Source organism: Eschrichtius robustus, chromosome 13 (assembly GCF_028021215.1).
Source record: "Eschrichtius robustus isolate mEscRob2 chromosome 13, mEscRob2.pri, whole genome shotgun sequence".
Taxonomy (NCBI): domain Eukaryota; kingdom Metazoa; phylum Chordata; class Mammalia; order Artiodactyla; family Eschrichtiidae; genus Eschrichtius; species Eschrichtius robustus.
Genome location: NC_090836.1, coordinates 98,663,041 through 98,894,656, shown reverse-complemented (window position 1 = coordinate 98,894,656; position 231,616 = coordinate 98,663,041). Strand labels below are relative to the sequence as shown.

General features: G+C 40.8%; 5 protein-coding genes, 1 long non-coding RNA gene, 1 other non-coding gene and 1 pseudogene across 8 annotated transcripts; 6 read left to right on the top strand and 2 right to left on the bottom strand.

Annotated features, from left to right (window-relative positions):
* Positions 1-20,139: 20,139 nt before the first annotated feature.
* Positions 20,140-80,176, bottom strand: XPNPEP3 (X-prolyl aminopeptidase 3). Its single transcript, XM_068560945.1, has 10 exons — positions 80,022-80,176; positions 70,201-70,317; positions 58,199-58,606; positions 55,747-55,949; positions 39,379-39,441; positions 38,478-38,591; positions 34,110-34,195; positions 26,471-26,651; positions 25,271-25,391; positions 20,140-23,783 (listed from the first exon to the last, which is right to left on the bottom strand). Exons 1-10 carry the CDS (start codon positions 80,083-80,085, stop codon positions 23,617-23,619), a joined length of 1,524 nt encoding a protein of 507 aa, XP_068417046.1. The 5' UTR covers positions 80,086-80,176; the 3' UTR covers positions 20,140-23,616.
* On the top strand, positions 71,048-75,321 carry DNAJB7 (DnaJ heat shock protein family (Hsp40) member B7). The gene is given in 8 exon segments (XM_068560813.1): positions 71,048-71,116; positions 74,246-74,537; positions 74,540-74,632; positions 74,635-74,709; positions 74,712-74,784; positions 74,786-75,120; positions 75,123-75,164; positions 75,254-75,321. Coding segments are annotated over 8 exon segments (1,047 nt in total).
* On the top strand, positions 75,171-75,252 carry LOC137775996 (U4 spliceosomal RNA; annotated as a pseudogene).
* Positions 80,177-80,578: 402 nt separating the features above from the next.
* On the top strand, positions 80,579-110,121 carry ST13 (ST13 Hsp70 interacting protein). The gene is made up of 12 exons (XM_068559713.1): positions 80,579-80,851; positions 86,050-86,107; positions 88,194-88,269; positions 89,965-90,035; positions 94,619-94,685; positions 100,264-100,348; positions 100,470-100,580; positions 102,835-102,937; positions 104,050-104,166; positions 104,803-104,851; positions 107,271-107,404; positions 107,892-110,121. The coding sequence occupies exons 1-12, from the start codon at positions 80,742-80,744 to the stop codon at positions 108,018-108,020; spliced, it is 1,110 nt and encodes a 369-aa protein (XP_068415814.1). The 5' UTR covers positions 80,579-80,741; the 3' UTR covers positions 108,021-110,121.
* A 3,287-nt stretch (positions 110,122-113,408) lies between these two features.
* SLC25A17 (solute carrier family 25 member 17) lies at positions 113,409-160,369 on the top strand. 2 transcript variants are annotated; one of them, XM_068560387.1, is made up of 9 exons: positions 113,409-113,581; positions 135,308-135,368; positions 138,144-138,210; positions 139,575-139,726; positions 150,349-150,465; positions 151,821-151,966; positions 152,055-152,150; positions 154,216-154,298; positions 159,738-160,369. In XM_068560387.1, the coding sequence occupies exons 1-9, from the start codon at positions 113,528-113,530 to the stop codon at positions 159,883-159,885; spliced, it is 924 nt and encodes a 307-aa protein (XP_068416488.1). In that variant the 5' UTR covers positions 113,409-113,527; the 3' UTR covers positions 159,886-160,369. The 2 variants fall into 2 exon arrangements, with proteins under 2 accessions (XP_068416488.1, XP_068416489.1); XM_068560388.1 differs by lacking the exon at positions 113,409-113,581 and adding an exon at positions 131,783-131,879.
* Positions 160,370-213,024: 52,655 nt separating this feature from the next.
* On the bottom strand, positions 213,025-216,389 carry MCHR1 (melanin concentrating hormone receptor 1). The gene is made up of 2 exons (XM_068561622.1): positions 215,750-216,389; positions 213,025-214,519 (listed from the first exon to the last, which is right to left on the bottom strand). The coding sequence occupies exons 1-2, from the start codon at positions 215,829-215,831 to the stop codon at positions 213,540-213,542; spliced, it is 1,062 nt and encodes a 353-aa protein (XP_068417723.1). The 5' UTR covers positions 215,832-216,389; the 3' UTR covers positions 213,025-213,539.
* On the top strand, positions 215,728-225,010 carry LOC137775608 (uncharacterized). Its single transcript, XR_011076048.1, has 3 exons — positions 215,728-216,774; positions 222,093-222,159; positions 224,276-225,010. It is a non-coding gene; the product is annotated as an uncharacterized lncRNA (long non-coding RNA).
* LOC137775991 (small nucleolar RNA SNORA33) lies at positions 221,839-221,968 on the top strand. The gene has a single exon (XR_011076116.1). It is a non-coding gene; the product is annotated as a small nucleolar RNA SNORA33 (small nucleolar RNA).
* Positions 225,011-231,616: the final 6,606 nt, after the last annotated feature.

Genomic DNA, 231,616 nt, shown 5'->3' with positions numbered 1-231,616 from the left:
CACCTGCCCACCTGAAATAGGTGGAGGGAGGAGGCTTAGGAGACTGGGAGATGACAGCCACAGCCCACCCAAAATACCAGTCCAACTCGGAATGGCCTTTGGTTAAAGAACACGATTTACATTTAACTCACTTGAGCACACACTTCCCATTCCTCAATTGGTCATCGGACTATGGGGTCCTTTCTCCTTAATTTCGGTCCTCTTTCCTCTCTTTGAGCCATGATCACATCTGCAGTCACTGTACTTCTTGAAGTATTTCTGTGAGGCATTTGCCACTTATTCTTACTGGTCATTCCTTCCCAGCCAAGGCACCTGAACTTTATGTCACCCTCCCATTTCTAGACCAGCCCTCCCCCCTTTTCATCTCTAATCTTGCAGAGGTATGACTCTGCTAGATCACTCTTAAATCTTGTATTAGCTTGTTTGAAATCTCATATTTTCTATTAAAAGAGAATTGAAGAGTGATGGATTGTGTTGACTCTATTGTTAAACCAGAAAAAGTAGGATTTGTTTCCTTGTCTTAATCATAAACAAGAACAACAAATCTGTGAAAACACCACCACAGCTTTAACCAGACTAGAATAGAGAATAATTGTGTGAGACCTTAAAGCATTATAGGAACCTGACAAAGTTTTTCTAAGCCCAAGTTTTGTTAAATTAATGATTCCATGTTAAGAGTTCTGTCATCTTATTTATTGTGTTCCTGCAGGAATACCCGAAACACATAGTAAACTAAGGTGTTGAGTGCATATTTATCCTTCATTCAACAAATTCACTGAGTATGTCCAGGTCCTGTTATAAACAGGAGAGACACTGTGATGAAGGAGTCTAACTCCTGGTAGGGAGATAATACACAAGTCAACAAATAAACACATCAGAAAATCTCAGATATCAATAAGTGGAAACAAGGTCATGAGACTGAAGGGAGATGGAAGCAATATTAAATTCGGTGATCAGATAAGGCCCCTATGAGGAGTAACATTTCAGCTGAAGTCCTTCCAAGGGCTTAAAAGGCCCTGTATGATATGCTTCCCATTCATTTTACTGTGCTTTTCTTCTTTTCTTTAATGGTACATGTACCTTCTAACATATTTTTTCACTTACTCATTAGATTTATTTTTGTGTGTGTCTGTCCCACCAAGAGGGGATTTTTTTATTGTTTTCTTTATTGGCAACAAATACTCCTAGAACAGTGCTCGGTAAGTTGTAGGTGCTCAGTATGTGTTGAATGAATACATTTGAAGCTTATTGAGCAAGGGGAGTGTGGTAAGAGATGTTGGACAGGCAGGAAGGGGCCAGATCAGGTAGGGATTTTATTGAAGGTGTTATGGGAAGATATTGGAGGGATAAAGTAGGGGAGGGGACTAAAAGTGACATAATTTTTTTTTTAATTAATTATTTATTTTTATTTATTTATGGCTGTGTTGGGTCTTCGTTTCTGTGCGAGGGCTTTCTCTAGTTGTGGCAAGCGGGGGCCACTCTTCATTGCGGTGCGCGGGCCTCTGACTATTGCGGCCTCTCTTGTTGCGGAGCACAGGCTCCAGACGCGCAGGCTCAGTTGTTGTGGCTCACGGGCCCAGTTGCTCCGCGGCATGTGGGATCTTCCCAGACCAGGGCACGAACCCGTGTCCCCTGCATTGGCAGGCAGACTCTCAACCACTGCGCCACCAGGGAAGCCCGACATAATTTTATTTAAGTTTTTTAAAGTTTTTAAGCTTTGTAGGAAGAAGGTATTGTAGAGGTACAAGAGAGGAAGCACCAACAATTTACAAGTTGTTTGCTTTGTAAAGAGCTACAGTGGGGCAGTTCCATTAAGCTATGAAAACCTCATGTACTGATCTCTCCTTTGGAGATTTACCTTGCTGTGATGATTGGCCACTGCGTTCTGTATACTAGATCCTGCTGCATAAACCTAAGGAAACTTTTTGTAGACCCCATACAGATTCCTATCCTTCAAAATTTTACTTAGTTTACAGTGCCATAGGTTGTAATTTTACTTTAGTTCTATTCAGTTCATCGATCCATCCATTGTTTCATTCAACAAATATTATTTATTTATTTATTTAAAACTTTTCCCCTTCCCAACAATGGTAGGTCAGGAGCACAGGTAACAACCTGGACTTTTTTATTTTTTTATTTTTTTTAATATTTGGCTGTGTTGGGTCTTTGTTGCTGCGCACGGGTTTCTCTAGTTGTGGCAAGCAGGAGCTACTCTTCATTGCGGTGAGCGGGCTTCTCATGGCAGTGGCTTCCCTTGTTGCGGAGCACGGGCTTTAGGCGCCTGGGCTCAGTAGTTGTGGCTCATGGGCTCTAGAACTCAGACCCAGTAGCTGTGGCGCACGGGCTTAGTTGCTCTGTGGCATGTGGGATCTTCCCAGACCAAGGCTCGAACCCATGTCCTCTGCATTGGCAGGCAGATTCTTAACAACTGCACCACCAAGGAAGCCCCTCAACAAATATTTCTAAAACATCTACAGAACCTGCTGTGTGTTAATTATACCATGCTGATCTGGATAAAAAGACATCTGACATTTTAAGTACTTGCAAAAGTCCCCTTTCATCATTGAACTTATGATGTGTAACAAGAGAGGCAATAGTCAGTTCATGATAATTCCAATGAATTTTAGGAAAGGGGAAGTACAGGGTGCCTTGAAGCAGAAGGACAGTCTGGAGGGGGGGTGGGGAAGTCCTCTTAGAGGAAATGTTTTGAGATTGAAAGATGAGCCAGACAAAGAGGAGTGGGTGCAGTGGTATGCTGGTAAATGTTAAAAAACCAGCTCTTAAAAAAAGAAAGGGGGGGAAAAAAAGCCCTGATTTGTAGCTTTAGCTGCCAGATTGCAAAATTCCTGAAAATTTAACAATTGCTTCCATAAGCTGATGCAAGCTGGCCCCAGCACTCACACATACTGAGGGATATGGAAGAAGGTGGCATTCCAGGTTGAGCCAACAGTGTACAGAAGGAGCTGGAAGCTGGAGAATGCATAGTGCACTCATAAAGAAGCCTGGAATGGCTGCAGTATGAAGAGAATGAGGGTGATATAAAATGTCTGCAAAGATGTGCAAGAATCAAATGTTAGTCTCTCTTCCCAATTCTATATTTAGCAATGTCATGTTGTTAGCTTGAAATTGGCCATAATCGAGTATTTACATTGTGGAAATCAACCCACACTACAAACCAGGAGTCCCCTTACCCTCCTAGAGTCAGTTGTTAAACATTTACCGCTGGTATGGGCCAGGTCTTGCAAGAATGTTCAGTAGAGCCATGCAAAGAGTTTTGGTCTTTATCCTTAGTGATGAGAAGCCACTGAAGGATTTTAACCGGTCAGCCACATGGTCAGATATGCCTTTTTCAAAAGTGCTCGGCGTGTTAATGGAGACTAACTGGGGAATCTGGACTTCTACCTCTACCCTCCCTTGCAGGAGCAGTGTCAAAAAAGGAAGGTTTAAATAAGATCCAGAGTCTCATAAAATAATATTAAGATGTCTAATTTTATTTGAAAATCACTCAACTTACCAAGAGCTGTGAGATCTAAAAGTGAATGAAAAAAGACTATCTATCAATAGATGCCAACACCAAGATGACAGATGTTAGAATTATCTGACAAAGATTTCAAACCAGCAATGATAAAAATTTTTCAACAAGCAATTACACACAAGCTTGAAACAAATGAGAAAACAGAAAATCTCAGGAAAGAAATAGAAGAGATAAAGAAGACCCAAATGGAAATTTTAGAACAGAAAAGTTCTATAACTGAAATATCTCAGTGGATAGGCTCAACAGCAGAATGGAAGTGACAGAGAAGAAAAAAAAAAAAGTCACTGAAATGGAAGATAGAACAATAGAAACTACTCAATCTGGATGAGAGAGAAAATAGACTGAAAAAACAAAACCAAAGACCTCCAGAGCGAAAATAACAAAAGATCTAACATTTGTGTCGTCAAGAGTCCCAGAAAGGAAGGACAAAGAGAGCCAGGCTGAAAATGTAATTGATGAAGTAATGGCTGAAATACTTCTCAAATTTGGCAAGAAACATAAAACTAGAGATTCAAGAAACTGAGTAAATCCTAAATAGGATAAGCCCAAAAAATCCATGCCGAGGCACAATTAAACTTCTAAAAACTAAAGAGAAAGAAAAAAATCTTGAAAGCAGCCAGAGAAAATGACAACTTACCTATTGAGGAAAAATAATTTGAATGACAGCAGATTTCTCATCAGAAACCATGGAGGCCAGAAAGAAGTGGCAAAATATTTTTTCAGTACAGAAAAAACAAAAACAAAATCTGTCAACCCAGAATCCTATAGCCAGTGAAAATATTCTTCAGCAATGAAGGGGCAATCAAGACATTCTAAGATGAAGGAAAACTAAGAGAGAATTTGTCGGCAGCATACCCACCCAAAAAATGGCTAAAGGAAGTTCTCTAAAATAAGAAGGAAACAATAAAACAAGGAACCTTGGAACAACAGGAATAAGAAAGAACACACAGTAAGCAAAAACAGAGGTAAATGCAATAGGCTTTCCTTCTCCTCGAGTTTTCTAAATCATGTTTGACAGTTGAAGTAAACATTATAAGACTGTCTTATGTGGTTCTAAATTTATGTGGAGGAAATATTTAAGAAAATTATAAATGAACATAGAGGAAGGTAAGCTATCTATACTTCACTCAAACTGGTAAAATGATGACACCAGTAAACTGTCATAAGTTATGTATATATAATGTAATACCTAGAACAACCACCTTAAAATATACAAAGAGATACACTTAAAAACATTATAGATGAATCAAGATGAAATTCTAAAAAATGCTTAAGTAACCCACAGGAAGGCAGGAAAATAAAAATAGAGAAATGAAAAACAGAACAAACAGAAAACAAAAACTAAAACAACAGACTAAATTCTTAACATATCAATAACTACATTAAACATAAATGGTGTACATATACCAATTAAGAGACAGAGATTGGCAGAGTAGATTAAAAAAATGACCCAATCAATATATACTGTCTACAAGAATCTCACTTCAAAAATTATAGGAAGGGTACCAGTAAAAGAATGGAAAAAAGATATGTCATGCAAACATTAAGCAAAGAAAAGTAGAAATGACTATATTAATATCAGATTAAGTAGACTTTAGACCAAAGAATATTACCAGAGAGAGGAGGTAACATCATAAATGCTAAAAAAAAAAGTCAATCCACCAAGAAGACATAGCAGTTCAAAATGTATATGCATCAAAAAAAAAAAAAACTGTGCTGCAAAACATGTGAAGAAAAACTGATAGCTTTTAAAGTAGAAATAGACAAATCCACCATTACAGTGGCAAATTTTAACACCTCTCTTTCAGCAATGGATAGAACAACTAGACAATCAGCAAGAACATAAAAGAACTCAACACCACCAACAACCAATGGGATCTAATAAACATATTTAGAACACTCCATCCAATAACAGCAGCATACACGTTCTTCTTCAAGTGCCATGCAGCATATACCAAAATGGACCATATCCTGGGCCATAAAGCAAACCTTAGGGCTTCCCTGGTGGTTAAAGCAGTGGTTAAAGCAGTGGTTAAAGAATCCGCCTGCCAATGCAGGGGACACAGGTTTGAGCCCTGGTCCGGGAGGATCCCACATGTCGTGGAGCGGCTAAGCCCGTGTGCCACAACTACTGAGCCTGAGCTCTGGAGCCCACGAGCCACAACTACTGAAGCCCATGCACCTAGATCCCGTGCTCCGCAACAAGAGGAGCCACCGCAATGAGAAGCCCACACATCACAACGAAGAGTAGCCCCCTCTCGACGCAACTAGAGAAAGCCTGCACGCAGCAATGAAGACCCAATACTCTGTAATGGCCTATATGGGAAAAGAATCTAAAAAAGTGGATATATGTGTATGTATAACTGCATCACTTTGCTGTACACCTGAAACTAACACTGTAAATCAACTATACTCCAATAGAAAAATAAAAAATACATTAAAAAAAAAAACCTTAAAAAATTTTAAAGAATTGAAATCATACGGTATATTCTCCAACCACAATGAAATCAAACTATAAGTCAATGAGAGAAAGGTAACAGAAAATTCTCTAAACACCTAGAAACAATAGTCCATGGGTCAAAGATGAAGTCTTTTTTTTTTTTAATTTATTTTATTTATTTATTTATTTTTGGCTGTGTTGGGTCTTTTTTGCTGTGCGCGGGCTTTCTCTAGTTGAGGTGAGCGGGGGCTACTCTTCATTGCGGTGTGCAGGCTTCCCATTGCGCTGGCTTTTCTTGTAGCGGAGCACGGGCTCTAGGTGCACGGGCTTCAGTAGCTGTGGCATGTGGGCTCAGTAGTTGTGGCTCACGGGCTCTAGAGCGCAGGCTCAGTAGTTGTGGCGCACGGGCTTAGTTGCTCCGCGGCATGTGGGATCTTCCCGGACCAGGGCTTGAACCCGTGTCCCCTGCAGTGGCAGGCAGATTCTCAACCACTGCGCCGCCAGGGAAGTCCCAAAGATGAAGTCTTAAGGGAAATAAAAATATGTATATTGAACTGAATGAAAATAAAAACAGAACTTGTCAAAATTTGTGAGACACTGCTAAAACAGTGCTGAGAGGAAAATTTTTAGCACTAAATGTAGACATTAGAAGAGAGAAAAAGAAGGACTTCCCTGGAGGTCCACTGATTAAGACTCCAAGCTTCCACTGCAGGAGGTGTGGGTTCGATCCCTGGTTGGGGAACTAAGATCCCACATGCCTTGCAGCACAGCCAAAAAAGTAAAAAAAAAAAAAAAAAAGAAAAAGAAAAAAGAGAGAGGAAAAGAGTAATCTAAGTTCCCATTTCAAGAACCTAGAAAAATAAGAGCAAAATAAACCCAAAGCAAGCAGATTGAAAGAAATTATAAAGAACAGAAATCATTAAAGTTGAAAACAGAAGAACAATAAAGAAAATTAAGGAAACAAAAAAATAGGTTCTTTGAAAAGATCAATTAAATTGACCTACTTCTAGCAAGACTGACAAAGGAAAAAGGGAGAAGACAAAAATTACCAATATCAGGATTCAAACAGGAGATATTATTACAGACATAAAAGTATCATAAGGAAATACCACAAACTCTACACATAAATTTAACAACTTAGACAAAGTGGACTATCTCCTCAAAAAACACAAATTACCACGACTCACACAAACAAACCACAAACAAATAATTTGAATAGCCCTATAACTATTATGGAAATTGAATTTATAATTAAAAAAAACACATCATGCATTGAGTTACCAATATTTGAACAGCTTTATGGAGATGTATTACACATATTGTAGAAGGCGCCCATTAAGCGTACATTTTAAAGTTTTTAGGATATTTGTAGATACGTGCAATCATCACCACAGTCAATTTTTTTTTTTTTTTTTGGCTGTGCCACGTGGCACATGGAATCTTAATTCCCCAACCAGGGATTGAACTGGAGTCCCCTGCATTGGAAGCACGGAGTCTTAACCACTGGACCACAAGGGAAATCCCTGAATTTATAATTTTAAAGTTTCCTCAAAAGAAATCTCCAGGCCCAGTTGGTTTCACTGGAGAATTCCACCAAATGGTTAAAGAAGAATTAAACCAATTCTACAAAATCTCTTCCAGAAAATAGACGAGCACTTTCCAATTCATTTTATGAAGCTAGTTTTACCCTAATAAAACTAGACAAAGACAGTGCCAAAAAAGAAAACTACAGACTAATATCTCTCATGAATATAGACACAAAAATTATTAACAAAATATTAGCTCACATAATTTATCAATATATAAAAAGAATTATTTACCATGACCAAGTGGGGTTTATTCCAGGGAAGCAAGTTTGGTTCAATATTTAAAAATCAGTCAGTGGATTCTACCATATTAACAGGTTCAAGATGAAAAAAAATCACATGATCATATCAGTAGATACAGAAAAAACTTTTGACAAATTTCAACATCCATTCATGATAAAAAAAAAAAAAACTCTCAGAGAAATAGGAATAGAGGAGAACTTCCTGAACTTGATAAAGGACAATTACAAAAACATGCAGCTACCATACTTAATGGTGAAAAACTGAATGCTTTCCCCCTAAAATTGGGAGCAAGGTAAGGATGGCTTCTTTTATCACTTTTATTCAATATGACACTGGAACTTCTAGCCAGTCCAATAATGGGGGGGGGGGGTGGGCGGAACGATATAAAAGGCATATAGATCAGAAAATTGGCTGCGTTGAGTCTTCGTTGCTGCGCACGGGCTTTCTCTAGTTGCAGCAAGCGGGGCTACTCTTTGTTGTGGTGTGCCGGCTTCTCAATGCAGTGGCTTCTCTTGTTGCAGAGCATGGGCTCTAGGCACGTGAGCTTCAGTAGTTGTGGCATGTAGGCTCAGTAGTTGTGGCTCGTGGGCTCTAGGGTGCAGGCTCAGTAGTTGTGGTGCATGGGCTTAGTTGTTCCACGGCATGTGGGATCTTCCTGGACCAGGGCTCGAACCCGTGTTCCCTGCATTGGCAGGTGGATTCTTAACCACTGCGCTACCAGGGAAGCCCAAAACTGTCCTATTTTTAGATGACACATAGTTTGTGTAGAAAATTTCAAGGAATTAAAAAAAAAACCAAACTCTTAGAACTAATATGTAAGATCAGTAAGGTCACAGGATACAAGACAAACACATAAAAATTAATTGTATTTGTATGTACAAGCTATGAACATGACATAGAAATTAAAAACAATATGCCATTTATGATCATCAAAAAATTAAAGTTATAAATTTAATGAAACATGTATAGGACTTGTATGCTTAAAACTAAACAACACTGATGAGAGAAATTAAAAAAAGAAAACTTTTTGAACTTTTTTTTTTGCCATGCCGCACAAGTTGCAGGATCTTAGTTCCCTGACCAGGGATCAAATCCGGGCCCCCGCAGTGAAAGCGCCAAGTCCTAACCACTGGACTGCCAGGGAATGCCAAAAAAATTTTTTTAACAAATGGAGACACATACTGTGTTCATGGAGTGAAAGGTTAAACATAGTAAAGATGTCAATTTTCACCAAACTGATAAAGTTGAACACTATTCCTATCTAAATCCCAGCAATTTCTTTTTTTTTTTAGTTACAGACAAAATTATTCTAACATTTATGTGGAAAAGCCAAGGTACTAGAGCAGCTAAAACAATTTTGAAAAGAAAGAATAAAATGGGAGGAATTACTTTATCTGCTTTTAAGACTTATTACAGGTAATCAAGACTGTGTGGTACTGGTAGCGGAACAGAGAGATAGATCAACGGAACAGAGCAGAAAACCCAGGAAAAGACCCACCCAAAATGCCCAACTAAAATTTGAAAAACGTGCAAAAGCAATTCAGCGGAGAAAAGAGCCTTTTCAACAAATGGTGCTGGAGTAATTAAACATTCATAGGCAACCAAAACCAACCAAACAAACAAAATCCTTGACCTATTCTCACACCGTATATGAAAATTAACTCAACATGTATCATGAACTTAAATAAAAACATAAAACTATAAAACGTTTAGAATAAAACATAGGAGGAAATATGCAGGATTTAGGGACAGAGTTCTTAGACGTGGGACTTCCTGGTGGTCCAGGGTTAAGACTCTGCCCTTCACTGCAGGGGGCTCGGGTTGGATCCCTGGTCAGGGAACTAAGATCCTGCATGCCACATATGGTGCGGCCCCCCCCCCAAAAAATAAAGAGAGAGAGAGAGAGATCAGAGGAACAATTGATAAATTGGACTTCATCAGAATTAAAAACTTTTGCTCTGTGAAAGGCTGTTAAGAGGATGAAAAGACAGTTACAGAGTGGGAGAAAGTATTTGCAAAGCAAGTTTACGACAAAGTGCTAGTATCTAGAATATAGAAGGAAATCTTAAAACTCAACAGTCAAAAACCAAACCAATTAGAAAATGGGCAAAAGACAGAAAGAGATATTTTATTGATGAATTCTATGCAGATGGCAGATAAGCACATGAAGAGATGCTCAACATCATTAGTCATTAGAGAAATGCAAGTTAAACCACAATGAGATATCACTACACACGTGTCAGAATGGCTAAAATAAAAGCTGTGACAACACCAAATTCTGGTGAGAATGCAGAGAAACTGGATCACTCATACATTGCAGGTGGGAATGCAAAACGGTACAGCCACTTGGGAAAACAGTTTGGTAGTATCTTTTTTAAAAAAAATAAATTTATTTATTTTTGGCTGTGTTGGGTCCTTGTTGCTGCGCGCGGGCTTTCTCTAGTTGCGGCGAGCAGGGGCTACTCTTTGTTGCGGTGCGCGGGCTTCTCATTGCAGTGGCTTCTCTTGTTGTGGAGCACGGGCTCTAGGCGCATGGGCTTCAGTAGTTGTGGCACATGGGCTTCAGTAGTTGTGGCTCTCGGGCTCTAGAGTGCAGGCTCAGTAGTTGCGGCGCACGGGCTTAGTTGCTCCGCGGCATGTGGGGTCTTCCCGGACCAGGGCTCGAACCCGTGTCCCCTGCATCGGCAGGCGGCTTCTCAACCGATACGCCACCCCCTGGCAGTATCTTTAAAAGGTAAACACGCAACTCCCATACAACCCAGCAATTGCATTCCTGGGCATTTTCCTCAGAGAAATGAAGACTTCTGTCCACTTCAACTTCCATACACAGGTTTTAGCAGCTTTATTTACGGTAGCCCCAAACTGGAAGCATCCAGATGTCCTCCAGTGGGTGAATGGTTAAACTGTGGTACCTCTATACCACTCAACCAGAAAAAGGAATGAACTATTGACACACGCAACTACTGGATGACTCTCCAGAGAATTATGCTGAGTGAAAGAAGCCAATCCCAGAAGGTTACATACTGAATGATTCTTGAAATGATGAAATTACAGAAACGGAGAACAGATTAGTGCTTGCCAGGGGTTAAGGAGGGAAGGAGGTGGGGGAGAAAGTGGCGGGGGGGCGGGGGTGGTGGTGGGATGAACTGGGAGATTGGGATTGACATGTATACACTGATGTGTATAAAATGGATGACTAATCAGAACCTGCTGTATAAAAGAATAAATAAAATAAAATCCAAAAAAAAAAAAAAAAAAAAGAAAGGAGAGAAGGAGGTGGGAGGGAAGTGGGTGTGGCCATAAACGGGCAACTTGAGAAAACTCGTCGTGATGGAAATGTTTGGTAGCTATGTCAATATCCTGCTGATGATGTTATACAAGAGTTTTGCAAGATGCTCCCACTGGAGAAAACTGAGTAAAGGGCATTGAATCCTACTGTATTATTTCTTACAACTTGCAAGTAGAATCTACAATTATCTCAAAATAATCAGCTTAATTAAAAGAAAATGCTAGGCACCATTTTAAAGTATAGACAGGACTGAATAAGGTATTATATCTGCCTTCAAGGAACTCATAGTCTATCTCGTGAGGAGTTGAGCATATAGCTGCATTGCTTAAGGTAGATGTACACAGTGTCCAGAGTTTTGGACTTTCCAGAATCCTCTGACCTTGTTTTGGTAGAAATATTGCCTCTTTTCCCCGTTCTCCTCCCTCACCATCCATTCGATGTGATCAGGACCAGCTACAAAATTTGCAGTGCCCTGTATAAACTGAAAATGCAAGGGTCCTTGTTTAGAAATGATTAAGAATTTCAAGATGGCAACAGCTGAGCATAAACCATGTGGAGGGCCCTTCTGAACTCACAGACCGGTGCAACTGCACAGGTCACACTCTTGTGATGCTGGCTCTGCTTGTGATTCTGGTAAAATTGAAAATCCCCTTCTCACCTCCCTTGGCAGGAGACGGTCCTGAATCACCCAGGAGTGGTCATTCATAATATCTCATTGCCCTGGTTACTTCTATTAGAATCCTTCCAGGGAAGTCATATATAATAAAGCAGGGAGAGAGAGAGAACTCTGTTTCCTCTGGGGTGAGTTATTTATTGAACAAATATTTATTGGGTATCTTCCATGTGTTACACATCACAGATACAATGGTGAACAAGGTGCATATAGATAGTCCTAGCCCTCATGTAGCTTATATCCTACAGGTAGAGGCAGATAACAGCAATGAATTACAAATTGGGTTAAATGCAAAATAAAAGAATAAGTGGAGATGCTGTGAGTAGAATAACCAGGGTGGCCAGATATGTACGATTACTATTCTATAGAGGAGGAAAGTGAAGGTAAGAGAAGTTTAAGCAAATTGTTTTAAGATCAGAGAGCTGGCAAATGGCCAAGGAGAAATTCTAACGCGTGTGTGTCTGACACCAACTGCACCATGCCAGTTTGGAAAGTACTTATTTCCCATAAAGATGGGAAGTAGCATAGTGTAGCAGAGTTTTTAAGGGCTCAGGTTCTGAGGCATAGCTAAATTCAAATCCTGGCTTGGACAGATTATTTTAACTCCTGAAAAAGTCTTGCTTTTCTCATTTATAAAATGAGGAGTGATAGGAATTGTTGCTACAGGGAGTAAATGAGATACCGCACATGGAATGATCAGCCCAACACATCACACCTACTAAGTGTTCAATGAGTTTATAAATCATAGTTTCAAGTCCAAAGAACTGAATTCCACCCAGATCTTCTACTTAATCTGTGAAGTTGTGTAAATCACATCCTTAGGGAGCCTATTTTCCTCATCTGTAAAATTAGGATAATGGTGTGCCTCATGGGGTCATCACAAGCATAAATGAGATAATGTAAGTGAAAGTGCTATCCAAATGTGGCAATTCTATAATAAAACTCATAGGGTATTTTCTCTGACCAGTGGTCCGAATTTCTTCTCAAATGCAGCTCATCCCTCCGACCTTTGTGCCATCACTGTAGCTCTAATATGACATGATACTGCATTGTAATTTTTTTTTTAAAGGGAGAGGTATTTTTATTTTATTTTTGTTTATTTATTTAATCTTTTGGCCGAGCCACGTGGCATATGGGATCTTAGTTCCCCAACCAGGGGTTGAACATGTACCCCCTGCAGTGGGGCACTGGAAGCACGGAGTCTTAACCACTGGACGGCCAGGGAAGTCTCTGCATTGTAATTCTTTATAGGCTAGTGTCTCTTAGCAGACTAAGAACTCTTTGAGGGAGGGACTGTGTGTTGCCCCTTCACCTAGCACCTGGCTCAGTTGCAGCTAGGGAAAGTTGAATGAGTGTGGACCCTGCCCCTGGGTTCGCACATGGGGTGCTGTGTTCGCTCAGGGACCCCTCACCTAGCAGCTTCGTGTGGCAGCTCCACTCATGTATTTCCCCCACAGCAAAATTTCAATTGCAGGGAGGCTCTTCCTGTGGCCCAGCAGGACACATCTGCACTGCCTCTCTCTTGTGCCAGTTGTTTGTTTGTGGAGAATACAAAACCACATTTGTTATTAAAAGAAAAGGTCTATAGGGTTCTACGTTGACCCGTTCTATCTTGTTCCCTTTTGCATTGAGAAGTTTATTTATTTGGGATGCATTTTGGTATAAATCATTGCATTCTGTAGTTATGTTGTGCTGATGTGTGCTATTGTGAAAGTCTTGAGGCCAAGATTTACTGTAGAGGGAAAACGGACACTTCATTATCCCAAAAAAAAGAAGGGCATTCAGTCCTTTAGTCAACTGTGTATCCCCACACTCACTATTGAGCTGTCTCCTGGTATGCATCTGTCCTCACCCTTTGCCTAATTCGCTCTGGTCAGGAGCTAGTCATCCTTGGGGCAATGCCAAGGATATCTGCATAATCTTTTCTCAAGCTCAGAATCAACATTTTAAAGTTAAGAATGATCATTTCATTCAAAGAGCTTGGGGATAATTGGGGGGGGGGGAACAATTTTTTTTTTTAATTAAAAAAAATTTTTATTTAGGCATAATTGACATTATACTAGCTTCAGGTATACAACATAATGATTTGATATTTGTATATATCATGAAAAGATCAGCACAATAATTCTACTTAACATCTGGGATTATAATTTTAATGTCGAATTTTTACTGGCACAATTTATAGAATAAGAAATCATCATTCTTAGTGCCACCATGTTTTTTTTTATTATTTTCACTTATTTTTTATTGCATTATAATTAACATACAATATTATATTAGAATCAGGTGTACAACATAGTGATTCAATATTTTTATACATTATGAAATGATCACAATAAGTCACTGTCACCATACACACTCCTTACAATATTACTGACTATATTCCCTGTGTATACAGTACATAGTTTGTAACTCTTTTTTTTTTAAATTAATTTTTATTGGAGTATAGTTGCTTTACAGGGGACAATTTTTTATAAGTAATATATTGGATGGAGCTGGCTGGGATTGCAGCTAGACTTTTTATATTAATTCCTATGAAAATAATTCCCCCTTTTCTGTAACTTGGAGTTTTCTTGGAATGTAATCTTGACATAAAATGATACCATTCCATAAAAAAAATTCCAAAGTAAAAGATAAATGAGTTGAGGATTGTTTTTAATCCTCTCCATGTACATATTAAAACAAGTAATTGAAGTCTCTCAGAAAACACCTTTTGGTTGTACATTAGTTTATCAGGGTGTGTTTTGGTTGTCCAGAAATGATTTAGGTAAATATGATCAAAGTGGTTGCCCAGGATTGGAATCAGATGTAAGATGGATTCTAGATGGTCCAGAACCAAAAGTTGGGAAGAAAATGGAGAAAGAACTCAATCAAGAACATACTCTGGGGGGACTTCCCTGGTGGTGCAGTGGTTAAGACTCCGCCTGCCAATGCAGGGGACACGGGTTCGAGCCCTGGTCCGGGAAGATCCCACATGGCACGGAGCAACTAAGCCCATGCTCCACAACTACTGAGCCTGTGCTCTAGAGCCCGTGAGCCACAACTACTGAGCCCGCGTGCCACAACTACTGAAGCCTGTGTGCCTAGGGCCTGCGCTCTGCAACAAAGAGAAGCCACCACAATGAGAAGCTCACGCACCGCAACTAAGGGTAGCCCCTGCTCGCCACAACTAGTGAAAGCCCACGTGCAGCAACAAAGACCCAATGCAGCCAAAAATAAATAAATAAATAAAATAAAATTTATTTTTTTAAAAAAGAACATATTTTGGGGACTTCCCTGGTAGTCCAGTGGTTAAGACTCCGCGCTCCCAATGCAGGGGTCCCAGGTTTGATCCCTGGTCAGGGAACTAGATCCCACATGCTGCAACTAAGAGTTCGTGTGCTGCAACTAAAGACCCCCGCGTGCCACAACTAAAAAAAAAAAAAAAAAAGAATAAAGATCCCGCATGCCGCAACGAAGATCCCGTGTGCCACCACTAAAACCCGGTGCAGCCAAAATAAGTAAATAAATAAATATTTTTAAAAAAGAATGTATTTCATTTTCAGTGTGACCTTGTGCAAGTTACAAGGTGTGTTATATCAATTAGCAACTTGATGTAAAACAATAAAATGGCAGAAAAGCTGATAATTTTTAGAAAGAATGGTATCAAACTTTGTCATTTTGTTGGAAGAAGGTTTATACACTGTGTAACTTAGTTATTTGTACACTCATAAAAATCACAAAATATGTTTGCCTTCAGGTCTATTCCTTGCCCTTTCCCTGTGTCGCTTCATGTCATTAGGTGGGGGTGGCCCTGACCTAGAGGTCAGCATCAGCTGGCCTTTGGCTTGGCCAGTGGGATGCACTGGCTGGAGAGGAGAGGATGGTGTAAAAGGACAGTCAGTGGATGTCCCTCCCTCTCTTGGCCTCGGGCGGCATCTCTGAAAGCAGCTGAGTCTGAGATCTCAGCTCCTGCCAGCAGGCAGGCCTTCTGAGGCCCAGCTTCTGCAGTTGACCTAGCTCCTGGTCTAGAGAAACTCCACTTACTTCTCTCTTCCTCCAGCCTGGAGGTAGTGTCTTCCTGTTGGTGCTAATCTTTAGGATGCCTCACCATCCCATTTGGCTGCTCTTTCAGTTCCTGTGAAACCAATTCTGGATGTTACATTTTCTGTTTAAATATTTAGAGTAGCTTGTTTTCCTGACTGGAGTCTGACTGATACATATGTCCCTAAGCCTTTAGTGGTTAAGTATTATGATAATGAATAATAATCCTTTTGTGACCCTGGTTGGTTTCAGAGTAGTAGTACCTGCTTAGTAGAGAATCTGTTGATTCACTCAAGAAATGTAACTACGACATGGAGCAACAGGGAACTCCCTGGTGGTCCAGTGGTTAGGACTCCATGCTTTCAGTGCCAAGGGCCTGGGTTCAATATCTGGTCAGGGAACTTCCCTGCAGTGGAAGCACAGAGTCTTAACCACTGGACTGCCAAGGAAGTCCCTGATTTAGCATTTTATTAATTCTTATTTTAAATACTTAAATACTGTCAACCTCAGTTTGCCTTTAGCCCTACTCTTCCCCTTGCCCACAAGCTAATATAGTTGAAAAAATTTTATTGTGGTAAAATATACACAAATGTTACCATTTTAACCATTTTGGGGGGCTTAGCCTCATTTTTATTTATTTAAAAAATTTTATGTTTCAGGTGTAGCATTATAATTTGACATCTGTACACACCACAGAGTAATCACCCCAAGTCTAGTTGCCATTTTAACCATTTTTAAGTGTACAGTTCAGTGACATTAAGCACATTCACATTGTTGTACAACCATCACAACCATTCGTCTCCAGAACTTTATCATTTTCCCGGATTAAAATTGTTCCCCTTGCACAATGACTCCCCCTCCCTCCCTCCCCCAGACTCTGGCAACCACCATTTCACTTTCTGTCTCTATGAATGACTCCCCTGGCACCTCATATAAGTGGAATCATAGAATATTGGTCCCTTTGTATCTGGCTTATTTCACTTAGCACAATGTCTTACAGGTTCAGGTTCATCCATGTTGTAGCATGTATCAGAATTTCATTCTGTTTTAAAGTTGAATAATATTTCATTGTATGGCTTTGCCACATTTTTGTTTATCCATTCATCCGTTGGTGGACATTTGGGTTGTTTCCATCTTTTGGCTTTTGTGAATAATGTTGCTATGAACGTGGGTGTACAAATATCTGTTTGAATCCCTGCTTTCAATTCTTTTGAGTATATGCTCAGAAGTGGAATTGCTGGATCAAATGATAACTGTTTAAATTTTTGAGGAACCACCATACTCATATTTTTGTCAAGAGCAACTCTATCAGGCTTCTGCAGGTGGACTCAGCCTGCTCTAACTACTTTATGAAATGTCAAGTACAATTTATTATGCATAGCAATCCTTATAGTAAAGTAGAATAATTCACATATAACATATAGTCCACTGCCCAGATTATAATCAGTGCAGGAGTTAGCTATAGTTCATTAGAGATTTTAATCCATGTAACATGCAGATAAGCATAACCAAACACCGATCAATGAAATACTAAATAACATTTTTCAAGATGACTATTTTTATAAACATTTTTGGTATACCATTGTAGGCTTCCCAATCTCAAGGTTGCTAGGAAAAGAAAGACAGCATTTAGTGGCAACTATCCAGAACCACTGAGCTTTAAAAACTGGAAATTTGAATCAATATTTACATAGTGCCACACATTTTTATGTCCAAGGTAAGTAAGCTCTAGTCAGCATAATTCTAGATTTTATAATCCTAAGTTAAATACCCTACGTGATGTGCCTTGAAATTCGTATGCTGGGAGATACTGGTCCCTCCTGTCCTTAGGATGGCCAGATGGATGGAGCTTGGAGGAGCCAGAGCCCCCTTACCTGTCACCGTATCACCAGGAGCTGTGGACTCACTGAAATATGGCCAAGAGGGGTGCTACCACCTGGTCATATTCAGCATGACCACCTGGCCCAGCTCAGCAGCAGGTGTTGAGTATGCTGTTGTTCATCGAAGACAAGGGAGCCACGGAATCACTGCAGCAGTTGGTGTTTCAGGTGCCAATGCCTAAGGTGCTGCTGGCCAAGGGTGTCATGGGGGTGAAGACTGGGCCAATGCTCCTTGCAGGTGCAGCTCTAGACAGCCCCGCCCTCTGCTTCACATACACTGGACACCTCTGACCTCTGCGGTCAAAGGTATAGGCAGGATGACTGTTCCAAAAATTCACATACGTTCTGTGAATTATAGCTTAACTTGAAATATTTTATGGAAATGATTTCGATTTGATTGGAAATCCACATTATAAGAAATTTTACATTGGGACTTCCCTGGCGGTCCAGTGGTTAAGACTCCACGCTTCCAACGTAGGGGGCACGGGTTTGATCCCTGGTCAGGGAACAAGGATCCCACATGCCGCCAGGGGAGGCCAAAAAAAAAAAAAAAATTTCACATTGCATTTGTCAATGAAAGGAAGTTATTAGAGTCTTTGAAATTTAGTTTCAACTGTAAATTATTGAGATTTAATTCACATACCATAAAATTCCCCTTAAAAGTGTACCATTCAATGTTTTTTAGTATACTCACAGAGTTGTGCAGCTACCACCACTACTTCCAAAACATTTTCATCACCTAAAAAAAAACCATACCTGTAAGCTGTCACTCCATTTCCTCCTGCTTTCAGCCCTTTGCAACCACTAATCTACTTTCTGTCTCCATGGATGTGCCTATCCTGGACATTTCATATAAATGGAATCATAGAATATGTGCCTTTTGTGCCTGGCTTCTTTCACTTAGAATGTTTTCAAGGTTCTTTCATGTTGTGGCCTTTATCAGTGCTTTGTTCCTTTCTATGGCTGAATATTTCATTGTATGAATAGACCACATGTTGTTCATACATTCATCTGCTGATGGATGCACGTTTTATTTATCCATTCATCAGTTGAATTACACATTTTAAAAAATTATTTTATTTTTAAAAAAGATTTATTTTTTATTTATTTATTTTATTCATTTTTGGCTGCATCGGTCTTAGTTGTGGCATGCGGGCTCTTTGTTGTGGCGCGTGGGCTTCTCTCTAGTTGTGGCGCGCAGGCTCCAGGGCATGTGGGCTCTGTAGTTTGCGGCATGCGGGCTCTAGTTGAGGTGCGCTGGCTTAGTTGTCCCGCAGCATGTGGGATCTTAGTTCCCTGACCAGGGATTAAACCCGCATCCCCTGCATTGCAAGGCAGATTCTTTACCGCTGGACCACCAGGGAAGTCCCCAGTTACACATTTTTGAATGATCATAAAAATGGTTTTAAATTTCTCGTCACCTACTTGTGCAAACAGTTTCTTGTAAATGGTGATTATGAAGAATCTGAAGACAATATCACTACAAAGTTTGGATCAGGAATTGTGTGTAGGTGTTTCAGCCTGTTATCAAAAAGTCATGTTTCCAAAGGAAGCTAAGTCTTCTATTGACATCTTAAAATTTATCTTTTGGAAGTGTTATACAAATTTAAAAATTCCTGTAAAACTTTGCACAAATTTTTGCTTATAATTATATAAAGGGTATGTAATTAATTTTCTTCTTTAAGTCACATGTACACATTTCTAAGTCCCCTTAAGTTTGTTCCATTGTGCCATATAAAAAATATCTTTTTATGTGTTCCAGGATGTGAAAAATGTTGGAGAGCACGTCTTAGAGAGCCCCAGATTTTAAAGAGGATTCCTAATAGTAAGACATGCTTACACTTAGGATTCTTTATATGGCTTGCTGAGAAAGTTCACATATTTATAATTTTGCAAAATTTGCCCTTCATAAAATGCTCATGGCTATAGTGTAATGTCTTGAGTTCTGCAGGGGCTGTCTGCAGACCTATGTGTCAGTTTTGTGGAGAGTCAACCTTTTCTCCCCCCAGCTTCCTTGAGCTGTAATTGACAAAACTGTAAGATATTTAAAGTGTACAACATGATGATTTGATACACGTATACATTGTGAAAAGATGTCCCCCATCTAATTAATTAACACATCCATCAACTCACATATTTATCTTCTTTTTTTTTTTTGGTGAGAACATTTAAGTTCTATTCTCTTAGCAAATTTCAATTACAAAATACAATGTTATCAAGTATATTCACCATGTTAATACGTCTGATCCTTGAGTCAATCTAATCCATTGGTTTTCCCCCTTCTATGACTGCTAAGAGTATCTCAAGTTTGCTATCATGATTTTGTGACAGTAGTTAATGAATACTCTGTAAAATAAAATACTCTGTAAAACAAAATGTTGTCACATTTAAAGCTATAAACTCTAGATTTGAAAATAACACACACATACACGCACAAACCAAACACTCTCACATTGTTTTATATGACAGTAACAAATGGTCTTTTATTTTTAAAACAAATGGTCTTCCCTTGTTGGGGAATGACATATCTTCTTTCAGTCAATAGGGCCTTAAAAAGTAACAGCATTTTGTCCAAATTGAACTTATATAATTGCACAAAAGTCATACAAAGCATTAAGAAATGCTCACAAAGACTACAGTTCTCTCAGCTTCTCATGAAGCACACCCCAAGAGGCCTTGGTTTCAGTGGGGACCCCTGATCTGAATAATACTGATGCTTACCCCAAGTTCCTCAGTGACACATAGGCAGAGGTGAAAGGAGCCAGGAAGACAAATGTGCTTTGTGACAGTGGAATTCTGCTTTACAATTAGGGTTTAATGATGTATTCACTTTCTCATATTAGGATTATTAAACACTTCAGCTTGAAGTATATTTGTCCAGGCTTAAAACTTAACCCTATCAGCTTAAGTTTTGGGATACAGATCCCACTTCAGGAAACTAAAATTAAAAACAAACAAACAAACAAAAACCACACCGTAAAAACCTCTTCCAAGCAAGATCCTTTATGCTGCCACCATCCTGGGCCCTCACTTAGTTTCTAACATACAAACACAAATAAGTTACATTATTATTGATCATATGCCAGTTGAGGGATGGTAGACAGAGTCTCACTCAAAGCCCAACTCTTGTTTTACTGACAGCAGTTACTAGAAACACTGTGTTACAAAGGACTCTGAGGTCACAGCTGGAACTGGTGGGACAGCCACTGTGCAGTACATGTGATGTGACATGGACACAGGACAGGGAGAGGCAGCACTCATGCATATCTGCATCTTTCTGTTATTAAGAAAGCTAAGGAGGATGTTGGTTATGTATGTTTTGAAAAATATAACAAAGCCCAAGTTTTCTATTTTAATGAGTTACAATGTCTTTATCTGGGGATTTAACTTATTTTATGTATCTTAAACCCAATTAAGATATAATGTCTATAGTAGGAGTTTTCCTTTTCTGACCTTACAAAAATTAATAAAAAAGATAACAATATTTTGAAAGAAGACACACAAAGAGAACTTTAAGTCACCATGAGAAGTACCTTCCTAACTTGGGTATGACTATGGGAAGAGGAGAGTTATTATTCTATTTCTACTGCTGTGTTTCAAATAAAAAACACAGTCCCAGTTTAATTATAGAGAAAAATAACAATTCCTGAAATAAAACCATAAAAGTATGTGGCAGAGGCCATCTAGATATACTTCTTGCCTTTAGATTATTGTTAATATTTTAGCTGTATCTCTTCAATTCAGGGAGAAAAATTCCAGTGTAACATTTGAAGCATTTTTTAAAAGTTAAGGTTTTCATTAGGAGAGCTTGGTGTATATATGAAGTATTTATTATACTGAAACAAGGAGGGAAATGTGGGGCATGTCTGTGGTAAGGCTAAGAATTAATGAGATTCTGGCACTGTGCACAATTATCTGTTCAACCAATCCTGGATAGATCAGACAGTCCCTAAACCGCTGCTCTGAGATGTTCACTGTGTCACTTCTTGAAGGTTCTGAGAGTCTGATGCAAATGTTAGCTGCTGTGGTTAATCGGGGACTCAAATGACAATATGCCTGGGTCAGGGACTATAAATCACCAGAAGAATTCCACAACGGCCGTTCTACGTGTGACTTGCAACACCTGTAGGACTTGCCAGGAATCCAGCCGGAAGAAGTCAGTTTCATGTCCAAGTAGGCTGCTATTCATAAAAGCCGCCTAAGCTTTTAGCTAGAAAGTTGAAGACTATAGAAAATGATTTATAGGAAGAAAAGGAAATTCCTTATTCCAGGATTGTAAGTGAACAAAGGAAACCCAATTCCAGAAAAAGGTTGTTGAGGCCATACAGGCCAAGGGAGTGAGAAGCCAGAATTGTGGGCTTCTTTTCAGTCCCCTCTTAGAAAGTCACAAGCACAGGACTGAGAAGTTGGAGGCGGGTGAGGAGGGCAGGCGCAGGGATGATGACTCCAGCTGTGCAGCCATCCATCCCCACAGCTGCTGAGCAAAGCCAAGCATTTGCGGGTGAGCACCATCAGGACACAATTTGTATCACTTTGGTTGCTAACATTATCTTTGTCTCCTGATGAAGTCACTGCCTGTCTGCTTTGGGCTCTGTACCTTGGGTTTCTCTGACAAGACGGGCAAACCTCTAGCACTGCAAGGAATGTAAATCTCCTAGCCTGTTCTTCCCTAATGCAAATATTTTCTTAAAATTTTTCGAATTTATGTTCTAACAGTCAGCATGTTTTATACGTCTTGGGCTCATATGCAGGTTTAAAGGAGGTGAACACACTAGTTCTTAAAGCTTTCCTCTACGATAGAAGCTCCCAAATAACCTATCTGCAGCAGTCTAGCCCTGTTCACTTTGCAAACTGAGTTTTATATAATTGCATCCAACGCTGTGTTGAGGGAAACATGAGTCTTTACCAGTGTCCTTCCAGTGCTAACGTCCAAGGAAGGAAAGGATTACAGGGTGTTTACAGGTACTGAGTGGGTTGCATATTTTGTTTTTATTGGCACTAGAGGAAATCACAGAATGATAACTGGGGTGTCTCTCTGAATACTGGGTGCCATTCCTCTGACTTTAATAGGGTAAGTAGAGGATCTGCCCTTGGCCAGGGAAGCAGCCTCAAGGGTGTGCTGAGGGTCAGCGCATTAAGAATCTATAAAGAAAGCATGGATGTCTGGGAAAGGAATCATCTTTAGATTGAGAAGAGATGGATGGCGGTCTGGATCTGTAGCAGACACATATACGTTTCTTTCTCTTTCATTTCCTTCCTTATCAAGAATCTAAACACCTTCCAGGTCCCAGGTAACCAAATAGCAAGAAAGGCTCAAAAATTTGTTCGATAGCTAGTGTTGCTGGAATCTGGACTGTGGCTGAATGGTGTGACTGTAGGACACCAGTGCCCTGAGGGCTCACGTGGCTCCAGTAGATACACGGGCTCCTGGATAGGTAGGCAGGTGTTATGGAAGGTACGTACTGGCCACCCACAATCACTGACGGGTGGTTTTCAGTGTAGGCAAAGACCTTGGTGATTGGCTCAAAATATATAGGCATTACACAAAAATCTTATGATATTAGGTGGATCTCAGGAAAAGTGCAGAAGGGGAAGGACCTGGAGAGAAGCAGAGAATTTTCTCCATGTGCTAACTGGGATGCGTGGACATATGTAACCAAGATCTTTCTTTACATCTTAAAACTAAACTTGTCAGAGTCATTAATTCTACAGAATTAATGTTACTAAAGTTGCAGTAACATACAATCCAAAAACTCAATTTCCCAGATTTCTAGCTACATAAAACAAGAAAGACCACATACACAATTACATACACTCATACAGCTGCTGCACTCCCCAGTGGAACACGTGTATAAATGTCCACACAGAGACCCCCAGAAAGCACATGTGCACAGAGGCCAACGTCCACCCCTTCTGAACCTGAGATGCATGTGGGCCACAATGAGGGTCAAGAGGCCCTACTGCATATCTGTTCGATGTCATTCATCTCTTTGGGACAATCTGCAGAAAGGATGAGAGGTGAGTCCTCAGTTACCACTACATCATCCTCAATTCGTACACCAAGACCACGGAACCTCTCAGGGGCATCTTTGTCATCCTCCGGAATATAAATACCTGAGAAGTAGAAAAAAGCAGAACATTCTACTCATAAATGGCAGTAACTGGATGATTTGGGGCAAGTAAGTTAACTTCTATAAAGTTGGGATCCTAACAGTACCTACCTAATAGAAATGTGGAGATTAAATGAGATAATATATATAAAAATGTCTGGTACATAAATGGTCAGTAAATGTTGCCTATCATTACCAGAACTATTATTATAGTTATTTTGTATATTAGACTACAAGATCTATACAACTACAATAATGTTGATCATGATTCTGTCACATTCTAATGGCTCAAATGGGCCACTAAAGTTACTTAATTTATGAGTATGTCAATATATGCTGGGACCCAGTAGACTATATAAATGCATTCTTTCTCTGCCTAACAGTCCCCTGGAAAAAGGGCACTTTGCTAAAATAAAGACTTAGGCATTTTAAAAGGTATTTAAAAAACACTTACTTAGAGATTATTAGCCTCAACAACCAGAAGATGCAGAAACACTCAAATAAGTCATAAATGTAACTGACGTGTACATGATGTAAAGAGGGAAAAAGGAGGACCTTAATGAACGTTTGAAAAATTCTAAGAGACCAAGGTTCCCTTTCTAATCATGAAGTCAGACAGACACCAGGTCTTTTCATATTAAAGAAACTGTAAACTTCCTTTTCTGTACTCACAGATGCTGTTCTGTGATAAGAAGAAAAAGACCAGCAAAGGAAAATGTAGTCGAAGTCTAAAGAAGCGCCAACTAGATTGGACTTAACGGTACGTAAGGTCACAGACAGCAACATATGCCTGGACTTAAAGGGTGGCATAAAAGATGTGTCCCAACTATAACTTACATAATTTAGAGGTGAAAACACTTGAAATCTAAGATTGAGATCTGCCTTCATGATAGAAGCAGCATCGATGTTTAAAACTGACTGGTAATATCAATCTTCACACTCCACCGCGGCCACCACTTTTCTACTGAATCCTGCCCAACATCCAGCATCATTCAAGCTGGAGAACCATTAGACTGCCAGCTCTCTCTGAAGCTTAGAAGAAAGGATCTGGATACTAAAAAGTGGAATAATGCAGGCAGTTCAATGCAGAGGAGATGCAACTGAGAACATGGGGAGTCTGAGTGTCTCTGCAGAAAAGCGCCAGGGGCTTCACAAGTGTCAGCAGCCCACCAAGATGACGGGAAGGACTAGTACAAACTGGCCCTGGCAAAGGCAGGGTTAAAAAAGATTTATTTCTTAATATCTACTGATCGAAAGTATTCCCCATCTGTTGTTTATTGGAGAAGTCAAATTAAACAAATTGTGTGATGTGAAATAAAAAAGCTCAAGAAAAATCTAAAATAAAGTTCCCTTCTACACTGTAGAGATTCATTTTCCTGTCTCTTCTAATTTAATTACATTCGTTCAGGTAAAAATAAAGTGTTTACCTTTCTATCTAACACTAGAATTACATGTCCCAAGGGATCAGAGGCTGCTAGCACCGCCCCTTACCTGGCTCCACTGTGATTACCATACCAGGCTGCAGAGGGAGGGAGCGGGGCATGTCTGGAGTGTCGTGGACATCCATCCCGAGGTAATGGCCAACATGATGAGGGCAGTATTTTCGAGCAGCCTGGAAAAGATATTACCTCAGTGTTATTAGAGCAATGACCCCTTAAGGGGAAAGTTGGGCATATATAACGCCGTGAGATATGTGTTAATACTGCCTCCTGCCCCCAGTTCTGCCACTTGTTTCACCTATCCTCGGGCTAATGCTTAAGAGACTTGAAAACTGCCACCTCTTGTACGCAATTCTGCCAACAGCATTCTAACTAATCCACATTTCTATTCTTACAATTTAATATACTACACGCATGCTAACTGGGGTAAGCCCAGTAATGACTATGGCAAATGAAAATCTCTTTTCTTGGGGGAGGGAAGATAATTATGTTAGAATAGTTCTCTTTTCAATGTTCGCATGTCCCTCTTAGGAAGGCTACTCTGGAGACCCTAAGTATCTCACAGCAACTTGTGGAGTAGGTATGAAACACCATGTAACACAGTAATTATGAGGCATTTACTAGCTTGGATATTTCTATCTGTTGATTAAAGATCTGTTGGCATGAACAGGAGGAATTTATAGCTTTTTTCCTATTGATAAAAGAAACCCTGGCAGCCTAAACTTGGAGCTAGGAGATGCCTTACTGGTCTGTTTCGTTTGACCACCTGGCATGGTCACATGCCATTTAATTTAAAGCTGAGGCTTTAAATTTCTATTGAACACCATCACATTTTGGATGCAGATGAAATTCACTAAACATGGCAACTGAGGATATTGCTAAAAGTCTCAACAATGTTACTGAAGCAAGAAACACCCTCCCCTTCGACCCCTACCTTTTCAAAATCACTACAAAAGAATTAAGAGTTAACCTCTCCTCCGTTTTATGTCCTCTTCCACCCTGTCTGTACCAGACTTCATTTTGTTTTCTGAAGACTGAGCTAGTTACACAGTATGCAATGAACCAGATGTGCTGCCATCTTCTGGTAGAAATAAGTACTGTACCTTTTGTTTTAATTCATGTTCAAAAAAAGTCCCTCTTACTGGTGAAGAATCACAAACACCATTTCTAAATCTAATTAGCTTTACATAGGATAAAAACTAAGCAGCATGTCAGGTGTTCTTAAGAAATGGGGCCAAAGGAAGTGAAGTACCTTGAAGGCATTATTTTCCTTAATGTTCTTCATGATCCCCAACTCTTTAAGCTTCTGTCCTATCAGTGTTAGCATCATGCTGTAGATGTTATCCAAGCTTGTTCCAGGGGAGCAGAGGGTCAGACAATCTTTCTGGACTTCTAGAACAGCTTCATAGAGTTCTGCCTGAGGTGCCGTGAACCTGGGGACAGGAAAACCCAAGAACTCGAATTTGGAACTCTCTGATATTGTAGGAAGTTTGCTTCTAAGTTTGATTAGAAAAACTCCAAAGCAATGATGATGGGGCATTGTTGATATTTAGTCAGTACCAGTATATCATTAATGACAGGACCTCAGTCATGCCTAGATGCTCAACAGGAAGAGCAATGACCCTTCAAGCTGGGGCAGCAACAACAATCTCTCCTTCAAACGGTCAGCTGACAGACACGGGGTGAGGCTAAAAGATGCACCCAGCCATGGGCTTCCCTGGTGGCGCAGGGGTTGAGAATCTGCCTGCCAATGCAGGGGACACGGGTTCAAGCCCTGGTCTGGGAAGATCCCATATCCCGTGGAGCAACTAGGCCTGTGAGCCACAACTACTGAGCCTGCGCGTCTGGAGCCTGTGCTCCGTGACAAGAGAGGCCGCGATAGTGACAGGCCTGCGCACTGCGATGAAGAGTGGCCCCCGCTCGCCGCAACTAGAGAAAGCCCTCGCATAGAAACGAAGACCCAACACAGCCAAAAATAAATAAATTAATTAATTAATAAAAATGACAGACTTAAAAAAAAAAAAGATGCACCCAGCAATGAATGCAGTCAGAGGGCCAGATCAGGCGTACTCTTGATCCTCTCCATTTTTTTTTTTACCATTAAAAAAACACAAACAAAAACCAACCAACCAAACAAAAAAAAAACAGAGCCTAAGGATCCACTTATAGGCAAAGCAGATGTCATGGGATAAACTAATCAATACTTTGGCTATGGGACTTCCCTGGTGGCGCAGTGGTTAAGAATCCGCCTGCCAATGCATGGGACATGGGTTTGAGCCTGGTCCGCGAAGAGCCCACATGCCGCAGAGCAATTAAACCCACGTGCCACAACTACTGAGCCTGCGCTCTAGAGCCCGCAAACCACAACTACTGAGTCCGCGTGCCGCAACTACTGAAGCCCATGCACCTAGAGCCAGTGCTCCGCAACAAGAGAAGCCACCGCAAATGAGAAGCCCGAGCACCGCAATGAAGATTAGCTCCCGCTCGCCGCAACTAGAGAAAACCCGCACGCAGCAACCTGAAGACCCAACGCAGCCAAAAATAAAGTAAAATACATTAATTTATAAAATAAATAAATAAAATGTATGTGTTTAAAAAAAAATACTTTGGGGCTTCCCTGGTGGCGCAGTGGTTGAGAATCTGCCTGCCAATGCAGGGGACACGGGTTCGAGCCCTGGTCTGGGAAGATCCCACATGCCACGGAGCAACTGGGCCCGTGAGCCACAATTACTGAGCCTGCGCGTCTGGAGCCTGTGCTCCGCAACGAGAGAGGCCGCGATAGTGAGAGGCCCGCGCATCGCGATGAAGAGTGGCCCCCGCTTGCCACAGCTGGAGAAAGCCCTGGCACAGAAACGAAGACCCAACACAGCCATAAAATAAAATAAATAAATTAAAAAAAAATTAAAAAAAAAAAAACTTTGGCTACTAATAACTTACTAGTTTCCAAGTGTCCTTAGTATAATAATTTCTTCATCAATAATGGGGAAGAATGAGGGAAAAAAACCAAGCTGGGGTGGTATATAATATGTGTTTTTAATACATTTAAAAAAAAATTAACTTATTTTATTTTTGGCTGCGTTGGGTCTTCGTTGCTGCACGTGGGCTTTCTCTAAGTTGTGGCAAATGGGGGCTACTCTTCGCTGTGGTGTGTGGGCTTCTCACTGCGGTGGTTTCTCTTGCTGTGGAGCACGGGCTCTAGGCGCTTGGGGTCAGTAGTTGTGGCGCACGGGCTTAGTTGCTCCGCGGCATGTGGGATCTTCCCAGACCAGGTCTCGAACCTATGTCCTCTGCATTGGCAGGTGGATTCTTAACCACTGCGCCACCAGGGAAGTCCCTATACATTGTTGATGGAATTGTAGATTAGTACAGCCAGTTAAATCAAAGGCCTTAAAGGTGCTCATAAAATTTAAGTTTGTAATTCTGCTCTAAGAAGCCATCCTGACAAAATATTTGAAATTCAAAAAAAGCTGAATATACAAAAATGTTCACTGTGATTTTAAAAATAATTATAATAGATACAATCTAAATGTCACCTAATGAGAATGGTTAAAGTCAGCAAGGTAGTGCTATAATGAAAACCTACACACCCATCTCCCAGGTTCAGCCATCATCAGCACTGTTATGTTTGTATCACTGATGAGTATAACCATGCTCCACCCCATCTCAGTATTACTAAACATTTTTTAACAATTCTTTTTCTAATGTAAATTTTATATACACTGAAATGTACAAATCTGAGCTCTACAATTCTGACAAATGGATGTGCTGATGGTGATGAAGCTGGGGACACTGAACCCCTAAGTTCTGCTGAGTCATCTTCGCTAGGAGAAGCAGCCCTTCTACCCCTGTCTGAGGAGGTCAACCCTGTTTTGACTGAGAACCTACAGGTATCTCCCCAGAGGCAGCTGCCTTGGTAGTTGCTTCTAGACCCACAACTAGACGTTACTCCCAGCAGGTCCCAAAAAGTTTAGGTACAAAGTGTGACCCATGACGAGATGTGCTATAATCCAAAAAGAACTGCACGATTTTTCCTATTTATATAGACAAAAATCTGGGAATATGTATAGAAATGGATGTACATGTGTTGGCTAATGGTGGAAGGAACATAAAGTTGGATCAGGCTGAATTTATTGATAGGGGTCCACTAAGGAGAGATTCTGGAGTCAATGCTGAAGCTTGAGGGCTCAGAAAGGCTCTAACGGTTTATTTGGTTGGTTGGCTGAAACATGGATCAAAAGGTAGCCTGAACTAAATGAATTCAAATACCAGAACTACTTGGCTATGTTGGAGAAAGAATTCTGCCTCAAGACTGCAACATCAACTTTTGCTTGAGTTTCCAGCCTGCAGTTCTGCCCTCCGAAATTCAGAAATGCCAATCCCCATGATCACGAGCCAGTTCTTTAAAATCAATCGATCATCAACCAACCTACCTACCTACATATGCATACATACATAATATATCCCACTGGCTGTTTCTCTGGAGAATTCTGATCTAGATCCATATCCCTATGACATAGAACATTGCCATCCCCCTCATGGAAGTTCCTCATGTCTATTTCTAATCAATACCCCCACCTCGAGAGGGAAACACTGTTCTGATTATTTTCACCTTAGTTTTGCCTATTCTAGCATGTCATATAAATGGAATTAGACAATATGTACTCTTTTGTGTTGAACTTCCTTCATTAAGAATAATGTCCATGGTGTTATTTTGATCAGTAGTTTGTTCCCTGTTTATTGCTGAGTGGTATTCCCTTGTATGAATAGTCCACAATTTGTGTATTCATTCTCTTGCTGATGGACATTTAGGTCATTTCCAGTTTTTGGCTACTGTGAATAAAACTGTTATGAATATTCTTGTACAAGTCTTTTTGTTCCCGTTGCACTGCACCACTGCCAACACTTGGTATGGTTGGTCTCTTTAATTTCAGCCATTCTAGTGGATGTGCAGAGGTTTAACATGGCTTTTCCTCAATGACTAACAATGATGAATACACATAGTTGTTCACATATTATCTTATTTTATTTTATTTTATTTTTTAAATGTTAAATGAAGCATTTAGGGGAAGAACATATGTTGTTACTATTCTTGCAAATTTTCGGAGGTTTCAAAGTAGGTTTTTTTGTTTGTTTGTTTTTTTAACTTTTGGGTTTTATTTATTTATTTATTTATGGCTGTGTTGGGTCCTCGTCTCTGTGCGAGGGCTTTCTCTAGTTGCAGCAAGTGGGGGCCACTCTTCATCGCGGTGCGCGGGCCTCTCATTATCGTGGCCTCTCTTGTTGCAGGGCACAGGCTCCAGACGCGCAGGCTCAGTAATTGTGGCTCACGGGCCTAGTTGCTCCGCGGCACGTGGAATCTTCCCAGACCAGGGCTCGAACCCGTGTCCCCTGCATTGGCAGGCAGATTCTCAACCACTGCACCACCAGGGAAGCCCCACATATTATCTTATTATCCTTTTGATATCTGTAGGGTTTACAGTGATATCCTCTTTCCTGATCACACAGCTCCAGCAGATTCATGGGAGTAATGTTGCTTAAGTTCCCACCTAATGATCTGTACCCTTTATAGCTGAAAGTTTCTTTTGCTGCAGATAAAATCTTTGGCTCACACTTTTGTTCTCTGAGCATCTTCAATACGTTATGCTATTTTCTTTCATAAAGCTTGGCTTTTGAAAAGTCTGGTAACAGTCTAGCTTCCTTTCCTTCATAAATAGTGTGCTCTTTTTTTCTAGATCCCCAAAAGAATTTTTCTTTTCCTTGCAGGTTCAGAATTTTACTAGACTATGTCTTGGTGTTGTTTTTTTTCTTGGCTGATATTCTCAGGTACGTAGTGTGCTCTTTCTAAGGTAGTTTCAATTTTCTTTTTTCAGGAAAATTTTAAATTATAGTTTTTAGTATTTGTTCTGTTCCCTTGCTTTGGTTTTCTTCTTCAGGGCTTCCTTCATGTGTATGTTCTAACTCTTTGCCTATTTTTAAAAAATTTTTTAAATTTTTGGCTGTGTTGGGTCTTCATTGCTGCGCACAGGCTTTCTCTAGTTGCAGCGAGCGGGGGCTACTCTTCGTTGCGGTGTGTGGGCTTCTCATTTGCGGTGGCTTCTCTTGTTGCGGAGCACGGTCTCTAGGTGTGCAGGCTTCAGTAGTTGTGGCGCTCAAGCTCAGTAGTTGTGGCTGTTGGGCTTTAGAGAACAGGCTCAGTAGTTGTGGCACATGGGCTTGGTTGCTCTGTGGCATGCAGGATCTTCCCGGACCAGGGCTCAAACCTGTGCCCCCTGCATTGGCAGGCAGATTCTTAACCACTGCGCCACCAGGGAAGCCCCTGAAGTGATTTTAAATTTATTTCTAATTCTTTTCTGAGTTTGTCACTTTATTACCAAGACTTTCTAATTCTGATATATGTTGTTTTTTCATGTTTTGAATGATTTGCTTTAAAAATTTTTAGCTTGTTTTAAAACAAAAGGGCATTGTTTTGATCTATTTTGTAGTCATGTCTTTCTGGCATGCTTTCATTTCTGTAGGGATGTTATTCTGCTCCTTATTCTCCTTTTGCTTTTAATAACTTTTTATGAGATTTAACCTAGAAGCTTTTTTTTTTTTGGCTGTGTTGAGCAGCATGCGGGGTCTTAGTTCCCTGACCAGCAATCAAACCTACGCCCCCTACAGTGGAAGCATGGAGTCTTAACCACTGGACCTCCAGGGAAGTCCCCTAGATGCTTTTTTAATTGCTTATTTTATATGAAATTAATTTCCTTTACTTTTAGAATAAGGCAGGATTTATAAAAGATTTTACTTCAGAGTGTAATCTTCTGTTGTTTTGGTGTAGTGGTAAAAAATAAGGCAGCTGGGGCTTCCCTGGTGGCGCAGTGGTTGAGAATCTGCCTGCCAATGCAGGGCACACAGGTTCGAGCCCTGGCCTGGGAAGATCCCACGTGCCGTGGAGCAGCTGGGCCTGTGAGCCACAATTACTGAGCCTGCGCGTCTGGAGCCTGTGCTCCGCAACAAGAGAGGCCGCGATAGTGAGAGGCCCGCGCACCGCGATGAAGAGTGGCCCCCGCTTGCTGCAACTGGGGAGAGCCCTCGCACAGAAACGAAGACCCAACACAGCCATAAATAAATAAATTGAAAAAACCAAATACTTTAAAAAAAAAAAATAATAAGGCAGCTTGTTTCAGATCTTTCCTGGTTTAGTTTCTCTCCCTCACTTTGGTTTTATTTATTTATTTGGCTGCACTGCATGGCCCTCAGGATCTTTTCCCCTGACCAGGGATTGAACCCGGGCCACGGCAGTGAAAGTGCCAAGTCCTAACTACTGGACTGCCAGGGGACTCCCTTTCTCCCCTCTTTGATTTGGATCATCTCATTCCTTCCTCTCTTTAGTTCCTAACCTGCTCAATTTCTGTTCTACTTCCAGCAGTTTCTCTTAAGTGTGAGCCCCTGTCCTAGAAGGGAGCCCAGCACCTTCAGACTTTCTTGGGCCACTGGACTGGCAAATCCTTCCCGTTTTCAGCTTCTGTTCTGAAATTGGCTCATCATCCTGACTGTGAATAGCTGTTGGTTATTTTGGGGTTCTCCTGTTTTCAGGTCTGTCAGTTAGCCTCCCCCACCATTGCTGCTTCCTTCTCCTTCCACACAGATACTGATACCACCCAGGTCTTGTGGTTGTACATAGTGTGTTCATAACTGTTTGTATTTTGAGATTTTAGTGATATCCCATTACCTGGTGTTTGGGGTACCAGTCACTACCTAGTTGTTCTATTCTTATTTGAAAATTCGGAAAGACTGAAAAACTATTATTTGCTGCCATCTCTCCAGAATCCCTGATTCTTTTTATAGTTTTTGGTTTCTTACTGAGATTCTCTATCTGTTCACACATTACACTTATATCGTCCTTTAACTCCTTGAGCACAGCTATTGTTAGCTGCCTTAAAGTCCTCATCTGCGAATTGTAACATTAGGGTTACTTAGGATCTGTTTTTATTCACTATATTTTTCTTCATTATGGGTCACATTTTCCTGATTCTTATGTCTAGTGATTTTTTAAAATGAACAGTAGAAATTATGAATGATACAATGTAGAGATTCTAAAATTCTGTTATGTTCTTCTGAAGAGTGATTTTGTTAACTTGGCTGGATTCAAACTGCAAGCTCTGCTCTTAGTGGGAAGCAACTAAAATCTCTGTTCAGTCCATTCAAATTCTGGCTGCCAGTATTTTGCTGAGCCTCCTGGGATCTCGCCCTAGAATATAATGTAGTGATCAGCCAAGGATTTTGGAATATTTTATATGCAAATTTTGGACCTCACCCTTTTTTGCAGTACCCTGTCTTTCAGGATTTCCCATCTTTCTGGTTCCTTGCTAGTATCTAATTCTGTCCTTTGACACCTTAGGCCAATAAGGCTGTGGCTTCTTGCTGCCCAAGCTGTGTGGATTGGGGAGTGCCCTCAAGCAAAAAACTCTAACCACTTACATCTAACCCATTATAGCTCTTCTTTCAAGGACAGACTTACGCTGCAGTTTCTGCAGGCTTTTAGGAAGCTCTCTAGTGCCTTCAAATACTTGTTTCTAATATTTTGTCCAGATTCTATAATCGTTATCTGTGGAGGGTTAATCTGGCCAAACTATTCTACCATAACCTAAATATTATCTTTGTACTCAGAAAATAAAAACTTAAATTTGTTTTTAAAAAATGTGTGTGCACACATGTTAACTAGGTGTTTTTAGGTGCCTGATCCTTGATATGATGAATAAAGCAGTCTTAGAAAATAATCAGGAGCTTTGTAAAGGCAGTTAATGTGAGCTAGAGGGAACCTGTATATTTCTTTAGTTCTTTATTCCAAATATATCCAAATTCTAACTCATACTCCTAAGAAGCAGTGGGATCTGTGGAAGCCCTACCTGCCATTGACAGGCCAGGTACGAGTGATGTCACTCACATAGCAAGAAGACTCACAACCTCCATCCAGCAGCACCATTTCCCCATCCTGGAACAAAAGTAAGACAGGTAAAAGTAGGTGACTTAATGACTGTCAGTTGTTTCTTCTTCTAATTTAAACTCTTCATGCCTTTCATTTTATAAAAAACAAAACAAAACAAAAACTCTACTTTAAAGGAGACTAATCTTCTCTGGTTCCTTCTCACAAGAAATAGCATCTAAGTTTTTCATATGAATTCACACTGGCTCAAGAAAGATGGCACTGTAGAGTGGTTAAGTGCATTGGCTCTGGAACCAGAGTGCTTGGGTTTGAATTACTAGGTGTAAGCATTAGCATTTATGATTTATTAACATCATAAATATTACCATTATCACTATTTTTTTTTAAAAGGAATTCCTTTATTTTTTTAATTATTTATTTATTTTTTTAGCTGTGTTGGGTCTTCGCCTCTGTGCAAGGGCTCTCTTCCAGTTGCGGCAAGCGGGGGCCGCTCCTCATCGCGGTGCGCGGGCCTCTCTCCATCGCGGCCTCTGTTGTTGCGGAGCACAGGCCCCAGACGCGCAGAGCTCAGCAGCTGTGGCTCACGGATCCAGTCGCTCCGCGGCATGTGGGATCCTCCCAGAGCAGGGCTCGAACCAGCGTCCCCTGCACTGGCAAGCCGACGCCCAACCACTGCGCCACCAGGGAAGCCCACCATTATCACTATTAATTAAAAAAATCCTATATAGGTTGGTATCCAGGGCCTTTATTCAAGTATAATTACCTGTAACCATTTAACTTTAGAATATCACTTCCCCTTCTGCTCTCCATCAAAATACATGTGGGGGGAAAACAAACAAACCAACAAACCCCAAACAAAAACCAAACCAAAAAACCAAAAAACTTTGGGTACATCTCTCTTTTACTACTTGTCATGTTATACTGAAATTTTCTATTTATGCCCTTGAAGACAGGCCATATCTTAATCATATCTAAATAAGCACAGAACTTGGCACATAGTAGAATAATGGTCAAATAAGTACATGTATAATAATGGCAAGAATAATGAATGTGGTTTTTGTTTCTGGAAAAATGATAGAATAAATTTTAGATAACAACTAGATCCTGGACAAAAATATATTTTATGAAATGTTGACATTACATCATATAAGAGACATCTTAAAGACTTTTTTTCTTGTATAAAAACAACCCAGAACTGAAACTAGAGCTGAGTAGTGATAAGGTAAGTGTTACAGTATATAGGAAAGAAGGTGTTGCAAAGTGGGGAAGATGAAGTGGAGATTCCTGCATTAACCCAGGACACTCACAGGGGATAATAGGGCCCCAGGTCATTAGGACCCACTTCACTTCTGGCAAAAGCATATGAAGATAACATTTAGAGGAAATAGCGCCCAAATTTGGGATTGCATAATTTCCCAAAAATAACAACAAGCAAATATGAGCTCACAACCAAAGGCTGTCAAGCACAGGGGGCAGTAGGTCACTGCGAGTGAGAGTCAGCAGGAACAACAAATACCAAATTTAGATCTTCCAGAATTCCACACAATGGAGTTATCAGATACAGAATTGCTATTATGAAATAGCAATTTAAATAGTTAAAAGGGATAAAAAATGGAATCACAAAGGATAACAAGCAACAAGAGACAATTGAGAATAAACTGTGGATTTGAAGGGAACCAAATGGAAATAAAAACAACTGCTGAAATAAAATACTCAGTGGATGGCTGAAGTAGTAGGTTAGACAAATGAAGAGAAAATTTAGTTTCCTGGAAGACAGACCTACCAAAATCCCCTAGAGTATGACACAGACAGACAAGGCAGATGTAAAATGAAAGAAACATTAGCTATTGAAAACAGAAAAGAGGTTTAACATACATCTAACTGAAGACCTTGAAGGAGTGAACAGAGAGAATGTAGGAGAGATGATATCTGAAGAAATAATGTCTGAGAATTTCCTAGAACTGATGAAGACTGATGGAACTGATGATCCACCTATGGATATTTATCACATTAAGAAATTCAAACTGAGAAAATTTCATAATATTTATTCATTTAAAAATAACAATAAACCCATTAATTACATGCTAAAATAACATTTTTAATGAAAATAACTATTTTTCTGAATAAAAATATTTAGTTAGAAAAGTGGCATTGTTTTACATTTTTGCAAATCTCTGTCTAGCATAGACAAATAGAAGACAGCTGGAGTCTCATATTTGCTTCTGCATTCAATTTGGTGTGATATTGCATGTCATAAGGCCTCTGGGATACTTCACCGTACAGTTGAGAGAAAACAAGAGTGAAAAAGAGCACATAATATAATGTCTTAGCATTCTTATGAAAATATATTTAACTTCACAGACCATGCTCTACCTGCTATTCTACACTCCAGCAATTACAATGAACAAACTACAGCGGCATACAACAATATACTGTTGTACAAAAGAAGACACAGACATAATATTTCAAATACATAAAGTTCAAACATGACCAAAACCAAACTATATAAACTACATTATTTATTAATTGTAAAATAAAAAGAAAAGCAAAGACATGATCACCATCAAAATTGGAGAGTGTTACCCTATCAGGGAGAGAAGGAGTTATCACAGGGAGGGAAGGACCACATGGTGGAAAAGCTTCTTGGGGGTGGTGGGGACACAGTAATGTCCTATTTAAGGGGTTAAGTGTTTCCTGTAAAGGGCTAGATAATATTTGTTTTGTGGACCGTACTGCCTCTGGTGCAACTACTCAACTCTGCCATGGGGTGGGGGTGGGGGTGGGGGTGGGGGAGTGGAAACCACTGTGTTCCAATAAAACTTTATTTAAAAAACAAAGTGGCAGGCTGGATTTCACCCAGAGGGCTGTAGCTTGCCAACATGTTTTATTTCTTGACCTGGGTAACGGTCTCATGGGTGTTAACTTTATAATTACCCATTAAACTATTCTTTTATGGTTTAAATACTTTTCCAGTAGTTACATTTTACAATAAGAAATGTAAAATAAATAAATAAATAAATAAAAATAAAAAGAAAGAAATAGAAAGCCTCAGTATATTAAAGAAATTGAATCATAGTTAAAAATCCCACAAAAGATATCTGGCCCAAATAATTCCACAGGAGAGTTCTACCCAATTTTCAAGAAACATTAATTCAAACCATTTTATAATATTAAAAAATAAACTATTCATTTTATGAGTTTAGTTTGACCTTGAATGAAAACCATAAATTCAGTATGAGAAAAATTATAAGACAATCTCACTCATGTACACAAATCAGAATATCCTAAACAACACATTAGCAAGTTGAAAGCAGTAATGCCAAAGATAAGATGCTTAACTTCACTGGTAACTGAGGTAATGGAAATTAAGACCACAATGAGATACTGTTTTATTCCAACTAAAATGGCAAAAATTAAGAAGTCTGATAATATCAGGGGATGGAAAGGATGTGGTCAACAGAATTATACACTGCTGGTAGGAGTGTAAATAGATACAAATACTTGAGAAAAAATTTGTCTTATCATACTTGAATTAAAAGAAAAGTTTGAGTCCCCAAAACTATATATAGCAATATATGATTTTTATATATTTCATAAACAAGCAGAACTAATTAATATTGTTTGGGGAATCATGTCTTTGTGATAAAACTATTGAAAAAATCAAGAGAATGACAAACAGAAATTTAGGATACTGGTTAGTGACCTTTGGGAGGGAGGCAGTAGGGTGCCAGAGCATAAGGGTACGTACGCAGATGTAACATATTGGTAGTGTTCTGGCTCTTGAGTTGAGTCATTGGTTCATGGGTATTCATTAAAAAAAATTATATTGTATAATTTATGTTTGCTATATATTTTTTTGAATTTACTGTAAATTAAAGTAGATAATTAAAAATAGACTTAATAAAGGAATACACGATTCTTTACTTGTATAGTCACTTGGGGAGAAAACCATAAAAAATAAGTTCCCTCACAGCTAACAAGATAGTCGTAAAACCTGTCTGCTCCCAAAATATGCTTGGTCCACTGTTGCCACAAGTCCTTAGCAAAGGAGTTTTATCAAATGAAGTGAGCAGAGGCTTTAGACTAGAATAGTCAGCTCTACACTAATGAGTTACCTAATTTTTTAGTTTATTTTCCTCATCTATTAAACAGGCATGTTAATAATTGTTCCTATCTCACATTGCTAATGTGCAGATCAAATGAGATCATGTCTGTAAGGGATTTATAAATAGCAGTTTGTGAAAGCTGAAGGTTAGGGGACCATGAGGTTAGAGTTTTCTACTAAGGCATCTGGACCCAGAGGAAGCAGCACTGAAGGGGATCTGTGTACCTTGATGCGTTGATTGTTCTTCACATAGTGCAGAGTGTTTGACCGATTACCTCCAGCAACCACAGGTGGGTAGGCTAAGATGTCTGCACCACGGGCCCGGCATTCAAATTCAAACTGAAAAACAACAGCAAAGTACGACTGAAAGTCTGACTGAGATTTCCTCAGGGCAGCCCCAGCCCAGGCTCTCTTCAACAGCTCATACCTCCATTCAAGTACTTAAGTTAACAATGGAAAACTATTCGTCACATCTTTTTAACCAAACTTTTATGCTGTAACTTCAGGCCATTTCTTTTATGCTCACCCCAATACTGTTATTCAACTCTATTATTAAATCTGTTCTTTTCTCGAAAACCTATGATTGGGCTGAATACAGAGAAACGGTCAGATACTTTACATGTTACTATTTGTTTTTTCTTATTTAGATCAACACTGAAATATGGCTTGCACTTTTAACAACAGCTCTAAATTACCAATTTCAACCTTTCAAATAGCTACCGACCTACATGCTCTGGAAATGTGAAAAAGGATGCTAGGCAAATGGTAAATTCTACTAATTTCATTATATCCTAGGATGGAGCTGGGGACTGGTTCATATCTGCTACTATCTGCAACACCACCTCAGATTCTTTGCCTTTACATTTACTTAAACAGTATTATTCTTCTTAACTCACACTTGCGAAAGTCTTTCCTTCTTTACCTGTTCTGCTTCGCAATTTTCTCCATCTAATTGTAGATCTACATATTTTAGACTCATCTAATAAATTACCACTGACATTTAAGAACCAAATCCTCTCCACTGATATCTTGCTCATTTCCATGAAAGCCAACTGGATGCCATATATGCAAATCAATGAAATTACATTTGCGTCCAACAAAACTTTTCCAGCCATTTAATGCTCACCTTAGCATAAAGAAAGCCTTCCTCTACAGGGGCTTTACTGGCAAACATGGTCTCTATGAAAGCCTGCAAAAAGAATGAAGAATGAAGAATGAAAAGAACACAGTCTCATTTTAACTACGCTGCTTATTCAAATGTTCAAAATATTGGAGCTCAAACGAAAAGCACACTTTTCCCCAACTTTGTCAACCTGAAGTTATGGCTTTGTGGGCATCATAATACCGATTTCCAAAGAGGAAAATATTGCTTTCAGGAATAGTTGACTGATGACAGACTTAGTGGAAGGGCACCCAACCTACCCACTTAGAATATACATTGTATATTAGAATAAGCTACATGGAAACACATTTGACATTTACATTACAAAATGCTTCTACAGCCCTGGAATGTATGAAATTGTGGATTGACTGGTCCAGTCTACAGCAGGGTTTCCCAACCCTGGCACTATCAACATTTTGGGCTAGATTATTCTTTGTTTGAGGGCTGTCCTGTTCAATGTAGGATGACAGTAGCATTTCCCAACTGTGATAATCAGATGTTGCCAAATGTCCCCTGGGGGACACAGAACTGCCCACAGTTGAGAACCACCGGCCTATACTATCAGTATAAGTACTGTAATTCTCTGTGATAGCCACATTATATGTGTCATGTTTTCTATCTTTATAAACACACGTTTATAATTCACCACTGTACCTTGTTCCAAAAAGGATTCTGATTGGCTTACATGGATACATAAAATACAAGATAGCATGAATTCATGGTAGAGTTAAAAAAAAGGAAGGCTTGAGAGGAATGGAGCTAAACAAAACCAAACCAAAAAGAGGCATACTATAATGACCTTCACAACTACTATGGCTAATATGGACAGGCCACAAATTAATCTCTGAGTTTTCTAGCAGTCAATGTGAAAAGGGAAACTCTGTTGGCTATATAATTTCCAATGTCTGTGGGATAAAAACAAACCAGTTGCACAGGAATATGATTATATGATACTACATCTAGAAAGGAATTTCTCTCAAGTTGTTAAATGAAGTAATGAATTGAAGAAGAAATGTTTTTAATAACACTTTTTTTTTTTTAAAGAATACTACAATTTATTGCTCTTTTTTTTTAAAATATATTTTTCTTAACCATATTTGCTTATTTATTTATTTATTTATGGCTGAGTTGGGTCTTCGTTTCTGTGCGAGGGTTTTCTCCAGCTGCGGCAAGTGGGGGCCACTCTTCATCGCGGTGCGCGGGGCCTCTCACTATCGTGGCCTCTCTTGTTGCGGAGCACAGGCTCCAGATGCGCAGGCTCAGTAGTTGTGGCTCACGGGCCTAGTTGCTCCGCGGCATGTGGGATCTTCCCAGACCAGGGCTCGAACCCGTGTCCCCTGCGTTGGCAGGCAGGTTCTCAACCACTGCGCCACCAGGGAAGCCAATAACACTTCTTAATACAAGGTAACATCATCATAAAGCCCAAGAGAGGAAAAGCAAGTGGGATGTAATGGGAATATCTGCATGGCCTGCTGCCTTTTCTCATTCTGATCTTTCTTCAGATGTCTCATCCTCAGAGAGGCCTTTCCTAACCACCCTACCTAAATTAGCATTTTCCATCACACTTTATCCCCCTCCATTGCTTCATTTTTCCTCACAGTATTTAATTCCAGCTGACTATATATCATATATTTGTTTACTGTCTCTCCTCAGTAATGTATGTAGACTGAGGATAGGGACACAGGGACAGTCTGTTTTGCTCACCACTGTATCCTTAGAACCTAAAGCAGTGCCTGCCACCACAGGAGGTACTTAAAATAAATATCTGCTGAATGAATTAGCAATTAAAATTAGTTAGGGACTAATTAGGTGGTCCAGTGGCTAGGACTCCGAGTTTCCACTGCAGGGGGCATGGGTTCAATCCCTGGTTGGAGACAGGGGAACTAAGATCCCATCCCACAAGCCACAAGGCGTGGCCAAAAGGAAAGAAAATAAAAAAACACAACAGAAAAAAGGAAAAGTGTGGTAGCTCTACTGAGGCTCATACACTTTTTTTAAGAAAAATATTTATTATTTTATTTATTTATTTTGGCTGTGCTAGGTCTTAGTTGAGGCACGTGGGATCTTTGTTGAGGCATGCATGCAGGATCTAGTTCCCCGACCAGGGATCTAACCCAGGCCCCCTGCAGTGGGAACACGGAGTCTTACCCACTGGACCCACCAGGGAAGTCTTGAGGCTCATACACTTAAAAGAGGGATTTGTCTTTTTGTTTATTTCCTTTCAAACTGTTAATGAATAGTACAGAGAATTTTTGAAGTCATGGTTCTTTTACACTGCTATGCAGACTAAACAAGATAGAAAACTTCCTTTTGCTTCGTAGGTGGTCAAATGCCTGATTTTGCTTTACTTCTTTTTGTAATCAGTGTGCTTCCTATGAATCCATTTCTTCACAGATGATTCCAGGTATATATGGTATGTGGTTCATGCCACCTATCCTCACTATGTGTGTGATACCTCTTCCGTAAAGACCAAGGGGCAAACTTTATGATTGCCACTTATTAGGTTGTGTTGTCACAATGTAGCCCACACTCCCAACTAACACTTAACTCTCTTACCTCACTAGGTGCTATTTATTTATTTTTTTAAACTTTGTTTTATTTATGTGTTTACTATTTTTTAAAATTTTACTTATTTTCTGGTTGCGCTGGGTCTTCATTGCTGCGCGCAGGCTTTCTCTAGTTGCGGCGAGCAGGGGCTACTCTTTGTTGCGGTGCGTGGGCTTCTCATTGCGGTGGCTTCTCTTGTTGCGGAGCACGGGCTCTAGGTGTGCAGGCTTCAGTAGTTGCAGCGTGAGGGCTCAGTAGTTGTGGCTCATGGGCTTTAGAGCGCAGGTTCAGTAGTTGTGGCGCATGGGCTTAGTTGCTCCGCGGCATGTGGGATCTTCACAGACCAGGGATCAAACCCGTGTCCCCTGCGTTGGCAGGCAGATTCCTAACCACTACGCCACCAGGGAAGTCCCACTAGGTGCTATTTAAATGTTTGTGTTCTGACCCTTTAAAAATGTAAAATGGGTTTTCTTTGCATTTCACCCTGTGCATCTCATAATCAGAGTACATCACGAATAGATACTGTATAGTTTATGGAGAAGGGAGAGTGGAGAGAAGAAGTATTTCACAAATGATTTCATAAAGGTTTTGTGTGTGTGTCCCCACATGGGTGATGTTAGAATAAGGAGACTGTGCCATTTGGAAAGGAGGGGAAGGGCACTCAGGGCAGAGGGATGACACAGGACTATGGCCCATCTCAAAGAGTTCAGGATGGCCAGCACATATGCTGGAACACATATGTCAGCACATATGTCAAGCACATATGGAGGAACGAGAAGAGATGAAGCTGGAAGGGTAGGTAGGAGGGGCCACACCATGAAAGGCCTTGCATGAGCATGTTGAAATGTAATCCTGAAAACAACAAGGAGCCACCCTGTTGTTTAAGTAGGAGAGGGACATCAGATTTATAAAGATCACTCTGCCACGGTAGAGTTATACTCAGGCAATAATGGAAGCAAGTAGACAGCAAAGGGATACTAGGTGTCCCACTGTGCTAGGCATAGGTCAAAATAACACAGCTTGGTATTTAAACCCAGGTCTGTTCTCTACTACACTATTCTGCCTCCCTAGGAGGGCACTTGTGGACTAGTTAATTAGATATAAGGGTTGGGGAGAAGCAATTATCTGGATAATTTCCATATTTCTATCTATGGTTGTTGGGTAAACATTGATATTATTAACCATGAGAAACAATACAGGAGGAGAGTCGGGTTTGGTGGAGGGAGAGCACAAGTTTAGATACTTACAGGAAATTCAGGGAGAGATGTCCAGGAGGCAGGATATGCGTTCAGCCACAGGCGAGATCAGACCTGGAGAAAGTCTGACTCCCACCCCACTTTTCCTTCTGCCCAAATATTGTAGCAATTCTCTGTCTGTAAACATTACTTAACTCTAATGGCAAGGTCCTTTACTTATTTTAAACCAAATCAGAGTGCCACACAGTCCAACTGATTAGTATCACATAGGCACAAATTATATTTGGCTTGACCCCCAAAAGAAGGGAAATTTTTGTTTGGGCTAAGCCACAGAAATATAGCATAACTATTCTTTTTTGTTGTTTTGGGGTTTTTGTTTTTGCTTTTCTTAGCATAACTATTCTTAAGGAAACTATTTTGCCCAAATATCCAAAAATCTTACAGAAACATTCTAGATTAGAATTGGGAAAACTGAGGGAATACAATCACTGACAGCTAGAAATTGTTTATTAAGAAAAATAAGGCCAGGACTTCCCTGGTGGCGCAGTGGTTAAGAATCCGCCTGCCAATGCAGGGGACACGGGTTCGATCCCTGGTCCGGGAAGATCCCACATGCCACAGAGCATCTAAGCCCATGCACCACGACTACTGAGCCTGTGCTCTAGAGCCCGCGAGCCACAACTACTGAAGCCCATGCGCCTAGAGCCTGTGCTCTGCAACAAGAGAAGCCACCACAATGAGAAGCCCGTGCACTGCAACGAAGAGTAGCCCCCGCTCGCTGCAACTAGAGAAAGCCCGCACGCAGCAACGAAGACCCAATGAGCCAAAAAATAAATAACTACATAAAGATTTTAAAAAAAATCAAAAAATCCTCTTTGGATTTCTTAAAAAAAAAAAGAAAGAAAAATAAGGCCAAATTCCATCTCCCTGTCTGTTGTCATTACTGAATTGGTAGATAAAGGGAATACCACAGACTTAATACTTCTAAATTTTAGGACAATACTTAAAATAGTCTCTCAGGATAACTATGTGTGGACAATTGACAGAAGTGTGGGTCAGAATATTCCCAGGTAGATTTAAAACTGATTTTACACCTTATTCAAAGACATCTGATCATTGGACTGATATCAATTCCTCTGGAGCCCTTAACATTATCCCACAGATCTAGTTTTAGTTTTTCTTCCTTATTTTAAAAATCAGTGATTTAGGGCTTCCCTGGTGGTGCAGTGGTTGAGAATCTGCCTGCCAATGCAGGGGACATGGGTTCGAGCCCTGGTCTGGGAAGATCCCACATGCCGCGGAGCAACTAGGCCCGTGAGCCACAACTACTGAGCCTGTGCGTCTGGAGCCTGTGCCCCGCAACAAGAGAGGCCGCGACAGTGAAAGGCCCGCGCACTGCGATGAAGAGTGGTCCCCGCTTGCCGCAACTAGAGAAAGCCCTCGCACAGAAACAAAGACCCAACACAGCCATAAATAAATAAATAAATAAATTTATTAAAAAAAAAAAAAGAAAATAATTTTTAAAAAAATCAGTGATTTGCAGGAAGACAAAGACATATGCTTATCACATTTATAATTAGCTATAAGTAGTCTTTGCTGGTCTGGCCGTGGCAAGAGCACTGGACACTGTCCTTGAAGGACACTGACAAACTACAGCACATACAGAGGAGGGTTACCAAAATAAGGGAAAATATAACAAATGAGGAATAATTAAGGAAAACAAGTCTTCACTTTGGAAAGACACAGGTAGAACACAGGAAAGCAGCCTTCAAATGTCTGTGTGCTATTCTGCTGTGAGGTTAATTCCAGCAGGTCTGGAATTAGTCTGAGCTGTTTTGCTAAAGTTCCCACTCAGCACTGATCCTGGTCAAAGTCTGAAATATGCTGGTTAACAGCGTTGAGAAGAGTTTCCAAGCACTTTGTTATCAGCTTGTCAGTACTGATAACAGTGAGATTAATGGTTTGTACTTGGTCTCCCTGGGACCTCTGAAGGGCTATGCTGTTTCATAGCAGGAATATGCTAATGTGACCAAAACCCAAAAATCCCTAGCTGAGATTCCATCTGGGGCTCCCTGGTTCCAAGGTGTTCTATACATGCATCTGTGGTTCCTGAGCCACAGAGAAAATGTACCATGCCCAGTCCTTACTGAGGGAGGACAATAGGAGTCTGCACCCAGCTTCTCTGGACCTGGCTGTGAGACAGCCATTGGGTGTGACAGGTATTCTTACATTAATGCTGTTGCTATACTGTACCCTTCTTCTGTACTAACTGTAGACTTGTAAGCACTGTCACTGAGTCTTCTTTAACAACTGACCTGTTTAACTGCCATTGTTAGTACAGTTGGCATCTAATTCATTCATTCTTTTTTTAAACCTGAGAAGAAATTCACATTACATAAAATTAACCAATAAAAGTGAACAATTCAGTGGCATTTACTATGTTCACAATGTTGTGTAGCCATCACCTTTATCTAGTTCAAAAACATTTTCATCACCCCAAAAGAAAATGCCGTACCCAGTAAGCAGTTACTTTCCATATCCCCCTCACCCTAGCCCCTGGCAAGCATCAACCTGCTTTTAGTCTCTATGGATTTACATATTCTGGATATTTCATATAAATGGAATCATACAATATGTGATCTTTTGTGTCTGGCTTGCTTCACTTAGGATAATGGTTTCAAGGTTCATCAATGCTGTGGAATGTATGTCATTCCTTTTTACGGCTGAATAGTATTCCACTGTATGTATTGATATATATACTACATTTTGTTATTCCATTCATCCATTGATGGACATGTGAGTTGTTTGCACCTTTTGGCTATCCTGAATAGTGTCTCAATGAACATTTGTGTACAAGTATTTGTTTGAGTACCTGTTTTTAATTCTTTTGGGTATATCCCTAAGAGAAGAACTGTCAGATCATATGATAATTGTTTAATTTTTTCAGGAACCCCCCAAGTATTTTCCACAGTGACTGAACATTCCCACTGGTAATGTGCAAAGGTTCCAATTTTTCCACATCCTCGCCTACATTTGTTATTTTGTTTGTTCGTTTATTTTTTAATAAGCTATCTTATTGGGTGTGAAGTGGTATCTCATTTAGATTTTGATTTGCATTTCCTTAGTGGCTAATGATATTAAGCATCTTTTCATTTGTATACCTTCTTTGGAGAGATGTCTATTCAACTCTTTTGCCCATTCTGTAATTGGGCTGTTTGTGTTTTTGTTTTTGAGTTGCAAGAGTTCTTTACATAGTATTCTGAATATAGACCATTATCAGATTTATGGCTTGAAAATATTTTCTCCCACTCTGTGGGCTGTCTTTTTATTCTCTTGATAATGCCCTTTGACACACAACAGTTTTTAATTTTGATCAAGTCCACTTTATCTGTTTTTCTTTTGTTGCTTATTTTCATTTCATATCTAAAAATCCATTGCCATATTCAAGGTCATAAAGATTCACCCTATGTTTCTGTTAAGTTTTATATAGTTTTAGCTTTTAAGGTTAGGTCTTTGATTTATTTTGAGTTAATTTTTATATACGGTATGAGGTAGGGGTCCAAGATCATTATTTTGCATGTAGATATCCAGTTGTTCCAGCATATCTGAATTATTCTTAATATATGGTAAAGGCATTATTTTGAAAGAAAAAGAATGATTCTGATAAAAAGGGTAAAAAAAATACTATGAGCTTGGATGATTGCCAAGCCACCACTGGTTTAAAGTAGCATTGGCTTTGAAATCAGTGGAATCTGAAAATGACAGAACCTGAACTTTAGCAGCTAGCATAATGGACTGGAAAGGAATTGCAAACCGATAGTGGTCTTGTTAAAAACTCAGTGATACGGTTGCGGCTTTCAGCATTGATCTGAGAAAGTTCAGAATCCTCTTCAGATGAGTTTCACCCACTTTGAGCGGCAGGTAAAGCTCTAACCAAAGGAACCTGGGCCACTGTAATTTTTGATGAACCAACTAAGCTTGTGATACACACTACAACTAAGATAATTCAGGTAGGGCAAACTGTTTGATGGAGGACAAAAAAAAAAATCACGGAAGGGGTTATTCGGTGAAGGAAATGAGCCATTTTTCAGATTTACATGCAACACCCTGATGAACTAAAAACGGTTCCTAAGAATTTTAGATCAAGGAGCAGTGTCTCTGTTTAAACACTGTTGAGTGGAGGGAAATTAGGGCTCACTGTAGCTACAGAGAAACCCCTAGCTTACTAGAATGCATTAAGGGAGGGGTCCACCATACATATCCAGAGATGGGCAATTGCCCTGCTTCTCCCTTTTTTTTTTTTTTTTAGAAATTCACGTTCTTTTTATTTATTTATTTATTTATTTATGACTGTGTTGAGTCTTCGTTTCTGTGCGAGGGCTTTCTCTAGTTGCGGCAAGTGGGGACCACTCTTCATCGCGGTGCGCGGGCCTCTCACCATCGCGGCCCCTCTTGCTGCGGAGCACAGGCTCCAGACGCGCAGGCTCAGTAATTGTGGCTCACGGGCCCAGTTGCTCCGTGGCATGTGGGATCTTCCCAGACCAGGGCTCGAACCCGTGTCCCCTGCATTAGCAGGCAGACTCTCAACCACTGCGCCACCAGGGAAGCCCTCCCTTGTCTTATAAATGGTTGGTGCCTACTGAAGCTGCAGAAATGCTGTGGATGTAGGCAGTACTGCACTGGCTGTATGATGAAGGAAATGAGCACCCTTATGGAATGCCCCTTACTAAGTTTATAACAGACACTGTGATAAAGGATGCTCACCAGCAGGGGCTTCATATGTGACTTTGCTGTTGGATCTCAGGAGGATGTAAACAGGTAGTTTCAGATTTTTTATCTCAACTTCCTCATATGGATAATAAAAAGATAATAATGAGTTTAGGACTTTACAAGAGAAATAAAATCAGTAAGAAAGAGGACACCAAGGGGATGAAGTTGAACCCTTGTCTTTTTTTTGTTGAGTTGTTAAGAGTTCTTTACATATTCTGGATACTAGATCTATATCGGATATAAGATTTGCAAATATTTTCTCCCATTCCAAAGTTGTCTTTTCACTCTCTTGATAATATTCTTTGATGCACAAAAGGTTTTAATTTTTTTTTAAGTTTTTAATTTTGATGAAGCCCAATTTATCTATTTTGCTGTTGTTGCTAGTGCTTTTGGTGTCATATCTAGGACTCCACTACTAAATCCAAGGTCATGAAGATTCACCTCTATGTTTCTGCTAAGAAACACATACAAAAACTAACTCACAATGGATGAAAGAACTAACCTTATGAGCTAAAACTAAAGAAAACTCTTAGAAGAAAATATAGGGCTGAATCTTTATAGCTTTGAATTTGGCAATGGATTTTTAGATATGACAACAAAATAAGCAAAAAAAGAAAACTAGATAAATTGGACTTGATCAAAATTAAAAACTGTTGTGTGTCAAAGGGCATTATCAAGAGAGTGAAAAGACAACCTACAGACTGGGAGAAGATATTTGCAAGCCATATATCTGATGCTTTACATAGTATTCAGAATACTACGTAAAGAACTCTTACAACTCAAAAACAAAAAGACAAACAGCCCAATTACAAAAAGGGCAAAAGAACTGAACAGACATCTCTCCAAAGAAGATATACTAAGATCCAATAAGCACACAAAAAGATGTCCAATACCATGAGTGACTAGGAAAATGCAAATCAAAACCAAAATGAGATAACATTTCACATCCATTAGGATGGCTATTATCAAAACAAACAAACAAACAAAACCCCCAAAAACCTAAAAACAAGTGTTGGTGAGGATGTAGAGAAATTGGAACCCTCGTATATTGCTGGCAGAAATGTAAAATGGTGAAGCCACATGGTTCCTCAAAAAGTTAAACATAGAATTACCATATGATCCAGCAATCCCACTCTGATGCATATATCCAAGAGAATTTAATGCAAGGACTCAAACAGATACTTGTACATCAATGCTCATAGCAGCACTATTCACAATGGGCAAAAGGTAGAAACAACCCAAGTATTCATAAACAGATAAATGGATAAATAAAATACAGATACAGGCTATACATACAATGGAATATTATTCAGTCACAAAAAGAAATGAAGTTCTGATATATATATGACACAGATAAATCTTGAAGACGTTCTGCTAAGTTAAACAAGTCAGACAGAAAAGGGGAAATATTGCATAATTCTACTTATATAAGAAGAATATTTGCCTATTCTTACTTAGAATAGGCAAATTCATAGTAGATTAGAGGTTATCGGGGCTGGGGCGAGGGGAAAGGGGAAATTGGGAGTTATTGTTTAAAGGTTACAGAGTTTCTGTTTGGGATGATTAAAGAGTTCTGGAAATAGATAATGGTAATGGTTGCAAAACAATGTGAATATACTTAATACCACTGAATTGTACACTTAAAATGGTAATATGTATTTTACAATAAAAAGTAGCAAATGGAAAGAAAATAAGGGAGCAAAACTCATTTTTATATGGCTAATTAAAAATGCTATGAAAAGGAAGAAAATGACAGAGTGCCAAACAATGATAATTTTACAGTAAGGTGGAGAACCTGCAACCGCTTGTCCTCAAACTCCTCAGGATATAAAAATCTCAAGGAAGATACACTCAATTAATCTGATTTAGAGGAATTTTAGAAAGAGAAAGATTCCAATGAGTCACTATCATCAGATACCAAAATACTGGCTTTCAATATTAAGGCGGTAATGGAAGAAGAAGATTGATATGAAGGCCAAGGTCTCTTGACCCAATTCCTGGCAGGGGACCCAAGACCTTTTACAAATGTGTAAGTCAATGACTGGAGGTCGAGAAGAAATTCTTTTAGGTCTACTGGATACAGGAGCACAGTGTGCAGTACTGCTTAGGGCTGAAAATAAGCCCCTTAGGGATGACAGAATTAATTCAGGGGGTAAGGGGATGCTACTGTGAAAGGAATAAAAATGAAGGTCTGGGGACTTCCCTGGCGGTCCAGTGGTTAAGACTTCGCCTTCCAATGCAGGGGGTGTGGGTTCAACCCCTGGTCGGGGAACTAAGATCCCACATGCCTCGTGGCCAAAAAACCAAAACATAAAACAGAAGTGATACTGTAACAAATTCAATAAAGACTTAAAAAAAAAATTAAGGTCTGGTTAAAAGTTGGAATATATGATAAAACAGCATATACTGTGTATCTCCCTTACCTGAATGTATAACTGATATGGCTATAATGTTTGAATGGAAAATCCTCCCCCTACTGGGTAATATGAAGAAAAGAAAAACATGGGTCTTCCCTTCATCCAGTACTCACTGGACATGTAACGCGGGAGCCTTTAGAATTAACCTAAGCCAACTCAACTAGAAAACTGGAAACATTATTGGATACCTGGAAGGCAGTACTGCCCTGAATAAAGAAATGTCATATGCAGGTACATTAGTGTCCATAAATTCACTGTACTAGCCCAGTGGCCAATTAAGGAAGGCTAATGAACCAGGTCACTAACAGTAGGCACAGACTCAGCTGTCCCCAATACACTCCACACTATTCAACTGATACAACAAGCTAAAGGAGACTGGTATCCTGTATTGATCTGGTTAATACATTTTCCTCATTATCAATCACCAGTGAGAACCTACAACAACCTGCATTCATGTAGAATGGTTTCCAATATACATTTACAGTATTATTTCATGCCAGAAAGCATTCCAACAAGAAGGGCAATGCCCAAAGGAGTTCCATCATGAAATGGAAATGCACTACATGGAGTATGTTACCAGGGATCCACGGGACAGACTCATCATCTTTATGAGGCTTTTTTCCTCAGATCCGTCCTTTTGACCAACTGCCCAAGGATGCCAGGCAATTGGTCTGGTTCACAGATGGTAGTTCAGAACTAAAGGCAATTCTGTATGGAAAGCAGATATTGAGTCCAGCAGAAGGTAAAATCCTTATCAAAGAACAAGTTGGTCCACTGAGCTGAATTACATGCTGTATTCCTAGCCATGATAGAAGAACTGGACACAAATAAAAGCCTCACTATTTGGGTAAATACTGACTCCAATGCACTTGCAATTGGTCTAACAATCGGCCATAAATAACTGAATAAGATTCCCACATGTGGGCCACCACTCTATATAAATCTCTACAGAAACTCTGAGGGTAAAACAAAGTAGGCCATGTTGATGCTCACCAAAGAAACCCTATGCCAGGGTTTGAAGGTGATTGGAATCAACTAGTTGATGGCCTAATTTGATCTCCTGAAATGTCAACAAAGGTGCATGAAATGAGTGGACATGGAGGAACTCAGGCCAGGCAGATGCACTGGACAATGACATAGACCACTGGCCCCTACCGAAGCTCAAATTGTTAATAAGAATTCTCCTTCTTGGAACAGTACAGTTCTATTTTTCTGTATTTATCCAATCTGTCCCCTTGTAATTGGGAATGGACTAGCTCAGTGGCTGGACCAGAAAATTCTACGTTAGGGGGTAAAGGTATGGGTTAAAATTAATGATAAATGGAAAGGCAAGGTTGTTGCTGAGGGAAAGGGAGCCAATAAATGAGTGCCACAAAAGGGAAAATCTAACAATTTTGGTGCCTCAAGAGATGCTTAAAGCAAGAGAATAATATTTCCCTTAGCCTTGACTCAGAAGCCCTTGGGTGAAGGGCTCTGATGAAATCTCTTCCTCTTTTGAAGAGCCAAAAAGAGAGCTAGACAACAGCCAACCTAACAAACACACTTCCCAGAGTGATATATGTCCTCAAAATGGATGAAGAGATGGGAGCTCTGTGTTTGACTATGTGAAACAATACAAATGTAGCTAGTTTTTTTGATTCTCATTTCATAGGATGGATCTATTATAGAGGACCTGTGTTGGGAAGAAACCTGTGGGCATATTTAACAGGCTGAACCTGAAAAACACTGATTAATAATAATCTAAATGGACATTATGTAGCCATTAATTGTGATGATGGTTTAAAAAAGGTACCACAATGTGACAGTAGAATGGCATCTACTACATGTTCCATCTGTCATAATAACATTACGTGTAAAAATAGCTATTTGCCCTTCTCTTGTGGGTGAATAGGCATGAAGAGGAGGAGGGACATTTGGGACACTTGGATCACTGACAAAGAAAAAGTTAAAACTTAGTGGGCCTACATTCCTGAGAATTTTGGAATTTGTTGTGGTTGGTTATGGGAAGCGCTACAGAAAACTCAAACCAAAGTCTGTTTAGGAGTAGACCAAAGTCTACTCATATGATCTAGGCCTGGAGGAATTACCATTTTGGGGGTACCAAATTTATTTCCTAATTGTACTAAAGCAGTTAGTACTCAATGGCAACATGTCTGGTGTTGGCCCACTCGAAATGAGAGCCTTAGAGAATTAGGAGCTGGGCTATGAGTAACTGGCCAGGCAGATTTGCTTTTAATGAGGAAAGACCTACGAATGAAAAAGACCTACTAACATGAATAGGGTGCCTTGAAGGCATCCTATTCCAGGAGTAAAGACAAAAGTGGCAAGATACTTGAAGTAATAACACAGCGCTCACAAAATGAATCTTTTAATTACAGCATACTCTAAGACAACATGCCCAAATCAACCCAGCAACGAGAAGGGAACAAGCTGACGTGTTAATATAAGCTAGGTTAATAGATACCTTAATTCAAATGGACTCCAAGGCATCCCAAGCCCTATGGCCAGGAATTCCCATAGCAGAAATCCAGGGTATGCATTTGTGGGAGACTTATGGGCCCTGTAGTCTATGGAAAATATTAACTAGAGGATGCAACCTGTCGAGGTGCTCTTTACCAGCTTCAGCACCCCAAATGAGGGCTAACCATTCTTTCCCGATAGTGTAGTTTGTGAGTACTGGACAAACTTTAAATATTATAGTGCTTCCTGTGGTAGATAAATGGGTTCTGTTGCAGGACTCTTCTCACTGGGCACCAGTATCTGTCAAACCATGTATCCTGAGAGAAGAAATCTGGCTGTGTACTCGAGATGTTCTGAATCCTGAAAAAACAGATATGGTCTCTGATTTATACTCCTATGAGGAATAATACATGGTATATGGGAAAAGGTAGATTGGGTTGGGAGGGACAAATTGATTACACCATTATTTTGTCCGATTTATACTGTAACTACAATGGTATTGTTATAAGGTATAATACAGAGTCATAAGTAAAATTAACACTGTAGATACTAATAGTGATCTAATATAATGGGAGACTGAGTTAAAGCCTTCTCAGGATCTTATTCCCTATGCAGCAGAACTGGTCTGATGAATACCTACAGCTGATTAATGAAAGATTATGATTCTTAATAATTCAGACAATATATGCCAAAAAGAACAGATAGCTATAGATCTGAGAAGCAAAAGAATTGTACGGTTAGTACAAAAACATGAGAAAGTACAAGTGGAAGGTTCAGCTGTCTGTTTAAATCTCTACCAACCCCATATTTTGTAGATATTATAAATGGATTCAGCCTGTGCACTTTGATTGTCTATCTCATTGTATGACATTGTAAGGCAAGTAACTGTTATCAAACTAAGGATTTTATTTTATTAGAAAAAGCCTTGACAATGGGTTGGGGGGTGTGAACTGTTAATTCCTAGAATTAGCTTGAGCTGTTTTGCTAAATTTCTGCATGACACTACTTTGGTCAAGGCATGGCATGAAACATACTGATTAAAAGTGTTGTGAGGGCAATAAGCAAATGAAAAGATGCTCAATATCACTAACCATTAGGGAAATGAAAATCAAAACCACAATCAACTCAGCCATAAAAAAGAAATAATTCTGCCATTTGCAGCAACATGGATGGACTTGGAAGGCATTAATTATGCTAACTGAAGTAAGTCAGACAAAGACAAATACTGTATGATATCACTTATATGTGGAATCTAATAAATACAACAAATTAGTGAATATAGCAAAAAAGAAGCAGATTCATAGATACAGAGAACAAACTAGTGGTTACTAGTGGGGAGAGGGAGGGAAGGGGGCAATATAGGGATTGGGGAGTAGGGGGTACAAACTACTGGGTGTAAGACAGGCTACAAGGATGTATTGTACAACATGGGGAATATAGCCAATATTTTGTAATAACTGTAAATGGAGTATAACCTTTAAAAATTGTATTAAAAAAACACAGATACCCCTTCATACCCATTAGGATTGCTATTATTAAAAAAAAAACAACCCAGAATGTCATATATGGAGAAATTAGAACCCTTATGAATTGCTGAACACAGTATGGTGGTTCCTCAAAAAATTAAACACAGAATTAACATTTGATCCAGCAATTCCACTTCTGGGTATATATTCAAAATAAATGAAAGTCAGGTCTTAACCAGATATTTTTACTGCAACGTTCACAGCAGAATTATTCACAACAGCTTAAAGATGCAAACAACCCAAATGACCATCAGTGGATGAATGGATAACAAAACATTGTATATACATACAATGGAATATTATTTAGTCTTAAAAAGGAAGGAAATTCTAATATATGCTACAACACGGATGAATCCTGAAGACATTATGATAAGTGAAATAAGTTAGAAACAAAAGGACAAATATTATATGACTACACTTACATGAGTTGCCTAGAGTAGTCAAATTCATAGAGACAGAAAGTAGAACAGTGGTTACTAGGGGCTACAAGAAGGGGGAATGAGGAGTTACTCCCTACTGGGCACAGAGTTTCAGCATGAAATCACGAAAAAGTTCTTGAGATGTACAGTCGTGGTGATTGTACAACAATGTGAAAGTATTTAATGACACCAAACTGTACACTTAAAATGGCTAAAATGGTAAATTTTATTTTATTTTGTATATATATATATTTATTTATTTCACCACAATAAAAACAAAGTATTGCAAGAAATTTCAGGGCAGTACAGTTTGTATTAGCCTGTCAGTATTGATAACAGTGAGATTAAAGGTTTATACTTGGTCTCTGTGAGAGCTCTGTTACCTAGCAGGAATATGCCAATGAGACCAAAACCCAAAAATCCCTAGCTGAGATTCTATCTGGGGCTCCCTGGTTCCCAGGTGTTCTATACATGCATCTGTGGTTCCTGAGCCACAGAGAAAATGCACCTTGCCCGGTCCTTACTGAGGGAGGACAATAGGAGTCTGCACCCAGCTTCTCTGGACCTGGCTGTGAGACAGCCATTGGGTGTGACAGGTATTCTTACATTAATGCTGTTGCTATACTGTACCCTTCTCCTGTAATAAACTGCAGATTTGTAAGCACTGTCATTTTAGGTCCTACGAATCTTCTTTAACAAACTCTTAACTGCTGCTATTATTGTAGATATGGTAAGGAAAGGAAATAAAATGAATTAATTTATGTTGTTGCAAGGAGAAACAACTAAGATCATGGGTAAAAGATACAAGAGGGATATTTGATTTGCCTTGCAAGGTACTGAGCAAGTCTCTAGACACATTCAGTAAACATCGAAGCAGAAGCTAAATGTCCATGTGCCATGAGAGTACTGCATTGGGTACACAACCTCAAGGTGCCCACTGAACCCTAAGAGCTGAGATTTTTTAATTTGGAAAGAACTTTTTCAGTAGGAGCCATACCTGTGATGTCAGCTTCCCAGCAATCTGCATTCGTTCAATTTCTGCAGGAGATTTGATCAGCCTGAGACGCTGTACCAGCTGTCGCACAGCCCGAACCTTGTTCTTGCTCCTGGCTTTGACCTCTGCCAACTGCTGCATGTAGTCACAGTGGAGCTGAATGTGAGCAGGCCTCATCCAGTCATACCACAGTGTATGTGTCTCAGCTTAAAACAGATTTAAATAAAACAGCAACAAGAAATACCACCTGTCATAATGACTTGAACAAGAGTCAAAACTATAAAATATGTAGTACAGAACTCTAAACGGTTGAACACAAACTCTCAGGACCGAAGTAAATGAAGGATTGGATCGTAAATCATTGGAAAGGCCATTCCCTGAAAATAGCAAGATATTCTGAGACTGAACACACAGCTTTTTCTGCCCTCAAACTTCAGTGTTTTTAATAAAGATGACAGATGAGACTAAAGCTTTACTCAAGCTTTGATTTTATTATTTATTAACTGTTAAAGAACAATTACGACAATTGTTCTCCACACAACTGAGCTAGAGGCATCATTAAATAACTAAACACAAAAGGACAGAAAAAAGTACTCAGCTCATGACCTTATGGTTAAAAGTGTTCCATCCCTTACAAACAATCTCAGTATTGGTGAAAGGAGCTCTCATAGTTGATAATACATGCTAATCCACACTTACCCAGGAAATCCTTCCTTTTCCATCTGCCATGTATTCTCATTACAGACAACCACAGTTCACCATTTCACTTTAGAGACCCAAGGAAATGGTCAATTTTTGCCTGAGATATAAGATGAGGCTCATTATGAAAATCTTTTCCACTTACATCAGGTCTCTATTTGTTCCTTTCTTTTTTTTCTGACAGAAACCTATGAGTAGGGGATTCCCTGGTGGCGCAGTGGTTAAGAATCTGCCTGCCAATGCAGGGGACACAGGTTCGAGCCCTGGTCCGGGAATATCCCACATGCCACGAAGCAACTAAGTCCGTGCGCCACAACTACTGAGCCTGCGCTCTAGAGCCCATGAGCCACAACTACTGAGCCCATGTGCCACAACTACTGGAGCCCGCGTGCCTAGAGCCCGTGCTCCGCAACAAGAGAAGCCACCACGATGAGAAGCCCGCGCACCGCAACGAAGAGTAGCCCCCGCTCGACGCAACTAGAGAAAGCCCGTGCGCAGCAACAAAGATCCAACACAGCCAAAAATAAATAAATAAAATAATAATAATAAAAAAGAAACCTATGAGTAGTATTCATGACAATCTAAGGCTGAAGGTTTGTTTATATGTTTTATACAATGGACTTTGGGACTGAAGAGGGAAAAAAATCCTAAAAATTTTGATTGGATATGTATTAGTGGTACAATCTCCTAAATATTTTCACTTTAAAATAAAAGTGATTTTAAATGTAGATTACATGTAAAACTCTAATCTTATTTTCAACAGAAATTTAATTGTTGTTATTTTTAAAAAGTAAAACAACCATGACCATCTGCTGTCAGCTTATAAAATCACAGACCAACCTTTTCAGGTTTTTAAACTTTCAATCTATGATCACTGGAAACAATTTTGAAATTCTCTTTTAGAGACTGACTTCAGAAATGTTTATAAACCTTACAAGAACATCAGACTAAAATTGTACGATCATACATTTTTTTGTCTAAAATCAAGTGTTTTCCAACTTGATCATCTATCTTATTTATCAAATTTGGCTCTAAGTGACTTCTGGACACTTCAAAAAATAAAATGCTTACTAGAGCTGTAGATTTGTAAGAATCACTAACGATAGTTTATAATGCAGTGTACATTCTGAAAAGTTCCAGAAAAGGAATCCCAAAACATTCTGAGCGATCATAATTTCACCAGAATAAGCGTGGAGAAAGTGACTATTTCAAGGGGCATGAATTCAACCGTGTACACGAACCACCTGAGAATCTTGTTAAAATGCAGATCCTGATTTAGTAGGTATGGAGTGGGGGCTGCAGATTTTACATTTCCAGCATCTACTATGCATTTGTAATTCTATAATGCATCACCAGGTGATTCTGATGCTGGTGATGAATAAATCATTCTTTGAGAATACTGCCCTTTTTTGAAGAGTTGGCAAAAGCAGTAAGATAAGTAGTAATCAAAGGTCAACAGACTGGTCAGTAATCTTGAAAAGCAGCCCATGCTCATCCTCCACTTTAAAATTCTCTGTCTGGGATTTCAAACTAGAACAGTTAAAAGTCTCTGTGAATGAATAATCCAATGAAGATTTAACAAATGAATAAATGAAATCTTTAAAGTCTTGTGGAAAAGATTTATATTCTTTTCATGGTGCCCAGGGAAATGCTGCTCTGACAATTATTTTAGGAAATGAAGAACTTCGTCTAAACGGGCAAGGAAGGTCTTAGTCCCAATCTGGCCTATGATTTGACTTCTGCTCCCATTTGTTACCTTTCAGTTTTGGTACAAGATGTTGAAATTCTTCCAGCGTATAGGCTTCATCCACTCCAGTTAGAGCTATTGCTCCATCAGTACCAGATCGGGGGCCATCCCAAAGTTCTCGACTGGGATCTCTCTGAGGCACAAAAAGTATGGCCTTGTGTGCTGGTAACTGCTTGCCGGGGAGGCTTTGAAGGACCAGAATGCTATCAGGCTCTTGGAATCCACACAGGTACAGGAAATTGTTGTCTTGGTGGAAAGTATAGGGGATATCATTGCTCATATAGTATGTAGGGTTGGACAGCAGTACCACTGTGTGGTCTGTACCACTCTGCCCTTGTGCTTCCTTGTGGATCAGAGATATTAGTTTGTGTCTGCGAAGTGCATATTCCACCTGGGATAGTCCTGGCGTCACCTCCCCTAGAAATGACAAATAACAGTGATGCTTTGCATTTCTATAGTGCCAAAGTACTTAAGATAGCTTAATATTAGATGGAGACACCCAAGTTCATTTCTTCAATTTATGCCCAATCTCCTCATAGCACATGGCAAATTAAGGAGATAACCCAGGTTTCAAATTTCTATTCCATTGCAAAAATTTGGAAGAAATGATAATTACATGTGGTCCTGCCTGAAAACTGGGATCATGACCCCTTAAGATCTCTTTCAGCTCTTTGGTTCATTCTTTTACTCATTCAATCAAATATTTACTAAACATTATTATATGGAAGGCATTGTTAGGCAAATAATCCAAGTTGCCCTGAAGTTTCAATATACAAGGTGAGGAGAAGGATCACATTTTCTGTGTAAGACTTCCCCAGAGGAATGTAAGCTCCTCGAAGACATAGATTTTTGTCTGTTTGCTCAACGTTATATTCCCAGGGCCTAGAGTAACAACTGGAATATAGTAGGCATTTGATAATTGTCAAATGAGCTATAGTATTTTTAGAGTTTAAGGCCAAAAAGCTTTCCCCAATTTCAAGAGCTAGAATAAATTTCTCCTTCTGAATTTCCAAGGCATAATAATATCTTTCTAACAGGGCTTTTCACTTTCTACCTTGTATTAACAGTGAGCTGGGTATACATAACCTCTTTGATGGTCAGAACCATCTTTGTATCCTTCAAAACTCTAGTAATATTATCCACCTCTTGGGGCTGTCATGAGAACCAAACTTGATAAAGCATGTGGTTCTTAAGGATTTGAAGACATCCTAGAAAATCTTTTGAAAGCTATGGATGTATTCTGTTTACTAAACGGCATGTAGGCACATACAAACATTTTTTTAAAAATTTATTTAATTTATTTTATTTTTGGCTGCGTTGGCTCTTCGCTGCTGCACGTGGGCTTTTCTCTAGTTGTGGCGAGCAGCAGGGCTACTCTTCGTTGCGGTGCGCGGGCTTCTCATTGTGGTGGCTTCTCTTGTTGCGGAGCATGGGCTCTAGGCGCGCGGGTTTCAGTAGTTGCGATATGCAGGCTTAGTTGCTCCGCAGCAAGTAGGATCTTCCCGGACCAGGGCTCGAACCCGTGGCCCCTGCATTGGCAGGCGGATTCTTAACCACTGCGCCACCAGGGAAGCCCAAATACAAACTTTTGACATACAATTTCAAGAGTCTCAGATTCCTGTAAGCGCACGCAAAAAACCCATATTAAGAGCCCCTGTGGGACCTCCCTGGTGGTCCAGTGGTTAAGAATCTGCCTTCCAATGCAGGGGATGTGGGTTCGATCCCTGGTTGGGGAACTAAGATCCCACATGCTGTGGGGCAACTAAGCCCACAAGCTGCAACTACTGAGCCCGTGCACCACAACTACAGAGCCCATGTGCTCTGGAGCCCGCACGCCACACTAGAGAGAAGCCCTCGCACCACAACTAGAGAGAAGCCTGCATGCCGCAAAGAAGATCCCGTGTGCCGCAACTAAGACACGATGCAGCCAAAAATAAATAAATAAACAAATATATATATATATATATAAAAAAAGAAACTTTGTTATGAAGTGTTATGTGTTAGTTTTTTTTTTTTTGCTTTTTCTCCTTTTATTTATTTTTTTAACATCTTTATTGGAGTAAAATTGTTTTACAATGTTGTGTTAGTTGCTGCTGTGTAACAAAGTGAATCAGCTATATGTATACATATATCCCCATATCTCCTCCCTCTTGCATCTCCCTCCCACCCTCCCTACCCCACCCCTCTAGGGGGACACAAAGCACTGAGCTGATCTCCCTGAGCTATGCAGCTGCTTCCCACTGGCTATCTATTTTACATTTGGTAGTGTATATATGTCCATGCCACTCTCTCACTTTGTCCCAGCTTACCCTTCCCCCTCCCCATGTCCTCAAGTCCATTCTCTAGTAGGTCTGTGTCTTTATTCCCGTCTTGCCCCTAGGTTCTTCATGACCATTTTTTTTTTTTTTGGATTCCATATATATGTGTTAGCATATGGTATTTGTTTTTCTCTTTCTGACTTACTTCACTCTGTATGACAGTCTCTAGGTCCATCCACCTCACTGCAAATAACTCAATTTCGTTTCTTTTTACGGCTGAGTAATATTCCATTGTATATATGTGCCACATCTTCTTTATCCATTCATCTATTGATGGACAATTAGGTTGCTTCCATGTCCTGGCTATTGTAATATGTGTTAGTTCTTAATACTAGTACCTAGCAGACTGCCTGGCTGCTAGCCCAGTGATGACTGGGTGAACGCTTCATTTCTGAAATGGAAATTATGCCTGCTTTCACTTTAGGTTCCCAAACAAAAGAACTACTAAAACAATTACTCACAAAAGCTGTATCCCTAAGCCTACACTTAACAATAATAATAGTAAAACAACATCTAATGCTTATTGAACGCTTACTACGTGTCTGTACTATTCTAATTATTTACATGTATCAACTTATTTTATCTTTACAATGACTCTGTGATGTGGGGAACTATTATTATTCCCTGTGGTAGCCAGTCTCCACATGCAAGTATGGGAAGATAGCCATGAAACACTGCTGTGTAAGAAAGTTAAATAAGAAGATGGACAATATGTTCTCATTATGTTTAAAAAAAACAAAGGAGAAAAAAAAGAATTTAGAAAAGAATCAGAATTTTTATAGTGGTAACCTATGGAGAGTGACATAAACTGAAATTTTCTATTTAACATGATTTATTATATTATTTGAATTCTGTTTCAATGAATATATACTCTTATAATTAAAGTCCCAAATAAAGAGAAAAAGAGGTTAAAAAAGGGAAACCATGGACAGTCCACTCCATACTCATAACCTACAATGGTTCTTTATTGTCTGTCAGATCAAATTCATACTCTTAAGCCATTTTAACATTTACATTTAAATGTAACATTTTAATGTTCTCTACCAGGTGACTCCAACTTATCTGGCCAACTTTTTTTGGTAACAGCTTTACTGAGATATTTTCATACCATACAATTCGCCCACTTACAAGTGTACAATTCAATGATTTTTTGGTAAATTCACAGATTTGTGCAACCATTACCCTAAACAATTTTAGAATATTTCATCACTCCAAAAAGAAATCCCATGCCAATCAATAGTCATTCCCTGTTTCCTCCGAATCCAATCCAGCCCTTGACCACCACTAATCTATTTTCTGCCTCTCTGGGTTTGTCTATAGTACAGATTTCATATAAATGAAATCACACAATATGCGGTCTTTGGTGACTTGGCCAACTTTTTTCTTATCATTCCCCAAATTATTCTGAAATTAATTCCTTCTATATCTTACATAAGTCCAACCTGTTACCTTGCTTACAATGTGTCCCCTTTCTAAAATTTCTTCTCCCCCCCAAGCAATTCCACTCAAGACTTGGAGCTCAATATATGTTTGTTTTTAGACCCTTCTGGTTCAAAAGGCTTTCTTGATTAGCCCAGATCATGTTGATTTGTTCCTTTGAATTACATTTTTTTTAAAGTCAACTATTTCATTTTCATATACACATCTTATAGTTGTGTATAAATGTGATCATACCATACTCTTTCAATAGTTACACACTTTTCCCCCATTTCTTCATTGTTTGAGACCTCACTCCCCTTCCCTCCTTCTACCCACATTAGAACCACCCCCATATTTGTAATTTAGTATGTATCCTTTCCTATTTTTATCAATACTCATATAATCACATACATATATACCTGCATTTAGGGTTTTTTGAGTCACTAGTGTTTTACAAAAATGCGATACCACACAGTCTCGTGTTTATGTTGCCTTTCTAACACAACAATACCTCATAGAAGTCCCTCCCACCAACTCATTTAGCATAGCTTCAACTCATTCTGCTTGATGTCTCCATATGATTTCTTGGGGGAATGTATCATAACTTCCTGATCCATTTCCATACTGGTGGGCATTCATATTATTCATATTGCAGCTTTTTGCTGCAATAATGAACATCTTTGTACTTATATACATAGGGTACTTTTAAATGCCCTATGTACTGTTGCTTTTATTTCTGTGGGATAGTCCCAGGAGAGAAATTAGTGGATCAAAGTCCTTCGAGTTTTCTCAGTACTCACGTTCAGTACATGCAACTCAGCTGTTTATGATTACTTTGGAACTGTCTAGTTGTTTTACCTACGCATAGTTTATCTCTCCAGAAAATTCTGTAGTTGTATCCCATTAATAATTTTTTATTTAACTTTTATTTACCTACAATAGAAAAATTTACATTTTTATTAACGAAATTGGTAAGAAACAAAAGAGAAAAATAAGAGAGGGCCTTATAGGCCAGTCAAAGCAACAGAGTTGGTCCTAGAAGAGCTCACATCACATTTCTTTCTCTGAGGACTGAGTTGGCTAAGAGTCCCCTAGGGCTCTAGGGCAGAATACCGAACTTTGTACCAGAGCCCAAGAACAGCTTAACTATTTATCTCCCTGATAATTATTCATGTTAAGTTTGCCACTGTTACTCAATATTGGAAATTTCCTAATTTACCCAAGCAGCAAATACTCTTTTCTAAAAGCAGAGGCTGGTTATAATTGGTGGATTATCCAACTTTTCCTTTTTGTCATTTTACTTGGTCCCTATCCTGTGCTTTGCTTTTGGTCATTTCCCAGCTATGGTCCATGTAATAAAACTAAACTTAAAAAATCAATTCATTGTGTTTTTAAAAAAACTTTGGAAATAAGAAGAAAATTCACAATATTAATGATCTTAATTAATCAATGTGTTATCTCTCATTTTCATTAACAACAGAGTATACATATACGTATATTAGGAAGTAACTTCTGAAAAAAAGATAAAATTATTTAAAAATCAAAGCAGGATTGCAAAACCATCTTTTACGCCCTTCAAAGCATTCCTCGTTGCTGAATCTAATTTCATACAAATGACTATATGAGAAATATTTACTTAAAACACTGACTACATTTTCCCAAGCTTACTAATTATAAACACTATAGAGTGACCATTAACTATATGCTTCCAAACTTCTGAAATTTCAAGGAACTCTTCGCCACAACAGAAAAATTATCCAAGGAAAAACACACCTTATCAACTGAAGGAGGTAAAAAAAGTGTGATAAAGCAAAGAACTTCAACCCTAGAGGTAAACCTGGCAGTTGTTATGGCCTTTGATCATAGAACTAACCATTACAGTCAATCTAGCCTGAATTTCTTCAGATAAAACTGTATCTGAATAGACATTCTCGTAACTTTGTCAAATTGTAAAGTATTAAGAAGCAAAGTCAGTATTTTATCATGTGGAGTCAATTAAGGATAGAAGGGCTACTCTAACAAGTTATTTAATCAATCAAACGCCTAGATGCCACAATCTCGACTCTGTAAATAGCAAAGTCTCACAATTAATCCTGAGACTGTGCAGCCAAGAAGAAAAGCTCTTCCAGGACATCTAGGATTGGGCCTCTCAAAAGAATAAGAAAAATGTTCTTCATATTTTATCAGCCAGGCAGAAAACCCAGAGAGGAAAAGTTTTATGAAGACTGAAAATGGATGGAAAGATGCAAGTCTTTGCTACAATCTAGGTATGTATTTTAATTATTTCCTGAAATTAACTAGGTTAGGATTTTAACGTGGCCTGAAGCAGTGTCCTTGAATTCTGTTTAATATTAGGTAGTTTTTATTGTATATAAGGAAGTAGTGCATAAAATGATCTATTACTATGTAGTTGGAAAATGGGGGTAAAGAAAAAGCTAATAAACATTTCCTTTATAAAGTAAAACACAGACCTCTCTGAAAAAATGAAATGACCAAATAAATAATTTAAAAAATACTCTCAATGGATTTTATTTGCAAATACTGAGCAAAACAAGCCAGACAGAAAGGGTCATACTGTATGATTCCACTTACACGAAACTCAAGAACAGGAAAAACAATCATGTTGATTGAAACTAGAGCAGTGGTTAAGGATGGAGGTGGGGACTGACTAGAAGGGTATGAGGGGACTTTCTGGGGAGACGGAAATGCTCTATATCTTGAATGGGGTATGGGTTATATTGGTGTACCTTTGTCAAAACTCACTGGATTGCATACTTAAGATCTGCGCAATTCACCTAATGTAAATTTTACCACATTAAAAAAAAAAAAGTACAGCTGGCCCTCCATATCCATAGGTTCTGCATCTGGGGATTCAACCAACCACAGATCAAAAATATTTGGAAAAAAAATTCCAGAAAGTCACAAAAAGCAAAACTTCAATTTGCTGTGCATGAGCAACTATTTACATAGCATTTACATTGTATTTGGTATTATAAGTAATCTAGAGATGGTTTATAGTATATGGGAGGATGTGCATGGATTGCAGTCATATACTATGCCATTTTATGTAAGAGACTTGAGCATCTGCAGATTTTGGCATCTGAGAGGGTCCTGGAACCAATCCCCTAAGGATACCAAGGGATGACTATACCACTCTCTAAAGCTGAAATAACTTTTACACCAAGACTTCTCTCACTTGAATTTCTTCTTACCAAAAATATTATAGCAAAAAAAAGACTTAAAAAAAAATTCCCATATAGTATTCTTTGGCATGGGTGTTATGTGCTGTTTTGTGGTTAAGTGTGGACTCAGACTTTTGTTGAGTTGGAATTCTGGCTTAACAACCTACTGAGTGACTTGGGGAGAGCTACCAAACTGTTCTGTGCCTGTGTCCTCATCTGTAAAGTGGAGATAATAATAGCACCCGCTTCACAAAGTTGTCAGGAGGATTTAATAAGTTAATTAAATACTTAGAACAGTTAGCACTATATAAATATTAGTTATAATTATTACCACAATAAATAATTTACACTTGAAGAGGTTGTCATCCTGGTAATACAAAGTCAGGTAGGATCTTGAAAGAGTACAATTTATAGGGATGACCATTATCCCTATCAAAGTAATTATTTACATGAAAGCCCTGAATTATCTAGTTTTCTCACACAATGACAAGAATGAGTTTCAAGTGATTCAGGAGCTTTTTATTATTCAGTTTCTTAGAAGATTCCTGATTCTTTCCTGGGGTAGATTCTTGCTAATCTTTACCTCAGAGAATTTCTTGATATGAATGAGAAATATGCACAAAGGTTAAAGTGAGAAATAGACAAGTCATATATTTTTAATGTACCAGTATTTAAACCACATGAAAATTATTACATTTCAAAATTTTCTTTCTTCTCTCAGTAATAAAAAGAGAAATATTCTATAACTCTGCACTGGATGGCAATTTATGGCATTTCTATAAGCTAGTTATCAGTATAATGGTACCTTGAAATAAATAGTCAACATGTATCATACATATGGGTTAAATATACATTTATTCACCTATAAACTTATATATGTAAAGACTCCAGTCTTTACTCTGCATTAAAATCTAATTCAGAAGATGAAGATGAGAGGAAATTGTATAATCAATATGAATATATACTATTTTTAAAATTCCATAGGTACAAAAGGAGTGAGAAAAGAAAATACATTACTTCATAAAAACAGGTCGACTTCATGGTGAAATATCTATGGAAAAAGTAGGCCTAAATTTTAAAACTCTAGAATACAAAACTTTAGATTACTACTCTGCTTATCAGGTGAAATCTATAAAATGTGTTTTGAAATGGCCAGATAAATGTGAAGTCATCATTCAGTAAATGTTTGATGGTGGTGATTTAAGAACTGAGTGTTTGGGGATGAGGACACCAGAGAGGCATGGGGAGGGCACACTCTGCTTCAAAACATGGCCTGTGGCTTAAGATCTAGCTGTCTTCCTAAGTTGGTAGGCATCTCATGCACCCAAGCGGAGTGAGTGAGTACCCATTAGGCCAGCGGTGTGCATCAGAAACACCCAGGGAGTTCTTCAATGTCACAGTCTAAGCCCTTCCCTTGAGATTCTGATTCAGCAAGTCTATGGGATCCTGGCTTGTATGTATATTTTGAAAAAGCTCACCCAATGGTCTAGGCAGATTCAAACCACTTTCCATTTCTGTCATTTCTTGGACATACATTTTAATCTTTTAAATAGTATAAAAATCTCGGGCTTCCCTGGTGGCGCAGTGGTTGAGGATCTGCCTGCCGATGCAGGGGACACGGGTTCGAGCCCTGGTCTGGGAGGATCCCACATGCCGCGGAGCAACTGGGCCCGTGAGCCACAACTGCTGAGCCTGCGCGTCTGGAGCTTGTGCTCCGCAGCAAGAGAGGCTGCGATAGTGAGAGGCCCACGCAGCGCGATGAGGAGTGGCCCCCGCTTGCCGCAACTAGAGGAAGCCCTCGCGCAGAAACGAAGACCCAACACAGCCATAAATAAATAAACAAACAAACAAACCCCCCCCAAAAAAAGTAAAAAAAAAAAAAAAATCTCACTCCATCAAAATAAATCTTTATCTTTTAGATGTTATTAAAGTCAACCATATTTAACAAAACTTAAAACAAACCAAAAAAATACACCCCTTGCTTAAGGCAGAACTACAGCTAAACTATCACTAAAGATGGATACCTAACTGATTTTAAAACTTTTAAGGGAAGAAAATTTGGGAATTATTATCTATAACCCACTCTAGAACCAATCTTTTCATCATTTTAAATATTATACTTGACAATAACTATACAGTCTCAGCCACTGTTTTGATGATAAGGGACAAAAAAGCATATGGTAAAAGCATTCCCTCAAATTGTGACCCACACAATTTGATTATTTCCCAATGAATCTATTCACTGCTGTAGTTGAAAGAAAACCAAGAAGTGGTTCTGGATACGTCAGACAAGTCATTTTGACAAGCCTAACTCTTTGCATAGCCCTTTCTTAAGCTCCAAACTATATCACATATTCTAAAATTAATTCTGCTTAGGAACATAAAAATGTTAGAAATATAGGTTTTTGGAAATAATGCTTAATTAGGCGCTAATTCTTCCTATTTCCTGGAAGGGAGCTGTTTATGGAGCTGAACACCTTGCAATGTCAGGGAACTATGTAAGTGTCTTTCTTATACAGATACTATAAAAAGTAGATTCATGGTTCATAATAGTATATAGCTCAGAATGCCACCTGCCTTCCTGTATAGAATCACTTTTCTTCCTGGGTGATAATAAGTGGAGGGCATATTAATGATCGAGGAGGATGAACTGACATTTTCTGTTTCTACAGACATGGTCCTTAACACAGAGATGGCAATGTCATAGAAAGAAGAAATAGTCTACAACGCTCAGATTTCTTTAAGCAAAGGATAAGTTTTAAAAATCACTAAGAGGACTTGGGGGAGTGAATCTGACTCTTTATATCCATCTAAAGCAGTAGTAAGCACAGCCAGCACAGAACTCCTTTATCTCCCGTGTCATTCTGCTGAATACCTTCCAAGTTACTGTTGCTTCAGGAAACTTGGGTAGGTATGGCCGAAAGAAATCCAGGGAAATTCAAAATTCAGAAGGTGCTGACCCAGTAATTTCACCTCTAAGAATTTTTTTTTTTGTCTGCGCCACACCTTGCAGGATCTTAGTTCCCTGACCAGGGATTGAACCCAGGCCACCGCAGTGAAAGCACCGAGTCTTAACCACTGGACTGCCACGGAATTCCCACTAAGAATTTATTTTAAGGAAATAGTTGATCAGTATATAGAGTGTATATACATGTACACACAATTCTAAATAAGAAATAAGTCTAGAAAGTTACATATACTAAAATCTCAATAGTGGTTATCCCTGAATGGTGGAATTATGAGTAATTTTTCTTTAAAAAAATCATGCTTATCTGTATTCTCTAATTTGTCTATCATATATATGGAACTTGTATAATAATTAGGAAAGGGACTGAGATATTTTCCAAAAGTTTAAAGTACTGGCAAGTATTGGAGAAATATGCCAAACATGAAACCTTTTGGAGCAAACCACATAATAGAAACACACTTTTAAACCCCAAACTAACAAACTGACCTTGGCTTTGTAAAAGAGATTTTTAAAAAGGTATTAAATGCCTCTTAATTTTTCTTAATAATTGACTCTTCCTCCACCCCACAATTATTTTAACACTTCTGTAAGTTTTGCTTCTCTACGTGGAGAAAGATAAGTGATTAACACTTTGTATATTGTGTATCTGGTGGTTTCTTTAACACTGATAATTCTCTTTTAAAATTCTATCTACTTCTATCCCTTCTCACTTACCCCAATCCCTATCGTACAGGAGAATAAAAATTATGATAGGTATTCCTTTTCCCCCATAGTTTATATGAACATATGCATATATATGAACTTGTATGTATTTATTTATATTCATTTTTTACATAGTTAACACGCACATAACACAAATAACAGTCTAGATACAGAGGCCATCATCTTGACAATATGATTACTAGTTTCAAAGCCTGGAAAATGCAGCTCACCATGTAAAAGTATCTCACCACGAGAAATCAGTAATTTTCAAAGCTGGTAAAACTTAGTATTAAATTGAAGCTACAGGTAGGTTGACTGGATGGAGAAATACTTAAATTAATACCAACTGTATTGCTATTAAGCTTACCTTACAGCTTTGAAAAACTCTGATTTCCTGTGTGTTTCAGTGGTGAGCTGCATTTCCTGAGTCTCAGCCGACTTCCCAGCAGGAATTCCAGTCAGATGAAGAATCAGCAAAAGGAAGCCCTCACTGAGAGACACACTGGTATCATTCACTGAGTGGAGACAGTGAAAGAGCAACATATTTCCAAAGGCAGTTTACATTATTAATATATATGCTTACACAGTAAATACAGATTTAACTTCCCATGGCAGAAGCAACAATTAATCTCCCTTGAAAACCTGACTGCTTTTTCTACAAAGCATTTGGTTTTACCCTGCCTACCTCTTTGGGATGATATTCATTCATCATAGTTCATCCCTTAACTGTCTTTTTAAAAAAACAAAACAAAACAAAAAACTTTAGGTATGAATTTGAACAACAGTGATGACACATCTTCCAGCAGCAACACTGGAATCTTAAAGCAGAAAAAAAAAATCAGTGAAGTAAACCTCTATCAACTTTTTGCAGCACGCTTATCACATGTTATCACTTCTCAAAGCTGTGACAATCACATCTGGAAATCTTGTGTAACCTATATAAAAATATTTTTCTTAATATTGAAATGAGCATTTAATGCTTTCAAGAAAAATGTTTCCTAAAATGTCTTTAACACAGTAGTTCACAAGGAATCAATAGTTAGAACACAGTCCTAGACACCATGTTTTAGAAAGTAACAGAACTTTTCTTTAAAAACATCTTGAAATACATACTTTTCACTGATACTTCTGAATTATAAGGCTAATCGTATTTATTGCTCTAGATGGTGCTGTCTATACAGTACTATTAGCCACATGTAGCTGTTTAAATTTAAATTAATTAAAATAAAATTTAAAAAAATTTAGTTCCTCAGTTGCACTAGCAACATTTTAAGTGTACAGTAGCCACTTGTGCATAGTGGCTACTGTATTGGACAGCACAGCTCTAGAACATTCCCACTGCTGCAAAAATTCTATTGGATAGCACAGTTCTAGACAAAGCGCCTAAAGAGAGAGACAGTCATTACAGTTAAAAGGCCTTACCTGGTCTGAGGAGGTGTGGGTGTGTAAAGGGGCTGGGCTGGCCTAAGTATCGGTTTGGAATCCCCCTTTCTGGGATGGGCTGCAGGGAGTACCTTCGCTGTGAACATGAGATGCATCCTGAAGGAGAGATAAAGAGGATGAAATGGAACAGTGTATCTAGAAAGTCCCCGCAGTATATACACATTTATCTACCTCCAGCAGTAGGATGCTTTAGAAAAATGCAAATTAGTATCTCCTTCAGTATTTATATGGCCCTTCCTTTGGGCCAGCCAGAGCCTGTGTTGGGCCTTAGGGATACAGAAATAAGATTATCTTTACCTTTAGTGACTTTAGTCTACTGGAATATAATAGAGGTATATATACATACAATATGATTAACATATGAATAGGAGCTATGGGAACAGAAGAAAGACAACAAACAAAAGCAGGGGAGGGGGTAGGAAGTATTTCACTGAGCTATGTTATGCTGTGTCCTAAAATTCAGAAAAAAGAGAATTAACATTTTTATTGAGAATATGTGAAGTTTGAGAAAATATGCACATCCTATCTCATTTAATCTTGGAATGTTAGAGCTAGTGAAATAATGTCTGAAAAATGCTTAATCATATTTAGCCCATAAGAAGCAACATTATTAGCACTGATTCAACAAGATTTATTAAGTGTGTGATTGGCACATGCTGGGAAAGACACAAGAATAACACAAGACTATTTGTCCTGGTCTGCAAAGAACATACAGTCTAGTGCAGGTGAGACAGAGTAGTAATACTACATGGTGAGCGCAGTGGAGGATTCATACACAAGGTTTCTGAGAGCACAAAAACTAACACAACGCTGTGGGACGGGTACAATGACGATAGGACACAGTGCTCTGGGGAACAGAGAAGCACACAAAAGGCGCTTGTGTGGGACTGCAGAAGTAGGTGATGCCTACTCTGAGTAGGAATTAGTCAAGTGCAAGTGACAAGGGGAGCTGAAGGTATCATGAATGAGATTATGAAAGGGAAGGCATAGAAAGCACCACATTCACATGTGCGCATGCGTGCGTATAGAGGGAAAAGGGATAGAAAGAGAATTTCAGGTCGGTGCTGCTGCTGCTGGGAGAGGAAAAGATTAGCAAGGTAAATATCAGACCGTTGAAGGCTTTGTACGCCAAACTAAGGAATTCGATTTTTAACTGTTACATGAGGCAGGCATTATCATAGCCTTTTTTTTTTTTTTTTTTTACAAGTAAGGAATCAGACTCAGAGAAGTAATTTGTGCAATGTTACACAGTTAGTACTAGGGAAGCTGGGATTCAAACTCAGTTTTATTTAACTTCAAAATCTTTGCTCTTATCCCTCCACTCTGCCACTCAGTAAGTCTTCTCTGCTAAATCCCAACAATACAATTAGTACCGTACAATCTCCCTGTGAACATACAATCACTACAACAGCAAAACGTGGCAAGTCTGGATCAAGTTAAAGGTTTTAGTAGGGATTATAAAGTATGAATGACGGCGTATGCATTTGGAGAGTTAGGAAGTCTTAAACATTAACTTTGAATTAAATTTACAGAGGGTTATTGAGAAAAATTATAGCTTCTTGTATGATTAAAAAGACAGAGAAAATGGTACAGGTTTCCAGGCAGTATGAAAATACAGTTAAGAATAGTGGGGGATTCCCTGGTGGCGCAGTGGTTAAGAATTCGCCTGCCAATGCAGGGGACATGGGCTCGAGCCCTGGCCTGGGAAGATCCCACATGCCGTGGAGCAACTGAGCCCGTGCGCCACAACTACTGAGCCTGTGCTCTAGAGCCTGCGAGCCACAACTACTGAAGCCCGCACGCCTAGAGCCCGTGCTCCGCAACAAGAGAAGCCACCACAATGAGAAGCCGGCTCACTGCAACGAAGAGTAGCCCCCGCTCCCCGCAGCTAGAGAAAGCCCACGCCCAGCAACAAAGATCCAACTCAGCCAAAAATAAATAAATAAATTTTTAAAAAACAACAAAAAAAACTTAAAAAAAAAAAGAATAGTGGAAAATGAGAAAAAGGACAAAATATTAAACAAGTATTTCCTGGAATCTGTCTTTAGAAAATGTACAGAATACATATTAAGGAATATGCCCAGTCTACATAGGTTGAAAGCGTAACAAAGATGAGGCAAGCAATTTACAAAAATACAGAGAAACTTGCTAAGTGACACCACAGGGAAGCAATCAACAAAGTCCAGACTGTGACAGACACTACCAGACAAACTCAGCTTTTTCCACATAAAGTCCAAGGCAGGTAGGGGTGGTAAGATATGGAAGGGGGAATCTATAGATTAAGAAAGCCTTAAAAGACATTATCAATCAACTGTAATATGTGAACCTTAACTGGATCCCGATTCAAGCAACAAGCTGTAAAACAAATACATTATTACACTTATGAGATCACTGGAAATTGGAAGTGATTGCATATTTGATGGTATTATGGAAGTAACATTTGTTTTAACGTGTGATAATGGTGTTGTGATTATGTTAAAAAGGAAGAAACTTATCTTTTAGAGATATAAATTGAAATATTTACAGATGAAGTGATATGATCTCAGGTTTGTCTCAAAATAATATGGGGGTGAGGTGGATTGCGGAGAGGATGAATAGAGATTTGAATGAAACAAGACTGGCCATGAGTTGATAATTATTGAAGCTGGGTGATGGGTACATCAGAGTTCATTATACTACTCTACTTGTGTATATGTTTGAAATTTTCCATAATAAAAAAGTTGAAAAAAAAAGAAAGAAGAAGCGACCATAGAGAAAAATGAAGGAAATAAGTATGCACTCCGGAAGGCAATCTAAGACAAAGAATTAAAGGCAGCATGGTATAGCAGAAAAAAGTGCTAGTTCTAGTTTAGTTCTACTATCTACGTGATCTTGGCATGTTACATAACTCCTCTGCACTTATTTCTTCACCTGTGAAATAAAGCCGTTATATTAGGTAGTGGCTTTCAAATTTTTAAAACCAAGACCCACAGTAAGAAATATATTTTACACAGTAACCTAGTATAAACAGACATATATATGTATAATGTACATAGAAATTTCACTAAATACTATTCTTTCTGTGACTGTTATTTTTGCTGCCCTATTCCATTAAAAATAAGCTTGCCTCAGTGCACTAAAATGATTTTATTACTGCAATGTCTTGAATGGTGGCCCCCAGAAGATACGTCCACATCCTAATCTCCAGAACCTGTGACTGTTAATTTGGAAAAAGGGTTTTTGCAGATGTAATTAAGGAACTTGAGATGAACGGATCATCCTGCATTATCTGGGTTGATCCTAAATCCAATGACATGTGTCCTTGTAAGAGAAATGCACAGGGAGAATTGAGACAGAAGAGGAGGAAGCAATGTAACCATGGAGGCAGAAACAGGAGAGATGTGGCCACAAGCCAAGGAATATGTATAGCCACCAGAAGCTGGAAGATGGGAAGAACGGATTCTCTCCTAGTGCCCCTGGAAGGAGTGTAGCCCTGCTGACACATGATCTTGGGCTTCTGGCCTCTAGAACTGTGAGACAAAACATTTCTGTTGTTTTAAGCAGACATGTTCGTGGTAATTTGTTACAGTAGCCTCAGGACTAATACAATGACTTACTAAGGTTGAAATAAATATGTCAAGTGCTTGAATATTTTTTCATAGTTCACAAATTCTTCATTTTTTCAAACCAAAACATGGAACAACTGAGAAGTAAGTTATTAAAGCTCAGTAACCCAGAGGTCATATTATGCAAGGGGCATGCTGTGGCCATAAACAACAGGTCCCACTGGTTTATAAGGCACTGTTTGAGGCTTCCAGGAAAATATAGGGGAAATAGTCCAGAGGGTTAAGTATGGTCTGGTATGACTCTGGACTAGCTCTGTTTGGAAGGTCTAGTCCCTACCCCAACCCCATAACACCATAATGCAGCCCTCCCTGACATAAGCTTGTAACTCTGCTTGCCATATAATCAGTATCCTAATATCTCCTAGCAGTGGTCCATGGTAATAACATTGTCTTCAATGTAAAAATGTGCCTATCTGCAGTCACTGCCTCTACCACCATCACCAGCAGAGCCTAAGCTGAGAGGAAACCACGGTTCTCACTACCCCGAGCACCCCTTTCCAACCATCTGTTACAACATCGTGGATTACTATGAAGTTCTAGAATTGCAGAGATATACTTCACCTGAGGACATTAAAAAGGCTTATTGAAAAGTGGCACTTAAATGGCACCCTGATAAAAATCCAGAAAATAAAGAAGAAGCTGAGAGAAAATTCAAAGAAGTAGCTGAGGCATATGAGGTATTATCAAATGATGAAAAACGGGACATTTATGATAATATGGCAAAGAAGGATTAAATGGTGGAGGCAGAAGTCATTTTGATGATTCTTCTGAGTATGGCTTCACATTCCGTAAGCCAGATGATGTCTTTAAGAAATTTTTCGTAAAAGGGACCCATTATCATTTCATTTCTTTACAGACTTGCTTGAAGACCTTTTAAATAATCCAAAAGCTCCTATGGAAGCAGAAACAGAGGTGAAAGATCCTTTTTCTCTACATCCAGTGAATATCCAGCTTTCGAGATTTTCTTCATATGATACAGGATATATACCATGTGGTTCACTGGGCCATGAGGGCCTTAATTCATTCTCTTCCCTGACATTTGACAACAATGGGATGGGCAACTACATATCTGTTACAACTTCAGGTAAAATTGTTAATGGCAGAAATACCAATACAAAGAGAATTATTGAGAATGATCAAGAAAGAGACAAAGACGATGGTGAGTTGAAGTCCCTTCTTTTAAATGGTATGGCAGATGGAGAGAGCTTTGCTGAGGAATGCAGTTGGAGAAGATGGTCATTCAACAATTATTCACCAAAGTCCTGCAGCCCCAAACATGTATCTCAATATACTTTTGCAACTGGAATTCCTCTATTTCCTCAGCAGGATTCAAAGAAGGTGGTAAGCTTTGTGCAGTGGCAGTATCATAGCCAATGAGGTTTATCCGAGGCACAATTATTGCTAATTGAAAACTTTTCCCAAAGAAGGTGGTAAGAGGAAAAAAAAGAAGCATAAAGAGGTACAGAAGAAGAAGTCAACTAAAAGGAATCATTAAATTGACTCTTCAGACACATTATGTTCATATAACATTTGAACACAACTCTTTATGTGTTTCTTTTTTTTAAATTTAATTTTATTTATATTTTTATACAGCAGGTTCTTATTAGTTATCCATTTTATACATATTAGTGTATATATGTCAATCCAATTCATCACACCATCTTTGTGTGTTTCTGTTAGAGTTTTGCAGATATTTGTTTAATACCACACTAAGATTATGTTTTTAACGTATTTAGCAGGACTGTAAACATCTGATGAGTGGCTGTTTGGATTAGGTATGTTAGAAAAAGATGAATTTGTGGTAACAGTGATATTAAGAATTTAGAACAGCAAAGATTAATGAGTTTTGAAATTTTAGCTAAGGTAGCCAGGAAAAAGATCTAAATGAAATGAAGGAGTTAGCCACGTGGATATTTGGTCAAAGAAGATTCCAGGCAGCAGGACTAGCAAGTGAAATGTCCCTAAAGCAGACTGTGTAAGGTGTGTTTGAGGAACATGGAGATCAGTGTGGCCAGTTATGAGAGCAAGTAGATGAAGTAAGAAAGGTAACAGAAGACCAGATTATGCAGGGACTGCTAGATCACAGTATGAACTATGTTATAATTGTCAGACAGGAAGCCAACGGAGGCTTTGAGCAGAAGAGTGACATAATCTGACATACTTAAACAGGCCTACGCTGGTTGCCATCACTTAAACAGGCCTACGCTGGTTGCTGTCATTAAAAACAGAGTCTAAGTAAGCAGGGGTAAAAGCAGGGAAATGCAGGCTACTGCCACAATCCAGGCCAGAGACTGCAGTAGCTTGGCCAGGGTGGTGGAGGCGGTGGTGGTAAAGAGAGATCAGACTCTGGATATATTCTAAAGGTAGGGCCAAACGGAATTTGCTGACAGACTGGATGTGGAGTATGACAGAAGTCAGGATTTTTGGCCTTAGCAACTGAAAGAAGAGAAGTGCCATTAATCTGAGATAGGCCCGGAGGTGTTAAATTTTGGATGTGCTACATTCAAGGTACCCGAATTTATTAAGCAACAAAAAAAGAATTTCCTATGTTGACTTGCATCCTGCATGTTCCCTGTCATTGAATTCTTCCTTTTTTTTAAACAAAAAGATCTTATTGATCATATTAATCTTTTATCTTAGAAATATAATTACTATAAATTTTAATGTGACTAAAAGATGGGAGCAAATAATCTAGTAGCACTTAAAACCCAATCACCTTTCGAAAGACATAGTTCAGTGATATATAGCAATGCAACAAATTTGGAAACCAGAAAAAATTCTAGGATCTACTATTTTTAAATGACTGCTAGAATAAAGCGTGAGCTCTTGTTTTGTTTGATTTTTAGTTGGTAGGTGGGTGGGAAGGAAAGTTCATTTATTCTACAGGAGAGACTGGGGACAATTAGCATTTAATGCTTATTTGCAGAAAATAAAATCATAAAAGCTCAGAGTATTTTAAATGCTACTTATATAAAATGTGACATTTAGTAGAATTTATTTGTTACACATATGGGACTAATCAGACTTAGAAAAAATGCAATTTTTCAACAAAAGCAAAAACCAGTGTCTCTGAAAATTTGAGAATGTAATAACATGCCCGCTGGTCATTTTTTATTTTATTCTTAACAGATAACTAAAAATTCAGATTTAATCTTATTCAATAGCTTAAAATTATTCGTTTCCTACTGCCTAGAGGAAAAAGCTCAATGTTGCTTAACATAATATACAAGGCACTCCACGAGCCAGCCACCAGCTTTCTTCCCAACTTGACTTTCTATCATGTGTCTTCTTACACATCTCATGCTTGAGCCCAACTTTTCCCAAACTGTGTTCAAAGGGATACCAGTTCAAGACTCACCAGAGAAAAAGGGCTCCATGGTCAAATACATTTTGCAAATTAATGCCAAAGACATTTCCCTCTTAGAGACTTGGAAATAGTCTATTATGAGCACTATAAAATGCAGCATTCCCCATACTTATTTGACCACAGAACCCTTTTGGTGTAACAGCTATTAACATGCCCAGCAACATATTTCAAAAAAGCTCCAGGCTTATTAATGATGCAAAGCTTTGTACCAGTCATTCTGTTTCAGAGTTCTGGGCCTTTGCATTTATTCTCTGCCAGGATGGCTCCATCACTCTAGTTGGCTTGGTGAATTCAAGCCTTCTTTCAAGTCTCAACTCTCCTAACATTTGACGTCACGCCCACGTTTCCTCTTTGCCCCTCTCTGCCCCCAGAAAATATCAACACTTTTTCCTTCTCCCCACAAGTATGTTACATTACAATTACTTGCTTTTTTGTCCGTCTCGCATGATGGCAGAAACTTTTTTTGTGTGCTTAGTTCTCCTATGTGGTGCTCAATTAATGTTAATAGAATTAACTGCAAACAGGCTTTTAAAAATTATTTGCTACTTATTCTTTAATATTTTCAATATTTCCCTTCCTCATCTCACACTTATATTTAAATGATCTAGTCTTTTAAAATATAAAACTTACTTATGCATCATTAATGCTTTATTTTGCTTTTTCTCAAATGACTAGGTGTTAATAACTATATCACAACTAATGAAATCACACTCTTAATTAGCCAAAGCATTTTCACTTTAGGAATGCATGACTTTCGTAGAATAGGAAGTTACCTATGGTGCTCAACACCCTGTTCCCAAAGCCTTCCTAAGGAAAAGCAACCAAGAGCACCACAGAATTCCAAGTTCTATTTATGAACATCTAAAGTTGGTGGAATTTTCAAATTCTAAAACTTCATAAAATCCCAGAATAACATACTTAAAACCCATTATTGCCTTTCTTGAGCTCCCATGTCACTTGAGTCAAGACTCTATTACCATCCTTTGCTATATATATTCTCATTTATTTGTTGCTTCTCTATCATCTGACTAGACTGTAACTCCAGGGAAGTGGAGATTCACCCACAGTGACTACTAACTCAAAAGTTACTGAATGAAGATACATTCTTTCTGGCTCAATAAAAAGGTCAAAAAGGATTTTACTAAGCAGAGTAAGACCTAGCAGAGGTATAACAGAAAAAGGACTAGATGGCAATCATACAACTAACATTCCTGACTTGCTACTTGTGATATTGTGTTAGTTTCAGTTCCCCATCAGTAAAATATTTGCTCTAATTACTGGACTTGTGAAGGTCCAAGGAGATCATTCATTCATTCAAAAAGCCTATATATGTATATTATGATGTTAATATGAGAGGTGGTTAAATTTACTTATTCCACTGAAGCAAAATGAAGCATAATGACTACATTTTTCCACGACACTGGTGTGTATAATCCAGTACCTAGCCCTAAATCTTGATTAATCAGGTTTTACACAAAGCCTCAACAAATGGAAAAAAAGTTACAAGCAAAGAATGGTTCCAGCTCTAAATCATAAGTTATGGCCTCTGTGATCAAGACTGACTAACAGCATATCTATTCACCTACTCCCATGGAGAGGGACAGCTTTCTGGAGCTTAACTGTTAGAAGCAAAGAGCAAATTCTGTGCACTGAACAATGATTACTTTTTATTTTTACTTTTTAGAGTAAGGCTCCTAAGTCGATATAATTACCATTCCATTTTCAATAAATTCAGGTATACCAACATAAGAAACACATGTCAAGACATAACTTTGGTGTCAAATACCATATGCTCCGGCTCACACATTGTTCACCTATCGGCCCCCAAAACTAAAATATGATCCAATGGCAGATCTGCCTGAAAGACGATTCATCTTTCACCGATCAAGCTTCATGTTCACCGCATTAATTGCTCGCGACAGAATACACCCTAAAAAAATGCCCCCCCCCCATTCCTGGACTACTCTATCTTGCCTTTTCTTTTTTTTTTTTTTAACACTTTCTTTTTTTTTGAATTTTATTTTATTTATTTTTTTATACAGCAGGTTCTTATTAGTCATCAATTTTATGCACATCAGTGTATACATGTCAATTCCAATCGCCCAATTCATCACACCACCATCCCCCACCCCCGCCGCGGCTTTCCCCCCTTGGTGTCCATACGTTTGTTTTCTACGTCTGTGTCTCAACTTCTGCCCTGCAAACCGGTTCATCTGTACCATTTTTCTAGGCTCCACATATATGCGTTAATATACGATATTTGTTTTTCTCTTTCTGACTTACTATCTTGCCTTTTCGAGCAAGGCTTTCAGACATAAAAAGCCTCAGGAGTATTTCCAAACATTACCTCTTCTGAGAGGAACTACTCAAAGATCTGTAGTACTAAACATGTGTTTCTTGTACATTCTGCAGCCAGCTCTCACGTCTACTCTGAAAACACGAAAATCCGACTGTAGGTTAACCTAACAGAAACAAGAGCTACGTGATGTGAGACACTGTGTCACCTGGGCAAGTGTGATAACTGACACAACTTCCATGAGTCCGAGTTACTTTGAAGACAGCCCCTCTGGGAAGACAGCACACCCTTTTCTCTCTTAAGTCATTTCAACCTCTCAGAATACCTCAACTGCAAAGAGAACCCCGGGCCCACCCTTTTCCAGGGGCAGCGGGTAGAGGAGAAATCCAAGGAGCGCACAGAGGGTTTGGGAGTGGAGACCCCAGCAGAAGAGTCCGCTAAAGCAGGGGTCGCCTCAGACAAACCTGGACCCCTCTGGTGCGCCTCAGGCTTCTCAGAGCAAGCCCCGAAGGAGACACTGTGGGAGTCTAACCTGAGAGGCTGCGGGCGCTTGCTACCGAGGGAACAAGCTTAGTTGCCGAGAGTAGCCAAGGCATAACCGCCACGCTTGCGCTTCAGGAAGGAAACGCGGAAAACTGCTGAAGAAGCCGCGGCCGGTAGGGTTGAGTCGCCCGGAAACCAGGCCAGGTGTCCCTCCCCTTCCGGCCTGCGCTGCTCGCCGGGCTTTCCTCCCACCGGGGCGCAGAATGTTGACGTCACGCCCGGAGCTGTGACCGCCGCTCCGGCCGGAGGGCCATTTTGGCGTCATGACGTCGTGTTCCATTTAACAGCCACAATCACAGAATATTCTATTCTAAATGACTCCCCGCAGGGGCTGACAGCTCCCGCCTCCTTGAAAGCACCGGATAGGAGGTTGATCCATCTAGAGCACTGGTTCTGAGTGAAGATAAGAATGCGTGCATGGAGAGGCAGGCACCAGCACGAACAGCCACACTTCTAGAAGATTCTAGCCAGTGCGCAGCGGTAGAGGAGTAGGAATGAACGGGCGAAGGACCCGGGGTCACGAGACCGTTGGGTGGGCGGAGCCAGTGGCCGGGGAGGTTCTAGTCTGTTCTGCCTGGCAGCAGCCGCCCCCTTTACGCGGTCACGCTGCGCTAGCGCCCGGGCTTGGGATCGGGCCGCAGCCTCCGCCGCGCCCGCCGCCTCCTGCTGCCTCCCGCCGCCTCCTGCTGCCTCCCGCCGCCTCCGGACCATGGACCCCCGCAAAGTGAGCGAGCTTCGAGCCTTCGTGAAAATGTGCAAGCAGGACCCGAGCGTTCTGCACACCGAGGAGATGCGCTTCCTGAGGGAGTGGGTGGAGAGGTGAGACCCGGGCCTGAGGGCCGATGGGGGAGGGAACAGGGACAGCGGGAGGGGGAGCTGGGCCGAGCTGGGCCCGAGCTGGCGCGGGGCGGAGGAACCTGGAGCTCGGCGGCGAGTCTCGCTCCCTGGCGGCGACCTCGAGGGGCTAGTGGAGGATCGGGAAGCTTAGATGGTTCAGAGGCAGGGAAGGAAAAGGCAGAGCTGGGTTCCCTGCATTCTGAGGTCGCCAGGGGTGTGTCTTCGGCGAAATACGGAGATGCAGATGGTTGCGGGCAGTAGGGCACCGTAGGCGTGAGGGGGAGGGGTGAAAGCGGCAAGACTTCGCTTTCGCGTGGAGTTGTTTTTCTTGAAACCTCTGGTGTCCTGCTGAGGTGGCAGTGACACGAAGCAGCTCCTTTACGCACTGTGCCTTTAAAAAGTGGTGTGATAATGTGGAAGTTATTTAATAAGTTACAATAAAAGTGGTAGCTGTGTTTGATTACTTTTACAGTTACAGCGATTCTAAGTGCGTAGAATTATTTTGGGAATCGCTTATTGTACTTCCATAGTGGCAGTGCCATCACGCCAGACACTTTTAAAAAACTGATTTTTCAAGGACCCACATGTTAACACGATCTATTCTTGTTATCTTTAACTCCAGAGTACGGCGCTACGAGCGTGGAATTAATTGGACAGGCATTGTGCCAGATGCTAGCTAGGAAACAGTTTAAGTACAATCTATTTAGGGATACAGATGGATAAGTACAGAAATTCGTCTTGATATTTAGCATGTAATAGAGATTAGTATTCTGCGTATTGGAGGGGAACTTAAGGGAGAAAGGGAACTCTTCCCCGAGATGATTTTTTAGAGTCAGTACCTCTGGTGAGGAATTTAAGAGATGACATACAAATTGCATCTCACGGTGATAAATAGCGAGTAAAAAGGTGATAAATAGTGTAAAGCAATATGACTCCTAAAAGGTACTACCCTAAACATTGATTTGTTTATTTTAGTAATATTTTTATAGGGGAAGATGAACCAATGATTAGCCAACATTTGAAAGAATATTTCTTCCAGTGAGCTTGTTCTAACGAAGAAACTTAAGTTCAAATCTATCAACGTTGTCTGTGGTGGGATAGTAATTTTTTTCCTCTAAGAAGTTTCTCAGTCCTTTTTCCCCCCACCAGTTTTCTAGCTACTGTAAGATTTTTGCTCATGTTATTTATGTAAAATTCTGAGAACGCTTACAATTAGTTACTGTAGTAGCTTAATAACAGTTGTTAACAGTTAATACCGTTTTGCAAATTCTGCTTTTTAACAGAAAAATTTTTAGGACTAGGAATTGAGGTCTAGATTTTAGTCGTTTTCTCTGTTGAGTAACTTGATCCAAAAGTGTCACTTAAGGTATTTGTATGCTTTTGTCCTCTTCTTATTTACTCATTGGAGAAAAGAGCCTACAATTAATAAGTTCTTAAAATTCCAGGTAAAGCGGACCGATACTGCAGGAAGAAATATCAGGCACCAAGAGTGAACATTATTTTGAGTGGATACAATGTTATGTTCCACTCCTAGAGAGGTAGAGAGAGGACACTGTGAAGAAAAAGTTAACTGCATCTGGAATCAGTGTTGTAACTTGTGCTGGAGCGATTGTGGCTGTGTAGAGAATTCTGATTTATGGTATGAAAATTCTGTCAAGTATTGTAGTCTCTGAAGTGTATCAGTTCCTCTCTTTTCTGTATTGGTATCAGTCTTCTTAAAGCAGTCCAAAGTTACAGGAGATAGGGCTGAATGTGGAGACTTATAGGTCCAGTAATATTCCTAAACCTAATCCTACTTTTAGGGTTCCTCAAGTAGAAACCATCTCAGGTTTTCCTCTACTCCATACTAAATTAGTCATGGATATCCAGGCTTAGACATTGAAGAACAGTCCATTTGCTTATTTGCCATAATTTCTATTGTTTATAGCTTAAAATTTTATTTGGTTTTAAGAATATATAAGTTTAATAAATTGAACAAGAGAAATATGAAGAAAAAAATTTTGGCCCAATAGTCAGTGGGAATCAGGGAGACTACATTCTTTCCAAGAAATATGTTTTGGAATATTTTTGTATTTCTAGGGGGAGAAGAATATTCTGATGCTGTTTTCTCCTATATCACAACTTGGTCTACTTCGTATCTTGCAGTTATGTTTATCCTTTCATTTTATGGCAATTTAAGATCAAAGGGAGTATCTTTGTATTCTAGTCTCCAGCACAGTGTGTGCATGGCACATGGCTTTTCAGCAAATATTTTAAATGAAGTGAACAGGATGCATTTGTACCCTCAGTGAATTTAAAATATAGCACCCAGTTTTTTGTACATGTGTGTAAGTAAATATAGCACAGAGTAGGTTTAATGTTACCAAATTAAGAGAATTATGATTGAAGTCTTGTGTGGTCCCACATAAATGCCTATATTGGCAAAGTCCAGTTTGCAATTTTTGGCAGAGAACTATCTTGTTTTAAATCTTGGAAGCATAAAATGAAACTTCTGTACCTATAAATTGGTGTTATCTTCCAATAGTTAACTAGAATTTGGAATGTGAGAAACTCTAAATCTAGTTTATGAATAAACCCTCTTGCGTTTTCCTCCCAAGTTTTAAATTTTTTAATTTTTTGGAAACAGTATCTAGCTTGCAAACAAAATGCAAGTATAGTACAAGGAACTTTTTTCCTGAACTATTTCCAACACTGTGTCCCCAACACCATTTAGGGTGTGTTTTCTGCAAACAAGGACAGTCCTCTGCAGTAAGGCCATCACCTCAGGAAACTGATACTGATACATTAATAGTATCTAATCTTCAGAATTACATGTTGCATTTCGTTGTCATGTCTCTTCGTTCTGAAATAGTTCTTCAGTCTTTCACTGATTTTCATGACCTTGGCAATTTTGAATATTATGGGCCAGTTATTTTGTAGAATTTCCCTCAATTCGGGTTTGTCTGATATTTCCTTAGGATTAGATTTAGTTTAACACATTAGTTGGCAGGACTATCACCTCCCAAAGTTTTAACATAAGTTACACTGTTAGGACTCTGTTTGGATGTCACTCTAAATACATTTCTGGATGCTGCATTTTGAAACTTAGGAAAAACACAGTTTAGGAAGTCTGGTGCCTTCATTAAAATTTAACTGCAAAGAACTGGTATTTGATTACTGTGCTCTTTCGAAAAGTTTTTCGGTAGAATAGAATTTTAAAGAATTTTGTCCTGTTTGTATGCTTGTTCCCTATCATTAAACCATTTCACTTTGCTGAATTGCGTAGTTAGATGTTTTGGATTGTGTAATGATTTAATGATTGGCACATGGGAGCCATTCTTCCTTATCAAAGGTACTGAGTAACTGAAGATTTTTTTTGTTACTGTCACATTAAACAGAATGGGAAAGGTGCACGTTTTTCTTAATACAAGAAATTGCAAATTTTGTTTCTCATTACATTTGTTACTTTGCATTTATATTTTTACTTCATGTTGGCTTTATCAAAAGATACCATTGAGTGAATAGGCAAGCCACAGGGTGGGAGAAGACATTTGCAACTTGTAAAACTGACAGAATGTGCATATTCGGAATATACAAAGAACACCTACAAACATGATAGACAACCTAATAGAAGGCTGGACAAGAGGTGAACTTTACAAAAAAGGCTTTTAAAATGGCCAGTCAGGGGCTTCCCTGGTGGCGCAGTGGTTGAGAATCTGCCTGCCAATGCAGGGGACACGGGTTCAAGCCCTGGTCTGGGAAGATCCCACATGCCGTGGAGCAACTAGGCCCGTGAGCCACAACTACGGAGCCTGCGCGTCTGGAGCCTGTGCTCCGCAACAAGAGAGGCCGTGATAGTGAGAGGCCCACGCACCACGATGAAGAGTAGCCCCTGCTTGCCGCAACTAGAGAAAGCCCTCGCACAGAAACGAAGACCCAACACAGCCAAAAATAAATAAATAAATAAATTAATTAATTAATTAATTAATTTTAAAAAATGGCCAATGTATGAAAAGAGACTCAGATTACAATGAGATACCACTACACACCTGTTAAAAATGCTAAAAATTTAAAAGATGAACAATAGCTAAGTGTTGGCCAAGGTGTGGAACAGATGAATTCTCATACACTGGTAATAGATGTGTAAGTTGGTAAAAGAACTTTGGAAAACCAATATCTGTTTAAATCCAGTATACTCATACCTTATGTCCAGAAATCCCACCCAACTGAAATTAATGTAAGCATGGCTCTGATAACTCTAGTTATAAAGAATCGACGCTTACAGGTGTTTTGGACTAGGTTCCTTTCTGTTTTCCAAGTTAACATATCTCTGTTTTACATAAAAGTTAATGGCCTCTTTTTTTTTTTTTTTAAGGCACATGTTAAGTCTTTGTGATCTCTAGCTCTCATTATTGTGGAGTGCTCTTAATCCACTGAACTTTTTAATCACTGGACTGTTGCATGTAGCCCATATGCTTCAGAGCCTGCCCCAGAAGGAGCATATAACACTAATTCTTCATGGTCTTATTTTTTCCTTATTTTTAAGTTATTTATGTATAACTCACTTAGTTGGCCTGGAGTATTTGGGAAAGAGGGGCTTGCAAGGTCAAGAAGAAATTCTAATGGGTGAAGTTTAGAGGTGATAAGGAGAAAATCTGCAGTGTGAGAGGCATATGAATATAACCAAGAAGAATCCTTGTAGGTTCTAGTCAGAGGAAACAAGTGTTTTGAATCATTACACTGTGACTTCATAATGGTTATTTTATAAACTGCCTGTTTGAATTTAACTGAGCTATTCTTACTAAATGTCAAACTTTTGATTCAAAAATTCAAAGTTTTGGATTCAAGTATATCTACTGAATTCTAAATTAACAACTTGTACAAATGATTTTGTCATTGCGTGTTTCTCTGCCTCTTTTCCTTTTTCTCTGGGAATGGGCAGAGAAGCTATATAATTAAGTTTACTAGACTTATTGAGACAAGGAAAAGGTTAGATTTTTATTAACCAGTATCCTAAAAGTAAATAAATTTTTAAGCTGAAAAAAACTTACAATACTGAAGTATTCAAATGAGTTTACCCTTAAAGGTTTGAAAAGGTAACTATTTAAATATGTAACCTTTTACTCAGCATAAATAAATGTTGCTTGGCTTAGTGAATTTTAGTTTTCTAAACAAATATCTTTTTTTTCATCTTCCTCAAGCATGGGGGGTAAAATACCACCTGCTACTCATAAAACTAAATTGGAAGAAAATACCAAGGTAAGCTATGAATTTCATTTGTATGTTTAGTGATAAAGTACTATAAGGTTTCTTAGGGATGTTTCTCACCTTCTGCCCTCAAATTGCCATTCCTGATTTCCCCAAGAAATCACTTCGAAGTAAGACCTTTGTAAAATTTCTATTTGGACATCAAATCTCTGTAATCTGATATAACACTGAGAATGTGGGGTTGAATGTTCACTATATTGTATAAAGTAAGTGAGAATAAGTGCTTGATGTATGTTATATGCATGACCTGTAAGTGGTAAGCTCTGTGACTGTGTGCATTTGTAGTCTTAATCTTTTTTTTTTTTTTTTCTTTTTAGCCACTCAGCGCTGCTTGTGGGATGTTAGTTCCCTGACCAGGGATTGAACCTGGGCCCACAGCAGTGAAAGTGCTGAGTTCTAACTACTGGACTGCCAGGGAATTCCCATTCATCATTTTTGTTTGTTTGTTTGTTTCTTAGCACGTAGCATAGTGTTTTTGTAGGTACTTTATTAATATTTGGAAAGTAAATGAAAAAACAGCCCAAATTAGTTACTCTCAATTTTTTCTGCCCTACCACCTGAGGGATATTTCTGAGTGTGGTTCATGGAGTTGCTTTAGCATATTTGCCAAAAAGGTGTGTACAAACAGGAGGAGGTTGCTGGTATCTAAAGTTTAGAGATGGAGGTGGGGGAAGATGTACTCTTGATGCTCCCTTGGGACTTCCCTGGTGGCGCAGTGGTTGAGAACCTGCCTGCGAATGCAGGGGACACAGGTTTAAGCCCTGGTCTGGGAAGATCCCACATGCTGCGGAGCAACTAAGCCCGCAAGCCACAACTACTGAGCCTGTGTGCCACAGCTACTGAAGCCCACGCACCTAGAGCCCAAGCTCTGCAACAAGAGAAACCACCGCAATGAGAAGCCCATGCACCGCGACAAAGAGCAGCCCCCGCTCGCACCGCAACTAGAGAAAGCCCGTGCACAACAAAGAAGAAGACCCAATGCAGCCGAAAATAAATAATTAATTAATTTTTTTAAAAAAAGAATGCTCCCGTTGGAATTTCTTTTTCCCCTATTTTCTGCCTTCATGTCTAAAAGGTTTTTTGCCTGAGAGTCTTCTGACTAGCTGTCTTAAATTGATAAGAAAATTTGTTGTTTTATTATTTAGCATATCTTTGAACAGTGAAATGAGAGAAGTTAAGTAAAAGCTTCAGAAGTAGTAATTCTTTTTTTTGGTGAGTCATTTGTCAGAGTTTGGTAGATTCTGAGCCCTAGGTAAGATACTTTGCCGTGTGATAAACGTGTGAAGACAAAATTGTATTAACTTACATCTCTGCTAAAAAATTTTTATTTTGCGAAAGTAGTAATGTGTTTGATTATGGAGAGTTGTGGACTACAGTGCCTGTTAAGGGTGTTACATAATATGGTATATCCACTTTATTAGCTTCCTAAAATCCAAAATTTTAAAAATTCTAAAACTCATTTTCTAAATGGTTTGGATGAGGGACTGGACCTATACTTAATTTAATTTTATTTATTTATTTATTTTTATTTATTTATTTTTTTGGCTCTGTTGGGTCTTCATCGCTATGCGCGGGCTTTCTCTAATTGCGGCGAGTGGAGGCTACTCTTCTTTGCGGTGCGTGGGCTTCTCATTGCAGTGGCTTCTCTTTGTTGCGGAGCATGGGCTCTAGGCGCTTGGACTCAGTTGCGGCACGTGGGCCCTACAGCACGCGGGCTTCAGTGTTGTGGCACATGGGCTCAGTAGTTACAGCGCATGGGCTCTAGAGCGCAGGCTCAGTAGTTGTGGCACATGGGCTTAGTTGCTCCACTGCATGTGGGGTCTTCCCGGACCAGGGATCAAACCTGCCAATGATGGCAGGTGGATTCTTAACCGCTGTGCCACCAGGGAAGTCCCTTTAACAAGAGAAATAAAAATAGAAAACAAAAGCTAGTTTACCAAAACAAAACAAGAAAGCGCATCAACAACTGAAATACAGTGTATCTGAATAGTTTATACATAAATCGGTATAAATTAATAGCATATATGTTGGGTGTGTTATTAAATGCTGATAGCATTGTTTGCCTTCCTTTTGCTAGGAAGAAAAAACAGATAGTAAGAAGGCGGAGGAAAACATAAAGACAGACGAACCATCAAGTGAGGAGAGTGATCTAGGTGAGGAGATGGTAGTTTTTATTTGATAATCTCATGATATGGTCCTATGTTGATTTTTACTAAATTGACTAAATCAGTGCTATCTAATAGAAGTATAACATGAGATACATATGAAATTTAAAATTTTCTAGTAACCACGTTTTAAAAATTTAAAGCAGTTGAAATTAATTCAAATAATATATTTTAAACAATATGTAAAATGTTAACATTTCAGCATGTAATCAATATGGGGAAATTATTAATGAGCTGTTTTCCTTTTTTCATACTAAGTCTTCAAATCCAGAGTATTTATAGCATATCTCAATGCAGATGTTACATTTTTAATGGAAATACTTGATCAGTATTCAGACTTCATGAAATTTGTATTTGAATAAGTTGGGTCGGATACCCAGGTTTTTCTAGACATATGTAAAAGTTTTCCAATAACTGAATCAAGTACCAAAAAATTATTTCCCTTTAGTACCTGCATCTGTGTTAATAAAACTGGTTCAGTTTAGAAGAACTGATGTCTATGCCGTGGGCTTGGGGTTTTATTTGTTTGTTTGGTTTGGTTTTTTTAGACTGCAAACTGACAAATTTCTTCATAAATTTGGAGGTCCTTTGAGACTATAAATATATACCCCAGTTATTAATTGGGCAGTCTCTTAATTCACAGAACCTATCTAAAAACTAAAAAAAAAAATACTCATTTTTCAAATTTTGAGTCCGTTGATCTTTGGTATGTTAGAAGGGGTTTGTTGTTTGGGGGCTTAATCAGATCTTTTACTTTTTGTAAAATTTTTTTAATCTTACAGTTTTCTAACAATTACCATGAATATTTTTTTAAAAATTAACTCCATCTAAAAGCATTTTGTGCAGCAATCGAGCTGTTTTATAATTAGAAAAAGTTACAAGCTCAGTTCCTGTTAAAAATTGATTAAAAATTTTTTGTTGGATGTTAATTCTGATTTCAGGTAGCCAATTTTAATTTCATTCTTTTTTGACTGTTGAGAGGAAACTGCTTTTATCAAGTTTACTCTTTGCTAAAAATGTCTCCTAATGTTTATTGTTTAAAACATTTTTTGATATATAACAGTTATTTTGTTTTGTTTATACAGTTGTCCATCATGAAGTTTGCAGCATAGCTCTTTCTAGTGCTATCTTTGGGGGTCAATTCTGTACAAGTAGTATACCTTTAGTTTAAAATTTATCCATACTATGTTTTCAAAGGCAGAAAATGGTAAAATTAAATATTTTATCATGATTTACATCAGAGTATCACTATAACTTGTGCTATCTGCATAAAATATTTTTTTAAAAAACATTATAGTATATTGGTGTGTAGAACACAGTATTTCAACTGAGTCAGTTTGTTGACACTGACTAAATCAGTATGTCTGTGTAATATGTAATAGAAATAGAAACTATGCACTTGCCAGAGTACCTACTACAATGTGATAATAAATACCTTACATTATGTGACTGTTAAGATGAAATATAGTTTTACCAAAACAATAAGATTGTGTTTAACAGGGAAATATTTTACAGTGTACCAGTTTAAATAAAATTAACGAAGTAAAATATTTAATCTAGAGTAAAATGTTCAGTTCATCAGTTGCACTAGCCAAGGTTAATGAATTTTTAATAGCCTCATGTGGCTAGTGGCTACTATATTGGATAGCACAGGTCTTATTTTCATTTTCTTAACTTCGACAGAAATTGACAATGAAGGTGTGATTGAACCAGACACTGATGCCCCTCAAGAAATGGGAGATGAAAATGTAGAGGTAAGTTCAATGGCTTATTTTCTGCTTGCTGCCAGGAATGTGAAAGCCTACCTACTGTAATAATTTTATGACATATCTCTTCTAGGAAAAGCGCAAGTTGAATCTTTCTCTGACTTAAGGCATCTAGGAAAGCATTTTATTATTTAAAGTATTTGTGAAAATGCCCTTTATTTTTAATCATGCTCTCTAACAATCTCTGGAATACTTGTCTTCTGTTTACCTATTTCAGTTTGCATCTGGTTGGACTGCTCTTGAGACTATAGAGTTCATCTAACATTTATTTCTACAAGTGGAATTGTCTGTTAATGGGATATCTATCACCAGTTTTCTAAAATGGTTTTGTCCCAACAAAAGATATTGCCCTCAAGGTGGTGAAAATCAGTTCTTGGAAGGGGGGCTTGAAAAAAACTTAGGTGTTAGGATGGTTAGTGGTACTCCAAAGGTCATAGCACATTCACGTATATGCACTGTATCTGCAGTATTAAAATGGAGGGGGTGAGAAGTAAGAAAAAATTGCCTAAAAAGGCTCTTTAGGGGTTGATAATGAAACAGAGCTTGAGAAACACTGTAATATACTAATTGCAGCTTAAAAGGTTGGACCATATTCTCACCAGTTCTTGATATTGTCATATTTCATCTTTCCCAACCTTACTGTGTGAAATGATATATCCTTGTGGCTTTTAAATTTGCATTTTCCTGATTTCTAATAAAGTTGACATATTCTCATGTTTATTAGTTATTCACAGGTGTTTGTGAAGTCTTATTCTGACTTTTCCCATTTTTTTTTTTTTTACTGGTTCATCTCTTTCTTGCTGATTTTTAAGTTCAGTTTATATTCTGCTAACAATTGATGCCAACAATTTGTCGTCTGTGTGCTCCACATTTTTTTCTACTAGTTTGTGGTTTCTCTTCACTTTCTTTACATTGTCTTAGTATACAAAGTCTTTTTTAAAATTTTTTAATTTTATTGGAGTATAGTTGATTTACAGTGTTGTTAGTTTCAGGTGTACAGCAAAGTAATTCAGTTATACATACACATCTATTCATTCTTTTTCAGAATTTTTCCCATATAGGTTATTACAGAATATTGAGTAGTGTTCCCTGTGCTATACAGTAGGTCCTTGCTGGATATCTATTTTATATACAGTAGTGTGTGTATGTTAATCCCAAGTTCCTGATTTATCCCTCCCCCCATACAAAATCTTCTAATGCAGTTAAATTGAAAGTTCTTTTATATATTATGCTTTATTACCTTAAGGTTATAATTGCTGTAATATATTGTTTTTTTCCTTCTGAAATTTTTATGTTTGCCTTTCACCTTTAACCATCAGCACCATAATTGAAAAATCCTTTTCCTCACCAGTGCCAGAATACACGGTTTCTGTATATCTGTGGGTCTGTTTTGGTGTTTTCTTGTTCTGCTTGTCTAATTTTTTTCCATGCACTAATGACACATTGTTGTATATAGCTTTATATTAAGTCTTGTTATCTTGTAGGGCAAGGACCCCCAACCCTTTAGGAGTATTTTTGGTTGCTATTGGCCCTTTGTTCATCCATATAAATTTTAGAATCAGATTGTTATCCCCCCTCTGTTAGAATTGCATTAAATCTAAATTAACATATGGAGAAGCTACATCTCCTCATTACTGAGATTATCCATGAATGTGATATCTGTTTTATTTTTAGGTCTTTTTTTTTTTTTTTTTTCACACACACACACACTGTATTTTATTTTTACAAGAGATAAATAGACTGACACCAAGCATTGTACATGGATGACCACAACAAAAGCAACAATGATTGCAATTATTTAGGTCTTTTTTAATGTCTTTAAATAATTTAACTTTTTCTCCATAAAGATCTTGTGCATCTTTGTTAAGAACGAATATAAATACTTTGTCAACATTTGTTTTAAAAAAAATTAATCATGTTCTATTTATTGATGGTGCCGTTCATCTTGGTGTGTCTAGGTTTATAATACTTTTTATTTATCCTACTTGGGGTTTACTGGGCATCGTAAATCCTAGGGTTGTTAACTTTTTTTAGCTCTGGAATATTTTCAGCTAGTATCTCTTTCAAAAATGGCCTCTTTCCCATTCTCTCTACTCTCATTCTGGAGCCGTAGTTAGATACAGACTTTTTCACTATTAAGTTCCATCTCTTTATCACTCTGACGAATTATGTATGCTTTCTTTGTCTAATCAGCTGTTCCATTGATGTCTGAGTTTGAATGCTTGTTTTTCATTTTGATACTTTCTCTTTGATTCTTTTTAAAGACCACTTGGTTATTTATAAGTCTCTTGATCCTTACTCATTTTCAGAACTTGCATTTATTTTCTTAAACACATTAAATTCTTTATCGGACTGTTTTGCTGGTCTTATTCTCCTGTTATTTTTCCTGACTCTTGCTCATTGAGGTACTTTGTTTACTGTAGTTTGTGTGTGTGCGTTGACCATGAGTTCTTGTAAACTTTACCTGTGGAAAGGTTTTGAGGCCTGAGTAGAAGGTGTGTTCCTCCAAAGAGAGAGATGTTTGCTTCCATCAAGACGCTGAGTTGGTGCGACCAGCTCAAGAATCACTTCAAATTCTCAACATGGTTTTTTCATTGCTTATTTAACTACAGAAGTAATGTGAATTCCAGTGGAAAGGCTGGCTTGTGGTTATGAATTTTCAGGGGAGATTTCTTTTTCTTCTCTCTATATAGGTTTCCCTCTTTGGGACAGGTTTATTTTTGGTATACCATTATGCCTGCGGGTATAGGCATTTGGGGTTCCAGATTTGTTTTGGAGGATGTCTGATTAGACAACATACATTTGTTTCACCTGAATCTAGACTTTGTTTCATGTGTCCTGTACTATCTTCAAAAACAGAATTGCAAGGTCACCCGGTTTGACACCTTCCACAAGGGTGAAAGCAGATGGAGCACTTGGCACCTGGCTGGATTTCAAGCCTTCACTTTATTTTGTTCTTTGAGGATTTCTACATTCTTAGGCCAAAGATGGCTTTTATTGATAAAAGGTGTGTTTTAGACTTGTTCAGAGTATCATGTGCATCATATTGCCATAAACTGAAGTCGTCTTTTTGCAAATTATCCTGGCTCTGTAGGATGTCTTACTATGTGGCAAAGTGTGTTTTCCTTTATTCTTTTAAAAAGTTTTAGTTTGTCCAAAACTTGTAGGGATTTTTGTTGGAAATGCTTTGAATTTATTGAGTAACTTGGGGGTAGATTGATACAGTTGATAATTTTTTCATGAGCATGGTATATATCTGTGTCCTTTAATAGAATTTTATGTTTTCCCCCGCTCCCTCCCATGAAAGTCTTGTGTGCTCTTAGAATGGTATCTTGTTCTATTATATTTTATAATTGTTGCTGATGTGGAAGAACTCTGGGTTTGTTTTTTATGTTGCTCTTGTATTCTCTTGTTGTTCTCTTCAGTAAAGAGAACTTTACTGAATTGTCATAGTAGGTCTAATAGCTTGTCAGTTCTATTAGATTTTCTAGGTATGTATAAAGACAGCTGGTATTTTCCTTCCAGTTTTTAAACGTATCAAATCATTTTCTTAATGATTAGCCAGCACCTTCAGTAATATTTTACAGTGATGGTGATAGAGTGGATTTTTGTTTGTTAAAGAAATTGCTTCTTGTAGGACGTTGTTTGCTATATGTTTTCGTTATTAATAATCATTGTACTGTCAGCATCTTGTACGGTGTTTGTTCTGTCTAGTATAGGTGCTCAATAGATGTTCATTGGACCAAAAGAATGAGACATTTCTCTTCTAAGATTCAAGCCTCTTAGGAACTAGCTTTTCTACTTGTGGGGAGACTGGGTTTTAGTACAGGCATACCTCCAAGATCTCATTGTGAGTTAGGTTCCAGACCACCACAATAAAGTGAGTCACACAAATTTTTTGGTTTCCCAGTGCATGTAGAAGTTATGTTTACACTATACTGTAGTCTATTAAGTATGCAATAGCATTATGTCTAAAAAACAATGTACATACCTTAATTTAAAAATACTTTATTGCTAAAAAATGCTAACCATCTGAACCTTCAGCAAGTCATAGTAGTAACATCACAGATCACCATAGCAAATACAATAATGAAAAAATTTGAAATACTGGAAGAATTGCCAAAATGACATAAAGTGAGCAAATGTTGTTGGAAAAATGGCTCCAGTAGACTCACAGCGTTGCCAGAAACCTTCAGTTTGTAAAAAGTGCAGTGCCGTCTGCCAAGTGCAATAAAACGAGCTATGCCTGTACTTGTGAATAACTAGAAAGGATTTGGTAAAAACTAGGGCAGAAAAACCTGCTCAAATCGGGATGGAGGGAAGCAAAAGTCATGTCTAGGGCAGTGTATAGGGAATGATATTTATTATTTAGTATGAAAGATTAAAATGTATCCTTATATAAGATTTCTTACTAATCCTTTATTATAATTATCCTCTTTGTTCCCTTGAGACCAGAGAAGAATGAGTGGAAATGGGGGTTGTGACTACCACATCCCTAAGAAAGTCCAAATTGTTTCCTCCTTCCCTTTGCTTTTCTACTACTTCTTAGTTGATCTTCAATTTCCCCATAGATAACTGAGGAGATGATGGATCAGGCAAATGATAAAAAAGTGGCTGCCATTGATGCCCTAAATGATGGTGAGTGATTTTTTTTTTTTTCTCTTTGCTACATTTCCTATAGTAGTCTGACTATTCTCTTCTCTACTTCTCTGCTGCAGTACCTGTTAATGGTGGGAAACTGGAAGGGAACTTAAATTTATTGAGTGTATGGTACTGGAGAAGAAAGCGTCCTGTCCTCCACTCACCCCTTTCCCATTACTAAAGAGGCTGAAATCACTCAGGTATCAAATTATCTTGCCTCAGGGCGTGTACAGATCCTGATTGTAACTCAGAGACTGTACTTTCCTGACTGTAGTGTTTCTCCACTGACAAGAGGCTTTGGAACCTTCTTTATAATAAAAGCCTGATGGGAAAACCTGAAAAAATAATAATCATAAAAACTGAAAGGTTTTCCCCAAAAGTGGTATTAGATCAATGATCCTCAACTTTTTACATAGTAACGCCCTTGACAAATATTGTCCATCGATATAACACTCTTGTTCTAGTCTCTGCCTGTTAGAACCCGTTCAGAAAATCCTATCAGAGTGGGAGAGTGCTGGTAGTATTAAGTATTATGTTTAATTAGTTAAAATGTATAAGAACAAATTATTTATTAACTTGGGTACTGTGCAAACCCCTTTATAGCTGTGTGGTGTAGTGTGTCACAATGCCATCATTGAATAGATGCTATTGTATAATGCTCTTGTGCGTTTGTACTTCATCCTTAGACTTAGAAGATGACTATTTTAGAATGAGTTCAGTATTGATTGCTGTTCAGGTTCCTTTGCTTTGTAATCCCACCACCTTCTTAGCTTAGGTCCTTATATGTTTATACTATTGCAGTTACCTTAATAGTTTGTCTACCTGACATGTCTCTACTTCATTGCTTACTCTTCACTGTCCCTAGATTATTCTTATTTAGAACTTGTTTTTATTGGTACACACTCCTTTGCTTGTAACCTGTGACTAACTTTTGCATACATTTTGAAGCTCATCATAGCATTGGACCTGCTAGAGTCAGATCCTATATTTTGCCTTCCCAGCCTTATTTCTTTTGAGTATTAACCTTCCATTCCAGCCAGACCTCACTTTCCTAGAATGTTCCTTTACTTTTGCTTCTTTGTAAAGCTCTTCTTCACCTATTTCAACTTTTAAGTTGTACCCATCAATTCATCCCAGCCACTTCTCTTCCTGACCATTCCTTTTCCACACTAATCTTTTCTTCATTTCCCTACCACCTAAGATTTCTGTTTACCTAGCATATAATTGTGCCTTCTACATTCCTGCCAGTTTTATTATATTTTAATGTGCATTATTTCATTAAAATCTCAAACTAGTCCCATTTTACAGATCAGTGAATAATCTGAGGGCTTAGAGGGGTTTTGACTTGCCCAGGATCTTACTGTGCCATACTATCAACTCATTATTTTTGTCACTTATTTTGGCATATTGTCTTGTATTTTTTTAAATTTACTTATATATTGTCTAAGCAATATTTAACAAAGTGAAAATGAAACAGCCACCACCTAATGAGTCACATTTTTGTTTTTCCTTATTTTTTTCCAAGCTATGTTTATGTGTAAATATAGCCTAATTCTAACTTTATAATAGGTACAATTTTATGGTGTATCTTACAGGGATAAAACACTAGTACTATAAGCTAGGGATTGTAGGTTCAGGCCCCACCTGGGGTCTGAGAGGCAGGAATATAGTTAAACCCTGGGTTTAAGGAGCCCAAGTTCCTGGGTTTGAATCCCAGCTCTGGGGCTTACTAGCTATGAAAACTTAGAGAAGTTACTCTCTCTGCCTCTGTTTTTGTTCCCTCCCTTGTAAAATATGGATAATAATACCTACCTAATAGAGTCATAAGGAATAAACGAGTAAATGTGTATAATATGCCTAGAATAGTACCTGGTACTAATATTAAGGTACTGGTACTATTCTTATTAAGTCCTTAGTGTTTCCAGCTGTCACATTATTAGAGGTATTTCTGTTATGCTTTTTCAGTTTAATATATTTATTCAACAAGTATTTATTGAAGGCTTACCATGTTCCAGATGCTGGATATACAGCGGGAAACAAAGCACACCAAGTTCTTTACTTCGTGGACTTTATATTTTGGGAGAACAAAAATAAACAAATTTATAATATAAAGTTAGGTGGTAATTAGTGCTATGAAGAAAAATAGAGCTGAGTAAAGGGATAGTCAATGATGGAAGCTATATTTTATATAAGGTGGTCAGGAAAGCACCTGATGAAGTGCAGGGAGCAAGCCGTGTAAAGAAGCGCTTTTGGGGACATAGGGTTAATTGGGAGAGCGTTGGGGACAGTTACGTGTTCAAGGAATAGCAGAAAGGCCAGACTATCTGGAGTGTGCTCAGCGAAGGGATAAGAGTGATAGAGTTGAGGTCAGAGAAGTGCCTGGGGGTGGGAGATGGGTGGTGGGAAGGTGGTGAGGAGGACAGATGATTGACAGCTCACTAAAGAACTTGGTAGATCATGCTAAGGATTTAGGATTTTATCCTTGATTATGCAAAGCCATTGAGGGTTTTTTGACTAGGAGAGTTTCATAGTGAGAAGAATTTACTTTTGAAAAGGATTATTCTTGCTACTCTATGTAGATCAGATTTTAGGGACAGATTAAGGGTATGTTAGTTCATTGGAGAAGTAGAAGCCAAGACATGAGTTGGTGTGGCAGAGGTATATTAGGAAAATACCTGTGAGGGAAGGTGGGGGAGCAGGGAGAACTGGAGGAGTCTGGGAAGACAGTGAGGCTATCATGTAGGTCTTACCCCTCTGTAGGAGAGATGGAAGGTTGTGTAGGGAAAGTCTTCAACTGTGTGTGTGTTTCTAAAAGTCTAGGCAAGCCAAGGTTGCCCATTAGAGGAGTTGCACGTCTCACAAGAATGGGCCTACCTGGTTATCCTTCCTGTATTCAGTCAGTAGCTGGGAGCAGCTTATGGAGTATAGCCTTGAGCCTAGAAGATGGCGATCTCCATCAGTTGTGCTCACTGCAACAAATCTAAGGTGCATTTTCATGACTCCACAGAGGGAGGGAAGAAATTTTTGTAGTCCAGGTAGCTAATGATGATAGCTTGCATTGGGGCAGAGTTTCCCAAACTTGCTCTGTTTTTAGTGTCCTCACCATTTTCACTTTTTTCACAGCACTCCTAGGCCAAAAGAAATACATAAGAGTTTAGTTTATAATGTAGTTAGGTTCAAAAAATTTCATAAGTATCTATGTCCTAACAAGTTAGTGATTGTTTGAAAAAAATAATACAGACAAATGGAAAGAAAATATATTTAATTTAATTCTTTAATAACCATGTTTATTTTCCAGTAAGCTGTGGATATATGTTGGGCATTAAACAGCTTCTCAGATCTTGGAATCAGATTGGACATGGCCACCCTCACTGCTCCACATCTCTTTTTCTACAGTTCTTGCTTTTTTATCATAGAAACAACTTCTTTTAAAAAAATAATTAATTAATTAATTACTTTTTGGCTGCGTTGGGTCTTCGTTGCTGTGCGTGGGCTTTCTCTAGTTGCGGTGAGCAGGGGCTACTCTTCGTTGCAGTGCGCTGGCTTCTCATGGCAGTGGCTTTTCTTGTTGCAGAGCACGGGCTCTAGGTGCACGGGCTTCAGTAGTTGTGGCTTGAGGGCTCTAGAGCGCAGGCTCAGTAGTTGTGGCGCACGGGCTTAGTTGCTCCGCGGCATGTGGGCTCTTCCCGGACCATTGCTCGAACCCGTGCCCCCTGCATTGGCAGGCGGATTCTTAACCACTGCGCCACCAGGGAAGCCCGAAACTTCTTAAAAACAGTTTTTTTCAAAGGTACTATCAAAAGGAATATAGTGATTCAGTGTTGAAATTGTGAACTATATCAAGCCAGTAGTTCATGTGGTGCTAGATAAACTGTCCTGTGTCTCTTTGTGCTGTGTGGAAACCTTGGGACTAGGCTGATAAGGTGAGGAGTAGTTAGATTCTTGATATATTTTAAAAGTAGAGTTACAGGGATTTTGGTTTCAGATTGGGGAATCAAGAATGACTCCAAGGTTTTGGGCTTGAGGTAGATCAGGAGTTTCCAAACTGCAGCCTCCTCTTTTTATAAAAAATTAATGGGACATAGCCACACCCATTTATGTTTTGTTGGTGGCTGCTTTCCCACTAAAACAGCAGAGATGAATAGTTAAAATTGTTAGAGTCTGCAAAGCCTAAAATAATTATTAAATGGCCGTTCCTAGAAAATGTTTGCTGACCTCTAAACTAGACTGAACGGAGGAGCCATTTAGTTTAGAGTCAAAATCTTTGTCTCTAATATATTTATCTGTGTTATCCTACTATATATACATAAAATTGCTTAGTTGGGAATGTAGGGTTGGGGAATAGATTTGGAGATGGGGTAGGAATTAAGAGTTCCAGTTTTGAACATGGTAGATGTGAGTTGCTTGTTAGACATCCTAGTGTAATAACTTCTAATAGACATTTGTAGTAGTAACTAATAAGACTGATAAGACAGAACATTTTTCTGCATTTCATGAGTTCTGTTAACTGGGTAAATATTTTTCATAGTGAATTGTGGCCTTTACTATAAAATTCTGCTTGTCTTGTGTCTCCCCATGTTTCCTGTCTCCGAGAATTAGACTTTGTGCAAAGAACTCTTGTAATTCTTTATTTTGTTTATTTGTTAAATGACTTTATTGAAGGGATTAATAAAAGAAGCTTAACTATGAGAATGGGCTACAATAAGTGAATTTAAAATATGGGTATGGTCTCTCATCAGTTCTAATTTTCTTTCTTTTTTTTTTGGCTTGTGAGCTGTACTTTATTGGTCTCTGATATGTATAGTTTTCTTGAATTTTTTATCAGCCCTATGAATTTAGTATGGGTACTTTTTCCTTTATAACTTTAATTTTATCCTTTTTTTAAAATAAATTTATTTATTTTATTTATTTTTGGCTGCATTGGGTCTTCATGGCTGTGCACGGGCTTTCTCTAGTTGCGGTGAGCAGGGGCTACTCTTTGTTGTGGTGCGCGGGCTTCTCATTGTGGTGGCTTCTCTTGTTGCAGAGCATGGGCTCTAGGCGCGTGGGCTTCAGTAGTTGTGGCACACAGGCTCAGTAGTTGTGGCTCGTGGGCTCTAGAGTGCAGGCTCAGTAGCTGTGGCGCATGGGCTTAGTTGCTCCGCGGCATGTGGGATCTTCCTGGACCAGGGCTCGAACCCGTGTCCCCTGCATTGGCAGGCGGGTTCTTAACCACTGCGCCACCAGGGAAGCCCTATCCTTTTAACTTAATGGATAAAAGAAAAATGTAATTAATAGAATAAAATTGACTTATCATTTGATTTTATCTAAATTTAAAAGCCAATGAGTCCTACCAAGAATGTGGTATTCTCATATTTTTTAGGGGGGTTATGTTCCCCAAAATTGTCTGTCTTGAGTGATTTACAGTATAGGTATGGTTAAAGATTTTGCTTTGAAGAGCCAGTTTTGTATGTTAATTTAGAAACTAGTCTTACTGGGCTAAAAGGGAAATGTGAAAGGCTAATTTAAGAGACCAACAGTTTTTATTAATTTTTTTTTATCCACTGTTTCTCAATAAACTTTTGTTTCACTTTAGGTGAACTACAGAAAGCCATTGACTTGTTCACAGATGCCATCAAGCTAAATCCTCGTTTGGCCATTCTGTATGCGAAGAGAGCGAGGTGAGAACTCTAAATAAAAACTAATTTCTGCTTATTTGTTTAGATAGAATTGCTTCTGTGGCAATCCCCAAAAAGTTACTGTTTGAAATGAACACTTTTTAATATCATACTTATTTTTTAGTGTCTTCATCAAATTACAGAAGCCAAATGCTGCCATCCGAGACTGTGACAGAGCTATTGAAATAAATCCTGATTCTGCTCAGCCATACAAGTGGCGAGGGAAAGCACACAGGTAAATAATGAGGCTTAATTATCTTCAGAACTCTTTAAGTTTAAATCTGATGTTTCAATATACCTTATCTAAAAAAAAAAAATTGCGGGATTTCCCTGGCTGCCCAGTGGTTAAGACACTTCGCCTTCTAATGCAGGGGGTGTGGGTTCGACCCCTGGTTGGGGAGCTAAGATCCCACATGCCTCACAGCCAAAAAACCAAAACATAAAACAGAAGCAGTATTGTAACAAACTCAATGAAGACTTTAAAAATGGTCCACATCAAAAAAAATCTTTTAAAAATTGCCTAAGGATTTAATTTTAATATAATACATGCTCAATATCTAGAATTGAGAGAATGTCATAAGGAACAAGTAAGAAAATAAAAATTCTTTCCACTGCTTCCATTCAGTGAATACCAGTGTTAACAGTTTTTGGCCACATATAGCCAAATGTAAGGTAAGGATTTTTCTCAGTTATCTCCAAGTAAAGAGAGTGGCTTTATATCAGTGTCTTACAAACTTTCTGTTATTTTCAGACTTTGTAACTTAACATTAAACAACCAATATATTATGGAAGAAGGAATATACTAGCTTCAGACTACTTCGGTCGCTGCTATGTCACATGAACAGTCAGATAAGGGGGAAAATAAAGAGGTGAATTTAACCCAGATCAGTAATCAAACCTGGAAGCAAAACTTAATATACAGATGAGTCTTTGTGGTTTGGGATGAAATGTCCTGTGCTATTTACATCTTACATGGATTGAAAAGGTACTGTGCTTCAAGTGTGGATGGAGATGAAGATGAATATGCTTGGGACCAACTGTATTAGGTGACTTAAAAAGTAGCTCTAGTGATTATGAAGACATATGTCAAAGATATAGGTAAAAGATTGGAAAATTTGTATTAATGCTCTCTAAGTATATGAAAGGTCATGCATTGCTGTTGATTGTCTTGAGATCGACCCCATTAGTCTTTGAGCATTTCTTGGCCTTCTGGTATAAGAACTCATCTTGTACTTTAGCTTGGAATAGACCAAGGACTTCCCTGGTGGTCCAGTGGTAAAGAATCTGCATTCCAATGCAGGGGATGCAGGTTCGATCCCTGGTCAGGGAACTAAGATCCCACGTGCCACAACTAAGACCCGACGCAGCCAAAAAAGTAAATAAATAAAAAATAAATTAAAAAAATATATATATATAAAACATCAAAGAAAACCGTTTAAAAAAACAAACAACTTGGAATAGACCATTTCTCCAGAAAATCTTGGTTTGTTTTAGTGGGGATTATTTTGTGGAAACTGAAGTTTGGCCACTAGGTATGTTTATTGTTTCCAGGATATCGTCATTGTCATTTCAATTAGCAGTCAGAAAAAACATTTAAAAATAATGATTTTAGGGAAAGAAATAGAGAAATTTTGAGTTTACACTGATATTCTCAATTAAAATTCAACATTAAATGTTTTCCATTTTGTATTTTAGACAGTATTCTCCTAGAATCATGCCTTAAAAATAATATACCCTTTAAGTAAAGTTTATTTTGCAGTTCTTTCTTATCCCTAGAATAGGTCTCACTTAAGATATACAGTCAGCATACTGGTTTAAAAATTACTTGAATTAATTTTTCCTGTATGGTTTATGTTGTCAATGTGATAAATAATTAGCCTCTTTTTATTTCTGTTTGTATTCAGGGTTTGGGCTTGCTTTATTTCTGTCCTTTCTGGTTTAATTTTCTTATTTGAGTATGTAAAACATTTGCATGTTTAAAGAGTCAAAACTGAGTTAATAGGTATACCCAGAGAAGTCTCATTTCCATTGCTATCTCCTGTACTCCATATTTACCTATCTCCACCAACCTTTAGTTTCTGATCCATCCCATCTCTCCTTTTTAAATAAAATGTGCACACGTGTTGTTTTCTATCCCATATAGAAGGTAGCATGCTGAATACGCATCATGTTAACGCTGTTTTTAATGAGTTGAAAGTTGCAGCTCTACATAATTTTTTAGAATATCATAATACTGTGAATTAAAACAATTTTTAAAAAGCTTTTAAACATTTTTTAGTAGAACAGCTTCACAGTTACCATAGAGGAAATTTAAACTCCTAAATTTTTATAGAGTGGAACATACTAATTGAATTGGTTCATGAAAATTTGTAGTTGAATATCTAAACCTCTTCTGTAACAGTCCTTTTTTATAATAAGGAAGTAAGACACCATGCTACATAAGTGAATATGTGTAAAAGGCTCCAAAAATTACTTAAAATCTGTTTCAGACTTTTGGGCCATTGGGAAGAAGCTGCCCATGATCTTGCCCTTGCCTGTAAGCTGGATTATGATGAAGATGCTAGTGCAATGCTGAAAGAAGTTCAACCAAGGGTATGGTAAAGTAGAGAAGGGAAAAGTCATTACTAATTGGCTCTAGTACTTAACACCCTAGCAGTAAATTAACTGCAAAGCAGATGCAAAGAAACAATCTTTGGAAGTTATAATCTGTAATCACTTAAATTTGTGTTGAACTCAGGAAATCTCATTGGGTTTTCATGCTTTAATTTCTCATGCAGTATTACAGCAAGCTATGTTATTTTGTTTGCAAGCCTGCAAAATTATAACCAGAAGGTTAGAAATGGAAAAGGGGCATCAAGTTTACAGCAAAAGAACAAATAGAAAATTTATAAAATGCATCCCAAGATTGAGTCTGGTTTGTCCTTATTTCTATCTAAAATTGTTAGTTAAAACAACTTAGTGCGTTTACATGGTAAATCCTTCAGCTTTGTGGAAAGTTCAAGAATTTACTATCAGAGGCTTTAAGATGGTGGAAGTTTTATTGAATTTAATCTATCAGATGATTTGATTTTCTTTCTTTTTGTAACAGGGCTAACTCAGCAAGGTTATCGGATGAGATATTCTAGAACACAAGGTTCTTAAAAAATAATCATAAACAAGCTAAAATAATGGTTGAATATGAATCTCTTACGTTTATATTATTCTGTGAATAAATACTAGATTCCAAATATTTGGCATGGACTATGTACTAGTGCCTGGTACATATTTTCTCTTGATTCTTATAGTTAAGACTAACATACTTCTCCCTGCCCCCTCATTTTATTGATGAGGAGAACTTCAGTATAGTTGGACTGTGGGAAGTAACTGGTATGTGTGTTCCCAATCTCCGCCTTCCCATGGCAGGTATCAGGCAAAAATTGTCATGCAATTTGACATCTATTTGTCATCCTTGCACTAGGTAATTGTTTGAAATTAACATTTTTCTCTAACTTCAAATCCCAGCCTCTTTTCTTTGTTTCACAGTGGACTTGTTAAAGCCTGAGATAGGTCTTTTTCTATAGGGTAAATCTAACCCATTTTTCACAACTATGTGTTGAATTAAATCTCTCCACAAAGAAAAGTAATTCTTTAACAAAACCATTGATTTGTGCTGACCTTATTCAACTTTCAGAGAAGAAGTTTTTCTGTGGCTGTTTCTTCCCTAGGCCCAGAAAATTGCTGAACATCGGAGAAAGTATGAGCGAAAACGTGAAGAGCGAGAGATCAAAGAAAGAATAGAAAGGGTCAAAAAGGCTCGGGAGGAACATGAGAGAGCCCAGAGGGTAAGGTTTCTATACTTAAACCATTAAAGCGAAATATAGTAGATCAGACTTTTTTGGATATCATTCTAATTCCTGGCTCTTCCTAAATAAAAAGAGCTGGCTGCAGTTCTGTAGGATAGTGATACTACTTAAAGGAAGTTTTCCTTCCCTTCATTGCTTAGTCTTCAAATTCTTAAGTGAGTTGCATAGCACCAATTTATATCCTTGTTTGTGTTCTCCTAAAATCGACTTTTTCCTGATTAAGTAATTAATTTAAAACTTGGCAGTATTATTTGCTTTCTTTAGGATGCAAGCCCTGATATTTTAAGTTTTATGATTACTTCCGTTTTAATAGTGGATTCATAGCTATTTAAAATTGACTCTAGTTATTTTTTAGTTTTAGTTACAAATCAAAAATATTACTTGAAATCATTACCAAAAGTAATACTTACTCATTGAGAATCCAATTGAAAATTGTTTTTTTGGGAGATGGGGTGTCTCCTTTAGTCCAACATTGCCATTTGAAACTTGTCATTCTTGTAAGTCCTCTAACTAGCTTATTTTACAGTTTTTTCATGGTTTTGCATGGATAAGGTAGGCGTGGACAGCAGACTTCCCCCTTCTTATTATATAATTTATTTCCTTTTTGTGTTAAAGGAGGAAGAAGCCAGACGACAATCAGGAGCTCAGTATGGCTCTTTTCCAGGTATTTTGAAAGAAAAATTAAAACTCTTAATATTGTAAATAATTGGGTAATATTCTGATTTGGAGGCTCAGGTATGTATATTGTATTTTGTACCATTAGTCCCTGGAACACTGAGTCTTTAGAATGTCAGCCTCTAGAAAGTTTCATTCTCGTTAAAAATTTTGTTAGTGGAAATACAGTATATTATTTTCCTCATATTCTGAGCAGTATACTTTTTAAAAATAGATAAAATTTACTGAGGTCTGAGCATTGTATTTTATTAAAAGACTATAAGAATTTATTATGATGTAAGTATTAATTAGAGTGTTCCTAAATGGCCGTAATGGAATTTTGTTCTATTATACATTGATATTCATGAGGATACTAGGTAAAAGCATGGAATCATTAAGCACAAAAAGTTCTGCATCCAGTGTAAAATTAATATATCAACACATTCTTCCCTTTCTTGCAAATGTCAAGTGATCAGAAATTACTAGTGAGGCAAAGCCTTGAATGATAGCAGAGGCCTATGCGATACAGGTAGAAGAGCTGTTAAAAAGGCACTCAGAGAATGCTTCCTGAATGAGGCAGTGTGAAATTTATGTAAAAAGAAGAGAGTTTTTTTTTAAGTTTGTAATTGTAATGGGGGATCAGCAGCTGCAACTAGCTTCCTTGTAAAGGTTTGTAGAGGCAGCTGCACACCACTTATGCTTCCCTTGCTTAGAACTTACCACATGGTCAGAGGCTAGAAAAGGTAGCCTCTCATCTGAAAGGTCATGTGCAAGCAACTAAAAAAAAAAAAAAGGAAGGAGCATACATTGGGGATGACTTGGAGAAAAAGCAAGAAAATAAATTTTAGCTCATAGCTTACTTTCTGTTTATAATATCTTATATCAGGTACCTTTGTTTTAGAAAATGACCACTAATGTGGACTAGTACTAGAGAGAATTTTTTTGTTATGTGGGTTTTATTATATGGATTTGACAAGCAGACTGGCTAACTATTGTTGCCTTGGGTCACTTTTTGTAGAAAGTAGTTTTAAAAAGTCAGCAGTAGCATAAGAAGCTAGAAGTTGTTTTCAGCCCCCGATTAGATCTCCTTATCTGTGATTGTTAGTTATTTATGGGCACGTTTGTATTGTTGAGACAGATGGAAATCACTGTGTTATAGGTGTTTCTTCTTTATGATAGCTTTATTTGTAATGACCCTTGATCTGTAGATTAATATTACCTGTATTTCTTTTTAGGATGTCCCTATATTGGTGTTAATTGTGATTTTAGAATATCTCCAATGGACATAAAGGTTTATGATAGTGAAAAACTGAGTAGAAAATTTTGAGTTTGTAATCTAAAAATTTACTGGGAGAATTAAACTTTTTTACTAGAGCATTGTTTTCAGTGTAAAAAAGAAACACCAGGACTGCTTGTTAAAAATGCAGATTTTCAGTTTTACTTTCAGAAATTTTGAGGCAGTCAGGGTGGAGATTAAAATCCATAGCTTTTTTTTTTTTTTTTTAATTTTGGCTGAGTCCTGCAGCTTGCAGGATCTCAGTTCCCCGACCAGGGATTGAACCTGGCTTGCGGCAGTGAAAAGCACCAAATCCTAACGACTAGACCACCAGGGGACTCCCAGAAATCCACAGCTTTTTATAACAAGCATTTCAGGTAGTTCTTGAAGGAAGCAGTTAGCTTAGGGGAATATAGTTTTTGGGGGGAAAAAAAACTAAACTCTTATGAATTTAAATTGAAACAGACAAATAATATTAAAGAATGAGAAGATAAGATATGAGGTGACTTAAGAGACTTTTTAATTTTATAATTCCAAGGGACTGTTAGTTTTCTCTCTGAGGTAAGACTAGTTTTCTTTTTTTTTTTTTTTTTTTTTTTTATTAAACATACACTTTTTTTTTTTTAATTTATTTATTTATTTTTGGCTGTGTTGGGTCTTCGTTTCTGTGCGTGGGCTTTCTCTAGCTGTGGCAAGCGGGGGCCACTCTTCATCGCGGTGCGCGGGCCTCTCACTATCGCGGCCTCTCTTGTTGCGGAGCACAGGCTCCAGACGCGCAGGCTCAGTAGTTGTGGCTCACGGGCCCAGTCGCTCCGTGGCAGGTGGGATCTTCCCAGACCAGGGCTCGAACCCGTGTCCCCTGCATTAGCAGGCAGATTCTCAACCACTGCGCCACCAGGGAAGCCAGCTAGTTTTCTTTTTAAAGTCTTGTTACTAGGAAAAAAAATATTTACAGCCTTATTTTTAAATAATTAATGTTAAAAAATTGTCTCTTGTTACATCCAGTTAGAATGTTCAGACTACTTTGTGTTTAGTAGCACCTTTGTTCTTTGTGCATGCACATGTGTTATTTTAATCAGGAGGAAATAGTGTACTTTCAGACTGCTTGGGAATATGCTTGGTGTCTATACAGATCTTTCATTTATTCTTGTAGGTGGCTTTCCTGGCGGAATGCCTGGTAATTTTCCTGGAGGAATGCCTGGAATGGGAGGGGGCATGCCTGGAATGGCAGGAATGCCTGGGCTCAATGAAATTCTTAGTGATCCAGAGGTTCTTGCAGCCATGCAGGTAAGACTTGGAAGAACAAAGTTGGACTTTATATCACTGAGTCATTTCTTTCATAGTTCTTTGTGGAGACAGGTTAAGGTTACTCTGTTAGCCATATTTTATTGAGCTGAATTACCAAATAGCTTATTATGCAGTTGTGACATTCATATTCTTTTTTTCAGAATGAGTAGCTTAAGTTTTTAAAAGTGGTTTATAGGGAAATACTCTGTAATAGTTGATAATTACATCCCGTTGTCCTTTTCTTTGTATCAAAATTGTATATCTTTTTTTTCATTGTCTGAAGTGACATCATTGAGTTGGACTTGGAAGTACACATTAATAATATTTACGCTTCAGGGACTTGTCCAAACCTGAGTTGACGTAGCCATGACAAAATTTAAAGGTCTGAATAAAGAGATAGGATTTAGGATAACAAAATTGATGACCCATAGGACATTTTTTTAATACTAAACATTATATATATACACACACACCCCTTTCTTTGCAGGATCCAGAAGTTATGGTGGCCTTCCAGGATGTGGCTCAGAACCCGGCAAATATGTCAAAATACCAGAGCAACCCAAAGGTTATGAATCTCATCAGTAAATTGTCGGCCAAATTTGGAGGTCAAGCATAATGCCCTTCTGACAAAGCCCCTGCTGAAGAAAAAGCAACTTACATCACCTAATGGATGTCGCAATAATACAAACCAGTGTACCTCTGATCTTCTCATGAAGAAAGCTGGGGTGCTTTGAAGATAATCCCTACCCCTCTGCTCCAAATGCAGCTGAAACATTTTATAGTGGTTTGCCATTAGGGTATTCATTCAGATAATGTTTTCTTACTAGAAATTTAAAACTTTAAACAATTTTTAAATCTTAAAAATATTTAAAACAAATTAAAAGGGTGTGTTAATCCCTACATTTTTCTTTACTAATCTAATCATTTTGGTTTTTTCCTTTGAATTAGTTAGGCAAGGAAGATACTTCAGTATGGAAGATTTATTCAAGTTTGAGTGAAATAAAGATTTATTAGTGGGAGGCAAATGTAACATTTAAATAGATAAAGTTTGAGTTGGATATATGGTCACTGAGGCATTTTGATTTGTCTTTTTAATTGCTTTATTATTATTATTTTTAATGATTTGCTTCCATGAAACTGTTGGGACCACCAGTATTGCAGTAGGACCTGGGTAGGGACTGGAAGTACTTGGCAGGGCAGCAGTAATCTTACTACATTTTATAGAATGTGTACCCTTGTGCAGATGTATTTAAATCTTACACTGTGGTGAAAGGATGATTTTTATACTGCTGCAGTAAAATTGGATTACTTAGCTCTGTTGTCTGATATCTAAAATAAATGTTTCACATTTCCACACAGGGGAAATAAGGGAATACTTTTCTTTTTGTATTTCTATGTTTAAAATGTTCTTTTCAGATCAGAAAATGCCCAGCTCTTTGTCTGCTTTCTACTTGTTTTCACATTTTTTTCATCTTACTCTTCTTGGGGTAAAGATGATGCTTTTTCACTAGCGTCATCACTGCTATCATCATTCACAGCATAATTATGCAAGCATATTTAGCGCTGGGTTTAATTTAATATGTAGTACAAATAGTGGCTATGTAGGGTAATACCCATAATAGCTGTAGTTTCTTGGACAAGAGATTTCATATTTAAGTGTTAGATTTCCTCTTTGGTGAAAACATACCAAAAGATGTTGGAAGAAGGGATTCCCTTTGGTGTTTGGTCTCCTGCTTAGGAAATACCTATTGCAGTTAGAGATTATCTTGTAGTATTAATTTTTGGAGAAGTTTGAATTAATTGATACACAAAGAGGGGAATCTAAATTCCTAATCCAGCATGAACTAAAAAAATTGATGAGATTCATGGTGGTTCTTTGTGGAGTTCTCAGCATTGTGAAGGATGCATTGTTCTATTCAGCTCTTAAATACTGCACCCATGTGCCCACCTTTCCTTATTCCTTCCCTCTCCTCCAAGGATAAAGAAAATGATAAATTTTCTGTTGTACATCCAATTCTTATATTAAATGAGGCTAAGTCCAGGCACTGTACCAGGAATTGCTAGGTTTCTACTTATTTTTCAATGTAAAGTGCTAGTTTAAAAGCAATTTCAAGGGATGAGACCCTCTGTACTTTGCTTATTTGAAGAATCAATGGTAGGAGCAGTGAAGTAAATTCCATGGAATACATTTCTGAAATCATAAGTAAGTTGATTCAAGTTTTTACCCTTTGCTGTACGCAAGCAAATAGAAATGCATCTGTTAAGTGAGAAAAAGCTGTATGCTGATTATGCTTTTTAAACCCTTTAAAAATACTCAGCATATAAACTTGAGTTTGAGCTTGCTGGTGTTCTTTTTGTTAATATGTGTTCTCCTTTCTCAAAATTTCCAGTGTGTGCTGTAATTCAGGACCAGCTGCTTCTGGATTTTTCATTTGATTTACACATTACCTAAGTACATTCTAACATTGCACATATTACCATAAGTGGGTAAAAGTAAAATTGGTCTGAAAATGTATCCTGTGCTTTTTAGACTTTTAGGTTAATACAAGTACATTTTCATTTTTGTAGAAACTGAACATTTCTAAACCAGAAATGTTCTGTTCTTGTGCCAATGATGCTATATGAAGGAAAACTAAAGGACTTTTTTTCTGCTTAAAAATATATAGTTATTGGATATTTCTAGCTACGTTAAAAATAAAGTGTGGCTTCAGACTGGATATTGACTCTTCCCACCACCACTCCTTTTTTTCAGCACATGTTCTATTTGTTTTATGTCTCTATCACTAATCCTAAGGTATTTACTAAGCACAGTAGACTTCAGATTATACAGTGTTAACAAGGACCCCTAAAAATATATTAGCTTAAGTAAAACAGAGCTTTACGTTTCTTCAGGTCACAGTTCAGAGGTAAGCACTTGTGCCGTATTCAGAAGGGAGCTTCCATTGCTGTGTTCAAAGGTGCTTGCTCTGGTGCTCATCTAGCCCAAAAAAACTGGAGAAGGCACCAGGGAAGTGTATGCTGAGATACTGATGCTAATCCATGGAAGTAACATTCTGTCCTCATATCCCATTGGTCATTTTTGTTTTGTCTTGAGACAATATTGAGCTCCAAGTAAGCCTAGAAAATATTCCATAGCTGTGTGGTCATGTGCCCAACAAAAATAATTACTACTACAGAGAAATGGAGAAAAGACCCAGAGTAACAACTAGCAATCTGCCACACTAGGAAATACTGGCCTAATGGGATAAGGGAGAAGCAGTATTTTAGAGATTTGCTCATATCTAAAATTAATGCACCCAAGTAGGCACATACATCAGGTGAGTAGTACTTAATCTGTGCCAAGCACTTTTATTCTGCAAGTATTGACTTGATTCTGGTAATGACCACAAGTGAGTACTCCTCCCCATTTTATATAGATGAGGAAACTGAAGCACTTAGGTAAATTGTCCAAGATAACATAGTTGTTGATTTGTGGAGCTGAGATTCTCATCAGGCGTGTGGCTTCAAATGTCTTGTTCCTGAATGCTATGCTCTGCTGCCTCCCCTCTGTGTACTAGGTTGCTTCTTGCAGAATTGTTCATTTAAGAAATTGAAAACTAAATGTACACTTGAAGGGCATTAGTTAAATACGGCATATCATATCATTGGTGCTGATAATGCACCTCCACGGGGGTTTTTCCTAATAGAAGTCTGATGGCATAATTGTGCTATTAGTCCACTTGTGATGGGCCCAATTAGAGGGACAATAAACTAGTTTTTAAAAGTTTGGTGCAGTAATTTTAAAAATTTAATATGTACCAATATTTACAACCAATAAAGCATACTTTGGAGTGCATATAGTTGGGGGGGGGCGTTCCCTAAAGTACATAGGAAAATATAGTTAAGGATAGCTGGTAAACTTCAAGAAGTCAAATCTAAACTGAGTAAGGCATGTCGTGTTGGCAGAAGTTTAAAAACTATGGATTCTAAGTATTAGGTGGAACCAGAGTAGTGAGGAGGTAAATAGAATTAGCATAAACTCGTGTGTAAGTGCTATGAAATTCTAGGTATCTGGTATATAATCAGGATGTCCTTAAGTAGTTCACTTGCAGATCACGAGGACATTTTCAGGTTGCGGTGTAAGTAACCTGACCATATGGCAGTGTATAAACAAATAGGAAGGTAATCAGTTATGGCTAGGTTATTTTTAACTATTTTGTAATGATGGTATGGGTGCGAACAGAATGATGCTAAATTTTTAGTATATCGTTTATGTAGTGTGGGACTTAATGCTTATATAATTCAGGGAGCCCTCTTTAAGAAAAACAGTATATAATTAGGAATACTGAGATGTGAAAGTGAATGTTTAGAACGAGCAAAATGTTACGATTTTTAGAAATTGGAAATATCTCAAACATCACAACTATAGAGATAGTTCCATTTAATAAATGATATACCTATGGAATTGCTACATTTTCTGCTGCCTACTCTGATTATATGACTTTTGTGTTTTCAATAGAATAGATAATTCCATCCTGATCAAAATATTTTTTGATAGCTGGGATGCAAAAGATTTCACACAGATGGACGTGCTGTCTGCTCTAGGTCATACCTGACAAATGGGAATTCTGAAAAATAGTGTTCAATTACCATCATAAAGGGAAAGTATTTGTAAAGTGTGTTTATAAATCTGTATGCTACATAATCCAGTTTTTTTTTTTGAGAGAGCTTCCAATTTAAGTAGGAGTCTGTGAGAACTGAGTCCTCTGGTTAAATTTTACAGTGGACAAGCTTCTATGTTCCACTGCCAGAATCCTATCTTCATTTGACTTTTGGACCTGCACCTCATGTCATGACCTTAGGGAGTGGTGGGAGTATTCCTGGAAGCGATTCCTAAAATAGGACGTCTAGCAGTACCTTGTATTAATACATATAAATATCTCTAAATCCAACTGTGTGCCCAAACTTGCTTTTAACTTAGCTGTCGTCACTGTAGCACCACTGTAAATGAAAGGGAGTTTAAGTGGAAAGGGATCTTAACCAATAGCAATTAAAATATTTTCTGCAAATTTTGTGAAAACATGACCAGGTAAACATTGTTGGGGCCCTCTCCTGGGAGTAAATGTGATAGAGGGCGTAAAGCACTGGGCCTGGCTGTAGCAAGCAGTCAAGGACTATCAGCAAGGATATTATAAAAGTAAACTTACTGGTACTGAAACAGGCAGACGCACAAAGCTATGGTGCTCGAGTAATTGAGGTTGAAGTCCTGAAACCTGGTGTCTCTCAGTATTTTGTTGGTGAGGGGTAGAATGTTATTTTTCTAGTTCTGTGTAGTTTGAGTTTTCGCTTTGTAACATGGAAAATTTTTTTCTTCGTTATTTTATAAAGTACGTCTACGTGAATTAACTTTTCTAATCCTCACGGTATTAACACTTGTCATTCCACAAAGGAGGAAACCAAGAGGTCAAATGATTTTCCTGTGTGCCAACTAGTTTGTTCCCACCTCCATCTGATCATTTTGATTTCCTGAAGCTCAAGTTCTCTTCCCACCAGGGTTTTTCAGAGGGGAGAACCTTGCCCAATCAACATTTATTTCCTCTTGACCAGAATGTGATTAAAAATACTAGCAAGAGAAAATACGAGTAAAGTCTCAAAAGAGAAACAGGAAGATGAGTCCCCCATCTTGCTTGTCTCCATCTTGTCTTATGGAGAGAAGTGGAGAAAAAGGAGGCTGTCCAGGTTTTCTGAAGTCTCCAGTGTTGGCAGTAGGTGTGAAGTACGACCGGCCAGGTCCCGAGAATGTAGGGGAAGTCGGAGCTGACCCATCCCGTACTGAATTTCGGCACGACCCACTGCTCCGCGTGGTAGGGGCAGCACCGTGCTGCCCCGCCCCGCGCAAGGCCCGGGGACCAATCAGAGGCAAGGGGGCGTTCCCAGTCCCGTCTTTCCCTCTTCCCTCCCCTGCGGCCTCCGGCCGGGAGACTGGGCGGGCGCCCTGTGACCCGGAAGTAGTTCTGGAGGAGGTGGGCCTGAGGGGGTTGGAGCTGGTGACGTTGCCGCCCGGGGCTCCGGCGCTTGTTACTCCGTTCGGCTGTTTGCGGCTCCTGCGAGAAAACTGTGGCCAGGTCTGCGGGAACCGCACCTATGGCTTCCGTGCTGTCCTACGAAAGCCTGGTCCACGCCGTGGCGGGAGCCGTGGTGAGGCGGGGTCTTTATGCCCGGGCCACTGCGGGGTGTGGGGCTTTTCTGGGGCCAGACCGGGATATGGCTGGGGGATGGGGATGAGAAGGAGTTCGTATCGTGACCGGGACGTAGAGGAACGGAGCATAGGCGAAATGTTGCTGGAAGAATTTGGGGCGAGGCCCGACACTCACCCTCCGCGCTTGGCTACCGCTTTGACCTCTTACAGAATATCTGGGATGTAGGCAGCGGTGGTCCCACACCGCCACAGGGAGTCAGGAAGAAGATAATTGCTGTTTTCTTTGCCTTCTGAAATTTAAAGGGCAGTCGTCCCCCTAACCCACCCCACCGCACGCACAAACTTTGTCTGACTAGGCCAGAGGAAAACCTAGGTGTGAAGCTGTGTTGCTGAATCACATTCTTAACTACAGACTACTTTCACACACTTGCTGCAGACAAGTGGCAGTACCTAGCAGGGATATCTCTGGCCAATATCATTGGCAGGAGAAGATACTTTTTTTTTTTTTTAATTAAATCAAGATCAGAGTCGCTGTCTACCACAGATGTGGCTTACTATGAGGAATGTGCTTGGTTCTTGGGCTTCTGGATTTCTCACTTCCATTTGACACCACTCCCTTTTCCTTGAAACTTTCCACCCTTGGTTTGAGTAACTTCCTCTCTGGTTCTCGTCCTGTCTCTCTGCCTGCCCTTTCTCACATCTTTCTCTAGCTGTCAACACACACGTGGAGTCACTGGTACTTCAGAGGAATATCACTGACTGAGTCCTCTTCTCCTAGGCCCCCAAAACTGCACTGAGAGCTCATGTTCTGTGTAGGCTAATGGAAGTTGAACCCCAACTCCATCACTTGTTAGATAGGTGGCTTGTAAACCTCACTTTCCTAATCTGTAAAGTGGGGGTATTGACACCTACCTCACAGAGTTGTTACGTGAATTAGATGACACAGTAGTTCATGGAAGTGCCTGATTCAGGAGTCCTGGTTCATTCAGTTAGACCAAGCTTTCAGCCAGTGTAAAGGTGCTGAAATGCAAGCTTGCTTGATATGCTCTAGGATAGGCATGGAAGCTTGTGTGTCTGGAGTGGAGGGAACAAAGAGGCAAAAAGGTTTCAGGAGACCAAACTGTGTAAGAATTTTAACTCTGAGTGTGAAAGACAGCTAACTAGCTATTAGAGCAAGTTATTTTGAGCATGCAGCAACTTTCAGATTTACACTTTAAACATGATCACCCTGGCTGCTCTGTTGAGAGTAGACTGTACGGGAGCAAGGGTGGAAGCAGGGAAACTGTCAAGGGACTAAGATGGTAGCAGTGGAGGTGGTGAGAAGTGATCATGAACCTGGAATATATTTTTGAGGTAGAGCCACCAGGGTTTGATGGTAGATTGGATGTTGGGTGTAACACGATGAAAGTTGGTTGACTCCCAAGAGTTTGGGGCTTGAGCAACAGGAAGGAGGATATTCCCATTTACTGAGATGGTGAAGACTGTAAAGGAGCAGCTTTTGGGGGAAAGATGAGAATGGTTTTGGATTTTGACTTGTTAAGTTTGAAATGCCCAAGAGTAGTCATGAGACTAGATGAGCTAACAAAGAAATGAGTGTGGACTGAGGGAAAAGTCTCATAGACTTAGCCTTGAAACATGCCAGCATTAAGAGGTTGGGGAAATGAGAGCACCAGCAAAGGAGACTAAGGAAGGGCCACTAGGGTAGGATGAAAACTAAGAGAATGTGGTGTTATGAGAGTTGCATGGAGAAGGGTGTAGACCAACTGGGTCAGGTGCTGGTGGTGAGTCAGATAAGATGAGGACTGAGAATTAACCATTGGATTTATCAACATGATAAATCCAATGGTTAATTGAGAGGACTTGTTTTGGTGGATTAGGGGGGAGAATAGTGCAACAAAGAGAGAATGGGAAGATAGGTAATGTTTGTTCTCCTTTCTCTCAATAAATGCCATTCATTCAACATCTTTACTGAGTGCTTTTTACGTGCCGTGCACTGTTCTAGGTGCTAGAAATATAGTGGAGAACAAAGTCTTTTTCTTCATGAAGTTTGCATTCCAATGGGGAAGTCAGACAATAATTGAGTAAATCAAAAAATAAATAATTTTAGATAGTGTTAAGTTTTATGAAAGAAATAAAATAAGTGTTGGCAAACTTTTTCTTTAAGGAGGCAGATGGTAAATATATAGCTGTATCGTCTCTGATGAAGCTACTCAACCCTGCCATGATTGTTTGAAAGCAGCCATTGACAATAAGTAAATGAATGGGCAGAGCTGTGTTCCAATAAAATCTTATTTATGAAACCAGTTAGTGGATCAAGTTGGCCCTTGGTCTTAGTTTTCTGAGCCCTGCTATAGACAGTGACTGGGGGTAGAGGTGATACTATCTCTATTTAACCTGCAAAGACATTTCTATTTTTTTTCTCTCTTTGTTGCCTATTTTTCTCTTGTTAAAAGTTCTGCTTGAAATTATGCACCCTGAATTTGCAGTGGTTTTTCTTTCTCCCATAAGCTATGTTAGATTATCTAATAGATATACTTTTGTAAAAATAGTATTTTTTTCTCTTGCTTCCCTCGGGGCAGTACTGTTCCTGGCACACGTCTAAATGAGAAATTGCATTGTGTTTTGTTATTCTTTTGAACTTTCATGCCAAAGAGTGGTTCTCAAACTCTTTTTGCAAATTTTTGAGTTAAGGATAAACCACACAACATGGACCCTGCCTTCTTCTGGTTGCTACCAAAGGAAAACAATTCCACCACAAAATGTCACTACATTTGATGAGACGTTTGACGAGAAAAATGGCATTGCTTTTAATGGTATAGTACTGTGGTAATGAATGGCTCATGTTTAATTAAATGCCTTGGCCATGATGTTCAACCAAAGCTTTGAGATGACCCAGGAGAGCACAGTGGTTAAGCGCATTTGAATGCCTGACTTGAGCTAGGCAGCCTGGGCCGGAATCCTGGCATAAACTTCAGGATTTGGTATAAACTCCAGAGCTGCCTGGAGTAATTAATTGTGGCTTCTCCCCAAAAGATTGTTGGGTCATTGTTTAAGATGTTGATTTACAACCTTTTCGAGTTGACATGTTTCATGTTTGCTTATTCACTTCTTTCCAGGTTCTACACTTTCGCACCCCAAGTGTGGTGTTATGTGCGCGCGCGCGCACACACACACACACACACACACACACACACACTTTAAAAATTAAAATAAACAGATTAGTGATTTTGAGTGTTTTATGCTTCACTTTGGTATAAGTGCAGATAATCTCAAGTATTTGAAAATCAGAATTGTGCTGTTTCAGGAGAATGCTTTATCTCCAGTTGATGACTATTGTCTGATACAATTAATGGCCTCGCATGTAAATACTTCACAAAATTTTGAGTATAATTAGGTTTATAATTTTATATTTTTGGTTCTCAGATTAGCTTCCAAAGATAGATTTTATTTGTAGAAGTGTACATTTGTAATTAAAAGAGATTTTATTAGTCTAGAATTTGAAAAGTGAGATTGGTTGGAATTGTCTAGGGGGTTTAGATGCCAAAACAGACTTTGGAATTGTAATGATAATTATTAATCAGTAACTTTCAGGGGTCTTCTTTTTTCCCTATTGTTTATTTAAAAATTAAAAAAAAATTTTTAATTGCATAATTTGTTTTAAAAGACTTACATTTCATTGAATAAATGCTGACCATTAAAAAATTCAAGTCATACAGAAATATGAAAGAGTTCTCCTCTCTCCTTCCACTCTACCTATTATTGTGCTGTGACTCAAAGCCCAGACATACCTCTCCTTAGAACTGTGTAAGAAGGCTTATTCAGAGCACTTTTCTCCAGTTGGTATCAAAAGAGAAAATCAGGCCCAACTATCTGACTTTGTAGCTTATACACTTAACATTACAGTGGACTTTTTACCATATAGACTCACTACCTGCCTTTTATTTTTTATTTTTAAAGATTGATTGATTGATTGATTGATTGCTGTGTTGGGTCTTCGTTTCTGTGCGAGGGCTTTCTCTAGTTGTGGCAAGCGGGGACCACTCTTCATCGCGGTGCGCGGGCCTCTCAATATCGCGGCCTCTCTTGTTGCGGAGCACAGGCTCCAGACGCGCAGGCTCAGTAGTTGTGGCTCACGGGCCTAGCCGCTCCGCGGCATGTGGGATCTTCCCAGACCAGGGCTCGAACCCGTGTCCCCTGCATTGGCAGGCAGATTCTCAACCACTGCGCCACCAGGGAAGCCCCACTACGTGCCTTTTAGAAGTAGAAACCAAGTAGAACTTGTTGATTTTCTGAACAAGGCCTTCTGGATATAAAGGTCATCAGTGGAAAAGTCCCTGTCCTCAGGAAGCTCTTCTTAGGTGTATAGTGGTGGTGTGGATAAGACCCCTGGTGGTACCTAGGAAGAAGTGGTGGGCTGCCCTGTGAAAATAGTGGGAAGCCCCCAAGGTTGACATATTACCAAGATTGTGCACAGTGGAAAGAGGTAAAGAAAATCAGCCCACCCATAGGAAAAGGGAATGTTGCTGTGTGGCCCAAAACATCAGATACCCACTATATCATGTTGTTAAAAAGACTTCAAAAATCATTGGCTTTTTAGTATAAAATATTCTATCATATGGGTATCCCATAATTTATGGACACTTGCATTGTTTCTAGCTTTTCACTGTGGTAAATATTTAGTTTAAATGTTAATGTGACCTCCCAGCACCCCATTATGAAGAAACTATGGGATTGCTTGGTTAAGCGACTTTCCTAATGTCACTCATTGATTTATAGATTAGAAACAAAACCCTAAATTTTCAGATTCAGTTTAGTTAACTCTGATTCTAATTTGTTAAATGCCAACAACCTCACAGGGTTCTGTGGATATTAATAAAATAACTTAATTAAAACAGCTTTTTTACTATCTGACGCATAATAGGGGCCCAGTAAGTGAAAGCCATTAATCATTTTGTCCACAACTATGTTTTCTAATTTTCTATGCGTCCTAACTTGTTTGAGTTAGTTAATTTAATATTAGATTTAATAATAATATTTAGTACTTATAGAATTCCCTATCTTCTCACATCTGTTAACAACTTTGATAGGTAGGCAATATAACAAGTGGTTAAAAGTATGGCCTCTGAAACCAGACTGCCTGAGTTCAAATCCCAGCTTTGCCACTTATCACATGTGTGACCTTGGGCATGTCTCTCAATCTCTCTTGCCTCAGTTTCCTCATCTATAAACAGGGGAAGATAATAGTACTCACTTCATAGGGTTGTTTCCAAGGCTCTTAGACAAGTATCTTTATTCTCATATAGAGACAGGAAAATGGAAACAGGTATGTTAAGTGTTTTTGCCAAGATTACCAGTAAGTTATTTGGTTATAGGCCTGGGGCAAGAACCCAGGTCTCCCTTCTCTGCTACTCTTCTGTTGTTATGCCTAGCTGCCTGTTCCTTCATACTTCTTGTCTCTTTTCCCCATCCCTTTGTTTAATTCAAAACTAGCCCCTGAATATCTTTAGATCTTCAGAAAAAAGTGGCATTAAATATTACATATACACATGTATAATCAAACTGGAGGCACTTGGGAATTAATTGTTCATCAGGAGCACTTTAAACCACATATCTAACAATTTAAATGTTCAGTTCTTTTTGGAAGGGTTTTCTTCTCCACAGCTGGCTCATCCAGACCCATAGTTTGAATCTAATCAGATTCTCATAGAATTAACTTAGGTTAGTATACATTTGAGGGCGTTGTATTACTTTGGTTTAGAAACCTTAAAAGGAGGTAATTAGAAAAAGTCTTCATTGTCTTTACTTCCTTGCTGTCTTATTTCATTTAGGCTTCCACTAAATTATGATTGAATTATTATATAGCTTTTAATCTTTACGACTTCTTTGCCTCACTGCTCATCATCCAAAATATATCTTGATATCTTGATAAACTTTTTTTCAAGACTTAGTTTTTTAGAACAATTTTAGGTTCACAGCAAAATTGAGAGGAAGGTACAGAGATTTCCCATGTATCCTCTGGGCACCCCCCCAGCAACCCCCTCCAGCCAATGCACAGCCTCCCTCATTATCAATATCCCCCACCAGAGTGGTACGTTTGTTACAAATGATGAACCTACATTGGAACATCATAATCACCCAAAGTCCATAGTTTATATTAGGATTCATTCTTGGTATTGTACATTCTGTGGGTTTGGATAAATTTTGTAATGACATGTATCCACAATTACATTATCATATGGACTATTTTCACTGCCCTAAAAGTCCTCTGTGCTCTGCCTGTTCATCTCCCCCCTTCACCCCGATAAACTTTTTAGCTAATAGGGTCATTTCAGTTCACTTCTCTTAATCTTAAAGGTTCTTACGTAGTCTTGATTGGAATTATTTTTCTAACTTTAATTTGCTTCTTTATGCCTGAGTAGTCTGTGACTTAATTTTTTTTATTGAAGTAGAGTTGGTTTACAATGCCGTGCCAATCTCTGCTGTACAGCAGTGACTCAGTTATACACATAGAGACGTTCTTTTTAAAATATTCTTTTCCATTATTGTCTATCCCAGGAGACTGCATATAGTTTGCTGTGCTATACAGTAGGACCTTGTAGTTTATCCATTCTAAATGTAATAGTTTGCGTCTACCAACCCCAAATTCCCAGCCCATCCCTCTCCCTTCCCTCCTCCCCCTTGGCAACCACAAATCTGTTCTCTGTGTTTGTGAGTCTGTTTCTGTTTTGTAGATAAGTTCACTTGTGCCATATTTTAGATCCCACATATAAGAGCTATCATATGGTATTTATATGACTTAATCTTTTTAAAGGAACAAATATGGTAGAATAGCTGAAAAAGGGATTTGGAGTAAGACATAACTATCTGTGTCATCTTGGGTCATTTATGTTTTCTTTCTGAACCTGAGTTTTCTGATCTATAAAATGAAAACATAACACTTTACTTACTGGGTTCTCCTGAGAAGCAAATGTGGCAACACTTGTGGAGTACCTAATTACAATACTTGTAATAGTGTAGTAAGGCCATAATCATTCGTTTCTTTTTCAGAGATATTCTGGAAAATACAGTATTTGTACCCAATTTTAGAAATTCAGTGGAATTGAAATTTTCTCTCATCTTGTATGATCAACTGTATCCATTCACTTGTAACAGATGATCTCGGCTTTTGCTCTAGATAAAATAGAGGCTACTTGGGATGAGCTTTCTAACGTTTCTGTTTTTTCTGTTACAGAATCAACTGCAATTGTACCCAGTATTTCCTACATTGTGCTGATCTCAGGAAAAACAGATGTGGCTGGTCTCTGCTATCTTGATTCCGCCCCCCCTCAACCCCCACCCCCGCCCAACTTACACCACCCACAGTTATCTTTTGGGACTTTGCTCCATTCATTTTCACTTCTTTCCTATAGCTTTAATCTTTTTCCATTGTTTTTCAGCCCTGTCCTGTAATAAAACCATACCGATCCGGTCTACACACTGCCTTCTTAGGTGCTGCTCATTCTCCTTCCCTTTATGCTAAGTTTATTTAATGACTATTCTGTACTTCCTGCCTCTCCTCCTCATCCTGCTCTGATTGCTGGAACTGCTCGTCCATAGGCCTTCACTGACTTTCTGATGGCTTAGTCTGCTGACTTTTTTTCCATTCTTATTTGATTCGACTTCTTTGTAGTATTTTACACTGTTGACCCTCCTACCTTCTTGAAGCTCCTTCTGAAAGAGCAGTTATTCTTTATTTTTTAAAAATTAATTAATTAATTTATTTTTGGCTGCATTGGGTCTTCGTTGCTGCGCATGGGCTTTCTCTAGTTGTGGCGAGCGGGGGCTACTCTTTGTTGCGGTGTGCGAGCTTCTCACTGTGGTGGCTTCTCTTGTTGTGGAGCTCGGGCTCTAGGTGCGTGGGCTTCAGTAGTTGTGGCGCACGTGCTCAGTAGTTGTGGCTCGCGGGCTCTAGAGCACAAGCTCAGTAGTTGTGGCTCGCAGGCTCTAGAGCGCAGGCTCAGTAGTTGCAGCACATGGGCTTAGTTGCTCCGTGGCATGTGGGAATCTACCCGGACCAGGGCTCGAACCCGTGTCCCTTGCATCGGCAGGCGTATTCTTAACCACTGTGCCACCAGGGAAGTCCCTTTATTTTTTACTAAATGACAATTGCTGTTTTGGAAGGAGTGTAAGTAACCGTTGCTAATTTTAGGACCCTGATTAATATTGAGCCCTACTGCTAAAAAATGCTGTAAAAAGGATATATAGGAAGCAACATTTGTTGAATGCCAGCTGTGTACTTGGAATGATGCTGGGTCTTTCCATAAGTTAATTCTCACTTCTCACAGCAACCTCCACATTTTTTGTTGGTCCCAAAATTACAAATGGGGAGACTGAGGCATGGAGATTTGAAGTAATTTATTGTACAGTATGTACTATAGCTGAGACCAGAACCCCAGTTTATTTTATTCCAGAGCCCATGCTTTTTCCGTTGGGCACTCAGGTGTGTTATCTATTAAGCCTTTTGTTTAACTTGTGTATCTTTGAATGGTTATGAGAGTTAGCTTGTTTGTTGTATCAGGGGAAAGACTTACATTAACTCTGATTAGGTAAATAACATTCTTGAATGTGAAAGCCACAATAAGTGGCTTTCATCTTTGGAATTTCATTAGCTCCAGATCTACCACTGACAGTGTGTTTTAGTTGATTTATTTTTAAAATAATCTTCTGTCCGGTAATGCCATATACTTCATCAGGAGATGCTATACACTGATTTCAGTTGTGCTCCTGTGACTCAACCACCATTTCTGGACTCCTCTGGAAATTGACTTTGGAACTAGCATTGCATTTTTTTGGATTATTTTTCATCCTTCAAGGGTGAAGTAGCATTTTGGGGATGGTTGAATTTGGTTAGTAGGCCATCATTGTTCGTACTTAAAGGGCATGATACTCTGCTTCTGTATTTATGTGTGTCCCTGTCTGTTATTTCCATAAGATTGCACACGCTTGCAGAACCAAGCCTTGACCAAGTTTACGCTACTGTTTCCTTCTGACTTTGTGGTGTTGAGTACTTCAGTTCAGCACCACGTGTGTTTGTGTCAGCCAAATTAAAATGTAGACTGGATATTTATTGACTGGGTATTTATGCTGGTGCAGGATCTTTATTGCAGCATGCAGGATCTTTTAGATGTGGCATGCCAGATCTTTTAGTTCTGACATGTAGGATCGAGCTCCCTGACCAGGGATAGAACCCGGGCCCCCTGCATTGGGAACATGGAGTCCTAGCCATTGGACCACCAGGGAAGTCCCTGATTCTTTCTTTTATAGTTCTTTTTTAGTTCTTCTGGTAGAGATCCCTTCTCTGTTTTCCTAGCCACCACTCAAAGTGATTCAAGGCCTTAGTATTTTAAATCAGATGTACTTTGCTAAAGCAGTGTTTGTATTTGTGCTCTGGTCTTGCAGGTTGAAAGCTTTTAAGGTTACTTGGATGGCTCCCTAAAAGGCCTTTGGTGTGTCTTTTAATCAGATACTTGTGTACAAAGGGCCTAATTTAAGATTTTCTGGGTTTTTTTCTCCCTGATCTTGTCATTTTCCTAATTTTCACGTCCAGGTGAAATGGTAGCTATTTTATGTTTGTTTTGATTTGCATTTGTTTACTATTTGTTACACTACAAAATTTTATAAATTTTTGGAGGCAGGGTGATTAAGTTAAGAATAAATTTCTTAGTTCACTTGTTAAATATCCAAGGAACATAGAAGAGAGGTGGTAGATGCTATGGGGTAATAGATTCAAAATGCAAATATGTCACCAACCTGCCCATATACAATCTTATGAAATAAAAACAAAATAGAATAAATAGCAAAGGAATAAACACACTCACAAATACTTTAAAATATTTATTTGCTAAGACTAGCAACAGTCCATTGTAAAATACCTAAAATGGGATTCCTGTTTCTAAGGAGCTTATCAAACTTTCTCCTGAAAACTTCCCTTTATAATTAAAAAAAATCTGTATAAAATATTTTTTAAAAAACAGTTACTTCTTAAAAATGTTAATAAGGTGACAGGAAGGTAAGGAACTTTTAGAACTAGAGAATGAGTGAAGTCAGGACCCAGAGTCAAGGAGAGCAGTCTTTGCCCTGTAGGAATTGCTTAGCCAGGTAGACACAAGCTTTAGATTTGTAGCTTCCAGAGATACAGGGAAGAAAAGAAAGAGCCCATTCTGTCCAAGATAAGAAGTCCAGTAGGGGATCACCGAATAAACCTGAAATCCCAAAGGAATGTGCTATAAAGGTAAATGGGAAATAAACTTACTCCTCCCCAGGAAAATCGGCTGTCTCCAACCTTGGCACTAATTTGAGAGAGGAAATCACCACTGACATTTTGAAGCCACAAGTCCTCCCTTAGGTTGCAGCCTGAATTCTCACTATTTGATTGGAAAACCTAAAGTGAGTAACTTAGAGCGATTCCAGGTTGGTGGGTCCCCAGAGTGCCTGGCAGAAATCTTTTCCAGAGGTACTTACCTTTATCAGGTCTAAAAGAAAGCCCCAAAATAAAATTTTAAGGGGAATAAGCAGCTCAATCCAAACTAACGAAACTCACAGAGAAACAAGGCAATGTGAACAAGAACAGTAGACAGGAGCACCAATCAGAAAATGGACTTCTCAGTCACAATCTAAAAAGCTGTTTAGTCTGTATAAGAAAATAAAAAGCTAGAAAATATGTGCAAAGAACAAGAAACTAAGATTGGCCAAGCAGATTTGAAAATTAACCACGTAGAATATTTAGAAATGGAAAGTAAAATAACTGAAATTTAAAAATTGATTGTGTGATAGTCATGGGAACACTAAACATTGATTTAAGCAAAAAATCAAAACTCTTAGAGGGCTGGCACAAGAAGCAGAGGGGAATATGAGAGCTAAATTCTTACCCTCTGTAATAGAAGGTGAATAATGTCTAAAATTGATGAATCAAAAGATACCAGGATATTTTAAAGTTATATAGAGATGTGTAAATTACAAAAGATACAGCTAAAAGAAAATATTTTCCTCTGGGGAGGAAGATTGTATAAAATGGGCAGGAACTACTTATTTTGTCATTTATATTACATGACTTTTTAAACTATGTGCATGCTCTGCTTTGATCAAATAAACATTTAAAATTAAAATATTTAATGCATAGCTATGAATTGATCATTGTTGAAGCTGAGTGATGGGTTCAAATTCAAGCGTTTTTATACCATCTTAGACACAGCTGAAGATAGAATTAGTGAGCTAAAGGATAATTTAGCTGAAACCTGATTCTCACTTGCAATGATTGTAGTCAGGAAACTGGAATGATTTCTACATTTTGCTGAGAGAAAATGACTTCCTACCTAGAATGCTATGTCCAGTGAAAAGTTTAAAAACATACGCAAAATAGAGACATTTTCAGATCATCAAAAGCAGTTTGCCGCTAGCAAGATTCTCACTTGGAGAAATTCTAAACCTAATGAATATTTTTAGAATTGATAAGTTAGGAATATATGTTGTAATTACTAGATAGCTTGTAAAAGAATTAGAAACTATATTTATAACTTAAAATTTATTGGAAACTCTAGTGAAATAAGAAAGCAGTAAAGGGCAGAAAAAGCAACATAGAACATGTATGACACATAGCACAAAATAAGATGACAACTGGGAATTCCCTGGTAGTCCAGTGGTTAGGACACCGGGCTTTCACTGCTGTGGCCTGGGTTTGATCCCTGGTCGGGGAACTAAGATCCCACAAGCTGCATGGCATGGCTAAAAAAAAGATGACAACTATAAATCCAAATAAATGTTAATGAACTAAGTGCTTCAGTTAAAAGAGATTGTGCTAGATTGGTTTTAAAAAGGGAAAAATGCTATTTATAAAAGATACGTCTAAAAGAAAAGGATACAGAAAGTTTGAAAGTAAAAATGTGAGAAAAGACATGCTAGACAAATACTAACCCAAAACTGTTAACATCAGATAAAATGGACTTTATAGTAATGTCATTACTAGAGATCAAGAGAATGACATCATAGAGAAAAAGGCTCAGTATGTCAGGAAAATAAAGCAGTTTTAAGTTTGTGTTCATCTAATAGTCTCAATATGTTTAAAGCAAAAATTAATAAAACTTTAAGAGGAAATATACCAACCCATCATCGAAGTAGTAGATTTTAATATATCTTTCAGTAATTGATAGAACAAGAAAGGAGGGAAAAAATATAGAAGATTGAATATGTATTTAACACACTTGACCTAATAGATACATACAGAACATTGTACCCAACAACTGCAAAATACACATTATTTTCAAGCCAAACATGGAAAAGTTATGAAAACTGACCATTTACTGGGCTGTAAAGCAAAACTTAAATTTTGAAAAAGTTTTGAAATAGTACAGAATGCTTGAAGCACAGTGCAATTAAGCTAGCAACCAGTAACAAAAAGGTAACTTTAAAATATAAATACATATATACATATTTATATAAAGAACATATGTTTGGGAATTAAACACATTACTGAATGATCTATGGGTTAAAGAAGAAGAAATCATAATGGAAATAAGAATGCATTTAAAACTGAGTGATAGCACAGATGGTGCGTACTAAAACTTGTAGCTATACTGAAAATCAGTCATCACTGAAAAAAATTAAAATTCCTAAGTAAGTGGGAAGGCATCCTCTGAATAAGTGGATTGGAGACCAATATTGTTAAGATGGCAATACACCCTAAAAGGATCTACAGATTCAGTGTACTCCCTATCAAAATTCCAGTTTGCTTTTTTGTAGAAATTGATAAGATGATCCTAAAGTATATATGAAAATGCAAGGGATCTAGAATAGCCAAAAAAATCTTGAAAAAAAAAAAAAAGAGGACTCATACTTCCCAATTTCAAAACTTAGTACAGAGCTACAGTAATCAAGAGACTGGTGCTGGCATAAGGATAGATGGGTAGATCAACAACAGAATTGAGAGTCCAAAAAATAAACCTACAAATCTGTGTTCAAGGATGCCAAGGAACATCAATGGGGAAAGAACAGTCTCCAATAAATTGTGCAGGGACAACTGGACATCCACATGCAACAAAATGAAGTTGGACCCCTACTTCACACCATACACAAAAATTTACTCAAAATGAACCACAGACCTAAATGTAAGAACTAAAACTACAAAACTCTTAGATGAAAACGTTGGCATAAATCTTTACAACCTTGGATTAGGCAGTGGTTTCTTAGATGTAATGCCAAAAGCACAAGTAATAAAAAAAAAATATATGTAAATTGGACTTGATCAAAATTAAAGCTTTTTGTGCTTCAGATACTATCAAGAAATTGAAGACAACAGAATGGAGAATATATTTGTAAGTCATTTATCTGATACAGCGTCTGGTATCCAGAATATGTAAAGGCTGCTTACAACTCAGTAATAGAAAGGCAAATAGCCCAATTAAAAAATGCACAAAGGATATGAATAGACATTTCTCCTGTGAAGTTATATGAGTGGCCAATAAACACATGAAAAAATGCTGGATGGCATTAGTTATCAGAGAAATGCAAATCATAACCACAATGAGATGCTATTTCACACCCACTAGGATGGCTATAATCAGAAAGCACAGGTAATGACAAGTGTTGCAAGGATATGGAGAAATTTGAAACCTTGTTTTGCTGGTGGGAATATAAAATTATGCAGTCACTGTGGAAAACAGTTTTGTAGTTCCTCAAAATGTCAAACATAGAACCATATGACCCAGCAATTCCACTCCTAGAGAATTGAAGACATCCATATGAAAACTTGTTACAGGAATGTTCACAGCAGCATTTTTCATAAAGCCAAAGAATGGAAACAACTCAAGTCCATCAACAGATGAATGGATAAACAAAATGTGATATATCCATATAATAGAATATTTTTCAACCATAATATAGAACGAAGTTCTGATTCTATAACATGGATGAGCTTTTTTTTTTTTTTAATATTTATTTATTTGGCTGTGCTGGGTCTTAGTTGAGACATGTGGGATCTTCGTTGTGGCATGTGGGATCCTTAGTTGAGGCATGTGGGCTCTTAGTTGCGGAGTGTGGGATATAGTTCCCTGACCAGGGATCAAACCTGGGCCCCCTGCATTGGGAGCGTGGAGTCTTAGCCACTGGACCACTAGGGAAGTCCCCGTGGATGAGCCTTGAAAGAAGCCAGCCACAAAAGATCATGTGTTATTTGGTTCCATTTACATGAAATGTGCAGAAGAGGCAAAATAGAGACAGAAAATAGATTAGTGGTTGCCAGGGTGTGGGAGGAAGAGAATGGAGAGTGACTGCTAATGGGTATGGGTTTTCTTTTAAGGTGATAAAAATGTTCTGGAGTTAGTAGTGGTGAATGTTGGGCAACTTTGTGAATATATGAAAAACCACTGAGTTGTAAAGAAAAAAACTTGTCAGATACGGCTAAAATACCTCGAGGGAAATGAGTAGCTTTTAAATCAAGTTTGAAAAAGAAGAAAGACTTAAAATCAATGAGCTAAGCATCCATCTCAACAAGTTAGATAAGAATATAAAAATAAATGCAAACAAAGGAAAAGGAAGGTAATAGAGAAGAAATTAGCAAAATAGAAAATATAAACACAAAATGTGCTGACGTGGTATGTTTTCAGTTATTTGTTGAGAATGAAAATTTGGTTATGAAAATAAAACAATATGTGACCACATATTGTTGGTAAAATAATGATCTCACCCACCCCTAACAAAAGTCTAAGCCATCTTAAAGGTGAAGAAATATGCTATATTCCAGTAACTTCCGAACCTACATTTCTATCCTGGAATCTCTGGAACTCCAGATGGATCTGGCTACCTGCTGGACATCTTCAAGTAGATGTCTTTGAGGCACTTAAAATACAGCTAATGCAGAGACAAACTCAATATCTCTTGCCCCAGAATTGCTCCTCCTGCAGTATTTACCATCTCTGTTAATGACAACACTGTCTCCCTGTTTTTTTAAGCCAGAAACCTGGGAGTTGTCCTTGAGTTCTACTTCTTCCAGACTCCCCACATCTGTCCAGTCGGTCACTAGAATAGTCCTTAATATACTTAGCAAAAAGCCTTTGATTGACCTCTGCTTACCCCTAGTCTTTCATTCCCTTCTTGGTTGTGCTCTGTATATTCTGACAATAATAGCCTTTCAGTTTCCAGGATGTTCAGGTCACTTCCAGACTGCCACTTGCTTTTCCTTTCAGCATCCTATTAGATGCCTTTTATCAACTATCTAGTATCCCTGTCACTAAAAAAAAAACAAAAAAAAAACCCCCAAGCCACTAATAAATGATTCCCCAAGCTTCTAATAAATGATTCCCCTAAGGTATTAATTATAGGCTATATTTATTTTTCCTAGAGTTATTTGCCTTTTGAAGAGTTTCCTGGAGAGGGTAGTGTCCAACCCAAAGGTCATGTGGTGTTTTCAACTGCTTATGTCACACTGGTATAACATCAGCTGAAAGGAATATTAGAAGTGATATGTTAAATAATAATAAAGTTTTTAAATAATGTACTGTTTTTCATGTTAAATGGCATGTTTATAACAGCAGTTCTCAAACTATTTGGTCTCATAATTTCTTTATACTCTTAAAAATTATTGCAGACTCTGAAGAGCTTTTGCTTATGTGGTAATAACTATTGATATTTATTGTATTAGAAATTAAAACTGAGAAATTAAGATATTTATTTGCTAAAAATATTAAACCTGTTACACGTTAACATAACATTTTTTAAAACTGTATTTTTCCCCCAATAGTAAGAGAGGCAGTGTTTTGTATTTTTGCAAACCTCTCTAATGTTAGACTTAGTAGAAGGTAGCTGGAGCCTTTTATCTGCTTCTGCATTCAGTCTGTTACAATATCACACATCACGGAGCCTCTGGAAAACTTCAGTACACACTGTGAGAAAATGAGAATGAAAAAGGCAAAAAACGTAGGCATTATGTTGTAGTATTTTTATGAAAATAGCTTTGATCCTGCAGACCCCTGGAAAGGGTTTGGGGACTTTAAAGGATCCCCAGACCATACCTTGAGAATCCCTACGCTATATTATTCTCTTGTATTCTGATGTCTTTTTTTCAGGTTTTTTTTTTTTTTTTGGCCGCACCGCACTGCATGACTTGTGGGATCTTAGTTCCCGGACTAGGGATCGAACCCGCGCCCTCGGCAGTGAAAGTGCAGAGTCTTAACCACTGGATCGCCACTGATCGCCAGGGTATTCCCCTGATGTCTTTTTGAAAAAAATATTTGCTTTTTCGTCATTTCAAAACTAAAACTAACACGTACTTATTGTTTACAAATAATAATTATACAGAGATGCATCACAAGAGAAATGGAAGCCACCTTTAATTCCTTCCTCTCCTTGTATAGTCCCTGTTAAGAATTTCCCGGATTTTGTGTGTGTATGTGTGTGTTTGTATTGTGTATACTTTTACAATTAGAAGAGAAAAATGAAAAGTCACTTATATCTTGATTGCAAAAAGGTTGAGAACTGAGGTAGAACAGTGAACGGTAGAACTTGGAGTTGAAGAGAGCTACGTTCTAGCTCCGCCTCTGCCACTCTGGCTTTAGGCAGACCTCTTTAACAACCCTGGCCGAGACTTCTCAGTTCACAGGGGAAGGGTCTGCACTGCTAGGTGATCTCTGAAGGCTTTTCCAGCTCCAGGTGCCAGTGCGGTGTAGGAATTCATTTGCTTTCCCAGCTCCAAATGGTTAAATGCCAGAAGGGGATGGTAGAATGTTGTGACTAAAAATGTTTGGTTTTGGTGAGATACAAGACGGTTGTTTCTCTGGAAATAGAGTCTTTCAAACTGTAATTGTTGTCAACAATAGAACTCCCACTCAGAAGGTTAGAATTCTGTGGGACTCAAAATAATGGGTTGATTTGTGTGCCTCTCTGGCACAACAGTATTGTACCTTGTAGTTACCTTCTCAGTATTTTTTGCCTTCTAATTTTATGTAAGTGAACAGGCAGTCCTAGGGAAAAAAAAACAACACTCAGTATTTATGAAAAGAGGAATTTAATTCAAATTCTGAAAAATCATATGATTGTATAGCTTAGCATAAGACTTGCATATATAATAAATATTTTCCTTCAGGTAACAGCTGCTTACGAAAACAGTCATCTATCTGTGTGTTTGCTTGGTCAGGAGACAAATATAGCAAATCCCCAGTGTACAGAATAGCTATGTTCTAAATTTACCTTTAGCATTTGCAGTACACTTTCTCATAGATATTAAGTTTATTTGTAGGTGGATACAGTCATACATTTATTAACAAGTTCAGGGCTTATGCTATGCCAGGCTCTCTGCTGGGTTTCCAGACTAATCCATAAAAAAAACAATTTTTTTTGACACATAAAATAGGTCCCATATTACTATATTGCCTTTACTTTAAAGCTGATTTTTAGTTCTATATTAGTAAATTTTTAAGTTAATTACAACAGTGGTTAAGTGTGTGGACTCTGGAGCCAGACGGACTACGTTCAATTACTGATTCTGCCACCTGCAAAGTGTATGACTTGAGAAAAGTTGCAAAACCTCTTAGTATCTTTTTCCTCATCTATAAAATGGAGAGAATAATAGTACTTAGCTCATATGGTTGTTGTGAGGATTCAATTTTTTTTTAAATTGAGATGTAACTCACATAACAAAATTAACCATTTTAAATTGTACAGTTCAGTGGTATTTAGTCTATTCACAATGTTGTGCAACCATTACCTCTATCTCATTCCAAAGCATTTTGAATAGATAAACAAAATGTCATATTATACATACAAGGGAATTTTACTCGGCCATAAAAAAGAAAGAACTGATACATACAAAGTGGATAAACTTTGAAAACACTGTGCTGAGTGAAAGAAGCCAGACACAAGAGGTCACATCTTGCACGATTGTTTTTATATGAAATGTCCAGAATATGTACATCTATAGAGACAGAAAGCAGATTAGTGGTTGTCAGGGCTGAGCGGAGGGGGAAGTGGGGCATGCCTGCTTAACAGGTACAGGGTTGTCTTCGTGGTGATGAAAATATTCTGGAACATGATACAGGTGGTGGTTACACAATATTATGAATGTACTAAATGTCACTGAATGGTATACTTTCAAGTGGTCGATTTTATGTTATGGGAATTCCACTTCAATTAAAAAAATAATAATAACAAAGCCCCTTGATCACTTAGACTCGCAAAAAAAATCCTCGCAATGAACACCAAGGAGCCTGCTTAACCCTATGGGTTTCTACTCTTCTTTGTGGCCCCAAGGAGGTTCAGCTAATCATTTAAAGGGTACGTGTTATATTTTATTTTTTAATTTTTAAAATATTTTATATTTTAGTTAACAGTTCTAGGTATTTTGTAATGTGTTGTCTATGCCAGCGTATTGCTGGCAGTGGAAACCCCCATTTCACCCTTACATCTTTAACTCTCACATTTAAACTTAGGTTTTTTTTTTTTTTTTAAATTTATTTATTTATGGCTGTGTTGGGTCTTCGTTTCTATGTGAGGGCTTTCTCTAGTTGTGGCAAGCGGGGGCCTCTCACCATCGCGGCCTCTCCCGTTGCGGAGCACAGGCTCCAGACGCGCAGGCTCAGTAATTGTGGCTCACGGGCCCAGTTGCTCCGCGGCATGTGGGATCTTCCCAGACCAGGGCTCGAACGCGTGTCCCCTGCATTGGCAGGCAGATTCTCAACCACTGCGCCACCCGGGAAGCCCTAAACTTAGGTTTTTTTGCCAAAACCTGGAATAAATTCATGTGTGTATGTGTATATCCTCTTCTTAAATAGGGTAAAACTAGTAAGCTTTTTATTTCCTTGCCACTGCACGCCCCTCCCCCTGCCTGTACTTGTTTACTGCCGCCGGCTTCCAGGAATTGTGGTGTAAAGGTGTCATGGGTTCTGGCAAGATGTGACAGTGGCTAGGTCTGAGGGTTTTTGCCCACCTCAGGCAAGTTCAGGTTTCCATATTCACAGTCACTGCCTGGGATGGGGCCTGCCTGGCTGTGGTGGTCACGGTACCAGCTAGTCAACCGGAAAGTCACCCCGGAGCACCCTTCTGCTTCCCTGGGCTAGGCCCCACCATTTGCAGTAATCCTGTTTTATTAGTTTTCTATTGCTGTTGTAACAAGTTACCAGATTGAATGGTTTAAAACAACACAAGTTTAATATCCGTAGGTCTGTAGGTCAGAAGTCTGATGCACAGCTCACTGAACTAAAATTAAGGTGTCAACCGGGTCATGTTCCTTTCTGGAGGCCCTTAGGAGAAAATCCATTTCCTTGCTTTTTCTGGCTTCTAGAGGCTGCCCACATTCCTTGGCTAGTGGCCCCTTTGTCCATCTTAAAGCCAGCCATGATGGGTTGAGTCCTCCATTGCCTTACTCCCACGTACTCTTCCACTTTTTATTTTATTTTTTTTGGCTACATTGGGTCTTGGTTGCTGTGCGAGGGCTTTCTCTAGTGGCAGTGAGCGGGGGCTACTCTTTATTGCGGTGCGCGGGCTTCTCCTTGTGGTGGCTTCACGTTGAAGAGCATGGGCTCTAGGTGCGCAGGTTCAGTAGTTGTGGCTCGTGGGCTCTAGAGCGCAGGTTCAGCAGTTGTGGCACACGGGCTTAGTTGCTCCGCGGCATGTGGGATCTTCCCAGACCAGGGCTCGAACCCGTGCCCCCTGCATTGGCAGGCGGATTCTTAACCACTGCGCCACCAGGGAAGACCTACTCTTCCACTTTTAAGGACCCTTATGATTACGTTGGGCCCACTCAGAAAATCCAGACTAAACTCCCTATTTTAAGATCAGCCAATTAGCAGCCTGCCATGTAATGTAACATGTTCACAAGTACTGTGGTTTAGAATGTGTTCATCTTTCAGGGGGCCATTATTCTGCCTGCCATAGCTATCTTCTGTGCATTTCGGTCTGTGATTTCTTCTTTCAGAACAGCCTCACTCTGCTATTCTTTTAATTTCTGATCCACCATTCAGACCCCTTTTGTTTTTCTGTACAACACTTTTATATATAAATCTTCTCTCTCATAATTAGTGATTGGAATGGGGAGGAGGCAATGGTAGGTTTTCAGTTCACCATCTGGATCCAGTCTTTCCAGTACTAATACATTTTTAAGTGTTTTTTATTTTTACAGATTTGAGTTTTTTATGCTAGTCCTTGAGGAGGTAATAGACTTTTGAGCTCTTTGGACAGACTGTTCTCTTTATCTTGGTGTAAAATGTACTTTAAGGTTTCAAGGTAGGTAGGGCAGGGTCTTCTAAGTTAGGAAACTTCAGGTGTCTATTTAAAGCTGACAGGGAAGAGGGATGGAGGTGATCCAATTGTTTGAAAAAGTAGTTTCCAGGCAGGACTTTTCTGCATAGATGTGCTAGTACCACGTGATAGGAAGTAAAGGCCTTAATAACCTTGATAAGCGTTCTCCAGCTTTCCAGCCCCCATTTTTCTTGGAAATTGCCTGTAAGGTGAGCAAGGATGCCGGAAGAATAGATTTGTAGACCGTAAACCTTTACAGATCCAGTGTTTCTTGAAATATTAAGTATTATCTGGTTCTTACTAGGAAAGATCATTTATGTGGGAGCCATCTAAATTGTATAAATAACTGAAAGTAGAGTGAATTTAATAAACATTTATTTAAGAATCTATGGTATACAAAGAGATAAATGGATATTCTTACAATCCGGTGGAAGAGTTAGGTTTCACTGCAATATGAGTGCTCTAAGAGACATATAAACAAGTGCTGTGGGAACACAGAGGAACCTGATGGGTAGGGGTGGTAACATTTAATTTGAGTTTCAAAGAGTAACTAATAGGGGACAATACAGTGTTCTCCCTTGTCAAACAGGCTGATCTATTTAAATAGATAAGAGACCTAGCACATTTTTGTTCTTATCTGTAAAGTTGACCTAGTTTCCCATTGTTATCATGATAAAAATACGTATGTTACTGTTATTATATCAGTAGCTTAAAACTTGACCTTATGCCTGAGAATATATACCACTGGGCCTGCATCTAGGTTGAGAACCATAAACCCACCTGGAGATATCATGCATATAATTTTATCCCTAACTGTATACTTGTGGTTTTTATCTGTCATAGGGCCTTATGAATGAAAAGACTGGTTGTTGGCTTCTTTTTTTTTTCCAGTGATAATTTTTGTCGTGTTATCTTGGATAAATTATTTATAGAATTTTTAGCAAAGATATTGTCCCTCTTTTTTAAAACACAAGCAAACAGAACTATTTTAAAGAACAATATGATTCTTAAACCCCTTTTACTTTGTGGTGAATATATTGATTAAGCAGAGAGTATAGAAATACATATCTGTTTGATCACTAGGTTTTTTGGTTTCTGGGAGTATCAGAGGAGAGCATAGGAGCAGTAACTGACCAGTAAAAGGTTAAAAATCCATTTACCTGCTGTCTTTGACATGTGTCCTAGGTTGTAAATCCCTAAGTTTGTCATCTCCAGGGACCCACTACATTTTCTTTTTCAATATCAGAGAGAAAGAGATTTCTTCTGGAAAATTAAATATGTCTGTTCAAGTATGTAACTACAGAAGTTTGAACACTAATGATCCCAATAGATAAAAATATTCTGTATATTTGTTCACTGAAAATTTGATCTGATCCATTGATAATAATGAACTTTTGTTCATTTAAAAGTTGTGGCTCATTATTTTTGTGATACTGTAATGGCTAAAGGCTTTTCAAACTTTTCAGGGAAGCATGACAGCAATGACAGTATTTTTTCCCTTGGATACAGCTCGACTTCGACTTCAAGGTAAGTATCTTATTGTCATCATATTCCTGTTCATTTGGTATCAGGAAGCAAACATACTTCTCTACTAAGTTCTAAGTTAACATAGGATTTTCCGTTTCATCAGAAATCTGTTGTCCATTTTCACTAACTTTAAATACTTTTATTTTTGATGTTTGTGAATGAGTCATAGCCTCAGCCATTTTCTAATCTGAGAGACCTGAGTTGGCTTGCATTAGTAATTTTGAATCATCACAGTTCATTCTAATAAACAATATGACTTTTGAAAGGCACAAGGTAGAGATTTTATTTTTTTACTGGGGGTAGGTTTTCTGGAAAGAGAACAGAGAATAGGAAACATGGTGGAGCCAAATGCCACTGTCACTGCTCACGTAGGCACGTAGTCCTAGTCTCCCTCTTTCACTTTATAGGGCTATGCGACTTTCTGTAACTCCTGCTTGTTCTTTCCTCAGTATTTTTCAACTTGAAATTATAAACCTATGCCAGAACTTACATGAAGAGATAAGAGTAAGATTAGCTTTGAATAAACTAATTCCTATATTAAAATCCTTCATGACTACTATTTTTAATTAATTTTAGAGATTTTGGAAAGGTAATAATTTTATGACTCCCAAACCAAAATACATAAAAAGATAGGCAGTACAGTGAAAAATCTCACTCTAGACTGTCTCCTTTTCTCTCCCCTGTAGATAATGTCTTTATTAGTCTCTCAAAGAGCCCTGAGAGTTTCTTTATGTAGAAAAACAAGCAAATAATATATATTCTCAATTTCCTCTCTTTATTACTCAAAAAGCATACTTTTCACACTGTTCCATATCTTGCATTTTTCACTTAACAGCATTTTTTAAATATCTTTATTGGAGTATAATTGCTTTACAATGCTGTGTTAGTTTCTGCTATACAACAAAGTGAATCAGCTATATGTATACATATATCCCCATATCCCCTCCCTGTTGAGACTCCCTCCCACCCTCCCTATCCCACCCCTCTAGGTCGTCACAAAGCGTCAAGCTGATCTCCCTGTGCTGTGCAGCAGCTTCCCACCAGCCATCCATTTTGCATTCGGTAGTGTGTATATGTCAGTGCTACTCTCTCCCTTCGTCCCAGCTTCCCCTTCCTCCCCATGTCCTCAAGTCCGTTCTCTACGTCCGGGTCTTTATTCCTGCCCTGCCACTAGGTTCATCAGTACCGTTGTTTTAGATTCCATATATGTGTGTTAGCATACGGTATTTGTTTTTCTTTTTCTGACTTACTTCACTCTATATAACAGACTCTAGGTCCATCCACCTCATTACAAACGACTCTATTTTGTTCCTTTTTATGGCTGAGTAATATTCCATTGTATATATATGCCACACCTTTATCCATTCATCTGTCGATGGACATTTAGGTTGTTTCCATGTCCTGGCTACTGTAAATTGTGCTGCAATGAATATTGTGGTACATGTGTCTTTTTGAATTATGGTTTTCTCAGGGTATATGCCCAGTGGTGGAATTGCTGGGTCATATGGCAGTTCTATTTTTAGTTTTTTAAGGAGCCTCTATACTGTTCTCCATAGTGGCTGTATCGATTTACATTCCCACCAACAGTGCAGGAGGGTTCCCTTTTCTCCACACCCTCTCCAGCATTTATTGTTTCTAGATTTTTTTAAAAATAAATTTAATTAATTAATTAATTTATTTTTGGCTGCGTTGGGTCTTCGTTGCTGCGTGCAGGCTTTCTCTAGTTGTGGCAAGCGGGGGCTACTCTTCGTTTCGGTGCGTGGGCTTCTCATTGCGGTGGCTTCTCGTTGCAGAGCACGGGCTCTAGGTGCACAGGCTTCAGTGGTTGTGGCACGCAGGCTCAGTAGTTGTGGCTCGTGGGCTTAGTTGCTCCACAGCATGTGGGGTCTTCCTGGACCAGGGCTCGAACCCGCGTCCCCTGCATTGGCAGGCGGATTCTTAACCACTGTGCCACCAGGGAAGTCCCCATATGCTAATTTGTTTCTGTAAGTTCTATGGGATAAATTCCCAGAAGTAGGATTGTTTGATCAAAGGGCAAATGTTTGTAATTTTGATAGTTATTGTTAGATTGCCTTGTACAGGGGTTTCCTAATTTGCCATCCCATGAGCCATACAGGTACCAATTTTAATTCTTAAGAAATCGGTTCATTTTCCTATTTTTATGTTCTCAAGATAGTCTTCAGATATGGGTAAGAAATTTGAAGTTAATTAAGGTAGGTTTTGTTTTCATTTAGAACGCCAAAAGCAGAGTTCCCATCTTTTTGAGAACTTTTTTTAGATTAGGGAACAGAGCACAGGGTTAAAACTTTGCAAACTTGAATTTTAATCCCGGCTCTGCTGCCAACTACATGTGTCCTTCACAGCTTTGTGTCTGTAACCTCTTCTCTGAAAGGGAAATAGTCATTTATTTCCTCTCTACTTTATAAGATATTAAGATAAAAAGGAGAATATATAACTTTGAAAAAAAAACTAGAGAGCCCTATGAAATGTAAGAAATAAATTTCTCCTGTTACATCTTTTACTTTGGAAATTAGGTATTGAATTAAAACGCTTTATGGTTCATGAATAACAGATGAAACCATGGAATCAATAGTAGGGAATTTAGCACATGGGAATACAGGAGGATCATTGAGTTTTGAGGCAAACTAGGGAGCTCAAAGAATAGGGTGAGAGATTGCTCAGGTGAGGTAAATGGCATTTCAGTGAAACTTGCTGATACTGAAGATAACAATTCTCAGAGGATTTAGTTTAAACATGTACTCTTTGATCTTGTAGTTGATGAGAAAAGAAAGTCCAAAACGACACACATGGTGCTCCTGGAGATCATTAAAGAAGAAGGCCTGTGAGTACTACCTTGTTCATCTTTGTTAGGTAGAGCAGCTCATTAGGAGATTCCTGGGCGTCCATCCTACCTACACTCACTTTCTATCCATTCCCAAAGCCTCACAGTGTTGTGAATTTGTAATTGCCTGACTCGTAAGTAGATACATAGTTGTTTTCATTTCCTTAAAGTTCTGTGGTTGACCATTTTGATTCTCGATCATGGAGTCTTACATGAAACCAATGAACAATAAACTGAAGAAGGTAATAGTTGTTTAGCTCATTCCTATCAGATGCATTCAGACCTGTGTACCTTTTTAAAAACTTTTTATTTGGAAATAATTTCAAATTTACAGAAAGTTGCAAAACTAAAATAGTACAAAGAATACCAGTATGTGCTTTAACCAGATTGACCTGTTGTTAAAACACTCTTCCGTTTGTGCCCATGCTTTCTCCCTCCCTTCCCCACTCCCTCCTTCTTTCTTTACTACACAGACACATACACACACCACACACAGATTTTTTTCAGAATTAATTTGAGAGTACATTACATACCATACATCAAAGCCCCTTACCCCTATGACTGACATTTTCAAAGATGTGGACCTTCTCCCCTTATTTTTCCTTAAATAAAATTTTTCTCACTTTAAGTTTGCCTCATGTTTCTTCATGATTAGATTGAGTCTTTGCATTCTTGGCCAGAATAATGTATAGGTGAAATTGTGTCCTCCTCAGGATGTCACATTGGAGTCACATATTGTCCACTTGCCCTTCATTGGTTAATTATGATTTCTTAGATTCAAGTTAGCACTGAATAATTTTATTTTTCCTCTTTTGCAACTGTAAGCAGTCTATGAGGAAATACTTAATTTAGTATCATACAGACTCAGAAATGCAATAGTTTATAATTAATTACTTAATTATTTTGGTGCTCAAATTGTCCCAGGTGTGGCCAGTGTGAGCTCCTTCAGTCTGATTCCTGTGCCCTTATAACATGCCCCCATCACTTTTTTTTTTTTGCACTTCTATATTTACCTCATTTTAAATGTTCTAGCCCTGTAATAAAATGTGAACGATGCTATATTAACTAACAGCCATGAGGAAATTGTCTTTAATTTTATATAGTAATTTACTAAAGGAAATTGAGGGGGGAAATCAGTAAATCAGTCATAGAATGTATGTTGTTTCTTTGGTATCATTAATGCTAGAAAAGATTTCTTGGTTTGGGCATCCTCAGAATGTAGAATATGTGTACAGTTTGGAGTTCATTGTAGTGTAGGAGTGAACTTTGAGAATATGTGAATGATGATCAGCCTTTTCTAGGACTCTCATTTCTAGTGCCTTTTGTTCAGCATTTTTACTTTGCTTATTATGTTCTTCCCCTAGCCTGGCACCATATCGAGGGTGGTTTCCAGTTATCTCCAGTCTCTGCTGCTCCAATTTTGTCTATTTCTACACTTTTAATAGCCTCAAAGCAGTCTGGGTCAAAGGTCAACATTCTACTACTGGAAAAGATCTGGTAGTTGGATTTGTTGCAGGTAACTAAGTTTTCTGAATATAAGATATTTTTATATTTTATTGTTTATATTGTGGTCCATATACCCCCTGAGAGGTTATTTTAACACAAAGTAATGCTACAAAGAATGTAATTAGTTTTCTGACTTGACTCTGTGTGTGTGTAGTAAAAATGCATAACATAAAATTTACCATCTTAACAATTTTTAAGTGTACATTTCAGTAGTAGGTTTACTTACATTATTGTGAAACAGATCTCCAGAACATTTTCATTTTATAAATGAGAAGTTCTGTACCCACTAAATAACAACTCCCCTTTCCACCCTCCCCCCCAGCTCCTGGTAACCACAATTCTACTTTCTGTTTCTATGAATGTGACTACTTTAGATGCCTCATATAAGTGGAATCATGCAGTATTTGTCTTTTTGTGACTGGTTTATTTCATTCAACATAATATGTACTCAAGGTTCATTCATATTGTAGGATGTAACAGGATTTCCTTGTTTTTTAAGGGTGAATAATATTCTATTGTATGTATATACCACATTTTGTTTATCCATTCATCTGTTGAAGGACATTTGAGTTGTTTCAAGCTCCTGGTTACTGTGAATAGTTGCTGCTATGAACATGGGTTGTATGAATAGCTCTTTGAGTCCCTGCTTTCAATTCTTTTTGGATATATTCCTAGAAGTGAGATTGCTGGATCGTATGGTGGTTCTTTTTTTAATTTTGAGAGGAACTACCCTACTGTTTTCCGCACTGGTTGCACTATTTCAAAATTCCACCAGCAGTTGGTTCCAGGTTCTCCACATCCTTACCAACACTTGTTATCTTCTGTTTTTTCTATAGTAGCCATCCTAATGAGGGCGAAGTGATAGTTCACTGTGGTTTTGATTTGCATTTCTCTGACGATTAGTGATGTTGAGCATCTTTTCCTATGATGTTGAGCATCTTTGGAGAAATGTCTATTCAAATCTTTTGCCCATTTTTTGAGTTATTTGATTTTTTGTTGTTGTTGAACTATAAGTTTTTTTTTTTTAATTTAATTAATTAATTTATTTATTTTTGGCTGTGTTGGGTCTTCGTTTCTGTGCGAGGGCTTTCTCTAGTTGCGGCAAGCGGGGGCCACTCTTCATCGCGGTGCGCGGGCCTCTCACTATTGCAGTGTCTCTTGTTGCAGAGCACAGGCTCCAGACGCGCAGGCTCAGTAATTGTGGCTCACGGGCCTAGTTGCTCCGCGGCATGTGGGATCTTCCCAGACCAGGGCTCGAATCCGTGTCCCCTGCATTGGCAGGCAGATTCTCAACCACTGCGCCACCAGGGAAGCCCTATAAGTATTCTTTATGTATTCTGGATATTAGCCCCTTACCAGATATATGATTTGCACATATTTTCTCCCATTCTGTAGGTTGCCTTTCACTCTGTTGATATGTCCTTTGATGCTCAAAAGTTTTTAAGTTTGATATTGTGCCATTTGCATATTTTTCCTTTTTTTGCCTGTGCTTTTGGTGTCATGTCCAAGAAATCATGCTGAGTTTAATGCCATGAAAGCTTTTCTCCTATGTTTTCATCTAGGAGTTGTATAGTTTACGTCTTTAATCCATTTAGAGTTAATTTCTGTGTGTGATGTAAGATAAGGATCCAACTTCATTCTTTTGTATGTGGAAATCCAGTTTTCCTAATACCATTTGTTGATGTGACTAGACTGTCCTTTCCCCCTCTGAATGGTCTTGGCACCCTTGTGAAGATCAGTTGACCATATACACAAAGTTTTATTTTTGAGCTGACTTCGCTTATTTTTATCCTCTTAATCCAGAGAGGAGGGTCGGTTATCCCTGTTTAGCAGCCTGTACCCAGAATTTATGGACATAAGGTCTCTTTTTTTTAAAAATGAAAATTACAGTACCTTTCCTGCTTACTTTCTGGGGGTTTTTTTTAGGTTTTTTTTGTTTGTCTGTTTTGTTTTTTTGGACTGAGGATTGCATGCAATGTTTAACATGAGCAGGACTGGCTGCGTAATTTTCAGGATCCAGTATAAAATGAAAATGCAGGACTCCTTGTTCACAATTTATTAAGCATTTCAAGACGGTTGACACTAAAGCAGTAAACCAAGCACAAGACAGGTTACAGAGTCATGAAGCCCTCCGTGAGTGTGAAAGCATTGTCAGATGTGACAAAGAGTTTTTAGTGCACAGCCCAGTGTAGTCAGTATCACCATAGTCGTTAATACCTTAGGTGTTCATAGGGGAAAGGTCACTTTTGGCTGGGAGGTATCTCCTTATAGGAAGCAGTGCCTCTTGAGCTGAGCCTTGGCAGAATTAGTAACACTTGGAGATAAGTGGCGACGGTTTCTGGATGGAGAGAATGGTAGCAAACTGAGAGAATACAGGACCACATTTAGAACAGTGAGTTCTATAATTTTATGAGTGAGTGAAGTGAGTGTAGGAACATGAGCAATAAAGTTGGAGAGTTGAATAGGAGCCCAATTTTAGAAAGCTTTGGATCCTTGTCATCTGAGACTTCAGAAGCACTAAGGAGCCATTAACCTGATATTGTGAATATTTAGTTACTGTCTGTCTCAACTTAGTGGAATATGAGCTCTATAAGAGCAGGTATCTTTATCTGTATATGGTATATCAAAGATATATATAAGATGCAGAGCAGTATCTTATATATACTTTATATATATAAGATATAGGGGCTTCCTTGGTGGTCCAGTGGTTAAGACTCCGTGCTTCCAGTGCAGGGGGCACAGGTTCAATCCCTGGTCAGGGAACTAAGATCCCGCATGCCGTGCGGTGTGGCCAAAAAAAAAAAAGAAAGTTAAAGAAATATATTACATCTATTAGACAATATATATTACAATTATAAATATATCTCTATATATAAGATAACGAATACATATGATACCTGCTTTTGTGGCATATGTATATATATATCTGTTCCCCCCGCCTTGCTAAATTTTCGGTAAGAATAATTCCTAACATGTAGTAGTAGCTCAATAAATATTTGCTAAATAAACAAAATATTTGTTGAATTAATCAGGGTTTTATTAAAGAGATGGGAAAAAAGTAGGTCTCTTTCCTATGGGTTTTTTGTGTTTATCTAGTCTGTATCTAAATTAATTTATTTAAATGTTGCATGTTTAGTGTTAGTATTTTGTGGACTCACTTACTGATATATTCTTTGAAAAATTACTGATTTGGGAGCCACACAGTTGAATAATGTAAATGTCCATTTGAAATGAAAATGATTTGATTGAAAAATAGTTACCAGGCCAGGAGTATTCATGGCCCCCAATTTTTCCTCTTTACCTATATGAGACCACTGCTGTTTTTTTATTTGGTCTCTGAGCCTTTCTTATGCTTAATACTCTCATTTTAGTCTTAAGTTGATTTTGATATAATAAACTTTCACTTGGACCAAATTTTTTTTATTGAGATATAATTGACATAATATTCTATTAGTTTCAGGTGTACGACATAATGATTCAATATTTGTGTATAATGTGAAATGATCACCACAAGAAGTCTGGTTAACATCCATCATCACAGATATTTACAATTTTTTTTCTTTTCTTGTGCTGAGAACTTTTAAGATCAACTCAGCAACTTTCAAATATGCAGTTCAGTATTATTAAGTATTGTCACCTTGCTGTACCTCACATCCTCATGACTGACTTATTTTATAACTGGAAATTTGTGCCTTTTGACCACCCTCACCCCCAACCCCCGCCAGACCAACTTTCACGTAAAGAGTTTAACACACAGGGTTCCACTTTCTGAGGTAATAAATGAATACTTGTAGGTAGGTCACTCAGGATAGAAATCTGGAAGTCTTCATAGAGGGTGCTCTCTTACCCTCCGTGTCTGCCTGGTCTTCATGAACCATCAGTCTGTCTCTTAAATATCTCTTGAATCCATTCCCTCGTCTCCATGTCCATAGCCATTTCCCAAAATCAAGTGCCATCATCTCTCACTTGGACCATTGCTCTGTTCTGATCTCTTTGCCTCTCAAGTCTTTCTCACTAACATACTTTGCATAGTTCTGCTTGAAGTAGCCTTTCTAGAAGAATGGTTTTCAAACAGTGTCATAATTCAAAGAACTCAAGTTTGAGATTTGTTCAGTTGAAAAAATATCAGAATAGATCCAACCTGTAGAGGAGGAATCTTCTTTTTTACATAATTGCAACAAATGGCAATCTGGTATGATCTTTTATACTTGAGACCAAGTATTGGTAATACCTTGATTTTAATACTTTTTTGGGGTTTTTTTTGCCCACGCTGTGTGGCATGTGGCATGCAGGATCTTAGTTCCCCGACCAGGGGTCAAACCCGTGTCCCCTGAATTGGGAGTACGCAGTCTTATCCACTGGACCGCCAGGGAAGTCCCTTAATACTTTTTAGATTACTGCGGTTCATATGTATTTACATTTAAAAGGTTATGACTCACTGTCAGAGACTAACTCATATAACTTCCCATGAAACTACTAGTTTATGAAATATATGATTAAATCTTCTCCTTTTTAGGTGTCCAAAGTTGTTTGTTTGCTGTATCTGGCATCCCATTATCTACTAGGTACACACAACCCCTTGTTATTCTCTCTCACTGTGCTCTGCTCATTTTCTTTCTAACTCTTATGCAGTTTATAATTACAATAGATCCTCCCATACCTAAAACAGCTAGACTGGTATGGTAGGGCAGTTAGTTTTAAAAAGTCAGTGGAAGTAGGGACTATCATAAATAGCCTACATGCCTTAAGTATTTTATTTTAACCTAAGATATGTGAATATATACTTCTCCAATTTTTTGTATGGCCAAGGCATATCCACTCACTGATGGAAGTTTTGTGCTTTTTTTCTTGTATAACCCATACCTGTAAATGCTTTGCCTACTGTAACAGATATGACCGACATAAGCAGGTTTGAGAAAAGACATAATTCACTCCTGGTAAGCCTAAACCCCTGTGGGATGGAAGTAGAAGAGCACGGGTACACTAGGGAGTAGCCTACTGGCCGCAGGTATCAGCGTGCTGTGGCATCTGTCGGTGTGTCCTGTAAAGGGAAAGAGGAACACAGATTTATCTGGTGAGTCCATTATATGGAACTGGTTAAAAGAGATCCCACTGTATTAATATCATTCTAATTCACTTACATTCTGAAATGTTTTCTTGTGAGCGTGAGAAAAGAATGGAATTACGCTTGACGTACAGGGAGAACCCGTGGGTCTGTGTTGATTGTGAACATCATCTGTTACATGTCTTGTCAGAGAAATGATTGAGAACTGCTATTCTAATATCCGAATCTGATTATGTTATGCCCAGCTTCAAACCCTTCAGTGTCTGCCGCTTGCATGTAGGATGGAGTCGTGGCTCCCTCAGCAGAAAAGGCCCCCCTCGTACAGGTGCAGGATAAGAGCCTAACATACGGGATCTGCTGTGATACTGCTTACCTCCCTATCTCGGTCTTTCCTATTCCTGTTCTCCTGTGCCAAACTGTGATTCCTTGAATAGACTGAGCCCTTAGTAACCTCATTCCTCTACAGCAGCTGTTGTCAGTCTGAAGCAGCCTTACTGCTTTTTTTTATCTTATTAACTCCTAGTCATCCTTTTATTCTCATCTCAAGCCACCTTCTCTTCAGGAAGCCTTCCCTGTTTCTCATGTCCACCACCCCCAAGTTTTATTCTGGGTTAGGTGCCTACCCTCTGTGCTCCAGCTCTGTGTATACCTCTGTGTCAGTGCTTACTCCGCTGGATAACAATAGTCTGTATATTTGTCTTTATCTTTTACTAGACAGTGAACTCCTTAAGGGCAGAGACTACATTTTTTTAAATCTCTGTATCCCCAGTGCTTGATACACAGAAGGTGCTGATTAAATGTTGAATGAATGAATTCAATTTAAAGGTCCACTCCTCCTGTAATCTTCATCATTTTACTAGTTGCCCTACCAAAAGTCTTGAATTCATCCTCTTTCTCTTTGACCCCGCCTCCAGTCTGTGAGCAAATCCTATTGCCTGTTTCTTCATATGGTTTCTAGAATTCAGCCCCTTCCCCCACTACCACCTGTGTCCAAACCACCACTAAATCTTGCCAGGATTATCTTCAGAGCCTCCTAACTGATGTCCTGCTTCCTCCTTTGTCCCCCTCAATATGTATTCAACACAGCAGCCAGTGTGATCATGTTAAAACATAAGTGAGGGCTTCCCTAGTGGCACAGTGGTTAAGAATCCGCCTGCCAATGCAGGGGACACGGGTTCGAGCCCTGGTCCAGGAAGATCCCACACGCCACAGAGCAACTAAGCCCGTGCGCCACAACTACTGAGCCTGCGAGCCACAACTACTGAGCCCGCGTGCCACAACTACTGAAGCCCATGCGTCTAGAGCCCGTGCTCCGCAACAAGAGAAGCCACTGCAGTGAGAAGCCGGCGCACTGCAACAAAGAGTAGCCCCTGCTCACCGCAACTAGAAAAAGCCCGCGCGCCGCAACGAAGACCCAACGCAGCCAAAAATAAATAAATAAAATAAATAAATTTAAAAAACGTAAGTGAGATTGTATTATTTCTCTGTTCAAAGGACTCCAATTGCTTCCCTTCTCACTCAGAGTAAAAGCCAGAGTCCTTACCTAGTCCTACAAAGCCCTGTGTCACCTGGCCCGCCCGTTCTCCTCACTCACCCCACTGCAAGCCTCACTGACCTCTTCTCCAGGAACACTCCTGGCATGCTTCTGCCTCGTGGCCTGTGTACCTGCTGTTTCCTCTGCCTGGTTACTGCGTGGTTCACTCCCTCACCTCCTTTAAGGTCTTTCCCTAAATGGCCACACTGTTGAAAATGGTGCCCCTTTCTACCCCACAAAACTTTATCCCCCTTCTCTGCTTAAATTTTCTCCTTAACCTTATCCTCTAACACACTACATATTTTACTCATTTATCCTGTCTTACACCATTAGAACATAAGCTTCAAAAGGACAGGGATTTTCATTTTTTATTTACTTCTGTATCATCAGCACCTACTTAGCACATACTAGACACACAATACGTATTTGATGAGCAGACCATGGGTGACTGACTTGCAGGTCATAAACATTTACTTATCCTAAAATACACATAAAGTTATTTAAGAATTGCTAATTCATACCTCAGATAAAAAAACACCTATTAGCTAGTTTTATGTGTTTCCAGTTGCTTTTAGAAGGTAGGTTTAATATCAGTAAAAATAAAATTTCTAACAGCTCTTGTAAAAAATAGGCTATTGGGGTGAGAATGAATTCCTGTCTTTCGAGATTTTCAAAAATAAAGTGAATAATCACCTGGTGATTGGATTAGATGCGTGGATCCACAGGGAACACACGACCACGTCTGGAGACATTTTTGGTTGTCACAACTGGAGGATGTTACTGGCATCTAGTGGTAGAAGGCCAGGGATACCGCTAAACATCCTACACAATTGCACCCCTGCCCTGCCCCAAACTAATAATTATCCAGCCCCAGATGTCAGTAGTGTCACAGTTGAGAGACCCTTGACCAAATGAATTTTATAGTCCTTTATAATTCTGTGATTCTCCGATTATAGGTCCTCTCTTTTTCTGAAGGTAGGGAATTCCTTGGAAATCACTTTTGCGAGTTTTAAACTCCTCATAACATGTTTTTATATCTCAATGCTTACCGCATTTTTACAATAATTAAAACAGCTTTTTCTCTTCCTGCTGTGAACCCTGTCATTGTGTTACAGTCACCGTAGGAATGAGTTTCATTATCGCCAGGGAGAACTAGGAGCAGTATTATTGTTACTCCACTTCTTCTAGGAACTTAGAGAGTTATTACTATTTATTTTATTTTCACAGAAGAAAGCCCAAATAGCTTAATACCCTGGGGAAGAATTTGAGAGCAGAACCTTACAGATAACTTAAATGAAGATGATACTTGCCATTTTTATGAAATTGGAATTTTTATCAATAACTCTTTTTGAATGCCAATGGTGTTATCATTGTTGTGACAGTTGAAGTTAATTTCCTGTCCTTAGGCCTTAAATCTGGTAAGGCGGGTTTGTTCCTGTAGTGTATCAAGTTGCATTCCTTTGTAAGGAGCCAAGCACTTAGATTTATGACCCTGATCTGCCATTTTCTTATCTCAGTGGTCATTGCACAGTGTTCCCCAGAAGTGCACCCAATTAGCATTCTCCATTTTTGTTTTCTGTCCTTAACTCAGGAGACTCACTACTAATAAAACTTTGTTTTTAAGATTTCAGAAGTAAATAGCTGTGTTTCAATTATCCTTGAATCAGTGAGTGATTTTAGTGAATGTGTTCAGTTACTGTTCTTCATCTTTTAGTTTTGGTTCTGTTTTCTTATAAATGATTTTTTATGAAGAAAGAAAATAGAATCATTTGAATTGGAAGAAAAACAATTTCCTGTTCTTAAGTAGATAAGGTATTAGTATTCCCATCTTAGAGCTGAGGTAACAGCCATGGCTTGGAACTGGCAGAAGAATTTTCTACACATAAATAAGCAGACAGCTTTCTTTATCCTGCAGCCGTATCCATCGTGCTTTAGTCAGAGTCGGAATCACTCATCATGTTCGTTTGCAGCTTGTTTTTCCTCCGTGGAATGTTGTCCTGTGCTTGATTATATAGGTTGCAAGTTCTTAGTAAAGTTTGGATCCTCAGGTATTTTCCCAGAACTCATAAAATGATAGTGGTTTAAAAATACCTCTCCATCTGTTTTGGCTTAGAGGATTAAAGAACTTCTCAGATAAAAAGCTTTGAAATACAAAATGTTCTTACAAGGACTTTATATTATTTAAATGATGTGATGCATTTTTGTACTTGACAATGTCCTTAGAATCCTCTCCATCTTTCAGCCTGTGTTAATAATGGGGATATGTAAGCAGAATTTTAAATAGTGGCTAAATCTTAATCTTTGCTGCATTGCCTCTGAAATGTTTGTGTGTGCCTACCTCTTGAATAGAACATGAAGGGAATTTTGATTTCCAAAGAATTTATTTAATGGGCAACCTATTTCATTTGTTTAGAAAGGTGTGTACACTGTGCCTGTCTACAGTATCCACAGAAGCTTGTGATCTCTGGTTCTGAGCTCTCCTGTCTTCATCTTAAAAAAAAAAAAAGTGGTAGACTGCTCAGTAGCACTTTCTAGTCTGATTTTTCTGGCTGTTGATTTTTTTTTTTGTTAAGTGATGCGTACATTATATTGAATAGGAATACATTATAAAGTCTGGGCAAATGGGCGTGTATTGATAGTCTTCTATCTTGGCCTCTTGGGCACTGGTGCTTTTGTAAAATGAGACTAGCAAGAATCTCTAGTTAAGACTTTTTCAGATTATGATCAATGCCTCAAGTGATAATGTATGACTATACTGAGTCATAACTAAAGATGACTCCTTTGTGTTATGTGAAAAAATATAACAAATACAACTTATAAAATTATTTGATAATGCCTTTTATTTTGAGAAATGTGTTCTCACAATGTTTCTAAGAGAGAGGTGCCAAAATATCTTACTTTTGCAACTGCATTCAGCTAATGAAAATTTAGAATTTGAATTTCCTGGTGTTTTCACCAAGCTTAGCCTTCATGCTTTCTATCTATAGTATGTTTTGAGATTCCTTAAATCAAAGCATTCTTAATCATGTTGTATTTAAATGGCTTTTAGTAAAAGAAGATTTCTCTTCCTTATAATTGTGCCTCTTGGTTCTTCAGAGTATGGCTAGAGCCAGATAGCTTGATATACCATTGTTTGCTGAGTTTGCTCATTAGTTTACTTGTTAAGTATTTATTTAACAAACATTTATAAAGTATATACTGTGTGTCAGGCACTTTGTTACAAGTCTGTCTGGTATTTTTCTCTAATCATTTCAGGACTGATGAGGAATATTTTAATAACTCAAGGTGGTGTTAAATTGGGATCATGTGTTTTCAAAAAAGAAGCACCTGGCTCATTGTATTGTTCCACTCTGAGGCCACCTTGGGCGGCCAAGATCCCCATCCTTAAACTTGTAAGGATTATGATGCTTGTGAAACTGTTTCAGGTGTTTTTGTGATGGTTCATAACTACTGCTTGCTGCCTGCCTATCCTAATTCCCCAAGTGATGAAGAACTCTTCTGTGAGCCTTCAGTCCCTGTTGAAGCACTTTCAAATGTCACACTTTCTCTCATTTATTGTACTAGATCCATACTCACTTAAAACCATGTGAGCTACTTACATGAGAGTTGTAAATTGTGTGTTTTATGTGATATTGTCATGGACTTATTTAGCATGTGATCAACAAGTCACTTCCCTGTCTTAAAGCTGTTTTTAAAAACTGTACTTAGAACTCTATCAAAATTGCTACTTTGGTGGTTATATAAATTGACAAACAGATTGCCTCCTATTATACAAATGAGGAAACTCAGTACTCTCTTCATGTGGAGAAGTACTGCTGCCAGCCATTCTGCTATCAGCAAGGCTTCTGAATTGCTTCTAACAGTAGTGGCTTGTGTTGTACCCTGGCACAAAGGGACACCTTACCTTAGGTCTCCTAGTAGGTCAGTGGCAGAAGTATAACTGAAACATTGGTGTGTAGCTTTAACACAAGACAGCAAAGCTTAAAAGGTTACATTTTGCTTTCCCTTTGTCTCTCCCCCTTTCCTTTTAAAGGAGTGGTGAATGTGCTGCTAACCACTCCACTCTGGGTGGTAAACACCAGACTGAAGCTGCAAGGGGCAAAATTTAGGAATGAAGACATTGTACCCACCAACTACAGTGGTGTTATTGGTGAGTGTCTCTTGGGTGAGTTCCTTTTTAAAGATTTTCTTTTCTCTTTGTATCTGGAATTTATCACCATGATAATTCTACAACCTCAAATCTCAGTGCCCAACAGTAAGTATTCGTTTAGCTCACGTGTCTCTGGATTGACAGGGATTTGACTCATCTAGGCTGACTCCAGCCCAGGAGTCTCAGCTCCATGCGTCTAGGGGTCGCAGCTCCATGTGTCTCTCTTCCTTTTCCTGGGACCAACCTGAGCATATTCTTCTCTTGGTGATGGCAAAAGCACAAGAGGACATGCCCAATCATACAAGCATATTTCAAGCCCCTGTTTGCATTTTGTCTGCTAACATACTCTGGGCCAAAGCACAACCAATGGCCAAGCCCCAAGATAAGGGGTAGAGAAATATACCCATGGAGCATAGGTGGGAGGGGATGAATATTTCTGAAGAGCAATCTGCTACTTTTTTTTCCCTAGTGTTTTCTTTAGATAAAGATACCAGATTAGCATCTGATATCTTTGTGCTTCTGCTTTTTAATAGTATTACATTGCCAGGTTCTCCTTTCCCATGCTTCCATCTTTGTAATGAGAACAGTGGTTTTCTTATAAGGCAATCCTATAAAATGGACTCCAGAGAACTATCTAATCTTCTTCTTTTTTTAATAAATTTATTTATTTATTTATTTTGGCTGCATTGGGTCTACGTTGCTGTGCATGGACTTTTTCTAGTTGCAGCGAGCGGGGGCTACTCGTTGTTGCGGTGCGCGGGCTTCTCATTGTGGTGGCTTCTCCTGTTGCGGAGCAGGGCTCCAGGCACGTGCGCTTTAAGAGCTGTGGCACGCAGGCTCAGTAGCTGTGGCTCGTGGGCTCCAGAGTGCAGGCTCAGTAGCTGTGGTGCACAGGCTTAGTTGCTCTGCAGCATGTGGGATCCACCCGGACCAGGGCTCGAACCCATGTCCCCTGCATTGGCAGGCAGATTCCCAATCACTGTGCCACCAAGGAAGTCACCTCTAATCTTTTTCTGTACTGACCTTTGTTGTGAAACACATGGGCTATCAGTTCACAATTCTGTGTAGTACAGAGGTCCCAGTGGTGGTGATGATTACTTAGGAAAACTTGACATGCTAACCCCAGATTTGTCAGGAAGGGTTGCCTATGAGTGAAATTGGTCTCTCAATAACTTGGTGACGGTCAGTATCTGATGATTATTCAAAAGTAGTTAACTGATTAACTTGTCATTGCAAGAAGGAAATCTTGATAGAATCAGTATGATAGAATACTAATAGAATCAGGTTTGTGTTCTGGGTACATTGTCTTCTCTAGTTAGGGGATTGTCATCAAAGGTCCTTGATTTCTTGCTCAGATGCTTTTCACCAGATCATTCGCGATGAAGGAATCCTGGCTTTATGGAATGGCACATTTCCCTCCTTGCTGTTGGTCTTCAATCCTGCCATCCAGTTCATGTTCTATGAAGGTTTAAAACGGCAGCTTTTAAAGAAACGAGTGAAGGTAAGCCCTGATTCTGAAAGCAGCAGACAATCCCTGACACCTTCTTGCTGTTTAGATTGATACAGTTTGTTCTTCCTTTGCTTCCCAGCTTTCTTCTTTGGACGTGTTCATCATTGGTGCAATAGCCAAAGCAATTGCCACCACGGTCACCTATCCTCTGCAGACAGTACAGTCAATTCTGAGGGTGAGTGCAGAGGTTCTCCCTGCATTTATTCAAACAACATTCTAAAATACGTGGTTTCCCTGTTTGAAGCAATGTTAATAAAGCAGTAAAGTAGTCCGGAGCATTCCTCATCCATTTTTTCCATTATTTGATATTTTGCTAACCAGTCTGGCTGTCAGTTGGTTTCCTATTTGGTTTGGAACGAAGTTTACATTTGCGGTTTCTTTGGTAACATGCTGTCTCAGAAAACCCAAATATGGAAGACGGTCTTTATTTTTATTTATTTATTTATTTTAATTAATTAATTTATTTATTTATTTATTTATTTATGGCTGTGTTGGGTCTTCGTTGCTGCTTGCGGGCTTTGTCCAGTTGAGGTGAGCAGGGGCTACTCTTCGTTGCGGTACGTGGGCTTCTCATTGCGGTGGCTTCTCGTTGCGGAGCACGGGCTCTAGGCATGTGGGCTTCAGTAGTTGTGGCACACGGGCTCAGTAGTTGGGGCTCGCGGGCTCTAGAGCACAGGCTCAGTAGTTGTGGTGCTAGGGCTTAGTTGCTCTGCGGCATGTGGGATCTTCCCCGACTAGGGCTCGTACCCGTGTCCCCTGCATTGGCAGGCGGATTCTTAACCACTATGCCACCAGGGAAGTCCCGGAAGTTCTTTAAAGACCTCAGGAAAATATAAGTTTGCTTCCTTCACATTCAAGTTGATTTGCTTGGTGCCCAGGGTAGATTATCCTTTATAAGATCAGAGATTCATTCAGGAGGAATGAATGATTTAGCTTTTCTGAAGCACTTTCAAATTTGTAGCTTTTCATTCATTCAGTTATTTATTCATTGAAATATTTTTAAGCACCCACTCTGTGTGAGGAACTGGATGCACATGGTGAATAAAAGCCATAGTCCCTGCCCTTATGGAGGTAACAGAGGAGAGAATGAACATGTAAATAAGCAAAATAAATAGGTAATTGCAAATTGAGGAAACAGCTATAAAGGAAGTGAACAGCATTCTATGATTTAGTGGAGAGGGGCATGGTGGGGGTCTTCTCAGGTGGCATGATTGGAGATGGGCTCCTCTGAGGAGCCATATGTAAATCAGGACTTAAAGGAAGGTAAGGATCCAGCTGTGCAAAGAGCAGAAGAAAGAGCATTCCAGGTAGAGGGAACGTGATGTACCCCGAGAGCTTGGTGAATCCTAGGAACTGAAAGGAGGCCACTGTGGCTGGAGCAGGGAGCAGGTTATTAGAAAAGGAGCAGGGAGCCTATAGGTAAGGACGAGATTTTATTCTCTCTGCAGTGGGAAACCTTTGCAGGGCTTTAGACTAGAGAGTAATGTGATCTGATTTACAATTCGAGTAGATTACTGTGACTGTTCAGTGGTGAATTGGTCAGAAGGCTAAGAGAAAAGGAGGTTGTCAGGTTAGGAGGCTATTTCGGTCATACAGGTAAGATGTGAGGGTGGCCTAGACTATGGTGGTAGCAGTGGGGAGGAGAGATTCGAGGTCTTTTTGGGAGAAAAAAGTCAAAGGACTTACTGATGGGTAAAATGAAGGTGGAAGTGAAAGTATTTCAGTTCAAAAAGATTATTCCCTTCTGTTAAAAGTATTTTTACTAATGTACTATTTTTAAATTGGTACTTAATATAAAGAAATTCAGTAGCAGTCAAATAAATGTATTTTGACACTTTTATAATAGAAACATATAATGTGAAGAGCTTAGATTGCAGGGATTCTAATTAATTAGTGTTTATCATAACTTCTTAAAGGATTGGAAGCCATACCATCAATATCTAAATCTTCATCGTGGGCATGGCTTTTTCTTTTGAGGTAGAATTTTCCCCATGATTCTCTGTAAAATGAAAATTCTCATGCTTGCTTCATTGAAAAAATATTTCTTATTTTCACTTATTTCATTGAAATAATTTATTTCATTGAAATAAGAGGATTAATTAAATCTAAATACTAATGGATATTTTTATTACCATATGCTGTAACATGTTACTCCAACATAATTTCCTCTGCAAGTGGAAATTGAGATAAAGAAAGCGGTAGCAAGCAGTAATTATTTATCTTTTTTTCTTCTTCCCCAGTTTGGACATCACAGACTGAACCCAGAAAACAGAACACTGGGGAGTCTTCGGAACATTCTCTATCTTCTTCACCAACGAGTAAGGTGAGCTTTGTAGATGGTTCACATTCTGTCCTCTCTCTTTTTTTTTTTTCTTAATTTATTTGATTTATTTATTTTTGTCTGCGTTGGGTCTTCTTTGCTGCGCGTGGGCTTTCTCTAGTTGTGAGCGGGAGCTACTCTTGGTTACGGTGCACAGGCTTCTCATTGCGGTGGCTTCTCTCATTGCGGAGCACGGGCTCTAGAGCGCAGGCTCAGTAGTTGTGGAGCACGGGCTTAGTTGCTCTGCGGCATGTGGGATCTTCCCGGACCAGGGCTGGAACCCGTGTCCCCTGCATTGGCAGGCGGATTCTTAACCACTGTGCCACCAGGGAAGCCCTCTGTCCTCTCTTTTAACAGCCCTCTCTGCCAAGAAGTGGTTGGATTTGCTTACCTTGCACTTCTGCCTTGGCGGTGGCAGCCTAGAAACCTTTCCCTTACCTGCTGTGCTCAGACATTTCTCACCTTAGGGGCTAAGTGAGATATGACAGCATTTTGGGAAATTATGGAAAAGTTTAGGTCCTTATTCTTTGTTAGTTACCAAGGTTCAGTACTCCTTTAGAAAGGGAATCCTCCTATGAAATCCTGCCATTTGCGACAACATGGATGGACCTTGAAGGTATTATGAAGTAAGTCAGGCAGAGAAAGACAAACATGTGATTTCACTCATATGTGGAATCTAAAAACAAACAAACTCATTGATGCACAGAACAGACTAGTGGTCACCAGAGAGGAAGAGGGTTCAAGGGTGGGCAAAATGGGTGGAAGGAGTCAGCTGTACAGTAATGGATGGTTACTGGACTTGTGGTGGTGATCACTGTGTAGTGTATACAGATGTCAAATTATAATGCTGTATACCTGAAACATATAATTTTAAAAAATAGAGAGAGCCCTCCTGTAATCTAATATAGAGACCACTCTGCTGAGTAGTCCTCCATCGATGACATATCCTGTCACCTCTCGTAGACAGAAATAAGCAGCTATTAGAGAGCAGCAGTCATAGCGGGAAAGGGAGGGAAGAGTAGGAAGAGTTACAACAATTATCATCACAATGATGACAACAGTGATGGTGATGAGGTGAGCAGCTAACACTGTTGAATGTTTGCTTTGTGGCAGACGCTAAACCAGACGCCAGACGCTCTACCTGGCTAATCTCACTTAATCCCAACAACAGCCCTATGAGGCAGGTACTGTCGTCATTTCCCCGTTTCATTTAAAGAAACTGACCCCTAGGGAAGTCAAATAGATCAGCACCTTTGAAGCAAAAGCTGCTGTAACTTTATTACTGTTTCTAGATGTAAGATATTTTAAAATAAATTTATTATAAAGATAGAATATGCTTGGAATAAAAAATAAAATCAAAGATAAAGAATTGGTATAAAGTAAAAAATAAATGCTGACCATACCAAGTGTTGGCAAGAATGCGAAGCGACCAGAACTTTCCTATGCTGGTGGGAATTTAGAATGGCACAACCACTTTGGAACGCAATTTGGCATTTTCTTATAAAGCTAAACATACACCTACCATAGACCCAGCCATTCCCCTTCAAGGTATTTACCCAAGACAAATGAAATGCGTCTACACAAAGACCTGTGCATAAATGTTAATAATGGCTTTATTTGTAAGAGTCAAAAACTGGAAACACCCCAAATGTTCATCATCAGATGAGTGGATACAAGTTGTGGTATACCTATACAGTGGAATGCTATTCAAAAAGGAAAAAGAAATAATTACTGATACATGCAAAAACGTGGATGGATCTCAAAATAATTTTTCTGAGTAAAAGAGGTCAGTATGAAAAAGATTTCATACTGTATGATTCCACTTATATAAAACTTAGAAAATGCAAATAATCTACAGTGACAGAAAACATATCAGTGGTTGCTTAGGGCCAGAGTAGGTGGAGGGAGAGTGATTGCAAAGGGACGTGAGGATACTTTTGCAGGTCATGGATATGTTCACTACCTTGAAGATGGTGATTGTTTCATGGGTGTACCCATCAGTCAAAACTCATCAAATTGAAGTCATTTAAACTTCAGTAAAGCTATAAATATGTGCACACCTACTGTGTTTTCTCTCCTATCTCTTTACCAAGAGTTAGTCACTGTTAACAAAAAGTGCATGTATTTCCAGAATACTGTATAAAACATATAATTTGGGTATTCATTTTTATACAAATGGAATCATATGGTAATACTGTTTTGTACCTTGCCTTTTTGTAAAAACGTTACAAACAATCCTTCACATCAATATCTGTACATTTATCTAGTTTTTTTAAATGACTGCGTTTTTTGTTACATAATATGCCATAATTTATTGACCAATACACTTATGATAAATATTTAGTTTGTTTCCAGGTTTTTGCCTTTACAAACATTGACAAATGAATAGCCCATAAATTTAGCTTTGTATACCTCAGTTATAATTGTAGAGAAAATTCCTTGAAGTGGAATTACTTAAGAAGTTTGAACATACAAAATTTTGATAGCTATTGCCATGTTGACCCAAAAAGATGATACCCATTTCCAGTTCTGCCAGCATTGTGAGAGTTAAGAAAGATGTAGTTAAGAAAGTTAAGAAGGTAGTGTCAACAGGAAATCTTTAGAGTTATATAGTTTTTAAATTCAGCGTGTTTTTACATCTTTCATCCTGTTTGGTTCTCACTCAGCCTTGTGCGTGTGGAAGGGTGACTATATTCCCATTTTTGCAGATCAGGAAGCAGGTTTAGAGAAAGTGACTTGCCCAACACCAGACAGATGCAGACAGAGCCAGATGTTCAAACTCACGCTCAGTAAGCACTCAGGGACCATTGAATGAATGTTCATCCACTAGAACGTTCTACAATGATGGAAATACCTGTTCTGTTCAGTAGGGTTGCCACCAACCACGTGTGGCTGTTAAGCACTTGAAATACTGCCAGTACAATTGAGAAACTGAATTTTAAATTTTATTTAAATTTAAATGACCACGTGTGGCTAGTAGCTACCATATCGGACAGTGCAGTATACCATGCCAGGCCTCTCCAAACTTCTGATTGATTAAGAACACCTGAAGTGCTTATTAAAATACAGATTCATGCCTCCCCTCTGGAGCGGGGTCTGGCAGTCTTCATTTCTAAACAGACCCTGGTGATTCTGATGTGAGTGGATGTGAAGAAAATCAACACTACTGTGTATCTTTCCTTTACTACTGACACAGAGCACTTCACTTCTGGCACTGCCGGTCACTAGACGTTGCGTGGGGGGTTCCCCGCACCAGGCAGTTCTGTGTGATACCAGCCGGGCGTCCCGTGATTTAACTCCGTTCTGATGCTGCGTACCCGGGGATAGCATTAGATCCCACAGGTTAAGGAAGGGCTCAGTCCTAGGATGCTGACCCTCACTTCAGATGACAGTCACAGGTAGTCGGTCCCCAGGTTATACACAAAACTTCTGTCTGACTTGGCTACGAATTGGAGGTTGCCATGACCTCCTCCCCCTTGGGTATGATTGTTTGCTAGAGCAGCTCACAGAACTCAGGGAAAGGGAGACACTTACGTACGTTTACCAATTTATTAAAGAATACAGATGAGTAGCCATATAAAGAGATCTGGGAGGGTCCCAAGCACAGAAGCTTCTGTCCCCGAGGAGTTGGGGTACATCACCCTCCTGGTACATGGATGTGCTCACCAACTTGGAAGCTCTCTGAACCCCATACTTTTGGGATTTTTATGGAGGCTTCGTTATGTAGGCATGATCTATCATTAACTCCATTTCTGGCCCCCTCCCCTCTCTGGAGAATAGTGAGTGGGACTGAAAATTCCAAGTTTCTTATCACAGCTTGGTCTTTCTGGTGACCAGCCCCATCCAAGAGCCCACCAAGAATCACCTCATTAGAACAGAAGACACTAATATCACCGAGGAAATTGAGGGATTTAGGAACTCTGTATCAGGAACTAGGATCAAAGACTAAATATTAGAATAAGAAATGTTCCTAGTGCTCTTATCACTTAGGAAATTACAAGGGCTTTAGGAGCTCTGTGCCAGGAACTGAGGACAGAGACCAATATATATTTTTTCTGTTATCTCCCAGCAGACCTCACCTTGAGAAACATTGAAGTGGACTTTATTGGCTTTCTTGGGGGAACATAATTCAAATTAGTCAATGAACTAGAAATTCACGGGTCAAGGCTTTTCATTCCTATTTATCACATGATTTGCTCCAAATAATAAGTTTTCACACATAGCAAATGTATAAAATGTAGAATAGCTTCTGAATGGAGCGTTTGATTAGCTTTAATCTCTCAGTCTGCGTGCTGTATATAGCCCTGGAGTTGCTGATGAACTAGCGTATGAGATTAATTCACTCTCAAAAAGTAGCCTTGGAAACATCATTTACTCTGAACTCCTGGTTCTAGCTGAAGCATTCTTCTCTGTGGTTAGAGCAGTGGGTTTAAAGGGCTGGTGTCCAGACTGGCCTCATCATCCTCATCACCTGGGAGCTTGTTAGAAATGCAAATTCTTGAGTCCCATCCCAGACTTAATGAATCGGAAACTCTGGAGGGGACCCAGCAATCTGTGGTTCACCAAGCTTTTCCAGTGATTTTGATGTATGCTAGATGTGAGAACCACTTGGTTAGAAGATCAAATGTGGACTTCCCTGGTGGCTCAGTGGTTAAGAATCCGCCTGCCAATGCAGGGGACACGGGTCTGAGCCCTGGTCCGGGAAGATTCCACATGCTGCAGAGCAGCTAAGCCTGTGCACCACAACTACTGAGCCTGCGCTCTAGAGCCCACAAACCACAACTACTGAGCCCACGTGCCACAACTACTGAAGCCCGCGTGCCTAGAGCCCATACTCCGCAACAAGAGAAGCCCACCACAGTGAGAAGCCCGCGCACTGCAGCGAAGAGTAGCCCCCGCTCGCTGCAACTAGAGAAAGCCTGCGTGCAGCAACAAAGACCCAATGCAGCCAAAAATAAATAAATTAATTAATTAAAAAAAAAAAAGAAGATCAAATGTATGGGAAGACTCAGAATTGGAGAGCTTTTCATTTCTGTCACTTTCTCTCGTTTTGTTGAGGCTACAATGATCTAAACCAATTGGCAGCTTTCCTACCATTTAGGGACTGTTAGGTTGAAATAACTGAGTTGGGAGAGTGTTAAAGTCAAGATCTAAGAGTGCTTTGTTAGATCCCAGATTTTGGCATAAAAATGGTTTTAGGATTTTAGGATCTGTACCCTATCTGTGGGATACTGTCAGCATTCCACTAATTAATGGTGGCTGTGAAGAAATACTAAACTTTCATCAATCCCCAAATGCGTTTAAAGATAAGAAGTACTTAAACAACAGAAGTCCGTTACATCTACAATGTCCATTGCTTCTTTTGATCCTAAGAATAAACCTTTGCAAAACAGTATTGCTTCTTTGAAAACCTTTTGTTTTTTCTGACCTCTTTCCTTTTAGGCGTTTTGGAATAATGGGACTCTACAAAGGCCTTGAAGCCAAACTGCTGCAGACAGTCCTCACTGCCGCTCTCATGTTCCTCGTTTATGAGAAACTGACGGCTGCTACCTTCACGGTCATGGGGCTGAAGAGCGCACACAAGCGCTGAGGCACCTTCCACCGCCAGGCACTCAGAGATGCTCAAGACAGGGGATCCTTCTCTGTGAAGAGAAGCGGTTCCCCTTTTACTTGCGCCTTCCACTGAGAATTTTACCCTCATTGGCTTGAAATGCATCTAAGTTTACACATGGAGTATAGCCAGCTTGACCTGTTACCAACTTAGTTTTTATGATGGTTGGTTGACTTTTGTGGGGGAGGTTGGGCCAATGGCCATATGAAAAGAGAACATTATTGAAAACCTAAAACTGAAAGTTTATGGGGGTTTATTGGTTTTTTTGAGGGGAATAGACTCTTGCTCTCATGTATAATCTTTTCCAGGTAAAGTCTTTTTTGGATTTACCAGATGGTCCCTTTCCCTTGAACCCTCCCCCAGGTCCTAGGGCAAATTTGCTACCATGTAATTCTCCTCATATACTCTTGTATGTCTTCATCTTGGTATTTCCTTCACTAAAAATGTTATGACTATGCCATAAGCATGACTTTATTTTTCTTGGCATTTTTTTTCCTCCTGCTTAAGGAAAGGTATCTTCTTTAGTGTGTGAGCTATTTATTTTGTGGGGGAAATGAAAATTATTAATTCCAAATGATTCTCGTATAAACTATTTGTAAATATCACTTATTTAGTATTTGACATAATTTTAAAATATTTATTTTGAATCAACCTTTTCATTACAAAACTTGAGGTTTTACGTTCATCCATATAGGCCCCGATAAATTGTCAGCACAAAAGTCATTCTTAAAAGTTGCCCTTTACAGTATTACATTGAGTTTACAAGCAGCTGGTACAAATCACAGAAAAGGGAGAGGGAGCAGATACCTTGTTTAGGCTCTGGAATATTATCTTCTTTTATAAACTCTTGGTAGAGACTGTATATTTTGAGAATAAACTTGATTGAGGTTATTTCTATTCGGAAACATTCCTTAGAGTCCTGCTACTCTAAGAGTGGTGCCTCAAGCAGTAGCATCGACATCACCTGGGAGCTTATTGGACACGCAGTCCCAGGTCTTCTGAATCATATTCCGCATTTTAACAAGATACCTAGGTGATTCGTACTCACGTCAAAGTTCAAGAGACCTTAGAGCTCTTGACCCCGCAGAACATACAGTTGGTTTCAATTATGGAAACCAAGACAAAGATTGTTCTCAAAGGAAAGATAGACTAATGTATTAGAGCAACCTCTGAAAAAACTGGGAGTCCTATGTCATCATTTACTTTCACCTCGTAGCACATGTTCAGGTTTGTAGGACTTTTATTATGTGGCCAGCAATGAATTTAGACATCTCAAGGCACTTAAGAAGCAAACTCCCTTGACATTAGTAGAACAACAGCTTAGTTCTACTTAGTTTGACTTAGTTTTTGACTTAGTTTTTGTCCCTATAACACAATGACAGGTTTTTCATTTATAAGTCTAATTCAGTCGGAGTCAGAGTAATAATCAAGTGTCTGTGGACTCCAGTATTTAAATTCAATTTTGAGAGTGGAAATTTCTTTCTCTTATTTCTCCTCTGGTCCCTGTGGTAATTTCAAAATATGTAATTTTTAAACTAGTAATAATTGAAAGATCATTGTGTTGTTCTAGAAAACAAGAACTAAGAGGAACTGATAATCTGGGAACTAGACTGAGCACTCCCCTATTTAAGCTAGAGAACTGAAGACAGAGAATTGGCCCCATTACTACTTTTTATTTTATATTAAGGTATGTGTTGTGTCTGTGGCGAGGCTTGGGTGGGGAGCATGGGAGAAGAATGATCATAAAGGTGCCATGTGTACTTTTGTTACTATTTTAATTTTGATGTTCACTTTGGAACTTGAATTTTGAGCTCAGGGTATTGTGTATTGTTGGTATGTTTAAATGATTTCCAAGTCAGATTATATAGTTATATTAGATGTTTATGATGTGAGAATATATTTGATGCTTCTTTCTTTTCTGATTTTATGAAGGAACAATTTCATAATGAGGTTTATATTCCCTTTGGAAGCTTACAGACTCACTGCATAGTTGAAACTAGGTAGGTAATGACTCACCCGGTTTTGTAACCTTTGATTATTAATAAGTTGCTTGAGAAAACTAAGAAGCCGAAGTCTATACTAGGGGAATGGAAAATTTTTTCTTTTTGATTCTTTATGAGGTTTCTCTAGAATGTGAGGATTAAGAGCCTTAGGGATTATGTTAGTGTCACCTCAATAGAAAATTTAGTCTGTGTTTTTAAGTGGACACTAATATTTCCACCCTTGTCTATTTTACAATTAAGTTTGAAATGCAGAAATAGGATTTACCATAAGAACAAAAGCAGTGGGAGTTAGAATCTTGGGTTTTATTCCCGGCTCTGTCACTGACTAGCAAGTTATGTCATCTCCTTGTGCTTCAGCTTTTTGATAAGTGGAGATAATAATACTCACTACCCACTTCAGAGGATGTTTGAGAGCTAATGATGTCAGCTAAATCCCTTTATGATCGTGGGAGAGGGAAGATCTGAGTGAAACTTGTGACAAGCCTAGATTTATATAGCAATTTCCCTTCTTAAAGCTTGTACGCTTCCTCATTTTATAACCCCAATATCTCTGTGAAATAGGTAAGGACGAGTAACAGTATCCCCGTTTAATTAACAAGGAAATTGAGACAGAACTATCAAACGACTTGCCTGGTTGGAGTCAGGACTAAAGTTGGGTTTCCTGCAGTCTAGTGTGATGATTGCAAGAATAGGTTCTGGAATTAGACAGACCTAGGTTCAACTCCAATCCTACTCTTTACCAGCTGTGGGAACAAAGCAATCGCTGAACTGGTATAAAACTCAGTTTTCTCAACTATGAAGTGGAGATCTTGATAAACCTACCTCATAGGGTGATTGTGAGGATTAAATGAGATCATATACATAAATTTCTTAGCACAAGGCTTGCCACATGAGAAAGCTAGATAAATGTTAGTGATGACTATTATTATAGTATTATTATTATTGATGAGGGATATGACTGTTTGAATAGATGCAACTGTGGTTCAGTGGAAAGCACACTGGATTTTGAGCCAGATCTGGATTCAAATTTTCATTCTATCACTTAAAAGCATTGTGGCCACAGACAAGTCATTTCCTCACCTTTCTGAGTCTTTATGTGTTTATTTGTCTAATAGAAATGATTACCGTGCAAGGCTGTTTTATATATTTTTTTAAATTTTTCTTTAATCCTTCTTTAATCTTTAGAACAGGATGTAGATATACATATATATATAGGATATAGATATACATATATATATGCATCTGGCATATATATATAGATAGATAGATAGATGAGGATGTAGATATACATATATATATATATGCATCTGGCAGAGTACATGACGTATAAATGTGCTTAATAAATGCCAGCGTTTTCTATTCAGATGTAATTAACATATAACATTTTATTAGTTTCAGGTGTACAACATAGCAATTTGATGTACATATATATTGCAAAATGATCACCACAGTAAGTCTAGTAAACATCTATCACTAAAACATCCATCAGATAAATGCTGTTTGAACCAAGAAAACCTTCTAGGTTTTACTTTGGGGCAGTGTTTCCTCTTTCCATTTGTTTTAATTGTGAACATTTCTTTTCTGGGAGGCTTTTGTGTACCTCCTCAAAAGTGAAGCCAAATCCAATAAGTTAATGTTTTATCCAGTATTCAGATTAAGGCCCCCAAACATTTATCAGTTCATCAGTAAAATACAAACTGGTTCAGTAGCAGAAAGTCACTGGCTGAGCTAGCGTCTCATCTTGGCTCTCTGGAAAAGCTAAAGAATTGTGACTTCATGGCACCAAATGCCACACATCTCTGGAGAGCCCTCCCTCTGGGCAGGTAAATTACCTACCTGGCAGTGTTGACTGTCACCAGAATACCAAATATATACGAAGATTCACTTGTAGGATATTTATATATGCAGTGAATGTAATTAATGTGACCCTCAGAGGGTTTTTACCACTATAGAAATGAAAGGGCCTTGGGTTAGTGCTGATGTTTATGGGGCATACTGGTAGCCCCTGAAAACTGTGTTCACTGGGACATAAGAGACAAGAAAATAACTCATCCATGGGCTAGGTGAGAGAAGAAAAGAAAGAAAATTACTATGTAAAGGCAGAGTGAAGAAGAAATTAGGAGATGGATAGAAGGTTCAGGGAGAGGGAGGGACAAGGCACCAGTGCCTAGCACAGCACTCAAGGAGACATGCTCAAAAAATGTTCGTAGACTGGGCAGTGAACTGTGGAACCCAGCAAATGATGTCCAATCTGGGGAAAGGGAAGGAAAACTCAGTTTGGAACTAACCATGAAAATGGGTAATGGAACTTCCGTGCATTAGTGCCTGGTAAATGCCAGACACAGTTAACTTACATACATCTTGATATCTTTGTAATAACTCTAAATATATGAGGTTCATTCCCATTAACAAACTAGTTAAGGCTTCAAGAGTAACTTATCTATGGTCACTCAATGATTGAGGGTCAGGATTTAAAATTTAAGCTGACTCCAGGACTTTCTACATTGCCACACTACATCCCTCAGATATCCTTAAAAGTAAGACTTCTAAGCCAGGGCATGGTTCCCTTTATACAACCTAGAGGGGCATATGATTGAAGATATGTAATTCTTTCTGTAATGAACTATCTGAACCCCAGTATGATGCTACAAGTCTCAAGGAAAGCCTGTGGCCTCTGTATCCAAGGGTGGCTCCATAAATCCATGCTGTTTCTTGCTTCAGTGCCTGTGTTTACAGTTTCAGGAATCTGTTCCTACTATTCTTAGTGAACTGCCCAGATCAGGCATCCGCTCTTCCTGGAAGCCTTTCTGGAACTTTGCTTCCTCCTACCCACCCACCTCCAAAGACTTTTGTACTCCTTTACTATTTTGTACATATGTCTACCATCGACCTACTCCATTGAGTTTTGAATTGCAGTATCTCTGTCTTCCCCCAGATACCAACTTCTTCCAGCGCAGGAAACGAGACTTTCAAGTAGAGTGTCACTCAGGGTAGGCACTCAGTTGTCGCACGAGTGTTTTTGGCTAAAGATAGTGCTGACCTTTCTCCAATCAAGTGCATCTGTTAATTATGAGTTTACATATTTTAGAATTCTTGTCCTTTGGCATTTTCTTGGTCGTTGATTATCAGTTTTTCATATTTCTTTTCCTTAGATTAATTAGTTCACACTTTTTTGAAGTATACTTTATTTTGCTAGTCACTTGGCTTTTTTAACCTTTAAAGATCAATTATTTCTTTGCTTTAATTGTAGTCACCAAAATTATCTAACTGTAGTGGTATCGCTTATCTAATTCTTCCATGTGTACTTGTTCTTGTTTTGCTTTAGTTTCTGTAGAACCTATTGACAGAGTAGATGGCCAGCCCAGTAGGTGATTCTCCTATGTGGGTGTGGTATGTAGGACCTTATTAAATTGCAAATTCCTATTCTAGGAATAACATTCTATTCATTTATTCAAGAAATCGTTTTTGATTACCTCCCATATCCAAGCACTATGGCAGTTTGCTGGGATTACCCTGATGAATAATACTTAGTCTCTGCCCTTATGTAGGTCATTGTTCTGCATGGGGGTCAGACAAAAAACAACTTGGAATTCTACCACTAATGAGTTCTCATAAGAAATGTAATATAGGGAACTCCCTGATAGTCCAGTGGTTAGGAGTCTGTGCTTTCATTGCCGAGGGCCTGGGTTCAATCCCTGGTTGGGGAACTAAAATCCCACAAGACACGCGGCATTGCCAAAAAAAAAAAAGTAATGTAAACGTTCAGGAGTTGCTTTGGGAGCATGGAGAGGCTGGGCCCACCTCTGTCTTGGTCTGTGTAATCAGAAGGCAACATTTGAATTAAGAACACACCAAGTAGGACTTCCCCGGTGGTGCAGTGGTTAAGAATCCGCCTGCCAAAGCAGGGGACACAGGTTCGAGCCCTGGTCTGGGAAAATCCCACATGCCACGGAGCAACTAAGCCCGTGCGCCACGACTACTGAGCCCGTGTGTCACAATTACTGAAGCCCACGCGCCTAGAGCCCACGCTCGGCAACAAGAGAAGCCACCGCAATGAGAAGCCCGTACACAGCAACGAAGAGTAGCCCCCACTCGCCACAACTAGAGAAAGCCCACGCACAGCAACGAGGACCCAACACAGCCATAAATAAATAAATAAATAAATAAATAAATAAATAAATAAATAAATAAATAAATAAATAAATAAATGGCACACCAAGTAATGGGTAGAGGACCTTCTTTTTTTTTTTTCTTTAAGTTAATTAGGCCACTAGTTTATTTATTTTTTAAAATATTTACTTATTTATTTGGCTGCACGGGGTCTTTAGTTGTGGCATATGAACTCTTAGTTGTGGCATGTGAGATCTAGTTCCCTGACCAGGGATTGAATACGGGCCCCCTACATTGGGAGCACAGAATCTTAGCCACTGTACCACCAGGGAAGTTAGAGGACCTTCCTGATGTAGGAAATAAGTAGTTTTGCAAAGTAGAATGAGGGTGATGCTTTATTACTTGTACATTCGTTTGAATTGGATACAGAAGCTTCCCAACCTAGATCTCTGAGTTGAACACATGTTGGAATGGTGGTGGCTACTGAGAACCTGCAACAAGGAAGAAGAGGCGATCAGGACCCTTATCCTGCTTAACAGTTTTATCTATAGTTAGATTTGGGTCTAAACAAAGAAGATACATTCCCTGTACTCCATGAATTTAAAATCTAATTTTAAACACACTTTGAAAATTAGACATGACATGAATCATTTTGTTCTACCTCTATGAAGAAGGGCCAGCAAGAGTAGTTTAGGGTATCGTGAATTGCTGTGACTATCAAGGTCTGGAGTTGCACTTTATCTGGATCAATATGGACATGTTTACTTAGAAAATAGTTCTGAGCCTAGTTGAGGCTAAAACCCTAAGTACTTTATCGTGCATTTGTTCGTGTATTAAAAATTATAAAAGCAGTGAAGACTTAAGGGAAGGGGAATTTAACAATTGAGAAAGTCCTTTCTATTTCTCTTTTAATTTACAACGAGTTTATAGGTGTGGCATTTACAGATTTTTTTCCTAATGCACTCATTCTCACTTTATTCTCTCTATTGTAAGAATTACTTTAATTACTTTTATACTGTATAGATGGGGAAATGGAGACACAGATCTGGCTCAGGTCACATAGCAAAGGATTGGGAGTCAAAAACGTGAATTCAGACCTCCTGATATTCTATCCAATAATCTTTCACTGTCTTGTACTGCTTGGAGGTATCTCTCTTTTCATTTTGGTTTAAAGTTTTTCTTTTAGCTTTTTTGGGTTTTTTTTAACAACAATAATACACAGTCATTAAAAATTTTTCAGAAAATACAGAAAAGAAGAATGAAGAGAGTAAGGATATATTCCTGTATATATATGTTTATGTATCTTCCTATATTCTTACTGCCTAGAAATCACTGCTAATATTTAACTATATCTATCTTCAGACTTGTTTAAATATATACATTCACAGATATGTTTATAGATAGGGTTTTTTAAATGAGATCAAACTATGCCATTTTGTAACTTTTTCATCTCAAATATAATTTGCTGTCAGTAAATATCTATGTCATAATTTGTTACATAGAATTGCATTGTATGAATGTGTCATTATTTAGTTAGACTCCTATTGATGGACTTCTAGGTGGTTTCCAATTTTTTGCTATTATAAATAATGTGATAAAATCCCTAATATATGATTCCTTTTATATTTTCTGATTACTTCTTTAAGAAAAATTTCCAGGAATATCCAGTTACCAGGTCAAAAGGTATGCCTCCTGTGAATTATGTTATTAAATTAAAATTTCATCCTATCTATTCCTTTATGTTCCTTGTCACTTTGGAAACACTTTCTTTCTCTCCTCACTTCTACTTTGGCAAGCTGCAGGAGAATTCCATTCTGAGTGTGAAAGGGAAGAAGAGTTGTTGTATGCCAGGGGCTGAGCTTTACATGCTTTTTCATTTAATTCTCTTAACAGTCCTATGAAATTCAGAGTTAAATGAGGTATATCAAAAGTAATCATAATAGGAGTTTAGATTTGCTGAAAATTAGATTTCTTCCAGCAGATGGCGGGGATCATTGAATATCACATGCTAAAACATAATAATTTATTGAGCACCTACCATGCGCCAGTTGCCATACTAGATGCTTTACATAAATTATCTTATTTAATCCTTCTCCAAAGTTCTAAAGCCTGTGTACTTTCCACAGTTCTCCCCTTTGAGCCTTGGTTCCAAGTCTGTATCCTTGCTCCTGTGCCTTTGTTAGATGGCAAATTCTAGAGGGCAAGGACCTGCTATTAATCATTTTCTGAATCACCATGAACATGGGGTCACATTGGGCAAGTGCCTCTGTAAAAATGCTTTATGATTATGATCGTTATGAAAAGCAAAGAAGACTTTTACAATTTATCTTTGTTGACTTTTTATTTTATAAGTAAGCTATTTGATAGAAAATGGCTGTTTTTTTGTTTTTGTTTTATGCAGCTGCAGATATGGCGAAACCTTTAGGCCACCAGAGGGCATTGCAGTCAGCCTCCTTTATCATCATTATAAGTCACTGCTGTCAGAGATGCCTAGTGAAATTTGCTCCCAGTTAAACCAAAAAAAGAAGCATTCTTAGACTCGATGAGCAATCTGCATAGAACCTGTGGCTTGAACTTGGTGGAGCACTGCCTTGAAGCACCCTTTTTATCTATGAAAGGGAAGAATGGAGTAGGTAGTATTTCGCTGAAATTATATTCTTTTACTTTTTCCTTTCCCCAAGCATATGCCTAAACTTTTAATTTGTCATCCACAATTTATAATCTTCTCTTGGCCAGATATTAAAGCTGGCAGCTCTCAATCTCTATAGAAATTGAAGGCAGAGAAACAATGGACACAGCCTTTGTCCAGTAGCATCCACCTCTTTACTGGTTTTTACTGACACTAATAAAAACTTGCAAAATTGACTGATCCGCAGTTGAGTGACTCCCTCGTTTCTGTTCACCATCTGATAGAAGTGCCAATAGGCAGAAAAATGATTAAAAGGCAGAGCAGGAAAGAAAAGAGGTAAAAGGCATTTTGATGACCCATGAATTTAAAAATCAATTTAAATCTTTACTAGACAAGTATTTGTTAAAATGTAAACAGGTAGGGACTTCCCTGGCGGTCCAGTGGTTGAGACTTTGCCTTCCAATGCAGGGGATGCGGGTTCGATCCCTGGTTGGGGAAATAGGATCCCATGTGCCTTGGAGCCAAAAAAACCAAAACATAAAAAAACAGAAGCAGTGTTGTAACAAACTCAATAAAGACTTTAGAAATGGTCCACAGAAAAAAAATCTTTAAAAAAAAAATGTAAACAGGTAAACCTTGCCACATAATTTGAAATAAATTTTCTAAGTATTGAGGCTTCTAAGTTGCAGCCAACTAGACCTCTCATTGATCTGTGCCCCAGGAGCGTTTAAGATACTAATTTATTTCACAGATATTTTTGAGTACATTCATACTGGGCACTTGATAAGCACTGGCATACAGATATGAATAATAATCTTTATATGTCGCTTTATAGTTTAGAAAACAATCTGGCATCTACTGTCTTACTTGGTACTCACTTCATACCGCTGAGATGAATTGGGCAGATGATAGCTCTCCATTTTACAGGTGGGGAGATGGGTTCAAATGGTGAAATGACTTGTTCACGGTTACACAAAGAGTGACAGAGTAGGACTCAAACACAGGTCTTCTGACTCCAAGTCCCATCCTTTCCCACAACACCATGCTGTCTTCCTAGAAGAAGTGAGCCTATTACTCTCAAAGGAGGACTTGAGGGATATACTATTACAAAGGACCCAGGGTTTGAAGTAGATACATTATAGCCACTTGGTGGTTTTGATTGTTTAATAAGCAACTTAGCAAGTAAGTTCAAAAGCTTACCAGTACTATTTCTCTTTTTTTCCAAAAATGGAAGGTAGATTCAGTATGCAGGCAATGAAAAAAAAAAAAAAAAAACTGGAATCTTTTTTCCTACTTGGTTGACATATTTACTAAGAATTTAACTCTTTCAAGTCTGTGAGTCCCCGCATCTTTCCCTCAGGTATGATTTATGCAGTAATGCCCATGAGAAAAAGAATAGGCGCATCATTCGAGTGTCAAGCTCAGGTAAGAATGTCTCTAACACAGAGTTCACTGTGTGCTTTTATTTCTTTGGTCGTTTTGGAACATAATACCCTGGCTAGAGCTCTTATCAAGTAACCTCTGCATTAAGTTGTATTTCTCTGTTTACTTCCCTACCTCCCTGGATAGATTAAAGGCCCACACTCCTCATCACCATTACTGTGTCCAGGCATTATTATGAGTACTCTATAAATATTTGTCCAATGAGTATATATATTGAGGGAGGTGGGGTATAGTGTTGAATTTAGGTTTGTCTAAGCCAGAGTACCTAGAGTTGTAATCCCTGGGATAATATGTATTTTGACAAAAAGTAAGACGTGGCTTCCCCAAGATTTAGCATCTTGGTAATTTCCCCACATTAAGTACAACATGATACCTGTATTCCTTAGTCTGAAGTGAATAAAGTGTGCAATGTGTCCAGGCAGAAGGGAGCTGAGAAGCAAATGCACAAGCTTAGGACTATGTAAGCAGAAAGAATACTATGTAATTAAAACGAGAATGCTGGCATCATCCTTCTCACATGTTTTTCATCTGTTGCTCCTGGTCCTAGAGTGCAGTTTTCATTTTTGTGTCTCTGGTACCTAACAGGAGACTTAATAATGGTGCTTAATAAGTATTGTCGCCTTGTACCAAAGGTACTCTGCTAATCAAGAAGTCAACAAAGAATTTTTGAGCATATGCCACGTGCCAGCCACTTTGCTAAACAATAGGGATACACTGTGAGCAGAACAGACGAGGTCCCTGCTCTTGTGGGACTTGGGTTGGGATGGAAGGAGATAGTCAAGGAGCATACAAACCAGTAAGGGGATTTTAGGTGCAGATAAGTGCTGTAAACAATATAACGTAGGGTGCATATCTATCTAACATACTCTAAAGATATTTTAGTTACCAACATCCGTGTGAGAGAGAGTATTCAAACAATATGTGCAAGCGCTGATATGAGGAAGGCAGTAGAATATCAGAGCAGGAGAACACCAAGCCATGCAGAGATAGAAAAGGACTAGAATGCAGTATAAAGTCACCAACTAAGGGAATTTATATGTTATATTAAATTATATATATATATATAAATACGATAATTGAGACTTTTCCCTCAGCTTTGGGTCTTTGTATTAGACTCTGTGACAGGTGATATGAAACCAGCCTTTCTTCCGCCCAAACTTCATAAATCCGATTTCTAAAGCTGATTCACCATCCTCATAAACAGTATATTCTTTATCTGAGGTGCCGATTGGGCTTTACGTGTGCTATGCTAAGTTCCAAAATACTGTTTCCACCCAGAATGGCCTCCCTGAGCATTCTAGGTCCAGCAGGTAGTGGCTGCAGATTGCCATGATTCTACTTCCACTCATGAACTTGGTGCCCTTTCCCCCACCTACATCAGTAGGGATCAAATTCCTCCAAATCAGAACTTGGTTCAGAACTGGATTTAGGCATGACCGACTAAAATCTGGAGTAAGTTAAGCAGTCACTTCTCTATTCTTTCTTTTATCTTTTTTCTTCTTCTTTTTTTGGCCACACCATGCAGCATGTGGGATCTTCGTTCCCCGACCAGCAATCGAACCTGTGCCCCCTGCATTGGAAGCGTGGAGTCTTAACCACTGGACTGCCAGGGAAGTCCCTTTCTTTCTATTTTTATTTATGGGCTCATCCTTAGTGGTGATGCTGATTTTTTTTTAAACAGTTTTATTGAGGTATAATTCACATGCCATATAATTCACCCATTTCAAGTGTACAATTCAATAGTTTTTAGTAAGTTACATGTGTGGAACCATCACCACAGTCAATTTTAGAACATTTCCATCACCTCAGAAAGAAAGCCCATACCCTTTAGGCATCACTCCCTCATCTCCCAATTCCCTCCCCCGCTATTGGTAAGCAACCGCTAATCTACATTCTGTCTCTTTGGAGTCCTCTGTTCTAGACTTTTATATGAATGGAATCATATAATATGTGGACTTTTTTGACTGACTTCTTTCAATTAGTACGTTTCTAATGTTCATAGAAGTTGTAGCGTGTATTAGTACTTCATTACTTTTTATGACTATATAACATTTTATGAATATACAACATTATTTTATCCATTCATCCGTTGATGGGCATTTGGCTTGTTTCTATCCTTTGGCTATTGTGAATAATGCTGCTATGAACATTCATGTACAAGTTTTTGTCTGGACATACGTTTTCATTTCTTTTGGGTACAACACATTCTCTTTGGTACATTCCTAGAAGTGAAATTGCTTGGTCAGGTGGTTACTCTATGTTTAATCATTTGAGGAACCACCAGATTGTTTTCCAAAGTGGCTGCCCCATTTTACATTCCCCCCAGCAATTTATGAAAGTTCCAGGACTTCCCTGGTGGTCCAATGTTTAAGAATCCGCCTGCCAATGCAGGGGTCACGGATTCAATCCCTGGTCCAGGAAGATCCCCCATGCCATGGGGCAACTAAGCCCCTGTGCCACAACGACTGAGCCTGTGCACCACAACTACTGAGCCTGCGTGCCACAACTACTGAAGCCTGTGCACTCTAGAGCCCACATGCTGCAACTACTGAGCCCATGTGCCACAACTACTGAAGTCTGTGTGCTCTAGGGCCTGCGTACTGCAACTACTGAGTCTGCGTGCTGCAACTACTGAAGCCCATGTGCCTAGAGCCCGTGCTCCACAGCAAGAGAAGCCACTGCAGTGAGAAGACCATGCACTGCAACAAAGAGTAGCCCCCACTTGCCACAACTAGAGAAAGCCCACGTGCAGCAACAAAGACCCAATGCAGCCAAAAAATAATTAATTAATTAAAATATTTTTAAAATTATTGAAACATCTAAAAATTAGTTATAGCGTCTTTGGGGGCTAATCCTCTAGAACCACAATAGACTTTTTGGTGTGAAATCCTCATTAGTGACAAAACTCCTGTTTTGTTGAATCATGACTATGTACACAGTTAAATAACACATTTCCCAACTTTCCTTACAGAGATGATGGCCTCCTCCCCTTCTCCTCCTCATCCTTCTTAATTGGCAAAAGTTATATGTGAATACATTCTGGTTGTACAGGCTTCAAACAGTAAAAATGTACGTCCTTGACCTGCTCTCCACCCAGAAGTAATTACCATCAACAGTTTGATATACAACCTAACAGTACCCTTCTATGAATTTAAGTCAGTTTATTTTCTACATAGTCACCCAATGTTTTTGATTCCTTATTTCCTAAGTAATGTTCAGCAGCCTTTTTTATTGAGGAATTTCAAGGCACATTTTAAAAAAATATCCCGGGGTCTTCCCTGGTGACGCAGTGGTTGAGAATCTGCCTGCTAATGCAGGGGACACGGGTTCGAGTCCTGGTCTGGAAAGATCCCACATGCCTCGGAGCAGCTGGGCCCATGAGCCACAATTACTGAGCCTGCGCGTCTGGAGCCTGTGCTCTGCAACAAGAGAGGCCGCGATAGTGAGAGGCCCGCACACCACGATGAAGAGTGGCCCCCGCTTGCCACAACTGGAGAAAGCCCTCGCACAGAAACTAAGACCCAACACAGCCATAAATAAATAAATTAATTAATTAAAAAAAAATGCAGCCCTTACAAAAATAAACAAATGGGACCTAATGAAACTTAAAAAAAAAAAGCTAAAAAAAAATTTAAAAAAAAAATATCCCTTTGTAAGGAAAAGAAATCCAGAAATTTTAGGTTAGAGGAGCCTTTTGGAATGCACTACCCTGTTACCTTCAATCATGTCTCTCCTGAGTCTGAGTTCTTGTTTTCCAAAGAATGGTGAAAATCTATTTTTCTCCCTTAGTCCTCTAGTACCCAGGTTAAAGTGAGGTCACTGTGACTGTATTATCTTCAGAGAGGAAGCACCTCCCCTTCCTTAGGATAGAGGCACCTGCTGGCTAAGTAGGCAACAGGCCTAAAGATTTAGGGGCGACATATAACTTCCAGTCCAAACATCTACCAAATATAGAGTGTTACTGTATTCAAGGCATTGTGGAGACACTGTGGGGTGTATGAAGAAATGCAAGGCAATCCTAGCCCCCAAGAAGCTTGCAGTTTATTTTGGAAGATAACCAGCAATACAAGATTGTTTACTTTCATGTAAAAAGTAGTATCTATGGGAGTCAAGATGGCGGTGTGGGAAGACATGGAGTTACTCTCCCCACAACTAGGGCATGTGCCAGCCACTGGTGGGGGACTCTGATGCCCAAGGAGACGGGAGGAACCCCAGAGTGAACTGGTAGGACATAGGGGGACTGAGAGGGAAGGAGAAGTGGAGGCTGGACAGGGTCGGCGCCCCTGAGGCCGGGAAGATCAGGAGAGGCAGGTGAGAGGGACTCTCCAGGAAGAGCGGGAGAGGAGCGGAGAGCGGTCGCCTGGCCCGCTCGGACTGGGGAGCCTGCTGAGCTCCCAGACCAGTACCCCACCTCCAAAGCCCCATCCAGGCCGCATGGGTCCTGGGGGCATGGGAGGGAGGCTGAGGACATCAGGAGAGGCAGGCGGGAGGAGCCATCCAGGAGGAGCAGGAGAGAAGCAGAGGGTAATTGCCCTGCCCACAAGAGGCCAGGAAGCCTGCTGGGCTCCCAGGTGAGGTCCCCTGCCCTCTGAGACCAGGGGTGAGGGACATGTCTGGGTCCCTTCTGTGTCTTGAACATAAGCCCCACCCCAAACAACCCACAGGGCCTTTTCCAGCCCTGTGGGTCCTGACCATTGGCCCTGCCCACCTCCCAAACGTTGCCCCTGCTTAGGCCCCGCCCTCCACAGCCAAGGCCTTTCCCCACCCTTTTTTTTTTTTTCTTTTCCCTCCTCTTTTTTACTATTGTGGTACTGATGTACCTTCCAGTTGTTGATTCATCTATATGTTTGTTTTTATATTCTTCCTAACATATCTGTTAGTTTCATAGTCTAATTTTATTTTTTACTTTGTTTTTTTTTTGGTTTTTTTTTTTGCCACCTCAGGCGGCTTGTGGGATCTTGGTTCATGAGTCCGGGGTTGGGCCAGAGCTCCTGCGGTGGGAGCTCCAAGTCCAAACCACTGGACTAATGGAGAACCTCAGACCCCAGGGAATAGTCATCAGAGTGAGTTCTCATGGAGTTCCTCATCTCAGCACCAAGACCCAGCTCTACCCAATAGCCTACAAACCCCAGTGTTGGAAGCCTCAGGCCAAACAACCAGTAAGACAGGAACACAATCCCACTCATTAAAAAAAAAAAAAAAAATGAGACAGCAAAAAAATATATCACAGATGAAGGAGCAAGGTAAAAACCTACAAGACCAAATAAATGAAGAAGAAATAGGCAATCTACCTGAAAAAGAATTCAGAGTAATGATAGTAAAGATGACCCAGAATCTCAGAAATAGAATGGAGGCACAGACTGAGAAAATACAAGAAATGTTTTAAAAAGATCTAGAAGAACTAAAGAACAAACACACAGAGGTGAACAACCCGATAACTGAAATGAAAAATACACTAGAAGGAATCAATAACAGAATAACTGAGGCAGAAGAACAAATAAGTGAGCTGGAAGACAAAATGTTGGAAATAACTGCTGAGGAGCAGAATAAAGAAAAAAAGAATGAAAAGAATTGAAGACAATCTCAGAGACCTCTGGGACAACACTAAACGCACCAACTTTAGAATTATAGGGGTCACAGAAGAAGAAGGGAAAAAGAAAGGGTCTGAGAAAATATTTGAAGAGATTATAGTTGAAAACTTCCCTAACATGGGAAAGGAAATAGTCACCCAAGTCCAGGAAGCACAGAGAGTCCCATACAGGATAAACCCTAGGAAAAACACACCAAGACACATATTAAGCAAACTAACAAAAATTAAATTCAAAGAAAATATATTAAAAGCAGCAAGAGAAAAACAAAAAATAACATACAAAGGAATCCCCATAAGGTTATCAGCTGATTTTTCAGTGGAAACTCTGCAGGCCTGAAGAGAGCGGCAGGATATACTTAAAGTGATGAAAGAGAAAAAACTACAACCAAGATTACTGTACCCAGCAAGGATCTCATTCAGATTCGATGGAGAAGTCAAAAGCTTTTGACACAAGCAAAAGCTAAGAGAATTCAGCACCACCAAACCAGCTTTACAACAAATGCTAAAGAAACTTCTCTAGGTGGGAAACACAAGAGAAGAAAAAGACCCACAAAAACAAACCCAAAACAATTAAGAAAATGGTAATAGGAACATACATATCGATAATAACCTTGAATGTAAATGGATTAAATGCCCCAATCAAAAGACACAGACTGGCTGAATGGATACAAAAACAAAACCCATATATATGCTGTCTACAAGAGACCCACTTCAGACCTAGGGACACATACAGACTGAAAGTGAGGGGATGGAAAAAGATATTCCATGCAAATGGAAATCAACAGAAAGGTGGAATAGCAATACTCATACAGATAAAATAGACTTTAAAATAAAGACTGTTACAAGAGATAGGAGGGACACTACATAATGATCAAAGGATCAATCCAAGAAGAAGATATAATAATTATAAATGTTTATGCACCCAACATAGGAGCACCTCAATACATAGGCAAATGCTAACAACGATGAAAGGAGAAATCGACAGTGACACAATAATAGTAAGGGACTTTAATACCCCACTTACACCAATGGACAGATCATCCAAACAGAAAATAAATAAGGAAACACAAGCTTTAAATGACACAATAGACCAGATAGATCTAATTGATATTTATAGAACATTCCACCCAAAAGTGGCAGAATACACTTTCTTCTCAAGTGCACATGGAACATTCTCCAGGATAGATCACATCTTGGGTCACAAATCAAGCCTCGGAAAATTTAAGAAAATTGAAATCGTATCGAGCACCTTTTCTGACCACAACACTATGAGATTGGAAATCAATTACAGGAAAAAAACTGTAAAAAACACAAATACATGGAGGCTAAACAGTGTGCTACTAAATAACCAAGAGATCACTGAAGAAATCAAAGAAGAAATAAAATAATACATAGAAACATGACAATGAAAACACGATGACCCAAAACCTATGGGATGCAGCAAAAGCAGTTCTAAGAGGGAAGTTTATAGTAATTCAATCTCACCTCAGGAAACAAGAAAAATCTCAAATAAACAATCTAACCCTACACTTAAAACAACTAGAGAAAGAAGAACAAAGAAAACCCAAAGTCAGTAGAAGGAAAGAAATCATAAAGATCAGAGCAGAAATAAATGAAATAGAAACGAAGAAAACAATAGCAAAGATCAATAAAACTAAAAGCTGGTTCTTTGAGGAGATAAACAAAATTGATAAACCCTTAGCCAGACTCATCTAGAAAAAAAGGGAGAGGACGCAAATCAATAAAATTAGAAATGAAAAAGGAGAAATCACAACTGACACTGCAGAAATACAAAAGATTATAAGAGATTACTACAAACAACTATATGCCAATAAAATGGACAACCACGAAGAAATGGACAAATTCTTGGAAAGAAACAACTTTCCAAGACTGAACCAGGAAGAATTAGAAAATATAAACAGATCTATCACAGGTAATGAAATTGAAACCATAATTAAAAATCTTCCAACCAACAAAAGTCCAGGACCAGATGGCTTCACAGGCGAATTCTATCAAACATTTAGAGAAGAACTAACACCAATCCTTCTCAAACTCTTCCAAAGAATTGCAGAGGGAGGAACACTCCCAAATTCATTCTATGAAGCCACCATCACCCTGATACCAAAACCAGAAAAAGATATCACAAAAAAAGAAAATTATAGACCAATATCACTGATGAACATAGATGCAAAAATCCTGAACAAAATACTAGCAAACAGAATCCAACAGCACATTAAAAGGATCATACACCATGATCAAGTGAGATTTATCCCAGGGATGCAAGGATTCTTCAATATGTACAAATCGATATGATACACCACATTAAAAAATTAAGGAATAAAAACTGTATGATCATCTCAATAGATGCAGGAAAATCTTTTGACAAAATTCAACACCCATTTATGATAAAAACTCTCCAGAAAATGGGCATAGAGGGAACCTACCTCAACATAATAAAGGCCATATATGACAAACCCACTGCAAGCATCATACTCAATGGTGAAAAACTGAAAGCATTTCCACTAAGATCAGAAACAATACAAGGATGTCCACTCTCGCCACTCTTATTCAACATAGTTTGGAAGTCCTAGCCACAGCGATCATAGAAGAAAAAGAAATAAAAGGAATACAAATTGGAAAAGAAGTAAAACTGTCACTGTTTGCCAATGACATGATACTATACATAGGAAATCCTAAAGATGCCACCAGAAAACTACTAGAACTAATCAATGAATTTGGTAAGGTTGCAGGATACAAAATTAATGCAATCTCTAGCATTCCTATACACCAACAATGAAAAATCAGAAAGAGAAATTAAGGAAACACTCCCATTTACCATTGCAACAAAAAGAATAAAATACCTAGGAATAAACCTGCCTAAGGAGGTGAAAGACTTGTACTCAGAAAACTATAAAACACTGATGAAAGAAATCAAAGATGACATAAACAGATGGAGAAATATACCATGTTCTTGGATTGGAAGAATCAATATTGTGAAAATGTCTGCACTACCCAAAACGATCTACAGATTCAGTGCAATCCCTATCAAACTACTCATGGCATTCTTCACAGAATTAGAACAAAATATTTTACAATTCGTTTGGAAACACAAAAGACCCCGAATAGCCAAAGCAATCTTGAGAAAGAAAAACGGAGCTGGAGGAATCAAGCTCCCCGACTTCAAACTATACCACAAAGCTACAGTAATCAAGACAGTATGGTACTGGCACAAAAACAGAAATATAGTTCAATGGTACAAGATAGAATGCCCAGAGATAAACCCATGCACATATGGGCACCTAATTTATGACAAGGGAGGCAAGAACATACAATGGAGAAAAGACAGCCTCTTCGATAAGTGGTGCTGGGAAAACTGGACAGCTACATGTAAAAGAATGAAATTAGAACACTACCTAACACCATACACAAAAATAAACTCCAAATGGATTAAAGACTTAAATGTAAGACCAGACACTATAAAACTCTTAGAGGAAAACATAGGAAAAGCACTCTTTGACATAAACCACAGCAAGATCTTTCTTGACCCACCTCCTAGAGTAATGGAAATAAAAACAAAAATAAACAAATGGGACTTAATTAAACTTAAAAGCCTTTGCCCAGCAAAGGAAACCGTAAACAAGACAAAAAGACAACCCTCAGAATGGGAGAAAATATTTGCAAATGAAACAACAGACAAAGGATTAATCTCCAAAATATACAAAGAGCTCATGGAGCTCAATATCAAAAAAACAAACAAGCCAGTTAAAAAATGGGCGGAAGACCTAAATAGACATTTCACACAGGCAGACATACAGATGGCCAAGAAGCACATGAAAAGATGCTCAACATCACTAATTATTAGAGAAATGCAAAGCAAAACTACAATGAGGTAACACCTCACGCTGGTCAGAATGGCCATTATCAAAAAATCTAGAAACCATAAATGCTGGAAAGGGTGTGGTGAAAAGGGAACCCTCTTGCACTGTTGGTGGGAATGTAAATTGATACAACCACTATGGAAAACAGTTTGGAGGTTCCTTAAAAACCTAAAAATAGAACTACCATATGACCCAGCAGTCCCACTACTGGGCATATACCCTGAGAAAACCATAATTCAAAAAGATACATGTACCACAATGCTCATTGCAGCACTATTTACAATAACCAGGACATGGAACCAACCTAAATGTCCATCACAGATGAATGGATAAAGAAGATGTGGCACATATACACAATGGAATATTACTCAGCCATAAAAAGAAACGAAATTGAGTTATTTGTAGTGAGGTGGATGGACTTGGAGTCTGTCATACAGAGTGAAGTAAGTCAGAAAGAGAAAAACAAATACCATATGCTAACACATATATATGGAATCTAAAAAAAAAAAAATGGTACTGATGAACCTAGTTGCAAAGCAGGAATAAAGAGGTAGACATAGAGAACGGACTTGATGACATGGGGTGGGAGGGTGAAGCTGGGCGAAGTGAGAGTAGCATTGACATATATACACTACCATATGTAAAATAGTTGGCTGGTGGGAAGCAGCAGCATAGCACAGGGAAATCTGCTTGGTGCTTTGCAATGACCTAGAGGGGTGGGATAGGGAGGATGGGAGGGAGGCTCAAGAGGGAGGGGACATAGGGACATGTGTATGCATATGGCTGATTCTCTTTGTTGTGCAACAGAATCTAACACAGTATTGTGAAGCAATTATAGTCCAATCAAGATCTATTGAAAAACAAAAGTAGTATCTATAATCTTCCTATACTGTAACTTCTTCATATGTAAATATCTCATCAGTGCAGCCAGATTGTGAATTCCATGAGAGCAGAGACGGTATCCTGTGTTCCATTGCGTATTCCAACACGGAAGCTCTCAGTTTGGGTTAAAGATGATACTGAGCTATACAGATGATAATGTTCCCAAGTTTAATCCTGTCTCTTCCATGAACAGTGAGCTTATTTGGGAAAGAAATATCATCAGTTGCCAGAGGTTTACTGTGAGGACGTTTGTGCCCTGTCAGGAGGCATGGTCAGCGGATGTGGATCGGCTGTAGAGCACAGACCATGCCTTGTGTTCCTCCTCTTCCCTTCCCTCTGGCTCCAGCCAAGTGGGCAGAAAGGTGAAAAGGAAAACTTGGATTCAGCTGTGAGAGGCACAGGTGTGCTCTGTGGGTAACTTGTGTGAACCTCCCTCTCTCGGCACGTTTAACTCTGAGCAGAAAAGAAGACCGGGGCTCCCCAGCTCACGTGGGATTGTGGTCAGCATGACAGCTGGCAATGCCACCCACTGAATGACAGTCAGGGCTGTGTGCAACCATCATATCCCCTTACTATGCTTTCTTCCCGTGCTAACCCACCCATCTAATGCCAAGTTCTAGAACCAATCCTTTTACAGCAACCTGCACTTTGAAAAATTTTCTAGTCCACACTCTTTACACCTAGGCAAGTTTTGCTTAAATTACTCCCAATTGTGACACAATTTAAAATTCCATACCTTCATTATATAGATTTTCTCACTAAAGAAAACTTGGGCCAATTAGATAAATGAATGAAGAAAAAAAAAAAGTCACCCAGAGTTCTACTGCCCCAAAACAACAATCGTTAATATTTAGCATATTTCCCATTTATTTGCCAGTATGTGTATTTGTATAACTAGGATTGAGATGTATAGCTACAGGGTTTTTTTAATTTTAATTAATTAATTAATTTATTTATTTTTGGCTGTGTTGGGTCTTCGTTTCTGTTGCGAGGGCTTTCTCCAGTTGCAGCAAGCGGGGGCCACTCTTCATCGCGGTGCGTGGGCCTCTCACTATCGCGGCCTCTCTTGTTGCGGAGCACAGGCTCCAGACGCGCAGGCTCAGTAGTTGTGGCTCACGGGCCTAGTTGCTCCGCGGCACGTGGGATCTTCCCAGACCAGGGCTCGAACCCGTGTCCCCTGCATTGGCAGGCAGATTCTCAACCACTGCGCCACCAGGGAAGCCCTTTAGTTTTTTTTTTAATTGAAGTATAGTTGTTTTTCAATGTTGTGTTAATATCTGCTGTACAGTAAAGTGACTCAGTTATACATATATATATTCTTTTTCATATTCTTTTCCATTCTGATTTATCACAGGATATTGAATATAGTTCCCCATAATTACAGTTTTAAATCATAGTGTAAAAGGCAAGTTTTACATACTATTTTTGTCACTCTACATCAGATAACACCTAGTTCCCATGTTATGCCATGGTTTGGTAAACATAATTTTTAATGGTCCACTCCATTGTTCATGTAAACCAATGAGTGCTGGGGATCTCCACATCTTACAAATTAGGAACCAATGAGAGGGTGGGGAGAAAACCCAGAAGTCTTCTGTTCAAACTGCTCCCCTCAGGAAGAAGAGTCAGGGACATCTCAGACTCCGTCTCATGGTTGAGACCCCAAGCTTGCTCAGGCTCCAATCTCAGCTCTACCATGACCTGGCTGGGTGACCTCAGGCAAGCTACTTTGCCTTAGTTTTCCCATCTGCAAAGTCAAGATGATACAGCTCCTTCCTCCTAGGGTTTTCAGGAGGATTCATATATGCAAACTGCATAGAACAGTGCCTGGCAAATCCTGAGAGTTATGTAAGTGTTGGCTATTTTTCTCAGCCATGGCTGGAGGTCCTAGAGTGAGACTGCCTGGGTGGAGGCTGTAATATTTGTATTTTGTATGCCTCTACTGTGATTTAATAGCTTTTATGCCTTTAGATGAGGTCCTCTATTTCACTTGGGGACAAATGTGTTGTTGCTTCAGTATGAATATTAGAATTTAATTTAATTCAGAAGAAAGGAAATAGATTCAGGGAAAAAAAATTCTCTCATAAACTTAGCATATCATTAATAATTTTTTCCCTCAAAAATGCCAAAAGCCTGATTCCTCTGGATAAATACTCCATGGAGCTCTCCTAGTGCTCTGAGATACCAGTTTGCAAAAGCCTCTCATGTGGCGCTCTATGTGAGCTCTATGATCACTCCCATAATATTTGCTTCTGGAAAATCATTTCATCTAAGTTGATTTTCCAAGAACTCAGACAGGAAAGTGAGTTATTTATTTATTTATTTATTTAATAAAGATGATTTTGTTTTATTTAATGTATTTATTTTTGGCTGCTTTGGGTCTTTGTTGCTGTGCGTGGCTTTCTCTAGTTGCGGTGAGTGGGGGCTACTCTTCGTTGCGGTGCGTGGGCTTCTCATTGCGGTGGCTTCTCTTGTTGCAGAGCACGGGCTCTAGGCACGTGGGCTTCAGTAGTTGTGGCTTGCGGGCTCTAGAGCGCAGGCTCAGTAGCTGTGGTGCACGGGCTTAGCTGCTCTGCGGCATGTGGGATCTTCCCGGACCAGGGCTCGAACCCGTGTCCCCTGCTTTGGCAGGCGGATTCTTAACCACTGTGCCACCAGGGAAGTCCCAAGTGAGTTATTTTTTAAATTGTCACTGGGTACGGTAGCAGACTCACTGGATGTACGTAGTAGGGTCAGGAGACCTGGATTCAAGTCCTAGCTGCTTCCTTAGTTCTTTCACTGATTGTCTGGGTGGCTTTTGGCAAAGCACATGACATCTTTGAAGTGTGGTTTTCTCTTCTGTAAATGGGAATGGGTGTTGTCCATAACAGCCTTGGAAGGATGATAGAGGATTAGATTAAATGCAATAATATGCAAGAAAGTGTTGCAGAAATTAAAAGGCATCATGTGGCTATGTCATTCTTATTATTAGACCGAGTAACCTAAACTCGTTGCTCTGATTCCCCATCTGAAAGGAGTTTTGTTTTTTTCATTCTCCACCATGTCTCCTGCATGTGCCTTCTGGAAGCGTGCCATGTCCAATAGCTGAAAATGCTTCACAGTGAACAGATAATTGCAGTGTCCAGCTTTGTGTTTTTTCTTGGCTCCCATAATGAACCAGCCTGTTTATTTCCATTATTTTTATCGGATTTTGTTCTGTCACGTTCATTAATTATAAGTTCCAAGGGAAAACATCTCATTTAGGCAGAGATCTACATCTCAGATGACTAGCATGACCTTCTTAAGGCACCTACTGTGTGGTGTGCTCCCTAAGAGACAGGCTTGTAGCTATGGTAACTGAAACCTCACCCAGGCCCACCGTGTGGATAAGGCAGGGACAGCATGACTGTTGATTTCTCTCTTCTTCACTGTGGTTCTGAATCCCCTGGGGATTACTGTTGGTGGGATTACTGAGAGCTGATTCCCTTGGTTCTCGGCTGTGTCTTTTGTCCTTTTGTAGCATTAGATGTCCAACTAAAGAAGAGAGTACATAGAGAATTGCATGTTTTAATACTTTTGTGCCCAAATGATCTAAGACACTGAGCACAGTACCCAGACCTAGCGGGAACTGGGATTCAGGTATTCATGTGTCAAAAAACATTTATTGAATGAATGGTTTATAGATGAGTGTGAACACATTTATAACATCCACATCCGTAAAACCTGTTTTCAGGTTCTGTTCTGTACCGGTACTGCTTCTGCACCAATAGTAGAACATACACTTTGGTTTCACAGTAAGAGGAGTTGTGGTAATCTGTCTCCCTCTCTCTCACCAAGCCCTCCTCATGAATTGCAAGAATTTGCTGAAAGGCTGGTAGGGGTTAGGGACGAACCCACACTGTGACCAAATCTGAACATGAACCCAGTGTCTCTGATCAGCCTTTATTAGGTATCCTAACCACATGCCAGGCATATGCTAAGTGCTGGGAAAACAGAAATAAATGGGAGCTGGCCTCTGTCTGTGGTTCATATTCAGTGGGGAACACAGACGTGGAGCAGTGACAACGAAGGGCTCGGTCAGGGGTGATAGAGCGCTGTGGGAACACGCCTGCCAGGCCTGTGCTCCACGTCCGTCCCTTTGCACCAGCTGGTCCCCTGCAGAAGATGCTACTCCCTCCCTTTTCCACTTGGATAACTGCCCATCTGACTTTCTAAATCCAGTTCAAAGGTCACCTTCTCTGGAAAGCTTTCCTGATATTCTGCCCACCCCCAAACCTGTTTTCCCAGAACCCTTCATTAAATTGTTAGTTTGCTTGTCCAGTTCACCATTTTTTTGGACTATACTCTATGTTTAGCACTGTGCTTAGCACAAAATTAATTGGGCCCTTGAGGATTGACTCATCTGATTCACACAAAGCAAACTCACAAGAATCTAATCTATTAACCAGGGAGTCATTTTCCTCATTTCCTGGGGGCGGGGTGGGGGACGACACGAAGCGGGGAGCAGAGGAGAAGGTTACACCTTTCCAAGACCCCTCGTCGGGCTCCCCTACTGTCCAATGCAACCTCTGTTCCATGGCAGAAGCACGTGGGTGCCTTCTTCCAGCTGGACTCTGAGACCCTGAGGGCGAGGGCAGGGTCTTCATGAGGATGGAAAGAAAGGAACAGAGATTCTACCTGAGGGTATGGTAGTTAATTTTATATCAACATGGTTAGGCTAGGGTACCCAGTTGTTTGGTCAAACACCAGTCTAGATGTTGCCGTGAAGATATTTTTCAGCTGTGATTAACATTTCCATCAGTAGACTTTTGAGTAAAGTGGATTACCCTCCATAATGTGGGTGGCCTCATCCAGCCAGTTGAAGCTGTTAAGAGAAAAGACTGAGGTCCCCAGAGAAGGAAGGAATTCTGCCTCCAGACTGTCTGAGGACTCAAGACTGCAACGCTAACTCCTGTCAGAATTCCCAGCCTGCCGACCTTCACTGCAGATTTCCAACTTGCCAGCCCCATAATCACATGAGCCAATTTCTTAAAATAAATCTCTCTATATAAATACAATCTTTTGGTTCTGTTTCTCTGGAAACCTGAATTAATACAATTGGTCTCACATGGGGACTTATTCTGGAACCACAAGAATTAGTGAAAGTTGTGGACTTTGATCAAAGTCATTGTATCTTAAGCTTTTAGACTTGAAAGCGCTCTAAAAGGTTATCAGAATTACAGTTTCATTTTATTATTGAGAAAACTAAGGTTCAGAGAGGCCATTTTCCTATCCAAGGTCACCCAGCTGAGAAGTAATTGTAATAGGTGAGACTGGTACCTGGTCTTCTGACTTATCTCACTTTCTATATAGCAAAAGAACATCAGTGAAAAATGAAATATATAATATCTTTATACTGTGCCTTGATTTTATGATGGCATAAGTAATGAATATCCTTGCAGGATCTGATTTACATGTAAAAGGGCCATTTTGGTTCCAATATGGAGAATAAAAATGTGGGGGACTTGGATTGTAGAAGCAGGGAGAGGGGTTAACAAGCAGGTTCATAAAGTAAACTAGACTGTAAACTCCATTTGTGACCTAGTGATACTTGCTTAAGGAAATCCTCAAACTCTCAAAGACGATGAGTTTGTTTCCCCAGCTGATTCTAAGAGAAGCGCCTATTCCTACTCCTACTACTGAAACTAGGAAAGGGCTTGGAGCCTCCTGATCCCAGGGACCCTTCTGTTCTTCAACACTTTCCCGGGACTTCCCTGGCCGTCCAATGGTTAAGACTATGCGCTTCCACTGCAGGGGGGCACAGGGTTTTGATCCCTGCGGGGCAAGATCGTTCGGCAAAAAAAAAAAAGATATTCAACGCTTTTCTGCAGGGCAGGCTGTACACTTAGACGTGGCTGGTGACAGCCTACGGATTTCGAAAGACACCAAGAAGACATCCTCTAACAGTTATTCTTTTTAATGTTTGGAATTCACCCATCAGAAGCTGAATCATCTATATTAAGTATTGTCCTGGACAAGTGATAAAATTTGGCAGCTTTTGGGAAGAGGCTGGAAAAATTGTTGTAATATTCTGGTTTATAAAATTCTTGTGGGAGGATTTGGGGAAGATGGTGGAGTAGAAAGCACCAGGAATGTTTCCCCACCTAGACAACAACTGCACTGGCACATCTGTCTGATGTAACTATTTTGAAACTCTGGAGTCTGCTGAAGGCTTGCAACTTCCAGGCTTTGGCCCAGAAAGAGAACTTTTACCAAAAAAAATTTCCCAATTTTTAAAAAAATTGTAAAATACACATACCATAAAATTTACCATTTTAAGTATACAGTTCGGTGATATTAAATACATTCATAATGCTGTGCAGCCATCAGCACCATTCATCTCCGTAGCTCGTCATCTTGTAAAACTGAAACTCTGTACCCATTAAACACCAACTCCCCATCCCTCCCTCTCCCCAGCCCCTGGCAACCACCATTCTACTTTCTGTCTCTGTGGATTTGACTCCTCTAGGGACCTCCTATGAGAGGAATCATACAGTATTATCTTTTTGTGACTGGCTTATTTCACTGAGCATAATGTCCTCAGGGTTCATCCATGTTGTAGCATATGTTAGAACTTCCTTTACTCATGCAAAGGAAAATATACTTTCTGCTTTCTGTATTCTGCTGTATACAGTAATGCCTTATGAATTTAGGTGTGAGTTTGATAAGTGTGAAGCAGATGACTCAGTCCCTAAGAACCTGATCCGTTTTGTATGCACTAGAAAAGGTCTGTTTCTTCATTCATTTCTTTGACAGACATTGATGGAGCACCTACGCTAGGACCAGCCCCTATGCAGTGCTCAGGGTACAAAGAGGAACAACATAGTCTGTGCCCTGAAGTAAAGGGGTCCCTACGTTAAGTGAGGAGATGAACTAGAAAAACTTCAAAGCTCCTTTCATAAAAATAGGTTGTGTGATTTTATAAAAATCACAGCTTCTTGGTGCTGGCAAACTCTACCCTTCCCAGGACTGGGTCCTGCCATCACCTCTCTTGCCCAGCAGTACCAGAATTCCTTTCTTTTTTTTTAATATTTATTTATGTAATTTATTTATTGGGCTGTGCCAGTTCTTAGTTGTGGCCCGCGGGATCTTCGTTGCTGCATGCAGGATCTTCGTTGCGGCATGTGGGCTCTTTAGTTGCGGCATGTGGGCTTTTTATTTGCAGCATGTGGGATCTTAGTTCCCTGACCAGGGATCGAACTGGGCCCCCTGCATTGGGAGTGCAGAGCCTTAGCCTCTGGACCACCAGGGAAGTCCCTGTACCAGGATTCTTTTTTTCTTTTTTTAAGTTTATTTTTGGCTGCATTGGGTCTTTGTTGCTGCCCATGGGCTTCCTCTAGTTGCGGTGAGCAGGGGCTACTCTTCGTTGTGGTGCGCATGCTTCTTGTTGGGGTGGCTTCTCATGCTTCGGAGCACAGGCTCCAGAGCGCAGGCTCAGTAGTTGTGGCGCACAGGCCTAGTTGCTCCACGGCATGTGGGATCTTCCCGGACCATGGCTCGAACCCGTGTGCCCTGCATTGGCAGGCGGATTCTTAACCACTGCGCCACCAGGGAAGCCCCAAAAAAGGCATTTTTATACCTCTGTGACCTTGGTAAATTCTGACTTTTCACCTTGTCCTGGTTGGCCACCACTGGGTAAGTTTCCAAATTGTAACAGTGAATGGCTTTGAGATGATACCGTGTCCCATTCTCACCAGTAGCCTCAGAGCTGGAGGCCAGCCATACCTTCACCTGGACTAAAGAGCATCCAGATGGTGGGGTTAAAGGATGGAAGAGTGATAAGGTAAGGGAAAAAAGGGAGAGTGAAAATGAGGATGTGAAGAAAAAGAGAGGAAATTTTTAAAAAAAGATCAAACATTAGGGAGAAAGAAGTACAGGTCTGTAACAAATCCCAGTGTCACACCTTATTCTGCACCCGTAGTCTGTATGATGTTAGAGAAATAGAAGGAGTGCAGGATGGTAAGATAACATTTTCCTAAAAGAATATAATTCTAGGGGCGGGGCTTCCCTGGTGGCGCAGTGGCTGAGAATCTGCCTGCTAATGCAGGGGACACGGGTTCGAGCCCTGGTCTGGGAAGATCCCACATGCCGCGGAGCAACTAAGCCCGTGCGCCACAACTACTGAGCCTGCGCGTCTGGAGCCTGTGCTCTGCAACAAGAGAGGCCGCGATAGTGAGAGGCCCGCGCACCGCGATGAAGAATGGCCCCCGCTCGCCGCAACTAGAGGAAGCCCTCGCACAGAAACGAAGACCCAACACAGCCAAAAATAAATAAATAAATAAATAAAAATTAAAAAAAAAAAAAAAAAGAATATAATTCTAAAAAAAAGATTATAGTGATAGGGATCAAAACTCGTACTCAAATTATTTTCTCACTGTTCTTGTTCATTCCTTGGGCTGAGAGTGATATCATGGAACAGGAGGTAGTCACCATTTCTTGGAAGTCTGAGGTCAAAAGTGAACATAAATATTTTCTGATCTGTTGCTTTCTGCCTCTCCCTGGCCTGTAGACTGTCTGGTGGTGTGAGTAGATGGAAGGCAGGTGGTATCAGTGAGGCTTGTGTTTGGCTGAACATAGTAGAAACCTAACCATGGTGGCTTTGCCAAAAAGGAGTTATTTTTCTTATATACCAACTCTGGAAGTAGTCAGTCTATGAATGTCATTCAGGCTTCCTATCTATTTGACCGTCCTTGGCATGAGCTTCCCTCCACATGGTCACAAGATGGCTGCCGGACCTCCAAGCATTGCATTCAAGTTCCAAGCAGGATGGTTAAGGACAAAAGGTAAAAGAAACATATCAGCTGATTTTATCCCTTTTCCAAAAGGTTTTTAAGTCGTTGTCCATAACTGAGTCAATTGCCACGCCAGGGTGCAAGGTAGCTCCTACCCCAGATAAGCTTGGGGTCGTTAATAGGGAAAAGAGGATAATAGAATGTGAACAGGCAATTAGCAGTGCCTGTTACACAGGGTCCTTAACCTGGGCTCCATGGACCGCCGAAGAGCTATGGGGAGTATCCATGGAAGCATTCGCACAAATCTGTTTATATGCATTTTTCTGTAAATTCTCAGCTTTTATCTCTTCAAATATTTCCTCTCTTCCATTCTCTTCTGTCTTTTCTTCTTGGACTTCTAGCAGACATACATTAGACTATCTCACTTTTTGACATTACTGTCTTTGACATTTTCATCTCATTGTCTCTCTGTGTTGTATACCGTGTAGGTAGCCTCAAATCCAATTCACTGATTTTCTCTTCAAATTGTCTATAATCTCCAGCTTAAGCCACCCACAATATTTTTTTAACTTTTAAAAGTTCTAGTTAATTCTTTTTCTTTAAAATTGTCTGCTCACTTTGTAATAGTCCCTTGCTCATTTTTATTCTGTCTCTTTTGTAAAATTTTATGTAAGGTTATTTTACATTCTGATTCTCATATTCCAGTATCTGACTGCCTGGATTTGAGTCCCAGTCCTGCCTCTTATTAACTATAGAACCTTGGTCAAAGTATTTAATCTTTCTGTACCTCATTATCCTCAGCTCTAAAGTGGGAGTAATAATAGACCCTATCTAATGGAGTTATTATGAGAATTAATGAGTCCATATAAATATAGAATTTAGAACAATGCCTGGCACATAGTAAGAACTATCCAAACTTTTACAATTATTATTATACTTTATTTACTATTTTGTTCTTTGCCTGCCTCAGCCTCCTAGAATGAAAGTCTTGGGCGACTTATCTATTTTGCACTGCTGCAGCCCCTTACCTATAATCGTGCTTGGTACAAAGCAAGCACTCAGGGATTTGTTGAGCACATGCGTGAATACGTAGATCATACCAAAATTAGGGGCTATGCGTTCTTTCAAGTACATATGGGACATCCTCAAAAATTAACTACATACAAGGCTGAAAGTTAGTCTCAACAAATTTCAGAGAATCAGTGTTATATAGACCGTATTCTCTGTCCACCATTCAAATGAGTTAGAAATGAATAAGAGATGAATTTTAAAACATAAATTTTGAAACTTTTAAAGCACCTCTTGCAATAACTCATGGGTCAAAGAATAAATCATAATGGATACCAAAATTATTTAGAGTTGAATGACAATGGGCATGCTTCATATTAAAACTTATGAGATGCTGGGGCTTCCCTGGTGGTCCAGTGGTTAAGAATCCGCCTTCCACGGGCTTCCCTGGTGGTGCAGTGGTTGAGAGTCTGCCTGCCAATGCAGGGGACATGGGTTCGAGCCCTGGTCCGGGAAGATCCCACATGCTGTGGAGCAAATGGGCCCGTAAGCCACAATTACTGAGCCTGCGCTCCGCAACAAGAGAGGCCGCGATGGTAAGAGGCCCGCGCACCGCGATGAAGAGTGGCCCCCGCTTGCCGCAACTGGAGAAAGCCCTCGCACAGAAACTAAGACCCAACACAGCCATAAATAAATAAATAAATAATTACAGAAAAAAAAAAGAAGAATCCACCTTCCACGCAGTGGTTAGGAATCCGCCTGCCAATGCAGGGGATGCGGGTTCGAGCCCTGGTCTGGGAAAATCCCACATGCCGCAGAGCAGCTAAGCCCATGAGCCACAAGTACTGAACCTGTGCTCTAGAGCCCATGAGCCACAACTACGGAGCCCGTGTGCCACAACTACTGAAGCCCACGCACCTAGAGCCCGTGCTCCACAACAAGAGAAGCCACCGTAACGAGAAGCCTGCGCACCGCAACGAAGAGTAGCCCCTGTTCACCACAACTAGAGAAAGCCCGCATGCAGTAACGAAGACCCAATGCAGCCAAAAATAAATAAATAAATAAATAAATAAATAAATAAATAAATAAATAAATAAATTCATTAAAAAAAAAAAAAGAATCCTCCTTCCAATGCAGGGGATGCGGATTCAATCCCTGATCGGGAACTAAGATACCACATGCCCCAGGGCAACTAAGCTGGCACGCCGCAACTACTGAGCCCGTGTGCTCTGGAGCCCAGGCGCCACAACTAGAGAGAAGCCTGTGCTCCGCAACTAAGAGCCTGCACGGCACAACAAAAGGACCCACGTGCCTCAACTAAGACCCAACGCAGCCAAAAAAAAAAAAAAAAACCCGAAAAAACTTATGAGATGCTATAAAAGCCATACTTCAAGGGAAATTTATGGCCTTAAATGCCTATATTAGAAGAGTAGAAAGGCTAAGAGTAATGAGATAAACATCCAAACCAAAAAACTGAAGGACAGTAGAAAGAAGGGGATGATAGGGGTAAAATCTGTAACTCAACCATGGACCTGAGCAGAGAGGCCAGGGTCATCCAGCAGAGGCCATAGCTGTGATGCATGTGACAGGTGTCCTGGACATCCTGTGTCCAGCTGCAGGCTGCTGCCTGGGGACCTGGGGCTCCCTTTGATGAACCAGCAGACCAGGCTACACTGACTCCTTGCCAAGAAGCCCCGGGTGCTCCCACCCACCAGGAGCTTTTCATGTGTCCCCTGCTTCTTCCCACCTGCCTCCCACTGAGAGCCGCCAGTACAGACTCTTCCCAGTGGAACCCCGTTCAGTGGTAAACCACGTTCCCTTCCTCATTCACCTCTCTGCACCTCCTCTCCTCTCCTAAGGTCACCGCCCCCGGCCCCCTAGTTCTCAGTCCTCACACCCGTCAGACCTAGGGGTCTGGAGATGGGCCTGCATCCTCCTCCATCGCCGTCCACAGCCCGTGAACTACGCTCCTCCGCCCCACCTCCTGTGCGTCTCCTCCCTTCCCCCGCCTGTCCAGCCCTGCTGCTTCAGACCTTCTCCTGTCCTTATCTCGTCCTGATTATTTCAAGACCCTCCTCGTGGCCTCTGCGCCTTCAGTCGGGCCCCTCCTTTCCACTGTCTGCACAGCAGGCCGTTCCCAGAGCAATCTTTCTAGAAGCACAGATCCTGTGGCCCCCTTCACTCTGGCGCATTTACTGGGAGGGCTCCGTTAGCTCCCCCGGGCAGTTAGGTGCTCCTGTAGCAACCAGAGCGAACCTTGGTCCTGTTACTTGTCACCTCCCTGGCTTATCTATGGGCTTCGTTGAGGGGGACCAGGTAGATGTCCGTCACTGTTCCAAGTGTGGTTTGTGGACCAGCAGCTCGGGCATCACACAGGGGCCCATCAGGAATGCAGAATCTCCCAGTCCTCACCCAGACCTACAGAATCTTAATTTGCATTTTTTAAAGATGCCAGGTGATTCGTTTGTACCTTAAAATTTGAGAAGCATTGATGACGGATGAGAAGCTCCTGCAAGGTGAGAGGGAAGAGAATCTAAAGTTCCAGTTGGTCTTTCCCTTGCCTTTGTTTTGGTGAGCTGGGGGTGGAGTAGGGGGGAGGAGACAGCCTATTGAAATGACCTGCACACATTCTAGACTGACCACAATCAGTGCAAGCTTTGAGACTTCGATCAGGAAAAGAACTGATTATTCTGGAAGCAGCTGACAATTTCAGTTTGATGCTGCACTACCCTGAATAAGGCAGACAGGTGCCAGGATCTGTCAGCAAAAGGACCTGTCACAGCATCGATTAAGAGAACTACTGAGCACTCGCCCCTTTGTCGGAGCCCAACATGAAGGCCCTGCAGCAGCAGGAGGCTGAGGCTGGAGACAGCTCGGTCCTGGCAGCAGGAAATTGCCTGGCGAAGATGGATTGAGTAGAGTTATTGTTAGACCAGAAAGGGCTTTGTGTTGAGCCTTTTGTGTGTGTTCAACTCACCCAGGTCATCCACCTAATATATTCTTGGCACCCCTGTTGCTAATCAAGCAGTCACAGGCAGTGGCACTTAAACAATGGCCCTTGAAGCCTGACTTCCTGAAAGGCTCCAATAATCTTTTATTGATAAAAAACACACCTCCAGGGCAGATCTAAGCTCTCCTAGGCAGAGGCTGCTGGGGGCAGGGACGGGGGCTGTAACTACAGCCTATGGGGACCCAAGAGAGCACTGCTGGGGGGAGCTTCACCATGGTGGAAAATGGACATAACGTGACCCCACGGGTCCCTCTCTCCAGCCTCAGCACCCTGGTGTTTTCATTTCTACAACTGAAAAAGCCAAAGCAGAGAAGTTACCTGACTTGTGGCATCCCACAGCTAACAAATGGCAGAGATGGGATTATGGGTTGAATTGTGACACTCCCCCCACAAAAAAAAAGATGTGTTGAAGTCCTACCCCCAGTAGCTCAGAATGTGACCTTATTTGGAAATAGGTTTGTAGCAGAGGTAGTTAGTTAAGATGAGGTCATACTGGATTAGGGTGAGCCCTTAATCAAATATGACTGGTGTCCTTATGAGAAGAAAAGGGGCACGCAGGAGAAGACAGCTGTATGACAAGGAGGCAGATTGAAGTGATGCACCTACTAGCCAAGGAATGCCGGCAAACACCAGAAGCCAGATGAGGCAAGGGAGGATTCTTCCCTACTAGTGTCAGAGGGAGCATGCTGCTGTCGACAGCTTGATTTTGGACGTCTGGACTCCAGAACTATGAGGCAATACATTTCTGTTGTTTTAAGCCACTCAGTTTATGGTACTTTGTTGCGGCAGCCCTGGAAACTAATGCAGATGGGAGCATGGTCTTCCCCCTGACGTCACCAGGACACAGAGGGAGCCATTTGGGATGCTCAGATCGATAGCATCCACACCCACAAGCCCCCTTCAGACCCCTCCCGTGCATGTGAGAGATGGTTGTCATGGTGGAAGGTCAATGCTGCTTGGAGGGCTTCCAAGGTGGAGCTGACAACTGAAAAGCAGGAGGGCCGAACTCCTGCCTGGAGGGACCCTTTTGAAACCACAGAAATGCGTCTTGGTGGGGGGGGCTCTGAGGAGCTCCAGTTCTTTATGTCTCAGCACAGAAAGAATTCAGCAAGAGGCAAAGTGACAGATAAGAAGTGATTTATTAGAATAGGACGCTTGTAAGACTTAAAAGCAGGCGGGCAAGAGGGTGCTGCCCCGAGAACTTAGTGGGCTACAGTTTTATAATCAAAGGAAAAGTGGGGAGAGGGAGAAGACCACCTTCTTCCTCATTCTTGAGTAGATGTCAAGCTTCCATCATCAGTTCCTCCTCCACATCAGGTGCAGGGGTTTTCTTGTCCCTCCATGGTCAAGCTGGGACTGTCATGGTGCAACAGAAATGGGCAAAAAGTGATAGCATATACTAAAATATGGTAAATCATCTCAGGTTTCAGTATAATGTCACCCTTTCCTTATATTTTTGTTTTTAGTGTGTGCAGAGGAGCGTGCCCTAGGAATCATTAACATACTGAGCTCACTGGGCCGGACGTGGGTCTCATTCCACTATTGTTTTATTGTCTTGGGGCGTGTCTCATGCTTCTGTTGCATGGTTTTCTTGCTAAGCAAGCCTGCTTGGTTTTGTGGTTAAGCAAACCTGCTTTCTTGAGTGATCATTAACTTACAGGGGTCTCCCATGCTTTTTTCTTTATTTACAATCCCCTAGTGGGATTAACTGTTTAATCACCTACTTTGTCCCTTTACTCTGTCCCTATCACTTTGAACACCATGCTTTTATAAAGAGAACGAGCAGATGAGAGTGTTGTAGTCAGGCCCCAGAGGAGCAGGACCTGAGACTGCGGTGCTCGTGCAAGGGATTTATCGAGGGAGGGCTCTCAGGAGAAACCTGTAGGGGAAAGATGTGGTTTCAGGAGAAGTCCAGCCTCAGCCCGACCCCCTGGGGAGCTCTGGAGCATAACTTGTCCCACAGAGGTGGTTCCCCCCAAAAGGCAAGGGGCTGCAGGGTGGCCATAACCTCCCAGCATCTCCTCAGCCAAGAGGGAGCCTTTAGGGGAGGGTGCAGGTGTGAGCCACTAGCAGCCAACACCTGCAGCCTCTGGGGATGGGGGCAGCCCAGGGCAGCAGTATCATCTCAGTGCTGGGATGTGGGAGCCAAAGGAGTCCCGGCCCTGCCCCTGACTGGCCGTGCTCAGGCTGTTCCTGTCTGCACATTGTGTTCACTTAGAGATTGGAGGAGACGGGGCCATGGGGGTGGGGGTGCAGGTGGAGAAGGAATAACTGGAAGTTAATCAAGGTCTCTTCTTTCTGATGTGACTGTGGAGGAGTACAGGGCATAGGAGTAAAAAAAAACAAACTTGGTGCTGGCAGAATTCGTCCTGGTTTAATGACCAGTGTTCCAAGAACAACAACACAGCCTTTGACTTCTTCTTCCTCTGAAACTCATTATTTAAACTGACGTTTGACTAGAAGTCAAAATACCTTTAAAAAAGATTTGGATCAAGACTTCCCTGGTGGCGCAGTGGTTAAGAATCCGCCTGCCAATGCAGGGGACACAGGTCCGAGCCCTGGTCCGGGAAGATCCCACATGCCACGGATCAACTAAGCCTGTGTGCCACAACTACTGAGCCCACGTGCTGCAACTACTGAAGCCCATGTGCCTGGAGCCCGAGCTCCGCAACAAGAGAAGCCACGTAAATGAGAAGGCTGTGCAGTGCAACAAAGAGTAGCCTCTGCTCACCGCAACTAGAGAAAGCCCATGTGCAGCAATGAAGACCCAACACAGACAAAAATTTAAAAAAAATAAATTTATAAAAAAAAAAAAAGAAAATATTGTTCTTCCCTCCATTGAATCATCTTGGCCCCCTTGTTGAAAATCATTTGACCACATACAAGGGCTTACAAAGGTTTATTTCTGGGCTCTCTAGTCCATTCCATTGGCCTATATATCTGTGTTTATGCCAGGACCACATTGTTTTTATGACTGTAGCTTTATAGTAAAAGTTTTAAAATCAGGAAGTGTAAAACCTCCAGCTTTGCTCTTCTTTTTCAAGATTTCAGGGTCCCTTGAGGATCCATATGACCTTTTGGATGGATTTTTCAATTTCTACAAAAAAACGTTGTCAGGATTTTGATAGGGATTGCATTGAATCTGTAGATCAGTTTGGGTAGCATGGACATCTTAATCACATGAAGTCTCCCAATCCATGAACATGGGATGTCTTTCCACTCATTAATATCTTCTTTAATTTCTTTCTGGAACATTTTGTAGTTTTCATTATGTAGGTTTTTCACCTCCCTGCTTAAATTTATTCCTAAGGATTTTATTCTTTTTGATGCTATTGTAAATGGAATTGTTTTCTTAATTTCCTTTTAGGATTCTTCATTACTAGTGTATCGAAACAACCAATTTTTGTGTTGATTTTGCATCCTGAAACTTTGCTATGTTTATTAGTTCTAACAGGTTTTGTGTGTGTGTGTGTGTGTGTGTGTGTGTGTGTGTGAAAGTTTTTTGAATTTTCCAGTTGATGAGGAAAGCAATGAATGTAGATCTTTTTCTGCCCACCAGTGTCTCAATGGAGAACACACTGGGTAAACGACTTCCATAGAGGACTGAAGCTGGGAGGATGTGCGGGCCTTCCATTCTTTTAGGTAATCCATATGTTGTCCTTGAGCTTGATCATAAAGTGGTGTCAATTTAGAGCCCCTGTGTATAGCCCCTTTTAGATTATTTTTGCTTGTATGTTTTTACTGGATTATTTAATGATGTTGAATATGTAATACACTCCTGTGGTACAAAATTCAGAAGGTACAAAAGGTTGTATAATGAAAAGTCAGTCTTTTACTTCTATTGCCCTCCACCCAGTTCCCCTCCCCCAAAGTAAGCATTATTACTAGTTTCTTGTGATTCCTTTCAGGAGTGATCTAGGGTATATAAAAGCATTTAAGTTCATATACCCTTTTTTTCATCTATAGATATTGTTCTGCCCCTTGCTTTTTTCACTTCCCAGTATATCTTTTTTTTTTTTTAAACCCCACATTTGTTTATTTATTTATTTTTGGCTGTGTTGGGTCTTCGTTTCTGTGCGAGGGCTTTCTCTAGTTGTGGCAAGCGGGGGCCACTCTTCATTGCGGTGCGCGGGCCTCTCACTATCACGGCCTCTCTTGTTGTGGAGCACAGGCTCCAGACGCGCAGGCTCAGTAGTTGTGGCTCACGGGCCTAGTTGCTCCGCGGCATGTGGGATCTTCCCAGACCAGGGCTCGAACCCGTGTCCCCTGCATTAGCAGGCAGATTCTCAACCACTGCGCCACCAGGGAAGCCCCCCAAGTATATCTTGGAGATTGTTTCATATGAGTCCTAAATTGCTCCTCTTTCTTCTTAATAGCTGTATAATACTCCATTGGATGTTTGTACCTTAGTGTGCTTGATGGACATTTAAACTATCTCTAATTTCTGATATTACAAACAGCACAGAATGAATATTAGGATTACACTTGAATGACATTTCAGTGCCACTGAGAGCCTCCATCACCTTCTACATCTCAAGGTCATCTTTAGGTGGGCCGGCGGAGGAATCCTCCCAAGTTTCAGTACCAAGGTTAAAGTGGTGCTTCTCCTGAGAAGTTCTGGTTTTCTTCATCTTATGGGCTCTGTAGTTCACTTATTGGTTTGTTGTTCACACTTTAGTTTGGTGACTAGGGTTCTCAGAATGAAGTTTATGGGCCTTGTTAGCAACTGTACAGGACTATTTATTATACATTTATGGATATTAATCTTACTCCTAGTTTCATTACTTTCCCTCCCTTTATCTTTCTTTCACTTCAATTCCCAAAGCTATCTGTTTTATTCCTTGACATTGCACACATTTTTCTAAGCCATCTCAAGTTTTTCAGGTAATAAAGTGAGTACAAATAAATATACACGTACGTAAACATATCCATCATACATAAATAAAATACAAATTTGAGTCGAGTACTCAGAGGCAGACTTGACCTCTCTTCAACCCGTCCAATCCAGGGAGATACACAGGCCCCCCCCTCCCTGAGCCTCTCGGGGGATCCCCACCCCCCAAGCAGTCCCTCTTCAGCTGCCCCTGTGGCCTAGGAGCCTGCTTTCTATTTGGTGCAGGAAATATTCTACTCCATCAGAGTGCTTCCAGGCCCTCCTGCCCCAGACAAAGGCAGAGGAGAAATCTGCTTCCACTCTCACACTCTGTAAAACCTTCACACAGAGCAGGGGTGGAGGGGAAGGCAAGATGGGGAAGCAGGGGAGGAGGAGGAGAGAACTTTGGCGTATGCCCCCTGCCCTGCCTCAGCGCCCCCCGCCTCGCCTCTCTGGCGTCCTGTTAGGGAAGCTGCCCACCCTCGTGCCATCTTTCAGCTGCAAGCCCCCATCTCTGCATCCCACCCACCAGCGTTCTTTTGCATCAGTGTGAGAAAGCAATTTGCATCCAACCAGCAGGATTAAGATAGATGGAGGCAGCCTGCCTTCTCATCTCAGAAACCCCTTTCATCTTGCAGAGGCCACTGTGCAGAAGGCGGATAGAGCGGTTTTGTTTTAATGTGGCCCCTGCAGGCTGGGTTTCAGATTTGTGGTCCATCTGCCTTAGAGACGCCGGGTGAGTGTACAGCTGGGAATGCTGCAGGCTGAGGACCCAACACCCTTGAACCCTTCCCACATGGCCTCTAGCTCCTGCACAGGGCAGCTGTTTTAAGTCAGAGGGAGGACCAGGTCTGTTTCCAATACCTGGGGTGGGCGTGGGGCACCAGAGCAGTGCTATGGAAAATGGGACCCAGGTCTCAGAGGCATCTGGACTGCTGCTCTCTCCCAGGGTTTCTCCTCTGGGATGGAAAGCTATCAGAAGAGTGGAGAAGCCAAGAGCTGGGTCTGTCCCAGAGCTGAGTGCCATCTTTGCCAACCTCAGTGTCTTTACCTGCAAAATAGGTATTTAATATTACTGGGCTCTCAGAGTTGTTGGGATAATTAAATAATAATAGCTGGTGCTTTAATAGCTCTCATGACATGCCAGTCATTCCAAGTGCTTTACATATAAGAACTCATTTAATCCTTACAACACTCTTAGTTATTACTCTCCCCATTTTTCAGAGGAGGACACTGAGGCTCAGAAAGCTTAAGCAATTTGTCCAAGTTCACAAAGCTGGTGAGTGACAGAGCTGAGATTTGAACCCAAGTAATCTGGCCCCAGAGTCTATGCCCTTAGGCTCTGGGGCTTTAAGACCTGGGGCAGTGCCCGGCACCAGGAGGCACTCATCAAAGGTAGATCATGTTCTGGTATCTGAGTCACTGAGCAGGATTCCTGGCTCCACCTGGGAGGTGAGCTCCAGCAGCAGTGATCCAGGTGACTCTCTGGCCACCTCACCATCTCCTTCCCCTGGTTGGCAGCCCTTCCAGTCATCCAGGTGCTGCTTCCATCCATGCACTTAGCACCTGGGGCTGCTGGCAACTCTTCCCTCCCATATCCCAGCACTTAACATAGTTCTTGATATATAATAGCTGCTTAATGTTTACTTAAAGGTTGTTTCTTCTTTGTGTTGCACTGGAGCCAAGAGGTTCACTGGGGAGGCGGTGAGCCTATCGCTGGGTGGCCTTGCCCTCCTCCTGGTGGCCTGGGCCAGAGACCGCCCTTTCTAATCTGTTCTTCTGCCTTGTCAGCTCCTGTCTCAAGCAGGCTGTTTTGAGGGCCTTTAAAAAATATCTTTATAACTGTTATTGTCTTCCAGCACAAAGCAAACCATGCTTTTTAAAAAGGAATTTGAACATTACGGAAACTTTGAAAATGAAAGTCCTCTATAACCTGCTCTTCTAAGTGTGGTTCCTGGTTTGGCATCACCTGGGAACTTGTCAGAAATGCAGAGTCTCAGGCCCCTCCCACCCTGACCTCCCGAATGAGAACCGCATTTAACCGGATCCCACTGACTCATAGGCACCTGAGAGAGTGAAGAGCTGGCTGCAACCCTCCTCCCCACAAGCCCAGCTAAGACAACAGTGCCACTGGTTTTGTGTACGCTTAAGAGCCTTTTATTTTTTATTATAAATTTATTTTTTTTATTTATTTATCTTTGCCTGCATTGGGTCTCCATTGCTGCGCGCAGGCTTTCTCTAGTTGCGGCGAGCAGGGGCTACTTTCTGTTGTGGCAGGCAGCCTTCTCATTGCAGTGGCTTCTCTTGTTGCGGAGCACGGGCTCTAGGCATGTGGGCCTCAGTAGTTGTGGCATGCGGGCTCAGTAGTTGTGGCACGCGGGGTTCAGTAGTCGTGGCATGTGGGCTCAGTAGCTGCGGCGCACGGGCTTAGTTGCTCCGCGGCACATGGGATCTTCCCGGACCAGGGCTCGAACCTGTGTCCCCTGCATTGGCAGGCGGATTCTTAGCCACTGCGCCCCCAGGGAAGTCCCAAGAGCCTTTTAAAAAGCGCACTCTTCTAACCTCTTCCAGTAATTACCTGCAGTTTTCAGGCCTCATCTAAAACCAAAATCCTCGTCAACATCATTCAGCAGGAAGCTAATAAAGACATCATTATCTTGTCTGTCGGCTGCCACTCTTGCCCACTCTCCAACCCCAGCAGCCATGGTGATGGTTCTAAAACATAAACCAGATCACATCACTCTCCCACTTAGACGCCAGCGGTGCCTAAGAGTAGGTGCCTTTCCACCGCCCTGGGAGCACTGTCGCCCGCCCTCTACTTCCTGCTCCCTGCTCCTGACACGTTGACCTTCTCTCTTGGTCCATCTGGGTCTTTGCACTCTGCTTCTGTGCCTGGATGTCCTTTCCTCCTTCCTCCCCGGCTGGTTCCTTTTCATCCTTCACATCTCAGCTTAAATATCACCTCCTCAGAGGCTTGGGATGAAATGACCACGTGGGGAAAGCACGCCCTTGCTGCCGGGGCTCTATCACAGCTCACGTCCATCACCAGCTGTGGTCAGGACTGTCTCCCTGGAGGAGTGTAAACCGCACGAGGGCAGGGATCCTCCTGCCCGCTCACTCTCTCTTGGATCACAGTACTTGACACAGCATTTCACTAAATATCTGTTGAATGAATGCCTGCTTTCTGGAGACCAGGCATATGAGTGTCATCACCTTGTTTGTATTGACTTGTTGAAATTATAAAAATAATAGATGCTAATTGATATTTTTTAAAACTCTACAGGAAGGAATAAATGAAAAGTAACATCCTTTTTCCCCTCAGTTCCTTCCAACTGTAAGTAAACACTGATAACAGCTTATTTTGTCACCTTTCAAAATTGTAGAACACTTTAAAAGCCACACTAATAAGATCGTGCTATAATTATTAATTCTATTCTTCAACTTGCTTTTCTTTAAAATTGTGGTAAAATCCACATACCATAAAATGTACCATGTTAACCATTTTTAAGTGTACAGTTCAGTCGGGTTAAGTATATTCAGGTTATGTGTGGCCAGCCGGTCTCCAGAACTTTTTCGTCTTGCAGAACTGAAACTTTACCTCTATGAAACTCTAACTTCCCATTTTCCCTCCCCAAGTCCCTGGCAACCACCCTTCTACTTTCTGTTTCTATGAGTTTGAACTACTGGCTTTTTGAACTTAACTATACACCTTCCCACTGGGGCCTGTGGGATCTAGCTCGCTGTTCCTACAGCCACATAGTATTCCTCAGAGGCTACAGCTGATATTTAACCAGTGATATGAAGGTGGCTCCTGGTTTGGGGTGACTACAAACAATGCTGCAACACCAGTGTTAAACCCCCAGACCCGGGAGGTCAAAGGGTACACACTTCCATTCTGCCAAACTGCTGTGCAAGGAATCTGACCAGTCAAGCCTCCCACCCACAGAGGAAGAGGGGGCTCTTCCCAATGCAAACCAAGTAAATACCGTCCCATCCCAGGGACAGGCCTTGAAGGGAGGGGAGAAGCCTAGGGGGTGAGCTGGTGGCGAGAAGGGAATCGAGCTGCTAGGTGTATACACAGGAGGAAGTCAAGTTCAAAAGCCATATAATGAGTTGACTTGGGAAGGAGCTCGTTGCTGTGGCAACCCGATTCCCCTGCTGTCAGGAGCTGGTTTCTTCTTCCTTCTGCACCTGGTGGGAGCGCCTCTCCCCTCAACATTACTTGAGAAAGACAGAGTTCGGTGTTCTTTTACTGAGGTCAGGGCACCGTTTCCGACAGTGACTCCCCATCACGACACACTGTGATTCTCAGATGTCCTCTCCAGGCGAGGAGCTGGCTGGGCCCCATTCCCTGGACAGATGCCCCGGGTATGTCGCCTAAGACCCTGATGTAATGGGGCCCCCAGCGGTGCCAGGTGGGCCGAGCCCCCAGGGAGACTGTTCTGTTCCCTTCACAAGAAAAGGTTTTCTAGATTTTTGTTTTTTAAGAATGCCAAAGGTCAAGGTCAGGGGACGCTTGCTTGAGCAGGCCTCTTAACCCAGTCTTGGGTTGTGAGTCACTTTGCTCTGCTTCCTCCAGGGTAGTTAACCCTGAAAGTGCTGACTGGGATAGAGCTGGGAGCGGGGGCGGCGGACGGATGACAGAATTAAGTTAAATTATTTTCACTTGTCCCTGCATCCCCGCTAGACACACGGTTTACGTGCCCTCCTCCGATCCCTGTAACCGCTCAGGAAGGTGGGAAGTATCATCCCCATCGCTGTAGGAGTGAAACCTGAGGCTCCGAAGCTTAAGTGCTTTGCCCAAGATCTCGGAGCAGGAGTATGAACGGGCCGCTGCCTGCGTCTCAAGGTCATGGCCCCCGACCCCCCAACACCCCCTCCAGGGGGACAATTTACAGATGCGAACCAGGCAGCAGAGGGCCGGCTCCTTCTCTGGGACGTGATGGCAGCCAACTTTAAAGCTCCCCCCAGGCAAAGGGGTCTGTGGGGACTTGACCCACCAGCGTCCCCTGTCCCTTCTTCCTTTAATCAAGCAGTGGGCTAAGTGGGGAACACATGGGATCCATACCAGCTGTGGCTCCTGACCTCATCTGAACCCCAGCCTCAAAACAGAAATATAGGCAAACAGTGCCTCTGGGTTTTGTTTGTTTGTTTTTTGTGCAAACACCTAGTGCTGTGGGGAGGACTAAGTGAACCGAGGGGCAGGCTCCCATGCTGTCACTTTTCTATTAAAATCCAACAGCCCAGGTCTCCATCCCGGGCTTGGTGGCCTTTCCCACTCCCTCTCACCTGGTGCTTCCCCTCAGCCTCTGGGGTATACGACAATATTGATTTGTACTCTTGAATTTGACATCCTCTCCCAGAGGCAGCCATCCCCGGAGCCGTTCCCAGGAGAATCGTGTTCCACTTGCACACATTTCATCTCCGCATCCCAGGCCCCCAGGAACCCTTCACCACAAGCCTCCCCCCACTCCTCCGGCAGCTGCAGAAATGTTGCTCCCAGCCTTTGGAGCACTGCCTGGGTGACAGTGGCCTGGGTAGCAGAAGCACAGATTAGTATTCAAGGAAAAATGCCAGGACAAATGTAGCTTCTGTTTCCTGTGACTGAGCTGAGGAGCCCCTGCTCAACTGCAGGGAAGTGGGAAGGAATCCTGATTTGCCGATTCATGGTGCTACAGCGTCTTCCAGCTTAAACCGTCTCTCTGGGATGACTCAGTCTCTGTAGGCTACGTGCTCAGTCCTTTAAGTTTCCCCTCCTCTCTGCTGCCACTGTCCTTGATGGTGGTGGCCAGGTCTGCCGAGCGGTCACCCGTGGGCCTTCCGGAGTGCCCTGCTGACACCCACTGCTGGAATCATGCCCCGTGCATGAGGGCCGCACAAGAGTGGCCTCTTTTTCCTGCCCTGAGACTCCGAGGGCTCCCAGGTCCTTCGGCACCTCCACATCTCCTTGCCGGACAGTTATTCCAGGATCCCCTGCAGCCATGGGGAGTGGGTCATTCATCTGGCCATTTCCCCACCTCCATGTGGCTCTTCTGCCCCCCTGACCGGCTGGACACAGGTCTCGCCCAATATGGGTCTCCTCCCAGGTATTCAGATGGGAAAGAGGGTCAAGGAACAAGTGCTTTTAGCTGTCCCCTCAACCCCTGGCTTTGGCCAGAAGGAGGATTGAGACCACATGTGGGACCCCTGTGTCCCTTTCCCCTGCCTTCCTTCACGACTGTCCTGGGGCCATACCCAGCGCATCATATCCTGCTTTCCTTCACTCCAAGCTCATTACAAAACTCTGGGTGACCTAGTCAACCAGGCCTGGCCCTGGGTATGTTAATGTATGCTTCAGTTATTTAGAAAATCCATTTCTCTCTTGATGAAGATTGGCTTTCAAGGTTATTCCCTTGTTTTACACTCAAGAATATTTTTTTGGGTGTTCAGAGCTGAGCACTTCCTCTTTGCATTCCTAATCTTCTCCAGGCAGAAGAGGAGGGAGGTCACCCGAGAAAGCACATGGATGTCTTTCAACCGGCATCTCCCCCGCCCACCCACTGACGCTGAAGCTTGTTTGAGGTCCTCCCAGCCCTGAAGTTCTGTGAGTCTGTGCATTCTGTCCTTTCAACCCTGTTGATGTAGGACCAACTGTTTCATTAGCAGTTTTGTTTTTTTCAAGGACCTTTCCTTTACACGATATTGCTTTAGTTTCTGCCATAGCTGTCCTCCCCTGTATAGTCAAACTTCCTGGGAGAGTTGTTCCTACTGCTTCAGAACCCACCAAGGTCAACCAACAACCTCTCTATTTCTAAATCCAAGCCCTGGATTCATTTCCTAGGGCTGCTGTGACAGAGTACCACAAACTTGATAGCCTAAAACAAAAAAACGAAAAAAGAGACAAATGTATTCTCTTACAGTTCTGGAGGCCAGAAACCCGAAATCAAGTTGTTGGACAGGATAGGTTCCTTCTGGAACCTACCAAGGGAGAAGCCATCCCACACCTCTCTCCCACTTCTGGTGTCCCTTGGCTTAGGGATGCATCACTCCAGTCTCTGCATCAGGCTTCATGTGCTTGCCCTGGGTGTGTCTCTGTGTCTCAAATCTCCTTTTCTTTTAATAAAAATCCAAGGACATCACTGGGTTTAGGACCCACCCTAGATCCAGGATGATCTCATCCTGAGATCCTTAACTTCATTGTATCTGCAAAGATCCAATTTCCAAAAAGGTCGAAGTCCCAGATGTTGAGGGTTAACTTGGACATATCTTTTTGGAAGACACCATTCAACCCATGTTTTCAGCCCTCAGCTTGACCTTTCTGCAGCATTTGGCACTCTTGCTCACTTTCTCTTGGAAACTGCCCTTTCCATTGGCTTCCAGGATGCCAGGCTCTCCAGGTTACCCTCCTACCTCTCTGGCTGATCCTCCACAAGCTCCTCTACTGGTTCCTCTTCTTCTGCCCAGCCCTGCAAGGTGAAGGTCCCTAAGATTCTGTCCTGTCCTTAGCTCTCTTCTCCTCAGTCTCCCTCAGCCAATCACATTTGTTCCCATGGTCTTCAACAAAGAGAGCAGAGTCATCCTGGGATGTAAGAGGCCACATTATTGCAAATTTTAGGGCTAAGATGGGTCTTTGACTCAACCTGATGGTAATAGGACAGGAATATTATAAGGTCAGAAGAGTGACAAAAGGAACATAAGATTTCTCTGGTCTTGGTGTATGGGATGGATTGGATTGGAGAAAGAGATTAGAAAACTGGGGACCCTTTGGCAAGTTACAGCTATAATCCAGGTATGTGATGAGAAGGGCTCAGACTAGGATGCTACCGAGAGAGAGAGGGGAGAAGAGAATTCATGTTTCACGGGACATCTGTTGTTTGCCACTTTATATATGCTTCAGTTCTCACAACAACCCTGTGAGAAATATAGTCTTACTTCCATGTTACAGAATAAAAAAGCTCAGAGAGGTTAAATGACCTGTCCAAGGTCACACAGCAAGTTAGTGGCCATGCTGATATAAACCCAGCTGTCTCTGAGTCTAGAAATCAGATGGAAGGAATGAATCTGTGAAATAATTTAATATAAGCCTTGGCAGGACTTTCTGATGGAACAGATATAGAGGGTGAAAAAGAGCAAGGGATGTAATGCCCTGAAGAAAACTGGGGAAATTTGGAGGGTGAGTTAGTGTGGGTGGTCAGTGGTAGGAAGATAATGAAAATATGGTTTCCATCATATTGAGTCCAGGATGGGAGAGATGTCAAGTGGACGGGTGGAAATATTGGACTGGGGTCAGGAAGGGAGATAGGGATTTGAGGGGCACCAGTAAAAAGGGGGAGTGGTCTACTGAGTGATCAAGGGGCTGGAGGTGAGGACCGAGGCTGTGACTGGTGATCGTGGGAGTGCCCCGCCTGCTTTATCTAAAAGATACTGCTGCATTTAAGGTTCCCTCCCCATGTCCTTCAGAAAGATATTGTCTTCCTTTCTGATTTCTTCCTCTTAACGCCATTTCTCAAGGGGGGAAGGAGAGTTGGGGAGGCACTAGAGGTAATGAAGCTCCCAAAGCTCTTGTCGGCAGGCAGCCGGGGGAGCAGGTGGGCGGCTGCAACTTCCCTGGCTCCACTGGTGTGGAGGGTGACTGGTAGCGGGGGAGGGGGAGCTGATCCAGGGAGTGCCAGGCAATGAGGTGGTAGCAGGGTAGCCTGTGCTTCAAATCCACTTGTCTGACAAGTTAGAGCTTTGTCAAGTGTTGGTAACGGAGCTGGCGTTTGAGATTTCAGCTTTTTTTTTTTTTTTTTTTTTTAAGTGAGATCCAGGAGAGACCAGGATGGAAAGACAGCAGAACCACTATGAACCAAACTCTTGTTTTTCCCTTTTGCAATGAGCTGGTTTGCCCCCAGGCTGCTGTTGCAACCACATAATTGCAACCAGATTTCTTTTTTTTTTTTTTTTCCAAAGGGCTCCATCCCAGATACCATGCATTCTGCCACCTCTGCACTTCTGCCCTTTTTTAAAAAAAAAAATTATTTTTAAAAATATTTATTTATTTATTATCTCCCTATCCTTATTTGGCTGTGCCCGGTCTTAGTTGCAGCATGCGGGATCTTCGTTGTCCTGTGCTGGATCTTTAGTTGCAGCATGTGGGATCTTTTACTTGCAGCAAACGGGTTCTAGTTCCTTGACCAGGGATCGAACCTGGCCCCCTGCATTGGGAGCGCGGAGTCTTAACCGCTGGACCACCAGGGAAGTCCTGCACCCAGAGTTCTTTCTTGTTCCACATTACAAAACAGATTCCAGGAGGACCTGAGAACACAGTGTGTATCCAGCTGAGACATCCCCTGGGTTCCTCCGTATCAGGGCGTCCATTGGCATTCTCTTAAACTACCCCCAAGCACAGGGGTCTTGCACAGATAAGGCCCCCTCCCCTCCTTACCCTTCAGAGCTCAGTGGGTGAAATGTCCCTACTTTTGCCAAGCCTTCCCTGACCTGCCTGAACAGCTTACCCCTTGCCCATGCACTGATTCTCATACCTCCCCTTTGTAATTTCACATTTCTCCACGAGATTATCTGATTAACATTCGCTCTCCACTGGGGTCGGAAGCTTGGCAAGGGCAGGGACCCTGCCTGCTTTGGCTCTGACAGTAAGCGCTGTGCCTGCTCACAGCCATCTGGGGTCTTCTGTCTGACTTTGCTCTCAGACATCCAGATTCCTCCATTACCAGGGCTCCTCCTCAGGCACTGGGGAGGAGGTTATAAACCCTCCAAACTTATTTGCAGTGTTTTATGCGCATGTGCAAATGTGCACTCAGGGGGAAGGATCCACAGTTTTCATCAGATTCAAGGTTAAAGATTCTTTCCTGTGCAAAATCCTCCACAGTAATCACCTGGCTTCCTGGCTGGCCTCTCAATCTTCCTTGATTCTCCTACCTGTCCTTTGCCTGTTCTCTTTTCCATGCCACGCTCTCTAATTATTGAGACCCTACCTGGTGGGATATCTGTTGTCTTTGTTTGCCCATCATCCTTCTATCCTTCTTTCTACTTAAGGCAATATAAATTCTCTTTTTCTTTTAGGAACTGCAACACACACACACACACACACACACACACACAGTGGGGCTGCCAGTGAAATGACCCCAATCGGGTGAGCACGTGACCTGTTCTAGCCAATAAGAGTGTCCCATGTCCCCAGATCTCATGCTTGGTTGGGTGGAAGTGGGAAGGTATGTAACTCACATGTGACCACTCAGAAGCTTTTTCGGGTTTTGAAACAGATGTTGGAGGGAAAGGTGGCAAGGACATGGCAGGTGGCAGGACAGAAGTCCTGGCTAATTCCTGGAGCTGCTGCCTGTGAGGATAATGCAAGTTCACACCCCTGCTGGTGGCCATCTTTGCTACCACATCAGGGGACATCCCTTGAGAAGGAGGCCAACAGAGAGGAAAACTGAGCTGAGTGAGAGAGAGAGAGAGGGTGTGGGGAAGAGAGAAAGGGAGAGTCCGCCTGATGGCAGAGCTTTTGAGCTGTTGGATCCAGTTATGACTGAAAGCCTTAGCAATCCCTGAAATTTTCCACTTAAAAGGCCAGAATGGGGCTTCCCTGGTGGCACAGTGGTTAAGAATCCGCCTGCCAATGCAGGGGACATGGGTTCGAGCCCTGGTCTGGGAAGATCCCACATGCCGCAGAGCAACTAAGCCCGTGTGCCCCAACTACTGAGCCTGTGCTCTAGAGTCTGTGAGCCACAACTACTGAGCCCACGTGCCACAACTACTGAAGCCTGCGTGCCTAGAGCCCATGCTTCGCAACAAGAGAAGCCACTGCAATAAGAAGCCCATACACCACAACGAAGAGTAGCCCCCCGCTCGCCACAACTAGAGAAAGCGTGCAGCAGTGAAGACCCAATGCAGACAAAAAAAAAAAGACAAAGGCCAGAATGTTCCCCTATTTTTTTGCTCAAATCAATTGAGTTGGATTTCTGTCATTTACAACTAAAAAGGCTCTTACCAATTGTCTTAGCTTGGGCTGCTAAAACAAAATACCATAGACTCTGTGGCTTAAACAACAGACATTTATTTCTCACAGTTCTGGAGGCTGGAAGGCCAAGATCAAAGTGCCGGCTGATTTATTTCCTGGTGAGAGCTCTTCCTGGCTTGCAAATGGCTGCCTTCTCACTGTGTCCTCACATGGCCTTTTCTTGGGGTGTGCAGGTGGAGAGAGAGAGAAGCAAGCTCTCTGGTGTCTCATGACCTCATCTAAACATAATTACCTCCCAAGGCACCATCTACAAATGCCATCACATGGGTTAGGGCCTCAACACACGAATTTTGGGTGAAGACAAGTCAGCCCATAACACCAATAGTCCAACCTAATCTTTAAAATGTTCATATCTTTCTGGACTTCCCTGACGGTCCAGTGGTTAAGACTCCGAACTTCCACTACAGGGGGCAAGGGTTTGCTCCCTGGTCGAGGAACTAAGATCCCACATGCCGAGTGGTGCGGCCAAAAAAAAAAAATTGTTCATATCTTTCTTATGACTTCCTAGTTGCAAATAATAGAAAGCCCAACTGAAATGGCTGTTAAAGGGAATTTATTGGTTCATATAATCAAATGGTTTAAGAGTATCTTAACTTCAAGCAAGGCTTGATCAAGTCCCCAACAACATCACCTGATTCTCACACTTTCTGTTTCAGCTCTGATTCTTCTGAGCTGGCTCCAGTCTCAGGAGGGCTTTGCCCAAGCAACCCCAAGGTGGCTGCCGGCAGCTCATGGAGCTGTGTGCTTCCCAGGTCAAGTCTAGGAGGGGGATGGGAGAGGCTCTACCAATAGCTCCAAACAAAGAATAAAGACCTTCCTTCCCAGAAATCCTGGCTAATGACTTTTTACATCCCATTGATTGTTCTTGCCTCCCTGAATGAACCACTGTGGCCAGGGAGATGGGATACGGTGATTGGTTAAAGCCAGGTGGGGCCCATCTGTGGAGGTGGGGCTGGGATCCGTACCTCCTAAACCAGGAAAGTTTAGATTGGAAGCTTAGGATGTTATCAGGAGGGTTAACAGAACAGTTGCTTAAACAGATAGGGATTTACTTTCTTGCACACCTAGAAGCCTCGAGGTTGGTGTTGGTTCAGCAAGTCAGTGATGACCTTGGGAACACATGCTCTCGCTGACTTCCTGACTCATCAGCCTTAGAGCATTGGTTTGCATTCTCATACTTGTCACCTCGTGATCCCAAGAGAGTAGCTGCAGCTCCAGATGATGCATCTGCATTCAAGACAGGGAGAAAGGAAGAAGAGCCCAGATGCTACCAACCTGATCTGTTTCCTTTAGTCAGGAAAGCAAAACTTTTTCTAGAAGTCCCCACAGCAGACTTCTGCTTAGGTCCTGTTTTTGTTTTGATTTTTTTTAAAAACACATTTCTTAAGGAACCACACAAGTAGAAGAGGAACACAATTTTGCATTTTCCCCATTCAAAGTGGACGATATTGCATCTCAGCATTTCATAAAGCCTAATTTTTTTCTTTGGCCGTGCCGCACGGCATGAGGGATCTTAGTTCCCCCACCAGGGATCGAACCCATGCCCCCTGCAGTGGAAGCTTGGAGTCTTAACCACTGGACCACCAGGGAAGTCCCTGCATCTCAGCATTTCAAGTGAAGATGTCAAATACAAAACTGAGTGAAACATTGCACGCATCTCTCTCCTGCTGAAAACTAGATCATATGTGGACACTTAGCTGCAAGGGAGGTTGGGAAAGCAGGAAAGAGGGCTGTCCAATAGGGTTAGACTAATCAGGATCCATACCCTGGGGGAAGAGGGAGCATGTGCTTTGGTGGTGGAGGGTCCGCGATACCGTCAGCAATGTTCCTTAAACACACTCAACTTTTCCCACCTCTACATATTAGCTCAGGTTTTTTCCACCTGCCTGAAACTTGCTCTTCCCCATCTCTGATTGTCAAAGTCCCATCTACAACTTCAAAATCTCTTCCACATGCCCTGAATCCCCAGTGAGAAGTGAAGACTTCTTCAGCCTCTCAGAGCATCTTCTGCCTTTGTTCTGGGACTTAATTCTATTCTATGGCTGGTCCCGTGCGTGAGGCACAGCTTTGTGGCCAGACAGGCATTGGCTCCAGGGGTGCCTGTGATCGGTGGCTTAACATCTCTCTAGGGCCTCAATTTCATCATTTATTAAATGGGAGTAATAATAGAACCTGCCTCATAGAGTTGCTGTGAGTGTTAAATAGGATAATCTACGTCAAATATTTAGCCTAGTGCCCGTCCCATAGCCGGCGCATAATTGTTAGCCTTTATTATTCTTACTGCCCTGTTCGCCCCATCACCTCCCTCAGGCTCTGCCTTCCTCAGCCTTGCATACTCTGCCACTTTTCTTAAAATTGATATATAATTCACATACCATAAAACTCACTGTTTACGTTACCACCCACTCACTTTCCTGTCTCAACCCACTTTGCTTCAACTTCAGTTTTCAATATGGGGTTGAGAGTCTCTGGGGCCGTCAGCAGGTCATTCGCCTGCCCACTCACCGGCCTGTAGCCTTGGTCACTTGCATTTCCTGGGAGAGGCCATCTCACCTATTTCCTCTCCCAGAGTCCCCCTTGGAGGGGGGAGAGGGTGGAGAAGATAGACCCTGGGGAAGACTTCCATAGGCAAACCAGTTACAGGAAAACCTCCTTTTCTGGAACTAGTGGGTAGGAGTTGCCTTAAAGCTCCCATAAGAATCTTTTTTGTTGTTGTTGGATGTGCATCTAAAACAGATTTGGAGCTTACCTGTGACAGCTAGAGACCCCACTGTAAATGAGTAAGGAAAACTGTCTGCTTTGTCCCCACCCCCCGACCCCCAACTCCCCACGCACTGGGTGGGGTGGAACGCAAGCAGGAAATACTAATGATGATGATTACAAAGAGCTCGCCGGGACCTGAAGAAGCTGCCCAGAAGTTTGCTAATCAGGCTACCTGCTGCAGCTCCGCAGTGAAAAATAACTGGTGAGAGAGGCTGTGCTGATGCAGCTGCTTTAAGGATGCCTCTGGACAAGTCAGGAGCTCACAATTTGCTCCCACTGTCTCATCAACGTCTGCGGAGTGGTTCGCGCAGAACTCCTGGCTCCTGGCTCCGCTCGTGAAGAAGCTGAGAAGCAGCAGCCTTGGCCGCCGCCCAGCGGCCCCGTCTGTAATCTTCCTGCTCAACGTGGCTCACAGCAGATCTTAGCAGCAGCAGCAAGAGGCAGGCTCAGGCTCAGGCTGCCCCGAGAAGCCAGCCCTGCGACTTGTGACTCAGCAGGGGAGGTGGCGGGTGGGACTCTGGCCTGAGGGGCCAGCACTGCTAATAACCGAGTGCTTTTGAGCAGAAGACAGGAAGTTGAGTCCCGAGAACAAGACTGGCAGCGGAATTTCAATCTAATGAATTCACAGTAATCCTCCCTATGGGTTTAGGCAAGCAGATCCCCTGCTTCTTGCTTCCTAAAATGCAGCCTGAACCAAGGTCTAGATTCCACGGCCAAACGACCCCTCTTTTCCTTTTCGGCTGCCTGCCTCCACCGCTACGCCCACCCCCAAGCCCGAGCAATTATACAGGAGCGTCCAGAGAGATACAGGTGGAGATTTTCCTTTATTTGTTTTTACTTTGGAGAGAAAGGGCTAGAGCAAAAAAATGATGCCAAACACACCAGGCCTCAGAATGACCCCTGCATGTGCAGGACCCTGATGGGCGCTCACTCTGGATCTGGTGACTGACAAATGTGCCCCCCGAAGAGAATGACCCCACAACTGCAAAAGCCCCCTTGACCCTTCCCCTTTTTCTTAATTTCAAGGCCCTCACCCACACCCATCCCGGGTAGCCTTGTCATTCCCAATAAGTGGATCTCCTAGCAAATTGGGCTTTTACCTCCGTGGGCTCAGATCCCACCCCCAACCCCCAAATAAACATGCATCGCCTAGAGATAAAGGGAAATTGACACAGGATGCTGGAACGTGGAGAGACCACATGCTTTATTTTTCATCATCCTCCAGCTTGGGAGAAAGGTTGCCCTCCATCATACCAATGAGAGACAGGAAAAGGTGGTGAGGCCGCACCACCTTTCCCATTTCCCCAGGGGCCTGTGCCCATACCGCTCCTCACGCCCTGGCCCTGCCTGATTTTAAATGAACCCGGCAAGAAGCCTTCTACGTCTTCTCTCTGGAAAAAGACATTTGGGAGCTAGCAGATGTAGGGCTCAACCGAACTTTTAAACCAATCTTCTTACTCAGTTTCTGTTCAACCCAAAGGTCCATCTTGCTCTCCGAAGGAGATTTCTGATGCTTGAAGCCCCCAAACCTGGCTCCGTTGAGCAATCTGTGGGCCCCATTTAATGTTTTTAGTTGTAACCACCCAGCCTCCCTACATCCTCCCAGAGCCGTCTTGGGTTTCTCTCAGCATCTTCCCCCACGGTCTGCCGTGGTGCCCTGACGTGGAAGTGCCCAGGGTGGCAGGGGAAGTGTCAGGTGCCCTTGCTTTCTGTCCTCTCTTCATCAGCCGTCTGGGCGTTGCTGATGGCTCGAAGCTGCCCCTGGGCCGCAGGCTTCACCGATAGGACCAAGCGTTTTCGGAACGTCTCACAGAGCACGATGTACACAAAGGGGTTGAGGCAGCTGTTGGCATAGCCCAAGCTGATGGCCGCGTTGTACAGGTAGACAAAGGTGAGCGTCGGGCGGCTGATGGACAGCTGGGTCAGCTGAAGCACGTAGTAGGGCGCCCAGCACACAAAGAAAACCAGGCAGATAGCGATGGCCGTGCGGGTCACCCTCTTCGTCCGCAGCCGGATGCTGCGTTGAGAGGCGGGGGCCACGGAGGATGTCATGCGCTGCAGGATCCTCACATACGCGGCCGTGATGACCACGAAGGGCAGGGCAAAGGCCAGGAAAAACTGGTACAGGGTGAACCAGTAGAGGTCAGTGTCTGGGTTGGGCAGGCGGATGCCACAGCCCACGGTGCCTCCTGGGAAGGGGATAAGCCTGGCGTAGAGCCACACGGGGGTGATGCTGATGAAGGACAGGGCCCACAGGAGGCAGATCACCAGGGTGGCCACGGAGGGCTTCCGGAACTTGGTGGAGGAGATGGGGTGGACGGTGGCCAGGTAGCGGTCAATGGCCATGGCGGTCAGGATGTAGGTGCTGGTGAACTGACTGTTGGCGTCCATGGCCGTGATGAGGGTGCACATGGTCTCTCCAAAGTGCCAGACACCATTGCCCATGAGCTGGTGGATCATGAAGGGCATGCCCAGGAGAAAGAGGAGGTCCACCACCGAGAGGTTGATGATGAAGATGTCGGGGACGTTGCTGAACCAGTGCAGCTTGGATTTCTTCACCACCGCGAAGATGACCACGGAGTTCCCAATGATGCCCAGGAGGCAGATGGTACCGAACACCGAAGGCATGATGATGTTGACGTAAGAGACGCTCCCTGTGCGAGGCGGCAGCCCTGGGGACAGAAGGAGCGAGCGTCGACCATTTGACATGCACTCTGCTCTCTGAGGACTGACCTCCTACTGGCGTGCTCAGCCTCCAGCCATGAGCCTGCCCCCCATTCATTCTCCTGCCATTTCAGCTCAGGGCCCATCATTCATCTGGAATCCCCCATGCCACACTCCCTGCCCACACTGCTGCTAATCCTGCCCCCGTGCCCTCCTGCACCGGTTCCCTGGTCAATCCCATCAGGGTCTCCTGCACCACCTGTTTGTTGAAGGACCGGTCCTTTGCCTCCTGCATTTTCTCAGAAGTCACAGAGTCAAGAACCACAGCAGTCTGCAGAGAATTGTTCTGTGGGCCTCTGGGCTTCACCAGGAAACATCATCAAAACAGCCAGCAGGACATGAAACTGTGAGCATGTGTGGGTGTGTGCATGTGTTTTCTCCTTTCCTATTTGCAGCCCTGATCATTTCATTTCAGGAGTCGCTGGTTGAAAGCTGGGTACTGATTCCTGGACATCTCTGTGGGTGACTGTCTGTCTCCTGGAGGCTTTTGCCCATCAGGCCCACAGCCCTCCCCTCTCCTGGGTTCCTATCCGGGATTTCCTTGGTCCCTATCTTCTGAGCCTGGGCTTCCCAGGCTTCCTGAGTGACCAGAGACTGAAGCTGTGTGTTGCAGCCCAGCCACCCTAGAATTTTCTCTATGCAAACCTTTCCTCTTTTTTCTTCCTCCTCTTATCCTTCAAAGCTAGAATTCCAGGGCATCTGAACGCTGGAAATGTCCTCGCATCTCTGTGAGTTATCCCTTCCCACGCCTCTCCGAGGAGGCAGTAAGGATGTTTCAGACCCCATCACACGTAGTTCGAGCGAAAAGCCAACGGGATCAGTGAATGAGTGAGCCTCCAGCTATCTCCCTACATACCACCCTCCAGCTTCTCTTGCTTGCTTTTCTAGCCTGGAATATTTTCTGCAAAGCATCTTTGGAACTCCTGGCAGCTCTCCCCTGCCTCCCTCGCGGCTGGCCACCATCCCCGGCCACTTCCGAGTGTGCCTTTGCCCGCTTCTCTGTCCCTGCCGTTTCATTCTCGTCCCCTTTTCCCCTGCCCCTCCGGGCAAAGCATACTGCACATTTTATCCCCAAGAACTGTAATAAAGTTTCGCCAGCAGTTTGGCTTAGAGGTGAAATCTTCCCATTTCCCACCCCCGGCGCAGAGGAGGGAGAACTCCCCTCCAACACGTCTCACCGGCCGTGGTGAGGTTATCCGGGCCATCCGAGGTGTTGCTGGCATTGGGGCCGGTGGGCAGCAGCGAGGCTTCCAGGTCCATCCCGCCGGCGCCGGCGCCCGCTCGCCCGTCGGCCCACGCAGGCTGCGGCAGCCTCCCGCGCCGACCGCTGCCTCCCGTGCCCCGGCCCCCCGGAGCCCCGCCGTCTGGAGGGGGGTCTTCCTAGACAGTCCGGCAGCCTCTGCTGCCTCCGCTGCCCACCGCTCTCCCCTCACTCCTTCCCCGGCTCCCACTGACATCACCTAGACACATTAACATTCGGAGGCAGATGCGCGTTAACCTCTTCGGTCCTGCGCCGCAGCAGCTCCAGCTTCCGACTGCCTGCAGAGCCCAGCGGCCGGAGCCGGGCTCAGGCATCCCCATCAGGGACGGGGCTTCCTTCCCTCTGGCACTTGGGCTGTGTCTCCTGTGCCACCGGGGGTGCTGCTTCCCTCACGTGAGGCTACAAGACTCTGCAAAGGCAAGGAGCCCGGCCAGCCCCTCACCCCAGGTACCGGTGCCTGGGCCACCGGGCCGGGGGCCGGGGGTGGCTGGGAGCAGAGCTTGGGAAGGGAAGGCTTGAACCACAGCACGCCTGCCCCCAGGCCACCCTCGGCCCCTTCCCAGCGCCCCGATGGATTCCAGCCTTCAGAAGCTGAGGAGTTGTTGGCTGCTGAGCCCTTGCAGGCACTCAGAGGCGGTTCAGGTCACCCCATGTTGGTGATGGCCAGGGTCTCGGGGACCAGAAGGGGACAAACTCCCTTCTGCCCAGGATCAGCATGGACCAGGCTTAGAGAGATGCTCTTAGGTCCTTGAGGTTTTACCTGGAACTCCTTGAGAGAAATTTCAGAACAAAGACCCCCAAAGGGATCATCAGGAACAGCCTGAGAGGGCAAAGCATTCAGTGGATTCTCGGCACAGGCATCCTGCTGCCAGCCTCTGGTGTCCCTCAGAGCCCAGAGTCACCACCAGACCCGCTGCCGGACTCAGGAGCCGTGGGTTCAAGGTAACCACAGTCTGATCCATACGTACTTCTTCAGTCTTATTTATTTATTTGCTTCATCCAACAAATATTTATTGAGCACTTACTACTTGCCAAGCACTGTTCTAGGTTCTGCAGTGAAAAAACAACAAAGTCCTTGAGTCCCTGTCTTCATGATGATTGCTTTTAAGTTGGGGGTGGGAGAGCAGGCAGAAAATATACCCCCCTAAAAAGACAATTTATGATATTGGTGATCAGTGCTATAAAAAACTTAAAGCAGGGTGAGGGGGACAGGGAATACTGGGGGAGGGGGAGAGGTTACTACTTTACATACGAAGGTCTCTCGGGAAGAGTCCTGAAGGAAGTAAAGAAGCGTGCTTGGAAATATCTGGAGGAAGAGCATTCCAGGCAGCAGAAATAGCCAGTGCAAAGGCCCTGAGGCAGGAGTGTGTTGGGTATCTCTGGAGAACTGTGGCTATAGTAGAGCAAAGGGGAGAGTAGCAGGAGGAACTAGCGGAATGGCAGATTCTGTCAGGCCTTAGCCCTTGTCCTGGGACAAGGACTTATGTGCACGTGGCTCTTCTGAGAGATGAACCAAGGAGCAGCCGTGAGGGAGTGGGGACAACAAGACAGGAAAGAAGACGAAGCCAACAGAAGGTGCATTATCAACTTCACCGCTGTGGGCAATGGGAGCTTGCATTTACCAGGGTCCTTGAAAAGTGCACAGACTGTTTCCCAGAATCATCTGCCTGAAGGATGGGGGGCAGGAACATTTTCTCAGTTGCCTCGACCCCCACTGGTTGAGTGTTGCCACTGGGGCGTTGACTGTGCGCTCCTGGGTGCATGGGCGGAGCAGGCTGCTACGGCATCAGATGTGGCACAGAACGACTTTTGATGTGCAGCTCACACTTGAGGCGAGAGGCTGTTGGCACAAGGTGAATCTTGTGCTGGAGCCAAGAGGGCTCTGAGAGCGCTGACGTCCTGGGTGAAAAGCGAACAGACCCAAGGTGCATGCCGGAGGCAAGACACATGAGCACAAGACCAGCTGAGCTCACACACACCTGTCTGCTGCAGCTGGAGTCAAAGTCAGAGGTAGCCGAGGGAGATGTGACAAGGGTGACCAGAAGCATCCAATATAAAAGACTATTGCAATAATCCAAGTGAAATAGGATGGTATCTTAGACCGGGGAGGTGGGGGTGGGGAGAAATGGTGGGTTTCTGTACATTATGTAGAGCCCAGAGGATTTGTTGCAGATTAGACCAGAAATGTACGAGAGAAAGAGGCATCAGGGATGACTCCTAGGTTTTTGGCCCAAACTACTGGCAGAATAGAGATAGGGAAGTCTGCAGGAGGAGAAGATTTGGAGGAGAAATGAAGAGTTCTGTTTGGATACGTTACATTTGAGACGTCTGTTAACATCTGAGAGAAAATGTTGGGTCGTGTTGGATGTGAGCCAGAAATTCCGAGGAGAGGTCATGCCTGGAGCTATGAAGTTAAATTGATGACACTGGATGAGCTCACCTAGAGGGTGAGGGTGACTGGAAAAGAGTTGTGAGGACTCGGCTCTGGGGCATTTCAGAATTTACAGGCTGGGAACATGAGCCTTACAGCCCACTATTTCATCCTCTTCCACCTGCCATAGTCTTCCCACCTCTATCCATCCACCCACCCATCCATCCATCCTTTCATCCAGCAAATCATTCTTGAGCCTCTGCTATATACCAGGCACTGTGCTAGGCTCTGTGGATACAGTGAAAAAAAACAAACAAGTGCCTGGTATCAAGGAGCTTCAACGACAGAGTGGTGAGAGACAGAGAATAACAAGCAAGCCAATAAGTAAACAAAATATCCTGCTCAACGCTTAGATCCAGACGAGTCCAGGTAACTTAATCATGAAGGGATTTAGGTGTTTATAAAAGCACGGCTCCGGAACTATGCCACCCCTGCACTAGCAAAATGACTCTGCCTGATTGGAGAAATTTAAACCATGACTGAGCAGCAAGGGAATCTGGGAAGGGTAAGTTTTAGATTTCTGGCCTTTGCATGTTAGGTGTGGGGTTGATGGAGGGGCTGAACAGTCAATCCACAATGGCAGATGACTTGTGTGGTAGGGAATGAATGGGATGATGGGAGTGACTGGGGTCCTTTAAAGAGGAGAGTTAAGGACGTCCTCTTTGAGGAGGCATTCAGGTAGAATCCTCAGCATCCTCTTCACTACAAATGACTAACTTAAACCATGTCTCACTCTCCTTGCCAGTGACCGTTTTAGGGCTGAGCATCCCTCCTGGATGCCCATGTGCACCTCTCAAATCGTCTTGGCCACACCTAGTTTATATTCCATCCATTGCTGCAATGACCCTGCTCAGCACAGTCCCTGACCAAGTTCAGGTATAGGTACAGGTGTACCAAACTCAGGTGCAGGTATGACCTGATGGTGCTTTGCCCTAGGCCTGCACCATGTGCTTTTTACCCTCTGTCCCAGTTCTCTCTGTTGCTGTCGTGACTTAGAATATAGGACCCCACAGAATGCCCACGCCAGAGCAACCTGGAAGTACGGGGAGAGTTCACTCCTTAGGGTGAACCGTTGGCCAATGGGGGGTGGGAACCACAGAAAGATGCTTTTCCCATTTTCCCCTTTTCCTGAGACACATTTCACATGGCTTCTCCGGGATCCCATGAGGTACAGCATCTGGTCCCTTGTAGTGGTGGACAAGCCCACACCGCTCACCAACTCCTCCTGAGAACAGAACTTTTGACCTACTCTCCTCCAAGCCATCTGGCTTTTGACCTGCTGCTCAGCTCTGCCCAGCACAATCACGAGGAAGATCAGGCCTACGTACAGCAATAAACCCTTTCCCTCCTATCCATGTGCCCCCACTCACCATGCCCTACCCAGGGTACCCCAAGGGTTTGGTGTATCTCCCTGACTGCCCCCGTGGTAATATCCACCTGCCCTGTACTTTTCAGGACTTGGCTGTCATCTGCATGTTTTGAAGTCTTACTGGGGTCACTGCATCGGATTCTCACTTGCTCCCCTCACTCCTGCCTTGCCCCTTACACTATACTCCCTACCAAACAGCAGGAGTATTCTTGTTAAGATAGAAATTTCAGGGGAATTCCCTGGTGGTCCAATGGTTAGGACTTGGTGCTTTCACTGCTGGGGCCAGAGTTTGATCCCTGGTCAGGGAACTAAGATCCTGCATGCTGCACGGTGCAACCAAAAAAAAAAAAAGATAGACATTTCATCACCCTACATTGTTGAAAACACTTTAGTGGTTCCCAATTGCTTACAGAATAAAGTCAACCCCCTAACAGAATGTAATGGACATGATATTTTTTGGTACCCAGGGTTGATCCCCCGGAAAACCACGGCCTTGAGAAGTTCTTTGGGAGGGGCAGTAGTAGCACCTCTAAACAGTCCTTGGTGGGAGCTGCTGGTGGGAAAAGCAGCAGGTGAAGTGGGCTTCCTTATTTCCGTGGGGATGTGTAGACCCTGGAGTGGGAGAAACCAAGTAGCAGCACTTTCCAGAGGAAAGTGAGCATGGTTATTATAATAGGCGGGGCCAGTGGAGTTACCCAGATTGGCTGCCCTGCAGAGGCTGATGTGGCTAATTGATCATGGAGTTCCTAAAACCAAAATATATGAGCAGCCCTTCACTAAGTTCCTACTTGATCTGTATATCTGAAAAAACCTTCAGGTCTGATAAGCAGAGCTCTGACTTTAGCCACTTGGCTCTACTGGTCAGAGTGGGAATTAAGGTGGATCGAGTAATAAATGGAGTTTGACTGGAATGACTTAACAATAGTCCCCGTGGACCTCCAAAGCTATTTGTTTCCCTGCCCCTACTTCTATAGCTGGAATAGATAATCCCAGCCATTGGCAGAACTACTGTATTGGCTCTTGGATTGGCAGAGTAAGGGATCTGATGAGGAGAGAAGTCAAATGGAAATCCCTCTTTACTAAAGTGATAAGCCAAAAGCAATATTGCACCCCCTGGGGGATTGAAGAGATTAATGGTATCATCAAGGCCTTTAAAGATGCAAGGTGGTGATTTTATCACATTCCCACTTCACTCTCAGTTTGTCCAGTGGAGAAGGCAGATGGGTGTCAGGGAATGCCAGTGTGTTACTATAAATATAATTATGTGGTGACTCCAATTGCAGCTGCTATTTCAGATGTGGTATCGTCGTTGGGGAAGATAAATACAGTCCCTGACACCTGGTATGCAGTTATTGATCTAGCAAATGCCTTTTTCTGTATTCCAAGAAGCAGAAAAGATCAGAAACCCTGCCTTTTTTTTTTGTGAGGGTCATCAGCGCACCTTTCCCATCTTGCCTCGGGACTTCATTATCTCTTTTGATGGCTCTTCGATTCTCAGACTTTGAACACTTCAAATGCCATGAAAATACAAAGGTCTGACATCTCAGTAAAGGTTTGGGGTCCAGTGTTCTGCACATGTCATGATCTTCCCTCCGAAGGAAAGCTCAGTTTACCCGACATTCCCTACCCCAAAAGAGGAGCCCCTGGAGACACACAGTTGGAAAAGGGAACAGCAATTCCCCAAAGGAGCAGGGAGCAGAGGGGTGCTGGACATGCAAGACCAAGGGCAGCCAAGTCCACGAAGTCTCCCCTGTTAGGTCTGGCACGCCTTGCATGCAGGCACTGTGGCTCTTATTCTAGTGCCAGGCACAGCTGCCATGTCAGTCAGTGGATTCCGAGTACACCCCAGGTCCCCTGCTCCAACCTGGCACCCTGCCTTTGGACATTTGCATTGTGCCCTGTACTTTTTCTTCACAGCAGTCATCACAGTTGTAACCAGACGTTTATTTATTGTATAGTTGATGATTGAATGCCTTTCCCTCACTAGATTATAACTTCCAGGGAGGCAGAGACCATGTCTGTCTTACCTTACTGCATCTCCTGGGCCTCGCCCAGCGCCGGGTACACGTTAGACATTCAGTAAATCTTGGGTGAATGAACGGCTAGTAGAGGGATCTAAGTGAAAGCCCCTGGCACAGAGGTGGGCAGAGGGGAGGGGAGCACAGCAATACGTATATTTTACCACAATTTAAAAGTGTGTTAAACAAACCCAGTCAATGAATCTGCTTACCCAAATGTGTTTCTGCAGAAATTTAGAAAATGCTGGCAATAGGAAAGCCATGTTACAGGCCTTAAAAACATTGAAGTCATTAAGGCCCCTGAAAATGGCTAGAAGACATTTTAATGATGGGAAGCATTTTCATAAGACATGTGCTAATTTTTTAAAGCTTTACTATAACTAGTGTTAACAACTTAGTGGAGTTGCCAAATATTAGTAAAATCGCATATGTTTTTTTTTAGGACTGTGGCGAAGAGTCTCAGGCCAAGGATGTCGCTGAGGAGTACTTCAAATGCAAGAAATGATCAAGTAAAAAACTGGGCTCTTGTTCCTCAAAAAATAAATACAATACAATAAAAATACATTAAACAGTTTAAGAATGGTATCACATATAGTAATTGAGTCAAGAGCTTTTTATAAGATTTCAAAAGCCTAATATATGTCATATTCTTATAAACTGCAGCTCCAAGGCGTGCTCAGTTAAATATCCTTTCTTAATAAACATGGAAAAACTAAAACACCACCACCACTCTGGGCCCCAGAGATTTCAACACATCAGGCCACATGGAAACCTGGGGCAGCTTTGCAACATCTTTGGGAGAACAGATCAAGATAGGTCACTTGCCTTCTCTGTGGGCACCTAGCCCTCGCGCTATTCAAGAGAGAATCTGATTTTTTTTGCCTCTATCAAATATTAGGAATTCATGTTGGACAGCAAGTCTCCTCAAACCACAGGCCTGTGACCAGAGGAAAAAAGCTGCCTTCACTTGCCAGGAATTGTAAATTGTACTAACTGCATGTAGAAATTGCTGTTTAAGGCCTGCTTTCCTTAAAATGGAGCTGTGTGGTATTTGACACGAGTGACAAAACAATGCAGTGAGGGAACGAATAGACTTTTCAACAAATGATGCTGGGACAACTGAGATCCACACACACGAAAATGACATTAGACCCCTACCTCACACCATATGCAAAAACCAACTTAAAATGGATCAGAGACCTAAATGAAATAACTAAAACTATAAAACTCTGAGAAGAAAATATAGGGGTAAATGTTCATGACCTTGGGTTAGACAAAGCCTTCTTAGATATGACCAAAAGCTCAAGCAAGAAAACATAGATAAATTAGACTTCATCAAAATTTAAAACTTTTGTGCTTCAAAGGACACCATCAAGAAAGTGAAAAAACCCACAGAATGGGAGAAAATCTTTGCAAATCATATCTGTAATAAGGGACTTGTAGCTAGAGTATATGAAGAACTCTTACAACTCAATAGTAAACCGACAAATAATCCAATTTTAAAATGAGCAAGGTATCTGAGGAGACATTTCTCCAAAGGAGATATACAAATGGTTAATAAGCACGTGAAAAGATGCTCAACATCATTAGACATTAGGAAAATGCAAGTCAAAACCACAATGAGGAATATATTTAATGCCACTGAATTATACACTTAGAAATAGTTAAAATCATAAATATTATGTTACATACATTTTATCACAATAAGACAAACACCATGAGATACTACTTCACACCCACTAGAATAGCTATTATAAATATGACAGATCATAACAAGTGTTGGCAAGGATGTGGAGAATTGGAATCCTCATACATTGTTGGTAGGAATGTAAAAAGGTGCAGCCACGTTCAAAAACATTTCCTCAACATGTTAAAGTCACTGCATGACCCAGCAAGTCCACTCCTGGGTCTATACCCAAGAGAAATGAAAACATGTCCACACAAATGTTCATAGCAGCATTAGTCACGATAGCTAAAAATTTGAAGCAACCCAAATATCCATGCACTGAATGGATAAGTAAAACGTAGTATAACCATACAATAGAATATTATTCAGCCATAAAAAAGAACGACGGGGGAATTCCCTGGTGGTCCAATGGTTAGGACTCCGTGCTCTCACTGCTGAGGGCCCGAGTTTGAACCCTGGTCTGGTTGGGGAACTAAAATCCCACAAGCCACGCAGCACAGCCAAAAAAAAAAGAAGTACTGATACATGCTACAGCATGGATGAACCTTGAAATCGTTATGCTAAGTGAAAGAAGCCAGTCACAAAGATGACGTATCTTATTATTCTATGTGAAATGCCCAGCATAGGCAATATTTATTGAGATATAGAGTAGATTAGCGATTGCCTGGGAGGAAAGTGGTGGTGGGGGGGAAGGGAATGACTGCTAATGACTAGGAGTCCTCCTATGGGGTGATGAAAATATTCCACTATCTATTGTGGTGATGGTTACACCACTCTGTGAATATAGTAAAAACCATCCAATTGTACACTTCAAAAGGATTATTTTACGGTATGTGAATTATATTTCAATAAATCTGTTTTGAAAAGGTTGGTGGGGGTCCAAGGGCTGGGGCCAGAGGAAGGGTTGAGAAATGCCTGGTCTCTTCTTCCATCCTCAGGGCAAATGTCTACTCTTTGTCTCCCTCTTCGCCATGCCTCCTGGGAACCTCATCCAGCTACATCTTGCCAACCTTTCAGAGGATATTGGGGCTGCCCATTGGGAACCACCTTGAACACTCCGCTGAAAGGGACTTCCTGGGAACACCTTGGACATCCGAATTGCAGTGTGAAGTTGGGTTTCAGCTGATTCTGCCGACGATGTTGGAGTTGGTACTCGGATGAGTTTACACCTTGGCTCTGCTGCTCACTTGCTGTGTCATCCAGTAAGTCTCTGACCTGCTCAGTGCCAAATGGGAACTGGAGTAAAGTGAGCCTGCCTCAGGATTCTCCTTGCTGTGGGAGCTTTTTTTTTTTTTTTGGCAAAATGATAGTAACTAACATTTGCACAGCCTTTTTTGCACACATGCCTTATCTTAGCTGACCCTGTGGAATAGATATGATCCCCAGTGCAGATGTGGAAACGGAGGTACAGAGAGTTGGGTGAGTTTCCCAGAGCCGTCCAGCTGGCACAGTGGTGCTGGGCCCCAAGCCTTGGCCTTCGGCTTTTCTGACTCCAAATTCTGCGCTCGTTCCTCTCCACGGAACTCCCTTGTGTTGACACTTTCTTTCTACTTCTAAAATGCCTACATGGAGAAAAACAATTTTCAAATTGGTGCCAACTGCTGTGTTTTCAGCCCTTGGAGACAGCCCCTCTCCGACCATCCCTCTCTGGCCATTTGCCTGCTCTAGGCCTCCTGCCCATTTCAGTTCTGCAGAGAATCTGGGCCCTGATTTCACCCAACTGAACAGGGCTGGGCTGGCTCACCCTGTGACAGTGGGTGAATGTTTCCAGGAAGGACTGAGGTGGGGGTGGAATGAGAGCCCAGTTTTTTTTAAAAGAACTTTAATCTCCAGTCTTTGATTATGGCACACAGGACCCTTCATGATCTGGCCTCTGCCCGCCCCTATGCCCAGTGTGGTTCTTAAATAGCTCGGCGTTTCCAGAAAGCGCCACGTGCTTCTACAACATTTGCACACATTGACCCCTTAGATCTTTCTTTGCTTGTCCACCTCCTAAGCTGTTCTTCAAGATGCACCAGAATGACCTTCTCCTCCAGGAAGCCCCCCGCCCCACAGCTCCCTTCTGCTCCCTAACCCGTCCTCCATCAAACATCCAGCATGACACACATCAGAGCAGATGCCGTTGCTGCCCGCACCCGCCCCCCCGGCCCAGGTCGCTCCGCCAGGCTGCTGCACCCATCCTCCAGCTTCTGAAAGTGATGGATCCAAGGCCTTGCAGACACCCCAGCTGCCCTTCGGTGTGGAGAATTGCCCTTGGCTGACAGGAGCCTCCTTGCCAGGGAGGTCACCACCCCCATAAGTCAACAGCCGAAGTCTGAAAGGCGAGTAGAAGAGGCCAGTCCCTTTGACCCAAGGGGAACCATTCCACGGTGCAGGTGTGTCCACCCCACCGCCAGCACACACACGCCCTCTGGACCAGGTCAAGGCTAGACTGACCTGAGGCTTCTTGCTCAGCAATGACCTTCTTCACTCCTCCCTCAGGGGTACCTTCCTTCAATAAACCCCAGACCCCTGCTATCACATTCCACTGTGATGAACAGTTTTCTTATTGTGTCCCAGACCACACTCTGTGCTCCCCAGAGGCAGGGATTTATTTCTTTATTTTGGCGGCCTCCCCTCCTAGTTGGGGACCTGACAGAGAGCAGGTGCTCTGTGTTGAGTTCTGTCCAGTTTCTGAGCTTCTGTGCGTCCCGGTCTTCCCGTCTCTGTCTCCCCCGATTCCTTTCCTCCAGGACCCTCTCCTAACTGGGCCTCCCTCCTCTCTTCCTCCCCTACCCACCAAGTGCCAGATAGATCCCTGCCCCCCGTCCTGCCCCTTGCAACTTAGATTTGAAGGAAAGAGACTGGCAGAGCTGTAGAGTGGGTGGGGCCGGGGTGGGGGCAGCTATGCACCTCCCCCCGCCCCCCCCCCGCTCCCCCTCCCTCCCCCGGGGACTGGGCAGCAGGAGGCTGTTGGCAGAAAGCATCCTCGGCCCCCGGTGGGCGGCTGCTCCAACTGCTGCTCTGGATTTCCCCTCGCTTGCTTTCTGTGCTTCTTCACTTCATAAACGCTTCAGGCTTCAGGAACCGTGGTGCTCCCAGTCTTTTTCATTCGTTCCCACCCACTCACAGCACCAACCCCTGTCACCAGAGGAATGTCTTGCCTCTGAGGCTTACTAACTTTCCAGGCAGCATCCAGCTCACGTAGCAGCTGAGTGAGTGCGGCGTCAGCAGCCCAGGAAGGAGGGCACGCACAGCTGATCAGATGCAGCACGTGGGTCTCAGCAGAGGCCTCCCCCTGTTGCACAAAGCAGAGGAGCCGGGGCCAAATCCACCCGAGAGGCCCGCCCTGGGAGGGCTCATCTCACCTAACTCCCCACAGTCAGTCGTGCATTGTTTTTGCTGCCCCACCTCCATTCTCCTCATATCCCTCTGCAGCCCCAGCAGCCCCTGGGCTTCCAGCAGGTAACTTGGTGGGGGGGAGTGTAGCAACTGACCCCAGTAACCATGATGATTGGTCCAGGCCTGGGCAGGTGACCTGTCTGAGCCAATGAGAGGCATTGAGACTCAGGTTCAAAATTCTGGGACAAAGGTGCTCACTCCTTTTAGCTGGACTTGGAACTGGAGAGGATGGGGGGATTAGAGCTACTGGCTCCAGGTTGCTACCAGGTGAAACATGAGACTGAAGCCATCCCTATAGAAGAAAGAGAGAGAAATTATAAGGAACTGAGCCCTGACTATATCCTGGAGTCCTGAGTCCAGCCATACCTGAAGTTGAATTAATACAAGGACTTTTGGACTTCTGTAGCTCAATATACCCCTTTACTTAAGTCAATCTGAGTTGAGTTTTCTGTCACTTTCTTGTTGAAAGAATCAATAGAGGTATTTGCTACCCTATTTAACTAATTCTAAGATATACATTCTTTCCTACATTTTAACACCTCTGATGTTAGGAGTGTGTCTTACAATCAATGGAGACATCCTGATTGCGTCCTGATGGAGACATCATCGTTTGCAAATGTGAGAAATTGAGCACAGCTGCCTATATTGTCTTGTCTTCATCTGATTTAGATGCCCTGTTTGTACTGCACGTACTGAATTTAGTGCTATTTAAAAAATCTTCGAAAAGATCATAGCATGATTCAGCATTTGGATAAAAAATGATGATGCAGAAAGACAGGGATATGGAGCAACAGGGAGTGAAATTGATACCAGTGAAACAAAGTTTTCTCTTTGGAGAGATGACTACTCTTCTCTTACAAAGCAACAGCAAGTGCGTTGCAGAACCTAAGGCAGGACGACAAATGAGGAGCAGGAGTTGCATTACATTTTGTTCCTAAACTGTGGGTAAAAAGATTGACTATCTACGTACACCAAGCAATGGAGCCTAAAGCGGGAGAAATTGCCAATCTCACAGAAGAAATGAGAGGAATCTCCAAGCCAGGAGAGTTGCGGTGACTGGTTTATGGCTTGTCCAAGACTATCATTAAGACGTTTTGTCACAACGCAATTGGTGTGTTTTCTTTCTTAGTGGTGCATCTTATAACCATTGGAATATGTTATTACTCCCATTTTGCAAAAGTGCTGTTAAAGTCACTTGCTCAATGGATGGACGTAGAGATTGTCATACTGAGTGAAGTAAGTCAGACAGAGAAAGACACATATCATATGCTATCACTTATATGTGGAATATAAAAAAACGGTACAAATGAACCTATTTACAAAACAGAAACTGAGTCACAGATGTAGAAAACAAATTTATGGTTACCAAGGGGGGAAGAGAGGGATAAATCGGGAGATTGGATTGACATATACACACTACTATATATAAAAGATAACTAATAAGAACCTACTGTATAGCACAGGGAACTCTATTCGGTGCTCTGTAATGACCTATATGGGAATGGAGTCTAGAAGAGAGCGCATATACGTATGTATGGCTGATTCACTTTGTTGTACAGCAGAAACTAACACAACATTGTAAATCAACTATACTCCAATAAAAAAATGTAAAAAATTTTTAAAATTGGGCTTCCCTGGTGGTGCAGTGGTTAAGAATCTTCCTGCCAATGCAGGAGACACGGGTTTGAGCCCTGGTCTGGGAAGATCCCACACACCGCGGAGCAACTAAGCCCGTGTGCCACAACTACTGAGCCTGCACTCTACAGCCCGCGAGCTACAACTACTGAGCCCACGTGCCACAGCTACTGAAGCCCGTGCACCTAGAGCCCATGCTCCGCAACAAGAGAAACCACCGCAATGAGAAGCCGCGCACCGCAACGAAGAGTAGCCCCTGCTCGCCACAACTAGAGAAAAGCCCACGCACAGCAACGAAGACCCAATGCAGCCAAAAATAAATAAATAAATTTTAAAAAAAATTTAAAAATTAAAAATTAAATGCAAAATAAATAAATAAATAAAGTCACTTGCTCAAGGTCACAGGCTAGGTCTGAACACCACGGACTTGACCATTATGTCACACACATCCCCCACCCTGGGAGGGCCCAGGTTCCCACTGGTCAAGGAGGGCGTGGAACTGGGAACACTTCTGCCATCCCTGCCCTGCTGTCTGAGCGCCCTGGCCTAAGCTGGATGGGGGGAAATGTAGAATCAGGTGGTTCCCTTGTCCTGGCCTTCAGTACTATTTGCTCTCTGAGTTCACTAGCTCAGCCCTAAGAAGGAGCTCCTGCTCCCCGACGAATTTTTGTGTCTACAGTCTGCGTAGCACCAGTAGGCTGTGCTTGCATTACCGACCAGGGTTCTCGGCCTTCCCCAATCAATAGAAATTGACTAGAGGCCACAAGAAATTCAGGCAAGGCTTTATTGGGGCCCCTGCTTCAGCAGGGGGCAGTGAGAACTAACAACACTTTCCCTTGCTTGCTTGCTCACTGAGAGGGGGAAAGCTTGTTTCTTATATGGGGTGAGGGTAGGGGTGTGTCCAGCAGTCGGGCCGGAGGGGTGGCTTAGGTATTTTGCCCACCCCTTAGGTGATGTTGTGTGCAGGGGCATGTGCGGTACCCCGCTTTTGCTCTCAACAGCCTGTTTCTGCTCCAGGCTCTTCAAAATTGGCGGTTGGGTTTTTTGGTCTCTTTGTAACTTTTGGGTCCAGAATTTGCCCCAACTGCGCATGCACGCAGTTATTTTTGGTCCCATACAGTTTCTTCGTATTTTGTTGCTCCAGGAAAGGTGTGTCCAGGTGCAAGCATTGCAGCACTGCAGCAAAGGGTCCCAGGTCCCAGCAAAATGTCCCAGGTCCCAGCCTATCTCACTTGGATTGTAGTTTCTTCCTCCTCAAAGCATTTTGGAACATCTTTGCATAAAACAAGATTTCAGTAGAGATAATATAGTCATTTTTCATACACAAAGTACTAGGAACATTCCTACTAGAGTTATCATTCTACTAAAGCCAATGGAAAAACAATAGATATGTGGGACTTCCCTGGCAGTCCAATGGTTAAGACTCCCCACTTCCACTCCGGGGTGGGGGGTAGGTGGTGCGAGTTTGATCCCTGGTCGGGGAACTATTATCCCGCATGCCACGTGGTGTGGCCAAAAGAAAAACCAATAGATGCTATTTACCAAGGGGTAGCATGGATGGTGATTCAGTTTATAGACTCTGGAGTCAGACTTGAGCTCAAAGCCTGTTCTGCCACTTACTAGCTGTGTGACCCTGGGCAGGTCCCTTAAACTCTCTGTTTTCTCATTAGTAAGGTTAGGAAAATAACAGTAAGCAACAGCATCTACCTCATAGAGATGCTGTGAGGCTCAAATGAGATAATATATATAAAGCCCCAGAGCCTAGCATGCATGCTAATTTATTTCACAACCCCGATGCAGCCCTGACCATGTACCAGCACTATTGTTTTCCTAGGACAATTCAGAGGACGGTTATGAGGATTAAAGTCAATATCTGTCAGGTATGAACCACATCTCCTCGACTCAGCATGGCCCAGTAATTCCTTACTTCCTTCTTAGCTCTTTTACACTTTTTTTTTTTTTTCTTTTACACTTTTAAGAAGATACTTAGTATATTTTGCCCAGTGTGTTAAGTTATCTTTAGTGGGCATGTTGGTACGATTTTCCTAGTCCACCATGACCGGAAGTATAACATTTATTATTTATTGTCTTTCCCCATCCTCCACCTTGCCCTAAATAAAATGTAAGCTCCATGAGGTGGAGGTTTTTGTCTTTGTTCTCTGATGAAACCCAAGTACCTAGACAAGCTTGTCTTGTAACAGGTGTTCCATGAATACTTGTTGAACCAGCAGAGAAAGGAACGGAATAAAACTGATTAGCCCGTGGAGGGGTGGGGGCCCTAACTGGTAGAGGTTAGGCCTGGACCCGCAGAGAACTAACCAAGCACAGGCCACGCGGCCCGGTGTTGTGGCTTGGAGGCTGGACTGTGGTGCCCGGGGGTATGGGTTCCGGTCCAACTCTTCCATTTTCTACCTGTGTGACCTTAATTACTTAGTCCTCCTCTGCCTCAGTTTCCAGCAACTCACTGAGGACTAACCATCTAACGTGTAAAGCAGAGGGGTCAGCACCGTGCCCAAGGAGTGGCATGTGCTAAGCAAGCACTTGCCATTCTGAGGACAAAGGACAGCAATGTTGCAGCTTCAGGCCCTTACGAAGTTCTTACTTCTCTTCCTAGTGCACACCTGGCCACACGGTGTCTTCCTTTTTCAGGGAGGGGCAAACGCAGCACCTCATTCACTCCTCTGTCGGGGTTGACCACGTGCAGTGCCGGGGAGACACATGTTGCAGGGCTCCTGCCCTGGGCCGGAACTCTGCCTCCTGCTGTGTCTCATCCCGGTTAATCCTCCCAACACCAAGGAAGGCCATCTACCTAGAACATTCTGAGACAGCTCCCTTCCCATCTTCCCCTAGGAGCTAATCTCAAAGATTTTATGGGTCTGTGATCCTGTTTTGGGTCCCTTTTTCCTGCAGCTCTAAAAGGCACTATTTGGGGTCAAGAGAGGTGCAGCAAGAGAGCTTATTCTGACTCTTTGGGAGAGAGAGAGAGAGAGAGGGACACTGTAAAATTTGAGGGCTTCTTCCTTATGAGTTTGGACAGAACTCTAAGAAGTGAGGTTTGATCTTGGAAGGAGTGTGTGTGTTTGCTTCAGAAGTTTTCTAGACAATGTGCACCTGAAATTCTCACACAGGTGGACTGAAAGCTACGAGGAGACTTGACCTGAAAGGTACCCACCTGCTCTGGACCATCCTTAGAGCCCTCTCAACCCCCCTTTCTCCCCAGACTATTCTGCAGGCTGCTGACTGCAAGTGTTTGTTATTATTTA

Excerpts from the sequence above, each read along its gene's own strand:
- XPNPEP3 (XM_068560945.1), bottom strand. The coding sequence starts at position 80,085 with ATGCCTTGGCTACTCTCGGCAACTAAGCTTGTTCCCTCGGTAGCAAGC. Across the intron at positions 39,442-55,746 it reads CTGGGAAGCTGACATCACAG|GCTTTCATAGAGACCATGTT; the intron begins GTATGGCTCCTA and ends TTCTTTTTGCAG. Across the intron at positions 34,196-38,477 it reads AGAACAATCAACGCATCAAG|GATGGGGAAATGGTGCTGCT; the intron begins GTACACAGATCC and ends CTTTTGTTCCAG.
- ST13 (XM_068559713.1), top strand. The coding sequence starts at position 80,742 with ATGGACCCCCGCAAAGTGAGCGAGCTTCGAGCCTTCGTGAAAATGTGC. Across the intron at positions 94,686-100,263 it reads CATTGATGCCCTAAATGATG|GTGAACTACAGAAAGCCATT; the intron begins GTGAGTGATTTT and ends GTTTCACTTTAG. Across the intron at positions 104,167-104,802 it reads AACATGAGAGAGCCCAGAGG|GAGGAAGAAGCCAGACGACA; the intron begins GTAAGGTTTCTA and ends TTTGTGTTAAAG.
- SLC25A17 (XM_068560387.1), top strand. The coding sequence starts at position 113,528 with ATGGCTTCCGTGCTGTCCTACGAAAGCCTGGTCCACGCCGTGGCGGGA. Across the intron at positions 139,727-150,348 it reads GGTAGTTGGATTTGTTGCAG|GAGTGGTGAATGTGCTGCTA; the intron begins GTAACTAAGTTT and ends TTCCTTTTAAAG. Across the intron at positions 151,967-152,054 it reads TTTTAAAGAAACGAGTGAAG|CTTTCTTCTTTGGACGTGTT; the intron begins GTAAGCCCTGAT and ends TTTGCTTCCCAG.
- MCHR1 (XM_068561622.1), bottom strand. The coding sequence starts at position 215,831 with ATGGACCTGGAAGCCTCGCTGCTGCCCACCGGCCCCAATGCCAGCAAC. Across the intron at positions 214,520-215,749 it reads GGATAACCTCACCACGGCCG|GGCTGCCGCCTCGCACAGGG; the intron begins GTGAGACGTGTT and ends TTCTGTCCCCAG.